The 288,358-nt window shown below is 40.9% G+C and overlaps 1 protein-coding gene across 2 annotated transcripts; it reads left to right on the top strand.

Moving 5' to 3' along the window:
- The first annotated feature begins 76,657 nt into the window (after positions 1 to 76,657).
- OLFM3 (olfactomedin 3) lies at positions 76,658 to 278,713 on the top strand. Of its 2 annotated transcripts, none has more exons than XM_081324623.1 (6): positions 76,658 to 76,839; positions 229,368 to 229,514; positions 248,283 to 248,438; positions 256,535 to 256,754; positions 274,818 to 274,924; positions 277,449 to 278,713. In XM_081324623.1, the coding sequence occupies exons 1-6, from the start codon at positions 76,771 to 76,773 to the stop codon at positions 278,124 to 278,126; spliced, it is 1,377 nt and encodes a 458-aa protein (XP_081180749.1). In that variant the 5' UTR covers positions 76,658 to 76,770; the 3' UTR covers positions 278,127 to 278,713. The 2 variants fall into 2 exon arrangements, with proteins under 2 accessions (XP_081180749.1, XP_081180748.1); XM_081324622.1 differs by lacking the exon at positions 76,658 to 76,839 and adding an exon at positions 205,278 to 205,485.
- Positions 278,714 to 288,358: the final 9,645 nt, after the last annotated feature.

Here is a 288,358-nt window from a genome sequence, read left to right as displayed (position 1 = left end):
TTCCAATTGTTATACCCCTGTCATGGACCGATCATTACCTCCTGTGGTTGGTCTTCCATTTTGCCACTCCCCGTCGTGGGGTGGTTGAACCAACGAGATGGTTCCGCCCTAGGCGCTTAATGGACCCTGAGCGGTTCCAGGCGGTGCTTGGGTCCCCACCTGCCTCCTTTGCTCACAGCTCGGCCGACGCCCTAGTGGAAGCCTGAGAAAAGTCAGCCACGGAGGCACTTGACCGAGTTGTACCCATGCGGCCCTTGACCCGGTGTAGATCCCAATGGGCACCATGGTTTTCCATGGAGCTCCGGGAGATGATGCGTCAGAGACGGGGCCTAGAGAGCTGTTGGAGATCCAGCTGGTCTGAATCCGACCGATTGCGACTAAGGTCTTTTATGAGGTCTTATCTCGCGGCAATGAGGACGGCAAGGTTTAATTACTTTGCTACCCTCATCGCATCCGCAGATAATCACCCGGCCGCCCTGTTTAGGGTGACCCGCTCCCTCCTTAATCAGGAGGTGAGGGAGGAGCCCTTACAGGTTCGTGCCAAGGAGTTTAGTCAACATCTGTTGGACAAAATCGCTCGGATCCGGACCGGTTTGGACTCCGACTGGGCAGAGTCTGACGATGAGGACGAGGGCAGTCTTGTCGATATTATCTGGGAGCAGTTTGATCCTGTGACTCCTGAAGATGTGGACAGGATCATGGGGAAGCTGAGCTCCACCACATGATTGTTGGACCCGTGCCCCTCCTGGCTGGTTTATGCAGCTCGGGATGGGACACGAGGCTGGCTCAAGGCAGTGATAACTGCTTCTCTGAGGGAGGGTAGTTTTCCCGCCGCCTTGAAGGAGGCGGTGGTGAGACCCCTCCTCAAGAAGCCTGCCCTGGACCCAGCTGTATTAAATAACTTTCGTCCGGTCTCCAACCTTCGCTTTCTTGTGAAGGTTGTTGAGAGCGTGGTGGCGCATCAGCTCCCTCTGTTCTTGGAGGAAGCTGATTATCTAGACCCGTACCAATTGGGTTTCAGGCCCGGGTACAGCACGGAGACGGCATTGGTCGTGCTGGTGAATGATCTCTGGCGGGCTCGGTACAGGGGTTGTTCCTCTGTCCTAGTCCTATTAGACCTCTCAGCGGCTTTCGATACATCGACCATGGTATCCTGCTGCGGCGCCTCAGGGGGTTGGGAGTGGGAGGCACAGTTTTTCAGTGGTTCTCCTCCTACCTTCTGGGGCGTTTACAGTCGGTGTTGGCAGGAGGGCAGAGATCGACCTTGAGGCCCCTTGTTTGTGGAGTTCCTCAGGGATCGGTCCTCTCGCCTCTCCTGTTCAACATCTACATGAAGCCTCTGGGTGAGATCATTCGTGGTTTTGGAGTTGGTTATCATCAGTACGCTGATGATACCCAGCTTTTTATTTCAACCCCAAACCACCCCAGTGATGCCCTCAACGTGATGTCCCGTTGCCTGGCGGCGGTCTGGGTCTGGATGGGGAGGAACAGGCTTCAGCTCAACCCTGACAAGACTGAGTGGCTGTGCGTGTTGGCATCTTGGGAAATGCAGAATTTTCCATCTCTTAATATAGGGGGTGAGTTATTACCCCCTGTAGATCGGGCTCGCAACTTGAGGGTCCTTCTAGACTCACAGCTCTCCTTAGAAGATCATATAGGAGCTGTGACTAGGGGGGCCTTCGCCCAGGTTCGCCTGGTGCGCCAGTTGCGGCCCTATCTAGACCGGGATGCCTTGCATACAGTCACTCATGCGCTCGTGACCTCTCGTTTGGACTACTGCAATGCTCTCTACATGGGGCTGCCCTTGAGGACCACTCGGAGGCTTCAACCGGTGCAGAATGCAGCCGCGCGAGTTGTGTTGGGGGTCTCCCGATACTCCCATGTTACATCTCTGCTCCGCGAGCTGCATTGGCTGCCAGTTTCCCTCCGGGTGAGATTCAAGGTGCTGGTAATGACCTATAAAGCCCTACATGGCATGGGTCCGGATTACCTATGGCAGCACCTGCTGCCGGCATCAACCTCCCTCCGTCCAGTGCGCTCCCACAGAGTGGGCATCCTCAGGGTGCCTCTGATCAGAGAATGTTGATTGGTGGCACCCAGGGGGAGGGCGTTCTCTGTGGGTGCGCCAGACCTATGGAACTGCTTGCCGGTTGAGCTCCGGATGGCCCCCAACCTTCGCTCCTTCCAGCGTGATTTAAAAACCTATCTATTTGAACAATCTGGCCTGGTCTGATGGGTTTGGGGTTGGATTTAGTTTTAACACAGTTTTATTATTGTATTATATTGGGCATAATTATTTAATCCTTTTTAACTTCTTTTTAACTTTTGTATTTATATTTTGATATTTATTGCCCTGTACACCGCCCTGAGTCCTTATTTAATAAATAAATAAATAAAAAATAAATAAATATAGTAACACACAGGGGAGCATTCCGGGTGAACAGGCTTCAGTTTGGGATCAGCGTTGCTCCTGGCATTTTCCAGGAAATTATTGAAAAAACACTCAGGGGCATCCCAGGAGTCTGCCCTTATTTTGATGATGTCCTGATTGCAGGAGCATCAGCAGAAGAGCTGGCAGGTAGGCTGAGGGAGGTATTATCCAGGCTACGCACAGCTGGCCTTAAACTAAAGAGGGAGAAATGCAGCATAGGTGTTCCCTCCACAGAATTCTTGGGATTCAGGGTAGATGCCAAGGGAATCCACCCCACAGAGTCCAAGGTGAGGGCAATCAAACTGGCACCCATACCCAAAAACAAGGCAGAGCTACAGGCATTCCTGGGCCTGCTAAATTTCTATCATACATTCCTCCCACACAAGGCAGCCATTGCAGAGCCACTTCACAGGTTACTGGATAAAAAGGCAGCATGGGCCTGGACTTCCGTCCATGAGCAAAGCTTTAGAGCATTAAAGGCACTGCTGTCTGACAAGTCCACAGTAACACACTTCATAGAAACAAAGCCCATATGCATTGCGTGCGATGCATCCCCTTATGGCGTGGGCGCTGTTCTCAGTCACCTTGAACCTAATGGGGCCCAAATTCCCATTGCCTACTATTCCAGGACACTGTCTGGAGCAGAAAGGAACTACGCCCAAATTGATAGGGAAGCCCTGGCAATCGTGGCAGGAATTAAAAAGTTCCACGATTATCTGTATTTTTTTTATTTTTTTATTTTAATTCCATTTGTATCCCGCCCTTCTCCGAAGACTCAGGGCGGCTTACAAGCTTAGCAGTAGCCTTCATTCTATGTATATGCCTGCTTATTAGGGCTTTCACACACCCCCAAGCGGCATTATTACAAAGTCAGCTTAATTGCCCCCAACAATCTGGGTCCTCATTTTACCTACCTCGGAAGGATGGAAGGCTGAGTCAACCTTGAGCCTGGTGGGATGCGAACCTGCACTAATTACAGGCAGCTGGTGTTACTTAAGGAGGCATTAGCCCACTGCTCCACCAAGGCTCTGTATGGCAGGGAGTTCACTGTCTACACGGACTACAAACCACTCCTGGGCCTGTTCACAACGGACAAGCAGACGCCCCAAATTCTGTCCCCCAGAATGCTCCGGTGGTCCATCTTCATTGCAGCTTACAATTGCAAGCTGGTGCACAAGCCAGGGAAGGAGATGGGCCACACAGACGGCTTACGTAGGCTACCCCTTGATGCCACTGAACCAGACCTGGCACCAGCAATGCAGATCGTAGCTCTGCAGGAATTACCAGAATGCCCAGTTCATGCCAAGGACATTACCAGCAACACAGCCACTGACAACATCATGAGCAGGGTACACTCATGGGTTTGCACAGGGTGGCAGGACAAGTCCCCGGGGCCTGAGTTCCAGGCCTATTTCACCAGGCATCATGAGCTCTCCACGCACAGGGGTTGCCTCCTCTGGGGAAGCAGGGTCATTATCCCCACCGCAGTCCGGGGCAGGGTATTGGAATCATTACATGAAGGACACCCGGGGGTGGTTAGGATGAAGGCACTGGCCAGAAGCTACCTCTGGTGGCCAGGGCTGGACAAGGACATTGAGGAATGGGTCAAGGCCTGTTACACATGCCAGAGATCCAGGCCAGAAATGCCACACGCACCAGTACACAGGTGGGAGGCCACACACACACCCTGGTCCCGCATCCACATTGACTATGCAGGGCCATTTCAGGGCCAGCTGTTCTTAGTGGTAGTGGACAGCCACTCCAAGTGGCTGGAGGTAGTCCCTGTTCCCAACATGACCTCGGCTAGGACAATCCAGGTGCTCAGAGCTCTCTTTGCCACATACGGCCTCCCCGACGTCATTGTATCAGATAACGGGCCTCAGTTTACCGCTAATGATTTCCAGGCGTTCTTGAAGGCGAATTGGATTAGACACGCCACCTCCACGCCCTTCCACCCATCGACTAACGGGCAAGCTGAACGGATGGTAAGGACGACCAAGGACGCACTCCGGCGCATCATCAGCGGGGACTGGCATCACAGACTGGCAAAATTTCTGCTCGCCCAACACACCACACCGTGCGTTGCCACCGGGAAGAGCCCAGCAGAACTACGATGGGGACGGTGCCTCATCACCAACCTTGACCGTTTGCACCCTGACCGTGTGGCAGCAGACACAGACAGGCCCACATCACATAGGGTATTCAACGTGGGGGACCTGGTTTGGGCAAGGAACTATGGGGCAGGATACACATGGATTCCAGGGACAGTGGTTGACAAAACGGGGCCTCTATCCTACATTGTAAGGGTGGAGGGGGATCGAAACATCAGGCGTCACATAGACCAGCTCAGAGGAAGGGTCCCTGAGTGCACCACTCACGCCCAACCGGACAATCACACCCTGGAAGAGGCCAGACCAACCACAAACCACACGAACCCTGAACCGGAGGAAGATGGCCTCTTACAACCAGCCCTGCAACAGCAGGGCATCATTGGCGGCAGGAACCTGGCAGCCGGACCTGACCCAGTGCAAGAACCTCGTGAGCCAGACAGGATGGGCCAGGGAGTCGCCACACCCAGATGGTCCACCAGGCCCCACAGGACACCTGCATACCTAGCAGACTATGTGTGCATGTGACACTCACGCACAAGTATTCATCATGTTGTGTTGTAAATAGTTATGCATGTGTTATAGTTCCAAGTGGTTCTTCTCTAAGGGGGGAGGGGTGTTATGTATCCAGGTACAGCCTCTGCATGGCAGCAGCCACCAGGGGGGCGTTGGTCTGGACGGTTTTGGCGGGAAACCCAGTTCCGGTGGGAAACCTAGGGCCAACCCCATTGGCTAGCCGCCTACCTGGCGAGGTATATAAGGAGGCCAGGTAGCCCTTGTTCTTCAGTATGCTACCCCCCCCAATAAAGAGCTGAACACGTACTCCGGCTGGTGTCTCTTCCTTGCATCGGACCCACTACATTAGAAAAGTACCATAAAGTCATGACCAAGGGAGTTCCTTCAAGATCTGCAGATGCACTTTCTCTCCTTGGGGGAACATGTTAATAGCTAGATAGCAGCATTATGGGGCAAAACTTTCACATCAAGGAATGTGGCTTCCATTAGATGTGACTCTTGCACGCCCACATATTCTAGAATATTTCTTCTTAAAGACACAAGACAAGTATCAGCTATTTCTCTATTATTAAACAACTAAAAAGAAGCAAGAGAACCTAGTTTGAAAAGAAACAAACTAGGAAAGTAGCTGAGATAGCAACTCCAGTAGGAACTATAATAGCAAAGGCTGTAGCATTTGCAGAAATAGTTATGAGAACTATCCTGTTGAAACATTTTACTGGCACTTTGGTACTTAACCCCAACCTATCTGAGGCAACTGCCAGCCTTTCTTTCATGCCTCGTGTAGCCTAGAAAGAATTTACAAGCTCTTACCCTGCCCATCATTGCTATCATACACACATTATTGAATCCTAAGTATAAAAGCAAAGCCAGAAGTTTATTCAACTCTTTGTCTGCTACTGTGTGCTTCAAATGAATGATATTTGGCTTGTCTGGGCAAGATTGTTTTCGTCTGCTCTATCTCAGGGTTGTCAAACTGCTGGCCTGTGGGCCGGATGCATCATAGCGAAACCGCACCCACCCCATTGCCGGCAATGGCAAAAAAGTCACGACATGTCACGTGATGTTGTGAGTTTGACACCCCTGCTCTATCTGGTTGAAAACATAGAGACCTGTTCTGCATCACAGCAACCACTTGGTTTCAAAATAAAATAAGACTCCCAAAAGATAATGTGGCAGCCACCAAAGAGAAAAAACATGCCTGTTAGCCTGGTCTACATGGCAGGTAGCACGAAAAGCATCAACTCCCATGAAATTCCATTTCCAGCCAAGATTACATTGAAGATAAGTAGGTTTCATCACTTTATAGATCCTAATCACTGAAGTAGTCTATCTAGTTTTCCGCATCATCTTTAGAGGCTACCGTTTCAGCTGGAACCTTTTACTGAGGTTCCTGATTAAGAAAATTGCTACTTAACCTTAAGAAAAATGACTGGTCAAGAGAAACCTGGGCTTCAAAACCCAGGATAATGTAAAACTGTCAGTTTCCACACCTCAGCTACACTGTTATCTCTCACACTAAGAAAGATGGGTACAAGTAGGCCCCTGTTCCTCAGAGCTGAACTATGCAAATCTCATTGTTTATGGACCTCTCTTCTCGGGAATTTATTTAAACTGAGCATCAGTAATGAAGAATGAAAGATTTATATTAAATCAGGCAGGCAGGTTCATGAAACGGAAGAAGACAGAAGGCGGTTATTGCCTAGATAATAGTATGTTAATTAATTGTAAAAGGTTAAGCCTGTAGGGTAATCTTAGTTCCCCTACAAGAATTTGCTTTACAGTGGCATTGCTAATAAATATCTTATGTCTTTAAAAAAATGTGAGAGGGGGTCAAAAATGAGAGCAATCTTTATACTTTCTGTGGAACAGACTTAAATGCAGTCTGCCGATGTAACCGTTTTATAGTGGTCTACTGCAGTGCAACAGTTTTACATAAACATCTTAATAAAGAAAGCTCAAAAAGGGGGGAAAGAATGCATTTGAAACTGTCTATTATTGCCAATTCAAGGGACAGGCTGGCATGGATGCAATCCAATGCAAATTGGCAAAGCTGTGTTCTGTTTTTAATGATAGGTTTCCTATTTGGGGCTGTAAGTATATTAATGTACTACCATGCGTATTTACTGCAGGAGTCAGTCCAGATAAAGGGGACTTAGTCTGGTTTTCCCCTCCCTAAAAGTGGGCTGCTCTACCTGCCTGTTTGCTTTTTTTAACCTTTGGATCCAATACTATCCTTGTCCTGAACTTCAGGTCAGCAGAGGCTCTGTTTCTTTACTTGAAGAGCAAGAGTGCAGGAAAACACAGGTTGAGAAGCTTCAGAATCCCATTCTGTGGCATAGTGAGTATACAGTGATAGTTATGAAATGACCTTGGGGCTGTCATTCCACTTATTAACTGGTTATTTGCTAGCAGTTTTTAAAAGGGTGTGTTCATGTATCAAAAATAAGGAACCTTCTTGTTTGCTTGATGATTCCATTCATTCTCTCCTCTGTTGCTTTCTTTATAAGCACTGTGGATTGAAAATCTTCATTAAAGGTCTGTAGGGCAAAATCACAACATATGCAAGTGTAAAAATAATTGCACTGTTCACAATGCAGCAAGCCATTATTGCTGTCTTGTGTATTTTCCTTTATGACTTCTCTTCCAAATGATCTGGAGATAGCTCCTTCTCACTGCAACAACCAGCAGCAATGTGTCCACATCAATTCCTAGTTTTACTCTTAAATGTTATGTCTGTTACATCTAAAAATGTTATGTTGGAACAGAAGGGCTAAAATAGTTTGAAATGAAGGATTATGAATACCTTTGCAACAATTATTCTATTTCTTTTACTTTCTGCGTCACCCAATTCCATACATTAAACCATAGTGTATTCAGAAATCTCATAGCACAATGTAAATAAACAGGTAAAAAAAATCTGTATTAAGCAGTAGCTACAGGGGGGATGTACAAAAACTATCCTTATGGTGTTTAGCGAACAACATGCACCTGAACATCAGCAAGACAAAGGAGATGGTGCTAGACTTCAGGTGTCAACGCTGCTAACATCGAATGTTATTGCTTGACAAGAGATGAAGAAGTAGCCATTTCATATGTTAAAGTTGTGTATTGCTTTAAGAGATTGGGAGGGGGAAGAGGAGGATTGTTCCTCAAGGCCATCTGAAATTAAAGAAGATAAGAGCTTGGCGGGTTTTCTAACAGAAGGGAAACTGATTCTTTAAATTAATAGGAGAATATGATTAATGACAAAATTAGAAAGGTGGAGAATTGTGTTTTAATATATTGTGCAAGGGGGTGGAGATTTCAGATTCCAGCTTCCTTCAAGCAAGCATCTCCCAGTGTATTAGGCTGAATAAAGGACTTTTAAGGTAAACAATGCCTCAGAGTCACTTGAAAAGCCCATACATCGGAAACTTGACATCAGGAGGAAAAGAGAGGAACCTGCCCCACTTTACATTGTGTGGAGAGAGTCTCCTCCTTTAAATTCCTGGGACTCTACCTCTGTGAAGATTTTACCTGGAAAGTCAATACAACCCAGGTGGCCAGAAAGGTCCAACAGAGACTCCACTTCCTTAGAGTCTTGCGGAAGAACAGGGTAGAACAACGACTAATGACCTTCTTTTATTGGGCTGCTATAGAGAGCGTCCTCTCACACTGTATTGTGATTTGATATGGTAGCCTGAGAGCTGTGGATAGGAAGATATTAAAGAGGGTGGTGAGCACAGCACAAAACATTGTGGGCTGCCCCCTGAAACCACTGGATGACATCGCCAGGGCCCTTTGCCTTGGAAAAGAGCCTTGGTGGAGCAGCGGGCTAATGCCTCCTTAAGTAACACCAGCTGCCTGCAATTAGTGCAGATTCGAGTCCCACCAGGCTCAAGGTTGACTCAGCCTTCCATCCTTCCGAGGTAGGTAAAATGAGGACCCAGATTGTTGGGGGCAATAAGCTGACTTTGTAAAAATGCCGCTGGGGGGGGGGAAAAGCCCTAATAAGCAGGCATATACATAGAATGAAGGCTATTGCTAAGCAAATTGATTTGTGCTTCTTAGATTGCAAGCTGCCCTGAGTCTTTGGAGAAGAAGGACAGAAGAAAGAACTGCTACTAAAGTAAAAGTCAGATAAGTGGAGCCAGTGCATTTTTTGTAAAAGAAAAAGGTGCCGGAACTCACACATGTCATACAACCCGCCTTGCCTACCCTACAAGGTTCCATCCAAAAAAGGTGCCAGAACTCCATTCTGAGCGTTCTATGAGAAAAAAAAGCCCTGAGTGGAGCTTAAACTTGTTCCAGAAACTAATTTGAGAAAACATCTCAGATTAGTTCTTTCCTAGTTCACACAAAGATAAAATGAGGAAGAAAACACATTCAGACTTGCAAAATTCTGTTATTATGAATGTTAAATAAAAGTAGATCTGACCTTATATTATATCTATAGGGTCTGATCTGTCTTATAGGATTGAAATACAGTATAGAATACAGAATAACAGAGTTGGAAGGGATATTTAGTCCAACATCCTGTTTAGTTAGTATACCCTATACCATTCTGGACAAGTGGCTGTCCAATCTTTTCTTTAAAATATCCAGTATTGGAGCACCTACAACTTCTGAAGCCAAACATTCAACTAATTATATGTTCTCATTGTCAGGAAATTTCTCTTTAGTTCTAGGTTGGATCACTCCTTCTTAAGTTTCCATCTATTATTTCTTGTCCTGCTTTCAGGTGCTTTGGAGAATAGGTTGACCGCCCTCTTCTCTATGATAGCCCCTCAAACATTGGAAGACTACTAATGTCACCCCTAGTCCTTCTCTTTGTTAGACTAGACCAGACATGTCAAACTTGTGATGTCACGTGATGTCGTGCAATGTATCAGGACGATTTTGCCATTGCCGGCAATGGGGCGGGTGCGGCTTCTGGATGACACATCCAGCCCGCAGGCCGGCTGTTTGACACCCCTGAACTAGACCTACCCAGTTCCTGCAACTGTTTTAGCCTATGGCCCCCTAATTATCTTTGTTGCTGTTCTCAGAATGTTTCTAGAGTCTCAACATCTTTTTTGTACCATGGTGACCAAGACTGGATGAAGTATTCTAAGTATGGTCTTATCCAAGCAATATAAAGCAATACTAACATTTCACATGACCTTCATACATCCCTCTGTTGATACAGCCTAGGACTGCATTGCCTTATTTTGGCAGCTGCAGCACTCTGCTGGCTCACACTTAAGAGATTTTCCACTAGGACACCTGGATCCCTCTCATAGTTACTGCTGTTGAGCCATGTACCACCTATTCTATATCTGCGCATTACGTTTTCTTGCCTAAGTATAAAACATTACTTTTCTCACCACTGAACTGCATTTTGTTGGATACATCCCAGTGTTCAAGTCAGTAAAGATCCTCTCCTTGAGCTTATCTTTTAAATTGTTGGCTATTCCCCAAAGGTTGGTGTCATCTGCAAAGTTGATGAGTTCTATCACCTCATCTAAATCATTTATGAAGATGTTGAAGAATGCTGGACCTAAGGTAGAACCCTCTAAGTAGATATAGTTCCATTGAGAACTACATGTTGAGTACAGTCAGCCAGTTATAAATCCATCTGATGGTGATGCTGACTATCCCACATTTTTCTATCTTACCAAGAAGTAGGTTGTGGTCTACTTTGTCAAATGCTTTACTGAAGTCCAAGTATAATATGTCCACAGCATTACATTGGTCCACTAATTTAGTCACTTTATTGAAGAATGCAGTAAGGTTTGTCTGGAATGATCTATTCTTAGCAAACCCATGTTGGCTTCTAGTAATACCTGTGCTTGTTTCTAGGTGTTCGCAGATCAGTTGCTTGATTATCTTTTCCAGGATCCTCCTGGGTATTGATGTCAGTCTAATAGGTTTGTAGTTTCCTGGTTCCATTTTTTTTCCTTTTTTGAAGATAGGAACCACATCCACCCTTTTCCAGTCTTCTGGCAGTTCCCCAGTGCTCCAGGATCTTTGAAATATATAGTTCAGTGGTTCTGAGTCACATCTGCCACACCTTCAGAAACGTGGGATATAGTCCATCTGGTCTTGGTGATGTGAACTTGCCTAGATTGGATACTTATTTTCTTATCATTTTCTTGGCTATTTTGACTTGTATTCTTAATCTGTCATTTATGGTACTGCTTTTGAAGGAAAATACTGTCATTTTTTAAAGTAGAGATCTCAACATCCAAACTATCCTACAAGAAACTCCCTATTTAGAAGAATCACTAGTACTAGAAGATGAAGCTCTATCAGCATTTGGTCATTTACCAAGTTGGCAGATGATATGAATTAATGGAATATTTACAGAAATCATTGAACTAAACAATCAAGAGTTCTCACTTGAGGCACAAATGACCAAAGTCAAATTGTCATATTTTAGACCCATTATATAAAGACATGACACATTTCTCCCTTGAAAAATTGAAATTGCTGGGAAAAATGGAAGAAAAGAGAATATGACAAGCAATAGTAATGTGGGTGGACATGATTACAGTGCTGATGGGTGCACTGTAGGAAGGCTGGAAGAGCCAGACTGGGTGCAGATCATCCTGGAGAATGTCTTGTTATGTGATTGACAAGAATCAACATTAACTTGATGGTACATAATCAGTAAAATAATTTTACAGATCTACATTGCATTTCAACAAGTAAACAATGCCAACAATAGTTTGGTACCCTCAAAAGAAGACATGCATTCATTTGGAATTATTTTTTTTATGCTCTAAACATCCTTCGGGTAACATATTATTTTTCTGTTTAGAATGGATAAAGCTACAGTCTTGTTAACCAGTAATAGTACCCATATTTCTGTTCCACCATTCCTTCTCCGAAGCGACCATTATTTACAATACATCTCCCATAAATCAAAAGCTGAAAATCCTAACTGAAATGAACGAAGCAGTTCACTGATACATAATGTCTATTACAGGGGCTGAAGAAAATAAATTGAACCCAAAGGATCGCATATTAGATCAAAACACAGCAAAAGGTAAAGAAGCTCTCTAGTTGAGCTTGATTTTGATGACTTCAAAGAAACCTCCACATAGGTTTCTTAGCAGCAGTGCAGAAAAGATTTGCCATTGTTTTCTTCTGGGATACTTTTAACTTCTCAATCTGTGGGGTTTCCTAGTGCCCCTTATCCAATTACTAGCATCCCTTATCCAATTACTAGCTTGGCCAAAACTGCTTAGCTTAGAAAAGGTTGGCTTGGAACTGCTGGTTGATAATATTATAAGGAAAATAACTGTAACAATGCAATCCTATGTATGTTCATTGAAAGGTCCCACTGATCTCCGTACTGCCTAAATTCATTATGATGTTATTAAAGAGGAAAGTAACTGAAAGAACAGAGGAATCGATAAATCAGTTAATTGAATAAATAACATTAGAGTTGTGGTACCACGTCCATGCTGTAAAATTCCAGATTGGCCATTAAAAATGGAAGTAAATAGAGTTCCATCTTTTCCCTTTAATGAAGTAGTTTTCAAAGTGTGTCTGGAGGCGCTTGGGGGGAAGAGTCCATGAAGTCATAAATTCATAAATAAACAATTTAACATTTCTCAGTTTTAATTTCTAATACAGTGCATATCAATAAATATAGTCCACATAAACCAAAGTTGAGCATTTATAGTGCATCATGCACAAAATTGCTATCTTGATGCATGCTGGGTAGAACTGATGAATAGCCTTGAGGGTGTCCTGAAATGCTTATAGTGATAACAGGAATAAATTGGGCTAATCATCTATAACAGCTTAATAAATGAAGCTCCTATAATGCACAACTGTAGCCTAGTTCCTGCCAAGGAGAGGAAAAAGAAGAAAATGTGTTCACTTAGAGATGATTATAATGTTTGAAAAAGTTTGCAGTGTAGCACATGCTAATTCTGGTGGGGAACCTGGGGAAAAAGTATAAACTTGGGCATTATGTATATGTGTGTATATTTTTATTTATTTATTTAGAAATATATACAGGCAAGCACACACACACAGATCGACACACCTACATGCACATGCCCCTTGAAAATGAAAATGCAACTCTTTACGGTAAAAGGACATAAAGATAGCTTATTCTATTTAAAAGTGCATGTTTATTCATTACAGTGACAGGTACTTAATTAACATTTTAAAGGTTGTGATAAAATACTCTCTATCAGTTTCAGATACTTTATGCCAGTTTTCTAAATGTCATAAAGGGGAAAAAAGATGAGCCTTCTTCCATTCAGCCATCAACTAATTTCAGGCACATTTCAAATCTGGCAACATATAGGCATATGGTAAGTTTAAAGTCAGTAAGAGGCAACAGCAGGCTGACCTAACTGAAATTTATGGTTGGGCTGGATGGAATTCTTCTAGGGAACCTTAGGCAGAGAAATAAAACAAAGCAACACAAACCCAGACCAAACTATTCTGAAAGAAGTCTTCAAAAAAAATAATAATCACTTAGATACTATGGTTGCCAAGGAAACCACCTGGAGAAGTCCATAAAATCACCAGAAGTAGAGAAATTGATTTTATTTTTCACTCACAATGATGATTCAAAATCATCTTTACCATATTAACATTACCTGTTGCTGTTGCTGTTATTATTTATTACTATTATCTTGCGGTTCTTTGCATTTTTAGAATCTGCAGTCATTGGTGTGCAACACAGATCTCAAGTTCATGCTCTTAATACACATTCTTATGTGAAACATATATACTCTGTCTGTCTATCTATCTATCTATCTATCTATCTATCTATCTATCTATCTATCTATCTATCTATCTATCTATCTATCTATCTATCTATCATCATATCATACCATATTTTTAGTTTGATGTTTACCCCTCAGGAACTAGCAGGAACGGGAAACTGGAATAGTGCAAGAAAAACAGTAGAAAGCTAAATACACAGTTCCTAGATTTTAGAGCTCAAAGATGAAGTGCATCTTCTGTGACATCCAATGGTGAAAGTCTATTTAGAAGGAGATTCCACTGAGTTTAAATCAAAGGTAAATGTGCTGGATTGCAGTCTAAATCTATTATGTGGGAACTACCCTTCTGCTAGTCAATAATTATCAACCATTAAACTGTCTTTTTAAGACCTTTTATCCCTTAATTTGGGACAGAGTCAGGGCGACTGGATGGAGCTGAGTGTTTACTGGCTGGATGCCCTTCCTGATGCCATGCGGAGTTTGCAACAGATATTTTTTCTTCACACCTTAGGAAAGAAACATTTAGGATTGAACTGCCTAGGATTGAACTCTCAACCTTCTGAGTGGGAGGCAAGCATCTTCACCACTAGGCCATCAAGCTGCTCATTAATTATCAACCATTCTTCTGTTACAAATTCATTTATTCATTTATATATTCACCCATTCGTTTGATTTATATCTTGTCTTTATTTACAGAAGAACAAGGCAAAATGCCTTAGCTATCGTGATTTTTTTTTATCTCTAAGACTAATTTGCAAAAGCACGTTTGAGTACAAACATGATACAGCTCTCTAACTGTTATTGATATTATGCACTTCAAACTAGCATTATCTGTGTTGGCACTTTTTGTTGAGATGAATTAAAATCAGCCTGAAAGGGGCTATACAACTAATTAAAAAGAGAAATTTAAGCCTTGTACTTTTGTAAAAAGTAATTCACAAATTGTGGGTTGACAAAAGGATAATTATGAATCCTTAATGGTATTTTCCATATAATGTAGATGCCTTTTTAAGCTCATAATTATGAGAAAATGGATGTTTAAATACACTAAGCACTTGGAATTTTCAGTTAATTGTTAACAATTCAGTAAGGCTGGTTTATAAATACATTTTTGTCATTCTTGTGCTGTCATTCATGGATAGTAAATTACATTTATGGAGAGCCTATGTTTTTTTATTTTTAGAATGCAGCCTCATTTTTTTAAATTAAATTATAATTTAAAAATTAAATTATAATTATTTAAATTAAATTATGATTATTATAATTATTTTAAATATAGACTAAATAATAATGTAATTAAATATCATTTTAATACTCTGTGAGGTTATTTTAATATTTTAAAATTTCCTTTTAAATTATTATATTATAATAAATAATATTTTAATATAATATTTTAAATATTTTTTGATTTCTTAGAGTGGTCTTTTTGTATGTATTTTAATCTATTTTAATTTGAATGAATAAATAAATCTGAACTTGGCAAACTGCAAAGCAAGACAAGACAAAGTGTATAATGTCCTTTTTTATTTCCAAGAAAACCATAGCAGACCCATAAACATTCTCAAAAGAGAAAAAAGAATGGAACAGATACAGTATGTGGAAACTGAATCCCATAAGCTTGCTTGGAAATGTAAAATAACACTTTATCAGAAAATAATGAAGAAAAATGAGTTAGGTCATAGGCATCTGCAGGGGGATGACAAAAGATATGTGATAATGTCACAATGCAGAGTGTACCCTAAATTATTGAATGTAATGTCATGATTCCTAGAAAGTATTGTAGGAGGACAGCACCCACCCCCACCCCCCGAGAAAGAAATATATTGGGAATATTAAAAGGCAGAATATTATATTTCCCCAAAGGATCTTAAAAGCAGAAAAGCAGGCCCAATTTTTCTCAATAGACACAAGCAGAAACTAGGCAGAGGCCAGGTCTGTAAAAATGCAGATTTGATAATCCTATTCAGAAAGCTTGGGGCCAGGAAGCTTGGAGCTGATGAGATTAGAAAGGCAAAGACCCCTAAAATCTACATCCTCCACCCAAACTTAAAAACATGACCATTAGGATATAATAGGATTAACCCACCACCATCAGAATAACAGGAAACAACCTCAAACATAAAAGCCCAAGAAGGTATAAAAACCCACCACTCCCAGCAACAAGTGGTCAGCTTTCCCAGAGCCACATGCTGTTGTGATTCTGCTCTTCAATAAACTATAAACTTCTTTCTAAAGCAGACTCCATTTTGTTTATTCCTGGCTTGGACTGGACTCTGATGAAGATTTTTCAGATTTTTCTTTCAACAAGTGAAGATTTTTCTTTCTACAGTATGGAAGAGGACATTGATGGAGATATGCAGAAACTGTTGCCTAAGCAATGAATGGATGGATGAAACATTTTTAAAATTCACAATGAGATTGGGAAGCAATTCAGGCAGATACTTCCCTCAATCACTAGAATATCAAGAGGAAGAGGAGAAGGAGGGACTGCCCAAACGTCAGATTCTGTTATTATAGTAAATCTCAGTAAGAGTAGTTTTAATCTTCTTGTAGAGCTGATTTCCTGATGTTGTCTACCTAATGGATTTAATATGATGCAGCCTGTATTGTGATTATATGTTTTGCAATTTTTGGCATCATTGTTCTTAGGAATGGACATCTTTGATCTAAGACAGTGACATAAGGCTTAGGGAATGGTGTGATTGCCCCTACATGACAGCACTTCCCAAGATCTTCCACACATTGTTTACCTTGAGGTGATGTTCTCTTTCTGTTGACAAGCCCCTAGGGCAGAGGTAGGCAATCTTGGCTCTTTTATGACTCGTGGACTTCAACTCCCAGAATTTCTGAGCCAGCCATGCTCTTTTATGATTGGTGGAGTTGAAGTCCACCAATCATAAAAGAGCCACAGTTGCCTACCCCTGCCCTAGGGTCTACCTGAGGCTCATCAAGGTCACAGAAGTCCTTGGATTTTGAAGCAGCTTTGGAGAATGCTCTTATGCAGCCTCCGAAAACCACATGAAAACATACCCTGTCCTCATGCAATTTTTAGAGGTTCTGGCAGCTGCACAAGAGCATTGCCCTTTTTGCGTGAATTCCAGAGGGTCCAGAGATCAGGTGAGAGGACAGCCCATTGCTCACGTGGCCTCTGCAGCATCCAAAAATCACACAAGAACAAGGTACGCTTTCAAGAATAATTATTTGGTGTAGGTGAATACTGGCGTGTCAAAACATTGTGGCATGTGACCTTTAACATGTGTGTCATAAGTTCACCTTCACTGATCTAGGATACAGTTGCTAGAGTAGGTTGTACAGATCCCCAGGTGTGTGTGTGTGTGTGTGTGTGTGTGTGTGTGTGTGTGTGTTCTTACCAATAAATTCCATGCAATAGCCAGGGCTCATAAAATGCTTCCACCATAATTACTGCAGGGTCAAAATGACCACAACATTTGCTTCAATAAATGTCTGAATGCAACTTGAAATTTAAATACCCACCTACCACATTTGTTCAGTTTCACTTAGGGCAGCGCCTGCTATAAATGTCAATAACTGTTGTCCAAAATCAAATTTAGACTATGACAAATACAGAATGAAAAAGCAACTATGAATGGCTGTTTTTCTATAGCCATAGTGTCAAAAAGATACTAAGTGAGGGCGATTTGTTTCGAGCATGATTTTATGTTTAATCATATTGTTTAAAACATGTAGAACAATGATGCTTTCCTGAATCATTGAGCTTTCTGGTCTGCAGAACAGAATATCCAAGAACTACTTTAAATTTACAGTTTGTGGGGGATCCAGGCTCAAGCCAACTACTAGACAAAAGAGGAAAAAATAAAATAGGGGAAACAGAAGTCAGCTCCTATAAAAGAGAGATTCTTCTTCTTCTTCTTCTTCTTCTTCTTCTTCTTCTTCTTCTTCTTCTTCTTCTTCTTCTTCTTCTTCTTCTTCTTCTTCTTCTTCTTCTTCTTCTTCTTCTTCTTCTCTTCTCCTTCTCCTTCTCCTTCTCCTTCTCCTTCTCCTTCTCCTTCTCCTTCCCAGAGCCACTTTTTTTCAAAATAAGCCCACTCCTATATTAATATTATTATTCCATATAGGACCTAACACCTCATATACACAGCTTGATACATAACCTCATAAGCATAACAAGGTTGTTGGGAAAGTTTCTCCTTTTATGAGCAGATACCTGATTTACAAAGCAGATGCTGTGCTCATGAAAATGACTTTAATTCAGCTGACCTTTCCAAAGCAGTGCATAAAAGGTAAATTTCTGCCACCTCTACACTCACCTAATTAGCCCAGAGGCAGGTTTTGGATGATTAAACAACTCTAATAAAACAGTGTGATCTATTACCAAATTAAGTACTCTTTCTTCCAAACAGACTCTTCATGACCTTGTCGGTATTAGGTCTTTTCCTTGTTTAAATTCCTGTTCTTACAAATGGCTGTTTTGCTTTCATTTGTAAGTAAGTCAAGAAAATAATATCAAAATGAAGTAGGGGGTAATGAGACAGTTTATTGCGGCTCCTGTGCAATATGGCTTTTTGACTAGAGGCAGAGTAACTCTTTTATATTAGGAATACGTGAATTATGAGTTGTTATGTATTTGTGTGTGTCTTTCAGTGGGTTAGAAAAAGGCGGCAGCTGCTTCCTGATTTATCATCAGGAAAATAACTGATCAGTCTATATGGTCAATCTGAAACTATCATTGGGAAAAAACAATACATGTGCTTTTATTAATAAATAGCTGCTCTGAGTGATTAAAACCACTCTGAGATGACATAGATGGAAGTAAAGCTTTTTTCCAAAGCTATTTATCTTCTTCTGTAGTAGTAGCAGCTGGCTCCAGAAAGCATATTTCCATTGATACCAATGGTGGCTTATCCATTTCTGAGATGGGACATTTTCATCCACAAAGAAGGGAAGTTTTATCTCCTGTTCCTACCGCTGATATCCTAAACTTGCTCTCACCTCACATTTCCTCAAGTTAATTTACCCCTCACTTTTGCAGCACCTATTCCGTCTGATCCCCTTATTTCCATCAGACAATGATGTCCTTACTGAATCACTAACGCAAGATTGAAGTGTTGCAACCACCAGCAGCGCTCCCCAATGCTTGTAGCCACTTCATTCCAAACATTCGGTCCAAATCAAATGTAGTGTCTAATTCAGATTTAGCACATGCACCTTATTTCTTCTCCGTAAATTGGTGGGGCAAAATCTAAGGGATATCTGTCCCAGTGTATCCCTCAATATAAATATCAAGTAGTGGTGCTGCTCTGTGCTAAGGTTCTGGATGTAGCTCCCATGACAAATGAAGCGAGCTGAGTCATCAGTTACATGGTTAAGCAGCCAAACTTTAACCATGACTTCATGGTTTTCAATAGTGGGCCCAACATACAAAGGATAATCCATTAGGTGCTCGCTTCAGCAGCACATATACTAAAATCGGAATGATACAGAGAAGAAGGATAATCCATTAAATATAAGTTGTTGGTATCAGAAGTCTATGAAGATTCTCAGTCATGCAGGCCACAATTTTTTCAAAGGTGGTTTTTCAAAAGGCAACTGGACTTTTTTCCTTGAGGAAGGCATTTCATTTCTTGGATGAGAAGGAAAACAGTCCAGTTGCCTTGTTGGCATCAGTTTCATCACCAACAAACCTCATCTGATTTGTAAGATGACCTTGGATTTAAGGGGACTGAAGATAGTCAGCACCAGAATCACTTCATTCGGGACCAAAGGTTTGCCAATAGCATTTTGATGATAGCTGCAATACATTTTCTGGATATGATTGTCAAATATAAATGGAGGCTATTACTAGACTAGTTCCAGAGTGAACTCCCAAACTTGAATCCTTAGAATTCCTACTCACTGAGCAAATTCAGCCAATGGGAAGTGGTGAGTGCAGTTTCTAAAACACAATTTTTCCTGGGTCACACCAAACCAATCACTGGCTCATCTCACCAAGTCTTATCAAATTAAATCCTTGGCTCATGTTATCAGAAAAATGCACACTATAAAATGCAATGTGGCACTTTATTCTTCTGCAACCTAAGGGATGATCACACTGAATGACCCCTCTATTTAGAGTTAATCTCTGAACTACCTTAATTGCAGGATCTCTCCCACAATTCCTGATATTCCTTCAATCTTGATCCCAAGGCCCATTCCCTTTCACACACAACTAATGATGCAGGATCCAGTCTGGGTCTAGATAGAGAGAAGTTCCCTGAAGATGGGCTCCAGCAGAAGACAAAACCTCGGGTCTGAGGGAACTGACCCAGATTGGATCCTGCAACATTATCCTGGGACATGCATATTCGCCTTCATTCATGACAACTAATGATGATGTTACAGGGTCTTAGCCTTTGACCATGCTGATCAATGCTGACTGAAGTGAGATGTATAAATATTATATACCAGACATACAGCATGGAGATGATGTTCTAGTCAGAAATCCGATCCATACAGCCAAGACAGAAGACTATGCCCTTGTGGACAACACCATTATGCCACTGTGTGCCTTGGAATTAATGCTAAATTTTAAAAGACGTTCTGTTGTGGGGAAAATCTTTTCTAGAACTATAAAAAGAAACAGGCAATTAAAGGTGGAATGCTGCAAAGGTAATATCAGAGATGCGTGCCTCAGCTCATACACAAGTGTTATTCATGCTGTAACTATAAGTGCAAAGAGTTAAGAACAGCATAATTGTTTTCTTGAGTTCAGATTTATGTGTACAGAAAATATTCTTCTTATTCAATGTTAAGGTTCAGCATGGTTTTAAAAATTCAGTAAAAGGTCAAAACATAATTCATGAAAGCTCAACAAGTCAACAAGGTACTCTCTCTCTCTCTCTCTCTCTCTCTCTCTCTCTCTCTCTCTCTCTCTCTCTCTCTCTCTCTCTCTCTCTCTCTCTCTCTCCAAAAAGTTCTCTGTGCCAATTTAATCTTTTTGGCTGATTGGGCATTGGTTATTTGAGCTTTGGATTTTGAGTACACATTAAAAAGCAAAGTGCAATTCTTATAGGTTGTGCTTGGTTGGCTTGCTGGCATTTTGGTTTATGGTACTCTGTGTACGTTTTCAGGCCAGAGTTCATATAAAATATAATTTTATATAGTAGATCTGATAAGCTTTGAGGGATGTTTATGTGCATGAACTCCGTTCCTGCTCTTGTCCATTCTTGGCGTTATCCATTTTGCTGAAAAAGGAAACAATTGCAGACAGTTTCCATAAATGTTTTTAAAATGATCCATTCGGCCAACTTTCTTGCAATTGGTAGCAATCAGCAGGAACTGCCGTCCTATCTATTGTTATGGCCATTCAGGGAAAGGCGAGGGAGCAAACAGATTTTCCACGGTTTTGACCTTTTCTTATGGCTGAATCATTTGAAGTGTTTTAACTCTTGTTCCACTGAAACACAGCAAAATGAGAACATTATGATGGAACATTCTAACTGGGATGTTCATTTACAAGCTTTAAGCATACAGTTGTCAATGCTGCAAACATTGACATGTTTTTGCACTGACAATATAAGAGACAGCCTGTTACTTTAACTGTTTCGCTTTGAATCCCTGGGGGGAGAGGGAACGTCAACCGGATGTTTTGAGAAGATAAGAAAAGCCCACATACAGAATGGGAAGTGAAACGTCATATATAAAACTAATTGGATAATGTGATTTATGACGTGTAGATAAGGGCATTGGTTTTGGGGGTGGAGATTTCAGATTCTGGTATCTCTCCATGAGTGCCGATGCTTCCTTTCATTATTAAGATTTATTAGATAAACAATGCTTGAAATTTGTTTGAACTGTCTCATTTATCGGACCCAGGACAACAGTATTATATATTTTATATTTCATGCATCATGCTAAATACCTGCTAGATACAGGGAGTCCTCGGCTTACAACCATTCATTCAGTAATCTTTTGAAGTTACAACAACACTGAAAAAGTGACTTATGACTAGTTTTCACCCTTACGACCCTTGCAGCATCCCCATGGTCATATGGTCAAAATTTGGATGCTTGGCAACTGGCTCATATTTATGACGGTTGCTGTGTCCCAAGGTCATGTGATCACTTTTTGCAACCTTCTGACAAGCAAAGACAATGGGGGAAGCCAGATTCACTTAACAACCGGATTACTAACTTATCAACTGCAATGATTCACTTAACAACAATGGCAAGAAATGTTGTAAAATGGGGCAAAATTCACTTAACACCTTTCTCACTTAGCAACAGAAATTTTGGGCTCAATTGTGGTCATAAGTCGAGGACTACCTGTACAATGAATCTTATTGTTTAGTTGTATTATGAGCCCGAAGCTTTTATGTATAGAACAATCATGTTTCTATAGACTTCAAAGGTTTGTGAAAGTAAATGAATTTGTGTAGTATATATTGGGGGTGGTGACCCTTTCAAAGCTGTATTCAATGAAATTTCATTTTAATGTATGCCAATTAGTGTAAAATTTAATGAATAAATAAATCAAATATGTGGCACTGGAATGTCTGAACTCACTTCTCTGAAAAGCAAAGATGGTACTTGATCTGTGATGGTCTATTCCAGCGGCTCCCAACCTTTTCTATATCCCCACAACCCTAGAACACTTCTGATGTATTCCCGCACCCCTTACAAAAGTTCAAAATAATGGCAAGGAATTATGCATATACACTATAATTTTGAAAACCCAAGTTTTCGCACCCCCCTGAAATATCATCTCGCACCCGAGTTGGGAAGCCCTGGCCTATTTATACATGCATAGCTGGATCGATCTTCCAACTCCTAATGTTGGCTGATATTTTACCCTGTTATTTAACTGGCTTCTGAAAATTGGTTGGCTGTAAACAATTAAATTGATCTAGTAAATTCAAGGGGACTAAAGTTAATATTTCTGCTTCTTTGTTTTATGTCAGCCGCTCCTTCTTCCACTGTCATAGCTACCACCACCACTCTATATGAATTGGTACTATATCTGCTCAGAATGACAATATGACTACAGATGAAAGAATGCACAAAACAACTTATTCCAGAAGTCTGAGTTCTTTCCAAGAATATCAACAAGCATCACTACAAAATCTAAAACTGAGGCATAGGCTTTGGCAAGCAATAACCTGAAATACCTTGTACATCACCACGCAAAAGGAAAACTCACTAGTTTTATTATTATTGTGAGGAGGGAAACATCTATACCTAACAGCATCAGTGTTCCCACTCTGAGCAAAGAGTCCAGCCTGATGTCCAGATTGCTGTAACTAGCTAATTTGTATGCTATAGATAAGATATAAAAGGAGGATACTTAGCATCCTAATCTCATATAGTTACATTATGTTTGACACTGCACTAAAAGCAATGTATAATTTTCAAACAAAAAGAAATAAACCTTAATTTTTATCCTTTTTTTTCTTTCAGAAAGAGAATACCATGACTTCCTCCATCTGATCCAAAATAGTTTTCAATCAGAAGTGCTTATGGCAGAACAGTAGGAAGCTGAAAATTAAAATAACACTGCTTTAGCCATTCCAAAATTGCATTGAAATTGCTCAGCCACCCATGGGGTGACTCCAAAGGGAAAGCTTTGGCTACCAGAGTCTTAGGGGGCCGGGGGGAACAAAGAAGTAAACCATAAATGGCTAAATAGATAAAACTGCCTTGCAACAGAGAGTTATTTGGTCCTGTTGCTTGGCTTTCCCCAGTGTGAAGTGTTCCATATATCCACAATCCGCAAAAAGGATGTCTAAGTATGATGAAACAGATAGTCTAACACAGACATGTCAAACACAAGGCCCGGGGGCCAGATCAGGCCCGCAAAGTGGTTTCATGTGGCCCGCGAAGCCATCCTAGAAACAGTGAGGGAACGGCCCCCACTGCCTTGGCCCTGGCCCAGAGACCCTCCTTCTGCCAGAGACCCTCAGATCTGTCCCACTCCTGCCCAGGCCCCCATAGGCACCCTTTATGCGAATGATGTAGAGCTGGCCATGCCCACCCAGTAGGCCATACACACTCTAGCCACGCCCACCCAGTAGGCCATGCCCACCCAGACCATACCCACCCGGCCCCCTAAGGGCAACCACAATGCTGATGCGGCCCTCAATGAAATTGAGTTTGACACCCCTGGTCTAACACATCTGAAGACCTTAGATGGAGAAACTGATATTGACTGATTGATTAGATACCATCAAATTGATGTTAACAATTACATGGATAGATTCTCTTTCTTCACTTTGGCCTTTTAGCTTTCTCTCTCTCCTTTGATTGGCAGTGAGTCTCCAGCAGTTCTTCCGCAAGCCACTTCCTGATCCTCTTTTCAGTAGGCAACACCAAGTCTTAGCCAGGATCAGCTAGCAAGAGGGGTGCTGTTAAATATCGGAATCTGAATAGTTTTCTCTCTTGCGGTATTAACAAAACATTCATTTATGTGACATTATCATTTTATGAATTTCTCCTGCTCCATTATGTTTGGCTGTCAAAGGTAAACAACTTCACACCATGATGAAATCATAATATGGGCCTTCCTACTTTTTCCCAGTGCTTATAATATGTTTCTTTGACCATACAGAAGAAGAATGGTTAGTTCCATCATATCTAATTTTTAGCATTTCTGTGTGATTTAATTACAATTTTAGTGATCTGGTTAACTTTGAAGTAAAAACCTACGTTGTCTTGCTCCCTAAGGATACATGTCTGAGGCTATTTGAGAATGCTTCAATTATTCTCAATGACAGCAGATGACAAATGTCTTTAATCAAATGGAATAATTGTTTAGCCTTTCTATGACACTTTTTATATCATATATCATATGGAAATTATTCTCCATATTCTACATTTCATTTAAGCATAAGGGAACTTCTAATGATGTCTCGTGAAATCCTATGTTTGAAATTAAAATCAGAGATAACCTGACTGTTTATTCTAGGTCTCCAAAATGTACAGAGCATGTTTCTTGAGGAATAATGGAATGAAGCCCTCTTAAAACTGATACCTTCCAGATGTGTTGGGTTACAATTCTCATATTTCTTTGTTTCTAAGCATTAAAAGCACAAGCTTGTATCCCAGGCTTCTTTGTGATATTTAACTCTCTGTTAAATCTCATCCTCTTCACAACCTGTTTTCCTTGTTACCTTCTGGTGACAACCATAGTTCATTCCATACAGCATTAACCTTGTGAACTCTCAGGCTTCCTCCTTCTCTTATATATTCAAGATGGACAGTATTTAATATTTTATTGTTATGTATATAAAGGGGTGTGGGTCTATACATACTGTATATTGTATATAGTATGTTTTAGGTGTGTGTCATGTATGTGTTTCACTTTGAGAGTGGGCAACTAAATTTCATTTTTGATGTGTGCCGTCGTGCCCACAGTAAAAAATGACAATAAGGATTATCTTATCTTATCTTATCTTACCTTACCTTACCTTATCTTTTGCAAAAATCTTTTGATGTGGATTAGGCTGGCTGGGAGTTATTGTTTTACTGTCTGGCTCAAGATCGTTCAGTGGATGACTGGTGACTTAGTGGGATTCCAACACTTTTGGTAATCCTTTTTTGACCCTATACCCATCATTCTATATAAGCAATAGAATGCCACCTCTTGTTTCAGAAATTAATAAACCACTAGCAACCAAATTCTTGCCCTTGGAGAATTGCCAAGGGAAATTGGAATTGTTGGAATTTATTTCCAACATAGGATGTATATTTCATTTCATTTTAGCCATTGTCTTTCCACTGCAGGAGGAAGGCCTCTTCCATGTTTCCAACCTATATGGTCTTGAGCTTTCTTTTGCCAATTGGGCCTACAATTCTTGCTAATGTTGTCAACCCATCTTGTTTTAGGTCTTTTTCATGGACACTTTTTCTGAAGTTCAATGTACTCCAGTTTATTAGTGAAACTTCCGTTATTCTTCATTGTCGATCATTTTTTTTCATTAAATCAATAGTTTCATCAGAGATTTTTGACTGTACCGTTTTTCTGGCAGTGCTATAGATGTAGCAGATTCAAGGATGTTTGTGACTATTTGTTCATTTTGGTCTGTAATGTTCATCTCTTCCAAATATTGCAATAGAGCAAGATTAATCTCAAAATCACTGTTCTCCTCTAACAATTTATCACTCTTTATTTTTATTTTTCATGATGTCTTTATCATTTTCGTATGCTCTTTTCAACAATCTATCTTCACTTTAGCTTGTACCATTGTATGGTTACTTTCAACATTAAAATGATTGATGACAGAAATATGGTTTTATCACTTGAGGTGATGTAGTCAATTTCACTTGTGTAGCCAGATGGTTTCTTCAATGTCCATTTTCTGCTAGCTTTTTTCTTGTAAAATGAGTTTGTGATATAAAGTTCCTGTCCTTCAGCAAAATCTACTAATCTGTTGTCTCTATTATCTCATTCACCACTTCCATATGGGCCAGTCACTTTTAACCAGGTATTGTTCTTCCTTTTGTTGTTAGTTGCGAAGTCGTGTCCGACCCATCACGACCCCATGGACAATGTTCCTCCAGGCCTTCCTGTCGTCTGCCATCTTCTGGAGTCCATTTACTGTAAGCTCACGCCTACTGCTTCAGGGACTCCATCCAGCCACCTCATTCTCTGTCATCCCCTTCTTCTCTTGCCCTCAATCTTTCCCAGCATTAGGCTCTTCTCCAGTGAGTCCTTCCTTCTCATTAGGTGGCCAAAGTATTTGAGTTTTAGCTTCAGGATCTGGCCTTCTAAAGAGCAGTCAGTGTTGATCTCCTCCAAGGAACTCGCAGGAGTCTTCTCCAGCACCATAGTTCAAAAGCCTCAATTCTCTGGCCCTCAGTCGTTCTAATGGTCCAACTTTCACAGCCATACATTGCAACTATGAAGACCATAGCCTTGATTATACACACTTTTGTTGGCAGGGTGATGTCTCTGCTTTTTAGTGTGCTGTCTAGATTTGCCATGGCTTTCCTCCCGAGGAGCAAGCGTCTTTTAATTTCTTGGCTACAGTCCCCATCTGCAGTGATCTTGGAGCCCAGGAAAATAAAATCTGTCACTAACTCCATTTCTTCCCCATCTATTTGCCAGGAATTGAGAGGGCCAGATGCCATGATCTTGGTTTTCTTAATGTTAAGTTTCAACCCAACTTTTGCACTCTCCTTCTTCACCCGCAACAAGAGGCTCTTTAGTTCCTCTTCACTTTCTGCCATTAGAGTGGTATCATCTGCATATCTTAGGTTGTTGATATTTTCCCAGCAATCTTAATTCCAACTTTTGATTCATCTAGCCCTGCCTTTCTCATGATGTGCTCTGCATATACGTTAAATAGGCAGGGCGACAGTATACTGCCTTGCCGGACTCCTTTCCCAATTTTGAATCAATCAGTGTTTCCGTGTCCAGTTCTCACTGTTGCTTCTTGACCTGCTTATAGGTTTCTCAAGAGACAAATAAGGTGGTCTGGTATGCCCATCTCTTTAAAAACTTGCCACAGTTTGTTGTGATCCACACAATCAAAGGCTTTAGCATAGTCAATGAAGCAGAAGTAGATGTTTTTCTGGAACTCCCTAGCTTTCTCCATGATCCAGCATATGTTGGCAATTTGATCTCTAGTTCCTCTGCCTCTTCGAAATCTTGCCTGTACTTCTGGTAGTTCTAGATCCACATACTGCTGGAATCTAGCTTTTAGGATTTTATGCATAACTTTACTAGCATGTGAAATGAGTGCAATGGTACGATAGTTTGAACATTCTTTGGCATTGCCTTTCTTTGGAATTGGAATGTAAACTGATCTTTTCCAATCCTGTGGCCACTGTTGAGTTTTCCAAATTTGCTGGAAAATTGAATGTAGCACTTTTACTGCATCATCTTTTAAGATTTTGAATAGCTCAGCTGGAATACTGTCACCTCCACTAGCTTTGTTGTTGCTCAGCTTTTCACTTCACATTCTAGGATGTCTGGCTTGAGGTCAGTGACCACCTCATCATGGTTATCAGGGATGTTAAGCTCATTCTTCTATAGTTCTTCTGTGTAATTTTGCCACCTCTTCTTAATCTCTTCTGCCTCTGTTAGGTCCCTGCCATTTTAGTCTTTTATCATGCCCTTTTTTGCATGAAACATTCCCTTCATCTCTCCAATTTTCTTGAAGAGATCTCTGGTCCTCCCTATTTTATTGTTTTCTTCTATTTCTTTGCACTGTTCATTTAAGAAGGCATTCTTATCTCTTCTAGCTATTCGCTGGAATTCTGCATTCAATTGGGTGTATCTTTCTTTTTCTCCCTTGCCTTTCGCTTCCCTCCTTCCCTCCGCTATTTGCAAAGCTTCCTCAGACAGCCATTTTGCTTTCTTGCATTTCTTTTTCTTTGGGATGGTTTTAGTTGCTACCTTTTGTACAATGTTGCAAACCTCTGTCCACAGTTCTTCAGGCACTCTGTCTATCAGATCTAATTCCTTGAATCTATTTGTCACCTCTACTGTGTATTCATCAGGGATATGATTTAGTTCATATCTGAGTGGCCTAGTGCTTTTCCCTACTTTCTTCAGTTTTAGCCTAAATTTTGCAACAAGAAGCTCATGGTCCGAGCCACAGTCAGCTCCTGGTCTTGTTTTTACTGATTGTATAGAGCCTCTCCATCTTTGGCTGCAGAGCACATAGTCAATCTGATTTCTGTGTTGACTGTCTGGTGATGTCCATATGTAGAGCTGTCTCTTGGGTTGTTGGAAAAGAGTGTTTGCTATGACCATCATATTCTCCTGACAAAATTCTGTCAGCCTGTGCCCTGCTTCATTTTGTACTCCAAGGCCAAACTTGCCTGTTATTCCAGTTATCTTTTGGCTTCCTACTTTAGCATTCCAATCCCCCATGATGATAAGGACATCATTTTTGGTGTTAGTTCTATAAGGTGCTGTAGGGCTTCACAGAACCAGTCAATTTCATCCTCTTCAGCACCAGTGGTTGGAGCATAGACTTGGACTACTGTGATATTGAATGGTTTGCCTTGGATTCGCACTGAGATCTTTCTGTCAGTTTAGGGATTGTATCCCAGTATTGCTTTTCCTACTCTTTCATTGACTATGAAGGCTACTCCATTTCTTCTGAGGGATTCTTGCCTGCAGTAGCATACCTGATGGTCATCTGGATTAAATTCACCCATTCCTGTCCACTTTAGTTTGCTGATTCCTAAGATGTCGATGTTCAGTCTTGTCATTTCTTTTTTGACCATGTCCAGGTTGCCTTGATTCATGGATCTTACATTCCAAGTTCCTATGGAGAATAAATCTTTACAGCATCTGACTTTCCTTTCACCACCAGATACACCACAGTTGAGCGTCCTTCTGGCTTTGGCCCAGTCACTTCATTCTTTCTGGCACTACTAGTACTAGCTTTCTGCTCTTCTCCAGTAGCATATTGGACGCCTTCCGACCTGAGGGGCTTATCTTCCAGCTTCATATCTTTTTGCCTTTTGGTACTGTGCATGGGTTTTTTATGGCAAAGATACTGGAGTGGGTTGCCATTTCCTTCTCTAGTGGATTACATTTTGTCAGAACTCTCTGCTATGACCTGTCCATCTTGGGTGGCCCTGTATGGCATAGCTCATAGCTTCATTGAATTATGCAAGCCCCTTCACCATGACAAGGCAGTAATCCATGAAGGGGATTGTTCTTCCTAGTCTTACATTAAAGTCACCCATCAGTATTTTGTATCGGCATTTTTCTTGAAGGTGGGTCACATCATTGTAAATTTTTTCAACCTCATCATTACTACAGTTTATTGTTGGTGAGTAAGCTTGCATGGTTTGAAGCTCATAATGTTTGTTTAATGGAATGATGCAATGGGCTACTCTTTCTGATATACTTTCAAATTTTATTACAGATTTTTTCTGCTTTTGGTTGATGAGAAAACCATCTTCAGTACCTCTGATGTAGAGTAAATGGCCAGTTCTATCAAGTTCAATTTGATTTCCACCTTTTTGTCATCTTTCACATAATCCAATGATATCCCAATGTACATTGTTGAATTCAGTCAGCAGTTCTTCTAGTCGAGCATCCTTTTTCATTATTCGAATGTAGACCATTCTTATGTCCAAAGTCCAAAGGCAGCCTGATTTAACCCAGTGATTTTTAGCATAATCTGCCTTCAGGTAGGTCTTCCTGCTGCCATGGTAGTTGCCCTAGGGCAGTGATGGCAAACCTTTTAGAGACCGAGTGCCCAAACTGCACTGTATGTATCGTCGGGTGCTGGGTGGCCGTGGCCCATTGGGTGGGCGTGGCCCATTGGGTGGGTGTGGCTGCAGCGATAATGGCAGACTGGGTGGGACTAAAAAGTTCAATCAATTCCAACTTTGCAAGATCTTTTTTTTCCCACGAGAAGTTGAAATTGATTGATTGATTGAACCCTCTTTTTTTGCACACCGTGGTGGAGGCCTAAAGCGAAAAGGTTTTATAAAACCCATATGAAGGCCTAAGACTGGGGCGACAGTGCGTGTGCCCACAGAGAGTGCTCTGCATGCCACCTGTGGCACACGTGCCATGGGTTCGCCACCACAGCCCTAGGGAATGAGGGCCATTTTTTAAGTTTTATTGGCATGTGAAAGGAATAGACCATATTCTGCTATGCTGATCCAATGCGGGTTGGGAGACATGACCGGTGTTAGTCTGGGGTATCCATCATGGCCTGTTTGCCTTGTTAGACCCTCCTGGACATGTACATGTCTAATGACTTAGCCTGTGATTTCATTTACCCACACAAGCCCCTTCTCCACGTTAAGGCCCCGATCATAGAAGCAGACAATGTATATAGAGAAGTATAAACAAAATTGATTCAAAAGACTAACCAGTTAAAATAATAGCATGTGAAGAGGGAAATCCATCAACTATCCACACATTTTATCATTCAAGAATGCACCATAGTTACTCCCCCATGCTAAGTTATAGGGGGATTATTTTCATTCCATATTCCCCACTCTGTTTGGGTGGGGAAAATGTTGGACTGAATCAATGTTCACATCTGATTTATTCATGCACATTTCAAAATGACATGGGATCGCCTTTAAGAAAATGGTTCCTACAATACCAAGCATACATATGTGAAGGGACCCATCATTCATACTAAAATCAATGTGATGATAGACATGAGATTACAATATTGCTGTACTGATATGTTTATATGGCAAATAGCATATACTCCATAGACACCGTTAACAGCCAAAGAAAAGTGCAAGAAAAGCACTTTTTAACAATGTTGCCCTAACTTCTAAATACAATCAATCTATTTTCAATAATCATTGATGTCCAGATACTCTCAATCTCACATTTTCATCCATTGTTTTCATATTGTATTGTATTAATGTGAGTTTATAAGAGGAACAGGCAAAAAAATCTCCAAATATGCATTTCATTGATTTTATCTCAAAATACCTGTTTCACTGATGAGTTTAAATTCTTTTGTACCATCCAGGTGCATGCAAAATTGAGAAGTGAAGTTCCAAATGATGTACAAAACTGGTCATTTTGCATGCAAACTTGGAGAAATAGGATTACTCAGACATCTCTGTTGGAAGTCGGCCAAGGAATTCATCAGCACTAAGCATACCATTGGGCATTGGTACTGGGTTTACTTTTAAAGCTTGCATGGATCTTCAGCATGATTGAAGCTACTCCTTGAAGTCATTCATTACAAACATTGATGATACCATGGCATCTGCCAGAACTGCAAACTTGCAATGCAATTTAAAAACAGTCAGCCTGAAAGCTTATATTCAAAGAGACATGTTCATAGATCTTAAACAAATATCATCTAGTTTGATGCCTCAAATTTATTTATTTTTCTTTATTCTGGTTTACTCCAATACCTTGTCCCAAAGACTTGGAAGCCAGATATAGTACGATGAAATTGTAAAAAAAAATGTTCCCAAAGAACTAATCAACAGAAGGAATGTGGAGATCAACATAAAGCCACCTATGCAGTGATACAAAATTTGGAGATGTCTAGTGAATAGTGTTGGAGTAAAGCAGATTTGGTTCAATTTCCTTTCCCTTTATTCCTTACCTTTAGTTTCTTTTGGTCACTACTTCTTAAGCTTTTATTTAAGTTTTTATATTGTTGCCATTCCTAAAGCAAATAGCATGATGACCCTGTGCGTGTCTATGTATATGTCTATATGTCTATGTCTATTTCTATATATGTCTATGTCTATGTCTATGTCTATGTCTATATGTCTATGTCTATATGTCTATGTCTATATGTCTATATGTCTATATGTCTATATGTCTGTGTCTGTGTCTATGTCTATGTCTATGTCTATGTCTATGTCTATGTATATGTCTATGTATATGTATATGTATGCATTCTTCGTATTAGAAAAGACTGTCATTAGCTTCTCCTCCCTTTCTCCCAAAAGTTACTAGTAGATGGGGTCTGTTGTTTCCGCTTACACCACAGCACATCTGCTTATAGATCCTGTTTTCTTGTATAACAAAAAAAAATCTGCAGCAGAATTTTATGTCCCCAATCAAATCCCGTATCATACTTTATGGGAATGAGCATTTGCATTCTACCTTAACTTTAACAATCCCTATACAATGTGATAGACATAATAATCTTCCTCACTGCCCCCCTCCAATATGGATATATCATTATTAGCTCACACCATTTGTTATTTTTTGCAAAGTAGCCCTTATGGTTGTGCAAATATTCAAGTTGGATATTTGATGAAAAGATTATTCATTCAAGTCTCTGAATCAAACTGACTTTCTAAATTATGTTAGGAATTCAGAATTAAACCAGCAAACCAGCAAAATTCAGGTCAAGTCCATTTTCTGAATCAATTCAGGTCATCAGTTTGGATTCTGTCATCCATTTAGATAGGATCTGAAATGATCCATACACCCTTCATACATTTTCAGTATGTAAAACATTTTTAAATGACAATTTTCAAGAGGTATAGTAAACACTGCCAATACAGAAAACATTCAGGCAAATACTCAGTATTTAAAATATGTAAAGTCTCTGAAGCAGATAAGGAAAAAGAAAATGAAAATAAAATGAAAAAAGGCAGAATAAAGATATGGGAATTCAAACTTCCCCAAATGTTAAAACTGTATGCCTCTTTATTTGAATAAAGCCTGTTGAATATGATATACCGGTAGCTTCCTTACATGTGTGCAAATAATGCAATGAAGCAGCATAAACATGTCCTCAAAAAACTGAATTGCAGGAGCTTTAGAATGAGTTATGTCAAACATGTTCCAAAAATCAAGTTACCTGAAACCATGATGCATGTGTGCTTCTAACTTTTTTTTGTCTGAAATGGTATAGGTCAGTGATGGCAAACCTTTTAGAGACTGAGTGCCCAGACTGCAACCCAAAACCCACTTATGTATCATTGGGTGCCGGGTGGGTGTGGCCCTTTGGGTGGGTGTGGCCAATTGGGTGGGCATGGCTGCAGTGGTAATGGCAGATTGGATGGGACTAAAAAGTTCAATCATTTCCAACTTTGGAAGAACTTTTTTTTCCCGCGAGAAGTTGAAATTGATTGATTGATTGAACCTTTTTTTTTTGCCCATAGTGGCAGAGGCCTAAAGCGAACAGGTTTTATAAAGTCCAGCTAAAGGCTTAGGACTGGGGCAATAGCGTGCATGCCCACAGAGAGGGCTTGGCGTGCCACCTGTGGCACCCGTGCCATAGGTTCGCCACCACGGGTATAGGTTCTCCTGCCTGAGCAGGGAGTTGGACTAGAAGACCTCCAAGGTCCCTTCCAAATCTATCATTATGTTATTCTGTTAACTCTGACTTTATATACTTGTTTCCCAATACCCAATGCAAGTTGCCTCCCCACACCCTTCATGGATGCATATAAACTTTATTAGCAATATATTTTAATTGAATCTCAGTAGTGCAGAGTCTAATATTCAGGAGTATGATAAAAACATGCTCCTTTGTCTTTTTAATACTGTTTGATTCCCATTTTAACTGTATACATTGCCAGTATGTAAAGGGATCTGGCAGCCCTTGTATCTACTGAATTCATTAACATATTGCTCCTATGTACAGTACAGCACTCATATAGCACTATTGCTGCTGAATATACTGAATCAGGAATGTCAAACTGCCAGCCCACGGGCCAGATGCGTCACAATGAAACCGCGCCCACCCTATTGCTGGAAATGGGGGAAAAGTTCCAATATGTCACATGACATCACGTGATGTTGCGAGTTTGACATATCTGTATACTAGCCACCATATTCCATCCCATAAGTTAATGCTTAAGTTCTACTATTTCTTTTTTTGATAATCCCAGTTCATGCACTAAATACATGGGAAAACATCCTGGTTTACTCTGATGCTGTAATATTCATCCCAGTCTTGACAAAGACTCAGTAAATGTGTTATGCAAAGCATAGAATCACTGAGGTGAAATGAGGATAGCATATTGAAGGGACAGGATTGTTATTAAGCAGTAACTGTTCATGTTCTCTGAAGTATAAGCTTCTGCTCTGCAAAGAATCTATGGTCAATGGATTTCATAAGGAAAGGCTCTAAATGCTCAGTGTCCTTACATACCCCAATACCTATAGAGTTTCCCACTGCTGCACTGGGTAAAACCTAAGGACATTGGATCTTGCAGAAAGAAGATATTTCAAGAAAATAGCAGCTGTAGCTATGGTTGCAGTCAAAGGGGAGAAACATATTGGGAGGGCCAAAAGCTGTGGGAACCTTCTATGTCTTTGAAGGCCCTGGAATTTGAAGCTATAGATGACTGAGATAACTATCTTCTTCTGATGGTATTATATCTTCTCTCTAGGAAATGTCAGATCTAAAGGATGGCCTATGCATAAAGCATCTAATTTGTTACTGAGAAGGCTTATGCTTTGATAAAACTAACTATTGCCACTAGCTTTTGTCTTGTTTTGTGTGTTTTATCATTGTAATTACACTCTAAAGCCATATTACATGTATATTGGGAACTGTCTAGATGTCTTCCCAAGGTATGGATTTATGCAAGAGGGCACAAGTGCAAGGGATGCCAGCAAAGCATCCACAATAGGAGACAAATGAGAAAAATCCTCAAAACAGCCATGCTGATTTTTCCAGAGGACACCCCTTCAATGCTTCAAAAAGGTTTTTCCTCCATAACAAAGCAAATTATAATAAGAATCCTTCCCATGTTAAAATGCTGTTGTTTTGAATTCTTAAATAATAGGCAGATAAGATGTGATTCTGAAGGTTAGATAATAGGATGGAACCAGAAGGAAGTAAAGATTACAGTTAAAGGAGAAGAACACTTAAATTTTATTTGCCAATACAGATTTGAAGCATAAAAACTTTTAATCAGGAAATTTGTGAACAATGGAGATAATTTAAAAATATCTGCCATTATAAATAGACTATGTTTAAAAGATATTGTGGAAAAGGAACAGGTTTCACAGAACAAGATTGAAGCTAGTGTGAAAGTGGATTTAAAAATGACAGACTGCAATAATAATATAGAAATGGAAATGAACAAATGAAATTGGGGGGATATCTTAATAATTAAAAGGGATATATGAATAACACTCCAAAAGATAATGGAATAACTTTCAAAAGAATCCTGTTAAAGTTTTGGAGGATTTTGTGAGAAGAGTCAAAGAAAAAATAAAAAGAAATCAGGTTCTAGAAACAGTATTTGAACAGATTAAAGTTCAAGATTGTTAAAAATAAAAGGAAAGAATATAACATTGGTTTATTTGTTCAACATTAAAATAGATATGTTAAGGTAACCCTTAATGGACTTTATCTCACCAGGAATGAATGATGAGGCTTTAATATTTATTTATAGATGAGATGTAGGAAGAAGAGATAATTTGTTTATATTTGAAGAGAAGACAAATTACTTAAAAAGTTCATACTGTTTTGAAGAGAAAGTCATTTTTTATATATTTATTTTCTTTTTCTTTATTATATACTTTTTTCTTTACTATTATTATTTTTCCTTTCTATTTTTTCTTTATGTTTATTTATTTTTCATTATGTATTAGTTTTTATTAGTTTTTATCTTTTTATTGTAATCTTGAATAAAATTATTATTAATGTTTAATAAAATTACTGTTTAAAAGCAAAAGTTATGGATTATCTAAAAGAACTTACATTTGCATCATTAGTTGAGCAAAATAGCCAAAGAACTGTCCCTACTCCAAGTGTTGTAAACCACATCAGAATAATGAAATGACTAAATAAAAAGGAATTAATGTGCTGGATTAATAGGCTGCTGTAAGATTGACGCACTTATTTGGCAATTGATCAAAGAGTCTTTTCTTGTAAAACAATTGTGAGATAAAAATAGCTAATGAACACATGAGAAGTTGATTATAATGGTCAGCCATTCAGTTTTCTTAAAAGACTTAAAATATATAAAAATTAAGGAGCCAGGTGACTGATAGTTATTCCACTTTTGATAACAATGGAAATGCTAAGGCCATGTTCCACTGCCACTTCTTAGATTGGATACTCCATCTAAATTAAAATTTGCACCACTCAAATTCAATTATTAAATTAATAATCCTGTGAATCAAGCTACGGTATCTCATCTTTTCCATTGTCATGAGTTCTTTGAACCACAAATGACCAGACTGACCAGATTCAACAGACACTAAGCACTGGAAATTTGGACATTTGTTTGTGTTTTTGTATCTCCCTTCAGTGTCTGGGGAAGACTAATATTTTACAAAAAGGAAATTTGACAAATAAAAATTAATTGCAAATGATCGATGCCTTCACAAATTAAGCTGAATAATAAAGCTATTGTCTATTTTAACTATCTGTTTTCTATTGTTGTTGTTGTTAGCTGCGAAGTCATGTCCGACCCATCGCGACCCTATGGACAACATTCCTCCAGGCCTTCCTGTCTTCTACCATCTTCTGGAGTCCATTTAAGCTCACGCCTACTGCTTCAGTGACTCCATCCAGCCACCTCATTCTCTGTCGTCCCCTTCTTCTATTGCCCTCAATCTTTCCCAGCATTAGGCTCTTCTCCAGTGAGTCCTTCCTTCTCATTAGGTGGCCAAAGTATTTGAGTTTTAGCTTCAGGATCTGGCCTTCTAAAGAGCAGTCAGGATTGATCTCCTCTAGGACTGACCGGTTTGATCGCCTTGCAGTCCAAGGGACTCGCAGGAGTCTTCTCCAGCACCATAGTTCAAAGGCCTCAATTCTTTGGCGCTCAGCCTTTCTTATGGTCCAACTTTCACTGCCATACATTGCAACTGGGAAGACCATAGCCTTGACTATACGCACTTTTGTTGACAGGGTGATGTCTCTGCTTTTTAGTGTGCTGTCTAGATTTGCCATGGCTTTCCTCCCCAGGAGCAAGCGTCTTTTAATTTCTTGGCTACAGTCCCCATCTGCAGTGATCTTGGAGCCCAGGAAAACAAAATCTGTCACTACCTCCATTTCTTCCCCATCTATTTGCCAGGAATTGAGAGGGCCAGTTGCCATGATCTTGGTTTTCTTAATGTTAAGTTTCAACCCAACTTTTGCACTCTCCTTCTTCACCCGCAACAAGAGGCTCTTTAGTTCTTCTTCACTTTCTGCCATTAGAGTGGTATCATCTGCGTATCTTAGGTTGTTGATATTTCTTCCGGCAATCTTAATTCCAACTTTTGATTCATCTAGCCCTGCCTTTCTCATGATGTGCTCTGCATATAAGTTAAATAGGCAGGGCGACAGTATACAGCCTTGCCGGACTCCTTTCCCAATTTTGAACCAATCAGTGGTTCCGTGTCCAGTTCTCACTGTTGCTTCTTGACCCGCATATAGGTTTCTCAAGAGACAAATAAGATGGTCTGGTACTCCCATCTCTTTAAGAACTTGCCACAGTTTGTTATGATCCACACAATCAAAGGCTTTAGCATAGTCAATGAAGCAGAAGTAGATGTTTTTCTGGAACTCCCTAGCTTTCTCCATGATCCAGCGTATGTTGGCAATTTGATCTCTAGTTCCTCTGCCTCTTCGAAATCCTGCCTGTACTTCTGGTAGTTCTCGATCCACATACTGCTGAAGTCTAGCTTGTAGGATTTTAAGCATGACTTTACTAGCATGAGAAATGAGTGCAATGGTGCGGTAGTTTGAACATTCTTTGGCACTGCCTTTCTTTGGAATTGGAATGTAAACTGATCTTTTCCAATCCTGTGGCCACTGTTGAGTTTTCCAAATTTGCTGGCAAATTGAGTGTAGCACTTTTACTGCACTGTCTTTTAAGATTTTGAATAGCTCAGCTGGAATACTGTCACCTCCACTAGCTTTGTTGTTGCTCAGCTTTTCTAAGGCCCACTTCACCTCACATTCTAGGATGTCTGGCTCGAGGTCAGTGACCACATCATTGTGATTATCTGGGACGTTAAGCTCATTCTTGTATAGTTCTTCTGTGTAATTTTGCCACCTCTTCTTAATCTCTTCTGCCTCTGTTAGGTCCCTGCCATTTTGGTCCTTTATCATGCCCATTTTTGCATTAAACGTTCCCTTCATCTCTCCAATTTTCTTGAAAAGATCTCTGGTCCTCCCTATTCTATTGTTTTCTTCTATTTCTTTGCACTGTTCATTTAAGAAGGCATTCTTATCTCTTCTAGCTATTCTCTGGAATTCTGCATTCAATTGGGCATATCTATGTTTTTCTCCCTTGCCTTTCGCTTCCCTCCTTTCCTCAGCTATTTGCAAAGCTTCCTCAGACAGCCATTTTGCTTTCTTGCATTTCTTTTTCTTTGGGATAGTTTTGGTTGCTACCTGTTGTACAATGTCGCGAACCTCTGTCCATAGTTCTTCAGGCACTCTGTCTATCAGATCTAATTCCTTAAATCTATTTGTCACCTCTACTGTATATTCAACAGGGATATGATTTAATTCATACCTGACTGGCCTAGTGCTTTTCCCTACTTTCTTCAGTTTAAGCCTAAACTTTGCAAGGAGAAGCTCATGGTCTGAGCCACAGTCAGCTCCTGGTCTTGTTTTTACCGACTGTATAGAGCTTCTCCATCTTTGGCTGCAGAGCATATAGTCAATCTGATTTCTGTGTTGACCGTCTGGTGATGTCCATGTGTAGAGCCGTCTCTTGGGTTGTTGGAAAAGAGTGTTTGCTATGACCATCGTATTCTCTTGACAAAATTCTATCAGCCTGTGCCCTGCTTCATTTTGTACTCCAAGGCCAAACTTGCCTGTTATTCCAGTTATCTTTTGGCTTCCTACTTTAGCATTCCAATCCCCCATGATGATAAGGACATCATTTTTTGGTGTTACTTCTATAAGGTGCTGTAGGGCTTCATAGAACCGGTCAATTTCATCCTCTTCAGCACTGGTGGTTGGGGCATAGACTTGGACTACTGTGATATTGAATGGTTTGCCTTGGATTCGAACTGAGATCATTCTGTCATTTTGAGGATTGTATCCCAGTATTGATTTTCCTACTCTTTTATTGACTATGAAGGCTACTCCATTTCTTCTGAGGGATTCTTGCCCGCAGTAGTATACCTGATGGTCATCTGAATTAAATTCACCCATTCCTGTCCATTTTAGTTCGCTGATACCTAAGATGTCGATGTTCAGTCTTGTCATCTCTTGTTTGACCACGTCCAGCTTTCCTTGATTCATGGATCTTACATTCCAGGTTCCTATGGAGAAAAAATCTTTACAGCATCGGACTTTCCTTTCACCACCAGACATATCCACAGCTGAGCGTCCTTTCGGCTTTGGCCCAGTCGCTTCATTCTTTCTGGCGCTACTAGTACTAGCCCTCTGCTCTTCCCCAGTAGCATATTGGACGCCTTCCGACCTGAGGGGCTCATCTTCCAGCGTCATATCATTTTGCCTTTTGGTACTGTCCATAGGGTTTTCATGGCAAAGATACTGGAGTGGGTTGCCGTTTCCTTCTCCAGTGGATCACGTTTTGTCAGAACTCTCTGCTATGACCTTTCCGTCTTGGGTGGCCCTGCACGGCATAGCTCATAGCTTCATTGAATTACGCAAGCCCCTTCGCCACGACAAGGCAGTAATCCATGAAGGGGCTGTTTTCTATAGTGAGCTAGTATTAAGTAATGGTTAAGGCACTAAGTTAGAAATCATGAGACCATGATTTTCAGTCCTGCCTTAGGCACAAAGCTAACTGCTTGTCCTTGAGCCAGTCACACTGTCTCAGCCCTAGGAAGCAGACAATGGCAAAAATAAACCCTCCCCAAGAACTTGCCAAAATCTACACAAACAGAAAATTTTATATAAAGTGTGTATATACATATATATTCACATACACACGCATGTGTGTATGTTTGTGTGCATGTGTATATGTATATGTATATAATTATATATATACTGTATATATGCATATGTATATTTCTAAGCATATCTTTGCTCTTCATCTACACTACATTCTTTAAAATCCACTTTCAACATATTTTCATATATTTCTATCCTATGTCCCTGATTTATTGTTGACTTCTACATTCCTGTTGTCCTAATCCTTGTGTATACCTCCGGTGTCACTCTATAATGCTATATTTTTCTACAGAGTTCGACCTGTTTTCTATCTTGTTTAGTTTCTGTTTTCTATTTCTCTTTTGGCAAAGTCCTTACTGTTTCTTCACCTTTTCATCTTGTTTGCTCCTACCTGGGCTTCTTCATTCTTCACCTCTTCCTAAACTTGGCCCTGTCTGAGGGAGGTGGTTAGAAGAGCTTAAACCTTAAGCCAGACTGAGGAAAGAAAAGAAAAGCCACATTCTCTCTCTCTCCAGTTTTCTCTCACCTGATAACCTCCTCTCATAAGGGCTGTCTAAAGTTTGACTTTGGGGCTTTGGTTCTGTTTATTCAGCCTATTCTTCATGAGACCTTCACTGTGAAAAAGCTTCCGGGTAGCCTGTTTCCCTCCCCTCCTCCATGCCTCCTGCCCAATGCTGCTATTTGATTGGTAGTTGGGTCATGCTGTCATTGGGGGAACTGGTATTGATAACCTGCTCAGGCAGTCTGTCCTTCCAAATCCACATACTGTGTTGCCAACTTGTATTTGTATTTTTGTATTTGCATACATACTAATACCAATGCAAATTGGCAATATAGGATGTGGATTTGGAGGGAACAGACTCCCTGTGCATGCTTCTTGTATACAATATTCTTTGGGTACTTGTAGACATAACCCAGCCATATGGTTGGTTCATCGACCATATGCCGGTCTCAAGCCCAGATAAAACAATGGTGAACTACTCTGTAAAAAAAAAATCTCACCAGAACACTTTATGGCAATAATTCAACATGCAAGGTAGTGTGGAGAACACTTGCCTATAAAGTTGCCAAGAGTTGGACATGACTAAATGGTTAAAACAACAACATAAGGCCTTCCTGTTTAGCCCACCACTGATAGTGTGTCATGGTTCCGACAGACAGGGCCAAATAAAGCAGAACTCTGAGGCTTGCAAAGTCCTGTCACCATCTCGAATTGTCCTCTATGTGTTGTTGCTTCTATTTAAAGAAGAATGTATTCAGTGATGACTCTGCATTTCATGCACATGGTTAAAACTATGAGAATCCGCTATGGTGGGTTCCTAGATCCTCACTGGCAAGAAAGGAGTTGCTGAAGAGTTGCCTGAAATATTCCATGTTCGGAATGGCAGTTTAGAGTCATCCCTACTTAAAACAATCTTGTCTGCAGCCCTGAGTTTTCTTCTGAGCTCAGGACAAAAAAAAAAGAACGAAAGGTTCTTTCCCTGTTACTTAAAATATTCTGATGTCCTTAGTCTGTTTTCAAAACAAAACAAAACAAAACCCTCCAGTCAGCCATGAAGATTTGGAGAGTGCATATCTAATTAAAGCACCACAGAGAGATTACATCCCTACGGCCACTGCAGCTAGCTAAAGAATTGTTGGGTTGAGAGAGAGTAAGTGAAATGCATATTCAAAAATTTAAAAATTAAAAAAAAAACACTAATTTGAATGTAAGAATAAAATTGCTGATAGCCTGATAAATAATAGTAATAATAATAGTAATAGTAGCAGTAGTAGTAGTAGTAGTAGTAGTAGTAATTATTATTATTATTATTATTATTATTATTATTATTATTATTATTATTGTTGTTGTTGTTGTTGTTGTTGTTATTATTATTATTATTATTATTATTATTATTATTATTATTATTATTTATTATTATTTTGGGTGCAATCCCAAAACAACTGGAGCACCACTTGAACACCATTGGCATTGACAAATTCAGCATTAGTCAATTGCAAAAGGCGGCCTTACTAGGAACTGTGACAATATCAATAATGCCATCAAACATCCACATCTGCCTATCCCAGGGCCTTAGTAAGGACTCGATAGGTAGACAAAAATGACAAATCCAGTCTGAACATCTAGCTGACTGTGCAATGATCAGTAATAATAATAGTAATAATAGTAATAGAGTTTCAGACAAATGGCTGTCCAGTCTCTTCTTAAAAACTTCCAGTGTTGGAGTATTCACAGCTTCTGGTGGCAGGTTGTTCCACTGATTAATTGTTTTGACTGTCAGGAAATTTTTCCTTAGCTCTAGGTTGCTTCTGTCTTTGATTAGTTTCCATCCATTGCTTCTTGTCCTGCCTTCAGGTGCTTTAGAGAACTTTATAAAGTAACTTTATAAAGTTTATATACAGTGGGTTTGTTCTCGCTGTTTTTTTCTGTATACGTGAATATGCATGGATCATTGGCTACAATTATATGTCTGTATGTCTGTGTGTGTGTGTGTGTGTATACAAACACAAAATTATGTACAGTATACTGTTTATATATATACAGTATACTATATATACAATACATACTGTATATATATTCTAAATGTATGCACACAGACACACACAAATATATATATATACACACAATATATATATATATATATATATATATATATATATATATATATATATATATATTTACTGAAAATTTTACTAGCATAAAAAATATATATATATATAAAAGGAAATAAGAGAAAAGCAAGAATAAGAAGTGCAGAAAACAACACAGTTAAAAGAAAAAATATATAATTAAAAAAGTGACTTCTGATCTTCGTTACAGCAATTATAATCACAATGATTATCCCTCTGAAGCAAAACAATAATGTCTTCGTCCTCTTCTTCCATAGTTTTTTCAATCATTCAGTCTAAAAGTAATCATTTTGGATCTTTCCCTGGTCTAGAATTCACATAGACTACGCTGGGCCCTTTCAGGGACAGCTCTTCCTCATAGTGGTAGACAGCCACTCCAAATGGCTTGAAGTAATCCCAGTTGCAAACATGACCACTGCTAGGACCACCCAGGTGCTGAGAAAACTCTTTGCCACACATGGGTTGCCAGATGTCTTAGTTTCAGACAATGGGGCCCAATTCACTGCTGCTGAATTTCAGGCCTTCCTGAGAGCAAATCTCATCAGACACGCAAAGTCTGCCCCTTTTCATCCATCCTCTAATGGTCAAGCTGAACGCATAGTAACAGGGGACTAGCATCACAGACTGGCAGATTTTTTACTTTGCCAGCATTCTACACCCTGCACTGCTACAGGAAAAAGTCCTGCAAAACTTCGTTGGGGGAGGCGACTGATCACTAAACTGGACAGGTTGCATCCAGATAGAGTGGTACCAGAAGCCTCTCGATCAAAACCCCCAAGGGGGCTGCTAGTGGGCGATCTGGTATGGGCCAGAAACTATGGACATGGGAATCTGTGGGTTCCTGGTAAAATTACCAAATCATCTGGTCCCCTCTCTTATGAAGTGGGGCTGGAGGGAGGGCGAGTCATCAGATGCCACATTGATCAACTCAGAAAACAGTTTCCAGAACAGCCACTAAGCGAGGACTGCAGCCAAGACAGCCCATACTTGGACACTCAAGAACTGGGCATAGAGGAGGGGAGTCCAGAAGTGCAACATGGATCCCCTGACGGAGCAAGCCAACCAGATTTTAACAACCACTGTGCTAACTCTGCTGAACAATCTGACTCTGGGGTGGGCCAACCTGGAGAGGCCAGCCAGAGAGCATCTAATTCCTTTGACTCAAGTGCATCAGGGATCACTGGTCTGCCTGGCCCGATGGGTAAGCTGGTAGACCAAAAAGTGACTGGAACCCTGACGTGTTCCACAAGGGCACACAAGCCTCGTTCTTATCTAGCAGTTTTAAAATAAAGGAACTATAATGTTGTCTGTACTGTGACTTGTTGCTGTACTGAAACAATAATTGAGCTATGATGTTGTTAACTGTCTAGTGTGCTGTTAATGGAAGCCTATTCATTTTGGTGTTAAAATTGTGTAACTGGCCAACTGTTACTATGATGTTAAATCTTGTTAATTGATGCTATGATGTTAAATCTTGTAACTTGTATTATTTTGTTAATTGATGCTATAATGTAACTTGTATTATGTTGCTAATGGTTGCTATGATGTTGTTCGTTCTAAGAGGGGGAGGGGTGTTATCTATTGGGCTCAATTGTAACACCACGTGGTAAGCTGGAGTTAGCTAACGGCTCTCCAGCAACTCAGACTCCCCGTCTCCAGTACTGCTATTGGCTGCCCCTAGGTGGCAATGGGTTGCTTTAAACCTATTGGCTGACGCCTAGGGGCCAGGCTATAAATTGGTGCAGGCTGCACCTCAATTCCCAGTTCAGGTCCTGCAAGCAAATAAACATGACCATTGCTGAATTCACTCGCCTCGCCTCCATTCCTGCGCAACGAACTCACCACACAACTATAGGTCTTTGCAGTTGTTAAGTCAAAGCACCGCATTGACCAGAACCAATGTTTTTTTTAGCATTTTTTACGACAGTTGTTAAGCAAATCTCATGGCCATCAACCTGAATCCACTCTCCCAAATGGGAAGTTTTTGCCATTAAGCAACTAGCCAGAAGTTGAAGAGTGCCTGTACATAAAAATGGAGTAAAAAAATGGAGTGACTTTTATCCCCATGTCCATCCCATTTTCATCCCTTTCAGCACTCAGTACTTATATAACTACATAACGGAATATCAGAGTCGGAAGGACGTTGGAGGTTTTTCTCGTCCAACTGCCTGCTCGAGTAAGAGACCTTGTATTATTCTAGAGACAAACGGTTCTCCAAGCTCTTTGGGGAAAAAAATCTCCAGCGATGGAGTACTCACAATTCCTGGAGGCAAGCCTTTCCTTTAATTAATTGTTCTCATTGTCAGGAAAGTTCTTCTTAGTTCTAGGTCAGTTCTCTCCTACTTAAGTTTCCATCTGTTACTTTTTGTCCTGCCTTCAGGGGCTTTGAAGAATAGATTATTGTTTTTCTCAGAACATTATGCTTCCCTTCCTTTTTTTTACTTATCACTTTTATTAACCCAGCCAATTCGCTTCCTTAACAAATTTGAACAGTATTCTTTCCCAGGATGTTATATATCATCTGTATTTATTTTTATTCTTATTTTTAAAAAAAAAACACTTTTTAAAAAAATTTCCAATTTAATTTTTTTTCTAATTTTTTTCCTGTCCCTTTAGTCTTTTTTTTTAAAAAAAAATTTTTAATTTCAAGATCCCAGCAAGCTTTTTGCATGTAATTCTTTTAAACTTTGTAGCTGGTTCCTTCCTTTCTGGTTTAATTTTTCCCAGATTGAAGGTACGCTCACTAGGTGGCATTAAGTACTCTGCTGCTCTAAAGGTTTATTTACATTTTAAATTTGCTCCATTTAAACATGCTCAAATAGGTCAAATAGACCCAGTGTCCTTTAAGAACTTGTGTGAGGCTATGAACATAATGTGTTCTCCCGTGGCTCCTAGTGTACCACTTGCAATAACTTGTAGAGTCTCTCCAGACCCTGCAATTTCCTTACAAGGAACTTCACCCCCCCACCCTCCACCCCCCAGAGCTCATGGGGGAAAACTCATGGCTTTTCCTTGCCTGAAGAAACTCAGCTTATTGCTTGGCTGTCAGTCTTTGCTTCTGCATAGTCCCCACTGTTTTATGGAGATGTGTCATCGGGCCATATTCCCACCCAGATGTTGACTAGAAATAAGAACTGAAGGCTGTATATGCTTCCTATATGGTGATTCACGAATTCCTCTTTTTTCTTAGAGCCTGTCCTTGCAAAACCTTGTAGTACATTATTTGTTTTTTGTTTGTTTGTTTGTTTGATTGATTGATTTTTTTATTCTCGCTTTCATTACTTTGTCAAGTAACTCAAGGCAGCAAACATATCTAATGCTCCTTCCTCCTATTTTCCCCAGAACTTATGAGGTGAGTTGAACTGAGAGAGAGTGACTGGCTCAAAGTCACCCAGCTAGCTTTCAAGCCCATAATCAGTTCCCATATAAAGATAATTTAGAGTCACTACCAGGGCAATGGTCAGATAAACTGAGCTTAAGCCTGGGCCAAAAGATAACTTAGACAAATGTGTCACACAAGCCCTTCTCTGGTTCATACAAAGATACAAAAAGAGGGGAAAGACGTTCAGACTTGCAAGATTTGTTACACTAAATGTAACCCTGATCTATATGACATTGGTTTCTTAATCTAATTGACCTTGTAGGGCTGGCATCAACCTTGCAAGTCTCATATTCTCTTTCTAGGGAGGAAAGAGGATCTCTGATCCCCAGGGTACACCGTTATCTGCCAAGCACCTCAAGCCCGCATTGCTGGAATACCAGCAGCAAGTGGATGTACAGGTAGCCTGTCTACAAGGTACAATGATGCAGTTGAGACAAAATTTACTTCAAAGTTACCTTAATTTACTTTGCATATCTGACCTTTGCCTTGGTAGTAGTCTTTCCTCATATCCTTCAGGGCCATTCCCTTTTTCCTCTGTAGAGGTAATGTACTATGGAGAGTACACTGGGGGGGGGGCAGGAGGAAGAGCCAAAGCAAGGGCAAAAGTCAGACAAATGACGTAGCAGCCTACAGAAGGAACAAGAGTGCAGAGTGCAGAGTCTCAGAAGGGATCAGCCCTAGTTTACTGGAGAGTCATTTGTCTGGAATGGTGTAGGCCAGGGTCTCTCTCCTGCTTGAGCAAGGGGGTGGACTAGAAGACCTCCAAGGTCCCTTCCAACCTTATCAATCTGTATTGTATGTTCTATTTACTTACTCATTTTTTTCAGATTGTTATCCCACCTTTATTACTTTTTAAGTAACTCAAAGCAGCAGACATACCTACGTAAATACTCCTCACTCCTTCTATTTTCTCCAAAACAACAACCCTGTGAAGTGGGTTGGACTAAGAGAGAGTCACTGGCCCAAAATCACCCAGCTAATTGTCATGCCTAAGGTGGACCAAGAATTCATGATCTCCTGCTTTCTAGGTCATCACCACAACCACTAAACCAAACTGGCTCTCCCAGTTCTCTCAGTTTCAGGTCTCTGGGAATTTAAGAAAAGGGAAAGGAGAACATTAAAACCATGAACCTTAGTTTAACCTGTCACAACGGCTACATTTGCACTACTCATCATGTAGCACGTATGAGGCTCTGTCATGTATTGCCTCTTTCAAGTATGCTTTTGAATTTTGAAATAGAGGAAATACATGCTTTACACTGCTCTATGTTTTATACTGCTGAAAGAACATTGTTTTAGGTATGTGTATCCTGCCTTTATTATTTTCTGAAATAACTCAAGACAGAGAATAGCAATAGCAATAGCGTTTAGACTTATATACTACCCCATAGCACTTTTCAGCGCTCTCTGGATGGTTTACAACACGGGTGTCAAACTCGCCATGTCACGTGATGTGTCGTGACGTATCATGACTTTTTTTTTTATCCCATTTATATCCCGCCCTTCTCCGAAGACTCAGGACGGCTTACAATCTAAAGCACAATGTGCTTAGCAATAGCCTTCATTCTATGTATATACCTGCTTATTAGGGCTTTTGCCCCCCCCAGTGACATTTTTACAAAGTCAGCTTATTTCCCCCAACAATCTGGGTCCTCATTTTACCTACCTCGGAAGGTAAAATGCATTGTTGAAGCTGGGGTAGACACGGCCTCTGCATGATGCAACTGGCCACGGGCCGGCAGTTTGACACCCCTGGTTTACAATGTCAGCATATTGCCCCCAACAATATGGGTCCTCATTTTACTAACCTCAGAAGGATGGAAGGCTGAATCAACCTCGAGTCCCGTTAGAATCGAACTCCAGGCTGTGGGCAGAGTTTGCCTGCAACAGTGCATTTTGACCACTGTATCACCATATCCAACACCCCTTCCTCCTCCTATATTCCCCACAATTACAACCCTCTAAGGTGGGTTGGGCTGAGAAAAAATGATTGGCCCAAAGTCACTCAGCTGGCTTTCATAAGGCAGGACTTGAACTCATATCTTTCTGTTTTCTAGCCTGGTGCCTTAATCACTAGATCAAACTAGCCCTTGTTAGTAAGTTGCTAACAGATATGTAAGTTGAATAAACAACACTCTAACTAGAAATCTATCATCCTGAAGGAGATTTTATATTTAAAATAGTCTGATAAACTCTGAATTGAGTAAAAATAAAAATAATGATGAATGTGCCGTAGTATTATATACTTTAGAGATAGAATCTAAGTGATATAATTCAAGCAGTTACTGTCCATGATTGTATTTTATTAAAACATTGAAAGAATATGTAGTTCTACTTTCCCAATTGCATTATGATTCTTACAATACTGGAATCTTAGGAGTCACAAAATTAAAACTATGAAGCTATTCTCTTTTTCTCTGGTTCTCTTTCAAACACCCATATACACAAACATAAATATTCTCCCCAAAGTTAAATCAGATTCTATTCTCGGTGCCAGGAAGCATCTGATGTATAACCTAAATTTGCGATTTGACACGTTGAATCCATCCTATGTTCTCTTTTACAGCTATCTAATGCATATAAATAACATTTCTTGGCAAGGCCCTCTTGTGTAGTACTAGGGAATATACCTGTTTTGCTCTCTACCTTTTTTTAAAAAAAAATACATGTTACAAATTATATTCATAACACAATCAACCAAGAACAGTAGCATTTATTATAAACTAGAGTCATAGTACTAATCTTATGCTCTTCTTTGCCTTTCTTCCAATAAATGTGTTGTTCATAGCATTGATTTCTGCACAGGAAATATCAAGAAAGCACTTACTGCTGTGATTAACAATGGCAATTCTTTTTTGCAATCTCTGCAATTGGTTGGATTATTTGTTTATACACATAGAATATGAACAATAAAAAAATACAATAATCTGATCTTGCTAACATACCACAATATATCATAACAGACCAGGGCCTGGGGAAGTAATATCTATCCAGATGTTGTTAAACTGTTACTCTATGATTGGTCACCCTGACAGAGGTTGCTGTGAGTTGTAGGTCAACAACCTCTAAATTCACCATTCCTTCTGTTTTACACCACAAGAAAGCCAATTTAGATTGATGACAGTCATCTACAAATGAAGACAGATCTTCTAGTGAAAGTGGCATCTATGAAGCTTTTCTTTTAAAAAGTGTTTGTCAGAAAGTATATTCTTCACTTATTCTTTACCAGGGAAGAAACATGAAACTGAAGACGTTCCAAATTGTAGATGCAATAGCAGACTCCATTCAGTCTTTAATCCCTTTTTTGCAGTCCCCAAAATCTTGATTCTGGTCAGTGGCTGTTTAGGATTTTTATGATTATCTTTCACTCTAATCTTTCCATTATTCATACAGGACAGTATGACAATAATATAATTTCTCTCCGCTAATGAAATCTGTACAAGTATCCCTTTGGCAATAAAATCAATATGTTTTTCAAACCAATGCTTCCCATGATCAAAATGCTTTTCAAATCAATGCTTGTCATGATCCCATTCCTTCAGATTTTTTAAAAGATAGAGAATATTATTATGCACCCTCCATCAATGCGTACTCGCTTTCTTTTTCCAATAATCTAAAAGTCAGAATTGTTGAAAGTCAAATGGCATGCAAGTTGGATACCGTATATACTTGAGTATAAGCCGACTCGAGTATAAGCCGAGACCCCCAATTTCACCCCCCAAAACTGGAAAAAGTTATTGACTCGAGTATAAGCCGATCCGCCGTTCTGCAAGCCTCTGCCGCCAGCAGAGGCTCGATCCGCCATTTTGCAAGCCTGAATACACAGGAATACCCTGTGTGGCCAAGGCTCGTCGGCAGGTCTCCGTTCCTCCTGCCGACCTTTGGGGAGGTTTGGGCGCCTCCCCAAACCTCCCCAAACCTCGGCAGGTCTCCGTTCCTGTTTGGGGAGGTTTGGGCGCCTCCCCAAACCTCCCCAAACCTCGGCAGGTCTCCGTTCCTCCGCGCAGACCTGCCGACCTTTGGGGAGGTTTGGGCGCCTCCCCAAACGTCCCCAAACCTCGGCAGGTCTCCGTTCCTGTTTGGGGAGGTTTGGGCGCCTCCCCAAACCTCCCCAAACCTCGGCAGGTCTCCGTTCCTCCGCGCAGACCTGCCGACGTTTGGGGAGGTTTGGGCGCCTCCCCAAACCTCCCCAAACCTCGGCAGGTCTCCGTTCCTGTTTGGGGAGGTTTGGGCGCCTCCCCAAACCTCCCCAAACCTCGGCAGGTCTCCGTTCCTCCGCGCAGACCTGCCGACCTTTGGGGAGGTTTGGGCGCCTCCCCAAACGTCCCCAAACCTCGGCAGGTCTCCGTTCCTGTTTGGGGAGGTTTGGGCGCCTCCCCAAACCTCCCCAAACCTCGGCAGGTCTCCGTTCCTCCGCGCAGACCTGCCGACCTTTGGGGAGGTTTGGGCGCCTCCCCAAACGTCCCCAAACCTCGGCAGGTCTCCGTTCCTCCGCGCAGACCTGCCGACCTTTGGGGAGGTTTGGGCGCCTCCCCAAACGTCCCCAAACCTCGGCAGGTCTCCGTTCCTGTTTGGGGAGGTTTGGGCGCCTCCCCAAACCTCCCCAAACCTCGGCAGGTCTCCGTTCCTCCGCGCAGACCTGCCGACCTTTGGGGAGGTTTGGGCGCCTCCCCAAACGTCCCCAAACCTCGGCAGGTCTCCGTTCCTGTTTGGGGAGGTTTGGGCGCCTCCCCAAACCTCCCCAAACCTCGGCAGGTCTCCGTTCCTCCGCGCAGACCTGCCGACCTTTGGGGAGGTTTGGGCGCCTCCCCAAACGTCCCCAAACCTCGGCAGGTCTCCGTTCCTGTTTGGGGAGGTTTGGGCGCCTCCCCAAACCTCCCCAAACCTCGGCAGGTCTCCGTTCCTCCGCGCAGACCTGCCGACCTTTGGGGAGGTTTGGGCGCCTCCCCAAACGTCCCCAAACCTCGGCAGGTCTCCGTTCCTCCGCGCAGACCTGCCGACCTTTGGGGAGGTTTGGGCGCCTCCCCAAACGTCCCCAAACCTCGGCAGGTCTCCGTTCCTGTTTGGGGAGGTTTGGGCGCCTCCCCAAACCTCCCCAAACCTCGGCAGGTCTCCGTTCCTCCGCGCAGACCTGCCGACCTTTGGGGAGGTTTGGGCGCCTCCCCAAACGTCCCCAAACCTCGGCAGGTCTCCGTTCCTGTTTGGGGAGGTTTGGGCGCCTCCCCAAACCTCCCCAAACCTCGGCAGGTCTCCGTTCCTCCGCGCAGACCTGCCGACCTTTGGGGAGGTTTGGGCGCCTCCCCAAACGTCCCCAAACCTCGGCAGGTCTCCGTTCCTGTTTGGGGAGGTTTGGGCGCCTCCCCAAACCTCCCCAAACCTCGGCAGGTCTCCGTTCCTCCGCGCAGACCTGCCGACGTTTGGGGAGGTTTGGGCGCCTCCCCAAACCTCCCCAAACCTCGGCAGGTCTCCGTTCCTGTTTGGGGAGGTTTGGGCGCCTCCCCAAACCTCCCCAAACAGGAACGGAGACCTGCCGAGGTTTGGGGACGTTTGGGGAGGCGCCCAAACCTCCCCAAAGGTCGGCAGGTCTGCGCGGAGGAACGGAGACCTGCCGAGGTTTGGGGAGGTTTGGGGAGGCGCCCAAACCTCCCCAAACAGGAACGGAGACCTGCCGAGGTTTGGGGACGTTTGGGGAGGCGCCCAAACCTCCCCAAAGGTCGGCAGGTCTGCGCGGAGGAACGGAGACCTGCCGAGGTTTGGGGACGTTTGGGGAGGCGCCCAAACCTCCCCAAAGGTCGGCAGGTCTGCGCGGAGGAACGGAGACCTGCCGAGGTTTGGGGAGGTTTGGGGAGGCGCCCAAACCTCCCCAAACAGGAACGGAGACCTGCCGAGGTTTGGGGACGTTTGGGGAGGCGCCCAAACCTCCCCAAACGTCGGCAGGTCTGCGCGGAGGAACGGAGACCTGCCGAGGTTTGGGGACGTTTGGGGAGGCGCCCAAACCTCCCCAAAGGTCGGCAGGTCTGCGCGGAGGAACGGAGATCTGCCGAGGTTTGGGGAGGTTTGGGGAGGCGCCCAAACCTCCCCAAACAGGAACGGAGACCTGCCGAGGTTTGGGGACGTTTGGGGAGGCGCCCAAACCTCCCCAAACGTCGGCAGGTCTGCGCGGAGGAACGGAGACCTGCCGAGGTTTGGGGACGTTTGGGGAGGCGCCCAAACCTCCCCAAAGGTCGGCAGGTCTGCGCGGAGGAACGGAGACCTGCCGAGGTTTGGGGAGGTTTGGGGAGGCGCCCAAACCTCCCCAAACAGGAACGGAGACCTGCCGAGGTTTGGGGAGGTTTGGGGAGGCGCCCAAACCTCCCCAAAGGTCGGCAGGAAGAACGGAGACCTGCCGAGGTTTGGGGAGGTTTGGGGAGGCGCCCAAACCTCCCCAAACGTCGGCAGGTCTGCGCGGAGGAACGGAGACCTGCCGAGGTTTGGGGAGGTTTGGGGAGGCGCCCAAACCTCCCCAAACAGGAACGGAGACCTGCCGAGGTTTGGGGACGTTTGGGGAGGCGCCCAAACCTCCCCAAAGGTCGGCAGGTCTGCGCGGAGGAACGGAGACCTGCCGAGGTTTGGGGAGGTTTGGGGAGGCGCCCAAACCTCCCCAAACAGGAACGGAGACCTGCCGAGGTTTGGGGACGTTTGGGGAGGCGCCCAAACCTCCCCAAAGGTCGGCAGGAGGAACGGAGACCTGCCGAGGTTTGGGGAGGTTTGGGGAGGCGCCCAAACCTCCCCAAAGGTCGGCAGGAGGAACGGAGACCTGCCGAGGTTTGGGGAGGTTTGGGGAGGCGCCCAAACCTCCCCAAAGGTCGGCAGGAGGAACGGAGACCTGCCGAGGTTTGGGGAGGCGCCCAAACCTCCCCAAACATCGGCAGGTCTGCGCGGAGGAACGGAGACCTGCCGAGGTTTGGGGAGGCGCCCAAACCTCCCCAAACGTCGGCAAGTCTCCGTTCCTCCGCGCCCTGCCTGCCTGCTTCTTTCCGCTGCGGAAAGAAGCAGGCAGGCAAGGCGCGGAGTTTGGGGAGGTGCGCGCGCACCTCCCCAAACCTCCCCAAACTTCGGCAGGTCTCGGACGGCGGTGGCTTGGGAGAGGTGCGGGCGATCCCGGAAGCACCAAAGCCTCGGCCGCGCACAAGTCCTCGGTAAGTTTTTTTGTTGACTGGAGTATAAGCCGAAGTGGAATTTTTCAGCCCAAAAAGTGGGCTGAAAAATTCGGCTTATACTCAAGTATATACGGTAAATAAATACTGTAAAGGTTTTACTATATTTTGAACAGATAAAATGTAATCAGTTCAAATGCTATCAAATCAATGTGTTATTTAGTTCTGGGGGGGAAAGTGTTATAGTACAGTTCTAGATAAATCCTTTTTTTCTACCTGTAAGGTAGAATAAAAAATAGCACCATGGTTAAAATCCCCCCAAATTTCCACTATGACTACTCTTTTAACTGATTATGTGTCATAAAGCCAGTGTTGACTTTTAGTAACCATATAGGTAGATTTCTTTGGGATCATCTGACTCCAATCTGGCCTCTCTCTCAGATTACTGATATAGGTAATCCTCAGGTTACAAATATTCATTCAATGAACATTCACAGTTGCAAAGGAACTGAACAATGGTGTTCTGAACCAGCCCTCTTCTCGCACCCCTAATCAAAAGAAGAGTCTGGAAAGCGTCCAAGGCTAAAAGGCTTCTGCCAAGATTTAATTATGCAGTTAACAAAAACACAAGAGCTTGTCTTCTCAAGCGGAAAAGGTTGCTTTCAGCAACCAGCCCCTCCCCAAACACTTCTTTTATAGAGAGCTCAGGGCGTGGTCTCCCTGTGCCTCCTCCCGAGGAGTCCCATAGTCTTTCTTTGTTTGTCCCTGCTCGTCTGCCTCCTGCGTCGGGCGTCCTTGAACAGGGCCAGCTGTGGGTCATCATCTTCCGCACTCTCGGGCTCACACAGCTGAGAAGAGGTCCCCGGCTGAGGGCTCTGCAAAGCCTCCAAATCATCATCATCAGCCGGTTCGTTTCCCTCCTCCCCCACATCTGAGTCCTCCGATACATCGGAGCCGGCTGTCGGACCCACAGGCTGGCCCTGAGTCACAACACTATCCCGCACCGCAGGGCCCTTCCCCCGGGTCTGCCGATCCGGATGCGGTCGGGATGGGAACTGTTCGTGAAAAGCAGTCACCAACGCAGGGGCATGAACGGCGGTCGCGTCTTCCCATGTGAAGTCCTCCGGCCCGTACCCTTTCCACTCGATCAGGTACTGGAAGCGACCTTTCAGCCAGCGGGAATCCCTGATGCTGGCGACCTCGTACTCGGGGGTGCTGTCTCCATCACGAGTTCCTGATGGTGGAGGTTCCGCCTGGCGAAGTGGACAGGCCGGTCGTTCGGGGACCAGCAAGGACCGATGGAAGACGGGGTGCACGCGCAGGGAACGTGGCAGAGTTAAACGATAGGCGACCGGGTTGATGACGGCCTCGACTGGGAACGGTCCAAGGTAACGGTGGTCCAGCTTCCTCGCCGGCCGAGTGGATGGCAGGTTCCTGGTGGACAGCCAGACCCGATCCCCCACCGATAGTGGAGGCGTATCCCTTCTCGACCGATCGGCGAACCTCTTGTAGTCGGCCTTGGCCTTCTCCAGCTGCCGTCGCACCAACCGATGGATTGCCTGTAACTCCGCCATGAATTCGTTCGCTGCCGGCTCCGGTGAGTCCACGGGAGAAAGGGGGAAAAACCGGGGGTGATAACCCACGTTGGCCAAGAACGGTGTCATCTGCGTGGAGGTGTGCTGCGAGTTGTTAAAGGCAAACTCGGCTATGGCCAAGTAGTCCACCCAATTGTCCTGCTGCAGGTTAACGTAGCAGCGCAGATACTGCTCTAAAATGCCGATGACCTTCTCGGTACCCCCGTCGGTCTGAGGATGATGCGCGGACGAGAGGCAAACCTTAATGTCCAACGCCCGCATCAACTCCTGCCAGAAGCGGGCTGTAAACTGGGCCCCCCTATCGGAGACGACTCTATCGGGAAGGCCGTGCAGCCGGAACACCTGTTGGATGAACATGTGACTAGTGGCGCGAGCTGACGGTAAGCCGCGACAGGGGATGAAGTGCGCCATCTTGGTCAACATGTCCACCACCACAAACACTGTCGTGAAGCCGGAGGATGGGGGTAGATCCGTCAGAAAGTCCATGGACACAGCCCCCCAGGGTCTCTTGGGTGTTGGCAAAGGCTGCAGTAAACCAGGCGGGGCCCCTGTCGCTGACTTGGCCTGCCTGCATGGGATGCAGGAGGTGACATAAGACTGGACATCGTGTCGGACTCGGGGCCACCAGAAGGTACGGGAGACCAGGTTCAGAGTCTTGAACAGGCCAAAATGCCCCGCAGCCGGGTTATCATGACACTGGCTGAGGACGAGTCCCCTGAGTGGCCCTCCTGGAACATAGAGCCGGTCACGATAATACAGGAGTCCATCCGTGACCGACCAAGGCGAATCTGGCCCCACCTCTTCCTTCCGCTGAGCCACCCACGCCTCCTGCTGCTGCGCCTCCCGGATCCGAGCCCGTATATCCACCGGCTCCCGCACCGCAGCAAAAGACTCGACGGGGATCACTGTCCTGGGCGGAAGCTTGTCTTCCACTCGGGTGTACTCGGGCTTCCTGGACAGAGCATCCGCTCTCTGGTTGTGCCCGCTTGGTATGTACCGCACCCGGAAGTCAAACCTCGCAAAGAAGAGGGACCACCGGATCTGGCGTTGGTTCAAATTCCGAGCGGTCTGCAGGCTTTCCAGATTCTTGTGGTCCGTCCGGACCTCGATTTGATGCCGCGCCCCCTCCAGATGATGCCTCCAAGCCTCGAACGCCGCCTTGATGGCCAGCAGCTCCTTCTCCCAGATGGTATAGTTGCGCTCCGAGGGGTTCAATTTCCGAGAGTGATACGCGCAAGGGAAAAGGGTACCGCTGGGCGTCGTTGCCTGGAGTAACACGGCCCCAATGGCAATGTCGGAGGCGTCCGCCTCCACGACAAACGGCCGTTGCGGGTCAGGATGCTTCAAGATGGGCTCCTTCATGAAGGCGTCCTTCAAAGCTTGGAACGCCTGTTGTTCGGGGGCGTTCCACTGGAACCGAGTCTTCTTCTGCAGGAGCCGGGTGAGGGGGGCTGTCAAGGCAGCAAAGCCAGGGATGAATGTCCGATAGTAGTTGGCAAATCCAAGAAGTCGCTGAACATCCTTCACGCGACGCGGGGGTTGCCAACTCTGCAACGACTCAACTTTACTTGGATCCATGGCGATGCCCTCAGGAGAAATGCGGTGGCCCAAGAAATCAATGGTCACCTGGTAGAACTGGCACTTCTCCAACTTGGCAAACAGCCGATGTTTCCGGAGGCGCTGCAGGACCTGACGGAGATGCTGATGATGCACTTCACGCGACGGGGAGTAAATCAGGATGTCGTCCAGGTAAATCACAACAAACTGGTCCAACAGATCCCGAAAGATGTCGTTCATAAAATGCTGAAACACAGCGGGGGCGTTGGTCAGGCCAAACGGCATCACCGTGTACTCGAAATGTCCATAGCGAGTACCAAACGCCGTCTTCCACTCATCACCCGGCCGAACCCTGACGAGGTTGTAAGCTCCACGCAGGTCCAGTTTCGTGAAGATCTTAGCCTCCCGGAGTCGGTCCAAGAGCTCGGGGATGAGGGGCAGCGGGTAGCGGTTACGCACCGTGATGGCATTGAGTTTCCGGTAGTCACAGCAAAGCCGTAACTCGCCCGACTTCTTTTTGACGAAGAGCACGGGCGCAGACACTGGCGAGGACGAGGGCCGGATGAATCCACGAGCCAAGTTCTTTGTCAGGAAGTCCCGCAATGCAGCCAACTCGGGCTCCGACATGGAGTACAAACGCCCCACTGGGAGAGGCGCATCAGGGACTAGGTCAATGGAGCAGTCGTAGGGCCTGTGCGGGGGTAATTGGTCCGCCTCTGACTCGCTGAACACGTCAGCAAAGTCGGACAGTTCGGGAGGCAAGGAAACCCCTGGGGAACCCTCCACCTGGCCGGCACAGATATGGCGGGTGTGGTCCACGCACTGCAAACTTGGGAAGGTGACCAAGTTCTGAGACCAATAGATCTGTGGATCATGCGCCCGGAGCCACGCCAGTCCCAAGACCACGGGGAAGTGCAGATCCGAAGTGACGTAAAACTGAATGGCCTCCACATGGGTACTGATGGCCATACACACGGGTTGCGTGGCGGCCGTGATAGGCCCGGACAGGAGCACTCGACCATCGATGGTCTCCACAAGCATGGGCGGATCCACCGGACACTGGGGAACAGCCCATTTGGCCACGAAGGCCGAGTCCATAAAGTTAGTGGTAGCCCCAGAGTCAATTAAGGCATGGACCGGAATCCCCTCTGGCTTGCCAGGAAGGATCAGTCGTGCCTCCAAAATCAAATGCCGTGGAGGTTCACAGGCACCGTCGGAACGGCGTCGCTCGGCGTGATCGTTGTGGGTCGCCCGATCTTTCACACCGTCTAGATCGGGCTCGGGCCGTTTCCCGATAGCCAAGCAGGGGACTTTCTCGGGGCAGGCTTGGTCACTGACGCCCGCTGATGCTTCTTCGGGCAAGAAGCAGCCAAATGTCCAGGGTCCCCACAGTAAAAACACAACCCCTCCGATCGTCGTCTGTCCATTTCCGTCACCGATAGACGGGACCTGGCGGCACCCAGCTCCATTGGCTCCTCCCTCTGGACTGGGGGCTCACGCACAACAGGGGCGGCAGGGGTCTGTGGGGTGGCACGGCGACTCTTACGCTGCTGCAGCCGGGCATCGATCCGCAGACAAAGATGGATCAGCCCATTCAGGTCTGAGGGAATGTCCACGCGGGCCAGCTCATCCAACATCTCCTCTGACAAGCCATCCTGAAAGGCATCCACGAGCGCAGCCTCATTCCAGGCGGAATCCTGGCTAAGCAGCCGGAAATCGCTGATATAGGCCTGTAGGGGGCGCTGACCCTGCCTCAAAGCTTTCAGACGTCGGGTGGCGGTCTGCGCCTTAATCGGGTCCTCGTACATGAGGCGCATATGGTCACAAAACCCCCCAAAGTTATCCAACAAAGGGCTAGGCTGTGCCAACAGAGGCGTGCCCCAACGAGCTGCATCTCCCGACAGAAGGCTCAACACGAATCCCACCTTATCTCGGTCAGTGGGGAAATCAGCTGCTCTCACGCTGATATAAAGCTGGCATTGTCCCAGGAAGGCAGGAAACAGTTCTGGATTACCAGCAAATTTATCCGGCATAGCTATCTGACATTTCCTCCTGGGTGGGGGGGCAGCATGTACCTGAGCCTGCAGTTGTGCCACCTGAGTGGCCAGCAAGGTGAGTTGCTGGTTGAGCTGGGCATTCTCGGCAAGAAGCTGCTCCATCGTAGTATTAAGGGGTGGGTGGCTGAAAGCAAACTGTTCTGAACCAGCCCTCTTCTCGCACCCCTAATCAAAAGAAGAGTCTGGAAAGCGTCTAAGGCTAAAAGGCTTCTGCCAAGATTTAATTATGCAGTTAACAAAAACACAAGAGCTTGTCTTCTCAAGCGGAAAAGGTTGCTTTCAGCAACCAGCCCCTCCCCAAACACTTCTTTTATAGAGAGCTCAGGGCGTGGTCTCCCTGTGCCTCCTCCCGAGGAGTCCCATAGTCTTTCTTTGTTTGTCCCTGCTCGTCTGCCTCCTGCGTCGGGCGTCCTTGAACAGGGCCAGCTGTGGGTCATCATCTTCCGCACTCTCGGGCTCACACAGCTGAGAAGAGGTCCCCGGCTGAGGGCTCTGCAAAGCCTCCAAATCATCATCATCAGCCGGTTCGTTTCCCTCCTCCCCCACATCTGAGTCCTCCGATACATCGGAGCCGGCTGTCGGACCCACAGGCTGGCCCTGAGTCACAACAAATGGGGCCTTACCACAGATCCTCAGAATTCCATCCATCGCAGCATCTCTACAATCACATGATTGCAATCCAGGCATTTGGGTGCCTGGCCTCACAATTATAATGTTGCATCAAACCACAGTCATGTGATCACCATTTGTGATCTTCCCTGCCAGCTTGCCACAAGTAAAGCCAATGGGGAAGCTGGTAAGGAAGGTTGCAATAAGACACTTCTGCCATTTTTTCCTCCACTGGCCTGCCTTCCCTCAGTAGGTCCACCTGCCTATGCTCAGTAGTCCTTGCCTGCATTCAGCAGTGCCTGCCCATGGCCCCCACTGGCTAGGCTGCAGCCTCACCAGCCAGATGAAAGTCCCCACTAATCGGCTCACACTTAGTAATGCCCACCTGCAACATTCACACAACCTCCAAAGCTCTTGCCTGCCAGCCTGCTTGCTTAGGACTTCTGTCTTGTGCGTCCATATGCTTTGTGACTGCCAGGATTGCTGTTGCTAAGTGATATACTCATGTGGCATTGTACTTTACAACCATATCACTTACTGAGGGAAATTCCAATCCTGATTGCCATTGTATCCCGAGGACTACTGTACCTGCATAATCAAACTCATCCATCTGGTCGTTTTTTTTCTTCTTCTCTTGCTTTCCACCATTTTCTAGCACTGTAAACATCTCAAGGGAGGGCAGTATTTAATGCGTCTGAAATATGAAATATGAACATTTGTGCCTAATCATGTATGCCTGACATGAAAATTCTTGTTTGATTTGTTCTATGGTCCATTTGTTCATTTTCTTAGCTATCCATTCTTGGCTATTCTCAACACCAAAGTTCAAATGTGTCAATAGATTTTCTTCAAAAGTCCAACTTTTGCTTTCATCGAGTGTCACAGGGAAAACTGCTGTGTGCAAGATTCTGTTCTTTTCAGCTTTAGACATATCATGGCATGTGAATATATGTTCCAAGGTGTTTTTTGCTACTCTACCAAGTTCTCCTTTGAAGCATATTTCTTCACTGCTGATAACTTTTAATCCTACTAGTCAATTCTAAAAGGCAGAAACTCTCTACTACTTCAATATCTTTACTGCCAGTTGTAAACCTGCATTCTGTTCCTGATTTGTTATTAGTTATAATTTCTTTGCATTCAATTGTAGTCTCATTTGATTTCTGTCTAGTCTACCTGGTGATATCCATGTATAAGGTGGCATTTTTATTGTTTGAAAACTAAGCTGTAATTGCTAAAAAGTATAAATGTCTGCTAAAATCTGAAATAGAGAAAGAACAGATTAAAAGAATGTATGATAAACTGGGCTAAAAATTTTGGTTATAATACATAGATGGACCAATGGGAAAATTGGATCATGCACCTCGGTTCTAATTTTCATGAAAGCTGGGACATGACCACTGAAGTAAAGACAAGGATAGAGAAAGCTCGAACAGCATTCTTCAAAATGAAAAAGGTCTTCTGCAGTCACGACATAAGCCTAAGATTGAAAATCAGGCTTGTCAGATGTTATATTTTTTCTATCCTGCTCTATGGAGTAGAGAGTTGGTCTCTGACAGAAGGCCACCTGAAGAGACTAGAAGCATTTGAAATGTGGATTTACAGGCGGCTTTTTACCTACAAGCTGGGTTGACAAGATCAGAAATGAGGAGGTGATAAGCTGCCTGGGAAAGCCAAGGTAAATCATCAAAACAATTAAAAAACAAAAGTTAGAATATTTTGGACATGTGATACGACACCCAGAAAAATACGGCATACTCCATTTAATCCTCCAGGGAAAGATTGAAGGCAAATGAGGTCCAGGCAGAAGAAGAACCTCATGGCTTCAAAATCTAAGGGACTGGTTTGGACAAAACTCAGCAGCACTTTTTCGTGCGGCTGCTGATAAAAACAGGATCGCCAACATGATCGCCAACATCCAATAATGGATATGGCACAAGAAGAAGAAGAATGGGAAAATATGTGGTCAAGAGAGTTGACATTTACATTATGTCATAATCTTAAAGACAATTTTTATAAAATGATGTATTGTTGATATATGACACCAGATAATTTATGTAAATATATAAACTGTTCTTCAATAATATATTGGAAACATGAACAATATGAAGGGATATTATATTATGCTTTGTGGATATGGAAAAAATTGAATTCAAGTACATACTCTAATACAGAGGATTTCAAAGATTAATATTCAATTGAGGTCAGAACTTTTCCCTTTAGGACTAATGGATAAACAGAAAAAAACTATGTAAGAGTACTTCAATATATGATTACTGTGGTGGAGATTATTATATGTACCAATTGATAAATTCAGCATGACCCACTATGGAGGAATGGTTAGTGAAATTGACATATCTTGCTGAGATGGATAAATTATTATTTTTTTATTAGAGAGTTATCTACATTTATTGGTGATGGGAAACCTCTAATGAACATAAAAATGAAAAAAATGAATTTGTGGTTTATAGCTTTGATGATTGGACAGGATAGAAAGAAGAGAATTATGATATACGTTTAGAGGGGGAGGTTAAATATAATTGTACTTATAAATGCTGTGAAGAATATTGGAAACTACTTTGTAACTATTTTTTTCTTTTCTATTTTTCTTCAATTTTTTTTCTTTTTTCTTTGCAGTTTTTGCTTTCTCTTTGCTTGCTTGCTTTTTCTTTTTTCTTCCCTACTTTATATTGGTTTGCATTAATTGTATTTTATCTAATAAAAGTTTCGATAAAAATCATATTAGACTATATATGCGATGAAGAAAGTATTGAATTCACAGAAACTGATAACTTGTTCTCATCTCATTTTTGCTTTTCATACACTCTGACTACATTTTCCTCCTTAGTATTTCCAATTTTGGCATCCCAGTCTCCGATCACAAACAGTATATCTTGTTTCCATGTTCCGCTGATTTCAGATTGAAAGCAACCATACAACTAGTCAACCTTGTTTTCTGTATCAGTGTTTGGAGAATAATGTTGCTAAACTTGGATAGCCATAACATTAAAAGTCTGCCCGTGAAATCTAAGTAACATTATTCAGTCACTAAGTCCACTGCACCCCAGTACTGAATTTACGAAAATATTTCATGACTATGAAAACAAAGCCATTCTTTTTTTCCCTTATTCTGAGTAGTACATAGTACATAGTACATAGTACTATGTACATAGTACATAGTACATCTTCTGACTAAAAGTGGCAATTTCCAGTCCATTTCAATCTGCTGATGTCTAAGTTGTCAATATGTAGTGGATCGTTTCATCTTTCACTGTATTGAGCTTTTCCATATTCATGTTTTTTTGCCTTCCTGGTTCTGACTGTAATTCTGTTTTTGCAGCTTTGTGTTTTCTTTGTCTGCATGGCAACATCAGCAACTGGACATACTGAAAGCTTTGTTCTTGCCTTAACATCAACACAAGTAGCACTCCAGAAGGTACTCAGCTGTTCCTCAGTAGCAAGTTGAGTCCCATCCAGCTTAAAAGCCACATCATAAGATAAGGTAAGGTAAGGTACTGTAAGGTAAGGCAAGCCAACGCAAGGCAAGGCAAGGCAAGCCAAGCCAAGCCAAGCCAAGCCAAGCCAAGGAAGGACAAGACAAGGCAACCTTTATTGTCATTTTTACTGTGGGCACAATGACACACAAAGCTCTCAAAGAGAACACATACATGACACACACCTAAACATACTATGTACAACATATACATACTATATACAATATATGTATAGACTTAAAGGTAAAGGTTCCCCCCCCCCCCCGTTTCCAACTCTAGGGGCTGGTGCTCATCTCTGTTTCAAAGCCAAAAGAGCCAGCGCTTGTCCAAGGATGTCTCTGTGGTCATGTGGCCGGCATGACTAGACACCAAATGCGCACAGAACGCTGTTACCTTCCCACTGTAGTGGTCCCTATTTTTCTACTTGCATTTTTACGTGCGTTTGAACTGCTAGGTTGGCAGAAGCTGGGACAAGAAACAGGCGCTCACTCTGTTACACGGCACTTGGGATTTGACCCGCCAAACTGTATAGACTTACACCCCTACATATATATAACATATGAATATTAAACACTGTCCATCTTGAATATATAATGGAAGGAGGAAGCTTGAGAGTTCACAAGGTTAATGCTGTATGGAATGAAACTGTGGCTGAATCTGGATGTTCTGCTTTGGATACCATGGAGCCTCCTCCCAGAAGGTAACAAGGAAAATAGGTCGTGAAGAGTATGTGTAGTGTCCCAGACAAGTTGATGGACCTTACTCAAGCAATGTTTCTATGCTATGTCCTGGATGGGAGGGAGGGAACTGCCAATGATCTTTTCAGCCATCCTCACCACTCTCTGCACCGCCTTCCTGTCTGAAGTAGTGATGCTTCCAAATCAGGTACTGTGATGCTGTATGATAGGATGCTCTCGATCGTCCCCCTGTACAAAGTGGTAAGGATAGGGGAAGGAAGATGTGCTTTTCTCATGTGATGCAGAAAATGCAGGCACCAATGGTCTTGCTGTTGAGTGACCAAGCCAGCGTACTTGTTAACTGCATATCCAGGAATTTGATGCTGGTAACCATTTCCACAGGTGAATCATTAATGCACAGAGAAGTGTGGCTGTGCCTGCCTTTTCTAAAATCAACAATGATCTCTTTGGTTTTTCTGGTACTTAAAACTAGGCTGTTCTCCTTACACCAGTTCACCAACCCCTCAACCTCCTTGAGGTAAGCACCCTCATTGTCGTCATAAATAAGGCCCACTACTGTATTTGTTCCAACACTGTTTTCTTGAGCACAGGTTCTCCTCAGGGCTGAGTCCTAAGTCTGCTGCTGTTCACCCTGTTGACCCATGACTGTTGCGCTAGGTTTGCTACCAACCATATTGCGAAGTTCAGAGATGAAACAACAGTAGTGGGTGGCAGAAAAGAACATTGGTAGTTCCCTCCCTTCCATCCAGGACATAGCACATAAATGTTGTTTAAGCAGGATCCGCAAGATTGTCTGGGAAATTATACATCCTCTTCACAATCTCTTTTCCTTGTTACCTTCTGGGAGGAGGCTCCGTGGTATCCGAAGCAGAACATCCAGATTCAGTATAGTTTCGTTCCGTACAGTGTTAACCTGGTAAACTCTCAAGCTTCCTCTTTCCATTATGTATTCAAGTTGGACAGTGATTAATATTTATATGTTATTTATATGTAAGGGTGAAAGTTTATACACATGTTGTATATAGCATGTTTAAATGTGTGTTATGTTTGTGAACACTTTTGAGAGGAAGCAACTAAATTTCATTTTTAATGTGTGCCCATGTGCCCGCAACAAAAAATGGCAATAAAGGTTGTCTTGTTTTGTCTTGCCTTTTCTTGCCTTATCTATCTCATCTCATCCCATCTTATCTCATCTCATCTTAAAGATGTCTACTTAGGAATGAAAGCAAATATACATGTCCCAGGATAATGTTGCAGGATCCAAACTGGGTCAGTCACTGAGACCAGAGGTTTAGTCTTCTGAGCTTTTGGATTTGTGCTGGAGACCATCCTCAGGGAACTTCTTTCTCACCAGAATGTGTGCTTTGGGCTATTCTATGTGTCACATTTATGTGGTGCCAGGTTGGGTGTGGCTTTTTATTGGTTGATTGGAGTGTTGATGGCCGGCTATTAAGTTGTTGGCCATTGTTTCCTTAAGCTGCCAACTCCTTGGGCCCTAAGTACCTGATAAGCTGGTGGTCAGTCCAATGTCTACTTACTTTAGGAGAACTGATGTGGTGACTTTAAGGCTTGTGTAACCCTACTGGGGTACATAGTCTTGGCATAGCCTCCTAACAATCTTTGTTCACCCCATCCAGCATGCTCATCATCCCTTCCCATCCCTACAATAAGACAGCAGAGCAGGACTGAGCAGGAGGTGAGTTTTCATATTAGGAAGGAATTGTTTTCTATAACTGCATGAAATCTTTTTTTTTAAAACAAAAAAATGAGAAGATCAATCCCTTGATGATACAGGTAGCCCTTGACCTACAACTGTAAGAGAGCCTGCCCATTACGGTTGTAAGTCATGATTGTTGTAAAGTGGGTCATCACATGACTGACCCAATTTTAAAAACTTTTTTTGCAGTAGTCTTTAAGTGAATTATCATGGCTGTTAAATGAATCCACATTCCTTAAGTGAATGCTACAGTTGTTAAGTGAATCCATTAATTACTGTGGGGCATTTTTGCCAAAACCCAGAAATAAACAATGGATTCTGGCAAAAGTGTCATAAATCACGGTCATGTGACCACAGGATGCTGCAAATGGCTGTCTTTATTTATTTATCAATATGGGCCAGTTGAGTGCCTGAAACATGTTCACTTTTATCACCAGGGACCCCCATACCTCAGAAGGTTAGAACTGGATCTAAAATACTTTGGGGAAGTCTATCATAACTTCAAACGATTGCTAAACAACCAGTTGTGAAGACTATTTCTAGTCATTATTATGTCTCTTTTACATGCTTTGCACTTTATCACTTCAGTATTTTAATATACATTTGATTTTGATGATTTCTTACATTCCCTCTAATTTTGTTGAAATGCTAAACATCTTACAGGATGTTTTAATAATGAAAGGATGAACAGTAATAATATGAATAAATACTGAATTTCCAATTAAGAAACAGCTAGATTTCTTGATGTCAAGAAAGGTAATGTGGTTCCAGCTTGCCAAAGGTAATCGTTTTAAATTTGGATATTTACACACATATGAGCAATTTATATGAATAAAAATATATTCTTTTAGTCAGAGAGGAAGAAGATAATGAATTTGGGAAGAAAATGATGCAATGTCTCCCAAAAATAATTATAGCTAATTAAAAATGTTTGATATGTTTATTTCCTGATTAACAATACACACAGAGAGACACAGACACACACACACACACACACACACACATACTGACTTATCCTGCACTGGCCAAAAGATGTGTGTGTGTGTTTTTCTTAATAAGAGTTTAATACAATGAATAAGGAATTCATGTAGCTCTACTCATATGCATTTCATACTGCAGAGAATGAGTCTTGTCTATCTACATATCAAAACAAATTCCAATATTTTAGCCGAGAGCTAGTAGTGTCATTGACATATTCATTTCCTGTAAACAGGGGGAAGAGAGGCAAAATCACAACATTTGCATGTTAATAAGAGGAAAACATTTGGAATTGAGGAAGTTTGGAATATGCAAAGATAATGATAAAAACTTTGAATTAGGTTGGCTTCCTAATAACTTTGGAGACTCATCCATAAAGTTTTTATGGCAATAATATAGAGATGGATTGCCATTTTTCCCCCCAAGATATTTTCTCAAATTCCCAGTCTAGCCTACAGGAAAACAAAGATGTTCCTAGAGAAGCCCTGTTTTTTCATGATTGTTTGGCTGGGGAACTCTGGGAGTTGAAGTCCACACATCTTAGAGTTGCCAAGGTTGAGGAACACTGCTCTACGGCATTATGTCTGATTAAAATGGGGAGGAACAGGCTTCAACTGAACCCGGACAAGACTGAATGGCTGTACGTACCGGCAAGCCAGGATATTCAGAACGTCCCATTGCTTAACATCGGGGACAAGTTACTACCCCCTGTTGATAGGGCCCGCAACCTGGGTGTCCTCCTAGACTCGCAGCTCTCCCTGGAAGATCACATAGGAGCTGTGACCAAGGGGGTCTTCTCCCGGGTTCGACTAGTTCGCCAACTACGGCCTTATCTGGACCTGGATTCCTTACGTACAGTCACCCATGCCCTTGTGACCTCTCGCCTAGACTACTGTAACGCTCTCTACATGGGGCTGCCCTTGAGATCCACTCGGAAGCTTCAACTGGTGCAAAGTGCAGCGGCACGGACACTCTTGGGAGTCTCCCGATACTCCCATATCACACCTCTCCTCCGTGCGCTGCACTGGCTTCCGGTTGCCTTCCGTGTGAAGTTCAAGGTGCTAACAATGACATACAAAGCCCTACATGGCATGGGTCCGGACTACCTACGGGAGCACCTTCTGCCAATGTCAGCACCCCACCGTCCTGTGCGCTCCCACAGAGAGGGCCTCCTCAGGGTGCCACCGCTCAAGGAATGTCGGCTGGTGGCCCCCAGGGGGAGGGCATTCTCAGTGGGTGCGCCAGCCCTCTGGAACAGCTTACCAACCGAAATCCGGATGGCCCCCGACCTCCGCACCTTCCGACGCGACGTAAAAACTTTCCTGTTCCAGCAGTCCGGCCTGGCATGATAGCTTTAATTGGGGTCACAGTTTTGTTTTTACTATTGTTTTTTATTGTTCAATCTGTATACCTTCCTTCCTCTGTACACCGCCCCGAGTCCCTCGGGAGAAGGGCGGTTTATAAAAACAAATAAATAAATAAATAAATAAATAAATAAAAGAGTAAATCCCAAATGCAGTTATTTCTTTTGAGAAAGATTTGGGGCAGTTATTTGCTATAGTGGGGGAAAGATGGAAAGAAACATACAGTGTGTCCATCCACTTCTTTCTGCCTGAATCTTAAATGCATTTGGCTTAAAACAATCACACTGTCAGGCCCAAGCCCAAAGACGACACAGCAAAAATCCAATGGAGTCCAATCTTTTATTTGCATACTCTGCATCTAATGGACAAGATCTTATCAACCTAAACTATAACTATCCTAATAGATATATCCTGAGAAATTCTAGGGTGTGGCTATCCTGAACCTCTTCCCTCCTTCCCTATCCAGATAGGGACTATGCAGCTTCTTAATTTGGGCTTGTCTCTGATAAGATTTACTGTTGGCTCCCTGGGAAAGCTCTATGCTGCCAAAACTCACCTCTACTGCTTCTCCAGGTGCATATTCCATACATGCCTACTGGGAATTCTGTTAGGTATAATTCCAATAACTACAGTCATTTGTAGGAAATGAGTGATACAAGAGAGTCATAGCCGACTGCTTATTATTATAAGGGTCTACATTCTAAAAGTGAACAGCTGATTACATTCTCATCTCCAGAAGTAAGTCTGTAGTCTTTTAAAATGGAATTCAATCAGTAGTTATTCCTTTCAACCTCATGTATATAAATATTTCACAAGAAGCCCACTGAGAAATAAAGGCAAGCCTATCTGTGCATCCATCCATTTCCTAGTGTGCCCATCACCTGATTTGAATCTGTGCATGTGAAATAATTGTGACTACTTATGTGACTATACATTTAAGGATTTCTGTGTTTCATTTAAATTAATTAATGTTGCATTATACATGTCAGTGCCAGTGACAGAGCCTGAACCTATAGGCTCCCATTTGGAAGGGAGCTACCACTGTACAACAGCTTCCATTTTGTTAGCTTACGTACTTTGCTATTTTTGCCTCCTATTCCTGTCTTATTAATTAAATATAAAATAAGATACCAACTTTTTCTCTATTCAGTGTTCTTGGTCATCAGATATTTATGCTACTCATTGCTATGCCACGGGATGTTTCATACTGCCAGGACATATAAATAATATTAGATTATTTAATGACTGAGTGGTTTTAGTGTTGCTGAATAAAAAGTTGCAAGTAACTATCAAAGTCTTGGAAAGTTACTATCATTCATTCATTAAAAAAAATATTTTACACAGAGCCACGATCTACCTAAATATAGAACTGTGTCATATTCCAGCCAAATGGATCTGAAAAGTACAGAATTTTGAACAGTTGGCAGCACTCAAATAAAATCTCACACTATTTATATGAGTGTCTAAATCAAATTCAATTAGTGTAAAACCCAAATAAGAATGAAATCCACAATCCATGTGAACATTTTATATTTTTATGATAGTATAATAGAAGGCAGCATTTAATGTCCAATAAAAATTCATTGATCAACTCTGCTTAACAATGTATTGGAAATTCAAGCAAGATGTGTTATCAAACATGACAAGTATGCCAATTATTATGTCTGTATGTTCATGTACATTTAGAAAAGCATCGTGAAACATTTTTGTTTTATTCTGCTTCTAAAAGAATAGTGTAAAACTGGAAAATGTGCAGAAAAAGTCAATCATAATAATTATGAGGATGCAAATGTTCATAAAACATAAAAGTGATGCTGATGGAACTAAAGCTTGTTTTGTTTTTCATCATGGCCAACTGACGGAATAGCCTAAAAACCATTTTAAAAAATTTACTCCTCCATTATGGAAGTAGTTGAAGTCACATAGGCAGAAAGACTTAGAAAATGCCGAGGTCATGAAAGCTAATTGTTAGCATAGTAAAAATCACATCCAAAGGCAGAGAGGTTAGATAATGAAATGCATCTCCCATAAACATACTTGAAATCTGTCCAGTGATATTTCAAATCTACCTAGTAAAGTTACATAGTGACTTTCTTGTTTGCATTAACCTATAATAAATGAAGTTGTATAACTTCCTTGCCTGAAGCTTTATAAATATGCTGTAAAATTGTAAATTGGCATTCATGATTTGTGTCACCAGCCTCAAGCATATCTTTTGCCGTACAGAATAAAAGGGGATTTTTGTTTACACTACTTGGCTACTCACACCAAGTGACCAAACCCATTGTTGGATTGGGCCAACATAATCAGATGCATTTGGAGTTTTTAGAGCAGGAGAGGGTGACTCAGTCACCTTGGTTGTTGAAAATCATTGTTCTCTTAGAAATTTTACTTGTAGGTATGCTATCCCCAACACAAAGGTATAATTGGGGCTCACATGACCTTGAGAAACCAGATCTCTATGAACTGATCCAACTTCCTTTTAAAGCTATCCAAGTTAGTGACCATGTTCCTGTCTTGTCTCAATGAATTGTATGAAGTATTTTCTTTAGCCAACTAAATCTCATTCGAATCAGCTTGTTGGAATGTGTTTGAACCCCTGATCAATTTGGTTTCACTCTTTTGCACTTTTTACCACTTTACTGTATCCCTTTTCAAATATGATGACTAAAACTATTCCTGGTATTACCAGCATGGATGTACCATAATTTTTATAAAAGCATTACAGTGTTGACAGCTATACTTCCAGTTTCTTTCCTGATGATTCCTAACATGGATTTTGTCTTTTTCACAGCTACTACTCACTGAGCAGACATTTTCATTGATCTATTCTCTATGACCCAAGTTTATGTTTTCTGAATATTTATAGACAACTAAGACCACAATATGTATATGTGAAATTAGTTTTTGCCACAACGTACACCACTCTATACCTAGATAAAACTGCATGTCATTTACCCAATTTAAAGAGATTCTTCTGAAACTCTCTTCACAATCATGTTTGGTGTTCATCATGTGGAATGTGTTGGTATCATCTGTTATTCCTCCAACTCACTTTTTATCTTTTGGTCAAGAATATTTAAGTACAAATTAAGAAGCATTAGTGCTACCCTTTAGAGATTCCTTACTACTTCCCAGTGAGCAAACTGCCCTTGTGTTCCTATGCTTTGCTTTCCATTTTTTAACCAGTTAGGGTTAAAGTAATTGAGTAAAGCTACCTACCAAAAGACTTTTTGAAAATCTAAATATTCTGGATCAATAGAATCACTTCCATTTATAGGTCTTCTACAATCTCTGACACTCCTTGAAGGTGTTGAGTGGGAGTTATATTTGTGGAATCTATGTCAATATTTGTTCAGCAAGACATTTTCCCTCCGTGTTTATCTTATTATTAGCAATAGCAATAGCACTTAGACTTATAGACCACTTCACAGTGCTTTACAGTCCAGTTTACAGAGTCAGCATATTGCCCCCAACAATCTGATTCCTCATTTTACTGACCTCAGAAAGATGGAAGGCTGAGTCAGTCTTGAGACAGTGAGGATCAAACTCCTGGCATTGAGCTGAATTAGCCTCAAATACTGCATTTTAATACTGTGCCACCTATTATTATTGTTATTATTATTTTAAAAATTATTTGGAACAGACCATCTTATAATATGTAGTATCCATTTTGATTTTGTTTAGTATAGAGTAAGATGGGCAGAGAGATACTTAGATAGACTGAAGATTCTGTTACTCTATTTCACTCCAAAAAATAAACAGTCCTGAAATCACTGCTTTACCTCTTTCTTGCCTTGATCTGTTTTAAAGGACTGAAATAAGTGCAATTTTTGTGGGTTTAGATTTTTGGATGGTTTGAGAATCTTATTCTCACCCCAAAGACTGATTCAGAGGCATATGTGTAAATCCCAAGATATCCTAGCCCCAGTTAGTTTGTCTTTCAAAGGCCTGTCACACATTCTTCATTTGTGGAAATATTAAAGGCTTAAATGAGTGTTTGCACTGCATGATAAACATATCTGTCAGATGTAAATGGGCTTATTCCGTTTATAACCTAGCATCCCAAAAGTAAATTGCAAAAATGCAGCAATGGGATCACTTTTGTGTAGCCATGTGTTCTGAGATTGCATTGTTAAAACCCAATCATAATCGGTAAAAGAATAATAGTATCATTAAAACATCAGTTTCATCAATAATGAAAGCAAGAGGTTGGGCATCAGAGGAGAGACCTCACTTCAGGTCATAAGGGATTAGGCTCATGAGCTGGACTTATTCAATTCATGCTGTAGGAAAACACCAAAACAAAAAATATATTGATAAGCATATTAACAGCTCATTATTGTTTTTTTTTAAATGAGATGAGGGACACCATTGTACAATCTGGATGACACAACTAGAATTGGTGAACTGTGGAGGAGACCAGGTGTAATATGTCACAAATCAATCATTCTTGGATTTGTTTAGATTTCATTTGCCAAGGCAACCAATTTTTTTTAACGTATTTGAGATGAAATGCCCACTGACTGTGGTCAGGAAATATGGTAGGAGGAGGGAATGGAACTCTGATAGTTCTCCCTGATCTTGGAAGCTTATGATTCTATTGACCACAGTAGTCTTCTGGGTCAACCAGAAGGGATGAGCCTTGTGGGACATTCAGGTGCCAAGGTCTACTGTTCAACAACTGAATCACTGATATCACAGAGATTTTGCCCCTGTATTATTTAACCTTTGTATTAAACCACTAGATCTGGCCATTTAGAAGCTTGGAATGGACTGCCATTAGTCTGCTGATGATACCTACTTCTTTACCATTTAATTCCAAAGAAAGAATTTGCAATTTTGAACATTGCCTAAACTTGATAACGGGTTAAGGTCGAGGTCACCTGAGTAGGGCTCCACACCCATTTTGCACTACTCAGGTGACCCTGAGGACACAGATAAAGCTCCAAGTGGCCTCAACGACTCTCTAAAAAGAATGCAAATGACCAGATGTCTGCAAGGAATATAAATCTTTCCATTCCCCACCATCCAGTCAGAGCTAAAGAAGCTTCTTGGATGAGAAGTGAAACATCTTCAAAGAAAAACAAGAAAGTCCAGTTGCCTCGTGAAAAAGCACCTTTGGTCTCACATGAGAGATAGCCTTCTCCTGTAGACCCTGAAGCTATAGTATGCATGCTCCAAAGATGTTTACCTGATTCCCATTCTCTGGTATTTAGGAAAATGGTGGAAACCTTTTTTTTAAATCAAGTTTTTAATTGTTAGGTTTAACTGATATTAATTGTCCTGATTTTAATTTTGCTTTGATTTTAATTCTATTGTTTTTACTTTGTTTTTATATTTTTAAAATGCTACAAGCCACGTTAGTTTTATATATCAGTGTTGACAATGTTGTTTTTCTCCTTGGTGGTTTTTTGATTAGGCTGTTGTTTACTGTTTGTTTGTCTGAGTTGGTAGTTCCTCGATTAGGTTACTGTTTATTGTTTAATTGTTTGTCTGGTGTTATTCCCAGTGTTAATCCATACTAAGTACACTTCAGTAAAAATCAGGATTATAAATTTGGAAATAATAAAACAAATAAAACACTGCAGCATAATTCACATTTGCTTATTCCTCTTTCTGAGACTTCTGGTCCTTTTGATTTCTTTTATAATGCTTTCATTTTTTTAACACTGTGGTTTCAGTTTCTCCTTTGGTAGTACAAAGTGTTGGAAGCTGCAAATTTGAAAAAAAAAATATGATGCCAGAAGAAAGGCAGTGGTAGAGCCAATAGAGCAAACAGATTTTCTTAATGTAACCATGTAACCCTCAGCAGACCTATGGTTAGAATAACTCCAGCCCTGTAGGCTCTGTTGCATTTCAGACCCATCCTCTTAATGCAAGCTGCCTTGCTTAATTTGATTTAAAGATATTTGCACACAAGGATTGTTGGCTGTAATCTTATATCAGCATTCAAAGGGACAGAGGAATAAACTGCTACCAAGCTGGTTCCTACTCTCACTTCATCCTCCAATTAGCTATTTACTAACCCTGAGCCTCATATAAAATCTCAAATACATACACGTAATTATCATAATTTGATTTATGTGCATGAGTATATACTCTGGCAATAAAATGTAAACATTATGATTTGAACGGCATGTTTTATGCAATGTTGACAAATCTAAAAATTGAACAAGTTAATGTATGTGTTACTTCAATGCAATGCGTTCCCATTTACTAGGGTTGCCATCTCATGCCCTGTAGAAAAAACATTTTTGTTTGTTTGTTTTAAGCAGCCGAGAACTACAGATATTTGTAAATGAATTTTTCCCTGGTATAGTGCTCCATTAATATGAAAATATATATCTGAATACTTAAATACCTGAGTCAGATCAAGGGCCATTATTTCAATTTTTTGCTGCCAATCCTATATCATGGTCAGCCTTCACCAGACTTCCTGGTGGCTGGGGGATTCTGGGAGCTTGAAATCCAACATTATGGAGGGCAATTAATTGGGGAAGATTACTCTCATGCTTATGAGTGAGGTATGAAAGTGATTATCTTTCATATAGGCTTGTTGGTATTCATGTTTTGCTTTTTCTCTGTGAACTCAAGACTGCGTATGCAAAGGTTTCTCCTCATTTTGTCCTAATACTGTTCCTGTAAAGTAGATTATGCTCAAAAAAGCAAAAAGGCTAAGTTATGCAAAGAGTTTCATAATAAATACAAACTTAAACTTTGATGTTGTTGATCCAACATTCTGGGTTACTGCAATATGTTGGCTCTCATTTACTTTAATGTTTGACAAAAGTACATCAGAATCTAATTTGACTAAGTTACTAAGAGAAACGTTCATGTTTTTAATGCTTTTTTTTAAAAAAATCTCTCTAAAATTATCTGGCCTTCTAGTGCTCTTATAAAAATTATTTCCATGGATTAATGAGAAAGAAGCATTGTAAAAATTATTTTTGATAATTCGAGTTTTTCTGCATGTCCTCAGCAGGCATTTGGAAACATGCATACTCTGTAGGCATATCCTTCAAAAACTGGACTTAGCAGAAACTCCCAAGTGATTACCTTTGTAGCAAACTAATAGTATTATTGGAGAATCGGCGAACTCAGCCATGAACAAATCTACAAGGTCAGATAGATATTACTGTAGATGTGTAAGCTTTGTGACAAATGTCTGTTAACTTTCTGGTTTAGCAATTGGGTTGCACACTGAGGATATTTGTGCTAGTTATAAAACAGTCTGGGGTAGAGTTGGCACAGTTTCAGAAGTATTGAGGCATGTTTATCCCATGTTCAAAATTCTTAACTAGAGACTTTAGTAACAGGTAGAAAATCCAATAAAAAAATTATAGCTGCAGACAAGTCTGTGAATTATTCACCTTAGGTTTTGATTTCCATCAGCAAGGACTAGTGAGACAAGTGTTTTCTATCTATACCACATGAAAAGATAATACACATAGAAGAGAATGCAGAAGTCTTTCCGATTCTTGTCCTAGTCTTTACTGATCTTTTGTTTTCTGAAAAGTGTGCTTTTGGTCACATTCTATCTCTTTGGAAGCACTTCGATATTTTAATTCTCTACGAAGAAACTCACAAGTTCTCCTCCCTCCCCCTTTTTATATTTTACATCATAGTATTTTAATTCCTATTACTATGAGTAATAGGAATTAAAATATTAATTTATTTTAGACTGTTGCATTATAGTATTTAAGTTGGATTACTCAGATTTCAAAATCTGGTCATTATGGTCCTTTTTCACCTATTGTATCTATATCTGACTACATCAGTTTTGTACATAAGACTTTTCATGTGTATTTGGGTTTTTTATATATATTTGATAAAATCTATCAATGCATATTTTACTAAGTTACCTTTGGGGGGTAAACTAAATATTATTTAAGTATCTCCCCAAATTAATATAGTCTTGAATGTTTAAAACCAAAGTGTAAACATTGAAAATCATTTTTATATGCTTTCAGACTTATGCTCTAAATTAAACCTTTTCTCTAAATCACTGGTGGTATTTTTTTTTGTTAGAGTTCTCCAGTCCTGTGAATTACTAACCATTCTTCTATGAGAAATTATTAAGAGGTATCTTTTTTTTTAAAAAAAAAAACCTTTTAACAAGCAACCAACAAAATACAAAATGGAAGCAGACATCTGAGTGCACCCATTATTCCCAGCCACCGTGGATGAGCATCAAGAGACTGGAGTGTACCATGTTGGGAAAGGCCAGCTAGTTTAGAGTTAATCACACCAGCTATTACTCACTGACTGCATTAGATTTGGCTATATCGCAACTGAGTAGCAAGAAACATATAGGTGGACAGAGTTATAAAATAATCATTTGGTAGGATATTGATGATTAGCTTAGTTATTATTTCATGCATGGCATCCTAATGCATTCATGATGGTAAATTATTGCCTCTAGTAACTCCTTTGGCACCCAACTGTTGCATTCCAATAATTCATTTTCAAAGTTCAGACAAGAATTTCCCCAAAGGTGTCTGTCTGGAGATGCTAGGGTGTGACATGTGCAAAAGCCGTACCATCCGATCTGTCCAATCCAAAATAAATTGATGCTGGAAGTGGCCGATTGGCAATAGGAGAGCGGGACACCTGCTGATGCCTTCCTGCTCTTACTTTCAAGGTGGCATTTTCGCCGCGCTAGGTTCTCATTAGTTAGCTGACTTTCCCCACCACACCCCCTTTCCAATGGCCTTTTGAACAGCTCCGTTTTTCCACTGGGATGACGATGATGATGATGATTGGTTTGCCTGTGATCGAAGGAGTGCGTGTCAGTGAGAGAGCGGCAAATCTTTCACTGTGTACTTTTCCATCTCTCACCTCAATGACACCCCCACCCCTCCCCACTCCCCAATGTCGTGCCGCCAGGCTCGTAAAAGAAGTCGGGGGCAAGTCAGAAGCGCGGGAAATCCCTCAGCCATTCGGCTGCGTGGTTCTATCACCACCGAGCCAGCCCAGCTCCCGCCTCGCCTTCCGCGCGGTCCCCTCGCGACTTATTAACCTTCCCCAGAGAGCCATCCCTCCCTTCTCCCCCGCCGACAATTCCCCCCCCCACACACACCCTCGCTTCGCTCTCCCCCCCCCTCCTAGGGCGGCGGTGATGTCACATCCGCGCTGGCCAAAGCGCAGGCTTGTCTCGCGCTTCTCTTGGGTCCGACGCGCAAACTTTTCTTTTCGGGGCGGGCTGGCTGTGCCGACGGAGAACGGGAGCCGGAGGCACCTGCGGAGCGTGCGCCAGCGGCCAGCCCGCCAACCCACCCACCCATACTCTCTCCCTCCTTCCTGCCTCTCTCTCTCTCTCCCTCCCGCGGCTTCTTTGGACTGGGTGCCCCCCCCCTCCGCCCCTTCGCCTAAGAAGGATGCCTGCGGAATGAATGAGCGCCCCTCGCGCTGCCGCCGCTCCCAGCATTCTGGCTGTGGCAGGCAGGCAGGCAGGCAGGCAGGCGTGCAGAAAGTGTAACTGACTACAGGGGTCCCTGCAGTGACTGAATGAAGGAGAGTCCAAGGGAGGAGGAGGAGGAGGAGGAGAAGAGCAGCGGTCGCTGAGCAGCCCGGGAGCAGCATGCAGCCTTCCGCCCGGATTCTCAACCTCTTGCTTTTGGCTCTTCTGGCTGGGCTGGATCCTTCCAAGGTAGGAGCAAGCAAGCAAGCCAGCCAGTCTTCCATCCGGACGAACTGTCCTTTCTTTCGGCCCTCTTTCTGTTTTTCCCCCACCCGATGCCAGGCTACCTCGGGCACTACTTTGAAATAGGGCTCCTCTGCAAGTTGTTGTTTTCAGCCTGCCTTCCCTTCCCCCGCCGTTTTTGATGGAAGGAGCAATGCGGATCTCTGGTGTCTTTATGTGTGCTTTGGACCGGGTGGGGGTAGTTTTTCCAGACAGGAATGGGACGCGGCGGCGGGAGGAGCGGGAGAGATTTTCATTGGATTTGATAGATTTAGTACCGTCGGATCCTCTAAGATCTTGTAGTTTGGCCAGAAATGTGCTCACTCTTCTCCAAAGCCAACATGCTTCAAACCCACCTGCTTTATTGCACTAGGAACGTACTTACTTGTGTGTGTATATGTATGTGTGTTTGCACGTAATGTTGGAAAGTGACCAGGGAGGTTAGAACACGAGGGTGCTGCAGCTTATCTTCTCCAACAGCTGGAACTACTATGGCACTCACTTATTTCCCCCCCTTTTTTTGTCCGTAAAATAAATTGCAACAAAACTGAATTAACCATTAGTTAATAAATTAATAAATTATGGACTTTTCCATAATTTATTAATACAAGTTTATTTTGTGGGGTGGCAGGATTTATTGAGAAATTAAGCCAATGATGAATAGGTTGGAAATGAGCAATAGGATGGAATGGGTTTCCCCTTTGGGATAATGCCACCACTGTTAGACTCTGGAAGTTGTCCCTGGTGCTAACTAGAACGGACACTAGGATAGCCAAGTGACTGGTGAGGGCTGGGTTATTTATAGCCATCAGAGAATGCATCAAATACTCCAAAAAATAGGAGCAGCAGCTGAAACCAAAAAACGTGTCATTTTATCACAGAAAAAAAAGGAGGGCTTCTATGTAATTGTTGTTCCTTCTAGGTTTTAGGAGAGTTGTTTATTTTATTTTTTATTTGAATTTGTACATTTAAAAATGATTTGCTCTGACTGGAATGATGTGCACTTTTAGAAGCCCATAAGAATGGCTTTGCACAATGCCATTTGACTATCTGACAACCATTCATTCAACTTCTAAAAAGGGTCCCCATCCAAATGTATTGGGAAGAGATTACTGAACCATGGTAGGCCCAACGTTATTCCTGAGCCATGTACTGTTTGGCATAAACCTCAAAGTTTTAGTGAACAATTTGCATATTAGATATATACATGGGGGATAGACTTGGAAAAAATAACAAGTACAGATCTTCAGCATTGTGTATGTTCAGCACAGGGTGGGTGCCAGCATGTATTTTAAAGGCATTTGACATGCAAAGCAGAGCAAGTTTTATATCTTGAGAGATGTCAGAATTGTTCAGACTGAAAACATAGACTTCAAGCTGGCAATTGAGCTTCAAGTTGAAAGCAGTTTTTTTCTGGAAATCATGAGGTAGTAAGGAGAGAGCAAATGGGAAATCACACATTATAAATATGGTACAGGGCGTTATTTAGAAAATGTGTACCTGCAGCACTGCTGATTTCATGTTTGGGTAGACTTATTGTTTGACTGCAATTTGTCAGGACGAATTTCATGAAAGACAATCATGCCTTCTGTTTGGATTGAAAAGGAAAGAAGCTTAAAATAATGTTAACCATACCCTAGCTGGGTTTGGGGACTTCTCCACTTAAAGCAAAGCTGAGCACTGATTAAAAACAAAGCAATGAGGTAGGGGACGGCTTAAGCTTTGCTGAGCATCTGAGAGATAATCTGAGCCACTGTGTGGACAAGAATTGTATATGCATCTCTCAGTTGCTTGCGCTATGATTGTGAGGATCTGAAGATCTTTTTATCTACAACAGGGAATTATGTTGTCCTCCCAACCAAATATCTAGAGGTAGAAAGAAAACAAGATGAATTTCCATCCCAACCCACTTAACGTATTGATCCTTAGGCTACAGACTTCTTGATGTTTGATGCATTTTATAGTGAGATGCCACAATACTACAAAAAAAAAAAATGCCAGTTTAGGAACTCCCTCAAAAAAAAACCAACAGTGCCATGTTGAGCCAGCGGCTTCAATGATACCATCTTTAAAGTGGCTGTTGTTAACATTTTTTTCTGACTCACAAAAATATTGGAAAAAATCTCTAAATCTAAAGTTTCTTTTATAAATGGTAAATGAAGAAATAAAATTAGGATTACAGTACAAGTAGTCCTCGATTTACAACAGTTCATTTAGTGACTCTTCAAAGTTAGAACAGCACTGAAAAAAAGTGATTTATGATCATTTTTCACACTTACAACTTTTGCAGCATCCCCATGGCCATGTGATCAAAATTCAGATGCTTGGCAACTGGCTCATATTTATGATGGTTGCAGTGTCCCAGGGTCATATGATCACCTTTTATGACTTTCTGACAAGCGAAGTCAACGGGGGAAACCAGATTCATTTAACAACCAGATTACTAACTTAACAGCTGCAGTGATTCACTTAACAACTGTGGCAAGAAATGTTGTAAAATGGGTCAAAACTCACTTAAAAACATCTTCCTTAACAACAGAAGTTTTGGGTTCAATCGTGGTCATAAGTCAAGTACTACCTGTAGATCCTATGGAATTACCGTAAAGTTAAGTTGTGTTAAATTGCTCAAGATCAGCACAGTTTCCTAGAGCTTGAAAGCTTTGTATAGCAGGGGTCCCCAAACCCCAGTCCATGGACCAGTACCGGGCCATAGCATGCCAGCAGCTGGTCCGCACAAACAGGGAAAGTCCCATCCACAGGATGCAGGCAGCATAAAAAAACACACCCCCTCCGGTCCATGGAAAACCTCTCTCCCCCAACCAGTCCCTGGTGCCCAAAAGGTTGAGGACCTCTGTTGTATAGTATATTAAAGGCCACAGTCAAAAATAGGTGGGCCTGTATTCCATTGTTTTAGGTTTCTTTAGCTTCTTCTTAGCTTTAAATTCTGAAAGATTTAAGATCTCTTAACTTTCCAAACTTCAAGAAATGAAAATAAAATGAACCATATTTTTTGGGACCACCTACTTCTAGGGGGGCTATAGAGTTACAAAAGAGTGCCCATAGTGCCCTCTAGCTCATAGGCCATATGTTTGGCACTCCCAATCTATTATAACAATATAAAAAGGCCCAACAAAGTCCAATCAAACTTTGAAACTATTACAGTTCTCATGGCATAAATTCATATGGTTTTCATCCACTTTGTCAAACGAACAAAATGGTCTGGACATTTTCTAGACGTAAGTATTTTTTCACATTTATGTAAAACAGTGAGGAAGAAAGGAAGCATGAAACCATAATGGGAAGGCAATATACATGGCCCAAACAGTTTTGAAGAGAAATGAATTTGAAGCCAATCAGAATTTTTCCACAGCCAAACTTAAGTGTAGACTACACCAACTTTCTGCATTCTAAATATGCCATATTACAGCACCCATCCTTCCTGACTAGTTGTTGGAAACAATGTGATTTGCAATCTGGCATATCTAGACATGAACAGATTAGATAAATGCCAGATGACTTGACAATCTTCTAATGAAAAGTATCCATATGAACATAGAATACTATCTTAGAGTGATGCAGAATATTGGATCACCTAGTACCTATTATTAGCTCTTGCTGGCAGTGGTTCTCTAAGGATCTTAAGCAGGTGCCTAACATTTGTAGTCCTACTTGGAAACTCCCAAAACTAATCCTTCCTGGCATCTCCTATATGCCAAACATCTTATGCTACCAAGCTGTGGGCCTTCCCCCATTGGACGCTGTGAGTTTCGGTACAGGGAAGAGAAGGGCCTTTTCTGCTCAAAATTGTCTAATTCTCATACACTTCCATGCATACGTAAAAGAGATTTATATTCCGATTTTTGTTCCGCAAGTAGTAAAAACAGAGGTGAACAGTTTGGGGATAAAAAACAGCAAGCCAGTGTCATGAGGCAGGAGGTTGACAAAAAATAAAATAAAAACTGCTTCCGAACTTCCATTGGTATACTATTTTTTGTTGCTGAGTTTAGCCCTGAAATAACTAAGTTTTATTATTTATTATATATATTTATTATATGGAGAGATTATATATGGCAGCAGTAACCTTTCATTCTGTACATGACACATTAGAGAATATTGTGGCACATCAGAGAATATTGGAACACTATTTTAACATTACAAAAGGGGTTAAAAGCAATCTCAGTGTTACCATAGTGAGCTGTGTTCTGTAAGCCACCTTAGGGATCTTCCTGGACAGAAAATTAGAAGAAAACAACTTTAAAAAGAATAGTCGTTTCATCCAATGACTTCACATTAACTGAAGCCTCCTGGTATTTCCTAAACAACATAGGCAGAGAACCTCTACAACACAATTAGAAACAGCCTCGAGCAAAATTCTTTTAATTTCTCAGAAGTCATGAATTTCAGTCATTTCCCAAGTTGTATAGTTTTGGTTTACTTATTTTTGCCTTTGAGTGAGTTCTGAGCTAGGTGGCTACAAATCCCGGAGGTTTTCTTCGCAATGCTTTTCAGAAGTAGGTTTGTCCTTGCCTTCTTCTTAGGCTGACAGTGAGTATCCCAAAGTCACCTGGCTGGCTGTGAGTCTAAGATAGGACTAGAACTCACGGTCACCCAATTTTTACTTCAGATCTTTAACCAGTACACCAAACTGGCTGTTACCTGCATGTGTAGAAAAAACATATACTCACAGCGGACAGTTAGGGTTTTGTATTTTTTTTTCTCTTTAAAGTAGACATCCAAAGCTCTTTAGGAACTTTTTCCAATAACATGGAAAATAAATTGTCAGAGACTGGTGCAATCTGATAAACTTCCGCTTATCTCCACTGAATATGACTTGCTTAAAGTTTTATGCAGATCGGCTACACAGGCAGGTTGCCCAACATTTCTCTTTAAAAGATGTATCACACAACCCATTTTTTTAAAATCAAGTCAAGAAACCTCATATGGATTCTTGAAATGTTTAGACATGTTCTAGAGATTCAGAAATTCCAAACACAGAAGCACTTCAATGCATTTAGATCCACTAAGTTTAACTCTGGCACAATATTGTCATGATTAAGATCCACTTACACAGATTGTTTTCATTAATTTATTTATTTTTTACAGAATTTCACTTCAAGATTGGGTTAAATTTTCCCTATTTTCTGTAGACCATTGGGTGAGCTGCACTTAGCTATTAATGAAGCAGCACCTCCATTTTTTAACAAGTCTTAAATGTGGCAAATGCATTGAAGACTTTATTTCAGTACTTTGGCTAAAGTATAGCATGTATTAACTCTGAGAGGAATTTCCATGAAAAGATACTTCTTTTTCACTCTACTAATATAGATCAGGGACATTATCTTGTTCTCTGAGTATTGCTGAGATCTTAGGCAAAACGTTTAAACTGGAATCAAAAAGTAACAATGAGAAACATAATATTATGTACTGAATATTATGGAGTGATATTTCCAATAGAAGAAATGTTGAAAATCTGGAAATTCCTAAGGGTGACTGCTAGATGGCATCTCTGTGTTATTTTCTGCAAAGTATAGAGGTGCCTCAGTTGACCTTGGTGCTCTGTGTTCAGGCTATGCTGCCTACAAAGATCTCTCGGGCTCAATCACAAGCAAAGCATCACTCCAGCAGAGCAGAAGGAGTTGACACCTAAAGATGTAGAAAGTATCTGGGTCAGGCTTGGTCCTGCTGGAAAAGTTAGAAAGATTCCTGTCTGAATCCCTAAAGAGCCACTGCCAGTCAATGTCACTAGTATTAGATTAAATGGACCACTGGTCTGATTCAATACAGGGCTACTTTCGATGTTCCAGGCGTGATATTTATAAAGATTCCATTCCGATGAAAGGCCTCACTGTACAATTAGAAGCTTGCAAGACTTTCCCCAATTACTTCATTAGGAGGCTAATTCCATGTTTCTGTAAGGAAATTGCTTCCTTTTTTCTAGGGAGTTTATTTAATCTTGCAGAAAACACTGAAACATATAGCAGATTAGATATTAGCCTGTTTTGCACAATGATGACTGGGACATAATCACTTATGGAGTTTCTCCAAGTGGCAGGATTGTATATTGTAGTCATCTTTTTTAGGAATTGGACAGCTTGTAACTGGATTACCAGTTGTGGTTTCATGAATTTTAAGTTTAGTTCAACTTAAATTTAAATTATATCAAATTTATAGTTTTTTTCCGTCTGACCCATGGTTATTGGGTGCTGGTGACTTTTCAAAATATGACCCCTGAGTTTCCTAGGTTAAAGCCAGGCGAGACAGTTTGTCCCAAGAATGTTGCACAATCTTGATGTTTGTGATATGCCATCAAAGTGAGCAGCAAAGGCTGCAGTAGCAGTCCTGAAAATGTTCCATTGTAAGAACAAGTCATTTTGACTTACAGTACATTTCACAGTTGGAGTGCCTATTTTGATTTTGGAATACTTTCCATAAATTCTAAATAGAATGTTGGAATTCTTTCAGTGAGGTCAGAACTGGATGGGATGTTCCAACATTTTGCACATCTATAGTTTCGGTAATTGGGATGGAAGTTGATGGAATTAAGCACACTAGGAATGGAGTGTTTCAGAGAACATTAAAACTTTTATTATTATTTTTTTCTTTGCTCCAAGACCATCCCAATCTGACAATTATGGGCATGGTCTAGTAGTTTTTGAAAAGTATAATATGTTGCAGAATTGAAAGGGATTTACAGTATTACACAGTCCAGCCCTGAAATTTGCAGTTTACCACAAACCCCTTTGTTTCTGAAGGTTTACTTTTGGAAAATTAACAGACCAGCACAAGTGCATTTGCCATAATCTTAGAAAAAAAGGAGACATTCTGATGCTTCCCAAATATTTCCTGATTATTAAGTTTTGCACACAATGAAAGGCATTCATTTCTATGAAACATCTCAATCAGACCTATTTAGGTAGATAACTTAACAAGTATTATTAACTAACCAGATATGCTTAACTACTTTGAAGTAGACGTAGTAGGTTCCAGTTAAACCTAATTCACCCTATGAAATTTGTGACAGAACTTGAAACAGTTGGCTTAACAACTATGCATTTTTTTTCTTCCAAATAGTCCCATATTCCCACAGAAACAGTTTATTTTTCTGATAGTTGCTCAAAGTCTCAGCTCCTACAAGCAGTTGGCATTTTGTACTAGTTTTTAGTCTGGAATTATTGAGACCAGTTCATTGTACAATATTCTTGCACAGATGTAGTGGTGCCATTGTAGATTTCAGGATAGGAAAAGTGCTTCAGATATGTGATCCTGCTGTGGGTAGTCTAATGATACTGAATCCATGTTCTATGGTAGTATTTATTTGTTTGCTAGATTCATACCCTGCTTTGTATTCAGGAGGCTTACATTCATGTTAAACCAGGGGTCTTCAAACTTGGCTCTTTTATGACTTGTGGACTTCAACTCCCAGAATTCCTCAGCCAGGCATGCTGGCTGAGGAATTCTGAGAGTTGAAGTCCACAAGTCATAAAAGGGCCAAGTTTGAAGACCCCTGTGTTAAGCCATAGTCTAACTCAAAAGCCAGGACTGGTCACTTCAAAACCTCTGACTTACATGCCTCTAGCCCCCATTCTGCCACCTCTCCATGTGATTGGGAAAAATGCATTTAATTCTGTCTTTCACTGAATGGTTTTGTTAAGAACCAAAGACCATACTTTAAAACACATTCTTGATTCTTTTACAAAGAGAGTTTTATAACCCTTGATTTGAGATTGACTTAACCCAGAGTTTGATTGAAGGATATATTACTTAATTTGGCTCACTGACTTCTATGATTGGGTGTTGGAGAAGCCATGGGTAAATGTTGAGTGCTACAATATGGGAATGAGTGTAGAGAGGCATGACGTAATATGTAACTTCCAGATAAAATAAGCTTAATTTTGTCTTAGGCAGTTTTTCAAAATTAGTTTCCTTTTTTTGTAAGAAAATTACTTTCACATCAGCTATTGAATTATTTAAACAGAACAACATGAATGATAGAAGAAATATCTTCTGCTAATACAAAAGGCTGAGAACATGTCCTTCCCACTTCGAACATCTTAAAAATGCTTTATTGTTGTTGCGGCTATATCTAGAAAATACTGATTTGATAATTTGAAACCATCATCAGACATTAGCTAATTCAGTGGAGATTTTTCTCTTCTAATAACCTGGCTGTGCCAGCATGTGTGTAATCTGCTCCATTTCATATCTCCATTCCTTGATTATGGGAAGTTGGTATTTTATTCTCAGATACACACTCATAAATTTAGGAATGAAAGGAAGTGTGGTTTTGCTACCACTTTATTTGAGGGATAAGCATCACAAAAATCATATAAAGTGAAATTATAAAAGGAATATCTATATAATCATGTTTGTATCCAATTGTTTGCCCCCTGTTCATAATACATTTTAAAAACCAAATGTAATTTTTTTTTTGCTGTAACCAGGGTCAGCTACAGTGTGTCTTGGTCCTCCCACGTGACTTTTCAAGGAAATTGTTCACCATCATATCTTTTATAAAAAGCTAATTTATAGAGAGGAAAATGGGGAAAGTCTATTCCTAAATCTCCAGGTCAAGCTAGGAATCACCCATGTCTGACATCCTGGAGAGCCACTATTTATTTTTGTAAACTAGTCTTCTCCAGCTTGGTGCTCTACAGATTATCCTTGTGGGAAATTCTACTAGTTGACCCCAATGCATCTAGTGGGCACACAACACATATAATACTGAGCTAACTGGGGCAATAATATCATTAATTATAAGGCAATTGTCTATGTTACTAATATAAGGTAAGCAGCCATCAAACTATGTGTCACATGCAGAGAGGATCTTTTCGTTAGTACACTACTAAAAAGGTTGGGATAAAAACTATGGGAATGGACCCTATGCCCCTGGGCCAATGTGTCGTATATCTCAGAATGTTGTGCCTATTCTCTACACTTTAAACTAGTGTCAAAAAATGTATTTTAAGCTTCTTCTCATTGCCCTGTGGTCCTGAAGGATCACCAGAAGCAGTGTGAATATAATTCAACCTTTGTGCCTATTTTGTCTCTCCTGAGACAGCCCAAGCAAGATGTCAGAAAAGGTTATCAATGTTGTGATAGAGAATTATGTCTGGAGAGAAAAAAAGTGGCTTTGTTCGTGAAAGATCTTCAGATGGCCACCAAGTGATCACTTTCAGGCCTTAGTAAAACAAGATTAAATTTTAAATATTCAATTTCAATGTTTTAGGCAATTTTCAGAGTAATTGTTCCTCTGAATTATTTTTATTAAGGAGGAAAAGTAGTGCAAAATGTATTGTACTTGATTTCAGGCTAGAACTAGCATATTCAGTTTTGAAATGGAAAACTTTTCCTTTTCCTTCTTCCTTTTTTTCCTCCTAATTCTTCTCCTCTTTTCTGTTTGCAAAGGAAAAATCAAGCTGCTATAAAGTGGGATTTTTCTAGCTAGGTCCCACAGATCATAAGACTTTTTTGAACACTTGAATAGGTTCCGTGGCACTAAGGGGAAAAATGTTTCCTCAAGGACAATGGCAAAAGGAAAAAAAGAAAAAAAGAAATTTTCTCTGATGGATTAAAGGAAAAATAAAAAATCTTTTTTATCCCTTAGTCCCTAAACTAAAAGGGAGAAGGTCTTGTCAGTTGACATCAGAAGCTCCCCCTCCTTCAGCACTTCTTGGGATTTGTTTTCAGCAATAGATTCATGAAAAAAAAACCTTGTTCTAAACTTGTATCCTTAATCAGTTGTGATGATCTTGCACCCCAAGATCTGGGCACAGCTTCATTTGGTAAGACAGGTGAAAATGGATTTGGTTTGTTATCTATATTTCTAAACTTCCTTGTTGAATTACAGTAATGCACCTGAATGAGAGGCTTCTTATGAAGGCTACTTGGAAGCTACATTGAATGTCCAGTTATCTTGCAGCGGTTATTAATTAGACCTCAGAAATTGCATCAGTTGTGATCTACACTGGTGACCAATTTATTTCCAACCTAATTAGTAGTAAATATCCTGGATCTTAAATACAGCTAGTCCTCAACTTACAACCATAATTGAGCCCAAAATTTATGTTGCTAAGTGGGAAATTTGTTCAGTGAGTTTTGCCCCATTTTATGATTTTTCTTGCCACAGTTGTTAAGTGAATCACTGCAGTTGTTAAATTAGTAACACGGTTGTTAATTGAATCTGGTTGCCCCGTTAATTTTGCTTGTCAGAAGGTTGCAAAAGGGGATCACATGACACCTGGGCAATGCAACCGTCATAAATGTGAGTCAGTTGTCAAGCATCCAAATGTAAGTTACATGACCATGAGGAGACTGCAGTAGTCATAAGTGTGAAAAATGGTCATAAATCGCTTTTTTAGTGCCGTTGTAACTTTGAACAGTCACTAAGCAAACTGTTGTAAGTTGAGGACTACCAGTTTTTGACTTGACCTTTTTTATAATGTAGTAGTGTGGCATAGGCTTTTCAATTTTGTTATTTGCTTTCATTGATCCTTATTATTTGCACAATTTCTATAACATGGGAAACTGACTTACAGTAACTCAGACTGTCAATAATAGTGGTAATAATAATTATGTTTATAAACCTCACCATTAAAAAGCAGTTAAAACGCATAAAGCAATAACATTGGAGTTGATAATGGTGGTAATATTTCTCCAAAGCTGCACGAGTTCAGAGAGGGAATCCTACAATCTGGAGTAAAGGAATTTTCTCTGCAACAGGTATAGAGCAGAAGTGGGCAATCTGTAGTTCTAGAGCTACTCCAGCCTGTGATGACTCTTGTTGTGCCCTCTTCAATCAAGGTTGTTTAAAAACTGACTGCATTTCAAGATGAGACAGGTGAAAGCGTACTATAATTCATGAACTGGCATGTCAGTAAAACAAGAAGTCCTCAAAAAAAGTCCCTCACTTCTCATCTGTGTTACCCATACTGCAATCCTTGAGGGGTTGACAGGTTGCCCCACTCTCCTCTCAATTTCAGGCTAGAAATAAAAGCCGAAACTTTAGTATAATGTCTTCAGTTTTAAAGTGGAAAGCTATCGTGTGCTGCTGTTCCTTCTCCTTCTCCCTCTTCTTCCTCTTTTTCCTCCTAATTCTCCTCATCTTCGTCGTCTTCAGAAGAAAAATTAAGATACTACAACCTGGGATTTTTTAAACAGGGTCTGAAAGAATCCCTAAGGCTTTTTGAAGTCTCGAAGAATGGGTTTCTCTACAGCAGGAGTGTCAAACTGCCGACCCACAGGCCAGTTGCATCATGTGGAGGCCGCGCCCACCCCAGCTCCGGCGAGGCAAAAAAAGTCGTAATACGTTGCAACACATCAGGTGATGCGGCGAGTTTGACACCTGTGTTCTACAGCCATTCTGCTTGAGGGGATTACTTAGGAAGTGATTTCCAACCTTGACCCCAAATGTTTTTGCATGTCAATTCCCTAGGGCAGGGTTCCCCAACCCCGGGCCATGGCATACCAGCAACCAGTCCGCACAAACAAGCAAAGCCCGATCCACAGGAGGCAGGCAGCACACAAAACCACGCCCCCTCCGATCTGCAGAAAAACCTCTCTCCACGGAACCGGTCCCTGATGCCCAAAAGTTTGGGGGGGGGGCTCTGCCCTAGGGGCTTCCTACTGGAAGTATCTGCTGGCGTGAGCGTACTTTTAGTGCATCAGTGGTGCTTCCTGATAGAGTTTAGGAAGATAGTTGCTTCTGAAGCCAAGGTTGCAGATTTCTGCTAAAAATGAAAACATTCAGTTTTAGATCCAAGGTAATAAATATGATGAATGCATTTCCTTGATATTTTTCCTTTTTGCTTTTTTAAGATCGTAAAATACATTTGGGTGTGCTTGAAAGGAAGGTCTCTCAGACAACCATTCAAATATACACTTGCTCTTGGCTTGCCTTCAAGCACTGTCTTTGGTAATGACTTTTCTTTGAATCATGGCTGTCTAGACTCATTTGGGGCATTTAAGCATCATTATTTTACAACTGATGTATTAATTTCAAAAGCCTTTTATTGTGCGTGTGGGAATTTGTTTCTAAAAACCACTTCCCCTTCCCTTGACATAAATAATAAAAAAGGCCTTAATAGCAAACAATTATTTAATATTGCATCAATAGCTGTAGGGCATTTGTATTAGTTTTGAACAATTCTCTGGAAACAGATATTTTATCATTGACTTATATTATAGTTACATCCACTAAAGGTTGTTCATGCATACAGTATAATTGGCTGTTCTGGAACATTCCTTCGTTACGTTCAAATTGCCACATGAAGACTGTGTAATATTTTTTAAAATATTTGTAAAATTCGTTAGCCGTCCCATCTCCCTGCAAGGCGACAAGATTTAGCTACAAATAAATTGAATAAATAAAATAAATAAATGTGGTCCTTTAAATCCTCTAGAAGAAATGAAAAAAGCATTCAAATATTTTAAACCAAGCACACGTTTTATCCTAGGCTGCATTATAATGGGATGGAATATAGCCTTCCAACAGTATATAAAGTAATCACTCTGTATACATTTGGAATGCATGTAATACTGAGATTTTCCACTTTGGAGATGATTCTTATTAATATTGATCTGTGTATTTATCCTTGTTGGGAGTAATTCAATATTGCATGAGTTGCTTTCTATAATACAATTGATTTTATTTTTCCGTCCTGTCCCAAAGCCCTAGATTTGGTACTTGGAGACACTGCAGTCCCCCGGGGGGAGACCTTAGGAGAATCTGGGGGTGGGGGAGCAAGAAAAGGGAATTGCCCCTTTCTCCACATAAACGGATAGGAGCCACTCATAGTAAGAGGGTTTATTTGAAACCAAGTGAAAGAGATCTGTCATAGCAAATGATACGCTATGAGTATTTACTGAGGTTGGTGTAATGATGAATTGCGTGTTATATCCAGTTCAGGTTAATTATTTGCCTTGTTGTGTATTTACTTAAATAATTTAACATAAATTATTTATGCGTGTTCTGAATAAACATTTTGAATGTGGAAAAGAAAACCACGAAAAGTTAAAAATTTTTTGCTAGGAGTAGACACCAGCAAAAAAAGTTCCAATGTACGAAAATAACACAATCGACTTGAATGAATTTCAAAGGGGGATGATTTGAGGTAAGGCCATATGAAAAGATTTTTCCTCACCCTGCCTCCCTGACAATGTGCTTTCCTGGTGTCCTTGGGAGGAGAAATACAGGTAGTCCTTGACTTACGGCCATTTGTTTAATGACTGTCCAAGATTATGACAGTGCTGAGAAAAAATATATATTTGCAACCGGGGCTCATACTTACAACAATCACGGCATCCCCGTGGCCACATGGTTAAAATTCAGGCGCTTGCCAACCTGCACATATTTATGATCGTTGCAATGTCACGGAATCACGTGATCACCATTTGCAACTTACCAGGGAGCTTTTGGCAAGCAAAGTCAAGCTGGATTTACCTAATGACTATGGCAAAAAAGGTCATAAAATTGGCTGTGACTCACTCAATGAGCCCATCACTGAGCAACAGAAAGTGTGGTCCATTTGTGGTCTTAAGTCAAGTACTACGACTTCTACATCACTTGGAAAATGCTTGTTGCCCCAGCTTTACTCTTGCCAGAGGGTCAGTTTTCTGTGACTGCTGTTGTTTTGTAATGGGGCTGAGGAGCAGAAAAAAAGGAAAAAAATAATTCCTTTCCTTTTTTCTTCTTCTGCTGTTTTCCTCTCTCCTCCCACCACCCACCTTCCCTTTTTTCCCCTTCCTGTTAACTACCATTGGAAGTAAACATATTACATCATCTTTCTTACATTTAAATACTTTTTCACAATGTACAGGTCATGCTTTGAAAAAGATGAAGTCTGTCAAAAGTAAGATTACTAGCCAAAGTAAAAGGCTTTGATTTTAGCTTTGATTTTCTTTTTAAAAAGAAAAGTGCCTATCATTTTCTTGGTTTGAAGCACAGCTAGCTAAAATCCGATGTTCTGGTAGTACCTCTGAGGATAAAGATTGATCAATCTACTTCTCAGATTGATAGCCACTAGGGGTTTTGGCATGCAAAATCTTTGCCATTTGGGAATAGATAGAAGAAGTTGTTTTGCTAATTTCTCTCTTGTTTGGTGAGCAATTGCTATGAATGCAGCAAATATTATACAGTTTGGCAGTTCGTGCTTCAAAAATGATTTAGAGGAAATGCTTCAGACCTTGCACGAGTATTGTATGTCTCTGCAATTCATTAAAGCAGCCCAACCCTTTTAAGACTCACACAGGTTTTTTTTTTTAAAAAAAAAAGATGGGCTGCTTTAACAAACACCAGAGAGATAAAGTGTTTGTATGAAATGTGAAGAACTTTTTCCAAATCATTTTTGAAACATGCGCTGCCCAGTTATAGATGAGTAGCTTGTCATAAACCCTGCCAATTATAACAAGATAGATACAGTAGCGTTTTTTGCCAGGTACAAAAAAATTGATTTTTGTAGTGGTGGAAGAACTATAAAACAGCTACCACACACACATATACTCACATGCATCTTTTGTGATTATTCGGGTAATGAATACTTATATGTTGCAGGTGTTTGAAACAACTAGAGATGTAAATCTTGACTTATAGGTAGGATCAGGCAGGGTTGTACCATTAATGTCTTGAAACAAAAAAAGATTCAGGAAAAAGATTGTGAAATAGAAATAAGAATTTATCGGATGAGTGAGGATTAGGTAGAAGAATCAAGAAAGGGCACAATCTATAACAGGGGTCCCCAACTCCCGGTCCATGGACCAGTATTGGTCCGTGGCATGCCAGCAACCGGTCTGCACAAACAAGCAAAGCCCCATCCATGCGATGCAGGCAGCACACAAAACCACACCCCTCCGGTCCACGGAAAAACCTCTCTCAACATAACCGGTAGCTGGTGCCCAAAAGGTTGGGGACCTCTGATCTACAAAACATATCTACTTTACCAAAGCTCTTCAAAATGTTTTGAAAAGAAAGATAACCAAGAGCAGAGAATCTAATGCAAATTTCAAGTAGTCCTCGACTTATGACCATAATTGGGCCAAAATCATGGTCATAAGCTATGCCATTTGTTAAGAGGGTCATCACATGTGCGCACTCAATTTTACACTCCTTTTTCGCAGTGCTTATTAAGCTAAGGCTACGATTGTAAAGCAACCACCGTAGTTGTTAAATGAACCCATTGTTTACAATGGGTGGTTTGTTTTTTTTTGCTGGAAACCAGAAGTAAATTTTGCTTCCAGCAAAAATAAAATAAAATAAAATAAATCATGGCCATGTGACTATAGGACACTGCAAATGGCTGTAAATGTGACCTGGTGGCTGGTACCAAAAATGTGATCATCTGACCATTTCGGGGGGGGGGGGCTGTTGAAACTTCAAATCTGGATAGTAAATACCTTTTTGAGTGGGTCTGTCATAATTCCAAATAGTTGCTATGTGACCAGTCATAAGTTGAGGACTCCTGTAATATTATACAAGATTCAGCTTTTCTCCCTGGAAAGAAAGTGTTTGAAACTCCCGTACTAAAATGCTTCCTGTATTTGGAAGGGAAGCTTCTCAGTCACTTTCCTCCCTTTCTTCCTTCTTTATCCCCATCTTTGTGTTTCCCATGTAAGAAAAAGCAGAAGCAAAATAATTCTGATTTTGCATATCTCATTGGCACAAATCTTTGTTAAGTTATGGAAGGAGTCAGATTACTTGGTTGGTTTGGAACGGCATTTTGCTTCAGCCTGAAGAAACACAGAATCTATCTGGAAGTATCATGATCCAGTCTGAGATTCAAGCAAAACTTCTCTTTCTTTAATCCAATATTTAACAAATATTAATAAATAAACAGTGGCTATGAAGGAGAGGGCACTGTGAAAATGTAGCTAATATCTCCAAATGTGATACTTCATTAGAATAATGGCAATCTTTCATGCAAGGTTATATAGCATTGAATTACCCATATTCTCTCGAAATGGATTGGAATGTTGTTGGTAGAAATCTTGGATGGAAAGAAATAATCTATATTATTTATCACAGCTAAGTTAAACTTCATGTGATTTGTTCTTCAGTGATTGCTACCCTATTTCCTTTAGGAGCACAAAAAGATGGCCTGTGTTTTCTCATTTTCCCCCAAAACTTGCATCAGATCAAGGGCCATGCCTCAGTTTGTTTGGCACTCACTCCAAAAATGGCAAGAAAGTCCTTTTTTGAGTGAAGTATTTAAGAGTTTTGAGAAGTTACATTTTGCACTTGGCATACTCTCAAAAGGAACAAAAGGACCCAGACTCTGGGAGTCTTCACTGCATATGTATAGGCCATATGCATCTCCATTTTGCAATACTGTCAAGGTGTTTGAACCTCGAAATAGTGACTAGCCAAAGGCATTGATTTGTTTTGGGACTGACGACTTGAATCTTCTTTATTGAAGTCTAACATCTTACTTGCAAGACGCATCTCTTGTGTTTCCAGGCAGATTCTTCTTCCACTGACATTTAATCATAATGCACAATTAACAAGTGCTAAAACCAAACAAAACCTAACCCTGATTAATATACCTTGGTTATGGTCCATGGAACTTGGAGGCACCTAATGGATTAATTCTGTCATCCTCTGTGCACTTGCTTAAATAAATGAGAGACATTCAGATAAATGTTCCTTACTCCTGATAATGCATGTATGTATGTGTATGTGTATGTGTATATGTATGTATGTGTGTATATATATACTCTGTGTGTGTGTGTGTGTGTGTGTGTGTATAGGGACGCGGTGGCTCAGTGGGTTAGGACGCTGAGCTTGTCGAACAGAAGGTCGGCAGTTTGGCGGGTCAAATCCTGAGTGCCGTGTAACAGAGTGAGCGCCTGTTACTCGTCCCAGCTTCTGCCAACCTAGCAGTTCAAAAGCATGTAAAAAATGCAAGTAGAAAAATAGGGACCACTACGGTGGAAAGGTAACAGCGTTCCGTGCGTCTTTGGTGTCTAGTCATGCCGGCCACATGACCACGGAGATATCCTTGGACAAGCGCTGGCTCTTCGGCTTTGAAATGGTGATAAGCACCGGCCCCTAGAGTCGGAAACGACTAGCACGCATGTGCGGGGGAACCTTTACCTTTACATACATATATATATATGTGTGTGTGTGTGTGTGTGTGTGTGTGTGTGTGTAAATGTGTGTGTGTGTGTAGACAATATTAAATACAGTTCCTGTTATGAAAAAAGCTTTTGAAAACTCAGAACACACATAAACAAATGCTAGAAGAAAGTGGTGCAATTATTGTTAATTAGTAATCAAGTATATAAAAGGAGATGTGCAACATTTTCTCCAATTCATAAAAAAAGACAATAAGCAACTAAATTTGCTTATATTTCCTTAAAAACATATTGTTAGATTTGAGACTGTAATACGTGCCCCATCTTTTCTTCATACGAAATAAACCTAGCATGATTTCTAATTGCTTGATCCTAAATGAGCATTAACACAATGCACTACCCAGTTACAAAGGAGTACTTTGATTTATGATTATTTAGCTCAACGAACTTCATCTTAAATCAGCCTCAACCAAAGCACTTCATTTAACTGTGTTATTTACTAAGCTGAATGTTTCTGTCATCAAACATTCTAATCAGCCAGCTATTCAGTCAGATTTCAAAGACGGATGCTGCTCTGTCTTCAGAAAGTTGTCTGTCAACAGTTGTTTCAGATTGTTACTTAACTTTGTGAGATCAAGGAAATTGTGCATTTGCAGACACCGATGCTGCATTATAAGTATTAAGCTTCTAATACTTCTGTCCATGGTGCAGACTAGCTATTGTGTGGTTCATTCTCTACCGAACCCTTGCTTCAGTTGAGTTCAAATCCTGGTCATTTCGTAGACGTGTCCATTATATTTTTTCTGGAACACTAAAGAAATGATTTGTTTCTAACTCATTCTAAAATCTGTTTTTTAAAACTACCAGTCTAGCATGGGATTTTTCTGGTGGACGCTTATTGAACTATTAAGCAGATCTGACCCATAATGGCTATCTTTAGGATTTTATATGTGCAGAATGGCTGTCCTGAAGAGTATAGATAGTTACAAAATACCTAATTACAAGGTTATTTGATGTGGCTATTCTCAACGTCTTCTCTAGCTCCCCTGAAGCACTGAAGTATCCTTATCTCTTTTCTAAGCCTATGTCCTGGGTCTATGAGGAGCCTAGAAGCATTCTTGAAAAGGAAGATGGTGTTAGAGATACTTGCTAGTTTGTCTGTTTTTAAAAATTACCTTATTAAGATTTTTTAAAAAAAAATGAGGCACAACACCTTGGTCTCACCACCAAGATTGTATTCCTGTTCTTCTTTCATATTTTCTCAATTAAAAAAGCTAATTAAGTGGAAACTACACAGAAAGATGAATTAATTTAGGATGTGCTCAGAAGGGACAGGTCATGCAATATAGCCTCATTCACATGCAAATTTAAAATCACTGAATTTGGCAGTAGATTCACTGAAAATGGATAAGTAGGTTGTATGAATTAACACTGGGTATTGGTTTCAGGAATTTTTAAAAGAGACTATAAAAGAAGAACATGGAACTATTCCAATTAGACCACTGATCGTTGGCTTGGCAGAATTTCAGGCAGGGATATGTCCTGTCCTGTCTGCAGATATTAGAAACTGAACTTGGGCTCTGTTGTATGCAGAATAATACTCTACCGCTGAGGGATGGCTAATAATTAGAATTGTTTAGTTGCCCTTTGGAAGAAAACTGTGGAACAGATCAACAGCCCTTCTAGCATTCTTAAATATTTAAGGTCCACAAATTCTCAAACCATAATTACAAGATGATCATGCTTGTACATGCTGGGATTTTTTTTTTCAAAATTCAATTTTACACTTCCTTCTGTTTTTATTACAAAAGTATTACTACATTGTTGGTACAGGAGGATATTTTGTCTCTTTTTTTCCTATTATTCTTATAAGATGGTCATATGAATGGTGTTCCGTAATTTGTATATAAAGGTTTAACATTAAGCGGCATGTTAATTGAAATCAGAAAAATCTTTTCATTAAATGCGTAGTCATTTGTAAATACATTGTATCAGAGTCTTCATTAAGGAAATAAAAAAGCAAATAAATTAGAAAAAAAATAGAATTTATTTGCTGAACACAATGCAAAAATGCTGCTGCTTTCCTATTGTACATTTAACTGTTCAGCCAGATATTTTGCAAAAAAAAAAGGACATGGGGTTAAATCAAAATCTGTGAGAAATAAGGTTGACCGAAAATACCATGTATAAAGAATTCCCTTTGAGCTGAATGGCAGTTCTTAATAAAGTAAGAAGATAAGAAAATTTAGCTCAATTCTTTATTTAGCCAACTAACGACATGAGGAGATATTTTTATTTAGTTAAATATTATAGTTAATATATATGGTCACCCAACTTAAGCATCTCATAAGTGGCTCACAGCTGCAGAAATACACACATCAGGCTCCATTAACAGTTTTGCTCTAACATCTGAGAGGAAAAAATAGGTTTTTACAGCCTTCCAAAAGAATCAAAGCCATCTGAATCTCAGAAGGGAGACTGTGGCATTTTGCAAGTGGCACAACAGACAAGACACATCTCCTACATTCCACAAGATGGCATTGTTTCATAAAAGAGACCCAGAGCATACGGTAGCAAGGACCCGGGCATAGCTTTCCCCTTGAATGTAGATGGTGTCTTGTCCTTATTTAACTCCCCTCCTCTTTTGAGGTTGTTAATAACTTGCAAGTTAGATAATTAAACGCCTTACCAGTCAAAAGGCGTCAGCTGCAGTCCTCAACTCACCCATCGTTTAGGAGCGGGTTGATACAATGCAATTTTGTGCCCAGTCTTGCAGAACTAACGATGCACATGTACATAACAAATTTGAGGGAAAGTTTCATCCATAAATCACAATTATGCATATCAAGTTATCTTTAAAAAGGAATCATCACCAGTTAAATTATTAATTAAGTGCTTAGATCTCAGCATTTTCAATATAATTGTAATAAAAATGATAAGCTCACATTTTTCTCTACTCTGCCTGGACAAGCTAGCTATCCACCAAGCCTGAACCACAGTTCTGTTGGGGTTCTGATTTTCTCTGTGCACGTAAAATCAAATCCCTGTCTGGTATAGTCTTTTGTACTCTACTAGCTTCTCCAGACAGAACAGGGGAAAAAACGTGAGTTTTTGGCTTAGCTGCAATGCATATGACAATTCAGTTTCCAAGTTTGCTGAACTGGGCCAAACCAGCCAAATAATTCCTGTGCTTGTGATACAGTCTATTGTTGTGCAAGTTTCTGTCATTTCAGTCTATTGCATAATACAACCTGGGACAGACTTAGTGACCTAGTAAACACAATTTTTAAAAAAGAACCCTTCTGAGAAAAGATATGTCCATGTTAGGCATTCATAGAGGCTGGGACTGAGTTTTGGAAATACTACATTTATTCTTCAGATGTATGGTGATCCTTGCTAAGCATTCAGAGAAGCTAGCTGTTTGTATAAAGAAATATTGTGAAGTTTTCAGTATGGAAATGCTTGCACTTACAGCATTTTCTGAATTTTCTACATATCTGCACAGAGCTGGGCTGCTGTGAATAACAGTAGACATCTGAGACTTGGAAACATAATCTTATTATTTGTTTTATTACCAGAAGCTTGAACTGCTGATATTGATATTTTTCTACTTCAGAAACTCATACTGTAGCTATTAGAAAATTAATTTGTATTTCCTAATTTGCTCTATGCTGCTGAGATGCTAATCATACAGTATAATATCAAAGAAGCTGAAGCATAAAAAATAAAAACAATAAATTTGCTGGGTGATCCCAACTCTTAAGACTGCAGTTTTAAAAGCACTTTCCTTTGGATGCAACGAAAGCCAATTATTTTAGCATTTATCCCGGGGGGGGGGGGGGAGGGAGAGAATGCAGGCAATGCTGACCCCAAATTTGAAATGCACTTTTTTTTGCTCAGTGATTTGGAAAATTACCTAATTCAGCTTGCATTACCTTGCAAACTGCTTAATTCATTGTGAGACAGAATGAAGTGTTTAGTTTGGAAATCTAAAGCTTCATGCCATCCTATTGATTATCCTTGAAAATTGAACAGTGATAGCTTGTTTGTTGTGACAACCTGATTGAAATTCAGAGGCACAGTTGTCCCATCTGTAATTATTTTTTCTGCATGCAGAAAAAATGGGACATAAGCCAAAGTACTAACTATAATACTGTATGTTGGGTGGATTGTATAGGGTAGATGAGCAATATTTCTAATAAGGAATTTTCCTGTCTCAATTTTTGGGAGGGTGAGGGCAGGAGGATACCAATTCCACCAATTCAGAAATAATTTATATTACAGAAATAAAGACTAAACCTGCAAATTTAAATGGAATATATCGAATCTTTTTATCTGTACCAAATAAATTTCTGGCTGAAAACTAGCTAGAATGGCAAAACTGTACAATTTTCTTCCCTCCCCACCATAACATTTTAATTTATATGAAGGTTTGTGTCAAGGTACACATGTGGGAATATATTTTCTGTATCTCCATATCAGCCTCCAAATCTCCCTCAAATGTTTGGGAAATATTAGATTTATTTCAAAGTAGGAGATCTGATCTTCATATCGAATAGATCCATCCCAGTTCAAGTTGGACTCATAAATTTACCCCAAATGTCTGTTTCTATTAATGGCTTACCTTTAGGAATAGCTAGTTTAGTCTTTCATTATAAACTGAGTAATAAGAAATACGAAGGTGCTAAATTACAGAAAAGTAGTTTCTAAGTAAGTCTGACTTCCCTGTCAGTATCAGTCATATTTCATGAGTAATTCAAGTCAACTCTTTTTTTTATTAATATATACCATGGGTTTATCTAAAAAAGTTACCTGACAAATCTGGATTTTCCCAATGTCTGGAATAGGAGCCATATGTTGGTTCATTGGGAGATATAGGGGAAGAAATTTGGAGTATAAATGTTATTATATAAATTAGGAACGTTAGGATTCTCTATCACTTTATTTTTCTGTTATTGTAGTCCTTAAAGAAATAAGTGATAATTAGCATTTAAATTATTAAACGAATAATTGAAATAAAATAAGTAGCATTTTCTAATTAGGTGGCTACTGAAGATCCTTTTTCAGTACTTCCTTTTGCAATTAAGGGGGTCCTCAGTATGAGTTTTGAGCTTAAGTCACAGTCTTTATCACCAGATTTATTTTCTTACTGGACAGTGTATGTATCCGATTGCTATATACAGATTGTGCAGTTGAAGATATTTTTTTGTTTTGTTTTGCAAAAATGTAACTAGAGATATTCCAATTACGCAACTTATTTCCACAGTGGTACCCAGGTGGATTCTCAACAATTGCCGTCTACTCCTCCTTCAAAGGATTACACTACAAATAGTGCTATAATTTTTAGAGTTCTCTTCAGAGATTTTTCTGAAGATTTTAAATGGCCTCTCAAGGTTCATGAGCCAATCAAATGTTGAACTGAAAATATTTTTGTGTGCATGTATTCTGTTTGATAGAAACTTTAATTGTTGCTGTACACAAGTACATGCATATATCAGATTGTCATAAACCCAGTGTCATTTGTACTGATCCTGAACAGGTAAGTCCTCGACTTATGACCACAATTGAGCCCAAAATTTCTGTTAACCGCATTTTACGACCTTTCCTGACACAGTTGTTAAGTGAATCACTGCAGTTGATAAGTTAATAACACGGTTGTTAAATGAATCTGGCTTCCCCCTTGACTTTGCTTAACAGAAGGTCGCAAAAGGTGATCACATGACCTTGGAACACAGCAATGGTCATAAGTATGAACCAGTTGAGAAGCATCTGAATTATAACCACATGATCATGGGGATGCTTCAAAGGTTGTTACTATGAAAAACGGTTGTAAGTCACTTTTTCTCAGTGACCTTGTATCTTTGAACAGTCACTAAATGAACTGTTGTAAGTTGAGGACTACCTGTATTTGACTCTTGTCCAATTCTTGAGACAGGGAATTGAAATCAGTGGCAGGATGAAAAATTTGTCCTGTCTATCTAAGAAAGAGAAAGTAAAAGGGACCTGCTACCCCTGCAATAATAAGCTACTGCATTGGAGCATCCCCATTTGATTTTACTTCCCTGCTGAGTTTTTTTTTATATATATACACTATATAAATATTCACTTTCTTTCTGTAGGAGAAGAACAGGTAAAGCTGGTGGGGGGGTCAGAGTTAAACAAATCATTAGCTTAGAGTTGTTATGTTCCCACAATCCGTATCTGGCACCAATTTAGTGTTGAACGTTAGTCGACTAGATTATTTGAGTATAGGCTAAGAACAATAAATCTTCTGAACTATAATTTAATATATGATCCTGAGTCTTTGTACCTGACACTTCCAGATTGTTTGAATTTTGGAATTTATTTGACAGTGAATATTATAAAAATATACCGGTATTCTCGACTTATGACCTTAGCAAGTTCTGATGGACACCCCCACCTGCCCAAGATACTTATGTCCTAGTTCTGAAGTTCTGACAGCCACCCCCAGAATTATGTGACCACATTTCAGCATTTGACAATTGGCCCATATTTACAGCTATTTGGACTGTCCCATAGTCCCATAAAACACTATGATTTATGACATTTCTCCCAAAAAACAGTGTTTACTTCCGTTTTCCATTAAAAAAACCCCATGGTGAACAATGAGTTCACTTAATGACCAGGGCATTCACTTTTCGATTGCTACATTTGCTTAACAACTGCTACAGAAAATATCTTAAAATTGTTGTCAGTCACATGGGTGATCCACTTTACAACTCTCACAACTTATGAGAGTAACTGACGGGCTCAATTACCGTCATAAGAGAATGACCTACCTGTAAAGGGAGTCTAGCGCTTGTTTCATTTATTTTGTAGACAAAATAAACATGCAACATGACATTGTGAAAAAGTAAAAGAATAATTTAAGCTGCTGGCAATTACCTGTAAAGTCCTACATGGTTTAGAACTTAGGTATCTACAAAATTGTATACTTCAACTGGAATCTGCCAGCCTGTCTATTGTGCTAGTAAAGAATACTTACCAAGAATCCCTGTCACTTATGTGGTTCAGTGAGAAGTGATGCGGAGATTAGAGTTGTCCGTGGAACCGGTTCAGACGTAAATCTCCTAAATCACATAAAAATGTGATTGGATATAAAATAAGTAATGTATTCTAGAAGTAAATTAAATATTACTGAGTTGTCCCTGGAAGAATGGCCCAAAACATATACAGGAAGATCTGCAAGACCAACCACCAATTAAAGAAAGCATTTGGCTGTCTTTATTGTGGTTTAAGGTAGTAAAACAAATGACTGAATCTAACAGGGTTAATGCTTTGTTATAGTGACATACAGCATGGTTTGCCTGACATTATTTTGAAATAAATGCAATTAGCACCAAGCTGTTCATTCAGATTCCATTTTTAAAAAAAATATCAGTAAGTCTCATATAATCTTTGAACTCTGAACTGTATTTGGAGATTGCCTTGATAAATTAAAGCTCAATTGCTTCATGTCCACATTTCCCGATTTTAGTTGTGTTTTTAAATATGGTACAATCTTTATTCCCATAATTTGCAGTATATAGGGTTTGATATCTTATGATAGTTTTGCTATCTGCAAATTATCATTTTTTCAAAACCTTGGCAAAGCAGTGTCAATTAGAGATTAAAAACGAAGTCAATTTATTTTTTTCCCACCTTAATTGGAGTACCTTAATTGGAGTTCAAGTAGTCACATTGATAACTTTCTAGATGCAACTGTTCTTAAACAGCTTCTAAAGAATATTAATAAAAGGGATGCGGTGGCTCAGTGGGTTTAGGACGCTGAGCTTGTCGATCAGAAGGTTGGCAGTTTGGCAGGTCGAATACTGACTGCCGCATAACAGAGTGAGTGCCTGTTACTCGTCCCAGCTTCTGCCAACCTAGCAGTTCGAAAGCACGTAAAAATGCAAGTAGAAAAATAGGGACCACTACGGTGGGAAGGTAACAGCGTTCCGTGCGCCTTTGGCATCTAGTCATGCCAGCCACATGACCACGGAGACGTCCTCGGACAAGCGCTGGCTTTTCAGCTTTGAAACGGAGATGAGCACTGGCCCTTCGAGTCGGAAACGACTAACACGCATGTGCAGGGGAACCTTTACCGTTACCTATGTTTTATTTCATGCAAACGTACTGCTTTCTTTTCTTTCTTTCTTTTCTTTTATTTCATTTACTGATTAAAAGGTAAAGGTTCCCCCGCACATGCGTGCTAGTCGTTTCCGACTCTAGGGGCCAGTGCTCATCTCCGTTTCAAAGCCAAAGAGCCAGCGCTTGTCCGAGGACGTCTCCGTGGTCATGTGGCCAGCATGACTAGACGCCAAAGGCGCACGGAACGCCTATCAGTAAATCTTTCTACTTTACTCACTCTTTGCTTTGATATGCCTGCGGCTAGGCTCTTGTGATTTGTCAGCATTAATGTTTTTAGCATCTTAAGAATCAAACTATGCAATCCATTCAGTTCCTAATTATGGAACTACTATCTTTTGAGATTGCAGCTTTCTCAAACGCCATCCTTTTTATTTTTAAAGAGGGATATGAGTAGTATAATCTCTTCAGTTTAAACTGTATACATATTTCAGAGCATTCATTTAAGATATACTTTTATTTATGTGATCCAAACTATTTTAGATTTTGCTCTTTAGCGGCCATCCTAATATAATCAACAGGTTTTTAAAAACATTTTTTTCTTTAAATAAACATTTTTTTCCTGATAAAAGGCAAATTGAAAAAAAAGAAAAAGAAAAAAGTGCAAGAAATGAGAAAGAAACATCTTGATTTGTGGTTTGGATGATTGGGGAAAAAACTGCATAATAGAAAGGAGAGAACTTCTGTAATCATAAATTGCTATAAAGGAAATTGGAAACTTCTTTCTATTTCTTATGCTTCCGTTTCACTTTTGTCTTTCTTTTTTTTCCCTTTTTGTTTTTCTGCTTTTCTTCTTTTTTTCTTTTTATTAGTTTGTGCTAATCTTTATGCTTTTTGTAGAACATTTGCAGCCTAACGTGAAAATTCTGGAGACTGCAACTATCTCCATGTGAGATCTCATGAAATTTTAGTAATGGTGGAATGTGCCTGATTGTGATTAAACAAATGTTTATGTATACTAAAACTATATATAGCTTCAGTAAAGCCTACCAAGCATTCATCTTTCTGAGGGAAACATCCTCAGTTTGGTCAGGTTTAAGTTTCATTTAATTAATAAATGCAAATAGACATATTTCCTATTTTTCTTCCCTCTGTGTGTGTGTGTTTTTTAATGAAGTTGTGTATTTATATCCATGCTGGGATCTTTGAAGAGAAGAGACCTTTTCCCCAGCTCTTATGGAATTGGTCATGTGATTATAAAATAGTATATTGACCTTGTGATTAAAATGAACTAAGAAACTTCTCAGTTAACCTAGATCATTTAAACCATAATTGCAATTTTTATCTGCCTCCAGGCCTGTTTAAGCAACTTTCTCTATGCATTTTCAATTAAAAATACAAATGTATTACCAGGTAAAAAAATCTTTTCCTAGCATGGATATTCAATTGACAGTCGAAACCTGAGGGAATGCAGAATGATATTAAGGCTCTAGAACAGACATGTCAAACTCGCGACATCATGTGACATCGCGCGACGTATCAGAGCTTTTTCTCCATTGCCGGCAATGGGGTGGGCGCGGCTTCCACGTGACGCATCCGGCCTATGGGCCAACAGTTTGACACCCCTGCTCTAGAACCTATAGCTTAGAACTTGCAGTGTCATTGCCAGCCTGAGGGACAATACAAAATGAAGTACAGATAATCCTCGACATACAGCTACAATGGAGCCCAAAATTTCTGTTGCTAAGCGAGACATTTGTTAAGTGAGTTTTGCCCCATTTTAAGACCTTTCTTGCCACAGTTGTTAAATGAATCACTGCAGTTGTTAAGTTAGTTACACAGTCCTTAAGTAAATCTGACTTTCCCGTTGACTTCGCTTGTCAGAATGTTGTAAAAAGGGATCAAATGACCCCCAGGACACTGCAACTATCATAAATATGAGCAAGTTGCCAAGTGTCTGAATTTTGATCATGTGTCCATGTAGATGCTGCAACACTCATAAGTATGAAAAGTGGTCATAAGTCATTTTTTCCAGTGCTTTTGTAACTTCAAACAGCCACTAAACCAACAGTTGTAAATCAAGGGCTATCTTTATATGTTAGCTGTCATGGTTCCGATAGATGAAACCAGTAAAAGAACTTCAAGGCAAGAATTCTTCCTTAAAGAACATTTTATTAGGAAACAAAGTATTGGCACTTACATAGTTGAACCCAAAACTGAGATTCGCTCCCCCCAGATACAAAGTAACAAGTTGCAGTTCCCATCCCACAAACAGTGTCATAAATCACATTCCCCAATGAACGCAAGACGCAGGCTTTTCTCAGCGGCCTCTCAGCCCGCCAAAACCTTATCAGACCATGTCCTTGAGTTCCCACACTTCTACATTGTTATGGCTAACTAAACCCTCAAGCATTCATTGCATTCCCCCCCCTTCTACATCTGAACTCTAAAGAATAGGAAAGACACGCTAGAAGCAAAAGTAAAAATGGCTGCTAGTTCTCAGTTGTCAGAGTGACGACATCCATTGTCACAACGTTGACATTAGCCTTTCATGGTAGCCCAGAGACGAAGCATTATCATGAGTACTAACTCTATTGTAAGCTGCTGATCAATCAATCAATCAATCAATCAAATCTTTTTCCGGTCATAGACCAGCATAGACCTACTAATCTTCCCCTCAATTCCAAAATGCCATTGGCTGAATGGGTGGGAAATGATGTTGTTTTAATGTACATTTTTGTTTTTCCACTCATTTTAGTCTTATCTGCGAAGCATGTGAAATCAAACTGGGAAAGAATGAAAGGTTTTAAGCACAGTTAGGGAACGGCAAATGAAAAGAAGGTAATCATCCAATGAGCTTTTGCCAACAATCTTCACAGTATATGCGGATGAGAAAAAGAGAGTCTTAAGTCTGATTTTCTTTTGCAGGCTGTAGCTAAGAAGAATGCTGATAAGTAAAATAAGCTCTTGACTACTTTGTTTAATTTAAACTGATGCCCATTTGCAAACCATCCTGCCTCCTGCAACACAAAATTAACCAGATCATCTCTCTCTACTATTAATATTGCAAGATTTGTATAATGGTAAGAATATATTACCACTTCTCTCACTTTTTTTTAAAAAAAAGTAGTGGTTCATTCATTCTTTCAGGAGGTGGATGACCATAATCCTTTACTGGATTTGCTTTGACTCCCTTGTTGACATGGGATTGAAAGATGTGAGATTATAAATTTTCTCACCTTCCCCCCCCCCTGCCCAGGCAAAAGAGTGCCCCAGAGACACATTCGTACTTTTTAGCACATATTTTTTGCTTCTTCAGCCAGACTATCTAACGGCCTTCCTAGAAGTCTGTGTAAAACAGAACTACTGTGGAAGGTCCCAGGCAGCATGATAGGGGCATGATTTGTTCCTTCCCCTCAAGGATGGGTCTCCTCTATTTTTACCACCAAAATCTGAAAACTTTTGGAATTTGCTAGCTGTTTCTTGAAACCAGTCCTAAAGGATTCTACTCCCCCCCTAGATTCTCCAAATCTTTCTTAATTGTGGGTAGGAAGTTGTCTTCTTACAGAGCTTATTAAGGAAATGTGGTGATCAATGGTGACATTTCAGCCTGTTAATGTTTTGGGCTAGAGGTCCAGTCTTACACACATTAGTATGCACAACAACCTCACTGAGCTGGTTTGTACAACTTTGCCCACTCTTCTGAGTAATTTTGGGGAGGGCCTTAAGGCTCACTGCTGAAGAATGTGGTAAACCCTGAAGCTAAGTTAGAGCGCCACCTCCTGGGAAGGTTAGGGTGCAACACATAAACTAAAGAATCACATGGCAACATGTAGCAAAAAGTGATATTAAAAAAAACCACTAAGCGGGTTCTGATTTGGTGAATGCTCAGATGGGAGACTAAGTCTCCTAAAGTCCCCTTTAGCAAGATGGATGGCATATAGGCTTGATAAATCAATCAGTCAGTCAGTCAATCAATCATTCAATCAATCTAAGGGCTATAGGCTAGATTGGGAGGTTTATTACTCATTGGTGGTATGGAATGAGTACCTTTTATTTTTGAAAGTGCAACCACCCCCCATTGATCAATGTTTTTCATCACTTCAGTCATTAAAGGAATCCCTGTGTGATCTAAACCTTTTTCATGTATGTTTCTTGATGACCTTATGAGAGAGGCAGTCAATCAGTTATGCTCCCACTTTGAAATTTCCATAGCTTAACCACAAAAAGGGAAAGTATGTTTGAAATGAATGTAGTGAATATATTACCAGATTAGTCTCAATACACATCATTAAAAAATTATATGACTTTTCTCAATCTGGTTTTACTGTTGTATGCTTGAAAAGTATATAAATCATGCATGCTACCAAAAGAAAATTTTAGGGTGATATCTATGTGTTTCCTTGCATGAAAGATTCTACAATCTTAAATTTACATTGAGTCTTAGTCTGTCATTAGAGGAAATAAAGAGTTCACATAACAGCCAGAGCTTGGTGAAGTACAGGGCTGGCTCATATTCTCCCTTTAGTCTCTTCCAATAACATTAACAGTTCAATAGGAAACCTCTACAAAGTTTTAAAAAGCAATTAGGTACAGTATTCCAACTAAGATACAGTCTAGATATGAAAATAATATTCTTAAGGGTCAACTAAAATACTGAGCTACAAACCACAATTGTTCACGTCCCCTTAACTAAATGAGCCATTTTTCTATTAGGGACCATGGAAAGAATTGGTTATAGGCCAAAATATACTGGTGCCAGAATTTGGCTGAGCTATATTTGCAAATAGCAAGTCACAAAAGAGATATGTCGTTGTGTTTGTGAGTGTATATGTGTATGTGTGTGTAAATATACATATCTGCAGGCACAGACATATACATACAGTATAAACATATACAAGCATCACTCAGGAGGCAATGCACACTATTCTGAGAACTAATAGACATAATTTTGATTAAATTCTGTACTTAAGTATGTGAGGGTTATTTAGAGGGAAGTCCATTGAGTTCAGGATTCAGCACAGGATTGAGGCCAGTTCTCTTTCACTTCTTAGAAAATGAATTCATTCATTACTTCCTTCTCTATCCTGGAATTATCTGTGAAATTCCTGGATCTTGTTTTGCTTCTTAGTCACCATCACTTCCTAACCCGTGAATTACCAGAGTTCAGGAAAATGGCCCATCTCAGGTTTTGCTACTCTTCGTATGTTGTTATGTTACCCCATTCCAGCCTGCTGGTATCTAAGCTGTAATAGCATCCTCCCCTTATATACAGGACAAAGCAGAGGTTTCAGTTCAAAACAAAAACAGGAAGGGCAGAGTTATAAAGTTTCATTGGCTGCCTTTGTCCTTTTTTTTTTTACAGACTGGGTCCAGAAAACTAAGAAATATCCCCAAAAAATGCCAGAGAGAAGAAGCCAGCACAAGTAATTGAATATGACTTTAAATAAATTAAGCCAGATCTATTTGTTCTGTTTTGCTCTATATTTCTTCCACCTTAATCTAGAAATAACACTGGCCTTCCAAAATACCTTTTATGAGATCAAGAGAGTTCAGTCGTCCTCGGACAGATCAATGTTAACACGCTTTTCACCATTTCTATCCATCGTTCTAAATGTGCCCTGAGATCTTCATGCATTATTCACGTTACTGTTTAGCCCTTTGCAAAACCCCAGCAATTATGCTGTCATTGTAATTACAGTGCAGCAATTACCTTACGTTGTCAACCCTGTATTGTAAAGAAAACCCCAATTTGATAAGAAACCCTCTCGCATTTAGCCAGCCAGAGAAAGTTTCCATCCTCAAATCCCAGGACTATTAGGGTTATGCCTTCCTAACAGGATGGATATTGGAGAAATGAGGTTGCTATAGGGCTTTGCTTACGGACAATTGTTTACTCCCCTCGCTGTCTCCTATAGGCACAGAGATACAAATACAACTTTCCCCCCAAAAAAAACTTTTGAAAGCCAATATTCCTTATAGGAATGATGTCCCCACGGTGGGGAAGAAAGCAAGTACATGATATTTTGTGGAAAAGCTGGTTGCATTACCTTTTTCATTGCTGATGAATGGATGCAAAAGGAAGATAATACTTTTAACACAAAAATTTGGGCAATATACAGTAGGAGTCTAAGTGCTATTGCTATTGCTATTTGTAGAACACTCAGAACCGGGGCGGGGGGGGGAGGTGGAGGTGGAAGGCTTTTGTGAGTTTGTTCCTGATTGAAGGGACGACTTAGCAACCCTTCGGAATAACTCACGCTGTGCAGATAGAAGGCTCACCCACATGTCCTGCTGGCCCCAGTGGAAGGATGGTCCAGTGGCCATTTCTTGAGGACTGGAAGACACATTATTTGAAAACTACTTGCAATCCACCATAAAGGCAATCTTGGCCCATTTTTTCTTGCCCTGAATCAGAAATAGGGCTTTTCGCTGTGTCCTCAGTCTGATGCACCTTATTTTGTTGGTAGATAAATGCCTCAACTCCAATAGGCTACTGTGTTCTGAGCAGGAACGTCCTTCCTCTTGGTCACAATACTCCATTGCCACTTTGTCTGGGCTGCCTGTCCTTTTTGAGGGCATCTGCCCATGTTGGATTTTTACAGACTTAATAGAGAACCAGTGAAAGGCTGGTTTTTCTTCTTTGGAAGTTTACAGATTTGAATCTGTTTTATTTTTTCCCTTAAAAAATAATAACAACCAGCTGGAATTTTCAAGAGTTCTGCCATTTTCTCCTTCTAGGTCAAAAAAGGGGAAAAATAAAAACAAGCTGTATAGTAGTTTTCTTATTTTCTTTTTAACCAGTCCACTAGTGGTGGGCATGAAGGCATCAAGTAGGGGAGCCAATAGAGAGGGACTCATACAAAAGTAATACAGATAAAAATTACATGTCCTCTACTGTAAAGACCTTCCCAAGGAAAGAAAAGCCATTGGGAGAGAAGCAAGTGTGTCTACCAGTCAGGGGTTGTAGTTACTGCTGTCTAGGCCAGGGGTCGGCAACCTAAAAAAGAAAAAGAGCCACTGGGAACCGGTTCCATCACAAATTAAAAAAAGAGGGAGCCGCGTGCGTGTGTCCATGCACGTGCATGCGCAAAAAGGTTTTTTTGCGCATGCGCGGACGCACGCGGCTGCCATTTTTTTAAAAATGAGATGGAACCGGTTCCCGGTTGCCCGATGGCGACGGCCCGTCTGCAAAGCTGCCGCTTTCGGCAGCTTAGCAGACGGGCCGCGGCAGCTTCCTCAAAGAGCGGCGCCCCTGCCCATTCCGAGAGGTGCGCGCGCACCTCTCCGAACGACCGGAGTTGCGCGCGCACCTCCCCAAACCTTTGGGGAGGTGCGCGCGTACCTCCGTGCGAAGGGGCAGCGGCGCCGCTCTTTGAGGAAGCTCCCGAAAGCGGCAGCTTCCTCAAAGAGCGGCACCGCTGCCCGTTCGCGCGGAGGTACGCACGCACCTCCGGTCGTTCGGAGAGGTGCGCGCGCACCTCTCGGAATGGGCAGGGGCGCCGCTCTTTGAGGAAGCTGCCGCGGCCCGTCTGCTAAGCTGCCGCTTTCGGCAGCTTCACAGACGGGCCGCGGCGGGCTTCCTGAAAGAGCGGCACCGCTGCCCATTCGCGCGGAGGTACGCGCGCACCTCCGGTCGTTCGGAGAGGTGCGCGCGCACCTCTCGGAATGGGCAGGGGCGCCGCTCTTTGAGGAAGCTGCCGCGGCCCGTCTGCTAAGCTGCCGCTTTCGGCAGCTTCACAGACGGGCCGCGGCAGCTTCCTCAAAGAGCGGCACCGCTGCCCGTTTGGGGAGGTGCGCGCGCACCTCCGCCCATTCGGGGAGGTGCGCGTGCACCTCTCCAAACGGGCGGTGCCACTCTCCATTTGGAGAGGTGCGCGCGCACCACTGCCCGTTGGAAGAGGTGCGCGCGCACCGGGCGGCTGGGAGCCGCAAGAGACGGCTCAAAGAGCCGCATGCGGCTCCGGAGCCGCAGGTTGCCGACCTGTGGTCTAGGCAGAATATTTAGTCTTGAAAATATTTAGTCAGAAAATATTTGCCAAAGCTGAAGAATGAATCAGATAGCAATTTCTTAAGCCAGCTCCACTTCCAACCAGTTTTAGTATAGAAGCAAGCAGCAGAAGTTCATGAACCTGGCTTTTTTTAAAAATGTTATGGAAGATGCTTATTTGTTTATAATAAAACTTAACTTATTCTCTTTTCTCCATCAAGAGGTAAAGTCATTCAAGAAGAAATAGAGAGTTAGGTGGTCAGCTCCAAGTTCTACCCTCTTTGCTTATTCCACAGGTAAATGTCTTTGAGCCATCTAAAGCAAGTTTTCTCAGGAGAGTCAACTTGAGTACACCAGTATGACTTCTTGGTGTCCTCTACCTAGCTGGACTGCATTAACAATTCCAAAGAGCTATTAGACCTTCCAGGAGCTGAACTTACCCCCTCCAGTATTTATTTGTTTAAATAATTTATATAGCTATCACACATAGAGATCCTAGGTCGCCCATAACAATCAAATGATAGAACTTCCTTAGTCCTATGAAGTAGAGTATTTCTAGGTATGAGGAATAGCTCTTTCTGACTTGGAAGAGACTGTTGGCTTCACTTAGTCAGCTGGGACTAGATCAGGCAAAAGTTTGGTCTAGCTATGTCTACCTTTCGTCCCCATCTTCAAGGGAATCATGGCTTCAGGAAGCCAAGGAGCATGCAGAACTGTCCCAGTCAAAATGCACTGGTAAGTAGTTTCTTTCTTATCTTTCTATGACATTCTAGCTATGCTATCTATAAATGGTCCTTCAAAACCAGGACCATGTCATAGAAACGTTTACCAGTTTTCCTTTCTCTTCTCCTCCCCTGCCCTCTATAACATATGGGCTGACTCTTCAGTCCTAGTCTTTTTCCCTACTCCTCCACTGAACTCCTGACTTCAAAGGTAACCACCTCCAAGGCAAAGGAACGTTGCACAGAACCTACATATTGGACTGATAATCTTTTTTTTAATCACATTTATATCCCGCCCTTCTCCGAAGACTCAGGGCGGCTTACAAGCACAAATCAATGTGCTTAGCAATCTTCCCTAAAAACATACTATGCCATCTCTTCTTATGATGGTGCTTTCATCAGCTAGTGCCGAAAGAATGCTGCTTTTCTGTGATTGTTATTTTCTCCTTCATGGCCTCTTGCCATTCTTTCATTGTTTTGTCCCTTAGGAAAAGCCAACTTTTTTCTCTCAAGATATACAGCAGGTGGTTACCATTTTTAAGTCTCTATCTAAATATTATTTAGTGGAAAGTTCTTGCTTGCATACTGATCGCTGCTGGTTAGTCCCTTTGTAAAAGAGTTTATAATTATTTGTTTAACAGTGTGGTCCAAACAGTGTTTGGAATCAAGGAGGAAAGTTGAAAGAAACTCCAACTTTTCTAAATGTCTGATTATTTCAGGGTATACTTTAAGAATCATTTTTTAAGATTCGGAATACTATGGAATAAATGCAACAGATTTGCCAGTTTAGCTGGCCTGCTGGGAGATCTGAGCCTCGCAATCAGTTACCTGACATTATAACGTGCAGGATCAAGCTGCTAGATGGCTGACATTAAAGAAAGCCAAGAAGGTATAAAAAGAGTAAGAGCAGCAGTAAATGTTCTGAATTAGTAAGTGGGCATTTGAAAACTGAAGGGAAGCAAAAGTTCATGGACATGTTCCCATGAATGCTAAATACTGTCTGAGTAAATAAAGCCTATTGCCTATTGAAAAGGATGTGTCTGATATTCTGCCTGTACCTGTGCAGGTTTTGTTGAAGTTGTGTTGCCTTTTGTTCAGAAGCTAAATAAAGACAAAATTCACAAAAGGAATACTTTTATTAAGCTGACTGAAGTTTTATAATATGTGCAGCCTTTCTGAGAACTCTTCATTAGGGAAGTTGGTTAAAGCCCCCAAAAGGCTGGTGAAGAGTTTTAAGGACCAAAAGCTTGCAGCTATTCCAAAATTTCAACTGACCAAAATAATTGCTTTGGGACTTTGATATTTTTTTTTTCCGCATGGTCAACATGTTTGCTTTTTACTGTTATTTTCTATAGGAAATAAAAATCATAACCTTTATGAAAATGATTCCCAACATTCTTCTCACCACTCTAACATGGAAAGTTCCTTTATCTCCTGGGTTCTTTCCAAATATGTTGAGATTACAACTGCTATAATTCCCAGCCATCACTAACTAACAGTTTTGGAGGTTGTCATTTCAATAAATCTGGAGAAAACTAGTTTGAAGAAAATGATTATAAATGACAAGAAAGAGCCACATGTTTCATGCAAAACTTTCTCTGATGAAAGTAAATGGTTATCATTCACTTCCATGGATAAAAGCAAATCATTATATAATAAAAATAATTCATCTGAAAGTTAAGCAATCAATGTAGGAAGCAGGTATAAATGCTTTGATATGGTCAGATGACTAATGAGTACTGTACTATCATTATTACTATTGTATAAAGGTCTCGGATTTGCACATAGGGAAGAAGTTCTTTTTTTTCTGTGTCCTCTTGTTGATATAAGTTTTGCTTTTGTTTTGAGGAGGAACTGTTTTGATTGGAACTGTAATCAAACCCTCTTTCCTATCAGTTCTGTTCTTAACTGGGTTTTCCACTGCAACTCTTATTTATATGGAAAATACAATACACAATAACCACAATCATACAATTAATATCACATATTTGTGGTCCATAGAAAGACATTGCAGAAAATCCTTATTCTATATACAGATATTCCTCACTTAACTAACACAATGTGGTTATTAAGCAAGAATGTGACTGATGAATTTAACTCACTTCCACCTCAGTGACTTGCAGTTTCATTTCTGGCTTTTCCATTGACTGCTTACCAGAAGCCATTTGTGAAGTTCACACATGGTGGTCATGTGTGAACTTCACAACTTCACAACAACTTTAATCATAAATGCCCACTGATTGCGAAGCACCGAAATCTGAAATCACATGACTGCAGGGATGTTGCAAATCTTATAACTGTGAGGACAGCCATAAAATTAGATTTTCAGTGCCATCCTAACTTTGAACTAAGTCACTAAGCAGGGCAGCCATTAAAGAAAGTTAAATAAATAAATAAAAAAAGTCTACGTTTATAGGAGGTTGGCAAAATGCAAACCTCTTTTCCATAATGAGTCGATGGTATATTCAGTATATTCAGTTACTGAGTTAGAAAGAGTATGGACTGAGGCTTTTTGGCACAGCTTTTGATATATATTTTTATCTTTAGCAGGAAAGGAATCCTCTGTTCTAAGTATTCCCCTTCATTGTTCTTTCAAAAACTGTATCCCATTGATGACTGCAGAAAGATATTTCTTTCTCTGGAGATCTATACTACATTTGCTAATCCACAAATACTTCACACACAGCAAATGGACCATTTTCATCAGCAAACTTTCATGATGAAGACAGATTAAACAAGCATTATTTGATAGGTGAAAATGCCCAGTTTTTGTCTTGGTTCGTCCTCTGCTCAGCTTCATTGCTACCATACTGGCAGGATAAAGCAGCTGTCAAGTAAGTGGGATGTTTCATAAATGAAAAGTGTCCTTAAAAGAGTAGTTCTGCCTGAGGGGAACTGGAGTCTGAGCTATTTTATTATTTTTATTTATTCATGATGTAGATTTACAAGGCCACATTTATTTTTGTTCTGAAAAATAGCATCATTGAACTTCCCACAGAGAATACAACAATTCATTTTAAATACATACATTCAAAAGTTGGCATAAATTGGAAAACAAAGAATGCTCCTAGGCCCTCTTCATAGTAATATTGAAGAATGGATGGCCATAAAGTGCAACTCTGTGGGGATTCTGGCATTTTCCCATTTCTGCCTATCTATTTTCTGTTTGCATGGAAGAAAAAGTCCTTTACTGTCTCAGACTCTTTGATTGTTTACATGTTCACTTGTATAGCTGCCTTCAGTCAGTAAAATTTCAAAATAAGTAAAAGCAAAGTGTGCCTTGAGTCATCTTAACTCCTGGTGACCCCAGAAATAGTTCATGTAGATTTCTTGACAACAAAATGGAAGCAGTTTGCCATCACCTCAGAATTACAGCTTTATAAATATTTCTGTCCAACCAGCAACAGGAAGCCCTAGATCAGACTCACAGAGCTCTTATTAATGAATGTTTATTCCATTCCTAGCAATCATTTGCAAATGCTGAGGAACCTTGAATAAGAAAAAAAAATCTTAAGATATTGTGTTGCAAATGTTGCCCTGTCCTCTTCCACTAGTCAGGGTGTCAGTTCCAAAAACAAGTAGTTAGTGTGGCCCTGATATACAGTATAAAGTAGCTCAGGAACTTACAGGTAGTAAGGTCCATGCTTAATGACCATTCAACATTACAGCAGAACCACCCCCCCCCAAAAAAAAATACAATTTAACAGCTGCTGCAAAAATATGCCATAAAATTTAGTCGGTCCTCTGATGATGCACTTAATGACTGTCATTACTTACAACAGTAAGATTGAGAACTATCTGCTAATTGTAGAAGGAAAGAATTTGACCATTCCTCCTCAGTCACTACTGGGTGGAATCATCTATTCAGGGAGAAATGGAACCCACATCAACAGTGTTCTCAACACAACCTCTCCTCACACACAGTACAGGGCACAATGTTAAGAGAGTGCCATGGTTGTTAAGTGAACCCGTTGTCTGCAGTGGCCATTCCCCCCCCCCCAGAAACTGAAAATAAAGATCACTTTCCACAAAAAAAAACATTGTAAATTGCAGTCACTGCAAACAGTTGTAAATGCAGGTGGTTGCCAAGCACCCAAAATGTGATTACATGACCATGGGGGTGGGGGGAGAACGGAAACTAGCCATCAGAGCTTTGAATCTGGGTCATGTTATAACTTTAAAAAGTCATTTAGTGACCAGACATAAGTTGAGGATTACCTGTAGTGTGTTTCAGGGATCAACTTGCTTTCTCACGTAGAAGACATTGTTAATTTAAGGGCCTTTTATCTTTTTTATCCAAATGTTATTTATATTTTTAGCTTAAACTAATATTGGCTCAGTTCTCTGATCACTTTAATGAATTGTGGGTTGTGTTTTATGGATTAGGTGACTCTCCAGAGTATTGTGAATGAGTGTAAGGGCATAAACTAATAATTTAAACATGCATGCATTTTGGATTTATTGGATATATAAATAGAAGTAGTTTGGTGAGAAAATTCTGTGCGTAAAATAATATTCCCAAAGTCAGGCCCTAGATTTTTTAATTCAAGACATTGGTTTGGCCCCAGAATTAATCTTGGGATGGAGGTAGAATTGGCAGATCACTTTTATTAGAACCAATAAAAACATCCTGATATATTGAGCAAATTTTCACAAGAAATAAAATAAATGGTTATTAGAGGACAAGAGGGCATGATCAATTTTGAGGAAGAATCTTGCTAAATGTTATATGTGTATAAAATGAAAAATTCTACATTGGATTTATTGTTATTTTTCTATTCTGTTATGATAATGCTGCATAATGAAATCACTGAAATATTCTCAAGCCTTTGTTGAGGAATCATTGGTAATTGTTTTGAAGTTGATAGTCAGAAGAGCAAGGAAGAGCTTCGTTTCCCATCAGCACAAGAAAAACAAGGACAAAACCATTTTTACTTTTTAAAAAAGAGGAAGAAAGCTATACACTTTAGTAGAACTTACCCTTCTATATCAAGACTCAGAGAGCTCCAGTTCAAATACTAGTATTTGTTTAAAAAAATCAAGATTTTTTTCTTGCCTAAGATTTTAAATATATTCATGTTGCTGTTTATAACCTATTCATCACTGGTGAAATAAAAGTGCCACATAAAATATATTTCATTACTGCAAACCCTTCACACTGGAATAAAATTAACATTCTCTGACAAGCTTTTGTCCATTATTATGGTTTGCTCTGAGCTGTCCAAGCTTGTAAATGTTTTTCTTTCCCTAAACAATAAGCATAGCTGTTACACTTCAGCAAGGATAAATTGTTCCATAACATTATATATTATCCTGGTGACCCACTGAATGAACAGGAGATTTCAAACTATCATCCTGCCTTCCCAGGCATATTAATAGGAAGTAGTGTCTGGGTAATAGCTGATTACCTCACTGATGTTATTAAATCATTATTAGAGGTGTGCCTGCTTCAGAAGTGATTTGGAAGAAGTGTTTTGGACCTCAGGTGAGTGTGAACACCGTAATTCTTTACTAATCAGTTACAGCAGCCGTGCTTTTGGGGTGAGAGGGTTTGGTATGGGTCTGTACCAAGTTGGGGCTGCTTTAATGAGTCATTTTTTCAAAGAAACGATTTTTCATACCTAAACTTGCTACCCCTGCACAAGTAAGAAATAATGGGCAATTCAAAACAGACATCTCAGAACATTCAGGCTGAATATTATGTTTCTATCCTGAATGCATGCCTCTTCCCTGTTTTACAGTATCATCATAATAATCGAGCAAGGTCTTCTAATAGACCATGATTTATTTAAAGTCGTGTTTTTCACATTGGCAACTTTAAGATGTGTTGACTTGAACTCCCAGAATTCCCCTGTAAGCATGCTGGACCCCACACACACCGACACCCCCCCCCCGAGTATAATGCTAAGAGTTCTAATATTTCTATTGCCCAGAAGAGATTTAAGTTGATACCAAAACCATGGTAGCTCATCCCCTATTTGTTTTTCTGTCTCATACATATTGAGAGGTTCGCCATTGCTATAAAAATTGTTTAGTTTATAAAGATTATATGCTCTTAAAGATTTCATTTTAGCCAAACCGTAATAATTAGCCTGTTCAAGTGTGTTATCAAAGGAGATAAAAGACAAATATTCCTTATCAAAACTGTATATTTATTCTTCTAAATTTGAAGCATTATTTTAGTGAAACATTTTTAATCTGTTTTACTTTAGAAAAATATTTTGTATGAAAAAAACACTGGCTTATTTAGCTCTGACGTAGTTTCTGTTTGAATGCATTATTTAAAAAGGTTTTCCATAATTAATGGAATCATATGCCCTAACTGTACTGCTTGATTTATTGACAACTTGGGCATGTCCAGCTTCCCTATTTCAGAGGTCTATATAAAATTATGTTGTTTACCCTCAAATTTTTTGCTTGTTAGCAGAATATTTCTCTTTCTTTCTTTCTTTCTTTCTTTCTTTCTTTCTTTCTTTCTTTCTTTCTTTCTTTCTTTCTTTCTTTCTTTCTTTCTTTCTTTCTTTCTTTCTTTCTTTCTTTCTTTCTTTCTTTCTTTCTTTTCTTTCTTTCTTTCTTTTCTTTCCTGTTCTGGAATTGCTACTGAGTGGCATTGAAATGAAAAGTTTAAAAACACAAGAATTTTCACCTTTATTGCTGCAGTTTGCCCTAAAATATTGATATGTTTTGAAGCCTAGTTTTTCATTTTCATATTTAATTTCTTCCATGGTGCTATACAGTGATTTGTAAAGATTTTATTAATATTTCTAGTAACATTACTAGTAACTAGTATTATTTTAAAGATTTGTATTCTATTGGATAGAAATGTAATACATTTTGTATCCTAAAACTATGGAGATTTCCTGTTTTCAGGATAGTAGGAAAAAATATCAGATGCGATTTATGAAAATTAACTGATAGTCCTGACACTTTTGCAAATTCCTCAAACTCTTACTATAGCTGGCTGAATAAAGTGTTTGAGAGAGTCAAAAACGTATCATCTACAAATGGATTTAAAATATCCGCCTTGCCTCCCTTTTTCATCCCACAAATCTGATTATTAGATCTAAATGCTATTACCAATGCTTCTATGACTAGGTTGAATAATAAAGGTGATAAAGGCCAATCTGCTTGGTACCTCTTGAAATTATAAGGGAATCTGAGTCATAATTGTTAAGTCTTTTCTGAGCTCTAGTTGCTCCATAAATATTTTCAATGTCTTAAGAAAACCAGCCTCAAGCTTGAATTTAATTAGCATTGTGTTTTTTTTAAATTGAATTTCCAGAAAATCAAAAGCTTTAAATGTATTTAAGAACAATTGGTTAGGGAAGACTTATTAACTTTACTGATTTGTATAATATTTAATAATTTCCTGAGAGGGATAGATAATAATAATAATAATAATAATAATAATAATAATAATAATAATAATAATAATAATAATAATAATAATAATAATAATAATAAGAAGAAGAAGAAGAAGAAGAAGAAGAAGAAGAAGAAGAAGAAGAAGAAGAAGATGAAGATGATGGAAGGAACCTTGGAGGTCATCTAGTCCAACCCCCTGCTAAGGCAGGAAACCCTATACCATTTCAGACAAATGGCTGTCCAGTCTCTTCTTAAAAACTTCCAGTGTTGGAGCATTCACCACTTCTGGAGGCAGGTTGTTCCACTGGTTAGTTGTTCTAACTGTCAGGAAGTTTCTCCTTAGTTCTAGGTTGCTTCTCTCCTTGACTAGTTTCCATCCATTGCTTCTTGTCCTGCTTTCAGGTGCTTTGGAGAATAGCTTGACTCCCTCTTCTTTATGGCAGCTCCTGAGATATTGGAACACTGCTATCATGTCACCCCTCACCCTTCTCTTCATTAAACTACACATACCCAATTCCAGCAACCGTTCCCTATATGTTTTAGCCTCCAGTCCCCCAATCATCTTTGTTGCTCTTCTCTGTACTCTTTCTAGAGTCTCGACATCTTTTTTACATCGTGGTGACCAAAACTGGATGCAGTATTCCAGGTGTGGCCTTACCAAGGCATTGTAAAGTGGTATTAGTACTTCACATAACATTTTGGTTTGGAATAAAGCCAGATAAGTCCATATTTCAGGTATCCCAGTGGTGTATTTATTGTCTTCCACTTTGGATGATTCCAAGGTTCATCCACTTTGTTGCTGGTCATCCTCTTCTCATTCCATCCATCTATCTTTCCTAGCATTAGAGCCTTTTCCAAGAGTTGGGTCTTCGTATTATATACGGTATCTGAAATAGAATAATTTGAGACTGTTTATTATCAGAACTTCTATCAATAAAGTACATTTCTACTATTCCTTGTGGTGTCTGTTTCCTAATCTAGCCTATTTTAAAAGATTGACACCTGTATAGCCCTATATTCAATGGTGTGAAGAGGCATGAAAGATATGTCTTAAAATGCTGCAAATTATTTATTGGACAGGCAATATGTTTGAGGCAACAAAAAAAATTCCTTCTACAAGGCTATCACATTTTTTAAAGTAACAACCATTTGCCCTAAAACCGCTCTAAAAATCTATATAACATATTTTTCATATATGTCAGCTTTTAAAAGAATGGGGTGGACTGATGAATCATTTTACCAAAAAGTCTTTTTATTTCTTGGCACTAGAATGTAATGTGTTTTGTTCCGATATGTCAGGAGACTTCCTAACATGTTTTAAAAGTTTGATTAGCATGCTCTGAACTGTAGATCTGAGTAGAGGGGGGGGGGAGAGAGGGAGAGAGAAACTGCAAGCATGCTAATGTGTTATTACTAATTCAGAGCAATTACGTCAATCTTAGAGTTCTATTATCTTTCACTTTTACATTCACTCCATGGCAGCATGCCAGTTTTCAAATCGTCGGGTGGGGGGGGAGGAGCAGATGGAGAAGGAGGCAGATGCAGATGATTATATCCCAGGAATCAAATTCATTACAGCCCTGTTCAGATGTTACATGCCATAAGAGGCAATATTGGTAGAGGAGGGTGTGGGGTCATGTGTTAAGTCCATCCATCCAAAGTGTCTTTGTTCAGGGAGTTATATGATTCCTGAGGCCATGTTAAAGGCCAGTCCTCCGTGAAGACGTCTTTTGCATTTGTAAAAGGATTTTGTAATTTAAAAAAAGGTTTTTTTAATAAGTTCAGAACTTTAACAACTTCTATGGCCTAACACAGGGATGGACAGCTATAGTAACTTTACGACCTGTGGACTTCAACTCCCAGAATTCCTAAGCCAGCCATAAAGTCCACAGGTCGTAAAGTTGCCACAGTTGAATGTATATTATGTATACGAGCCCACCAGGGATATTTTTAGAAAGCATATTTTCATTATTTATATTTATATGGCCACCCACACAATACACTAGGCCGCTAACAGTCAAACAAACCATCTGAGTAGTATATGTTTGCTTATTGCTGTTGCATGACTTCTGCCATCTTTGGCCATCTTCGGTTCTTTGTTTTATCAATGTATTATATTGTTATTTTTATCAACTTCCTAGAGTTGCTGGGAGTTGGGAAGTGAATGAATAAATAGCAAACAATGAACAAAGATAACTTTTTAAAAGCACATTGGACCCAGTGTGGCTAAAAAAACATTGAACCACAGCATAAGAGATCCTCTATTAGCCCTTCAAGATATACCAGATGTGTAAACAAATATCATGTATGTCAGTACTTCTTTTATTGTAAAACTATAGAAACAGAGTATACTGTTTACTCAGTACTTTACTTTTACTTTACTACTTTATTCAGAGTATAGTAATCTTATTAGTCTGAATGTTCTTCCCCTTCCCTACCTTTATCTTTGTCTGCAAGATAAAGGTAGGGAAGTACATTACTTTCTTGACCTGGACTTAGAACCCTTTTATCTGAGTAGGTCTTCCACCTGTCCTTCAAGGCCATTCTGTCTGCCTTCTACAGGCTTAACCAGCAACATAGTCCAATGCTCAGGGGAAGAACCAGGTCTTCAGACCATATGAAAGCCTGGAATGTTGGGACTATCCAAGTCTCTGTGGTTTTCTGTTCCATAAAGCACTACTGCACAGAAGAGTCATATTTCCATTAGACTGTGTCATTTAATAGAGCGTATTTGGAGCATTATTCTAAGTAGAACATAGGACAAACAGAAATGATTGGAGATGGGCAGGTCTGCCTATGTAGCCTCATTCAGTAGAGCAATCATGCACAGAATTCTCCAGAGGTAGACTGTGATTTGAAGTCAAATTTTGCTTCATTGTCCCTTAGGGGTTACGAGGGGCTAGGTTTTTCACCACTTGAACATTAAAACTTCTGCATCCATCACAATATTTATGTAATTATACCCCCTCACTTATGAATCTCAGAAGACGTAAGCTCATAGCAGCACTCTTCTACCAGGTGGCCAATGTGGCATTGGTCACGTGAAGATAGTCTGCAGTTGAGATCCCCTCAAATAATACTTGCCTAGCCTTTATGCTATTTTGCTTGTTTACAATTCTGGACCTGAGCCTGCATAAATGCTATGAAAACTCAGCATCATAATGAAACATGAAGTAATTAATTCAGATGTCCATCCAAATACATTTCATTTTTTTCAACACGGTTATCATGAAGACGCAGCAGTTGGCAATGTTTAGAGCAATTCCCAGATGTTTTTAGCAGTGACCCGCAATCAACTGTATTCTAAGTAAGCTGTAGGGGAGCATAAAGTCTAGGGCCAGTTATTAATAAGATATAGCACGGTTAACGTGCAATAATATTTTATGCTTAGTTTACAATATTTCTCTAACACAATTTGGGAATTATCTATTATACAATTCATGTCTTTTAAAATGCGGAAAATATCACCAGGAGCATTATAAATTCAACTTAGTGTGCCTATTTGTAATGTTCCCAAAGATAATATTTTAGTCATAAAAAGTAATATACATTGTATTATCAAGGACAAGCTGTAAATTGGGACAGATCATATTATCTGCGCAATGTTTATTGTGCAGAGAAAGTTTTGATTCAGTAAAAGTCTTGTTTAATGAACCAGAAAAGGAGCTAGTACACATGAGCAGCGAGCTTTCTGACATATGAAGTCTATGAACTTTTTTTCCTTTCTTCAGAGTCCGTGGGTTTAGAAAATGGCTTCTTATAAATGATCTGAGAGTCTGCGTTCTTTAGTGTTCCAGGTTACAGAGATGAAGTCTACTTAAATGTAGTTTGTATAGTTTGTCAACATGAAGGATTTGTGCAAAAGAGGTGATGTCTGGTACACGTTTGTTCTTTAGGGAAGGGAACTTCTATTCTAGCAGGATTCCTGATTTTATGAAAGCCCTGCACATGTACAACTGGAGACATTTACTCCTTTCAGTCCATTGAAATACAGTGAAATTGGAACCGGGGCCAATATTAGGCACACTGATTTTTGCAAGGAGTCATGATATCATTTCCTCTTGATATATTCACTGTCTGCTAGAAAGCAAATAAATATAAAAGGGTTTGAATACAGGTAGTCTTCAACTTATGACAATGGTCACTTAGTGACCATTGGAAGATTACAACAGACCAATCTTCGGGCTACTTATGACCTGAATTCTAAGTTCTGACGGTCGGGCCCCCTCTGCCATCATGTGACTGAATTTTAGTCTCAGCATCACGGCTACATTTACCGTTGATTCACTTAGCAACTGTATTGTTCACTTAATGACCATGTTGTTTCTTTAACGACCGCCTCAAAAGTTGTAAAATAGAATCAGCCATGTGACCAAATTCCTCTACGTTTGCATTACAGTCATATATCAAGGGCTACCTATATACTGTACATATGCCTAGGCTGCATAATGGAAACATATTCCTTTATAGACCAATGAGGACTCAGTTTATTCAGGTGAAAAAGTAAGCTCAGATTTTGGTTAAAATGCCAACCCTAATTTTATTGCAATCATTTTTGTAAAAGGTAGGTATTTTTACTCTTTTGAGTATTAAATTCCCAAGTAGTACAACGGAATCTATCTGCCCACATTCTCACTCTTTCCTTTGTTTTTATTATTGGGTAGATGTAATTGTAAGAACAATCTAACAGGAAGAAATTGATTGAGTCTATAGACTGGGCTAATAGAGACAACAAGGAGATAAAATAAGGGGGGGGGAATATTTCCAGGTATGTAGCTGTGATGGAGTTTCATGGAACTCAGTAAAAAGTCACCGTACTTTTGCTTATTCTTAAAATAATAGTGGATCCTTCACAAAAATTCCTTGTTAATTCAGTTTCATATTTCTGATTCTCTCAGCTTTTATTTTTCTTATAGTTCAATATTGCAAGCTTCCCATAACTTATATGCATTCAGATATTGAAAATCATTCCATGTATGTAATCTCTGCTAGTCTAGTTGGTATGAGAGCACTTATGCACCTTTACATTTTATTTAACAACAGTACAGTTGATGTCTGGCAGAGATTAAATGTTTAAAACTATGCATTACTTCCTTTTCATGGATCTCATTTTGAAGCATTGTGACAATAGAGAATACTTGTAAGCAATATTTAAGAGACACTTTTAGCCAAATTTTATAATAAAGTAAGTTCAAGGGGGGGGAAAGGTAGTATTTTTGTGGCTTTTTCATTTGCGGCTATTTTGAAAAGAAAGGTGCTAATAAATTACATAAAGCCCCAAAACTGAATGAATACCGGTATATTGGAGATCACAAAAAGCAAGAGTTTTGTAGAAAAAGGAAGTTGTGACAGGAAAAGAGATCTCAAGAAAAGAACAAATTGGGTGAGAAGAAACAGAGAAACAATGCGATGGATGGATTTCATATATTGAATTAAACTACCAGACATTTCTGGATAACAAATTTAATTAAAGGTTACTATTAATAGTAATACCATTAATGTAGCTTCTACTACTATTAATATAATCCTCTTTTATTAATCTAGGAAGGTTATAAAATAAAACTTTTACTAGTATCAGAGGAATAATCATTTCTGTCTTTTAGAGGCAGCCATAATAATTTTGTGTGTTATGAAGTGCCATCAACTTGGTGGCTTGTGTATCAAATCAATAATTTGTTTTTCTAAATAGTTATTGCTACACATTATATCTGGAAGTTCAGAAGGTCCCTTCCTTTGAAACCTATGGTGGCATTGGACAAATCAGTATCTTTTTATTTAATCTACTCTATTTAATATTTTAGGGATAAAGTAGGATAACTCCCATTATTGCTATCCTGGGCTTTTGGAATTAACACAATAAATATGACTAGCATTCTAATAAATGTATGGATTATTTTCCAATTCTGTTTGCTATGCTACCTTACAGGTAGTCCTCACAAAGTGACTGGAATTATGACTGACACCCCCCCACACACACACACACACCAAGCTACTTATGACCCAGTTCCAGAGTTCCAACTACTACATACATGCCCACAATCATATGACTGTGTTTGGGGTGCTTGGTAACTGGCTAATCTTTACAGCTGGTTGCAACATTCCATTATGTGACTGCAACATATGACTTTATTTATTTATTTATTTATTTATTTATTTATTTATTTATTTATTTATTTATTTATTTATTTATAATGAGACTTGTATGCCGCCCTATCTCCCGAAGGACTCAGAGCGGCTAACAACAATAAAATACAATAAATACAAATATTAAAAAAGAATTAAATTATGTCGAAGTCCCACTAAAACCAATAAAAACATTTAAAATCATAATTAAAACCCCATTATCATCAGTCCAGGTCGCCCTGTTGGAAAAGATATGTCTTAAGGTCACGACGAAATGACCGAAGGTCTGGGGCCATCCAGAGCTCCCAGGGGAGCTGATTCCACAAAGTAGGTGCCCCAACAGAGAAGCCTCTCCCCCTGGGGGTCGCCAGCCAACATTGTCTGGCCGACGGCACCCTGAGGAGGCCCTCTCTATGCAAGCGCACAGGGCAATGGGAAATCATTCCTGGCAGCAGACGGTCCTGCAAATATCCCGGGCCTAAGCCATGTAGGGCTTTATAGGCAAGGATCAGCACCTTGAATCTCACCCGGAGGGTAACCGGTAACCAATGCAGCTCGCGCAGGAGGGGTGTGATATGGGAGTATCGGGATGCAACCATTCTTCATATGTTTGAATCTCCAGGCCTTTAATCATCTTAGTTGCTCTTCTCTGAACTTTTTCCAAAGTATCAGCATCTTTTTTGTAACGTGGTGACCAAAACTGAATGCAGTATTCCAGGTGTGGTCTTACTAAGGCTTTATAAATTGGTACTAATACTTCATGTAATTTTAATTCTATGTCTCTCTTTATACAACCAAGGATTGTATTTGGTTTTTTTGGTTGCTGCCGCACACTGCTGGCTCATGTTTAAATAATTGTCCAGTAGGACTCCAAGGTCCCTCTCACAGTTACTGTTTTTGAGACAGGTTTCGCCTAATCTGTACTTGTGCCTTTGTTTTTTCCTGCTTAGGTATAAAACCTTGCCCATTGTTCAAGTCTGTCAAGATCTTTTTGGTCCTGAGCTTGTCTTCTGGGGTTTTGACTATTCCTGCCAGCTTAGTGTCATCTGCAAATTTGATGAGTTCCCCTTTATGAAGATTTTGAAGAGTACTGTGTGAGGGAATCTTGTGGTACCTCACTGCTTCCTTCCTTCCATGTAGATGTAGTACAATTAAGGACTACTCGTTGAGTATGGTTTGTCGACCAGTTACAAATCCATCTGGTAGTGATGCTGTCTATCCCACATTTTTCTAGTTTACCAAGAGGTAGTATGTGGTCTACTTTGTTGAATGCCTTGCTGAAGTCTAAGTATATTATGTCCACAGCATTTCGCTGATCTACTAATTTAGTCACTCTGTCAGAGAATGAAATAAGATTGGTTTGGCATGATTTGTTCTTAACAAACCCATGCTGGCTACTAGTTACAACTTTATTTGTTTGTAAAAAGGTAAAGGTAAAGGTTCCCCCGCACATGCGTGCTAGTCATTTCTGACTCTAGGGATCGGTGCTCATCTCCGTTTCAAAGCCAAAGAGCCAGCGCTTGTCCGAGGACATCTCCGTGGTCATGTGGCCGGCATGACTAGACGGCAAAGGCGCACAGAAGGCTGTTACCTTCCCACCGTAGTGGTCCCTATTTTTCTACTTGCATTTTTACGTGCTTTCGAACTGCTAGGTTGGCAGAAGCTGGGACGAGTAACAGGCGCTCACTCTGTTACATGGCACTCAGGATTCGATTTGTAGATGTTCGCAAATCTGTTTTTTAATTATTTTTCGAGTATCTTCCCAGGTATTGATGTTAGGTTGATTGGTCTGTAGTTTCCTGGGTCTGTTTCCCCCCACCACCACCATTTTTTTTTGAAGATGGGAATAGGGCGGTATATAAATTTAATTAAAAAAAAACTCTTTTCCATCAACTTTGGAATATAATCCATCAGGTCCTGGTGATTTATATTCATCAAGATCAGACAGGTGCTCTCTTAACATTTTCTTGCTTATTTTAATTTTTATTTCTAATCTGTCTTTTAGAGATGTTATTGGTAGGTTGGACTATAGTTTCTTTTTGCATGAAAACTGATGCAAAGAATGAGTTAAGTAGCACTGCTTTCTCTCTACTGCCTGTTACCTCCTTACCATCTTCTCTCTTTAGTGGACCAACTGTTTCCTTGAGTCTTTCTTTATTATTTATATGTTGAAAGAAACTTTTTTTTATTATTATCTTTGACTTTTTTCAGTGGTATTGTATGGCACTGGACTTTTATGATTGTATTTTTCAGAATTTTCCACACTTCTTGAATTGTTTTCCCCTTTAGGATTTTTATCCATCAAATTTTTCTTAGGCTCTTTCTGAGTTTGTTAAAATCAACTCTTTTAAAGTTTAACACAGTTGGATTATATTCTATTGCTTGTGTTTGCATTACATTGAATTCCAATATGACATGGTCACTCTCACCTAAGGTTCTGGCAATTTCAACTCTCTCTATCACTTCTTCTCTATTAATAAGAATTAGGTCCAATATAGCTTTTCCTCTAATTCTGTCCTCTACCTTTTGGATGACAAAGTTGTCAGCTGAATTGGTTAGGAATCTGTTTGATCTCCCACTTGCTGCAGAGTTTGTCTCCCATTTGATATCAGTGTAGTTAAAGACTCCCATTACTACTACTATGGTTCCTACATACATTTGTTAATTGATTAGCAAAGAATTCATCTATTTTCTTTCTTTCTTTCTTTCTTTCTTTCTTTCTTTCTTTCTTTCTTTCTTTCTTTCTTTCTTTCTTTCTTTCTTTTCTCAACTTTTGATGGAAATTCTGGGCTCCATTGTAGTAGAAAGTTGAGGACTATCTGTACTATATTGGCAAGTAAGAAAAGGGCATCAAAAAAAAAGAGCAAAGGGAAAAAACCTTGAGATAATTCCTTATTGAGGTTTACATATTCTTCTTTCTCCCTCTCTCTCTCCCTCTCCTTCCCCTCCATAATAAAATTAACCTGTTCCAATTTATTCCATTCCATTCTGTGGAATGCATTGGAGTTGAACTCTAGAGGCTCTAATGTGATTGAAAAGGCTGTACATGAACCCTCACAAAGCTAGCAGAGGAAGTTGAAAAAAATATATCTATAAATCTGGTAGTAGTACCTGAAAGAGTAGCTGCTGAAGAGGAAACTCATTTTTCTTTTTTATCTACCCCTGTCAAAATATTGAGCACATCACAGCGCATAAACTTAAAGGTGTCCCAAGAGTATAGAAACATGACAGTTTAAAACAGGACTATGGGATGCCAAGAAAGATTTGTTGCTGCTAAGTTTTGGTATGATTTAGAGGTCAGTTTTAAAAAGCCATTGCTCATATGTTCATACATAAATTCTGACTGTAACTTGAAATTTAGCCTATGCCATTGGTAGTTCTTCCTAGATAGCATGAAACATGGCTTAATTAATAGCATATTTAAGCCTTCTGCATTAATCTCTTATTTTTGTTTCTCAGCGTAAGTGGAATTACATCCCTTATGAATTGAGTTTATAGATTGGTGTGATTTGTCTAATGTGAAACAGACTGTTAGGGTTATACTTTGAATACCCAAGAAGAGACATTTTGAATACCAGTGAGAAACCAAGCAGGAAATAGAAATTGTCAGCTCAGATTACTTCCCATAAGAATAGCATTTTTTTATTCTTCAATGTCTCGTCCTGGAACATAAGTGGCTAATCTGGAGTTTACCAGATATCTTAGATCAGGGGTCTTCAAACTTGGCCCTTTTATGACTTGTGGACTTCAGCTTCCAGAATTCCTCAACCAGGCGTGCTGAGGGGTTGAAGTCCACAAGTCATAAAAGGACCACGTTTAAAGGCCCCTGTCTCAGATGATAATTTCACAATCCTCATTCAACCGAGCACTGACTAGGAATTATGAAAATTGTGGTTCTCAGATGGGTCACTGATTGGGGATTATGCAGCTTGTGGTCCTAAATGTCTAGATGTTTCTAGTCAGCTTACTCTGTTCTTGGGCACAACAAATACGTCCCTCATGGGCTACAAATATTAGGCCTGTAAACATATAGACAATCATTAGGAGGCAGCAGCACATACAGAGAACTTAATGTGTTTGGCTTTTTTAGGATCTATGGTCTGGAGGCATATATCTGGACTTTATATGGTTGGATGCAGCCTAAACTCTAGCCAGTCTTGGATGTCAAGCAGCTTTCTCTTAAGAGCAATTGACCAATATTTGGGAGTCAAATGCTTTTTTAATGCAGTATAATGGGAAAAATAAAAGTTGAAGTACTTATTGATTTAAGAAGAGTACAACAATATTATGCTCCTGAACATTGGTGTATTGATAAGGACTTTCTCTTTGAACTCTATCATACTTTCTTTTTTTTTCTAATTGAAAAACTGACTCCTGCTTTGCTTCCCCCAACAGTGTTAGAGGGTCTATCAATAGATTTCTAACATTATCTCTAAGGCTGTTTGGACCCCATGAGCATGCTTAGAGAATTAAAATGTTGAGGAATGTATGGAAATATGTCACATTCCTAGAAGAAAAAGTGAAGTTGTTCTGGGAGGTAAGAGGGCTCATACTATAGGTGATAACAAGCAGCATGCTTATTTATGTTTGCCTTATTAGCACATTGGGGTTTTTTTTCCAATGGATAATCCATCCAAAGACAAGCAGTTTTTCAATGGGCAATTCGTCATGTGAGAGACATTTCGTGCAGGTGCATATAACATGCTCTTCAAAACACCATTTCTGATCATTGGCTCAAAATGTTGGTGATTGCTGTAATAAAAGGGTCAAGAATTGCTGATTACAGCTCCATGTGACGAGCTCTCACTTCTCAATAAGGAATCTTTTATTTTGACACAGAAGGGCTTTCTACAACTTATGAGCAGGAAGAAAGCGATATTTCTCCTATACGTTCCTTGCTCTAATACCACAATTGGCTTGGGTTCCAGCATGTTTTCTGTTTGATTATGGCTCCTGTTTCACTTCAGACAGTTGCTATGGTCCAATGCAAACCACACTCAAAGTTCTGAATTCTTGGGTTGGCTCTTTTTCTGCTCAATTAGCTAGGACTACATACTAAGAGATGTACTAAGCATAACGTAGCAGTGGAATTAATAATTTCCCTACAGTTTTGGGAGGATGCTAGTTAGAATGGAGATGGGATCATTTTGACCAATGATGTTTTTTTAATTAAGCCTTGGTGGAGCAGTGGGCTAATGCCTCCTTAAGTAACACCAGCTGCCTGCAATTAGTGCAGGTTCGAGTCCCACCAGGCTCAAGGTTGACTCAGCCTTCCATCCTTCCGAGGTAGGTAAAATGAGGACCCAGATTGTTGGGGGCAATTAAGCTGACTTTGTAATAATGCCGCTTGGGGTGTGTGTGAAAGCCCTAATAAGCAGGCATATACATAGAATAAGGGACACGGTAGCTCAGTGGGTTAGGACGCTGAGCTTGTCGATCAGAAGGTCGGCAGTTTGGCGGGTCGAATCCCGAGTGCCGCGTAACAGAGTGAGCACCTGTTACTTGTCCCAGCTTCCGTCAACCTAGCAGTTCGAAAGCACGTAAAAATGCAAGTAGAAAAATAGGGACCACTACGGTGGGAAGGTAACAGCGTTCCGTGCGCCTTTGGCATCTAGTCATGCCAGCCACATGACCACGGAGACGTCCTCGGACAAGCGCTGGCTCTTCGGCTTTGAAACGGAGATGAGCACCGGCCCCTAGAGTCGGAAACGACTAGCACGCATGTGCGGGGGAACCTTTACCTTTACCTTTATACATAGAATGAAGGCTACTGCTAAGTTTGTAAGCCGCCCTGAGTCTTTGGAGAAGGGCGGGATATAAATGGAATTAATATATATATATATATATTCCTCCTAAAGTTCAGTTACTTTCCAAGGGAAAAAATCATGCAAACATAAATATGTAATGAGGTTTCTCTCTCTCTCTCTCTCTCCTCCCCTATGGAGAGGAAAAACAACTGAGGCAAGAGTAAATAGGAGAAATGTAAATTGTGGAACAATCTCCTTCTTCCCTGTACAATTTTTCACTTTAGAATGCTTGATCATTGTTTAGAAATGGAATATGTATTAGATCCCTCTGTTTCAGTGTTTTTTTTCAAGCTTGGCAACTTTAAGATGTTTGTGTATGCTGGCTGGGTAACTATGCTGGCTAGGGAATTCTGGGAGTCGAAGTCCACACATCTTAAAGTTGCCACGTTTAAAAAATACTGCTTTACTTGGGGAAAAAGAGGGGCAACTGATTTACTGAGCAAGGAAGTACATCCTCAGCATAAATGCTTTTAAAATACTTCTGAGGGATTTGTGTGCAGTTCGTTGAACCTTTCCAAATGAAATGTGAAAAATCTCAAATCTGGTCCTGCCAGTGTGACATAGTGTATCCGGAGAGCAGAATATCTAATAACTCTGAAATAGTAGAATTATTGCCATGAATTTTTCAAAGGGAAACATTGTTCTATTTGTACAATTAGTTTTTCTAGTTCCATTACAAAGAAGAAAAACTGCTCCCTGGCAATTTATCCCACAGTGCTATCTGTCCTACTATTCCAATAGTACCGAAAAAAAATAATATTTGTAGCTCAGGGTTGAACTCTAGGGTCCTTGGTATTCTCTGAACTTGGTTGTTTTCTTCAGTGGTGGGATTCAAATATGTGAACAACCGGTTCTCTTTGTGGATGCCACTTCCGGAAGTCCATTTTGGGCCTGGGCAACAAAAAATTAGCTACCGGTTCTGCCGAAGTGGTGTGAACCGGCTGCATCCCACCACTGGTTTTCTTGCATTCCAACAGTAGATCTGACATAGCAAAGCTTAGCTTGCAATCAAGATTTTTGTTTAAGTAAGATAAAAGAACAGGGCCAACATGCTCACTAAAAATAATCACTCTCATTCAAAAGTCAGTAAGAAAAGAATGTGTCGAGTACCATATTTAACATGCTTAATATGTCTATAAACGTGACTCTTACATGTTTACTTAGAAGAAAATCCTATTAAATTGATGCTGTCTTACATAAAAGCAGACTTGAAACCATTTGTTTGTAATACAGTATCTAGGGCAGGGGCGTCAAACTGCCGGCCCGCGGGCCGGAGCGTCACGGAGAAACCGCGCCCATCCCATTTTCGGCAATGGGAAAAAGTTCCGATACGTCGCGTGACGTCACGTGACGTTGTGAGTTTGACATGCCTGATCTAGGGTCTGCAGTGTTTCACCTTGAATATTATAGTATTAGATTTATGATCCAAAGAGGCTTTCTTAGCATTTTTTCCCATTTTTTGATGGAAATTTCAATCTATGAAGACAGATCAAATATTTGAATCCTGTGTGTTAGGTTGTTTATATCCCTAAGTTATTATAATGTAACTGTTTAATTAGAAGACACACAGATCTGGTATTATGTCAAAATAAAAAAGAGATAGGAGTATTGTTAGCTTCCACTTCTTCCTGCAGTACAATTTTACTAAATAATAATGATGCTGTTTCATTCATAGGCATTGCCTATTAAAATAAGGTTCAAGGGGAAAACACATCTCTCCTATGTGTAAAGGCACAGCACCTTTTTTCTATTTATGTCTTGCTTCTACAACAGACAATAGAGTGTTTTCATCCATCTCCTTTTCCATACGTTGCTACATTGGAATCAGCAAGACAGAATATTTTTCTGTACAAAACAACAGAGAAAATGTACTATTAATGAGACAAGGCTGGAAGAAACATTTCCCAGCACAAATAAATAGAAATAGCAAAGCTTTGTCTACCTGAGGACTTGGCAAATTTCCATTCAGCTCAATCTCTCTTTCTTCCACTAAAAAAATGGAACATTTATTTCTTATGTTTATTGAATCTCCAAAAAGTGATGAAATGTTGCAGATTCTGTGCTTGTGATCAGTTCTCGGGGAAACATGGATTTTTTTTTTTAAAGGAATGAATAATAAAAGGGCCTAATTCGTTACTCTAAATAAATTACATCGATAAGGGTGACAAATCCACTCTCTGCCAATGTGTGACTCCTACAGTAAGAATACAAGAAATGTCCTCCGGAATCAGTCCAAGCAATTCTATCTTTTCCCCCAGCAATGGTCAGCCAAATTTTCCTATGCTATCCATTACCTTCCTCTTCTGAGCCAAGGTTTTTGTTTTTTTTTAATCAGTCTCTGATCAGACTGACCTGAAACATTTGGCAGCTTGAGATAAAAGAGAAGAAAGTTTCCCAAGAAGTAATTATTTAACTCTACATTCTATATGTAAGCCTGACAAAAATGGCAGTATGAGCTTTCTTTAACAATGATGGCACAAGAGTCTTTCATTATACCAGTATGGAAGACCATTCAGCAAATAACAGAAGGGACAACCTAGTCCATTAAGTCCAACCTCTTCTCATTGCAGAAATCCAAGATAAAATATCCTCAACAGATGGCAATTCATTGCCTCTTTTACAGCATCCTGTGCAGGCACAAAGCCTATAAAATGTTAATTGGTTAATTAATGTTAACTGGATAATTGGTTGCACTATCAAACTGGTTTTTACAGTTAGGATTTTTTTTCTACCATGCAGATGGACCAAGATTCAGATCTATCATCAGCCAGGGAAACTTGCAGGATGATGTTGCATTAGTTGCTATATTCCAAACAAAGTCATCTCACAGGGTTGTGAGGTAAAATTGGAGGCGGGCATGCAATAGACGTTACTTTGGTTTGGAATAAAGGCAAGATGTTAGTCTAAATAAATGATGGCAAACCTATGACACGTGCGTCAAAGGTGAGATGCCACATTTTGGGTGACACACCAACATTCACCAACAGCAACTCATCATGAAAGCATGCCTTGTTCTCAAGAGATTTTTGGACACTACAAAGGCCACATGAGAATGGAGAGTGCTCTTGCATGGCCTCTGGAGCCTCCAAAAATTGTGCAAAAACAGTTATGCTCTTACGCAACTTCTTCCAGAGTGTGCAGAAGTCACACAGATGAGTATTCCCCAAAGCTGCTTCAAGAACAAAGGCTCATGTGACCAGGAGCAGCTTTGAGAATGCCATAGGGCTGAAAGCAAGTGATACATGGAATATCCTGGGGAGCACTGGGTCATGCGGCAATTTCATCTAAGGCCCCAAAAACGAAGGAGAACTTTGGCATTGTGTACTGTATGGTAGGCATCATTTTATCTGCCTAGATCCCAAGATGAGTATTTCCTCTTTGCTTTCATATGTGTTTCTTTGCAGATTCAGACCTGGTGGTTATTATTAATTTAAAGGTTAAAAAAAAATAATCAAAAATGGGTTCTAACCATGCAGCCCCCTTGAACATAAAATAATAGTTGTATTATTGGAATTAGTTTTTACAGTGTGCTGACCTATCTTTACTTTGAAAGCATAAGGATTTCATTTTTTTAATTATCAAACAGTTACCTTATTCTATATTTGAAGTGTATGAAATGTGATAATAGCTTCACATGTATGAAGTGTATGCAATGTGACAATAGCTTTTAAATAAAAATTTAAAATTTTTAAATTTTAAATTGGGTTTTAAATTTACCAGGCCCAAAAACAAGTTAGGAACATTTCAAATACTTTAAAACCAATAAACATACAAATACAGAAGCACAGCTCTTTCACCTTCTAAGATAATGTTGGAAGACATCGCCAACTGCCTAAGAATGAATTCTGTCAAAAGACAGGTCAGTATCATTTGACCAAATGAGAATGAAAATATATGAGAAGATCATTTTAATTGGCATCAGTGCTGAAAGATGGAAGAAAAAACAGAAATAACTCTTAACTGATTGTCAATGCCCCATGGGGGGAAAGAATCAAATTACTTTGATACTTAGAGACAGCTTTTGAAAGAATCAGATTTTCAACACATTTTTTAATCTAAATGGAATTGGACATTCTCTTGGACATTTAGTTCTTAATGAGATTGGACATTTATTTCTGCTACTGTGCTTGGAGTAAATGTCTTTGACATTTGATATCTCTAAGTTACAAACACTGGATGAGTTTTAAGAGTATCGTGGATTTTCAGGCTTTTAGCTTTTAGTAAACGATGCACAATTTTCCAGAGCAAGAGAAGTAACAATAAACCAGCCAAGTTTAGAATGATACCACAATCAAAAATTAATGGTGAACAAAATGTAAATGGATAGTTTGGCACATTTTATTTACAACTAGATCAAGGAGCAGAAAGTTCAAACATATTCTAGAATATGATGTAAAATAATGTCTTGCTATGATTTATTTAAGCATCTTTACTTAAAGAGCACATTGCCAAAATAATCATATGACACTAAATAGTGCCAAAAATATTTTTAGAGCTTGTTGCAAAATGGAGTTCCTATAGGGGAATACTTTGAAATCTAAATTTCATTAGTATTAATAGACTAATGGCTACCACAACCTTGAATAAATTAATTCATCGTAGGTCTTGGCCACTGCACATGTAGAGCAACATATCAGTAACTTGTCACTTAACTGCCCACATATATCACAAAAGAATTCAAGACTGCCTGTATTTCAAGCAAACAATGAAGCTAAATCCAAAGAAGCCAAATTAAATACAGTAAAGGAGATTTGTGACCAAACATGGCTGAACAACAATTTCAGTATCCCTTGCTATAGTTCAGCAACATCTGGAGAAACATAGGTTTTTAATACCTGCTAATACCTGCTAATACCTGAACCTCCCATGCAAAAATTGGGACCACATTTTCCTATGTGTAGTTTTGTACACTTTTCAGCACTTCAGATTCTATTTTGAAAAGGTCCTTCACAGCATGCAGGAGCACAAACAATGCATATGTCTACAACATATTAAAAAAGCATGCATTCCCATGAAAAAAAAAATCAAAAACTGCACAGTCATTGTAGTTACTACAGTTCCATGATGAAGCTGCTATTAGCCATAGGAGACAATGGCTCACTATCTTATCTATGCTGGGTCCAATTATGGATCTCACCATATGATTTCAGCCCTTTTCAAGTGGTAGCCAGGCGATCAATATTTTCGACTTTCTTCAATCATATTTATATGGCACAACAACAACCTGAAAAGTTAGACTCTTGCAAACTTGAAGGTGAAATATCAACTAGAAGTCTTATGTAAATTAAGTCAATGTGGCACATTCTGTAGCAGGTGGAAGTCCTGTTGATTAATATGCAGGCATTTTGTTAAAATACATTTCTAAAATCCAGGTGGCTTTTAAACATCTTATATATGAGGGGTGTTTTCAGCTTTACTGTCACCAAGAAACTAAGAGACTTAAGGGTATTTTGCAATTGTAAACAGAACGAGGAGTTTATATACTCAGTCTAGTGCATTGTATTAAATCTAATGTATTCTTGAAATTATAAAAACAATATGTAGGTGGGGGAATGCCTTATTAAGAGACAGTGGCAGAACAATAGATGACTCGATATACTGAGAGAAATGTTTCTCTTTCCTTATTTGATCATTAGACATCACTGAATTTCCTGAAAGTTGTTGATTGCAGAGAAAACAATTTTCACTGTCATTCATATTTAAATTCTTTTGTACCTGGGTGTTACTAACCCTTTATCAAAACCTTTATATAGGATACTTCATCTAATTCACACTTCAAATAATCAAATAATACCAGCAGATACAAATATTTTCTTTGGCAATCCCACTGTCATGAAGAAAGTAATATTTTAATTAACAGGGAAGAAACTATAAGAGGAATTCCATTTCCCAGAAAATACTTGAATCTTACTCTGTGCATAAGAAGATTCTGTTTCAGTGTCTGATTGAAGGATAAACTAATAATTGCAACAGGGCAAACATAAATAACAGGTCAATTGTATGGCAGAGTGCTGGGTGCTCTCTGAGCTTCATGGTCAGCCATCAGTTGACACATTTACACACCATTCAAAAGACACAATAAAAAGCTAAGAAGGAAAGAAAAAGACTAGAACATATCCTCCCCAATTACAATACCCAGGTAAGCAGAGGTTAACATCAAACAATAGAGCAGACCCTAATTAAGGAACTACCAAGGAAAAAACCACACCCCCTCTAATACTTGTAGGGCGAGCTACTATATATAAATAGAGAAGTTCCACACTCATTAGCACTGATGATATTACCTAGTGAAGTAATGAAACATCTGCAAACAAGCTCAGAAAGCATTAAGGACTCCACAGTTCAAGGTAAGCTACATATATTCTTTCCTACAGGTGTATGATAGTTCTGCTTGCCATGATAAATGGCACTTTTAGAATACAAATTCAGTGCATCAGACAGGTATTTATTTATCATAGGACAGGGGTTCCCAAACCCCAGTCCACAGACCGCTACTGATCCTTGGACTGTTGACATCCCGGCCACACAAGTGTCGGGCAAGCACACAAAGCTCCATTTGCACATGTGTGGGATAAGGTTTTGCGTGTGAAACCATCCCCTCCCCCTTGCTGCTGCTGCCACTGCCACCTGTCATACGGTATCCAATGACTCCTAAAATGAAGAATTGTGCAGTAGTATACAATATAATGGAACAAGAGATGGCAGAATAAGTAAGAGAAATAGAAACTGTGGTGCTTTTAGGGGCACAGGCTCAGGATGGCATATCAGATTCCCAAATCATTGTCATCTCTGTCTTTAAAAAAAAGAAAATCAGACACACTCTTGTTCTGCTCACCTCTATCCCACTGGCATTCTAGAAAAACAGGCTCTAGACAAGATCATAACCAATCCAGATTTCAAGGAAAGAGAGGAGAAAAAAAAGATATCAATGCCAGTGTGCAGTAAATGATAGTGAGTGAGGGAAAAGGAAGATTATAGGAAGATTGGAGAACTTTGGTACACTGTGGAAAATTCTGAGGGATGATTCCTAGTTGTCTCTGTGAGAAAAGACAGGCAAGTAGGAACATTAGTGAGCACTCTGAGGCCTCTTTAAAGTGGTTTGTAATTCCTTGACTTCCAAATCAGTGCTGTGGAACATAGGGATGAGGAACCTGGCTAGTCTTATGAAGCTTGTGGCAAAAAAGATATGGGAAGCCTTCTTGGATTTAGTTAGCAGGAAGACAGTTTGTTATGCTACTGAAAGAGAAAGAATGGCAAACCTGGGGGCGGAGTTAAAAGAGGGATCAGCCTAGAATTCCTACGTAGCCACAAACAAAGTCCAACAGCCTTGAGTCCCATTGAGTCTTCTCTAACTCTAACCAGGTGCCAACTATTAGTTAAGATTCCTATGCATATGCTTTTAGCAATAAATCAGCTTAATTGAGCCTTCACTTATGGACCTGGTCTTTTGCACCTGACACCTGCCTTTACAGCTGACTGTTCATTTCAAGACAATAACTTATGGGAAATTCTGCATTAGTTGTAGTGGTGTGATCATTGTGATGAGATTATGGTAAATTTTAGTATGATAGTGGAGAGGCCAAGCCTTCCTCAGGATCCACTGCTTTTATCAAAATCCCCAAAGCAAGTCATGCTAAGTGGATAAAAGTCCTATGCTTGCTCCCTGCTCTACAGATGCCACTGTGTGGAGAGGAAACCCATGTTCCATATTCATGCCAAATTTGTATTTTGTATTATGTTGCCAGATTCAGTGGTGGAATGATTGATTTTCAATATTGTGCTTCACTGTAAGTAGTTTTGAGGTCAAAAATAAGGATGGAAATTGATACATAATGACATTCCTTCCTTCTCTAAATCCAGCATTTCCCCTGAAACATAGCAAGTAGTACAAACAATTTACTCTCATCTATCTGGTATCATCCCTTTATGGATTACTGCCTTGTCGCGGCGAAGGGGCTTGCATAACTCAATGAAGCTATGAGCTATGCCATGCAGGGCCACCCAAGATGGGCAGGTCATAGCAGAGAGTTCTGACAAAATGTGATCCACTGGAGAAGGAAATGGCAACCCACTCCAGTATCTTTGCCATGAAAACCCCATGGACAGTACCAAAAGCTTAAATGGTCTCCAGAAGATGGTAGAGGACAGGAAGGCCTGGAGGAATGTTGTCCATGGGGTCACGATGGGTCAGACACGACTTTGCATCTAACAACAACTTCTGGTATCATCAGTAGTGACATCAGGTATTTCCCTATTGCCCCTTGTAAATCAAAAGTACAAGTCAAAGGCCAAAAATGTTTGCCTACCTTTGTGCTAAAGTTAAATAAAAGGTTGCCCCATGTTGAACCAGGGCCATAGATCATCTTATTATACCTAGCCCATTTTTAAAAATAAAGTTGGGGTGTATTTCCCCCTTCCCTAAAACCAGAAGAGCAGAAATTGATAGGTGTCGCATAAGATAAGGGAGAGAATTTTTAGGCTGAAGTATGCTTTGCTCTTCTACTTTTTTTGTTATTCTCTTCAATGGAGAAAAAGGTCCATGCACAATTTAGCTTGTAGTTTACTGCCTTTTGTAATAAATAAAAAGATCTATAAAACTACAGTGAATTGTACTAACCTAGACCACCAGATTAGCTTTGACCTTCCTAATAACAAAAGTAATTTGACTTAGCGCATTAGAGCAGTGGCCTGCATTTCATTTTGGAAGCAGTCTGTTACTGCTCTTGACACTATTTTGATTCTGTTCTTATTTGCACTATTGGTAGTATTTGTGTGTGTACATGCAGTTTTTCTGATTACTTTTGACCAAAGTAATATGGCACTTGCCTCCTGTTCATCAACCTTTCCTGTTTTTCCACAGGGATATTCATTATTTCCTGAGGTAGTATTTTTCTCATTCACTGTGAGAGGGCAGTCTCTTCCTACTTAATTTCTGAGCCGTTTTTAATGCTTTAGTAAATAAATGTCAAGCTTGGCCAGTGAATAAACACGAAACTTCTTTTTATTCCACACACAAAAATAAGATATTCCTTGAAGTCGATTCAGGCCCATGACATGTTTCTCACATCACGGGCAGCAGGGATCTGACATGGATTGGGTTTGATTCCTCAAGATGAGAGGTCACTTTTACATTACTACATGCAGGCACTGCGTCCATAGGATCAGTCTATCACTAGAAGTCAGATTGCAGGAGATGGATGTATGCATAAAGGGATTTATGTACTCAATGTCTTCACTGACAGATTTGTACTCCAGTTTTATTTCATCTAAACAAACAGTAAAATATACCAGCAGTATCAATAGCCTTAAGCAAAAAAAAGCCCCCACAAAAAAGGATAAAATCACCGTTGGCATATTTGCCAATTTGAAGGGCCATACCTCTCTGCCTGGTGATTAAATGAGACTTTAAAGTCTGATTCAAACATTTTATAAAGAAGGTGCTGTAACTCAAATGACTTTGCTTCTTGTATTCACTCCAGACAATGGAGGAACTTCAGGGAGGAGCTTAGATGCTGATTAAATCGAAAGCACATAAGAAAGCTAGGTATATGTAGCATACAAACGCAGGCAGTCAGCTTAGAGCCATTCATCTAGTGACTGTTTGAAGTAATAACGGCACTGAAAAAAGGGACTCATGACTGTTTTTCACACTTACGACCATTCCAGCATCCCCACAATCACATGATCAAAATTTGGACGCTTGGCAACGGGTTCAGTTATGACAGTGGCAGTGTCCCGCGGGACATCTGATCACCTTTTGCAAACTTCTGGCTCCCAACAAAGTCAATGGGGAAGCGAAGCCAGATTCACTTAACCAACTGCTAAGTGAAAAGGTGGCAAAATGGGGCAAAATTCACTTAACAGATGTCTAGTTTAGCAACATAAATTTTGGGCTCGATTGTGGACATAAGTCGACGATGACCTGTATTGCTATGGGGACTAGCAATATGGAAGTGGTGACTCCATCTCCATTGCCCCGAATGCTTAGTTGTCCCTTTTCTCAGCGGTCCTTTTCCCTCTAAAACGACAGTGTCTCTCAACCATGGCAACTTTATGCCACCCAGTCAAGATCAACAAGGTGCTGCCACTTATTGGGCAGCTAAAGGAGGGAAAGGTTCAGATTGCAAAACTGATAGGGTAATCTTGAAGCCCCAGACTTCCATCTTTACCATGAAAAGCTGAAATGGGCATTTTCGCATCTCTCTCTTTTGAAACGTGTGTTCCTGTCATTAAAAGAAGAGAAGTGAAAAAGAGAAGAAAGGAAGGGATCTTATTTTCACCTCAGGCTGTGTTGCAAAAATCTTCTCTGCCCGTGCTGTGTCAAATAGTTCAAATAATCCATTCATTCTAGGGACAAAATCTGAAAGAAGCTCTTCCATGACTCTTTTCAACTTTGTCCAATTGTATTAGCCATTCTTAAGCTCACCCCCTCTGGCAGAACTGAAAAGCCATTCTGTCAACAGATATTAAGAAAATGCTCACAGGTTTCCTTAAAGAGGTGTTTTTTTGTTTTTTTTCCCCCTTTCATTTTGGTGTATGCTTCACCCTGCTACATGTTTCCCATTAACAATATTTCTCTGTAAAAATGTATTTTAGGCATAGTGGATTGCTGTTGGGAAATGCTTTCCAGTTATCCCCACAGTGAACTGTAACTTCATTAACGGTCTGGACATTTTGTGATGCATTTCTATGCTCAAACCAAAAGTGCCGGAATAAATAAAGCAATGGAAATGAATAGGATGATTTCACAGGAAATCCTGGAAAATTGGAGAACTGAACTTAAGGACCTTTTAAATACACTGTAGACATTGGCATTTGTTTTACTCTGAAATTTCTTATTCACTCTCAACCTTACAGGAGAATTGGACAATTTAAGAATTATAAAAAAGGACTTGGGAGACCTGGGCATAAATTACCATTAAACCATGAAGTTTAGTGGTGATCTTGGTTTGTTTTTCATCTAACCCATTTTACAGGTTTACTGTGATCTTAAAATGGGCGTGGGTGTGGGTGAAGGTGAGCTAGCGGAAGAGGGTGGAGAACTTGTACAGAGCTCTGAGCTCCTTGGGAGAAAGGTCAAGATCAAAACAAGACACAACCTAATAAAACTGATTTTCATTTTCTTGTTTGGCCAGGTCATTTATAGCCTGAACACTAGGATCCTAAATCAGTTTGGTATTGATTCCTGTCTTATTTTAAAGCCTAAAAACATCCAAGACTCAGCACATTCATAAGCAATTAGCTAAGCTTGTTCCAAGTCATTACCAGATCTCCACAAACAGTTAAGATGTCGGAAAAACTAAAATCTGTGAGCAGTGAATCAGTCCTTCAGCCCAAAAGATCTATTCTGACTGCTGACGTGCTCTACTTCCTAATTTTTTTAAAGATGAAAAGGTTGTTTTCAAATTTAGGATTTCCCTCCTGGGAAGATGTATTTTATTAATGATGAAAAAAAATCTTATGGAAAGTGCCTGCAGGCGCATGGAATGAATGGATTAATTAATGCAATTTATCCTTGCCTCAGTCTTTTCTAGCCAAATATTTAGTGATAAATTTTAGTAACAATAAACTCATTCTTATTTTGTGTAACGAAAATTCACTTCCATCGTCACAAGCAACAATCTATTTCACATTGGTTAGGGGTTACTTATAATCCTAGCACAGCTTTCTCCAAGTTGGTAGCTTTTAAATAAAATGGGAATTCTGGGAATTGTATTCTCAACACATCTGGGAAGCCACTGGAAAGCAATCACAGCTTTTATTTGTTTTGTCACTCTTGATTAATTGAGCTATCACACCTAATACCAGGCCCAGTTCATAAGGGATTTATACAATCGGAATAGAATCAAATGGTGGACTTACATCAGTATTTTTGACATCTGTAAGATATCTGTGCATAATATATACTATTCACCTGTTTTCCAGGTATGTAAAAGTTTAGGTGTCTTTGTAGCTTAGTAAAAGCTAAGTTAAATCATCATTGTATATGAAGATTCTCAGTCATCCAGATCATATTTGCATCAAAAGTGGTTTTTTTTATTTTTGAAAAGGCAACTGGATGGATTTTTTTTGAGGAAGAAAAAGAAGTTTTGCTTCCTATCCTGGAACAGTGCTGTTGGGCACAGGCACCATTGTTAAAATGGGCTCATGCACTCAGGAAATAAAAACAAAAAAAACAAAAACAAATTATAAATAATAACCAATTGATCCAATTTGTTAAATAAATTCTGTCCTGGTGGCATATAAGGCTATCAAATAATCACTTGCTATTCAATAGTTAGAGCCCGTTTGATGTAGTGGTTAAGGGATCAAGCTAAAAATCAGGAGGCTGTGAGTTTTAATCCCATCTCAGGCACAAAGCCAGCTGGATATCCTTGGGCCACTTTCACTTTCTCTCAACCATAGGAAGCTAGTAATGGCAAACCACTTCTGAAAACCTTACCAAGAAAACTGCAGGGAGTTTTCCAGGCCATCTCCAAAAATCGGATATGACTGAATGGAAGAAAAAAAAATCAGTAGTTAAGATTAACATTTTACAGGCTAACCCACAAATGCTAAAACTAATCTCATACGAATCATACACTGACAATATTGTACACTGGCTGTAGGAAAGTTTATAACTTTTGTGGATGAAGCACACTAAACAGAAAGAAGGGAGATTGCCAAATTTGAATTCATGGGAACAGTGCAAGAAAAACAACATACAAAGGAAAAATTAATCTGGATCAGTTTAGGGGGGGAAATGGGAATTAGCCATCTTTGTCTGTTGTGTTCAGTTAATGGAAGCCAACTTTACCTTCTGGGAGAAGTTGTGGAAAGGCTGGGAAAAGAAAGGAAGCAGTAGCAGCCAGCAAGCAACAGGTAATCTTAATGAACTTTGAGGAATTTACATCAAAGATGAACAACTTTTTCTGAAGAAGGGGTACTGTATTGCCAATTGCTGAATCCTTTGTGGGCCACTTGAGTGCTTGGAATAGGCAGTTGGCAGAGCATTACTAGCTGGGACCAGGGCATATGCAATTTATTTATGCCCTGCCATATTTTTACCAATAACTCAAAGCAGCAACACTCCTCCCTCTTCCAATTTTCCTCACAACAATCCCCCTGTGAAGTGATTTGGGCTGAGAGAGAGTGACTGGCCCAACATCACTTATCTAACTTTCATGACTAAGGCAAGATTAAAACTCACATACCCTGCTTCCAAGTCTGGTGCCTTAACCACTAGACCACAGGTCTGCAACCCGCGGCTCCCAGTCCTCTGCCATGTGCAGTCCAAAAAAAAAAAAGTGGGACTAAAAAAGTTCAACCAATCAATTCAAATATGCAGGGTAGGTGCATATCTCGCCTTGGCTCCACTCTTCAAACCCTGTTCTGCGCATGGGTGCATGTACGCGCATGTGCATACATTTTTTGCGGCTCCCAGTTTTTCCTTTTGTGAGGGAACCGGTTCCGAGTGGCTCTTTCACTGTTTCAGGTTGCTGACCCCTGCACTAGACCAAACTGCCTCTCCAATTTACAGCCTAGATTGCTGAATTAACCGGTTAGAGGAAAGCAAGCTGGGAAAGACTGAGGAACACACATACATACATGTACATACATATGCACATACATACATACATATGAATTACTAATGAGGAATTAAGGGAGCATTCTCTCCTCCAATTTTATTTACAGGGATTTCTGGAGGAGATAATACTACTTCGTTATCTAATTCATTGAGACTAGACAATTACCTCCTGAAGATCCTGTATGTCCTACGCTAGATTGGGGAGAAGGAAGGGACAGTTCATTAGATAACAGCAGGCCCACAACTTCCTTTACAGCCTTATGATTCTTCTGATTTGTTACCACTACCTATATTGAGCAAAAATGATGGTCAGTTAATTAATTGGGGAATTTATTTTTTCCAAAGGTCTATATGAGAAACTGGGACTGTTGTGTAGGGCCGAACCAATGTAACCTGATTTGATGTCCTCAAATTCTATCAACTGAACTGCTTTGGCTGCTATAGGTGAAATTTGAGTGATGTGCAGCCGCAGAAAGACTTTCTCTTCTCCTCCCTTCCATGGTTGGTGGCTCACTGAAGAAGTGCATAGGGACTGTGCAGAACCGTTCCCGATTCAGCGTCTTCTCCTGCACCCTGTGGTGTGCTTATTTACATTTGATTTCTAATTTCTGACTGACCTCCCATGGGCCAGATAGGGACAAAGGGCCAGAGGTGGTCCAGGAGCTATAAAATGCCCAGGTCTGGCCTAGACAGAAAGAGGAAAGATCTATTACCCCAGTAATGTAGACAGAAAGGCCAAACATTGAAGAAGATATGTGATATGTCTCAGCAAGACATATCTGAGATGGACACCCCTAATTCACCCCCTAATTAAAGGAATTTTGAGAGCAAATAATGAAGAAGATATGTGATATGTCTCAGCAAGACATATCTGAGTTGGACATCCCTAATTCACCCCCTAATTAAAGGAATTTTGAAAGCAAATAATGAAGAAGATATATCTCGGAGAGATACTCTCTAATTCCCATTAATATAAGAAAAAGAGGAGGTAAAGCATAATCATACTTGTATGATTCTCTTAATCTTAATAAAAATAGTTTTAGTGTTAATATAGAGTTGATTTCTTAGTCTGGTATACATTTTGAGGCTGCCACTATCTGTAAAAGAAAAAGTGGAAAGACAATTGATAGAAGATGACGAGTGGAAGACCTAGTGGAATTAGAAGCAGTTGGGAAAATCAGAAGATCACTTAGAAGATATGGAGAAGAACGAGTAGGATCACAGAAGGGTAGATGATTCTAATGTTTTGCACTGGCTGCTATAAATCTATATTTATTAAATGTTTAAGCTTTTGTGCCTAGATGAATTCTAAAGCTGACATATCTTGGCACTTTTGAAGTATATGACAGTGTCTATAAAAGGGAACATTTCATTCTCTATAAATCAGTTGAAGTTGGCAGTTTATTAGTTTGGAGAATATTACGGAAGCTGAATGCAGAGAAGTAACTGAATTAATTAGTAAGTTCTAAAAGTGCCAGGATCTTAGAGGACATTCCTTGAAATAGGACACCAGGATATTTTAATGCCTGCTTTTTAAATCTAATGATGCTGTCTGGCTATGGTTCTTTATTTCCCAACCAGTATTTTTTTTCTGATGAGCCATCTTTATGCACAATAGAAAGAGGTGAAACATAAACTGACAAATAAAACATAACACTTATCAATCAAACAAAAGCAGCATCCAAGTTAATGAAGCAGAAGGATCAGTAAATATAGATAATATATGGGACACTACAACAAATATGTATTTTATATCCTTAGAATGAGAACATTAACAAATGCATTTTTAATAAGTAAGCATGGCAATTCCTAATCGTTTGAACCTCCACAGCAAAATCTCTTTCCATTCCCATCCTGATGTTTTCCTGCAAGAGTTTGCAGTGTCTCTGTGTGTGGGGCCAGTTCCTGAGTAACCTTGTCTGGGGTTAGTATTTAGATGTCAGATCATCAGGGAAAATGATGGTCTCCAGACTGGTAAATTATCCCCTCCTCCTTAGGAGAGCAAGAGCAAACTAATTCTGTCCCACAAAAGCTGGATGGGTGTTTTCATGAAGCTTTTGAGGTTTTCACCAGGAGCCTGTCTTAACTTGAAAGAGACTTTCATGCTTCATTTGAAAGGGTTTCCTCTTCAGAACCAAGTGAAAAGTGAAAGTACCATAAGAGGCCGCAGTGGCTTGAAGTTACCCATCATGTGAACAGCACCTGAACAGCATGTGGATCTGTCATATGGGTCATCTAGCCTCAGGCTTCCCCATTATGATGAGATGTATTATGCTCATATGTAAATGATATATAATTATAGCAGTCCATGCAGATGTTATGCAAATATGCTTCCTTTTATTCTTTTTGGATAGGTGCTATGAGTAAGTGATCACCTTGCCAGAAACTGACATTGAAATCTTAAGGTAGGGATTTTAATAGATAGGAGATTCCATTTAACCTACCTTTGGCACATCAACTGTTTGTTTGGCCTCATTTAAAACGATCAGAATTCATTTCAAATCTCCAGGATTGTCTGGGTTGCAAATGTAACTAAATGACAATGCCTTCTGCACATGAATACCAATTAGATATGAATTAAGGTCTCAGATGAAGGCTTTTTTCCCCATCTTGGGCATGCATGTGTGGAGAGTGAAAGGGATAAAAGTAGACACAATAGACTATCCACTAATTTCTCCTTAGGTTCAAGCCACCCTTTGCATATAAATAGGATCTGATTATTTAAATAGAAAATAATATTTCCCATGCCTCAATTCCACTGAAGTTAATGTCTGCTCTGAAGGATTTGCATCATAGACGAATTTGGTCCATTAACTTAAAATTCTGTGAATGTCTTTTGGAAAAGGGATGCATTGGTGTGTTAGCCCAAGCTTCGCCAAAGCTTTTCGTAGCAAGAGATGTACCATCTGTAAGCAAGAAAAAAATAGGCTTCTGTTCGAATGGGAGCAATGAGGTCTCCTAGGGGGAACATTTGAGAAGAGTGCAATCAACAGTCCTGCTTGGGGGGAAAAAAGTGGCTTGGATTAAAGCCTGCTTGCTGTAACTTGGTTGTTCAGCTGTTAGTCTGCCAATTTCCCATTAGTTTCCCACTTGTCAGATTTAAAAATCTTGAAAGCTTATGAAAAATCCATAAGCACAAAAGGAACAAGGCACCAATAATGCATGCAATCTAATTCAACACTTTTTCTGTGTACTGCTGAGGAACAGACTACAGCACTTTATAATATTTTGAAAGCTCGGGGCCTTCCCCCCACCCCCCCGCAAAAAAATGTGTTATGGTACTTCTACCATACTGTAAGATGGACATTTCTATAAACCGAAGCAAAGTCAAATAAAAGGGTTAAAAAAAAACAGCAACTCAGAGGGCACTAATTACCACAAAAGTAGTCCTTGAGTTACAACTGTTGGAGAATTTCCATTATGGTCCTAACTCATGGTAGTTGTAAACGTTTTGTGACCTTTATCATAGCAGTCGTTAAGCAAACACTGTGGTTGTTAACTATTTGCTGTTTGCCTAAAAAACAGAAGTAAATGCTGTGTTTTGGGTTTTTTTGCAAAACTGTTGTAAAATGCAATCATGTGAATGCGAATCACTTGACTGCAGGATGCAGCAAATCATCACAAATACAGCCCAGTTGCTGAGCCCTTGAAGTGCAGTCAGTAACCACAGAGGGGAGCTGAATTGTCAGAACTTTATCCTTCTTACCATCATTTAACATTCAGGGATTTTCCTTGACCCGGTTTCATTTGGATTCACATGTCCTGACTCTGAATTGTCTGCATTAAGCTGCTTGTTATAAAAAGCAAAAGCATCTGAGCTCAAAGAATGTCAGAGAAGCTGACAGCTGCCTTGACCAGTAGTTCGAAAGCACACTCCAGCTGAGTGGGGAAGGCACCAGAGGAGCAGGCTAGAGATCTGATAAAAATAAAAGCTGCAGCTCAAAAATTAGATGCTGAGAAGAAAACCACCTCTCTCCAGAGGCCAAGGACTCCAAGGGTTCTCTAGAATGGATGCTCGTATTTCCCCCTATGTACACACACCCATACCCACACCCTTAATTATAGCCTATTCCAATCCACATGAAGGGTGACTGTCACTTACACAAACATTTCCATATTATGTACCTAAGTCCAACAGATTTGTGGGTCATAAAGTGGATATGGACACATTGACATTGTTAACTGGAAGTGGAAGACATTGGGGCCTGAGGGGGGTTGACTGCTATTTAACTATGGTCAGAGTGGGTTTGTTTGTTTGTTTATGAAACTTTTATTCCACTTTTATTACTATTTGTAAGATTTAGGGTGGCAAACACACACATTATTTTTTTCTTCCTCCTATTTTCTTCCTCCTCCTAACAATCATCCTGTGAGGTGACTTGGGCTGAGAGAGAGTTCCTCACCCAAAATCACCCAACCGATTTTCATTGCCTAAGGCAGAGGTCTTCAAACTTGGCCCTTTTATGACTTGTGGACTTCAACTCCCAGAATTCCTCACCCAGTGTGCCTGGCTGAAGGACTCTGGGAATTGAAGTCCACAAGTCATAAAAGGGCCACGTTTGAAGACTCCTGGCCTAAGCTGACACTAGAACTCCTAGTTTCCTGGTTTTTATGCCAGCACCTTAACTACTATACCAAACTGACTCTAAGGGCTACTTTGCAGTGGTGCAACAATATGAGAATTCAAAGACAATTGTTACAAGAGTTATACTACTGTATGATACTCATTAGGGATTTCTCTTATGGGGTACTATAGATTTACAATGAATCAGCTATTCTCAAAAATGTACAAGTAGCTTTAAAGAATAATGACATCAGTGTATTAAATCAAGACAAATTAACTACTTCTTGATTTAGAGGGATTTGCACAATTTTAGAGATTTCCTGCTCCCTTTTATAGTAATGTCATGGTAAAAAAAATATTATTGTAAAACTTGAACCCATGTCAGGAAGTTCAATAAAAAGAGCCATACCTTTAGTCCTTCTCATATAACACTAATGGCTTTAAGTTATGTCTAAAAGCCCTTGTTACAAATTGGCTATAGTAGGCTGTGAATTCCATTATTTTCAGTCAAACAAGGTTACAATCCATTTAAAGCCCAACTGCTTTTTTACAATGAACAGTTGGAAAATAGAAGTTTCCTGCAGAAATTAGAATAAGTTAGTCAGGGTTATATCTTTGTTCATAGCACATGATCCTGCCCAATTAGAAATGAGTAACTTAAATATTCAGCTCCTCTTGTGCCCTGATTGCCCTTTATTATATAAAAAGCTGATTTGTACTTGAGAATTGGACAGCCAAGGAGCACTCATGAAAGGAGACTTACTCTTCTACCTAGTCTATGACTTCTTATTCTAAATTCTTGCTGGCTTCCCTTTCTGTGCAGCTCCATATGTAATGCAGGTTTGGAGTAATTTTGAGGAAAAAAGCCACTTTGGAAGCCATTTGGTACATAAAGGGTGGTGCATATTGAATTTGGGTGTTTCTATTTATTTGGTCAACCAAATAAAAAAATATACCAATAAATATTTAAAAATACTTTTTAATCAATGTTGCTATCACAATAGATTGGTTGGAATCTTGCATCCATGTAAATGAGCATCAGATTTTTACAGCTCTGAATATCTGTAAAGAAGTTCAACTTACAGGATAATAGAACAATGTCTACATATTGTTCTCTTTAAAGCAGTATACTGGTTATTATTTTACTGTTGGTGTTTCTGGATCCACCGTGGTGTATCAGTATATGACTTCTAGTAAAGGTAAAGGTTCCCGTGCACATGCGTGCTAGTCGTTTCCAACTCTAGGGGCCAGTGCTCATCTCTGTTTCAAAGCCAAAGAGCCAGCGCTTGTCCAAGGACGCCTCCGTGGTCATATGGCCAGCATGACTAGACACCAAAGGCACACGGAATGCTGTTACCTTCCCACCGTAGTGGTCTCTATTTTTCTACTTGCGTTTTTGCGTGCTTTTGAACTGCTAGGTTGGCAGAAGCTGGGACGAGTAACAGACGCTCACTCTGTTATGCGGCACTCGACATTCGACCCGCCAAACTGCCGACCATCTGATCGACAAGCTCAGCATCCTAACCCACTGAGCCACCATGTCCCTTTTTATATGACTTCTACTAGGTGTCAAAATCTTTTGGCTCCTTTTGGCAAATACAGCTGAAAGGATGTTGCAGAGATAAAAAAAAATAAAGTGTTTCTGAAAACAATTCTTTTTTCTTGTAAAAATAAATGCTCCCTTCTTAAAATATTGGATGTGTTTGCATATGTCTCTTTATGTACATATCAATTATATTTACTGTTCTTCTTTCAAACTCTGATGAATAAGAGCTCCAGGATCACTTTCCCACCTTGCAGAAACTTACAGTGTTTCTATAAGCTTCTCCATTTTTTTTCTCAGAAGTTCAGCCTTTCAGTAAGAGGAAAATAACTTATTTCCTTGGATTAGAAACTGCTGCTTTGGACAAATGCTCCTAATGTGGCATAATAGGCACTGATATTTTCAGACTAATTTGCATTTGAAAGTTTGTGAGCCCTTTTGTGTGGAGCAGGAAAATGATCCATCACCTTGATGTCTGATAGAAACCATTGTTCTTCTCCATTACGACATAGCCCTCTCGAGGCTTCACTAAGTCATCCAAAACCTAAATGAGATCATTTCCATGTGCATAGGTACCACTTCCTTAGTTGTCTGACTTCAGTCATCATTGATGATTCCAAGGGATTATTACCTCTCTGAAGGCAAAGAACCTAAGCTGAAAGGATATTGTCTCATTCTTGATAATATTCTATGATAATGCTCAGCATACCTGGCTGAGGAATTCTGGGAGTTGGTCCACAAGTCATAAAATGGCCAAGTTTGAAGACCCCTGCTCTATGCAGTGGAGGAACTACTGTCATTGAGCTGATTAACATCTGCAGAGATTGTTATTTGTAATCAAGAGCTGTTTCTCTATTTAGCTTTGGGCAGCTCAAGTCTCCTAAGACCATCATTTAAGCATGAAAATGATTGATGAATTTCACTTTGAATTCAAAAGAAGCTTATCTTTCTGTCAACTCCACTAGTTTGGAACTTTGGATTAAACACGGAACCTTGGATTAAAAATAAAGTAGTAGCACAACATTTAACTGACAATCAAGTGAGGTAATATTTATTAGAGCCCCTAAAAAAGAAAGATTTTCTTCAATTAATTAATATTAAAAAGGAATCTTTCAGTCATATTAAATCCCTGTTTCCTATCCATCCTTCCACTCACACTTTATTTTATTTATGATTAAATTTATTTATTACCCATCTCAGCCCCCAACCCCAATCTCCTGAGGGGCTAATCTGGGCAGCTTTCAACTGTAGAACATAAAATTATTTTAAAATGTAACTGTAATGGTAGTAAAACTGAAGTAGCCGAAGGACCACTCGGGACGACAGGTTATTTAACTAGGGTTTATTTAGAACAAGGCAAAAGGCAGAATAACTTGTCCGGCTTTTATAGCCGGCAGCTGTCAGTATAGTCCAATCAGGATCGTTTCTTTTGGCGCCGCGTCAAACCGGACCAATCACCGCCGTTTTGTCTCTGACAGTTCTTCTTTCCGCATGGTGAGCCGGCTTGGTGTTTTGACAGCCGCGAGCTGTCAAATGGCTGCGCCTGCGCCCTGGCGGGGAACTTTGACAGCTGTCAAAGTTCCCGCGTGTTCCCCTGTCAGTGGTGTTTACCTCATAAGAATAAATGGAATAACGGTTCTAACTTGTTGATACGTTTGTATACACATATATATTACAAAAACAATGAAACAATAAAAATAATGAAATAATGAAAATTCATGATGGAAGAAAGGCAAAAAGAATGCTAAAGGTATCTTACCTGTCAGCAGTATCACCAATCACCAGTTTCTAACATGCCATATGCCATTGTTAGTGGTACTGGTTTCCACAGAAAGTTTAGGGTGCCACCATCTAGCTGCCACCATCTAACAAAGGCATTGCAGACGATACTTTTACATCAGGTTGCTTGTATTCTATTGAAATGTGCTTCATTCTGGGATAAAGTGCTTCTTTAGAATAGTTGATTATAGGATTTGATCAAGTGGCAGCACCAGGACTAGGCCAGATTAAGAGATCTAAAAATATTCCAGAAGACAATGGCAAACCACTTTTGCATCATTGCAAAGAAAATCATGTCTGTGAGATCACAGGAATCCAGCCAGAGCTGAAGAAAAGTTTAAGGAAATTTAAGGAAGGGGCAGCATATTTGTGAACATTTATATCAACCAAATTAACCAATCGATTAAATAAAGTGTGCAGGTTGATTAAATATTTCTTCAGAGAGGTGACAGATAAAATTATTATATAGTGAATACTTCTCACATCTCCTAATTCTGTAGATATGTAAATTTGTCCTTGGTGAACACTATGAAAAATGCTTCACAGTATTTAGAGTAGAACATTAAAAACAGATCTGCTGGCTCAGACTCAATATCCATTTAGTTCAGCATTCTGTATCTAATTTTAAGCCAGTCATGGAGATATTAATGGTGTCATCAGGCAAGGAATTTAGCAGTTGAAATCCAGAATTCTGTCAGAAGAATAATTTGGGGAAATTCCAAATATGGCTTACTGACCACACTTTGAAGTAAATGAAGAACTTCCATTATTCTTCTGAATTCTTCCTGGAGTAAATACAGAATCAAAACAAGGATGGAAATGGAGATGGTACAGGTCCAATGTTTAAGTCATCAGGCTAGAAAGTGAGAGACGGTGAGTTCAAGTCCTCCCTTAGCCATGAAAGTCACTCTTTGTCAGCCCAACCCATCTCACAGGGTGGTTGTTGTGGGGAAAATATGAGGAGGAAAAGGTGTTAGATATGTTCGTTGAGTTATTCGTAAAAATAATAAAGGTGGAATACAAATAAATAAAAATAAAATGGATACATAAATTCACCAGAACTAGTGCAGCCTACTCAGTCAATTAGTCTGTTGTTTTCCTCAAGATTCCTTTCCACACATATCAGCAAGAACCTTACCTGATTCTTCACCACTTTAAGTCTTTTCAACCACTTTGGTTACCCCATATTTTCCCACCAATGGAGTTTCTGAAAGCAATATCTTTGTGGACACCAGAGGAGCACTAGTAAATATGTTTATGTATGGGCATGCATAATTTCTTTCTGAGGAAACTGTCATTTGAATATGACTCTCCTGGGGAAAAAATGTTTCAGCATCAGCATCCCTCTGACTGTTTGAAGTATCTCTTGCTTGGGAGGTGAATGACACTGGAGGCATGACATGGGTTTTAGCCCTACTCTCAAAAATGTCATCCAACTATCTGAAGTTGATTAAGGCAAAATCAAATTCATGAGCAATAATATATTCCTGGACCATTTTAAATTTGGATAATTTCTGTCAGTCGTTCCTTTATTGCTTGATTGCAGCATCAGCTGTTATAGATAACAAATATACCTAAAGACTGATGTTCAATTTAGCCATCAGAACAAACAACTGTTTATAAACCATTTTAGAAATAATTCATTCAACAGCTTTCACTGCAATACCAGGCCTATCTGATGAATTCTATCAAATACTGTCTCTTAATCAAGGGTTATCATATAAGAAAGATAATGTACTTTAGCTACAGTTCTGTAGGAAGTTCAATGTATGAAATCATATATCTTTCTAAAAATATATATGCTTCTTACATTTTCTGAATCAAGAATTCCTCAACAAAAAAATTCAAGATGATCAGGATCTGTTAATGAAAATACAGAATGAATTTAGTGCAGCTTTGTTTAGTGAAAAACAATTAGAATAGAATAGAATAGAATAGAATAGAATAGAATAGAATAGAATAGAATAGAATAGCTTAATAAACAGAATAGAATAGCTTTATAAAATAGAATAGCTTTTTAGAATAGAATAGCTTTATTCGCCAAGTGTGATTAGATGCACAGACAATTTGTCTCCAGTGCATAAGCTTTCTTTGTACATGCAAAACAACAAAGTAATAATAATCATAACAAAGAATTATAATCATAATAATGATGCCAATAGAGAAAGTAGTGGAACAGTGAAATTTAATAAAAAAACAGTTTAGTTAAAAGGTTCAGATGTATGAGTCTTTTTTTTTTTTTTATTGAAAAGTTTTAAAATACAATTTTCCCTTGAAAAACCCCCCTTCCCGCTCCCTCCTCCCCCCCTACCTCCCCTCCTCCCCCCTCCCTCCTCACCCCCCTACCTCCCCCCCTCCCCCCCCCTACTTCCCAGAGCTAAATACAAGGTATATATATATATAAAAAAAAGCAAACCTAAGCAACCATATACTAACAACTATAAATTCTAAAATCCATCACTCTCTAGCTTATATAGGATAAAACAAACCTTAACAATATTAAATATATATATAAAAAGAAAACTAGAATAAGAAAAGGACACTCTCTAGCTTATATAGAATGGAACAAACCTTAATAGTATTAAACATATATTAAAAACAAAAAAAAGGAAAAAGAAAAAAAAAACCCTTCTCAACCCTATACTTATCCTAAATAAACTCCATCCATTTTATCCATTCCATGATATAACATTCTTACAAATAATTTTCCAAATTAACCAAGGATCCCAAATCAAAAAACTTTAAAGTCAACTCTTCTGTAATCGACCGTTCCTCTTCCAGTACCACATCTATAATTATTCCAAACACAACAAAAAAGAAAAAAGAAAAAAAAAGAAAAGGTTGCAAACAAAACTTGAACTTTAATCCAAAAAAGCTCACCCTTTCCACAAAACCACCAAATATAGAAATATATTGCGTCTACACCCAAATCTTTTCCCCCCTCCCCTACTTGACTACTTGACTATATCGTAAAAGTTCCAAAGACTTCTGCGATTCCTGCTACTTTCTCTTCTTAGATCGTTTTGCAGCAGCACGCGTCACCCTCTGTTTTATAGATTCATCCAACGAGGTTGTATCTTGATCTCCTCCAACACCGTTGTCTTCTATCTGACCATCTTCGGCCTCTTGATGCACTCCTTCTCCAGATCCCTTTCCAGCTTCCAAAAGTGTTAATGGCGTTACATTTAAAACATTATTGTAGAAATCACGCGCTTGCATCACAGTAACCAAACGGTACTTTTTACCTTCGTGCGTCACCATCAACCCCACTGGGATCTCCCATCTGAACCTTATATCTCGTTGCTTGAGCTCTTGCACAAGAAATGTAAAATCCTTCCTTCTCCTTAGAATCTTTGGAGGAATTTCTTTTAAGACCAAAACTTCTTGATTAGCAATCATAACTTTAGTATCATAAGCAGCTTGTATAACTTCATCTCTAGTTTCCCTTTTTGCAAAATATACCACCACATCTCTAGGCAACTTCCTCTGTCTGGCAATCCATGAATTCACACGAAACACTTTGTCCATGCCTCCTTTTATTTCAGATGCTGGCTGTTTCAACACTATTTCAAAAGCCTCAGAAACCAGCTGCTTTAGATCTTCCTTAGTATTCTCCTTTAAGCCTCTAATTCTAATGGCAAACTGCATCTGGAAATATTCAGCAAGACACAGTTCCTTTTCCATTTTATTTTCATTCTCCAATACTTTTGCTTCTAATATAGCATTCTTTTGAGTCAAGTCTTCTAGCTTTTCCTCCAATTCTTCCACACACCGAGCCACTTTACACACTGAAGTCAAGATGTCTACCCTCATCGCTTTGAGCTTCTGTTCCATCCTCTCCTCCATTCTCTCCTCCAATTTCTCCAATTTCTCCTCCATCTGTGCAAATCTAATATTAATTGATTCCAAAATTACCTGGGTATGTTTTTCAAGAGCATCTTGTAAGTCCTTTGATGTCAATACATCAGGAGGATGCAGCGCCTGCAATAATGATTGTTGCACGGGAGAAGTTCCAGCACTCCGAAGAGTTTTAGGGGGTGGTTTAGCCGCCATCTTTTACCAAATATGACGCACTTTCACTTCAGATTTGTAATCCAAAAAAGTCCATCAAGCTGGAGAGTAAAACATAGTAATCCTCTTTACCATTTCCTCTTGTATCGCTCTGCCTGCTCCTTTAAATCATAGTCATTCCTTCAGGCAGGGGTGGTCGCAGACGGCTGGCTCTGCTCCAAGAATCAGGAGCAGAGGCGACGGCCAGCTGGGAGCAGCCCAGGCTACGGGGGAGTTCAATCCTTCAGCCGCCCAAGCCACAAGCTCAGGCGGCCCTGGAGAACTCTACCCCTACCTGGGAGCTCGCCCCCTCCTCTTCTCCCGAGGAGGGGGCTTCGGATTCGCCCGAACAGCTGATCGGCGCTGTTTCGGGCGAAAAAAACAACAGCTGAGCCGCGGGCAGCCCGGGAAGGCTCCCTCCGTCGCCGCGGAGCCACCGGAAGTCCCCAGATGTATGAGTCTTGATAGTATTTCACACTTCCAATTAATTTTGCACTGGCCAGACTGCACCTCAAGTATAATGTCCATTTCTGGATTTATACCTGTGATTAAGACAAACTGAAACATGTTTAATGGGAGAAATGATGACCGAAAGAGTATATGATAGCATTTTTCAAGTACCTTGATTAGACCTCAACTTATGACAGGTCAATACCGTGTTTCCCCGAAAATAAGACCCACCCCTGAAAATAAGCCCTAGACTGATTTTTTGGCATGTGCCCAATATAATCCCCAGCCCCAAAATAAGCCCTACTTAAGAGCCCGCCCACTCCGTCCCACCATCTGGTTGGGAGGGCAATGCCAGTGGAATGTACCTTCAGGCAAGGAGATCAGCGCAGACAAGGAGGGGAAGCTGAAGGACCGGGTGGCGCAAGTTTCCCCTGCCATCCCCCTCTGCCTGCCACACTCTTTCCTTTTGTAAGTTTCCAGTCTCCGTCAGTTCTCCATCTGGGCGAAAAGTGTTTGGGCACCTATGGGGCACTTGGAAACAGAGTGAATTACTCTGTTTCCAAGTGGCCCATAGCCTCCCAAACAATTTTTGCCCGGACGGAGGCTGGAAGCTTCGTCCGCTTGCAGATGGGATGCTTGGAAACAGCAAATTGCTCTGTTTCCAAGCGCCCCATAGGCATCCAAACATTTTTCACCCAGATGGAGAACTGATGGAGACTGGAAGTTTCATCTGCTTGCAAATGGGGTGCTTGGAAATGGAGTAGAATGTTGGATTTAAACTCCAAAATGGCTCCTTCCAGTCTCAGAATTCTTTCCTTCCGGCAGAGCTGTTCAAACAGAGACTTGTTTTTCGACAGTCTCTCAAGTTTGAAGTCCATGGTAAAGTAGGACATCAGCACTTTATATTAATGTAACCCATAGGATTGGATGATGAGAATTACAGAATGAACTGTTAGAGACCCAAGGCTCATAAAATATATTAAATCTCCCTCTGAGATCAGAGAAAGGTCCAATTTTTGGAGGAGAAATCTTACATAATTCCCTGTTTGTTCCCTGTTAACTTCTGATACTGAGAAGACTCCAAGGAAAGCATAATGAGTGTTATACGTGGAACATTTCAAGAATCATAGCTGCTTATATTAGTCCAGTTATCTTCTTACCTAATGCACTCTCCTCAGATTGACCTGTGAATTTAGTTCAGCTTTGGCTAAACGGCTTTACTTCTCTCTGAACCCAGTTAGATACAATTTTACACTGGCATCTTAAAAGGCAAGCAGATTTTAAAGCAGTGAAATCACGTGCCATTTATTAATTGAGTTTACCATAAATTTGTCAAGAAAGAAAAGGTCCTTGATGGTAGAAAGGAGAAGTCTCCTGATGGTAGAGGGATAATGTAACATTTTATGTTCTGATTTAACACATATTCCAGTACAGGAAATAAACTGGGGAGTTTACCAAATTGCTGATGTAACATGTATTAAGAGCAGGAACTGCAGGCCCAACTGAAAATACTTAAGTTACAGTTTAAGGTCCTGCTTGAATAATGCTTCCATTAGTGCCCCTAGCTCCTTTCTATAATATTGTTCCGTACCAGCCTGCTACCGGCCTTGCAGAAAAGGCAACCCCTTTACAGACGGCAAAAGGCTGGAATACATCTGCCAAATTTATTACAAAAACAAACAAAACATGAAACAAGATACCGGAGCTTTGAAACTCTATCGGAGCGGTTGCTTTCAGCAAACCAGCCCTCCCCCAAACGTTCCCTTTATAAAGAGTTCAGGGCGTGGCCTCTCTTTGCCTCCTTCCGAGAAGTCCCACAGCCTTCCTCTGCTTGCTCCTACTTGACTGCCTCCTGCGTCGGGCGTCCTTGAACAGGGCCAGCTGTGGGTCATCTTCATCCACACTGTCAGGCTCACACAGCTGGGTCTGGGTCTCCACCAGGTAGGAGGGGCCTGGCTGGGGGCTCTGCGGAGCCTCAAAGCCATCATCAGCAAGTTCTTCAACACCCCCCTCCTCCCCCTCATCTGAGTCATCCGACCCAACTGCCGAACCCACAGGCTGACCCTGAATCACAACACTATCCCGCACCGCAGGGCCCTTCCCCCGGGGCTGCCGATCCGGATGCGGTCGGGATGGGAATTGTTCATGAAAAGCAGTCACCAACGCAGGGGCATGAACGACGGTCGCGTCTTCCCAGGTGAAGTCCTCTGGTCCGTAACCTTTCCATTCAATCAGGTACTGGAAACGACCTTTCAGCCAATGGGAATCCCTGATGCTGGCGACCTCGTACTCGGGGGTGCTGCCTCCATCACGAAGTCCTGATGGGGGAGGTTCCGCTCGGCGGAGTGGCCAAGCCGGTTGCTCGGGGACCAACAGAGACCGATGAAAGACTGGGTGCACGTGCAGGGAACATGGCAGAGTTAAGCGATAGGCGACCAGATTGATGACAGCCTCGACTGGGAACGGTCCTAAATATTGGTGATCTAACTTTCTCACCGGCCGTGTTGACGGTAGGTTCCTGGTGGACAACCAGACCCGATCCCCCACCGATAGTGGAGGCGTATCCCGTCTTGACCGATCAGCAAACCTTTTGTAATCGGCCTTGGCCTTCTCTAACTGACGTCGCACCAATCGATGGATCGCCTGTAACTCTGCCATGAAGTCGTTCGCTGCCGGCTCCGGTGAGTCCACGGGAGAAAGGGGGAAAAACCGGGGGTGATAACCCACATTGGCCAAGAACGGTGTCATCTGTGTGGAGGTGTGCTGCGAATTGTTAAATGCAAACTCAGCTATGGCCAGATAGTCCACCCAATTGTTTTGCTGCAGATTGACGTAGCAGCGCAGATATTGTTCCAGGATACCGATGACCTTCTCGGTTCCCCCGTCAGTTTGAGGATGATGCTGTTCTGAACCAGCCCTCTTCTCGCACCCCTAATCAAAAGAAGAGACTGGAAAGCGTCCAAGGCTAAAAGGCTTCTGCCAAGATTTAATAGTAAACACACAAGAGCTTATCTTCTCAAGCAAAAGAGTTGCTTTCAGCAACCAGCCCCTCCCCAAACACTCCTTTTATAGAGAGCTCAGGGCGTGGTCTCCCTGTGCCTCCTCCCGAGGAGTCCCATAGCCTTCCTTTGTTTGTCCCTGCTCGACTGCCTCCTGCGTCGGGCGTCCTTGAACAGGGCCAGCTGTGGGTCATCATCCTCCGCACTCTCGGGCTCACACAGCTGAGCAGAGGTTCCCGGCTGAGGACTCTGCAAAGTCTCCAAATCATCATCAGCCGGTTCGTTTCCCTCCTCCCCCACATCTGAGTCCTCCGATACATCGGACCCGGCTGTCGGACCCACAGGCTGGCCCTGAGTCACAACACTATCCCGCACCGCAGGGCCCTTCCCCCGGGTCTGCCGATCCGGATGCGGTCGGGATGGGAACTGTTTGTGAAAAGCAGTCACCAACGCAGGGGCATGAACGGCGGTCGCGTCTTCCCATGTGAAGTCCTCCGGCCCGTACCCTTTCCACTCGATCAGGTACTGGAAGCGACCTTTCAGCCAGCGGGAATCCCTGATGCTGGCGACCTCGTACTCGGGGGTGCTGCCTCCATCACGAGGTCCTGATGGGGGAGGTTCCGCTTGGCGAAGTGGACAGGCCGGTTGTTCGGGGACCAACAAGGACCGATGGAAGACGGGGTGCACGCGCAGAGAACGTGGCAGAGTTAAACGATAGGCGACCGGGTTGATGACGGCCTCGACTGGGAACGGTCCAAGGTAACGGTGGTCCAGCTTCCTCGCCGGCCGAGTGGATGGTAGGTTCCTGGTGGACAGCCAGACCCGATCCCCCACCGATAGTGGAGGCGTATCCCTTCTCGACCGATCGGCGAACCTCTTGTAGTCGGCCTTGGCCTTCTCCAGCTGCCGTCGCACCAACCGATGGATCGCCTGTAACTCTGCCATGAATTCGTTCGCTGCCGGCTCCGGTGAGTCCACGGGAGAAAGGGGGAAAAACCGAGGGTGATAACCCACGTTGGCCAAGAACGGTGTCATCTGCGTGGAGGTGTGCTGCGAGTTGTTAAAGGCAAACTCGGCTATGGCCAAATAGTCCACCCAATTGTCCTGCTGCAGGTTAACGTAGCAGCGCAGATACTGCTCTAAGATGCCGATAACCTTCTCGGTACCCCCGTCAGTCTGAGGATGATGCGCGGACGAGAGGCAAACCTTAATGTCCAACGCCCGCATCAACTCCTGCCAGAAGCGGGCTGTAAACTGGGCCCCCCTATCGGAGACGACTCTATCGGGAAGGCCGTGCAGCCGGAACACCTGTTGGATGAACATGCGACTAGTGGCGCGAGCTGACGGTAAGCCGCGACAGGGGATGAAGTGCGCCATCTTGGTCAACATGTCCACCACCACAAACACTGTCGTGAAGCCGGAGGATGGGGGTAGATCCGTCAGAAAGTCCATGGACACAGCCCCCCAGGGTCTCTTGGGCGTTGGCAAAGGCTGCAGTAAACCAGGCGGGGCCCCTGTCGCTGACTTGGCCTGCCTGCATGGGACGCAGGAGGTGACATAAGACTGGACATCGTGTCGGACTCGGGGCCACCAGAAGGTACGGGAGACCAGGTTCAGAGTCTTGAACAGGCCAAAATGCCCCGCAGCCGGGTTATCATGACATTGGCTGAGGACGAGTCCCCTGAGTGGCCCTCCTGGAACATAGAGCCGGTCACGATAATACAGGAGTCCATCCGTGACCGACCAAGGCGAATCTGGCCCCACCTCTTCCTTCCGCTGAGCCACCCACGCCTCCTGCTGCTGCGCCTCCCGGATCCGAGCCCGTATATCCACCGGCTCCCGCACCGCAGCAAAAGACTCGACGGGGATCACGGTCCTGGGCGGAAGCTTGTCTTCCACTCGGGTGTACTCGGGCTTCCTGGACAGAGCATCCGCTCTCTGGTTGTGCCCGCTTGGTATGTACCGCACCCGGAAGTCAAACCTCGCAAAGAAGAGGGACCACCGGATCTGGCGTTGGTTCAAATTCCGAGCGGTCTGCAGGCTTTCCAGATTCTTGTGGTCCGTCCGGACCTCGATCTGATGCCGCGCCCCCTCCAGATGATGCCTCCAAGCCTCGAACGCTGCCTTGATGGCCAGCAGCTCCTTCTCCCAGATGGTATAGTTGCGCTCCGAGGGGTTCAATTTCCGAGAGTGATACGCGCAAGGGAAAAGGGTACCGTTGGGCGTCGCTGCCTGGAGTAACACGGCCCCAATGGCAATGTCGGAGGCGTCCGCCTCCACGACAAACGGCCGTTGCGGGTCAGGATGCTTCAAGATGGGCTCCTTCATGAAGGCGTCCTTCAAAGCTTGGAACGCCTGTTGTTCGGGGGCGTTCCACTGGAACCGAGTCTTCTTCTGCAGGAGCCGGGTGAGGGGGGCTGTCAAGGCAGCAAAGCCAGGGATGAATGTCCGATAGTAGTTGGCAAATCCAAGAAGTCGCTGAACATCCTTCACGCGACGCGGGGGTTGCCAACTCTGCAACGACTCAACTTTACTCGGTTCCATGGCGATGCCCTCAGGAGAAATGCGGTGGCCCAAGAAATCAATGGTCACCTGGTAGAACTGGCACTTCTCCAACTTGGCAAACAGCCGATGTTTCCGGAGGCGCTGCAGGACCTGACGGAGATGCTGATGATGCGCTTCACGCGACGGGGAGTAAATCAGGATGTCGTCCAGGTAAATCACAACAAACTGGTCCAACAGATCCCGAAAGATGTCGTTCATAAAATGCTGAAACACAGCGGGGGCGTTGGTCAGGCCAAACGGCATCACCGTGTACTCGAAATGTCCATAGCGAGTACCAAACGCCGTCTTCCACTCATCACCCGGCCGAACCCTGACGAGGTTGTAAGCTCCACGCAGGTCCAGTTTCGTGAAGATCTTAGCCTCCCGGAGTCGGTCCAAGAGCTCGGGGATGAGGGGCAGCGGGTAGCGGTTACGCACCGTGATGGCGTTGAGTTTCCGGTAGTCACAGCAAAGCCGTAACTCGCCCGACTTCTTTTTGACGAAGAGCACGGGCGCAGACACTGGCGAGGACGAGGGCCGGATGAAACCACGAGCCAAGTTCTTTGTCAGGAAGTCCCGCAATGCAGCCAACTCGGGCTCCGACATGGAGTACAAACGCCCCACTGGGAGAGGCGCATCAGGGACTAGGTCAATGGAGCAGTCGTAGGGCCTGTGCGGGGGTAATTGGTCCGCCTCTGACTCGCTGAACACGTCAGCAAAGTCGGACAGTTCGGGAGGCAAGGAAACCCCTGGGGAACCCTCCACCTGGCCGGCACAGATATGGCGGGTGTGGTCCACGCACTGCAAACTTGGGAAGGTGACCAAGTTCTGAGACCAATAGATCTGTGGATCATGCGCCCGGAGCCACGCCAGTCCCAAGACCACGGGGAAGTGTAGATCCGAAGTGACGTAAAACTGAATGGCCTCCACATGGGTACTGATGGCCATACACACGGGTTGCGTGGCGGCCGTGATAGGCCCGGACAGGAGCACTCGACCATCGATGGTCTCCACAAGCATGGGCGGATCCACCGGACACTGGGGAACAGCCCATTTGGCCACAAAGGCCGAATCCATAAAGTTAGTGGTAGCCCCAGAGTCAATTAAGGCATGGACCGGAATCCCCTCTGGCTTGCCAGGAAGGATCAGTCGTGCCTCCAGAATCAAATGCCGTGGAGGTTCACAGGCACCGTCGGAACGGCGTCGCTCGGCGTGATCGTTGTGGGTCGCCCGATCTTTCACACCGTCTAGATCGGGCTCGGGCCGTTTCCCGACAGCAAAGCAGGGGACTTTCTCGGGGCCGGCTTGGTCACTGACGCCCGCTGACGCTTCTTCGGGCAAGAAGCAGCCAAATGTCCAGGGTCCCCACAGTAAAAACACAACCCCTCCGATCGTCGTCTGTCCATTTCCGTCACCGATAGACGGGACCTGGCGGCACCCAGCTCCATTGGCTCCTCCCTCTGGACTGGGGGCTCACGCACAACAGGGGCGGCAGGGGTCTGTGGGGTGGCACGGCGACTCTTACGCTGCTGCAGCCGGGCATCGATCCGCAGACAAAGATGGATCAGCCCATTCAGGTCTGAGGGAATGTCCACGCGGGCCAGCTCATCCAACATCTCCTCTGACAAGCCATCCTGAAAGGCATCCACGAGCGCAGCCTCATTCCAGGCGGAATCCTGGCTAAGCAGCCGGAAATCGCTGATATAGGCCTGTAGGGGGCGCTGACCCTGCCTCAAAGCTTTCAGACGTCGGGTGGCGGTCTGCGCCTTAATCGGGTCCTCGTACATGAGGCGCATATGGTCACAAAACCCCCCAAAGTTATCCAACAAAGGGCTAGGCTGTGCCAACAGAGGCGTGCCCCAACGAGCTGCATCTCCCGACAGAAGGCTCAACACGAATCCCACCTTATCTCGGTCAGTGGGGAAATCAGCTGCTCTCACGCTGATATAAAGCTGGCATTGTCCCAGGAAGGCAGGAAACAGTTCTGGTTTACCAGCAAATTTATCCGGCATAGCTATCTGACATTTCCTCCTGGGTGGGGGGGCAGCAGGTACCTGAGCCTGCAGTTGTGCCACCTGAGTGGCCAGCAAGGTGAGTTGCTGGTTGAGCTGGGCATTCTCGGCAAGAAGCTGCTCCATCGTAGTATTAAGGGGTGGGTGGCTGAAAGCAAACTGTTCTGAACCAGCCCTCTTCTCGCACCCCTAATCAAAAGAAGAGACTGGAAAGCGTCCAAGGCTAAAAGGCTTCTGCCAAGATTTAATAGTAAACACACAAGAGCTTATCTTCTCAAGCAAAAGAGTTGCTTTCAGCAACCAGCCCCTCCCCAAACACTCCTTTTATAGAGAGCTCAGGGCGTGGTCTCCCTGTGCCTCCTCCCGAGGAGTCCCATAGCCTTCCTTTGTTTGTCCCTGCTCGACTGCCTCCTGCGTCGGGCGTCCTTGAACAGGGCCAGCTGTGGGTCATCATCCTCCGCACTCTCGGGCTCACACAGCTGAGCAGAGGTTCCCGGCTGAGGACTCTGCAAAGTCTCCAAATCATCATCAGCCGGTTCGTTTCCCTCCTCCCCCACATCTGAGTCCTCCGATACATCGGACCCGGCTGTCGGACCCACAGGCTGGCCCTGAGTCACAACAGATGCGCGGACGAGAGACAAATCTTGATATCCAACGCATGCATCAACTCCTGCCAGAAGCGGGCTGTAAACTGGGTCCCCCTATCAGAGACGACTCTATCAGGGAGGCCGTGCAGCCGAAACACCTGCTGAATGAACATACGACTAGTGGCGCGGGCTGACAGTAAGCCGCGACAGGAGATGAAGTGCGCCATCTTGGTCAGCATGTCCACCACCACATACACTGTCGTAAAACCAGAGGATGGGGGTAAATCCGTCAGAAAGTCCATGGACACAGCCCCCCAGGGTCTTTTGGGTGTTGGCAAGGGCTGCAGTAATCCAGGCGGGGCCCCTGTCGCTGACTTGGCCTGCCTGCATGGGATGCAGGAAGTAACATAGGACTGGATGTCGTGTCGGACTCGGGGCCACCAGAAGGTACGGGAGACCAGGTTCAGGGTCTTGAACAGGCCAAAATGCCCCGCTGCCGGGTTATCGTGACACTGGCTGAGGATGAGTCCCCTGAGTGGCCCTCCCGGAACATAGAGCCGGTCACGATAATACAAGAGTCCATCCGTGACCGTCCAAGGAGAATCTGGCCCCACCTCCTCCTTCTGCTGAGCCACCCACACCTCCTGCTGCTGTGCCTCCCGGATCCGAGCCCGTATATCAACCGGCTCCCGTACCGCAGCAAAAGACTCGACGGGGATCACTGTCCTGGGCAGAAGCTTGTCTTCCACTCGGGAATATTCGGGCTTCCTGGACAGAGCATCCGCTCTTTGATTGTGCCCGCTAGGTATGTACTGAACCCGGAAGTCAAACCTCGCAAAGAAAAGAGACCACCGGATCTGGCGTTGGTTCAAATTCCGAGCGGTCTGCAGGCTTTCCAGATTCTTATGGTCCGTCCGGACCTCGATTTGATGCCGCGCTCCCTCCAGATGATGCCTCCAGGCCTCGAACGCCGCTTTGATGGCCAGCAGCTCCTTCTCCCAGATTGTATAATTGCGCTCCAAAGGGTTCAGTTTTCGTGAATGATACGCGCAAGGGAAGAGGGTACCGCTGGGCGTCGTTGCCTGGAGTAACACCGCCCCAATGGCAATGTCGGAGGCGTCCGCCTCCACGACAAACGGCCGTTGCGGGTCAGGATGCTTCAAGATGGGCTCCTTCATGAAGGCTTCCTTCAAAGTCTGGAAAGCCTGTTGTTCTGGTGCGTTCCACTGGAACCGAGTCTTCTTCTGCAGGAGCCGGGTGAGGGGGGCTGTCAAGGCAGCAAACCCAGGGATGAAAGTTCGGTAATAGTTGGCAAATCCAAGAAGTCGCTGAACATCCTTCACGCGACGCGGGGGTTGCCAACTCTGCAAAGACTCAACCTTACTCGGCTCCTTGGCGATGCCCTCAGGAGAAATGCGGTGACCCAGAAAATCAATGGTCACCCGGTAGAACTGGCACTTCTCCAACTTGGCAAACAGCCGATGTTCTCGGAGTTGCTGCAGGACCTGATGGAGATGCTGATGGTGCACCTCACGCGACGGGGAGTAGATCAGGATGTCGTCCAAGTAGATCACAACAAACTGATCCAACAAATCCCGGAAAATGTCATTCATGAAATGCTGAAACACAGTGGGGGCGTTGGTCAGGCCAAACGGCATCACCGTGTACTCAAAATGTCCATAGCGAGTACCAAACGCCGTCTTCCACTCATCACCCGACCGAACCCTGACGAGGTTGTAAGCTCCACGCAGGTCCAGTTTCGTGAAGATCTTAGCCTCCCGGAGTCGGTCCAAGAGTTCGGGGATGAGGGGCAGCGGGTAACGGTTGCGCACCGTGATGGCGTTGAGTTTTCTGTAATCGCAGCAAAGCCGTAATTCGCCCGACTTCTTTTTGACGAAGAGCACGGGTGCAGACACTGGCGAGGACGAGGGCCAGATGAAACCGCGAGCCAAATTCTTCTCCAGAAAGTCCCGCAATGCAGCCAACTCGGGGTCCGACATGGAGTACAAACGCCCCACTGGGAGAGGCGCATCAGGGACTAAATCAATGGGGCAGTCATAGGGCCTGTGCGGGGGTAATTGATCCGCCTCTGTCTCGCTGAACACATCAGCAAAGTCGGACAGTTCGGGAGGCAAGGAAACCCCTGGGAAACCCTCCACCTGGCCGGCACAAATATGGCGGGAGTGGTCCACGCACTGCAAGCTTGGGAAGGTGACCAAGTTCTGTGACCAATAGATCTGTGGGTCATGCGCCCGGAGCCACGCCAGTCCCAAGACCACGGGGAAGTGCAGGTCTGAGGTGATATAGAACTGGATGGCCTCCACATGGGAACTGATGGCCATACATAATGGTTGCGTGGCGGCCGTAATAGGCCCAGACAGGAGCACTCGACCATCGATAGTCTCCACTAACATGGGCGGATCCACCGGGCACTGGGGAACAGCCCATTTGGCCACAAATGCTGAGTCCATAAAATTTGTGGTGGCCCCAGAGTCAATTAAGGCATGGACTGGAATCCCCTCTGGCTTGCCAGGAAGGATCAGACGTGCCTCCAATATCAGATGCCGTGGAGGTCCACAGGCAGCATCGGAAAGACGTCGCTCAGTGTTGTTGTTGTGGGACGCCCGATCTATCACACCGTCTAGATCGGGCTCGGGGCGTTTCCCGACAGAAAAGTAGGGGACTTTCTCGGTGCAGACACGATCACTGATGCCCGCTGTTGCTTCTTTGGGCAAAAAGCAGCCAAATGTCCAGGGTCCCCACAGTAAAAACACAACCCCCCCCCGATCGTCGTCTGTTCATTTCAGTCACCGATAGACGAGACCTGGCGGCACCAAGCTCCATTGGCTCCTCCCTTTGAACTGGGGGCTCTCGCACAACAGGGGCGGCAGGGGTCTGTGGGGTGGCACGGCGACTCCTTCGCTGCTGCAACCGAGCATCGATCCGCAGGCAGAGATGGATCAGCCCATTCAGGTCTGAGGGAATATCCACACGGGCCAGCTCATCCAACATCTCCTCCGACAATCCATCCTGGAAGGCATCCACGAGCGCAGCCTCATTCCAGGCGGAATCCTGGCTAAGCAGCCGGAAATCGCTGATATAGCCCTGTAGGGGGCGTTGACCCTGCCTCAGAGCTTTCAGACGTCGAGTAGCAGTCTGCGTCTTAATAGGGTCCTCATACATCAGACGCATATGATCACAAAACCCCACAAAGTTGTCCAACAATGGGCTAGGTTGAGCCAGCAGAGGCGTGCCCCAACGAGCTGCATCACCCGAAAGAAGGCTTAACACAAACCCCACCTTATCCCGGTCAGTGGGGAAATCAGCTGCTCTCACGCTGATAAAGAGCTGGCATTGTCCCAGGAAAGCAGGAAACAGTTCTGGAGTGCCTGTAAATTTATCCGGCATTGCAATTTGGCATTTTCTCCTAGGTGGGGGTGATGGTGGGGGTGCAGCATGAACCTGAGCTTGCAGTTGAGCCACCTGAGCTGCCAGCAAAGTGAGTTGCTGGGTGAGCTGGGCATTCTCCGCACGTAGCTGCTCCATAATATTAGTAAGGGGTGGGAGGCTGAAAGCAAACTGTTCTGTACTAGCCTGCTACCAGCCTTGCAGAAAAGGCAACCCCTTTACAGACGGCAAAAGGCTGGAATACGTCTGCCAAATTTATTACAAAAACAAACAAAACATGAAACAAGATACCGGAGCTTTGAAACTCTATCGGAGCGGTTGCTTTCAGCAAACCAGCCCTCCCCCAAACATTCCCTTTATAAAGAGTTCAGGGCGTGGCCTCTCTTTGCCTCCTTCCGAGAAGTCCCACAGCCTTCCTCTGCTTGCTCCTACTTGACTGCCTCCTGCGTCGGGCGTCCTTGAACAGGGCCAGCTGTGGGTCATCTTCATCCACACTGTCAGGCTCACACAGCTGGGTCTGGGTCTCCACCAGGTAGGAGGGGCCTGGCTGGGGGCTCTGCGGAGCCTCCAAGCCATCATCAGCAAGTTCTTCAACACCCCCCTCCTCCCCCTCATCTGAGTCATCCGACCCAACTGCCGAACCCACAGGCTGACCCTGAATCACAACAAATATATGCCATTATCTATATACAGAGGTCCATTGCAAATGTAGACATTGTAAACGTTCTATTTTATATTTAGGATCTGGTTTTAGCATTGGAATTTGGATTTTTTAAAAAAAGATTTGAAAGCTCGTTTAGAATAAATAAATATTGGCCCCTTTTGCTATTGTAGTTCAGCTTAGAAATTCAAAAGGCTTCACTTAGCCTAATAAATATATTAATTTAATGATTTTTCTCTACTCCTTCTCCATGCTAATCACCCTTGGTCAACACAGCTATGTTTGCTTTCCAGCACTCCAAGGACCAGCCTATATTTGTTTCACTGTTTAAAACTATTATAAGGTTCATTTTTGATTGCTCGAGAAATAGAATCCTTTCTCTACCTTCCACTTCTGTACAGGTGGTCCTCATTTACTGATCGCAATTAGGATCACTAGCAACAAGGTTATAAAACAAGGTTAAAAGAGCCTTGGTGGAGCAGTGGGCTAATGCCTCCTTAAGTAACACCAGCTGCCTGCAATTAGTGCAGGTTCGAGTCCCACCAGGCTCAAGGTTGACTCACTTCCATCCTTCCAAGGTAGGTAAAATGAGGACCCAGATTGTTGGGGGCAATAAGCTGACTTTGTAATAATGCCGCTGGGGGGGGGGGCAAAAGCCCTAATAAGCAGGCATATACATAGAATGAAGGCTATTGCTAAGCACATTGATTTGTGCTCTAGATTGTAAACCGCCCTGAGTCTTCGGAGAAGGGCGGGATATAAATGGTATTTAAAAAAAAATAAAAAAAACCAAAACATCACATTACCATGTCAACTTATTACCTCAGATGCAGCTGTGGTGGTTAAGCGAATCACTGTGGTTTGTTAAGTGTAATGTCACATGACCATGACTTACAATGTCTTTCCAGCTTCCCCATTAACCTTGCTTGTTGGAAGCCACCTGTGAAGGTCACAGATGAAGATTACACGAATGTGGGATGCCATGATCATTGATCATTTGCCCCAAATCCAAATCACAATCTCATGACCTCAGGGACACTGACTACTGGGATTAAAATTTGGCAAATTCGTGGTTGCTTCAATGCTGCCACCTGGAGATTTAATAAACCAGTCCCTTCTTAGCCCTCTGGAGGCAGATAAATCTGTCCAACCATTAGTTGCTAGAGGAATGTCAGCTACAGTCAAGCTGGTAGGAAACATAAGTTATTCCCACTCCCACTGAATTGGTCATTCTGTTTCTCTGTTTAGGTAAAGAAATATCTCTGAAATAAGGACCCAACAGATCACCGCTTGTCTTAGTTACTCATAAAAGCTTCTTGTTATAGAAGTCTTACATGCACAATGAGAAGTGCATGAAAACTAAATGGTTACAATCTGATTACAGTAACTAGAAATTCTAACCTGAATGATATAGGGGGGGGGGAATTGTTATTTCTGTGGCATTTGTTAAGCCCTTGTTTACTCATTTGTAACCTTTTTTTATCCACTTTTGTTCTTTTCCCTTCCTTGATTATGTATGTTCCTAAAATGCCTTATAAAAGTATGAATTTCTTAAAAAGTAATGTGATGATATTTACAGTCACAGAAAAATGTTATAAAATCAAAGCATGCAAGGAAAAAGGGACCCATGCATATCTATTCATGTAATCTGAGTTTCAGTTTATGTTTATGCTTGCATTTTATTTCTGCTGATGTCTGTAATGGAATGGATGGATGACCTTGAAGAAAGAGGGGAAGAGATACTGACAAAGAAACAGACAGGATAAGTGGAAGGGAAATTAGCTTAACAATAAAAAAAAGAAACTTAGGAAGGACCTGCCCTAATGGATCAAGCAGTTAAAAGTGGAGGCTGGTAGTTTGTATCTTCAAATTTACAAGTTTGTTAATGTAGCCTTACATAAAGTAGAATTAGTTCCTCTAATCCTGTTTCCTGTCTGGTTTACCTGGGAGGGTGATAATATCTTAACAGGCTTAAGGAAAGCAATTCGTTATTTTGCCTCAGCACTATAATACTCTATGTCAGAGGTGTCAAACTGCCGGCCCGTGGACCGGATGCATCATGTGAAAGCCGCGCCCACCCCATTGCCGGCAATGGAGAAAAAGCTCCGATATGTCGCGTGACATCACATGAAAGTCGCGAGTTTGACATGTCTGCTCTATGTAGATAATAATGAAAAATAAACTTGGTTATTTTAACAGATATAACAAGATTTTGTTCTAAAGTGTGTTCATTTCCATGTGTGCTTGTGCATTACTTATGCACAAATTGAACACACAAATGCTGTATTCGGTGACATTGAACTACGGGTATTTAAAGAAAATCTGGTACACAGATTTATACACAAAGACCATAAATAAAGCTCTGAAACGTGGTAGTAGCTTGTTTATTAGGGTTGAACTAAAGCAAGTTCAAAGCATATATCAGGGGAATTAGAATCACATGTTAAACTGAGGATGTTAAATTGATCAGGGGAATTGGAATTATACATAAAATAAATAAACATGAAGAGAGTAATGCAGCAAGATCCAGAGAAAATAATGTTTGTCCTTGAGCAAGCTGTGGACTAGAAAGCATTTTGCTACAGCATCTCTAGCACAAATAATAGATCTGACCTCTTTTGCAAAAAAAATAATAATAAATAGAAAAGAGTATAGTAAAGGATTGTTCAGCACTTGGAAAGAAAATGGGAAAAGAAAAGTTGGAGTGTCCTAAAAGCAGATTGGGGAGAACCCTAAAATGAAGGAGTTGAAAAAATATGGTGACTACAAATGCAAGGAAGATTTTTTATTGTGGTGAAATTAATGCAGAAAAAAAGATCAAATCAGCTTATGGACCAATTAAAAGAATAGGAGTTAATATGTAAGTATTAAATTCTTGTCTTATACCTTGAATAGGTTAGAAACTAGATTAGCTTCTTCTGATGAAAGAAGGAAAGGTAAGAAAGAAAGAAAGAAAGAAAGAAAGAAAGAAAGAAAGAAAGAAAGAAAGAAAGAAAGAAAGAAAGAAAGAAAGAAAGAAAGAAAGAAAGAAAGAAAGGAGAAAGAAAGCGGGAAAGAAGGAAGGAAAGAAAGGAAAGAGAAAGAGAAAAGAGAAAAGAGAAAGAAAGCGGGAAAGAAGGAAGGAAGGAAAGGAAAGAGAGAAAGAGAAAGAAAGAAAGAAGGAAAGAAAGAAAGAAAGAAAGAAAGAAAGAAAGAAAGAAAGAAAGAAAGAAAGAAAGAAAGAAAGAAAGAAAGACTCTTTTTGGATGATAGGAATCATGGTTCCCTTCCAAATCCAGAAGCTAGTAAAGGCCTTTCATTTCTTCCTTGTATTTTAAAAGAAAACAAAACTAAGTTCTCTCTGAAGGAAGAACCCATCAGATATAAGAATCATGTATCAGGCAGTGCTTTTTTTGTAAAAGAAAAAGGTGCCGGAACTCACACATGTCATACAACCCGCCTTGCCTACCCTATAAGGCTCCATCCAAAAAAGGTGCTGGAACTCCGTTCTGAGCGTTCTATGACAAAAAAAGCCCTGGTATCAGGTATCAATTGTAAAGAAAGAAAGCAGAAAACTGCCACTTTTTCTCCTTCCTTGAATCAAGGATGAGAATTTTTTTAACATACGCATGTGATAAAACTTATTCCATTTTAGCCAGTGAGACACAAAATCTTTGAGTATAGATAGTTCTTGGCTTATAGCTACAATTGGGACCAAAATTTCCATTGCTAAGCAAGGCAATTAAATGAGTCACACTCTATGTTACAACCTTTTTTGCCATGGTTGTTAAGTGAATCCCTGCAGTTAAGTGAATCATGCAGTCATTAAATGATTCCAGCTTCTCCTATTGACTCTACTTGTAGAAAGCCATCTAAAAAAGTCACAAATGACTCTAGAGTGTTGTAATCATTGTAAATTGTAAATAGATTGCCAAGTGTCTGGATTTTGATCATATGATCATAGGGTTGCTGCAATGGTCATAAGTGTGAGGACCAGTTGTAAGTTACTTACAATGTCGTAACTTCAAACAGTCACTAAATGAATAGTTATAAGTTGAGGACTACTGATGCTTACTTTTAACACCAAAAGGCTTTGCTGAGGTGACCGAGTTGGGTGATATAATAAACTTGAATTTTTGCCATGACAAATGATTAAAATAACTCAACCTTTTCCCTTTTTAATTAAAATCAGTGAAATAAAGAAATCTATATATCTGTATATAGGATCTGTAAACAACATCCCAGGGAACTCAGTGATGTGTTTATGCTTATATACAAAAAATAACTTACAACTTAACTGCTGTACAACTTAATTTTAGCATAATTAAAATCAGTATAAGGTATTACGTGGAGAACATTTTTATAACTTTTGCTCTTAAGCAATGATTAAGTGTTAACAGGAAAAAGTAGACGCATTAGAAGAAGACAGTGTTGGTCCCAAAAGGAGCTTTGGGAAGCTCACCTTAATCCCTTCTGTTTGGGACATGTCTTGCCTAAATTTCAGTAAAGGATGGCATTTTGCTTTCTTTTCTAAACTGGAATGAATCACCTCTGTTTAGTTGTAGGCTTGTCTTTATAACAAAAGCATATGGGCCTTTCTTCACAACATATTAAGTGTTAGACACAAGTATTAATGTAAGAAATATCTTAGTATTGTGGGACTTGAAACACCATGGCCTGGCTCCAAACAGTCTGCCATGCCATCTTCCAGGATACAGCATTCCAGTTTCTACTCCCTTCCAGTTGTGTGTTTATCCACGCCACAACAGTTAGCATTCCATTGTCGCTGAATATACTCAATCTCCACAGGGCTGTTTTCAGGGTTCCCTTGAAGAGGTTCATAAGATTCTGTCTGCACATCTCAAAATCATGGGGATCCATTATTTATTTATTTTTTATTTTAATTCCATTTATATCCCGCCCTTCTCCGAAGACTCAGGGCGGCTTACAAGCTTAGCAGTAGCCTTCATTCTATGTATATGCCTGCTTATTAGGGCTTTCACACACTCCCCCAAGCGGCATTATTACAAAGTCAGCTTAATTGCCCCCAACAATCTGGGTCCTCATTTTACCTACCTATAACTCCCTATAACTCCCTCTTGTGTATAAATGTCAACTTTTTTGGCAACAGAAGCCTTGGCTCTTTTCTTCCTTGCTCTTTTCTTTGACATTGAACTTAGTTAATGTTTTACATCCTGAGTTTTATTCTCTTTTATCTTTTAAAATATCACTTGTGCCAAATCTTTCAGGTATGACTTTGATGTTCAGTTTTTGTGATGTTTTAAGGCATGGGGGAACTGCATGCATATTCAAACTTGCCAGAATCCTTAATGACACCGTAGCTTCCTACCCATTTCTACATGTATTGAAGGATGGTGGAGAAGCAAAGAATTAAAATAAGATGTGAGAAAGAACCAGCCATGTCTTGCCAGTGCTGACTGAGTCTGGCTTAAGTTATTTGTTGAGGATTTTTACATCAAGAATTAAAAAGTTGCATTGCTTCCATTTAGAACTTCCACTAATTTCCACCTTACTTGCTTTCAGATACTTGAAGAAGGAAATCTTATGGCTGGGTTAAATGCAATAGTCTCTTCCCCCACATAGAATGAAGATAAAAAGTATGGATAGTGTGACCATAGAACTCAATGGCTAGACTGTCATGTGATTGGAATTCCTCTGTTTCTCTCTTCCCTTTCAATTTTTTGTGGCTTAAGATAAACATAAAAATGAGAAAGGGAAGGATAGAAATAAATGTTTTAATAATAACTGAAGCCTTTCCATGGGAGCTGGGATTGCTTTTCCTAATTATCAAAATCTCATGAACGTTGTCAATCTTGTGAGATTTCAGTCATATTTTTATTTTATTTTACTTGGTACCCAGTGCCTGGAAATGTGCACTTTCTTTCTTATGCACAGACATCATTGTGATTAGCTGATTTCTGCTGACCACAGTGTTCAGTTTTAGAGTAGAACACGGGTGTCAAACTCACAACGTCACGTGACATGTCGCAACGTACCACGACTTTTTTCCCATTGCCGGCAATGGGGTGGGCGTGGTTTTGGCATGACGCATCCGGCCCACGGGCTGCCAGTTTGACACCCCTGGAATAGAAGAATATTAAAGAAGAGGATATTGAACAACAGAAACATGAAACCAACATCTAACTCTTATAAAATTCAACTATCTTAAAACTATTTAAAATGTATTGATATTCATACACTGTTACTCATAAGCAGAAAAATCTTGCCTTCTAACATTAGTGAATTTCTTCAGAGGTTTTGCATGCTAAAGAAACACCCCACCATGATTGAACTAATCACTCAGAGCTACAGAAAGTGAAAAGGATAATGGACTTTCTACAGTCAGTCCAGTGGTTGACTGATCCACAGTCACCCCCTCCTTTTTCCAATCTAAATTTAGAAATACCCAAAGATGAAAAATAGTCCATTTTGAGGAACTGACATTTTTGTTTGAAGTCTTTGATCTGCCGCTTCAACCCCATAAACAGCTGTAAATAATTGACCCTATATTTTAAAATAGTTGGAAGAGATAGATGGGGATTGTGAAAGAGATAAATGTGGCATGGTTGCACATTCATTTTTTTATAAAACTGATATGCCAGCACACTGAAAGATTTATCCAGCACTAGGATGATTTGAAGCAAGATATCATTGATTACTTTTAGCTGCTGAGTTAGACTGCAATTCTATACACACTTTTACCCATGATAAACTGCCATTGAACTGAATAAGACTTAGCTTAAATTAAATCTTCAGGGATTGGACTGTTTCATAAAGAATCTCCTTGCCAAGTTATGTAATTCAGAGGACTATCAACTGAATAAATAAGTTTGAGTTTATTTATCATTTGTGTCAATAATTAACTGCATTTGAATAAATGCAGGTGGTTTCAAAAGTTCAAGAAAAAGAATCCTGTTGAGACAGTGAGGAAAGTAACAGTAACTACAGTATGCATCATTGAAAGAAAAGCCCATCTGATATAATTTTAATGTGTTTATGTGTATATTTTTTTTAAAAAAGTACAAAGATTTTACAGTACTGCACCTTCTTCAGTTAAAACAGATCAATCTGTGGTTTAAACTGGTTGACATTACATTGAGAATATTAAAATATACTTCTTGGCCCTTATACGGTATATGGACAGTGGCCAATGTGCTGTGGTGCCAAATATTTTAGAATAGCAATTTAGAGTTTGTTTATAGACAAATATCCAGTTTTATGCTCACATGGAGCATCACCTAACAGTGCAACATTTAGCAGCTAATCACTTTTAGCTACATAACTTCATTGACAGCAAGAAAGGACAACTGAGAGAGAACAGAAATCAGTAATAGGACAAAATGAAAATATAGCAGACAAATAAAGGGCCCCACAAATGGGATGAATGTTTGATCACGTCCAAATATGGGCAGTTTGTAATATATTTTTTGAGGGGGAAAAGGTGGAGACCATTGTGAGCTTAAGTTATTAGAGAATCTCCACACATCCTGCCCCATTTAAGCCTTTCTTTCTTAAAAAAAAAAGAAAGAAAGAAAGCAAAATTCTTCTCTGCTATGTAGGGTTTGATTGATTTGGCTCTTGCCTACATGAACAGTAGTTATTAATGCAAATATTTTCTGGAGTGTCTGACAAATTATTCTTCAAACCAAGTGAAATCATTCTGGCTATGCAAATAAAATAAATTTTGCATCACTTACCCCATTATGGCAATGAATCTTGAACTTCCTGGAGTAATCCTAAAATCTAGCACCAGCGTGAATTCTTCCAATTTGTTGTGGCATATTGTTTACATGCAACAGCTGATTCTCCATTATCCCTCTCTGTTACTTTAGAACCTTTCTCTTTCCTTCCTACTCAGAAGAACTAATGTGAACTTTTTATTGATGGATAGTCGCTACAGGATTATATTCCTTCTCTGACAGTATGGGAGGAAAGAATGATTTAGAGCAGAGGTCTTCAAACTTGGCCCTTTTATGACTTGTGGGCTGGCTGAGGAATTCTGGGAGTTGAAGTCCACAAGTTATAAAAGGACCAAGTTTGAAGACCCCTGTTTTAGAGGAAAGACAGTTGAGTTAATTAATAGGAAAATGTAAAAGGGAAGTTTAGTAGTCTTTATTCAACAGTCACAAGAAGGGTAAGGTAAGGTCTCATAATGATTTTATGGATGTGACCTCAAAAGTTTTTTTTGTAAAGTAGTTTGATATAAGATGTAGAGAGGAAGAAAAATTACCCTGACAGAGATAGATAACATCCATTCCCAGGATGACAGGGGTAAGACATATTTTAAGTCCACAGCAGACAGATAACATTTTGTGACTGAGAGGGGCATTTTCCTACTTCACTGAATTATAAGGAGGAGGAGGAGGAGATACTGTACAGACTTGCAAGATTTTGTTATTACAGCTAATCTCAATGAAAGTAGTTTTATTTAGAATACTGGAAGTGACATTAGTTTCTTTTGGGTTTAAAAAAATATCTCTGTTTAATCTGCCACCTCGGAAGATTACCTTGAAGTCTCTCATCCAAAAGCAAGTCTGACCTGCTTTTCAAGTCAAGTCAGTATCAGTTGGGTATTGTCATATGTTCGGGTATGTATGTGAATAAAACAATGGGACAAGGGAATTTGAGATTTATTTATTTTTTATCCACAGAAGAAATATAGAGACTCAGGAGTCTTTCATCAAAATGTAAAAGAAGCATTCTGTCACTGCAATGCAAGCTCCATCCCTTTTGTATGTGCATAAACACACACCATAAAGTGGATTCTCTGAAGACTATTCTAAGTATTATGCACCTGCTCCCTAATATAAATAAGACACCATACAGCTGTGATGGGAGCAAGGCACAATAACTATTGCCATCAGCTTCACACATAACATAAAGAATCAGAGCAAACTAAATGGAGGTCATAATAGTGGGTGAAACTCTCCTGATACCTATGCAACTCCCTCATTACACAACCAGCTGTTTTGTAAGCAGAGGAGCAGATCTGCCATGTTAATCCCATTTTCTGAGTTCTGACTTGAAAGTTCCTTTTGATTGGTTTAAATATTCAAGCATACATTTGGAAGTGAAAACTTTCTCTATTGGGGATTGACCTTTCCTGCTTCTGGCTGCCAAATTAAATAACAATTGTACACATTTCAGATCTAAAACCTCATCTTGTTTTTATGCTTTATGGTGAAAATCAGAGGGTTTATTTTCTAATAATTTTCTATCCTGACTGGTGCTTATTTAATTGATGTGGATCAGATAAAATTAAAACTGCATTTCCGTTAGGAGAAGTGTATGAAATCATCAGTTAGAACATTATCATCTGGCAGTAAAATCTTGAAAAACAGACATGCCTTTTCCAAAAATTACTCAGGAAAATGGTAAATTCAGCAAAGGCCCAAGAGAGGTCCATCTGTTCATAGAATCAAAAATCACTTGAGAAAAGAATGTGAAGCCCTCCCTAATGAGAGATCAATGAAGGAAAATTGGATTTTTTAACTTTCTCATTGAAAAAATCAATTTATTTGAAATTATATTTTTGGTAGCAGACACATGCAAGACAATAACATTTTCACCCTTCTGAAAACCTGAAAAACATCTGGTAACTACAAGAAAGGTTTATTGTTATGTGTATTCCAAGATAATATGAAAAGGGAAAGAGAAAATATTATTTTTACTGTCTCATGAGAGTTGTCCTATTGCTTTCTGCTTGTTTCTCTGAATTACAAATGGCATTTCTCTGCGGTGTAATACAAGAATTTTAAAGAGTGTTAAACAGCCACTTTCTTTCTTATTTTACACATGCTTCTCCCAAAGCATTGCACCTTTATTTTTGCCCAGAAAAATAGTGTTTTTTCCCAACTTCTCAAAGGTTGTCTTGTCATTTCAAAAGTTGGTATGAAGAAATCTTACATTTTGTTGTGAGGTTTTACAGTTCTTCTATAAGCTGCATGGTCAGGTTCACCAACAGATGCAGTGTTTGTCGTATAGCAGAAAAAATATTCTTTGACTTCAGATTTGCCACTGTGAACTACTAAAGTGTACATTAGTTCCCCTGCATTATTCTTCTTAAGGAATTCTACACTTGGAGTCATACCCAGTGAGGAATGGAGACCTGACATTCCATGAATCTCAGGAGACACTACTGTCAAAAAGACAGTTGGATACTGGATTTAGACTGCTAAAAATTCTCTCTGGATTAAAGAGAGATCTTGAGATTTAACCATATGTACTCCAGGCAAGTGGTATTTTGTGAGTAGACAGCAGAAACTGACATATTTTCAGTCTCTTGCTGGGAGTTGCAGGATTCCATCATGCACTGAGCTGTTAATGTTTGAGTAGACTTCATCTTTTTAATCACTTTGGAATTTATTGTTTGCCAAGAATTGAAGAACCTTCAGAACCACAAGTTTGATATTTGCTGTATGAGTTGCTCTTCTATCTATTTAGAAAAAAAGTTATGTGTTCAAAGAAAATAATTTCCTTTTTCACAATATATAGCAAAAGAGTGATTACCATGTTAATTTCAGGAAAAAAATTAAATGGATTAAGAGTTTGGATGAATTTGAATTAAAGAAAGATTTTAAAGTTAATTATGGAGATATAAATATTGAAGTTGTTATTTAACTCTGACTGGGAGATGGGTTTAGAGAAAGTGGGTTGGGATATGGGATGAAAAAGTATTTGGTTGCATTTTAAGGTCCAGTGATAAAGTTGATTATACTTGCTGTGGATGAAGGGGGAAGTGTCTTCTAATTTGTTTCTTCAAAAAAAAAATTCATTTTTTTCCTCTTTTCTTTTGGAGTTTTTCTGCACTTTTTCATATATATATATTTAGATTTAGATTTAGATTTATTTAATTTTTATACCACCCTTCTCCCGAAGGACTCAGGGCGGTGTACAGGGCAATAAATATCAAAAATACAAGATACAAAAATTAAAAAACATTAAATAATTGTGCCCGATGCAGTACATTACAGTAGTTAAAATCAATGTTAAAACCCCAAACCCATCAGACCAGGCCGGCTTGTTCAAATAAATAAGTTTTTAGATCATGTCGGAAGGAGCGAAGGTCGGAAGCCATCCAGAGCTCAACTGGTAAGCGGTTCCAAAGGTCTGGCACGCCCACAGAGAACGCCCTCCCCCTGGGGGTCACCAGTCAACATTCTCTGACCAGTGGCACCCTGAGGAGGCCCTCTCTGTGGGAGCGCACTGGACGGAGGGAAGTTGACGCCGGCAGCAGGTGTTCCCGTAGGTCAGACATGTCAAACACAAGGCCCGGGGGCCGGATCCGGCCCACGAAGTGGTTTCATGTGGCCCGCGAAGCCATCCTGGAAACACTGAGGGAACGGCCCCCACTGCCTTGGCCCTGGCCCAGAGACCCTCCTCCTGCCAGAGACCCTCAGATCTGTCCCACTCCTGCCCAGGCCCCCATAGGCACCCTTGATGAGGATGATGTAGAGCTGGCCATGCCCACCCAGTAGGCCACGCCCACCCTGGCCACACCCACCCAGCCCCCTGAGGGCAACCGCAATGCTGATGCGGCCCTCAATGAAATTGAGTTTGACACCCCTGCCGTAGGTAATCCGGACCCATGCCATGTAGGGCTTTATAGGTCATCACCAGCACCTTGAATCTCACCCGGAGGGCAACTGGAAGCCAATGCAGCTCACGGAGCAGAGGTGTAACATGGGAGTATTGGGAGACACCCAACACAACTCGCGCGGCTGCATTCTGCACCAGCTGAAGCCTCCGAGTGGTCCTCAAGGGCAGCCCCATGTAGAGAGCATTGCTGTAGTCTAAACGAGAGGTCACGAGCGCATGAGTGACTGTACACAAGGCATCCCGGTCCAGATAGGGCCACAACTGGCACACTAGGCGAACCTGGGACCTGGGCGAAGGCCCCCCTAGTCACAGCTCCTATATGATCTTCTAAGGAGAGCTGTGAATCTAGGAGGACACCCAAGTTGCGAGCCCTATCTACGGGGGGTAATAACTCACACACACCCCCATAGTAAGAGGTGGAATAATCTGAATTTCCCGAGATGCCGGCACGCACAGCCACTCAGTCTTGTCAGGGTTGAGCCGAAGCCTGTTCCTCCCCATCCAGACCCGGACCGCCTACAGGCAACGGGACATCACGTCGAGGGCATCACTAGGGTGGTTTGGGGTCAAAATGAAAAGCTGGGTATCATCAGCATACTGATGATACCCAACTCCAAAACCACGAATGATCTCACCCAGAGGCTTCATATAGATGTTGAACAGGAGAGGCGAGAGGACCGACCCCTGAGGAACTCCACAAACGAGAGGCCTCGAGGTCAACCTCTGCCCCCCTGCCAACACCGACTGTGAACGTCCCAGAAGGTAGGAGGAGAACCACTGAAAAACAGTGCCTCCCACTCCCAACCCCCTGAGACGCCACAGCAAGATACCATGGTCGATGGTATCAAAAGCCGCTGAGAGGTCTAATAGGACTAGGACAGAGGAGCAACCCCTGTCCTGAGCCCACCAGAGATCATTCACCAGAGCGACCAATGCCGTCTCCGTGCTGTGCCCGGGCCTGAAACCCGATTGGTACGGGTCCAGATAATCAGCTTCCTCCAGGAACAAAGGGAGCTGATGCGCCACCACGCTCTCAACAACCTTTGCAAGAAAGCGAAGGTTGGAGACCGGACGAAAGTTGTTTAATACAGCTTGGTCCAGGGCAGGCTTCTTAAGGAGGGGTCTCACCACCGCCTCCTTCAAGGCGGTGGGAAAACTACCCTCACTCAAGGAAGAAGTTATCACTGCCTGGAGCCAGCCTCGTGTCCCATCCCGAGCCCCATAAACCAGCCAGGAGGGGCACGGGTCCAATAAACACGTGGTGGAGCTCAGCTTCCCCATGATCCTGTCCACGTCTTCAGGAGTCACAGGATCGATCTCCTCCCATATAACATCAACAAGACTGCCCATGTCCTCATCGTCAGACTCTGCCCAGTCGGAGTCCAAACCGGTCCGGATCCGAGCGATTTTGTCTGACAGATGTTGACTAAACTCCTCAGCACGAACCTGCAAGGGCTCCTCCCTCACCTCCTGATTAAGAAGGGAGCAGATCACCCTAAACAGGGCAGCCAGGCGATTATCTGCGGATGTGATGAGGGTAGCAAAGTAATTAAACCTTGCCATCCTCATTGCCGTGAGATAAGACCTCATAAAAGACCTTAGTCACAATCAGTCGGATTCAGACCAGCTGGATCTCCAACAGCTCTCTAGGCCCCGTCTCCGACGCTTCACCTCCCGGAGCTCCACAGAAAATCATGGAGCCCACTGGGATCTGCACCGGGTCAGGTGCCGCATGGGTACAACTCGCTCGAGTGCCTCCGTGGCTGCCTTTTCCCAGGCTTCCACTAGGGCATCGGCCGAGCTGTGAGTGAAGGAGGCAGGTGGGGACCCAAGCGCCGCCTGGAACTGCTCAGGGTCCATTAAGCGCCTAGGGTGGAACCATCTCGTTGGTTCAACGACCCCACGACGGGGAGTGGCAAAACGGAAGACCAACCGCAGGAGATGATGATCGGTCCATGACAGGGGCATAACAATTGGGGAACCCCCACCCAGATCATCTAACCACCGTCCAGATAGAAAAACCAAATCGAGCGTGTGACCCCCCCCCATGAGTCGGGCCCTGAATTACTTGCATCAGGTCCATGGCCGTCAGGGAAGCCATGAACTTCCGAGCTAACTCAGATAATCCCCCCAGGGATGGTAGATTGAAGTCACCCAAAATCATAAATTTGGGGAACTCAATCACCAACCCTGAGAGGATGTCGAGAAGCTCAGGCAGGGCTGCTGCTACGCGACTAGGTGAAAAGTACACCAGCAGCAAGCCCAACTGAGCCCTAAGGCCACATCTCAGGAAGAGAGACTCACACCCGGCTATTTGGACAACGGTGGCCTCCCGCGGACATAAGGTCTCCCTCATGACTACCGCCACTCCCCCGCCCCTACCCTGGGCCCGAGGCTGGTGTAGCACCTGGAAACCTGGTGGGCAGAGATCAACCAGAGGGACACCACCCTCTGGGCCCAACCAGGTCTCCGTAATGCAAGCCAGGTCCGCATGCTCCTCCTCAACCAGGTCACGGATGAGAGGAGCCTTATTGACTGCGGACCTGGCATTAAGATACACAAGCCTGAGCTCAGGTGGCTGCTCATCCTCGCTCCCGGAACCACGGTCCGAAACCAGAGGGTCAGAGCGCATCACCACTTGGAGACAGCGGGGACGCACTCCCAGGTGTTGATTTATTTAATTTAATTTAATTGAATTTTTATACCGCCCTATTTCCGAAGGACTCAGGGCGGTTTACAGGGCAGCATAAAATATAATATAAAAATAGTATAAATTAAAATAGATTAAATTACATAAGCCCAACAATTAAAACAATATTAAAAGCTAAAACCCCTTCAGTCCAGGCCTGATAGATCAAAAAACCAGGTTTTCAGATCCCGGCGAAATGTACGCAGATCGGGGGCGGTCTGAAGTTCCACCGGTAAATCATTCCAAAGGGCAGGCGCGCCCACAGAGAATGCCCTCCCCCTGGGGATCACCCGCCGGCACTCCTTAACCGTCGGCACCCTGAGAAGGCCCTCCCTGTGGGAGCGCACAGGACGATGGGAAGTTGATGCCGGCAGCAGGTGTTCCCTTAGATAATCCGGACCCAAGCCATTCAGAGCTTTATAGGTCATTACCAGCACCTTGAATCTCACCCGGAGGGCAACCAGAAGCCAATGCAGCTCACGGAGAAGAGGTGTTACACGGGAGTATCGGGAAACTCACATAACAACTCGCACGGCTGCATTCTGCACCAGTTGAAGCCTCCGCGTGGTCCTCAAGGGCAGCCCCATGTAGAGAGCGTTGCAGTAGTCTAGCCGGGAGGTCACGAGCGCATGGGTGACTGTGCGTAGGGCATCTTGGTCCAGATAGATGTGGCCCTCTGTTCGAATGCCTGCTGCCATTCCCTAATGTCGTGGGAATAGGTAATCCCACACCCCGCTCCGGGGCCCCGGAGGCAACCAGCCCAAGCCCCATCTCGGCGTGATCAGTCCTAGGCCTGGCCTGAATAGCGGTTGGTGGATACCCCCCAGTTTCCAACCAAACCTGTGATCCCTCCCCCCTCCCTAACCCCACAAAAATTTAGATAAAAAACAAACCAGGGGCCTCTTGTTGGATTTATGACAGAGGTTCCTGTCCCTGCCCAACCATCTCTCAGGGTCCCAATAATTGGGCCCGTCATCAAGAGGAGAGGTAGAAACAAAGGCGGGTCACACCCAGGAAGGGGGGGCACCCCTGAGCGCAAATAAGTCTATGCTTGAATAAAGCAAATGAACCATTGTCCAGGTAGGTCCAGCAAGGCAGTCCCATAGTCAATCAGGAGGATCTAAGACGGAAGGTCAACAATATCCAGTCCACCAGCTCCCCTGCCACTTGAGCTGGGTACCTTCTGGGTAACTTCCAAAACAGATCGGGCACCGCCCTCTCACAGCGGGCCCAGACCTATCCGGGAGCGGAACAGGATACAAACCCGGGTAAGGCATACCTCCCTAGATCTCTCACCTCTAGGGAGGTAGCAGATGGTATAACTGAGCCACCCTTTCACAGTGGCTCAAATCCGGGACCTTCTGAGTCCAGTGGGGACGTGGGGGAAAAGAGGGATTTGAGCAGCAATTGCCAGGCATAAAAACAGATGTTCCGGTTGCAGAGGTTCTTTTCCATATATGTATTTTTTGCATTAGGTTGTATTAATTTTAATTGTTTAATCCTCAATAAAATTATTTGGGGAAGAAAAGGAATTCTCCACAAGTTTCAATAATAATAATAATAAAGTTGGAAGGGACATTGGAGGTCATCTAGTCCAACCCCCTGCTCAGGCAGGAAACCCTATACCATTTCAGACAAATGGCTGTCCAGTCTCTTCTTATAAACTTCCAGTGTTGGAGCATTCACAGCTTCTGGAGGCAGGTTGTTCCACTGAAAATTTCTCCTTAGTTCTAGGTTGCTTCTCTCTTTGGTTAGTTTCCATTCATCTTGTCCTGCCTTCAGGTGCTTTGGAGAATAGCTTGACTCCCTCTTCTTCGGGGCAGCCCCTTGATATATTGGAACACTGTTATCTTGTCACCCTCATCCTCTTCATTAGACTAGACATTCCCAATTCCAGCAACCATTCCTTATATGTTTTAGCCTCCAGTCCCCTGCGAGAAATCACCATTCTATAGGAAATAGGATTCTGTTGCATTTTTTCCCAGAAATATAGAGTACTGAGTGTCAGAAGTAAACATTTCTTTATCCAGTATTGTACCTTAATCCAAGAGAGACAACTTGGTTTCCTATTACAGAATGACTCATTCATTAAAATTGATGCTTTGTAAATTTATTGTTGAAAGGAGGCTATAAATACATGGAAATGCAACCAGCTGAAATAGTCCATCAATTGAGCCAAATCTTTAGGGCTACATTAAATTCTGGGGAAACTAAGATATTGAGCCCATAGTCAGAGGCCATAGATGACTTAGCATGAAATCCCTGAACTACATGTCAAGAAATCACATAGTTTTCCAAAAACATGTATAATTCATAACAGAAGATTTACAACTGTAATTGAGCCTGGAAGTACAGTCATAAATCATTACAGCCATAAGTCAAGGCACTCATGTGACCAGAAGTAAAATTCTTAAAGTTCTTAAGCGAGTGCCGCAGTCATTAAGCGAATGCCGGGATTGTTGAGTAAACCCATTAATTTGAATGCCCATTTTATTTCTAGAAACTGTAAAAAAAAACATTGTGAATTGAGGTCACATCACTGTGGAACACCAGAACAAGTCGTAATGCTGATCCACCCAACATGTGCTCATTGACTGTGGGGTGGTCAGTGTGACCATTTACAGTGGCCAGGGCTGTTTCATGGGCTGTAAAGCGCCCCTTCTATGACCATTGTAACTTTGAACAGTGGCAAAATGACCCATCATTAAACGAGGACTATCTGCATGTAGAAATCTTGGGCTATTTATTTATAAGTCTATACTCTTTTTGATAATGCAACTATAAGAGTAGACAAGCATATTCTCAAATGCAGAGCACAGCCAGTCCTAATCAAAGCACAGGACAAGGAAGGATCCTTTTAGACCCCAATCAAGTTCTCATTTTTCATTTTCAGCTTAGGATTAGGCTGCACTGTTCCTTTGAGGCAACAGTGACCACAAATGATGGTCATTTCTCCAGAATGCCTTGGATCAATACTGCATTGGGAATACTGGAAAGAAGATGAATTCCAAGTAGCAGCTGGCTCATACTCACTATGAAAAGGAGAAAAAAGAGGGAAAGAGAAAGAGAAACCAAAACCATATCATCCCAAGGATAATCCCTACCATTACAAACAAACACGCACACACACCCAACTGCTTAAAGACAACTGCCATGAATCAAGGAATGCTGAACTCTGCTTTATCAGTAAGTTACTTGCATGAATGAACAGAAGGAGAGGTGGATACTGTCAGCCCTCCCTAGTAAACCCGATAGGAAATTTTATTGCGAGGCTAATTAATAGAATCTTACATGTCTGAAAGTAAAAACATTCCATTTCTGCTTTTAACTGCTTGGTCCATTAGGGAAGGTCCTTCCTAGGTTTGTTTTTCTGATTAATGAGCCACTAGGGGCTTCTTCCTTTCTTCTCCAATTCTGAAGCAGGTTGCCCTCTTTCCCCAAGGTCATTCACACATTCATTAGAAATGGAGAAATAAGACATGACTATAAATTTCCTAGGGATGCGGTGGCTCAGTGGGTTAGGATGCTGAGTTTGTTGATCAGAAGGTCGGCAGTTTGGCAGGTTGAATCCCGAGTGCCGCGTAACAGAGTGAGCGCCTGTTGCTCGTCCCAGCTTCTGCCAACCTAGCAGTTCGAAAGCATGTAAAAATGCAAGTAAAAAAATAGGGACCACTACGGTGGGAAGGTAACAGCGTTCCATGTGCCTTTGGCATCTAGTCATGCCGGCCACATGACCACAGAGACGTCCTCGGACAAGCGCTGGCTCTTCGGCTTTGAAATGGAGATGAGCACCGGCCCCTAGAGTCGGAAACGACTAGCACGCATGTGCAGGGGAACCTTTACATTTACCTTTTTATAGACTTCCTAATTCTTGTCACAGGCCAGTGTACAAGGAGGGGGAAAACAGGGCTCTGATTGAGTCCAATGGCCTCTAATCCATGGCTGAACCTTATAGATGTTTTACAATGTATTGTCCTCATTTTGATATCAAAGAGCTGTGGTGGCGCAGTGGTTAGAATGCAGTATTGCAAGCTAACTCTGCTCACCACCATGAGTTCAATCCTGGCAGGCTCAAGGTTGAGTCAGCCTTCTATCCTTCCAAGGTTGGTAAAATGAGGATCCACATTGTTGTAGGCTGACTCTGTAAATAGCTTAGAGGGGGCTATAAAGCACTATGAAGTGATATATAAGTCTAAGTGCTATTGCTATCATTTTAATTAGAGTTTACATAAGGCCTTGAAAAATGGGTTTAATGCTGAGACTAATTTGCTAACAATCCTTACTACTGTTCCCCTAAATGACATTTAACCACACATTCTTTCTAGGAGTATCTGACTCATTTCTTAAATTTGAACTAACTGAACTGAGCATCTGCATTTTTCCTGGATCAATCAAGGGGAATTCACTACCCAATTTCCATCAGTCAATGACAAACTCAAAAGAAACATAAATACAGCCAGCAATAGTATTTTGTGTGCATTCATTCCATAAAGAGTTAGACACCACCAATGCCAGTGAATCAGTAATTTTATTTTTCTGCATATTGATCCAGCATAGCAAAATGCTTTCTAGCTGATCTTTAACAAAAATGCTTGGGAATTGTATGTTCAATTTTATAAAATACATATGGGAAACATTTGCTATTTTTTAACATACCAGTCAAGGATTGAAGCTACATATTTCTATGCATGTTATTTCTGCTCCAGTGCTCTGTCTCATGGTGGATTGTTAAAGAGTTAGTAAGTGAATGTGTTAAATAAAGTTTATTATGTAACAGTAACACAGTTTATTCAGAAAGGTTTTTTCCCTTTTGCTGTGGATGTCCACTGAATTATTCAAATGTTAAGATATTTATGAAATTTACATAACCCAAATAAGATCCTAACATAATTACAGTGGGGAGTAATTATTATTTTTAATTTGCACAATGGATTATGCATTTTACTGAAATAGTTCAAATAAAAATTTATTGCACTGACATGTTATATCCCCAAAATCTGAAACAGTCTGCTTACTTACCAGTTCTCTCTCCCAAAGAGCCATGAATTCAGCAGTTCAATGTTAATAATTTTTATGGAAGTTCTGCATTGCACAACAAACAAAAATTAAAAATGGCTGCTTAGATTAATTGAAAAATTCTGCAGAGGTTTCAAGCAGTGATATTCAAAACCAGAAACTGCATTGCTGTGAGGTCTTCTTGTCCTGCTGTAAGGCAGGACAAGAAGCAATGGATGGAAACTAATCAAGGGGAGAACCAACCTAGAGCTAAGGAGAAATTTCCTGACAGTTAAAACAATTAATCAGTGGAATGACTTGCCTCCAGAAGTTGTAAATGCTCCAACACTGGAAGTTTTTAAGAAGAGATTGGATAACCATTTGTCTGAAATGATAGGGTTTCCTGCCTGAGCAGCGGGCTGGACTAGAAGATCTCCAAGGTCCCTTCCAAATCTGTTATTCTGAAACTTCTTAAAACAGGGGTGTCAAACTCAATTTCACTGAGGGCCCCATCAGCATTGCGGTTGCCCTCAGGGGGCCGGGTGGGTATGGCCAGGGTGGGCGTGGCCTACTGGGTGGGCGTGGCTAGAGTGCGTATGGCCTACTGGGTGGGCATGGCCAGCTCTACATCGTTCGCATCAAGGGTGCCTATGGGGGCCTGGGCAGGAGTGGGACAGATCTGAGGGTCTCTGGCAGAAGGAGGGTCTCTGGGCCAGGCCCAGGGCAGTGGGGGCCGTTCCCTCACTGTTTCCAGGATGGCTTTGCGGGCCACATGAAACCACTTTGCAGGCCGGATCCGGCCCCCGGGCCTTGTGTTTGACATGTCTGTCTTAAAAGAAGCTTACTTGAGATTGATGAAATACAATGGCAGGTAGGTACACTAGATTGCAGATTAAAATTAGGATATACTTCCCCAAAGTAATTGGATATTATTTCTGAACACAGCTGTTTAATGTTTTGCTAGAATTACCTTCCCCACACCTGGTGTTCTCCAAACGTATAGTGTTTGAGAATTCTGGGAGTTCTCAATATCCCAACTTATTTGGAAATCAGGATTAGAGTCAGGTTATACTATGCAGGAAATGTAAAAGTGAAGCTTTCTCTTTATATTTACTCAGCCATTTTTAAGGACTTACTTGTTTACTTACTGTGTTTGTATTCTACATAATAATTCTATGATGCACAAGCAATAACACTATATAAAAACATTATAAAACCACACACACAAAATAGCAGAAAGCTTTTATCTTTTTGCTATTGTGATTGGGGGAGGAGTGTTCTTTCGTAGTTGTTTTTAATAAATCTCTCAACAAAATTATTACTACTGATAATCTTGCAGTAATATTTACAATATTCTAGAGCAGTAGTTCTCAAACTGTCATCCACGGATCCCTGGGGGGCCACAATGTCATCACAGGGACTTGAAGAAATATTATGATTTACTGTAATGGGGGGTCCTTGGTGCTCCCTGAGTTTGCTTGTTTTCTTGCATATGTTTCATTACCCTAACTAGGTAACATCAGTTAGTGCCGTTTGCTGTCGGTTTATATTCTGGTGTCTTGCTTGTCTATGTGGGTGGGGATGGTCTTCGGGATATGGCTCTTTGGCAGTTTCTTGATTGGGGTATTGCTTACTTGATTGCTGGTCTGAAGTTGACCTTGGAGTTATCTATGCTGATCTGAAACTGCCAAGGAGCCATTAGAATCAACCAAAGAATCCCTAAGCCCAGTGCGCTCCCACAGGGAGGGTCTGCTCAGGGTTCCGCCGGTGAGAGATTGCCGGCGGGTGACACCCAGGGATAGGGCCTTCTCTGTGGGAGCGCCTGCCCTCTGGAACCAGCTGCCGGTGGAGCTGAGGACTGCCCCCGACCTCCGATCATTCCGCCGGGGCCTGAAGACCTGGCTCTTCGAGCTCTCGGGCCCAGACTGAGGAGGAATTTTTAATTTGGGGTTCTTTTTTAACTGACTACAGGGTTAATTTATTTTTTTTTTAATTTGGTTCTTAATTTTTGTATTTTGGATTTTTAATTCCCTGTAAACCGCCCTGAGTCCTCAGGGAATAGGGCGGTATATAAATACAATTAAATAAATAAATAAATAAATAAGCCCGCCCCCACCCACACAGACAGGCAAGACACCAGAATACAAAGTGACAGCAAACTAGCCCTGATTATATTACCTAGTTAGGGTAATGAAATGTCTGCAAAAATATAAGCACACTCAGAGAACACCAAGGACCCCTTATTTCAACCCTGATCTACAAATATTCTCCTTCATTGATTTACTGTAAATCTTGAGTTAAGTCTTGGGGGTCCGTAGCCACAAAATGTATTTAAAGGGGGCATGTGGTGAAGAAAAGGTTGACATCCACTGTTCCAGAGCAAAGATGAGAATTTATTGCAGGACTCCATCTCCTTTGAATTCTGGCTATGCTAGCTAGAATTAATATGATATTCAACAACAACTGGAAGACCAAAGAGCTTCTGGTTTTTGTCCCATGCTGAAAGTGGTTGGGGAGAAATACTTGCCTAAGGGAGAAACTAGACATGATGGTCATCAAAGGGAACAGATCCATATCTCTGGACATGACACACAGGAGAAGTGTCATTTCAGTCACACTGCACATTTTTTTCAGGCTGCAGGCTTTAGGGAACTTAAGGCATAAAAGTGCTTGAAGAATTCCTCTTGTTAACATTTTGCCTATCATCTGCAAACATCCTGGGTGTCATTTTGGGAGCATTAATGAGAAAAGATAACCAGAAATCTTTGCTGCTCACAGCCTTGCTTGGAAAGACGGACTTAAAAGAATGATCATTCAAATATTTCTAATGACATTTTCCCTTTGCAAATTTTTCCCAAACTTATGGCCTGCCCAGGATTCTCAGCCAGCATAGTCAATGGCCAATTAATATTTTTCTTTGATGAGATTTACATAGATTTGTTATCTATAGTGCCCTGTAATCAATTCCCAATTTTGCAAAACCTGAACTAGGCACTTCACAGCCTCTCTTATATATTGTGATGCATTATACTTACTTCCAAGGTCCAATATAGGCAATGATTTCTAATATTTTATTTGCTTTAATAAGACTTTTAATGTTTTACTTATTTTTGTACATTTTATGTATTTTATTAATGTTTGGCCACTTTTTGCAGGTTTTGCCTGTCATAACTGGTAGTCAAAACAATAAATTGATTGATTGATTGATTGATTGATTGATTGATTGATTGAACAGATTTTCTCTAATTCATTACAACATTAAAAAATAAGCAATGGTTATTACAAATACTCCTCCTGGCAACATGATGAAGCATGAAACATAATATTGTGGTTGCCTTATGTGCCTTCAAGCTTTCAATAGTAGCAAAAAATATCTGTATAACCTTTCCTAGCTCATGCCTATGTCAAGGTCAAGGTCAATGTTATCTTTAGGTTAGTATAGAGCAGGGTTTTCAAACTTGGCCCTTTTATGACTTGTGGACTTCAAATCCCAGATTTCCTCAGCCAGCCTGCCTATAAAAGGCAAAAGGCTTTCATGAGCTGTAGCTGCTCTGATGAAGTAAGCTACAACTCACAAAAGATTATGCCTTTTAATAAAATGTATTAGTCAGAAAAGATGCTAGGCTTCTGGTATTTGCCTACCATAAACTAACATAGCTCTCCTCTTACAATCTGCAAGAGAAATACTTATTTCTCTACCAGCAACCAATTGGAAGCCACCTGTGTATTTGTACCTATGTTTCAGTATTTTCATGAATTTTTACTACAGGTAGGCCTTGATACAGCAACCTTTTGAAGTTAGGACGGACCTATCTTCCGGCTGTTTATGACTCAGATTCAAAGTTATGATGGTTGGACTGCCCTCCACAGTCATGTGACTAAACTTCAGGTGCAGGCAATATGGCCACAATTATGGCCATTTACAGAGTTCCTGTGGTCTTGTGAGCACATTTTATGACATTTTTGCTGAAAACCAGAACTTATTTCCTGCTTTTGGCAAAATGTACCCATAGCAAACCATCGGTTCATCTAACAACCATAGCGTTGGCTTAATGACAGTGGTGATTTACTTAATAATCATTGCAAATAGTCATTTTTATATCCATTATAGCTGTAATGAGCATGTTCCATTATGTTTGTGTGCTCAGGACTACATGTAGATTTCTTAACTGGCAGAATAGCAACAGCACTTAGCAATAGCCCTTAGATTTATATGCCACTTCACAGTGCTTTATAGCAGGGTCCCCAACCCCTGGTGCATGGACCTGCACCAGGCCGCGGCATGCCAGAAACCAGGCTGCACAAAAAGGGAAGCCCCATCCACAGGATGTAGGCAGCATGTGAAACCAGGCCCACTCCAGTCTGCAGAAAAACCTCTCTCGGTTGAACCAGTCCCTGGTACCCGAAAGGTCAGGAGGCGCTGCTTTACAGCCCTCTCTGAGCAGTTTACAGAGTCAGCATATTACCCCCAACAATCTGGGTCCTCATTTTACTGACCTCAGAAGGATGGAAGGCTGAATTAGCCTGCAGTAGTGCATTCTAACCCCTGTGCCACCATGGCTCTTGTGTGTTTCCTTCCCTTATATTATTCTGTACTCTTAACCTCTGAACCACCCTCCAAATACTGTGGGCTACTGCTCATATCATCCTTGCTTGCCTGTTCTTGCCTGTGTTTGATGTAACTTTTCTCCAAGCCTCTTGGAGAGTTCAAGTCAGAAAATACTGTTTTACAGCAAAGCAGAGATAAAGAGTACCATTTTGTCTTTTTTTTAAAAAAAAACACCACCATACCTTATCAGTATTTTGAAGACTAATTTGCAAGTTTTAACACAGCTAACTTACTCGTTGGCCACTTTGCATATTTTTGATGCAGTTTTTGACTCCAAAACTGCATACAAACATGTTTATTGGAAGAAAAGTTGTGCATATGAGTATGTGTGTGTCTGTGCACATTTAATTTGTAGATAACATTTAGCAATGGAAATAGTTGAATGCATCAAACTGTAAACTAATGCTCACGCACACTCTTTTTATTATATGAGATATGTGCTTTGGCACTGGGATGATTGTAAGAATAGTTGCTGTATTTTTAGGAGCATGATACTCAGGTTAACTATGGAGCTGTACGGGTGGAAAACACTTATAGGAGACCATCATATGTACATATGATGGAATGCTGGGGGATGCATTCCTGGTTCATTATTCTACAGTGTACAAATATTATGTACTGTTACTCAGTGCCAGCAACCTAACTAGGCGTGATGTTGTCTTTCCTGTCCGAGTAAGGTTTACTTGAAAATGAGAATAACTTCAAATTAGAAATTCGAATATAGAATTGTTCTAATTTATTCATATTCAAAAGGGCATGGGGGAAGGTTGCTAACCAAACTGTCTAAGAGGAAGTTAGGAACATAAATACCTGATACAAACTATGATTACAAGTACAAACCTGATCAAACAGAGCAATGCCATGTTGCAAACCTTGGGCATTCCCAGCATTGGACTTGAGTATATAAGTCACATGGTTTGCATTGTGACATCGTAATGTTTGCCCCTTCTACAGATGCCTATAATTGGGAGATAAATAAACATATTAAACTACAGTAAGTAATCTGGATTGAATTAGTATTCTAATTTATATTATTGATTGGTTTTATTGGCTGAAAAATTTACTTTTAACTGGATTGAAAATTGAGTTCTCTAAAATTCATATCGGGATTAATCCAGATACAGGAAACTTTTTTGCTAGTATTCTTTTTACATGGACAGTTTAGAGCTAAGGAGTATCCATTTTTATCAAGAAAATGGTCTGGTTTGCGTATAATGGTAGACTAATTCTAAACATACACTGAACTGGGCTTCAGTTTATGCAGATGTTCTCACTAGTTGAAGGTTGCAAGAAATTACAAAGGAGCAGCCTATCCATCTGTTGTCTGTCTTCCTACCTACCGTGTTTCCCTGAAAATAAGACCTGGTCTTATTTTTTTTTCCTCCAAAAGAGGCACCAGGTCTTATTTTCGGAGGGTTGTCTTTTTCACTCACCTCACAACGGCGGCACCAACAGCCACACACAGCTGGCCCACTTCTTCTGCGGCCAAAGGAGCAGCTTCATTCTGCAGCTGAGAATGGAGCTCCAGCCTGCATTTCGCCATCAGAGGCCTTTTGGAAAGGCTTCTGCAGCTGAGAACGGAGCTATGGATTGAATCCATAGCTTGCTTCTCTGCTGCAGAAGCCTTCTGGAAAGGCCTCTTATTGCAAAATGCAGGCCGGGGGAATGCCACAGAAGAAGTGGGCTGGCAAGGTGAGGCAACTGTCGATCCATGGGAGGCTGGCTGCAACGGTAAATGGGTGTGGGGCATATAGGGCAGCTCCACCACATCAACCCCCACCCTAGTTTGATTTTTAGGCATGCGCCTCGCCCCAAACCTAGGGCTTATTTTTGGAGTAGGGCTTATATTAGGCCCACCCCTAAAAATCAAGCTAGGGCTTATTTTTGGGGTAGATCTTTCAGGGAAACACAGTACCTAATTTATCTCACATACATCTCATATACAAGCAACACTGGAATTGTCCAGAGCATTAAAGAATATGATTTAGTGTAACATGTAGCCTGGACTGTGGCATTATGGAGAATGAGTATAAAATATCTGTGCCCAAAATAGTTCAAATTCAAAATGGTTCCACTGCTGTTTGGCTCATTCTGTTCATTTCCGAAATGTTTCAGCCCCATTTCTTAATTTGAATTGAAAACAACTCAAAACATCTCAAAATCAAAACATTTTGCTCATCGCTGGTGTGAGAAAAGCCCAGTTTGATTTCAGTGGTTAGGGAGAACACACGTTTTGCATCAGACAAGTCCCAAATTGAGTAATCCAAAACTCAAAGAAGCATAGCTCAGTAGAAAAGTACTTGCTTTACATATACGATCACCAGGAAGTCTAGTTAAAAATGATCAAGCAGAAAGTACCAGTTATGGATCAATGGTCCCATTTCCTAAAAGTCATATGTTCCTTCAAAATAAAGGAGAAGAAGGTGGAGAAAGGTCTGTTCCATTAGCTATGCTACAAGGCCAGCTTCAAGGAGTTTTCATCCCCCAGCACATTATTATTCACTTGTAGGAATTGATGACTTACGGTTCTTGCTCTCCTCCTCCTCCTCCTCCTCCTCCTCCTCCTCCTCCTCCTCCTCCTCCTCCACCCCCCTTTCCCTTGACTTTGGATGTCATCTTTTAGCTTATAAGCCTCCATATGTTAATTATATGTAAGATACCCTGTTGGGCTTTTCAGCTGAAGAACAGGACAAAAGTTTTTTGCAAACATATTTGCATCAGCATTTCTCAATACTTGTCCTATATGTCTGAAATGGAACTTCTAAGTAGGTTCCAGAAAAAATAATTCAAAGTTTAATTACATTTTTAAAGCTTGCTGTAAAATATAATCACGGAAGAAATATGTAAACACTAAAAGGGAATGAGACTGAGTTCTAGGCCTGCCATAAGGCATCTATCTGAGTGTCTTTGGGTCAGTCACTCTTAGTTCAACTCACCTCACAGGGTTGTTGGTGTGGGAAAATAGGAGGAAAGAGTATTAGGTATTTTTGCTGTCTTGAGCCATTTATAAAACTAATAAAGGTGAGAGACAGACATATAATGGATGTTTTACCTTTACTGTTGTTTTGCTAGAATGATTGGTAGGACTTAATTGCAAAAAAAGATGACCATCAGATGGCAGAATTAAATTACTCTCTGTTCCCTTGTTGCCATCCACCCATTATCCATATTTGTCTTTAATCATTCCTATTTCCAAATCTGGATTTCTTATTGCTTGTTGTTGTTAGTTGCGAAGTCGTGTCCAACCCATCGCGACCCCATGGACAACGTTCCTCCATGCCTTCCTATTCCTCTACCATCTTCTGGAGTCCATTTAAGCTCACGCCTACTGCTTCAGTGACTCCATCCAGCCACCTCATTCTCTGTTGTCCCCCTCTTCTCTTGCTCTTAATCTTTCCCACCATTAGGCTCTTCTCCAGTGAGTCCTTCCTTCTCATTATTTATTTATTTATTTATTTATTTTATTTTATTTTTATACCGCCCTTCTCCCGAAGGACTCAGGGCGGTGTACAGGGCAATACAATAAAATACAATATATGAAAATTAAAAGAAATATTAAATACGACAGCCCAATTCAATAAATTAATACAAAGGGTTAAAATACCCCTAAACCCATTAGGTGGCCAAAGTATTTGAGTTTCAACTTCCGGATCTGGCCTTCTAAAGAGCAGTCAGAGTTGATCTCCTCTAGGACTGACCTGTTTGAATGCCTTACAGTCCAAGGGACTCGCAGAAGTCTTCTCCAGCACCATAGTTTAAACGCCTCAATTCTTTGGCGCTCAGCCTTTCTTATGGTTCTTACTGCTGGTCTACCATTATTATCTACCACTTATGCTCCATAGCTTGATCTTTGCAGACAACCCTTTTGTCCATTTTCCATTTGTTTCAGGGGGAAAAAAACGGTTGTTTAAATTCTCAACATACTGAAACAGTAGCAAAGTGACCTTCTTGAGTGGCAGTGGTTTCGTTAGGGCTGAAGTCAAGGCCTAAGCATCTACTTCAGGCCCAGCCTTGATACTACTGCCAAGTGCCACTGTTCAGGGTGGCAGAGGAATGGGAAAATATACATTTAGGGGTTGGGGTTGTGGGGGAAATGACATGCCACCAGAGTCAAGTTAGGCATTTTCAAATTCTTGATTTGCCAAGCCCAAAAGGTTCACCATCATTGTGGTGGTAGGCATTTGGGTGAGTGCCAACTGGAGAATCGCAGGTTTTCTCCAACCTTATTGTATACAGAGACTGAATTGAACCATGATTGTGAATCAAGTTTATCGAAGATCAAGGAAGGTTATCCTCCCTTTTCAAGTGATCAGTGCCGGGGCCCAGCCTAGAATTTAGATTAAGCCTTGGCAAGAGACGTAGGGCTCAAATTCTCCTTTCTCTATCACAGTCTTAATTCCTTCTCTCGCCACCCTATCTCTAAGGTAAAGGTAAAGGTTCCCCCGCACATGTGTGCTAGTTGTTTCCGACTCTAGGGGCCGGTGCTCATCTCCATTTCAAAGCCGAAGAGCCAGCGCTCATCCGAGGACATTTCCGTGGTCATGTGACCGGCATGACTACATGCCAAAGGCTCACGGAACGTTGTTACCTTCCCACCGTAGTGGTCCCTATTTTTCTACTTGCATTTTTACGTGCTTTCGAACTGCTAGGTTGGCAGAAGCTGGGACAAGTAACAGGCGCTCACTCTGTTACACGGCACTCGGGATTTGACCCGCCAAACTGCCGACCTTCTGATCGACAAGCTCAGCGTCCTAACCCACTGAGCCACCGCGTCCCTTACCCTATCTGTAGCAGGTCACAATTACTTTTAAATCGGCCATACTATGCCTAGTTCTAACATTATGAACTTGATGCTTCCTCCTGTTCCAGAATCCTCCGAGCATCCGTGAACCAAGCCCACTTAATTGTTTCAGTGCAAACTATCAGCTCGCACTTTATGTTCACTCTGAACATAGCCACATGGTAGCATTGTTACCTTGCGGTTTTGCCCCACGTTCAACACAAAATATTTGTATGGGTGGGAAAGGAAGAAAGAAAACAAAAGGGTAAAGCAGACAAAAGAAACATACTGCAGGAATGGCTTCATGTTAGCAGGCTGAAATAGTAGCTTGTCTCAGCAAGGTTTCCCCCAGCAGGCTCTCACACACCCAGTCCAATTTTAAACTGAAAGAACTCTATTTTCTCCAGAAACCCATCTTTATGTCTTCTGTTACTGATTTTGTTCTTCAGCAGACATAAATAAGTCTGAAGAGCTGACATTCTACCTGGTAGAATTTCTTGACTTCACAGACATTTCAAGCAGATTTCTAAGGTCTCCAGGCAGGACTGAGTTCAAAGATTAGAGCCCACAATAACATCCTTATATGATACCTACAGAAACCTATTTCTCTTTTTAAAAATTCACCCACATCCCACAAGATCTGGCCTGTAGTTTAATATTTTCCTTGAACAATAGACTTCCACGATACGTGGTGTTTTTTTTGTTGTTTTTTTGTAAGAAAGCTGTTGCTTTAAAAATAATCTTTGTCTTGCCCAAAGCGAATTATCAGGTTGATGGAATTGTTCTCCAATGACATTTGGAGAACTACCAGGTTCTTGATTTCTACAGTTCATATGTATTAGATAATTAACAGTACTGTCTAGCACAATGCTTGAGGGAATACTCCTGTCTAGCTCATCCTGACTGGTGTAAATGACTAATATACCAATTGCAGCATTGAAGTTTTCAGTTGTAATGTAGCAAATTGCCAATTAGTATTTCAGTCAACTCTGATGTAGAGGGTGGAACACCATCTACTTTTCTTTTTCCCGGTGTACGAATCACTCTGGTCTACAACCTTTATTTTTCTCGGTATGGGTTTTATTTTTCCTGTTTTTGATGTATTGCACACCAGTATGGGTATTATTCTCAAACCATATAGATAATTGATTCCTTGAATATTGGATTTCCATCTGCTCTAATTTTGGAGATGGGGATTGGCTTTACTTCCCTCTTTATTGCCACAAGAATAAAAGCTAATAAGAAAATTTGTCATGAAAGTTTCAATGGGAGTTAGTTTTAAAGCAAAATTGAGGGAGCCAAAGAAGTTAAGGGAAAACTGTAGGGTTTTTGAAAAAAAAAAGAGTATGGGATGTATCTGAAAGTTCTTAGAGTCATCAGAGGACTTCAGGAAAAATAGCAATAAGTTTCTTACACAAATGAAACATTTGAAAATATTACAGGGAAATCAGAATTATTTAGAGAAAAATATGGAAATCTTCATAGGAAAATTGGCAAATCCTTTCATTCTGGCACAGCTAATGTTCGGTCCGTAAACTTAAAATATGAGATGCTTGTGATACTTGTAACATTCATTAAAATTCCATTCATTTAAGTTATTTTGAACTGTTGAACAGGAGGGATTGACTTCAGAGGAATATTGGTTTTAGAATTTATACTGTTTCTCAGCACCTGCTGGACTGCCACAGTAATGTAGCAGTTAAAGGCACCAGGCTAGTAACTGGGAGACTGTGAGTTCTAGTTCCATTTTAGGCACAAAGCCAGCTGGGCAACAAGGGGCCAGTCATACTCCCTCACCCCTAGGAAGCAGGAAATGGCAAACCATTTCCAAGAAAACTACAGTGGGGTTATTTCTGATTAGTTGTTTTATTGTTGTTCGCCTACAGACAGAATCTTGCCAGATTAAAGCAATTATCTGCATAACTATAATTATATTATATGGATTGTTAGGAAGGATCTGTCCTTGTCCTCTTCCTCTCTTCTAGACATGTCAAGCTCAGTTGTATCTTTGCCATTTGGGAAAGAGACTCTCCTTCCTGCGACTCCATATTACATTCCACCACATCAAAACTGCATCAGTTTAGGCTTGATTTCTTTCTTTGCAGCTTGAGAGTGCCCTGCTCTTTGACACACTGACATTTTTGTCCATGGACAGATGCATGGAGAAATGCTAGCAAATTATGAAAGCAACTCACATGCCACTGAGTTGGGATAAGCTCCTGCTGGCTACTTATTTAACTTGTTATGCCAAGTTATATATTTGGGTATATGTGTGTTGTGTGTGTGTGAATATGTGTAGAAAGAGAGAGAATTTGCTGTTACTAATTTTCCAACTTTTCTTCAGAGTGGCTGTGATTTATCATAAATGCCTTGCCAGGGTGAGGATCCAGAGACGCTGGCCTTTGTTTCTTCTATTTCAGATGAATTATGGCAACTTTTCAAATTTCCCCAATTCAGACTAATGCTCAGTAAAGGAAGCCTGGATTCTCATTTGGCTTCACATTACTCATAGCCCCAGGTTACTGCAGATATATGACTCTTTTCATCTTTAATAGTCTTTACCAAAATTGACTAATTAATCCCCTCAGCATTCTGACTGGGTTGAATGAGAAAGGTTTCCATCACATTTTATGAGGCTAGCTCTCTTCCATAGAGACCATACCTACAGAGTAGTTTGATGTCAGATTAGGATTTAGATCACTCCAGTTTCCAATGAGGTGAAAAGAGACTAGCAGATTACACCCCTAGATGAGACATTCTGAGATCACTAACCCCATTAGGTCTTCCAGGTCATTCATACTGGAGTTAAAATATACCTCCTTCTCCAGCCACCTATGTTTTCTTAGATTTGAAATTAACTACTGCTACTACTACTACTACTACTACTACTACTTCCATCCCAGAACAAAATATGCTTCTTTCTTGAGCAGTTTTAATAAGTTCCCTTGTGTGAAGTGAATAATAACAAAGGTTCTTAGTGGCAGTATCCTTCTTGAATATATCCTCTTCCAAATCGTTGATGTTATCTTTCCAGCAGCAAGTGAAAATGATTGCATTTAGTGACCTTCAGGAAAACCTGTACTTTCATAACTGAAAGAATCTGCCCAACTTGAAAAAGCATCAGAATTCTATTTTTATTCCCAGGCCATCACTCCTCAAATCTCTGCCATCAATAAGCCAGGCCTCCATTCTCTATCTCATTCAGTGTAAGGAAGTGATGTGATAGGAACAAGCTTCAGATAAAAAGGAGTATTAAAAAAAAGCCAAACTGAGGAAGTCCCTAGGAAATTGAGATTATACTGCTAATTCTGCCACCCCTTCTGGAATGGTAAAATGCTGCCTTATCCAGAGTCTGAAAAGGCAAAATGACAAAACCCCCTGTCCCAGGAATTAGTCCCAGGCTGAAATAAGAAAGAAAACAAGTTTATTTTAATACAGTCAACGACAACAAGAACAGAAAAGGATTTTCAAAAACATCTGTAGCAATGTCTTCATGTTCCTGCAGTCTATCATCTTGGTTAAATCAACTAATTTGAGGTATGTAGAGAGAAGCAAAGATTGGCTAATATTTAGGAGCTCATATGCAGGTTATGTAAAAATACCTCTCTCTATATGAATTCACTTCAAAAAAAAGGGACAAGCACCTAAAACTTCATTTTATCAAGCATTCTTGATTTTTTCAGAGTAGTATAGTATTCTTGGGAACAATCTTGGCCACTACAGAAAGCGATCTGAAGACCTAAGTAGCCATGTACAAGTTTATTCTTATCTACATATGAATTTGTTATCGTTTCCTGTGTCCATCAAAGTATATCTCTGTCCAAACTATAAATTCATTCAAGCCTCATGTAAATGGCACATCTTCATCAAAGGAAGGGCTACTAAATATTATTGATACTTGCTTGTTTATGATGCATATGCAAGAACAGAGATGTTCACTAGACTTTTTTTCAAAACTCAGCTATTTGATATTGAAGAAAACCGGGAAAGAAAACTAAAAGAAATGAGCACAGTCCAGGTTAACTGAGAATAAACTCCAATTGCTTAGACCCACAATGGAGATTAGTCTATTTCCGAATAAGGAGACATAGAACCATTCATTCATTCATTCATTCATTCATTCATTCATTCATTCATCTGGGTATCTGGAAATTAAATGAAACTATTCCATATAATTCAGTGAATTTACAGAATTCATTACTTTATCTGGGAGCTGAATAGTGAGTGTGATGCATATTCCTTTCCCCTCTTGCTAATGTCCTTCAAATTATAACAAGTTCCTGTCTGCATTCAGTCTTCTATTTTGTAGATATCATTAGAATGACACTGGCTAAAAATTGGGGGTGGGGTGGGGGAAGAGCTATCTTTCATGGCCTTAATATAAGCACAGTTGAAGTTCAGAGCAAAAATAAAAGTTTGCAATTTCCCTCTGGAATGCAATGAAAAAAATGAGATCTACAGTCCATGATTAAAATGCAACTTGAATCCTGTTAAGGAAAACCAAGACCAATTCATTTCATTTTATGATTGTTCACTGCCCAGAGTCACCGGTTTGCGATGAATAAGCTATACAAATTGAATAAATACATGTCTATGATTAATAAACTCTTTCCTGTTGTGATAATCTTCTGAGATTTAAAAGTGCACAAAAAAGTCAAAAAGAAAAAGAGTTGAAAAAAAGGCTTAGACACAGACTAAATTCACTTTTTGCCTTGTTAATATGTCATCTGCATCTGACATTGTAGAAACCTAGCTATTGAATTTAATAAGCATGTCTCACTTGCCCTTCTCCAGTTGTGTCAACCTTGTGACACAAAGTACTGATTCCCTGGTTTTTCATGTTACTTCAGTAGGAGCTACTGATGACCTACAGCAGAGATCTCCAACCTTTTTCATTCCACGGACCACTGGCAGTGGTTTTGGTGGTGGGCAGGGAGAGAATGGCTCAACTTAAATCCTGCACATGTGCAAATGAAGCATCGTATGCTCACCTGCAACTTCATGGGCTGCAGCCCGGGGGTTGGGGGCCCCTGACCTACAAAGAAGGGTTTGAAAGTTGAAATGGAAGTGAAAGGAACAAAGAAATTTGGACACAATATACAGCTGAAACGGTGGGGAAAATATGTGGTTAAAAGGATTGAAATTTACATTGTTATAACCTAAAAGAGAACTTTTATAAAAATGATGCACCTACTGTTGGTGTATAAGTCCAGAAAAAATGTCTAGAATGTATAAAGCCACTTCAAATTTCCTGTTGGAAATGTGGACTACATGAAGGGTTATTTTATCCTGTCTAAATTTAAGGGTTCAAATACATACGATGTAAAGAATTTTAATGACCAACATTCAACTGAACCCAGAACTGGGATTAGTAGATAGTCGATTAGAAAAGAACTATGGAAGAATATTCTTATTTATAATTACTGCTGCAAGACAATTGTATAGTCAAAAATGAAAAGACTCTGAAATACCCACAATGGAGAGGAAGATGACAGAACTTGTAGAGATGGAAAAATTAACTTGTTTAATTAGTGAAAGATCAACAAATACATTTAACAATGACTAGAAACCGTTATGGACTTTTTGTTAAAAAGGAAAAAAGAAAAATGAACTTATGATTTATGAAGATTGGAAAGGATAGCTTATTGAAAGAAGGAAATCATGATGTAACTTACGGTAAAATATAAGTGTATTTATAACTGCTATCAAAAAGATTAGAAGTTGGTTCTTTAAAATATTTTTTTCTTTCTTTTTCTATTTTCTTTTTTACTTATTCACCATCATTTCTTATTTTCTTTCTTTTTTTAATATTTGAATTATTTTTAACTTCTTAAAAATTTCTTCAATAAAAATTATATTTAAAAAAAATCAAAATGTGAGGTTGAGGAAGAATGACTCCTAATGCGCTAACAAGAATTTCTCATAAACAAATCATGATTAAGTTTCTCTTCCCTTAAAGGAAAACAGATTGACCAAAAAGCTCTGCCGAACTACTGTAGTAATACAGTTATTTTCTTCTAAAATTATAGCTCAATTTACCACGTGACCTGGAAGCTGAATAATTTCCTCAACGTTGTATGCACAACATAAATAACCCCCAAAGCACCTACATGTTCCAACATGCCAATGTAAACAGAATAGTTAATTGGTTTGTTTATTTGTTTTGCAAATTTCTAGGCCACTTAACTCCAGGGTATCTTAAGTAGCCATTCAAGCATATACTGTACAAACAGTAAAAATAAATCAGAAGAAAATCTAACAGATTACATCATTCAGAAGGAACATCAACTAACTCTCTCCCTTTCCAAGGCCCCAGGAAAGAGCCCTACTGTCAATGCTTTTTTAAAAGGCTGATAAGCAGCAGCCATATGCAGTATATCTCCTGGAGGTATGCTATTCTAGACGGTTGGTACCATACCAGAGGCCTTCTGAGTCCTACTGAGGCTTTGAGGCTAACCCCATATGCAGCACATTGTAGCATTCCATCCATGCAGTGACCAAGTCTTGATGTAAGAGCTCATGGTCCATATAACAACACAAGGCAAGGAAACCTCTGGCTACAGCTGCCAGATGCGCTTCAAGCAAGAGCTATGGGTCCAAAACTCCCCTGCTGATTAAGAACTAAGACCCTGTGGTGGGATTCTGCCACCTTAGCAGAACCGGTTGCTAATTTTTTGTTGCACAGGCCTAGAATGGACTTCTGGAAGCGACATCCACAGAGAGAACCAGTTTTCACATATTTGAATCCCACCACTGACTAGACCCCAAAGAAGTAGGTTAACCCTGTTCAGGCCTACAGATGAAAGGCTCCCAGAAGGGCCAAACAACCATAGATGCTTAGTACTGCTAGGATGGAATCTTAGTTTGTTCTCCCCCAACCAAAGGTTCAGCCAGTGGAATATGATGTTAACAGCATAGCTTGAAAGACATGGGACATGATGTATGACTCTGTAAACCACTTAGTGTGTGCTGTAAAGCACCATGAAGCGGTATATAAGTCTAAGTGCTACTGGTATAACTGAGGATCATCAACATTGAAGTGACAAATGACCTTCCCCAACATCCTCTGTAGTTGTTAAGTTGGAGGGCTGAGAGTGTTGAACCCTGAAACACCCCACAAATCTGGGGCAGCGGGCTCACCTCTCACCTCCTGTCAACTCTGACTGGAACCCACCATGGAGAAAGGACAAGAACCACTGCAATATGTTGCCTTTCATTACTTTCAGTCAATCCAGAAGGATGCCATGATATTGAAAGCTGCTGAGAAATTAGGACACATCAGGATGGTTGCAATACCCTCTCCCAGCTTGATCTACAAGTGCAAAGTCTGATACTATATGAACAGCATCCTCCACACCATTCAGATACATGGCTTACCACATACATGGTCCTGGAGGCAGAGATAGTTAGTCATGTTCTACATTTCTATCATTTTTTTTCTAAATTCATTACATCAGGAGCCATCATGTCATATTATAGGAAAGTGATGTTTTATTTGTGATATTTTACTAAGCAGCATAAATAAAAAAAGTGACATCTCTGCAATTATAATCTGAATGTCCCCGCAGAAGCGAAAAATTACAGTGAAACAATTGGTAGAAAAGCAATTTCAGGTACACAGACTTCATTTTGGCTCTAAGCCAAGATCTTTTCTCTTTTCCTTAAGAGTCATGTTTGGTTGGAACAATTTGGTGTCATAATTGCTATTAGTCACATAAAATAAAAAACAAAAATGTGACATTCCTGGAAATTTCTGCACCCACTCATATACACAGACTTTATCCTGGCTTTGAAGGTAGTAGAGGTAGGAGGCCAGTCTAGTCCTTTCTGACTCTTCAAACGGTGAACCCTTGTGCATTATGGACTATGATGCAGTAAGTAGCTTGACTATTCATGCTGACTTAGAAGCAAGTCCCATGGAATCCAGCAGGGCTTATTCTCACCCACGCATCAAACTGCATTTTTTGTTCACACAAAGCCTTGTGACGCTTACTGACAGTGGCAATAGCAAGAGGTTCACGGCCTCATCCCTACCTACAAATGCCTACAGGTGTTCCGTACGAAGTCTAAAAGAAGCTGTTCTCTAACCACCAGCTGAATGTAGCAGGTTGACTTTGTTACCTCTGGCCTTGGACCACTGCCTCATTAACCAACAAGCTGCCCACTCCTGGCAAAGTGATCCTCTGTTCTCCTCTACATCTTTTCTTCCATCCCAGGCAAAACTGATTTTATGAGCATTAAAGGCTTTTGTGCCTGTGACCAGCCTGCCTTGCTATGTGGTGCAAGAGAGGAGGATTCAGTGCCAGTGCTTGGAGGAAGGGGGGGGGGGAGGAAGCAGCTTGGATGTGCGTTTTGGAGGATGATTACATCTAGAGAGGCTGTACCCTTTTCATGCCATGGATGTTGTGAGTTGCAGGCACGCCTCTTTCCCTGCCAGTCTGTTCTAGGATGATAATCACTCACTATGAAAACTCATTAGCTTCCACAGCAATGAGTCCTCCACTGCTCAAGCTGGGTGCAGTGCTTAGTACCATGGCTATGATTTCTAACTGGATGTCCCAAACGCTCCCATCACTGGTAGGACTGAATACCACCAGGCTGTCCACATTTAACATGCTAGTAAGTAACTTCATTCTCTGGAGAGCTTTTGTGGGCTTGAGGGAAGGGAAGGGAGAGGCATTCTGCTATGGCTTTTCTTTAAAGTGACCCAGAGACTGCAATTTTAATTTTTGCATGCTTCTAGTAAGAACCTTCTTTCTCCCCTTTCTTTCTTTCTTTCAAGTCCTTAATGCATGTTGCAACCTAGGCTTATGTGCTGGAAAGAACATTTGCCATCTGGAAGCAGAACATTTTTTTTTAAAAAAAAAGCTTTCTAAAATATTTATTTAAGGCACCGGTCTTAAAACACCAAAGGTATTCTTATGTGTTTGCTTTCCACTTTCTGCACTGTGACTTCAAAAAGCCTTGCTGCGATCATACAAAATAATTGTGATTACATTTGAGCTCTTCTGCTTCCTTTTCTTGTAAAACTGTCGCACGGAGCAGGGTGATCCCCTTTTTCCTGCTTTATTTTCAACGCTGCATTTGGATGTCCCAGAATAAAAGCGAGATTTTCTTTTTAAAGAGTTTTCCAGAGGAGCAAAAAGAAGAAAAAGAAAGAAAACTTAAGACAAAAAGAAAGCACAGTTGCAAACCCATTTTTGATTAGAGCAGCATGCCAAATTATAGGTTATATTGGCTAAAGATGTCCACTGACTTTTCAGGATGGATTCCATTATGTGTACTATTGCTGAAATGTAGCGTGATGCTTGCCAAAAAGGCTTTGCCAGGTAGGTACTAAAGAAGCCAGCTCTGTCTTAATGCTGTCTTAATAGCTTGATAAAATGGGTGAATTCTGCATCCTTTGCCCTGCCATTTGCTGAAATGGAGCTAATGAAAGTTTGAAGAGAAGGCACTTAACTGAATTTCCCTGCCCCAAAGGTTCCTCCTTACCTATACTCTGTTCATTGTGATTGCAATCAAATATCAGATTAAGAGCAGCTCTGGGCTAAATACCACTTAAAAACTAAACACGTGATCTCATTTACTAATCAATATGGAATTTGTTCATTGCCGACGGGCAGGAAATGAGAATAGCATCATGATTTTTAGTGCTTTTCATCTGAACCATTCATTTTGCTCTTTTTTGAAGTCCTTCTCTGCAGACTATTGAATTAAGGATGGTATTTCAGGTCAGAGTATTTATCAGTGATGCCGTTATTTCTGTATATTTATCAGAAACGAAGTTTAACATCAGCCAGCCTTTGTAACTTCTGTGGCTGTCTCTGGAAAGTTTGCACTTCAATGAATGCCCAAAGGACCGCAAAGTTCTAATCCAGCACTTTAGTTCTAATCCAGCACTTTAGATCAGCGTGGAGTCATATCTGATAGGGACAATTCAGCATTATTAGCTTTTTTTCTTCTTCTTCTTTTAAAAGCTACATGTTGACCCCAAAACTTTTCATTTATACTCTGTATAATTCCAGAAACCTGTGTAATTTTTATAGTACCTGGGGAAATCTGGACTCTGATGTTTTCTTGGCCACAAATCTCTTCAAACTCTCTTTGGGCTGGACTGAGCCGTGGTGGCGCAGTGGTTAGAATGCAGCACTGCAGGCTACTTCTCAAGGTTGACTCAGCCTTCCATCCTTCCGAGGTCGGTAAAATGAGGTCCCAGATTGTTGGGTCAATAGGCTGGCTCTGTAAACTACAATGTGAAGCGGTATATAAGTCTAAGTGCTTATTGCTATTGCTACTGTCAATGCTGCAAACATAGAGACATGTTTTTGCACTGACAATATAAGAGACAGCCTGTTACTTTAACCGTTTTGCTTTGAATCCCTGGGGGGAGGGGGAACGTCAACTGGATGTTTTGAGAAGATAAGAAAAGCCCCCCCCCTACAGAATGGGAAGTGAAACTTCATATGTAAAGGCTAATTGGATAATGTGATTTATGACGTGTAGATAAGGGCGGGAATTGTGTATGTTACAATGGGTTTGTGGGGAGGAGATTTCAGATTCTGGCATCCCTCCCTGAGTGCCGATGTTTCCTTTCATTATTAAAATTTATTAGATAAACAATGCTTGAAATTTGTTTGAACTGTCTCATTTATCGGACCCATGACAGCTACATCATAAGAGTAGAATATTTATTAGCCTTTAGAATATTTATTAACTAGGTGACTAGATCAGGGAACAGTAGGAGTTGGCCTTTATTCAGAGTCTGTCTCTTGGCTCCACCCACTTTTCAGAGCCTTGGTGGAGCAGTGGGCTAATGCCTCCTTAAGTAACACCAGCTGCCTGCAATTAGTGCAGGTTCGAGTCCCACCAGGCTCAAGGTTGACTCAGCCTTCCATCCTTCCGAGGTAGGTAAAATGAGGACCCAGATTGTTGGGGGCAATTAAGCTGACTTTGTAATAATGCCACTTGGGGTGTGTGTGAAAAAGCCCTAATAAGCAGGCATATACATAGAATGAAGGCTACTGCTAAGTTTGTAAGCCGCCCTGAGTCTTCGGAGAAGGGCGGGATATAAATGAAATTAAAATATAATAATAATAATAACAGAACCTTGCAGGTCTTATTCTATTGTACACCCCCCTCCTATACCAATGTAAATTTTTGCATACTTTTTGTTTGGTTTGGAGATATGTTTTCCCCTCGATGCTTTAGTAACAGATCTCAGTCTTTCTCAAAGTTACCTTTCTTTCTCTTTATATTACCTTTCCCTAAACTCATTGAAGGAAAGGTAGGTCAGAAAGTAAGATATAAACTGAGCCCGTCTAAATTTCCCAAAGATATGTTGCTAGCCTTATTGGGAAGTGCCAGAAACAAGAGACAAATATAGAGAGAAAATATAGAGAGAAATATAGAGAAATATAGAGAGAATATAGAGAGAAAATCCAAACCAATGTTCATATATTATGACTGATTGATAGGTAGACAAAGCAAGCATAGATAACCTTTTGAGAATGGCAGCTGTGGGGAATGTCTGTGCTTCCCATATCTTAGGATAAAATTAGATAGAGGGATACAGACTGGGCATCCCAGAAGTAATAAATCAGTCATCAAAATAAATATCAGTCACCACAATATTATTCTTTATCTCCTGCTCATGCATACTTATTAAAAAAAATTCAAAAAATCAAAATCTGATTTATTACCAAATGTTGACTCTCTTATTGCTTGTTGTGTATGTGAGAAAGAGAAAGAGAGCTGCATATGCATGCAAATGAATCCTAATTTCAGAGCAGGTCTCCAAGTTCAGTGGATATCTTACTTCCTCCTATCTTTTCCAAATCCTATTGGACTCTGTGACAGATATTGTACACCCCTCCTCCTATACCTATTTAAACTGGGGAGGTGATTGAGCCATTTTTGCATTTTTTTTTGTTCAGCTTGTTATGTATATATATGGAAGGTAGGGAAAGCTAACACTCCTTTCCGTTTGTACTTGCCTTGCAACATCACACAGCACATTTGATGAAATGTTGGCTTGCTGAAGACACACCTGCATCCCGGTCAAACTGAAAACCGAAGATGGAGAAAAGCTTAAATTCTCCCAGGGTAAACCTTTATAAAAATGTTGACCTCATTGCACTGTATCATAAAAGCAGGACCTAATGCCTACATGTCTTGCTTTTTCTCAGATATGCTGTGTGAGGTTATCTTCTTCCTTTTCTCTTTGTTTATACTACAAAGTTCTACTGTAACTAACAAGCAAGAGCAACTTTGGCTAGTTAAACTTTAGTGGACAAATGTGGAATATCGTGCCCTCGCTTGGCTCCCACTGAGTTATCTGGACAAGAAGCAGTTTCTATTCTTCCACTCGCTTTATTGTCTTCCCCATTCAGTTATCTCTTTATCCCCACTAGGGATGTACCCTGAACGGCAAAGGCGCAGCCCCCTAAAGTTCCTCAAAATCGTCCATCAAATTACAATGTGCAATGCAACATTTATTTATTTATTTGTATCCTGCCTTTATTATTCTACAACTAACTCATTTTCAACGTATGAATATTTCTTCTCCTATTTTTCTCCACAACAAGAATTCTTTGAGGGGAGCTGGGCTGAAAGAGTGAGACTGGCCCAGGGTCACCCAGCTGACTTTCATGGCTGGGGCGGGACCTGAACTCATGATCTCCCTCTTTCTAGCCTGGTGCCTTGACCACTACACCAAACTGGCTGTCATTATGTAGCCCTCAAACATTTATTGTATATGCCTACAAAGTTTAAATAAAATGGAAACTAAATAAAACCTAGTTGAGTCTGTCTCTTGGCTCCACCCACTTTTCAGACTGCAGCCCTCTAAACCTACTATTCACAACCATTAAAAAAGCAGTTGTGGACTAAATGTTGCCGTTTGCCAACTTATATTCCTGGAACAGAGATCCTCTTTTTGAAAGTTCTAAAGAAAACTCGACACCATTAAAATATTTTAGAATTAAGCTTCATCATTCTTGCTTGACATGGTCAGTACTAAAAGCACTATGGGAAATGTAGTACAGAACACCTGAGTTGCCAGCTACCAATGCTCCAAGGGCAGTAATGGCATCTCACAAGTAGAGATTACAACAACAACAAAATGAAAAACCATGGCAGTGATATTTCTCTCTCTCTCTCTGCTTTCAGAAGCCTTTTAAGAAGGATCAAAAAGAAAAACGATTCTTTCTGTTACGTTCCTCTCCTCTAATTCTTTTCCTCAGCTGGAGCTGAAGTTACTACTGAAATTTACTCCGAATCTAGGCAAGAGCTTTGGAAAAGAAAGATTCGGCAGCCTCCAGATTCTTCTCTAACCTGGATCAAAATCTGAACCCAAAAATCCCTAACACCTTCCCTCCTTCCAAACCTAAATTTCCACGAAATGCTCCCCTAGACTCCTTTTCCCTTCCTGTTCGTTTGGCTTGCTTATTTTAGCTTCTTACATCTGAAGTATAAAAAAGGAAGGGGGAACTTCCTTTCACACAGGGTGAAATTCTGCATTTACTGATGTGAGCTAAGCAATCTTTTAACTTTGCAAAAAAAGAGATTTTTTTTAAAAAAAAACTTCCTTGATTTTTTTCCCCTTCCTCTTATTCCAATCTGCCAGCAGTAGATATGACAGGAGGAGATATTGTTACAGTCCAAGTGCTTGTTCTGAGCCAATCTTCCTAGGAAGAGAAGCCCATTTAAAATCATAGAGCTGTGGGAAATAGTGTCAAAGTAGGCTCTGAAGCACTAGAACTTAAATATAGTCTGATTTCTTCAACCACTTCAGGCTGGGCGCCGAATCCCAAAACGCTTCTCTATGGAAATTCTTCATTCTAAATATGCACCAGATGTATGGAAAAGCTATTTGAAAAGATCTTGCAGTGATTACTTTTAAAAATAGAACAGATTTGGTATGCAAACACCTGAGGACTCTTCTACCATGGCATAGTTCCTGAATGTTTTTTTTTAAAGTTTGAAAAGAGTCCTGTATAACTCTCCTCTTTCCTTTCTTCTTCTTTCTTGCCTCCCTCATTAAACCAATTTAGATTATAAGGCCCAGCCTGCCTCAGGTTGCACATGCTATGCCATAACAACCATACCTTTCTAGGTGGGACCCTGTACTTCCCTTGAGGTTTTAAGACTCTAGTGCCTATCACTTCGAACCACTGGCTATGTTGATAGGTCTAATAGGAGACAGACAATAGGATAAAGATATTTAGACAATATCTAAAGAGCTAGAATTTTCTCCACTTTAAATCTTTGTAGAAGATCCCAAACTGGTGGGCGGGATGTCTCACGCAGAGGCCACACTGGCTCCACAAAGGCAAAAAACATCACAATACGTCATGATAGATCGTGATGCGATCAAGTTTGACACGCATGCTATAACATGTGCTTTGAGCTCTGTTACCATGATCTGTATTTAAAATCTACAAGTGATAGGATCAAGGCCTGCTCTTGACCACCCTGCTCTATCTAGTTTTCAGATGGAACCACTATTCTACCTCAACAATAAACTTGAGTAGGTTTTTATATCCATGTATCCCAGGCCTAAGAGAAATCATACATTTGCTTTTACTGTTAATTTATTTGAAATGTTTGCATATCCCTTCCTATTAAAGCAACTGAAATGTTTGCATATCACTTCCTATTAAAGCAACTTTCAGAGTGATTGCTGTTTAGTAGGGCTGTGCAACAATCCAGAATGAAATTTATTTATTTATTGTTTAAAACACGTGTATATTAGACATTTAGACCATGTGGAGATATTCATGTCTTATCTATTCGTTATTCCTTATAGAAAATGGGACTTTTTTCAAAGGATTTTTGGCTGGACTGCTCTGACATGGTTCAAGGAGCTATTGACAAGGCAAAATATTTATGTGTGCTTCGTATCACCTTTTTCCATTTGAAGCTGGATCATTTCATATAATCCATTAAACTTTTTAGTAACACTTTTTAATTCACTGTAGTACACCACTGTAGTACACCACCCACGGTATATAAATATAAATATGATAGATAGATAGATAGATAGATAGATAGATAGATAGATAGATAGATAGATAGATAGATAGATAGATAGATAGATAGATAGATAGATGATAGATACCGTAGATCTGGGAGAATGTTTGTTTTTCCCCATCCATCTTTTGCCAATGTGATTTCATTACATCTGCAGCAGAAACACCAATCATTGTTCAAATGGTTGCTTCTTCTGCTTTTCCTAAATAGCCACCAGCAGTATTCTATTCAGTGGGCTTTTCAGTTCCACCAAAAGCTTGCAATGTATTATTAAGCCATTATTAGAAATGCTTGCCAAAAAGGAGGCATATAGATTCATCAATAAATAAGCGGCCCAGCTTTTCCAAGGTAGTTAGATATTATTGTGGAAATAATCTAATTGTGAACGAATACAAGATGGGCTCTAGATTGGATGTAGGCTGCACGTTCATCCCATTACCTGATTACTGAACAGTTGAGCTGGAGAGTAAATTCCACATAAATGTTTCAACTTACACAGAAAGTCTGAGGAAGCAGAATTGAGAAGTAATCTTTTTTTTCTCATTCCCACTCAGGAGTGGAATGACTCCCTTGTTTCTGGAGATGAATAGCAGAGGCATGTTTCCTACCATACATGCTCAATAGGGAATTTTAGCTTTCAGATGCAGCCATACATTTTGCTTTATACTTTAGATGACTGTGATACATTATACAGTACATGAGTCAGTTTTTAAAATGGTTTGGGAACTTTGAGGTTCCTTCCCAGGGCTCAATAATTTCAACAGCATACACCATTAATTTTTCATTTGAGCCACTTCATAATACATTTCAGGCCCAGTGTAAAAAGCTGGATTTAGCCATTACACCTCTAAATGCCCTGTGATCTGGCTATTTAAAGAGGGTGCTTTCTCTAGATGGTGCCATTTAGATCATCTTCAGGGGTCTGTTTTGATACCACCATGAAATAAGTAGTAGCCTTTTTATTGTCCGGTTATTATAAAACAGCAGCCTTATCTGATGGTATTAACTTTGGTGTCTTGTCTGTTTGGGGCGGTAGCGGGCTTTTTGGTTTTTTGGACGTAGTTTTATTTATTTGTTTATTTCTACTTGCTTTTGATTTTATGGCCTGTTTTACTGTGTTTTGCTTGTTTTAATTATCAGCTTTTTCAGGGAAAGCCAGGTGATATGATGTGCTGGCTTGCAACCATTGTAAATAAGACATGTACATCTTGAAAACGGAATGTGCAAAGGGATCCCAAGGGATATTTTGATGTTCTTACAAGCAGTTCAGATAGAGCCTTCTCAGATTTTTCTTGCTGATGTGATCACTTCTCAGATTCCAACTTCATCTGGCAAAGAATTAAAAAGGCAGTTCTCTATAAAAATGTCTTTCCAGAATTGCAGTAAATTCTACAGAACTAATAATGATGCAATCAGGTATTTGAAAGACATAAATAAGGTCTCACTAGTTTCCATGTATCTTTGTGTAGCTGTGACTTCCTAAGTTTTCACAGGCTCACAGAATTAGGACAGTCATCAAACAATAGATAAATTTCAATTTTACTCAAATTACTGCAGAGCAGCATAATCTGGAGTTCCGCAAAGCCTACAGTTGCCTCTTATAATGCAAAGACTACCGTATGTTGGTTTATCAACATAAGCTTTTATACTGGATCAGGAGGCCTTGCTCACCATCATTCACGCCTTGGTCACTTCCCGTTGGACTGCTGCAATGGGGCTTGTCCCAGAAATTACAATTGTTCCAGAATGCAGTGGCATGCAGTGCTACATGCCCCTAGATTTGTCCATGTTACACCTCCATTGTATGAACTGCACCAGTTCCCAGTTTTCTTCTGCATACAATTCAAAGTGCTGATTACCACCTTTTGAGCCTTACATGGGCAGCTAACTTGCAGGATTGCCTCTCCCTGTGTCCATCAGATCAGACAGAGGAGATGTGCTTCAGTTCCCTTCCTTTAGATGTTGCCATCTTGCAGGACCTAGTAAATGTGTCCTTTGTTTTTTTTACATGACAGCCTTTAATCTGTGGAACACACTAGCCCTTGAGATTTTGCAGATCTCTATCCTTTTCACTTTCTGGAAAGCCATGAATAACTGCCCTTTTCTCCAAGAGCTGGGATAAAATAAATCTGGAGTTGGAAGAATATGTGGCGTGGGTTGCATCAAGGGAGTTTGGCTATAGTGCCAGATTTGTGTTGTCTCTGTATCTATTTTTGTTGTTTTTATTTTTTATATAATGTTTTTTGTATCATGGTTTTGGACTGCCCAGAGTTCTTAAGATGAGTTTTAAATAAAGAAAATTTAAAAAGCATAAGAGCCTTGGTGGAGCAGTGGGCTAATGCCTCCTTAAGTAACACCAGCTGCCTGCAATTAGTGCAGGTTCGCGTCCCACCAGGCTCAAGGTTGACTCAGCCTTCCATCCTTCCGAGGTAGGTAAAATGAGGACCCAGATTGTTGGAGGCAATAAGCTGACTTTGTAATAATGCTGCTTGGGGGGGGCGAAAGCCCTAATAAGCAGGCATATACATAGAATGAAGGCTATTGCTAAGCACATTGATTTGTGCTTTAGATTGTAAGCCGCCCTGAGTCTTCGGAGAAGGGTGGGATATAAATGGGATTTTTTAAAAATACACCGTTGGAGAAGAATTTCCTGTATAGCAGTATTTTTCCTCTAGATTTTTCTGGAATTTAAAATTAATAGTATTGAGGTCTGTTTAGAGAAATCTAGGTAGTACTTAGATATCCTCATCTGGGATCAGAAGCTAAGCAGAATTGGGCTGGTTTAGTATTTGCATGGAAGACTAGTGGGAATTTTAGGGCTCTGGGCAGATTAGGAACTTGAAAATAACCTCTCAGAAAAAGGCAGTGATGAATGACTTCTACATCGTTGTCAAGAAAGCAATATAGATGTGTCCATGTAGTCACCAGATGTTGAGCTTTGCTTGAGGGCATCTCAGACAACTAAGTGACAGCAACTACTTTTCAAGCACTTTGCATTCTTAAAAAAGCTAAAGGGTTATTCTTCTTTATTACTTGGACTGGAGACGTCCAACCAACATCGGGGCAGTATAATAGACTGCATAGTTGAAAAAAATAAACATCCTGGAAGAAAGGAACAGAAACCACTATCATATTAGTCTTACAGGAATAGAATAGAATAGAATAGAATAGAATAGAATAGAATAGAATAGAATAGAATAGAATAGAATAGAATAGAATAGAATAGAATAGAATAGAATAGAATAGAATAGAATAGAATAGAATAGAATTACAGAGTTGGAAGGGATATTGGAGGTCTTCTAGACCAACCCCCCCCCTCCCTGCTCAGGCAGGAAATCCTATACCATTTCAGACAAATGGTTGTCCAATTTTTTCTTATTGTTGGAGCATTCACAACTTCTGGAGGCAGGTTGTTCCACTGAATAATTGTTCTAATTTCTCCTTAATTCTAGGTTGCTTCTCTCCTTGATTAGTTTCTATCCATTACTTCTTGTTCTGCCCTCAGGTGTTTCTTTGTGGCGAACCCTTAGATATTGGAACACTGCTGTTGTGACCATGAAGTCCCAGGGAGCTGAGTTCTACTTGAAAAAACATGGCAGAGTTAATTATATTCATCCAGATACTGTATGTGTTATTGAAAAACAACCAAAATGTTGTTTGTTGTTGCACTCTTAAAGTAACAAGTACTCTTCTGCCATGTAAAGTTATCCCAAAAGCTTCGCACCTAAATATTAAACCAAGATTTCACCAGCCTTTGAAATTTGAAGACCTTTCTACTAAATTAATACTACAACATCCAGAATTCCAAAGCCTACACTGGCTGGGCATTCTGAATTCATGGTCACATGAAATCTGGAGGATACTTGAATGAGCAGAACTGTTGTAACCACTGTGCCATATTGGTTCAATTTTGTGAAATTACGTATATTTAAAGGACAGCTTTTTTTAGTGAAAAACGTGTGCAAACTGATAGCAGCTGATGCTGTTGTTTTTGAGTTTGGCAGCTGGGTTGATGGCCCTCTTATGGTTTGTAGCTCTTAGATTGTCCCTGTGATATGAATAAGGGAAAGGATTCATGCACACATACTTTCATTATGTCCTATACTTTCATTTCCCTCCTCCCACTCCCAATTAAAATAATACAAAATGCTATAAATGTAGAAATTCAGAGATTGACTGACCTGAACATGATTCTGGGACTTTTCATAAAGCTACTAATGTGGTTACAAAATTACCTGGGATGCCCATGTATAATGAGTGTAGAATTTCTGCCGCAGAATGCAAATTTGAAGCAATTTTGATGACGAGGGCCTTGAAATGTTTTGGAACTAAATATATACAGCTTTCTATTCTATTTTGAAATACCTGAAAAAGCAGGTTTGGTCTCTTAGATTCCAAAGACAGGTCTAGACCAAGGGATTGAAATTGCAGGGACATAGATTTCATGTAAATACCAAAAGGTGGTTCTTGGTGAGAGGAACTGAGTCTCCATCAGGCTCTGAAAGGTTTTTAAGGCAAGGGAGAGTATGCATCTGTCAGGGATATCATAATGAGTCGTGTTCTTTCAATGCTAATATCCTTTGCAATATTACCAGCATATAATATCCTCAAAGCTGCTGTCGAACTTAAGTGGGGGGGGGGGATTTAAAAAAATTTTTAGCAGGAAAGTTGAGTTTTATGTTTCACTTTTGGGATATACAATTCTCTTGACACTTCAATTCATCTGATTATTTCTTACAAGTTACCTCTTAGTTGTCTGTGGATTCTCTGTAATTCCAAATAACACTTTATATATGTTTGGAATGAAGAGAGCTATAACTTTTGATCTATATGTGGTTTTAGGAATATAAGAGAGCACTTTATTTATTATTTATTATTTATTAATTTAATTTATATACCGCCCTTCTCTCAAGAGACTCAGGGCGGTGAACAGGGCAATACATAAAAATTAGATACAAAAATTAAAATTAAATTATTAAAACATAATTAAACAATGCCCAAAGATAATACAAATTTAAAATTGAAGTCATTAATAAAAATCCCACCCCGTCCCATCAGGCCAGGCCAGCTTGTTTAAAGAGATAGGTTTTAAGGTCGCGCCGGAAGGAGCGGAGATCGGGCGCCATCTGGAGCTCAACCGGAAGATGGTTCCATAAATCCGGTGCACCCACAGAGAACGCTCTCCCCCTGGGGGCCACCAGTTGGCATTCTTTGACCGGCGGCACCCTGAGGAGGCCCTCTCTGTGGGAGCGTACTGGGCGGAGGGAAGTTGACGCTGGCTACAGGTGCTCCCCAAGGTATTCTGGACCCATGCCATGGAGGGCTTTGTAGGTCATTACCAACACCTTGAACCTCACCCGGAAGACAACTGGTAACCAATGCAGCTCGCGGAGCAAAGGTGTAACACGGGAGTATCGGGAGACTCCCAATACAACTCTCACGGCTGCATTCTGTACCAGTTGGAGCCTCCGAGTGGTCTTCAAGGGTAGCCCCATGTAGAGAGCGTTGCAGTAATCAAGACGAGAGGTCACGAGCGCATGAGTGACCGTGCGCAAGGCATCCCGGTCTAGATAGGGCCGCAACTGGCGCACCAGGCGAACCTGGGCGAACGCCCCCCTAGTCACAGCTACAATATGATCTTCTAAGGAGAGTTGTGAGTCTAGGAGGACTCCCAAGTTGCGAGCCCTATCTACAGGAGGTAAAGACTCACCCCCCATAATGAGGGGTGGGATATCCTGAATATCCCGAGATGCCGGTACGCACAGCCACTCCGTCTTGTCAGGGTTGAGACGAAGCCTGTTCCTCCCCATCCAGACCCGGACCGCCTCCAGGCACCGGGACATCATGTCGAGGGCATCACTGGGGTGGTTTGGGGTCGAAATGAAAAGTTGGGTATCATCAGCATACTGATGATACCCAACTCCAAAACCACGAATGATCTCGCCCAGCGGTTTCATGTAGATGTTGAACAGAAGGGGCGAGAGGACCGACCCCTGAGGGACTCCACAAGCGAGAGGCCTCGCGGTCGACCTCTGCCCCCCTGCCAACACCGACTGCGAGCGTCCCAGGAGATAGGAGGAGAACCACTGAAAAACCGTGCCTCCCACTCCCAATCCCCTGAGACGCCGCAGCAAGATACCATGGTCGATGGTATCGAAAGCCGCTGAGAGGTCTAATAGGACTAGAACAGAGGAGTATCCTCTGTCCCGAGCCCTCCAGAGATCATTCACCAGCGTGACCAATGCCGTCTCCGTGCTGTACCCGGGTCTGAAGCCCGATTGGTACGGGTCTAGATAATCCGCTTCATCCAGGACCAGAGGGAGCTGATGCGCCACCACACTCTCAACAACCTTCGCAAGAAAGCGAAGGTTGGAGACCGGACGAAAGTTATTCAAAACAGCCGGGTCCAAGGCAGGCTTCTTGAGGAGAGGTCTCACCACCGCCTCTTTCAAGGCGGCGGGAAAACTACCCTCACTCAAAGAAGCAGATATAACCGCCTGGAACCAGCCTCGTGTCCCCTCCCGGGCTGCATAAACCAGCCAGGAAGGGCACGGGTCCAATAAACATGTGGTGGAGCTCAGCCTCCCCATGATCCTGTCCACTTCCTCCGGAGTCACAGGATCGAACTCCTCCCAGGTGACATTGACAAGACCGCTCGTGTCCTGATCGTCCGATACTGCCCAGTCGGAGTCCAAACCGGTCCGAATCCGAGCGATTTTGTCCGACAGATGTTGACTAAATTCCTCGGCCCACCCCTGCAAGGGTTCCCCACTAACCTCCTGATTAAGGAGGGAGCGGGTCACCCTAAACAGGGCGGCCGGGCAATTATCTGCAGACGCGATGAGGGCAGCGAAGTAGTTAGATCTCGCTACCCTCATCGCTGCGAGATAAGACCTAATATGGGTTCTTAGTCGCAATCGGTCGGATTCAGATCGGGTGGACCTCCAAACGCTCTCTAGGCCCCGTCTCCGACGCTTCATCTCCCGGAGCTCCACGGAGAACCATGGAGCCCATTGGGATCTGCGCCGGGTCAGGGGCCGCAAGGGTACAACTCAGTCAAGTGCCTCCGTGGCCGTCCTTTCCCAGGCTTCCACTAAGGCATCTGCCGAGCTGTGAGCTGAGGAGGCAGGTGGGGACCCCAGCGCTGCCTGAAACCTCTCAGGGTCCATTAAGCGTCTGGGGCGGAACCATCTAGTTGGCTCAACAACCCCACGGTGGGGAGTGGCAAAACGGAAGACCAGCCGCAGGAGATGATGATCGGTCCATGACAGGGGCATAACAATTGGGGAGCCCCCACCAAGATCATCTAACCACCGACCAGATAAGAAAACCAAGTCAAGGGTGTGACCTCCCTCATGAGTCGGTCCAAGAATTACCTGCGTCAGGTCCATGGCCGTCATGGAAGCCATGAACTCCCGAGCTAACTCAGATGCTCCTCCCAGGGATGGTAGATTGAAGTCTCCCAAAACCATAAGTTTGGGAAACTCAATCACCAGCCCTGAGAGGATATCGAGAAGCTCAGGCAGGGCTGCTGCTACGCGACTAGGCGAAAGGTACGCGAGCAGCAAGCCCAACTGCGCCCTGGGACCAAACCTCAATAAGAGAGATTCACACCCGACTATCTGAGGAACGGTGGCCTCCTGCGGACATAAGGTCTCCCTCATAACCACAGCCACTCCCCCACCCCTACCCTGAGTCCGAGACCGGTGTAGCACCCGGAAGCCTGGTGGGCAAAGATCAACCAGGGGGATACCACCCTCTGGGCCCAACCAGGTTTCCGTGATGCAGGCCAGGTCCGCTTGCTCACCCTCGACTAAATCCCGGACGAGGGGAGCCTTATTAGCAACGGACCTGGCATTCAAGTACACCAGTCGGAGCTCAGGTGGCTGCACATCCCCGCTCCCAGAACCTTGGGTCGAAGGCAGAGGGTCGGAGCGCCTCACCGCTTGTAGGTAGCGGAGAGGCCCTCCCGGAGGCCGGTACGGCCCTCTGATCTTACACCTGCTGCCATTCCCTATCGTCGTGGGAATTGGCAATCCCACGACCCGCTCCAGAGCTCCAGAGATGACCGACCCCGGCTCCCCCTCAACGCGATCTATCCTAGGCCTGGTCTGAACAGCAGTTGGCGGATTACCCCCCTCTCCAACCAACCACAACCCTCCCCCCTCCCTAACCCTACAAAAAATTTGGCTAAAAAAGTAATCAGGGGCCTCTTATTAAATTTATATCTTAGGCCCCTGTTACTGCCCGGCCATCTCTCAGGGTCCCAACAGTCGGACCCGTCATCAAGAGGCAAATTAAAAGGTAAGGCGGGTCGCTCCCAGGATGGGGGGGCACCCCTGAGAGCGAGTAAAACCGTGCTGGAATACCTCAAAACCATGGTAAAATTGGGTAAAACAGCAAAAACAGACCCAGATCGAATAAATAAAATGGGAGGATCTTAAAAATGGAAGGAGAGTATCCAGACTGCAAACCCAGCTCTTCTGCCACTAGAGCTGGGTAACCCCGGGACAATCCCCGTTCTCTCACAACGGTAAGAACCGGGGAGCAGCCTGAGATATACGGCCAGGGAGAGAGATACCGCCTAGAGCTCTCACCTCTAAGACGGAACAGATGGAAACTCTTAACTCATAACCACTCTCTCACAGTGGTTATACACCCGGCGCCTTCCACAGCCCAGGGGGAAAGGAAAAAGGGAGGACAATAGGGGAAACCAATCAGCAAGATGGATTAGGGTAAAAACCCGTAAAGTCACGGAGTGGTGCTCAGGGATATGGTCCAATGAACTATAATAGTCCATGCCTCCAGATGTCCAGGCATAAAAGTCCATACTCCACCCAGCCATAGTCACCGTGCCAAGGCGGTCGCGGCGCTCCAACTCCCTCACCGCCAACCGTCTCAGACACCAACCAGGGCCGTCTCCACCACTCCAGCTTAAAACGCTGACGCTGCTCCAAACCGTGGTTCATAATAGCAGTTGTAACTCAACCAGCATCCGGCTCCTGAGCAACTGGAAGGTTCCCCTCAAGGTCACCGGCTCCGTCGAGTTGTCCCGGGCTCCGACAAACAGCTGATCGGCGCCGCGAAGCACAGTCAGCTGGTCGGCGCCAAAAAAAGCACAGCACGGGGCTCTGCCAGTTCTTCCGGGCCTGCACGGATCTCCCAAAGTCCTCCAAACAGCCGGGGCCCTCCGGAAAGCCGACAAACAGCTGATCAGCGCCGCGGAGCACAGTCAGCTGGTCGGCGCCGAAAAATGAAGCACGGGGCTCAGCCAGTTCTTCGGGCCTGCCCGGCTCTCCCGAACTTCCTCCGAGCAGCCGGGGCCCTCCGGAAAGCCAACAAACAGCTGGTCGGCGCCACGGAGCACAATCAGCTGGTCGGCACCGAAAAGCACAGCACGGGGCTCAGCCAGGTCTTCCGGGCCTGCACGGCTCTCCCAAACTTCCTCCGAGCAGCCGGGGCCCTCCAAAAAGCCGACAAACAGCTGGTCGGCGCCGCGGGACACAGTCAGCTGGTCGGCGCCGAGAAATACAGCACGGGGCTCAGTCAGTTCTTCCGGGCCCACACGGCTCTCCCAAACTTCCTCCGAGTAGCCGGGGCTCTCCGAAAAGCCGACAAACAGCTGGTCGGCGCCGCGGAGCACAGTCAGCTGGTCGGCGCTGACAAACACAGCACGGGGCTCAGTCAGTTCTTCCGGGCCCACATGGCTCTCCCAAACTCCTCCGAACAGCCGGGGCCCTCCGACAAGCCAAACAAGCAGCACAGCAGCTCCAGGAGTAACCATCAGAAGCTTTCCTCGACCCTAATCCAGACCCCCAATACAGAGAGAATGACATTCCTGTAGGGCTCCCAGGGTCACCAAAATTGCTGGAGCTCCTCGCGGAGCTCAGCCAAGCACGTCCGCCATCTTGGGCATGCGCATTTTAACAGTAAGAAGCCTTTGTTTTATTTTAGGCATGTCTTTATTACCTTTGTGGTGCTCGCGATCGCTCAGCAGTTAAAGACACTGAGCTTGTCACCTGGAAAACTGACAGCCTGGATTTGAGATCCGAGTGCCACGCAACAGAATGAGCTCCCATTACTTGCCTCAACTCCTGCCCATCTAGCAGTTCAAAAGCACGCAGATGTGAGTAGATAAATAAGTACCATTTCGATGGAAAGGTAACAGTGTTCCGTGCAGCTCAGCATATAGTCATGCTGGCCACAGGACCACCAAAATGTCTTCAGACAATGCTGGCTCCCTTGCCTAAGAAACAGAGATGATAATGCCCCGTAGAGTCAGACTCGATTGGAAAGGGGAAACCTTACCTTTACTTTATTACCTTCACTAGACAATGTCTTTGGAGATTCTCAGGCATCCAGGTCATGGTTGTCCCAAAGGTGCCTTTTTTCCCCAAACAAACTGGGCTTTCTTGAAGACATTTCACTTCTCTTCTGGGAAGCTTCTTCAGTTCTAAATAACTAGTGGGGAAGGAAGGATTTATACTCTTTTCAGTCAGCCAGTCATTAACATTCTGAGAATCCTTGAAACTTCTTGGGGATTCATCTGTGTCCTCAAGAGTGCAGATGAGTGTGGAACTATCTTGGGACTACTGAAAGAATGACTTGTAAACAGGAGATAGTTGGTGTTGTATCCCTCTCCCCCTGTTGAGAGGGCTGTTCAGTTTTAACATAGATAGCCTCTTTGACTTCTCTTTCAAACCAGTCCAGAATGTGAACTTTGTTGTCTTCAAAGTAGTGGCCCTTGTCTTTCAGGTGCAGATGGACTTGCTGATGAGTTAGTTTTCTGGTTTTGTGCCATGTGTTTGTGGAGTACTTGTGGAGAGTTGTACATTAGGGAAGCAAAAAAAACCAGGAGAAGATTCAGCAGTTCCAATTTTTTAACTTACATCAATGCATGTAAATTTTGGTTATCTTTTATATAATCAGCCATTGCACTTTTCTTCTTTGATTATTTGTTTTACCTAAAGTAAACCTCTGCCTCCATTTCTGGGAAGGAGCAGGTATAATCTCTTAATATAACTATGAGAATGTGTTGTTGTTGTTATTATTATTATTATTATCGATCACACAATCAGCCAGATGTTCAGACTGGATTTGGCATTTTTGTCCATCTATCGAGTCCTGGGATAGGCAGATGTGGATGTTTGATGGTATTACAGATATTGTCGCAGGATGGAAGCAGTTCCTAGTAAGGCCGCCTTTTGCAATTGACTAATGGTGAATTTGTCAATACCAATGGTGTTCAACTGGTGTTCCAGTTGTTTTGGGATTGCATCCAAGGCGCCTATTACTATTGATACTACCCTTGCTTGCCTTTGCCACAGTCTTTCTATTTCTATTTGTAGGTCTTTGTATTTTGTTATCTTCTCCAGTTTTTTCTTGTCTATTCTGCTGTCTCCAGGCACTGTCATGTCCACTATCCAGACTTTTTTGTCTTTCTTATCAACAAGTTAAGTCTGGGGTGTTATGTTGCAGGTCTGTTTGAATTCTGAAGTCCCAGAATAGTTTTACTTTATCATTTTCTATTATTGTTATTGTTGTTGTTGTTGTCATCGTCATCGTTATTATTATTAAATGATCTGATCTCCAATTACAAAAAGGGGAAAGCAGAAACACACCTACCTCTAATGGCCATTGCTGATAAAGAAATTAGAACATATTCCAGAGGCCATGCAATGTACTTTCCCTGCCTTGTTTTTTAAAAAATGAATGTAAAATTCCCTACTTAATCCTCCACCTTTTCCACAATTATACAGTTGTGGCATACAGTATGTGAATTTTCAAATGTTTACTTCCCCTTCAGTTTCAACACTGCATTGAAATGTGATGCTCATGTTCTAAATGTACAGGATGCTACCACACTGCATTCAATAGTAATGTTTTCAAACATTTGATGTGAAAAAACCTGCTGGTGCTGTGGTCCCTTAGAAATGAAAAGGGCTCCTCTATAGACCCATGGTTGGTCAGCTAGAGATGGTTCTGTCTTTTATTAAACAAATTAACCTGGGATCAAACATTCATATTTGAAAAAGAACTTCAGCATAACTTAAAAGGTCATATCTACTCAAGTGTGCCTGATCTGTTTGAAGATTGAATGAAATATATTATGGAACCATGGTGGGTTGAATTTGATGCATTGACATTGGAAGGTACATTGTTGTGCTGCAATGTTTTTGAATGGAACATTGGGGGGAAAAATCTTTTGAAAACTTCTCCTGTGTCTTCTTTTGAATTTTATTCTTGGGGCCAGGACAGGAGTTTTCTGGAGTGTAGTTGCCTATAAAGTTTTCAAAAGCTTCAATGAGAAGCTGCATAGAAGATTCATGTCCTGCAGTTATTATACCACTTACCAAGGAGGAGTTATTACCAGTTAACCAGTAGCCCACATGGCTTGAAAATATCTCCCCCTCCCCATCCTGGGACCCTTTACTGACTATTGGTTGAGCTCAAATGCCTTCTACCCAAGCACTCTGGAAAGAGCTCAGATGAGAAATTGCTGAGTTAACAAAATTTGTCACCTGTCCCTCAAATCAGGCTTAGTACCAGAGGAATTTGAAAGTAGCCAATGAAGTTAAGTTTTTAGAAAAAGATATATGAGCATCAGAAAATTATAGACATCAGTTCTGGAGAAATTCACAGAAAAAACACAGAAAAGAACAAATAGCTAAGCACACAAAGAATTAAACCATGGTGAAAAAAATATGGGTTTATCCATAAAATAAATCCTTCCCCAATATTCTTCTAGAGTGGGGTTTTAAAAAAAAGAATATCAACAGGAACATGAATGCAGGTGACCCTGCAATCTCCATCCTAGAGATTTTCAAAAACACAAAAAAAAAATCCCTAGGTTTCTTATGACAGTATCTTGTATACATTCCTTTTTGATGGCATAAGAAGTTCTGCCCTTTTATGGGTTACTAACTAGTTAAACACAGAAAGTAAGGAGTATAAATAAATGAGTAGTTCCCAATGGAGAAAAGTAAGAAGTGGGGTCACTCAAGAATCCATGTTAGGACCAATGCTTTTAACATGTTTATTAATTATCTTGATTTACACTATCTGTTGAGTGGCTACATTTGCATGTGCCAAAATATTCAGAGGATGAAAGCCAAATGTGATTATGAAGAACTTCAGAAGAATCACTGTACAGATGGTTCCTCAGCTTATGACTGGTCACTTAACTGTTTAAAGTTATGACTGACCTCCCAAGAGCTACTTATAACCCGTTTGTGAAGTTACAATGACCACACATGGGAACACACTCATGATCACATTACCCTATTTTGGATGCCTGGCAGCTAGTTCACTTTTACAGCTGTTTGCAGGATTTTTGCGATACTTTTTGCCAGTTTGTTGCAATTATTTGGGAAAATGAATTTGCTTAACAACCATAGGGTTGACTTAATGAGCACTGTGTTCACTTAACGACTGTGGTGTTCCCTTACCTATAAACTGGTGATTGGTTAACCAAATGGCAAATGCAGTTCAGGAGGTTAAGTTAGATGTTTATGCAGAGTAATGCAGAAGAAGCACCAATTTCATAGTTAATAGTGTCAGGAAGATATCAACTCAATGTGCAGCAGCTGTGAATAAGGTAAAGTCCATGCTAGAATTTATTAGGAAAGGAATTGAAAATAAAACTGAAAAGATTATATGTATATGTGTACACACACACACACACACACACACACATAGCCATGCATAGCAGGCAGAGAGAAGTTCTCCCTCTCTCCAAACATTAAGACCAAGGTTCATTCAATGAAATGATCAGAAAATTCACAATGTTGTACTCAAAAGAAAATTCCTTGTACATAATTACAGGTAGTTTTCAAATTAGAACCAGTACTCGCATTAACTCCCATCACAACATCCCTGCGGTTGTGTGATCAAAATTCAGGTACTTGTCAACTGGTATGTATTTATGACGATTGCAGCATGACAGGTCACCTGGTCACCGTGTGTGATGCCTTTCCAGCTGGCTTCCAATAAACAAAGTCAATAGGGGAATCTGGATTTGCTTAATGACTGCATTATTTACTTAACCACTGCAGTGATTTGGTGAAAACCGTGGCATGATTCGCTCAACAATTGCCTTGCTTAACAATGGAAATTTGTATCCCAACTTCTGGTCATAGGTCAAGGCTACCCATATTGCATTGATTGTTCTACAAGATGTGATCAATAACTATCAATATGCATGGCTTGAATAAAGTCATGAATAAGTACTGACTGATTAGATTTGAGATTCAGTGTACCTCTGAGTTGGTCAAGGAAGCTTTCAAATGCCATTTGCAGGAGGGGGGAAGAGCAGGGGCAATTGTGTCTGTTATAATATTATTATATCAATTAGTGATTATGTGCATCACTATAAATCTGACCCTTATTAAAGTTGAGGAGGAAAAAGTGGCATTTCTAGAAGAGCTGAATGTCAGGTAATAGAAAGGATTCATTACCAACGGTGTGAAGAACCACCACAAAATTAGGTAAATCTAGACTAGATGAAAGAATATAGCAAATATAAATTAACATCCAGGATCTTATGTAGGAGAAATGAGTTTAGTGCACGTCCCATAACATTTTAGAGAAGCCTCCGTCCTCTTTCACAGATCGGTGAGTGGTTTCTAGGTCTCTTGGGAACCAGCTAGACTGTATTCTCAAAGAAATGGCACACGTTTTTGCCCCTTCTTTCCTGTTTAAGTAAATGTCAGCTAGATGGAGATTGCTGCCTACATGCAACAAAGCAAAAGACATGTCTGTGCAGGGGAAAATCAAATTGATTCACTGCTCTGAATCCCACCTTGGAGTCACTGCCTCCACTTGGCCCATGGGGAGGAGGCTTCCCATTAAAACAGACATGTCGTTTATTGGTCTGCCTTTTATCAGTGATTTCAAGGTGGTTTACAAAAGTCAAAACAGGCAAAACAGCAATAAATACAAACAATGAGGAAGAAACTGCACAGTTACCAGATAAAAGGGCAATGGTTGCCCATTAATTTGGCAGAAAAGAAGACAGAACAGATGCAAAAGAGTTTAGCGAGGATAATGTTGGGAACCAGAAAAAGGAAGGGGAGTCAACAAGGAAGAAAAGGAAAGGGACGAGCAAAGAAATATGTGGTTATTTAAACTTTACTGTACTTGAGAATAAAGATGGAAGAGTCTGGACAGGGTGGCAATGAACTCAGTGCCCACTTTGCTCCCTACCTTATTACTTATTATTTTGTGGTCTGTGGGATCCTCCACAATCCCCCCAGCCCAGATTGTCACGATTTAGCAGCTAACACTTTTATCACTGCTGTTGTCGCTGTTAACTGTTAGCCACTGCTACCACCACTACTGCAGCTGCTACATCTATTACAGCTGCAGTAATTAATGAAATATGAGTATGAATCCTACAGCAGGGATAGAGCACCTCTTTAAAAAAAAATTGGGCAGGGTGTAGGAAATTTGACCTCGTTTCCTCTAGCAATATGCTAAGATGGGTGGCCAATAAATTTTATATATAAAAAAATATCACTGTCACATGTAGCCAATAGTCTGCCGTAGCCATTGAAAAACAGTTAAGAAAGTATAGCTATCCCCCACACACACACCATCCCCATTGCCACTTCTAGATTAAAGAGGATGTTTTTGGCCTATTGTTATTCAAGTGATCCAGATATTTTCCCCCACAAATCCAATACAGACTGGCTAATAGTAAGAATTTAGCAGGTTACAGATGTTAAGTGGACCAGATACTAGGCTACAGATATTTATTTATTTATTTATTTGTTTATTTAATTTTATTTAATTTCTATACCGCCCTTCTCCCGAAGGACTCAGGGCGGTGTACAGGGCAATAAAAATACAATAAAAATACAATATACAAAAGTTAAAAATAAGATTAAATAAAGCTAGCCCATTACAATAAATAATTAAAATTACTAAATAAAATACCCCCAAACCCATTAGACCAGGCCGGCTTGTTCAAATAGGTAAGTTTTCAGATCACGGCGGAAAGAGCGAAGGTCAGGAGCCATCTGGAGCTCAAACGGTAGTTGATTCCAAAGGGCTGGCACGCCCACAGAGAATGCTCTCCCCCTGGGGGCCGCCAGCCGGCACTCTCTGACCGGCGGCACCCTGAGGAGGCCCTCTCTGTGGGAGCACACAGGACAGATATACAAATAACCCAAATATACAAAGCAACATACATTGGTTTTCGGCTTTTTTTTTCTGCCCAATAACTTTGTGTAATAGGATAAGTTAAACTGTAAGTACAACAAGCAACTTTCATTTCTTTCAGCAGGGATAGCAATAGCAATTGGGTTTATGTACCATTTCACAGTGCTTTACAGCCCTCTCTAAGCGGTTTACAGAGTCAGCATATTGCCCCCAACAATCTGGGTCCTCATTTTACTGACCTCGGAAGGATGTAAAGCTGAGTCAACTTTGAGCTGGTCAGAATCAAACTCCTAGCAATAGGCAAAGTTAGCCTGCAATACTGCATTTTAAAGTGTTTTAAAAGAAAGTGTTTTTGGCAAATCCCTATATTTTCGGTGCAGGTGAAGATAAAAGAAATAGTCACACCAAGGCCACACTAGTGGAAAAATGAAGGAGAGGAGCAGGACACTGTGCCTGTCAGAAGGTCCATTGGTATTGGTGTAACCTTAGAGCAAGCCTTCTGGTGTCTACACATGACACCAAAAGAAACACTGCGCTTTTGCAGGAGCAGGATAGCAGTACAATCACAGCTGAAATGGACTCTGAATGATTACAAAGAAGTTTAAACTAAAAGAGGCAGAGAAATAGCATCAGCTGAATATGCAAGATGGTGCATATTCCATTTTTGATCATCACCTTTAAAGCCCTGCATGGCACATGATCTACCTGTCGGACAGCCATTCCCTAAGGAGATCCCATCTTACCAGGTGAGGAAGGTGGGCATGCTCCTGGTTCCTTCCTGCAAATGCTGTCACCTAATGGGAACTAGGAAGTGTGCCTTTTCCATGGCAGCCCCTGCCTTATGGAATATCTTGCCCCCTGAAGTTCAGCAATGTTGGTAAGTAAATCATGCCATCATTAAGCAAATCCAGTTCCACCCTTTCAGTCTTAAAGATCTGGCTTTTCCCCCAAGCACTGATGGTAGGTTAGCATGGATTGGTGCTAAGATTTTTGTTGTTTTGAATGTTCTATGCTTTAACCAATTGTATTTTATATTTTTAAAAACATTTTTTATGGATTTTTTAAATCTTTGATTGGGAGTAACCAAGAGTTGGCTGGAAGATAAGCGGTTATATCAATACTTAAAATAAATAAAAAAATAAGATGTTATTGATACTATATGCATCTTTTGTAAAGCAATTACGTGTTCTTAAGCATCTTTTATTTTCTAAGACATTGGTTGATTTTTTTTGGGGGGGTGTCATTTGCAAATGTTCAATTTCATCAGTACCAGCCCATCACTTGCTACACCTTGTTGTTGTTTTTTTCAGACTCAAATTAGTCCCAAAGAAGGGTGGCAGGTTTATAGTTCCGCGCAAGACCCAGATGGACGATGCATTTGTACCGTGGTTGCACCGGAACAAAACTTATGCTCCAGGGATGCTAAGAGCAGGCAGTTAAGGCAACTGCTTGAGAAGGTGAGCATATGCATTGTGTTCCTTTGATTCCCCATGCTGGCTGGGGGATTCTGGGAACTGAAGTCCATATCTCTTAAAGTTGCCATGGTTGAGAAATTTTGATTTAAAGAGAACACAGATTATGGTACAAGAGAATGGGTGCAAAATATTTTCCTCCCCTTTTTTGAGAAGTCAACTTTTCTTTTCTTCCTAAACTGCAGCAACACTATTCTAAGGGCACACATTGCACTTTCAGTGTATTTTCCATCTCAGGGTATTGGGATATTGTATCTAAAAATATCACCCAGGGCTCATTTGCAAGCCCGGAGCTGCAGTCAGTCCATTCTCAAATTAAGGTATTTATGGAGATTTGTTTCCCTCACTAACTCTGTCTCTCCATTACATAAATAATGTGTTTTCAATTTTAAAAAGTTTCCCTTAACCACTTTCTCCATGTAATAATCAGCTGCGCCATAATAAACACTTTCTAGAATATATAAGATAATAAGTCAAAAATGATTATGCACCAAGTTTGCCATTAATTTCTGGGAAATGAGAATGTATGTTTGCAGTGCTTTCAGTCTCTCTAATAAGTATTTATAAGAAAATATTTCTGTAAGCAGCAAAAAAGCATTTACAAACAAAAGCAAAGAAACAAAGCATTCTGGTTCATTGATGTAATTTATTTTGTTGTGTTGACCTGAAAACAGAAATTGCTGGGAATGGGACAATAAAGAATCTAATGATGATTAGGCAAGTTTAATTTTAGTAATCTAAAATAAAACGATAATGTTCAAAGCAGTATAGTTGCAGTAAATTCCATGAAATAAATCTTAGTATGCAATAAGAAATTAATTCATTAAATCCTTATGGACTCATTCAGGGTCCAATTACTCACCTGCTTTTTAGAATTATACCTTGTATCATATCAGACGTTCCCTGAAATATCCAGAATGTAATGGACATGAAGAGTCCATAAATCTAAATCTATAAAGTCTAGAATCTAAAATTGTAGGCTAATAAGAAAGTCTACAGTTGGAGCCCTTCAATTAATGATGTAAAAACCAGACAGTGTTACTGAGAACATTGCTGTATTGTATACAGATTCCTTCAATTTGAGAAAGCCTAATGTTACTCGTCCCAGCTTCTGCCAACCTAGCAGTTCGAAAGCACGTAAAAATGCAAGTAGAAAAATAGGGACCACCACGGTGGGAAGGTAACAGCGCTCTATGCGCCTTTGGCGTCTAATCATGCCAGCCACATGACCACGGAGACGTCCTCGGACAAGTGCTGGCTCTTTGGTTTTGAAATGGAGATGAGCACCAGCTCCTAGAGTTGGAAATGACTAGCACGCATGTGCGGGGGAACCTTTACCTTTACCTTTAATTTTAATTGGCAAGGGTATCCTGAAAGTAACCCCTAAAATTACCAAAGAATCCTGCCAGAGCTTTTGGGAGAATAATTTCAGTTAGATATAAAGTAGCTGTGGCTATGCTGTAGTACTCTATTTGTTGCATCTCTGGATGAGTCATTTGTCTGGCCTTGCTGAATTCCAATCAGCCCTCACTGCCTTTGGTGTCTTTTGTCATTAATCATTCTTGACACAGATAGTATTACATTCTCATCTCCTGGCTACAGTGCTCTGATTCCATCTTACCAACAAGTTGTTAAACCAGTTAAAGCAGTGGGGTGATCCAGCAAAGCAATTGTTGAGCAATATGAATGAATTGTAATGCCTGACTATAAAAGCAAAGATAGATCAGACCCCATTAGTAATTGGATGAGGGGCTTTTGTAAGGAAATGTCCAGGGCTGGAAAACAAACAAACAAAATAAATAAATAAATAAATAAAATTCCAGAAGGAAGCAGTAGCAAACCAGTTCCATGCTGTTGACAGTGAGAAAGACGTGGTCATGAAGTCACCAAGAGTCCAGCTTGACTCAGATGTTACCTTTATGACACTTTGCGTCAGCAAGGGCTGACAAAACAATTTTATAGTTAGTCTTTCTGCATTCCTCATCCCCTATTACAGTTTTAGTTCTGACTGAGGATTCAATAACATGACTTTCTCCACCCAAACAATGTTGAGAAAAAGCTGTTAGCTTATCCTCACCATCCAGCTCATAGAGGTGATTTTGGAGAGTCAGAAGCTTCGGGGAGGAATAAGCCTGTCCCATCAGGTCCCCTGAATTGCCCTCTTTGATTAGTAGTCTCAGAAGGCGATATTAATGACTTCAGGATGAAAGAAGAACATTCTCATCAATTTGAGCCAACTCATTGGAGAGTTGGTGTGACTGGGTAGAACAGAAAACTCACTTTGCGCACTTATGCCTCTCTATACTCAGTATACACACAGTCATACTTCTATACAAATAGTCACTGTGTGGATATTTGTGCGACAGAAGCTAACAGAAGCCATCTGCCTGTCACTCCATGATTTTCATGCTTTCCCTTCAGATTTGCACTCCATTCTCTCCACTTTTGGGAGAGCAATTAAAACATCTGTCTTCAGCCAGGATTTTAGTGGTTAAATTATTTTAACATTACTCTTTTTTAATATTTTGCTTTATCTATCCTGTTTGTGCCTTTTCAAATTCCATTAGCTACTTTAGTATGAACCAATGCATAAGGTCTGCATTGAATAGTTCATTGAAAAGAAATGAATAATTGTGCTTATTCACAAATGCTAAACTCCTTGAGTTCTTGTTATTCCAGTCAAACTGGGCTTGCAGTGATTTCATGGCAGTTTTCTTGACAAGTGCACGTAAGTGGTTTACCACTACTATCTTACCAAGAGTCCTTCAACATCCAAGTCCTGCTATTTCAAGGTAGTCTCCAGACAAGCTCAGCCAGATGTGCAAGCTCTTGTCATTATCACCTTTTTTCTACAACAAGGTTAGGCAACTTAACTTTTGTAAGATTCTTGTAATTAAAAATAAGAAATGGGAAACTGGTCAGCCTTTAGAATCTTTATTTACAGTAATGCTTCTGGGTCTCACCCAGGGCAACAGGCATTGTTAAATACTGGCCATGCATTGCACATTTTGTAACATGTTTCTCCATTTTTTTAAAAAAGTGGCATCCCTGTTTATATTATTATTTCAAAGGTCATTGTCTTATTGACCCATGCCTGCAGAAAATCCAAGGGTCCAATTCTCTATTCAGTTCAGCCATTAGCTGGAATACAATCCAAGCCACTCTTTTATTTCAATCTGCTGAATAGGCTTAAACTATTAAACTCCATCAATTGTTTTCAGGAATGATAACACAATACATGCCAGGCTTACACTTGCTGCATATAAATGTTTTTTTCCCTCCCCATTTCTCAATAACTCCCTAAATTTTATGACTCCAACTGCAGAAACCAAATAAGTAAACTACTATTCCTTGGTGATGGTGGGTGGGGGAGAGAAATGAAATTAAAATGCTAAAAGAGAACAATTGCCTGTTTTATCATCAAAAGCATCAACAATCAAGCTACGTTTGCTATAAAATAGTCACTGGTTTCTCCCTGAAAATAACACCTTGGCTCAAAGATTTCAATATGCATTTGCTTGTAAGTGTTTGTTTCACGGGCTCTTTAGAAATCCTCAGTAATGGAGAAATGGAAATGGGAAAATGATGATGAATCCCTAAGAGAACTCTAGTAAATAATTTGCCTGGAAATCAAGGCCTCCTCTGATTTTAGTCTTCCTGTAGTATTGATTTTTAAAATGCTTCGGCCCCTTTTGTCTAGACCAGAGTTCCTCAATGTTTTCCGGCTTTGCAGATCAGCCGGGAGGAGGGGGAAGAGTTCCATGTGAGCAACATGCAAGCACATGGTCAGCTCCATTTCCGCAATCGGCACCTACATGCACCCACTACTCACGCAAATGGAGCATGCATGTGTGTGCTTGCCCGCTGCTCACACAAGTGGGGATGCACGCCCTCACCTGCCACTTCTGTGTGGCCCAGTTCCAAACGTCTCAAGGCCTGGTAATGAGTCGTGGCCCATTGGTTGGGGACCCCTGGTCTAGGCAACAGATCATTCAAATCTCCATCAGGTTCCTCTTCATTACTCTTCACATCCATTTTCTGTCTCCAGTGCTGCAAAGGAAGAATCAGCTTCCAAATTAACCAAGCTGGTTAATTTCTTGCTAAAGATAAAGACTCCTTCAACTCCTGAAGAAATCTTTGAATGTTGTTTTCTTGGCAATAGTATAGCAATAGTTTGCCATCACTGCCTTCTGAGATTTTCTTGAGAGAAATGAGGTGTGTGTGTGTGTTCTCCCATCCAAGTGCTAATGAGCTTGAGCTTTCCAAGATCAATCAGAATTAGCTAGATGCTGCCACTTGCCTGGACAGATGATCTACTGGAGGGCATTCTTTTGTCACAAGCAGCAGGCTGTTTTCCGACAGTCCTGAATAGGCAATCCGATACAGCTCCTTTTCCATTGAGTGGCCTAATGCCAGGTTCTATTGCAAAAGACACTAGCCATTTCCTATGTGATGAAGATGGACAGTCATATTTCATCATAATGGACCGTAATTGCTCTTATTGCTTGCCCCTTAGCATTTGCTCAGGTAAAGGTGCATTAATTAGTAACTCACAGTGATGTTTCTTCAAGGTCACCTTGTCCAAGTTTGTCAACAGTGTGCTTTAATACAGTGATCTCCAACCTTTCCGGCTTTCTGGACCGGCTGGTGGGGGAGAGGGGATGGTTCCACACAAGTAGTGATCAAGTGCACATGCACACCTCCATTTGCACAAGCACAAACAGCTGGGCATGGATGCTCCCCTGCTGCTTCGGTGGCCCAGTTCTGAACTGGCGACACCACGGGGGGTTGGGGACCCCAGCTTTAATACATTTGTTGCACTTAACCAATTCCTCTGGGGTAAAACGGATGATTTCAAGATCAAGAAAAGATCATTGGCAGTTCCCTCCCTCCCATCCAGGACATGGCACAGAAGTGTTGCTTGAGCAGGGTCCGTAAGATTATCTGGGACACTACTCATCCTCTTCACAACCTGTTTTCCTTTTTACCTTCTGGGAGGAGGCTTCGTGGTATCTGTGGCAGAACATCCAGATTCAACCACAATTTCATTCCATACAGCATTAATCTTGTAAACTCTCAGGCTTCCTTCTTCCATTATATATTCACAATGGACAGTATTTAATATTTTATTGTTATGTACTTGTAAGGGCGTGGGTCTATACATATGTTGTATGTAGTATGTTTTAGGTGTGTGTCATGTAGGTGTTTCACTTTGAGAGCAGGCAACTAAATTTCATTTTTGATGTGTGCCGTTGTGCCCGCAGTAAAAAAAAAATGACAATAAAGATTATCTTATTAATCACAGCCTTTGTTTTGGTGATCTGTTATTAGAGCACCTCCAGTTATGCTGGAATATCTTAAAATCCCGAGGTCTCCTTTCTCCTCCCTCCCCTCCCATTGCAGTAGAGAAGATGTGACTGAGGGACTAACATCAAATACAAAGGAAAACAAGCGCAGAGAAAGCAAAGTTGTGGCTAGACAATGCCAGACCTCAAGCTAAGAAATTTCAATAAGAGAGATCTCCAGGATAATTTCAGCTCTAAAACTGACAGAACATCTCTCAGTAGGTTGCATAATGAGTCCACGTAGCTGCAAACGTTTTCTGAACAGTTGGCTTGTGGCATCACTGTTCCTAGCCGTTTCACCTCTTACACTGGCTGTTGGACGCAGGGATATAAAAACAAAGCAATCTGCCTTTCAGAATCAACAAACTTCTGAACTGTGAAGGGAGGTAGGCAGGTGTCTTTCCAAGGTGAAAGGGGGTCTACGTGCTGACGCTGGACTGTGCATCTGGATCCATTTTTGTTAACAGACAAAAAACCTAAAATGTTCAGGAAATTGAAGGATGAGTTTGGGTCTGTAACTGTAGCTAATTGGCCGATCTGAGAGAAGCCCTGTTCCAAGAGGGCAGTCCCTCCTAGAGTACTAAAAACCTGTAAAACATAAAGTACTAAAAACATAAAGGCACCTCCTCCAGTACCTTCTCATTGTTTCCAGGGTTGACTGGTCATTGCATTAGAGAACATGGAGAACTACTGGATGTTGAAATTCACTTTCCATTAGCACCAGTTTTCTTGCCCAGGGTAGAGATAATGAGGGTTGTAAATCTGATCGTATCAGAAGGGCTGCAGTTCCACAATCCAGGCTTACCTAAAAGCAACACTTGCAAAAACTGGTCTTCGGTACAGATAGTCCTTAACTTACAGCAGTTCATTTAGTGACCGTTTGAAGTTACAACGGCACTGAAAAAGGTGACTTATGACTGTTTTTCATGTTTATGACCATGGCAGCATCTCCATGGTCACGTGATCAAAATTCAGATTCTTGGCCACTGACTCACATTTATGACAGTTGTGGTGTCCCAGGGTCAAGTGATCCCATTTTGCAACCTTCTGACAAGCAAAGTCCATGGGGAAGCCAGACTCACTTAACAACCATGTTACTAATTTGACAACTGCAGTGATTCACTTACCAACTGTGGCAAGAAAGGTCATAAAATGGGGCAAAACTTACTTAAGAAATGTCTCACTTAGCAACCAAATTTTGAGCTCGGTTGTGGTTGTAAGTTGAGGATTACCTGTCTTGCATAGTCTTAGAAGTAGGAAATTTAACTCTAATACATTTTTTTTAAAGAATTAGTAGCCTAATATGTAATTAACCTACCTTCCACCATTTCAAGCAGGAGGGAATCTAAATTCTAAAAAACTGTGCAGGGTGTCAAGATGGCATCTGTGACTATGTGATCAAACCCTACAACCAGGCTTCGATTGCCTGGTTGTAGCTGCCATCTTGACTTTTTTTTACCCCTCCGGGATGCCTCCATTATTTGTGAATTTTCCCGACTCCCATCCCGTCACACACCTTGCTTAGAAAAACCAAGTGTCCTGAGAAAAAAAAAGGACTGGGCTACACTAATTCAGATGTTAACTTTTTTGGGGTTTTGCACACGGGTGAATCATTTTGAGAGTGGCAAATATCATCTTTTTTAATATTGTTTTGTACTCCCCCAGAAAGTCTTGAGATTACCATCTTGTATCCTCATTCTTAACTAGTTTTGTTTGCACTTGGAAATGTCATCCTGTCTGCAATTTGCATGGATGCCCAGCTGAGTCAGTTTATCGACATACAGATAGTTTATCCACATACTTTCAACCACATTTCCGTGGCCAGGCAAGGCAGTTGTTAAGTGACTTGCACCTCATTTTACAACCTTTTTTTGCCATAGTTGTTAAATAGATCACTATAGTTGTTAAGTGAATCGTGTGACTGCTAAACAAGTCTGGCTTCTCCCATTGATTTGCTTGTCGGAAGCCAGCTGGGATGGTTACAAATGGTGTTCACATGACCCCAGGCAGTGCAACTGTCATAAATACATGCCAGTTGCCAAGCGCCTGAATTTTGATCACATGACCATGGGGAATACTGCAACAGGTGATAAGTGTAAAAACCAGTCATAAATCACTTTTTCAGTGCCGTTGTAACCTTGAATGGTCACTAAACAAATGGTTGTAGATCCAGAACTGCCTATAATCATGATTATCTGAGGCATTATTTCCATCCTAAACACTGTATATTTTTGTTACATATAAGCAGTATGTTTTAGAATTTTTACCCGAATAACCAGATCTGTCTGAAATTCATCCTAGGCCTGGTGAAATTATTTTAAGCTAATTACATTTGAGCGCATAAGAACTGCTACTTTTCTAAGCCCCTTGTTGCAGATTCTGTCCTTTGTTGGTAGCTGTGTCACAGTGTGGTGGCTTTTGTGTTTGCCTGGCTTCCATCTTGACAAGCACAATTTTTTTAAAAATGTGGCTTTGCTGTTTCTACAAGCTTTTTCTCAGAAAGCGTTCAAAGGCAAGATAAATAGCAAATCTGTATTTGGATTAAATGTCAATTTTAGTGTTTCATTTGGTTTTCAACTAGGGATGAGGTTACGCAAGATTAACCTAACACAAGTCTACCGTGTTTTTTCTGTGCATTATTTGACCTTCTATCCATGTTATCTCTTGGGTTCTGAATTAGATGCCATATAAAAAAGTTGAAAATACGTTTTGGATGGCTTAGGCCAGAGGTCTATCTAGTCCTGAATTAATCTCATGTCCTACAACAGTCAACGGCAGCTGCCTTCATAACCACCTCTCCCCCAGGAGAATTGTCACATCCCTCAGGAGACAGAGAAATTTATTGCTATTCTCTTATTAAAATTCAAAGACACTATTTCTTCTGTGGAAAAAAAAACCCTAAAAATGTAAACGGATGAAACTAACAATCCATTCGATATTCACATGCGGCCCAAAGAATTGGTATCCCTCCATTTTCCCCCCAAAGAATCCCCATTAGCCTTGAAATAAGTTGAAACTGACTTAAGTAAATGGCAACTAACATTTTTTAATCGGTAGACCAAAGAGCTGACACCTTGCTTTTGATGTATGTCTTAACATACAGGTAGGCCTCGATTTACAACAGTTCATTTAGTGACCATTCAGAGTTACAGTGGCACTGAAAAAAGTGACTTATGACCAATTTTCACACACATGACCGTTGCAGCATCCCCATGGTCATGTGATCAAAATTTGGCTGCTTGGTAACTGACTCATATTTATGATGGTTGCTGAGTCCCAAGGTCATGTGATCCCCTTTTGCGACCTTCGGACAAGCAAAGTCAATGGGGAAAGCCAGATTCACTTAACGACAGTTTGACTAGCTGTGATTCACTGAACAACTCTGTGTATATAATGTATGTTTTTATTTGTGGTTTTTACTTGTGAGTAGTGTGCACTGTGGACAGCACTTAATTTCATTGTGAGTTACACAGTGGCAATAAAGATATTCTATTCTACTCTAACAAAGGTTGTAAAATGGGGCAAACTGACTTAACAAGTGTTTTACATAAATTTTGGGCTCGATTGTGGTCATAAGTTGAGGAATACTTATATTAAAGTATATAATAATTCCTTGGGGAGAAGCAGGTGAGAAATGCCGGGATAGGGGCCCTGGCTACAGATATTTCCCATTTACTGCCATTCTCAACCTTCCTCCAGTTTCATGTCTAGCAAATAACCAGTGGGATTAAAGAGGTTGATGTGGCAAGGAAAATGGCTGTCTGTGCCCTACCAGTTTGTTATGTATTTTTCCTACCCTCCCTTACCACACAATACAACAAGTGGAACACCCCATTTTACCCCTTAAAAATGGTTTCTTCCTACTGTACAAATACGGTAGCAAATTGATCAGGGCAAAGAGAACAAAGAATTGAACAGAAATTTAGAAAGTTCTTGAAACCATACCTGGACTTCTTGGGTTGGGGGGGAGAATAGGTGTGGTAGTCACATTAACCCTTGCAGGTCCTGATTTATAGCTATAAATGAGTTTCTGGTTGCATAAACTATTGCAGATTTTTTTAAAAAAAATCAACGTAATACAACTTTTAGATTTTAATTAGAAATATAAACAAGAAACCTCAAAAAAATTGAGAGTGATAATTTGCTGCAGAAGATTTCGTTTCTTTGTAAGAGTGAAGAGTTTTTTAGGTGAAGTTCCCAAAGGTTATCATGTAGGAAAAAAAATCCTAGGGCTTTGTGTGGTTATATTTTCCTTCCATTAACAAAGTGGCAGGTCACAAAAATAATACATAAGGAACAGTTTTCTTCTGATGCATATTGTAAGCAGGTTGTAGTAATACATTTATTTATGCGGTCCTCGATGCTGTCTGAGCTTGGTTATTTTCTTTCAGGTGTTTCATTACATAACTAGGTAGCATCATCATCACTGTTCAACCCTGAGCTAGAAATATTTTCTTTGATTGATACATTTATTTGTAAACAGGCAAACAATGGATGCTGTGAGCTTTACTTTTCATTGTAGAAATTCAAAGCAACTGCCATGTCCAATGCAGCTGATAACAATTTGCACATAATAAGCCAGGTTCCATGTAGTGCGCATGTATGTATGCTGAATCCAAAGCATTCGAAGATGGTTTTCAAAGGCTCCTCATATTTCAGTTTTCAACTCAAAAAAGCAATGCTGAATCTTGAATTTTGAGAATGAGCTCTCTGCAGATTCTCTGGCATGGTTTTTAGATGTTTCTTCTTTTATTTTAATAAGGCGAACAAACCTAACACATTATATGTTAATAACTCACCAATAACTTGGCAAAGAAGATTTGCTTTTTCTTATCTGAACAAATACTGTTTCTTTCATTCTCAAAGAACTGACATTTCAGGGAGTGCATCAGGCAAATGTAAAGACACCTTTCATAAAAACAAATCACAAATCTTATTACAACCTTTAAGCTGGAACCTTCTATATAAAATATTATATGTATAAAGTATATGCATCTGAGTAAAAATAGCAAAGAGCCAGTTTGGTGCAGTGGTTAGGTATCAGGCTAGAAATTGGGAGTCAATTGCCTCCTTCCTAGGGCTGAAAGTAATTGGCCCAGGATCACCCAGCTGGCTTTGTGCCTAAGGCAGAACTAGAATTCATAGTCTTCTGGTTGATTAGTACCAGGGTCTGACACTCACAGAAACCAAACTCATCTGTAACTATAAGACAGCATTCGTTCATGATGGTACTTCAAGAATGGCTCTTTTGAACTTGGATGGCTTACAGGCTATTGCGCTTTGTAAAATTTAACACAAATTAAGATTTTTTTTAAACAAATGTGAAAACCTTAAAGAAATCGAGAAGCAATGGAAAAAAATCTCAGCCGACGAGCTACACTGAATAACACTGGCCTCATAGGAGAGATGTGCACTTTTAAGATGAGAAGGTCTGGATCTGCATTATAAGTATGCATCTGGGATCCTGCTGATTTGCCAATTATGCACCCTTTGGTTGGTTCTGCAAAACCCAACCAATTAGGTTTTTGATAATTTATTTCAAATTGCTCTTTTAGACAAAAGGAAGCCAATACCCTAAATGCCTTTCTCATTTCCAAAATAACTTTGAGAATTCAGCCTGATGCCTTGTGTCTTCACTGACACATTTGTGGTTGGGTTGGGTTGTTTTCTTGGTAACAACCCAGAATTGATTTGCTACTGTCTATGTCTGCAATTCTTTTAACTTTTTTTAAAAAATCTCCCCAGTCTTATCTACAGCCCAGGGACTTCCTGGTGATCTCCCATCCAAGTACTAACCAAATCTGATCCTTAGCCTAGCTTTTTCAACATCTTTTAAGGTCAGCTAGATGCTGCTGAATATAAAAAATCAAAGACTTGTGTTTCAATACCTCCACAAGCAAAAGCTGGGCATGTAGAAACTGAATAGAAGAAAGATGTACTTAATAATATCACTAGACTGGTGTTGTTTTTGTTAGTTGCGAAGTCGTGTCCGACCCATCGCGACCCTATGGACAATGTTCCTCCAGGCCTTCCTGTCCTCTACCATCTTCTGGAGACCATCTAGGCTCACACCTACTGCTTCAGTGACTCCATCCAGCCACCTCATTCTCTGTCGTCCCCTTCTTCTATTGCCCTCAATCTTTCCCACCATTAGGCTCTTCTCCAGTGAGTCCTTCCTTCTCATTAGGTGGCCAAAATATTTGAGTTTTAGCTTCAGGATCTGGCCTTCTAAAGAGCAGTCAGGGTTGATCTCCTCTAGGACTGACCAGTTTGATCGCCTTGCAGTCCAAGGGACTCGCAGGAGTCTTCTCCAGCACCACAGTTCAAAGGCCTCAATTCTTTGGCGCTCAGCCTTTCTTATGGTCCAACTTTCACTGCCATACATTGCAACTGGGAAGACCATAGCCTTGACTATACGCACTTTTGTTGACAGGGTGATGTCTCTGCTTTTTAGTGTGCTGTCTAGATTTGCCATGGCTTTCCTCCCAAGGAGCAAGCGTCTTTTAATTTCTTGGCTACAGTCCCCATCTGCAGTGATCTTGGAGCCCAGGAAAATAAAATCTGTCACTACCTCCATTTCTTCCCCATCTATTTGCCAGGAATTGAGAGGGCCAGATGCCATGATCTTGGTTTTCTTAATGTTTAGTTTCAACCCAAGTTTTGCACTCTCCTTCTTCACCTGCAACAAGAGGCACTTTAGTTCTTCTTCACTTTCTGCCATTAGAGTGGTATCATCTGCATATCTTAGGTTGTTGATGTTTCTTCCGGCAATCTTAATTCCAACTCTTGATTCATCTAGCCCTGCCTTTCTCATGATGTGCTCTGCATATAAGTTAAATAGGCAAGGCGACAGTATACAGCCTTGCCGGACTCCTTTCCCAATTTTGAACCAATCAGTGGTTCCGTGTCCAGTTTTCACTGTTGCTTCTTGGCCCACATATAGGTTTCTCAAGAGACAAATAAGGTGGTCTGGTACGCCCATCTCTTTAAGAACTTGCCACAGTTTGTTATGATCCACACAATCAAAGGCTTTAGCATAGTCAATGAAGCAGAAGTAGATGTTTTTCTGGAACTCTCTAGCTTTCTCCATGATCCAGCGTATGTTAGCAATTTGATCTCTAGTTCCTCTGCCTCTTCGAAATCCTGCCTGTACTTCTGGTAGTTCTCGATCCACATACTGCTCGAGTCTAGCTTGTAGAATTTTAAGCATAACTTTACTAGCATGAGAAATGAGTGCAATGGTGCGATAGTTTGAACATTCTTTGGCACTGCCTTTCTTTGGAATTGGAATGTAAACTGATCTTTTCCAATCCTGTGGCCACTGTTGAGTTTTCCAAATTTGCTGGCAAATTGAGTGTAGCACTTTTACTGCATCGTCTTTTAAGATTTTGAATAGCTCAGCTGGAATACTGTCACCTCCACTAGCTTTGTTGTTGCTCAGCTTTTCTAAGGCCCACTTCACTTCACATTCTAGGATGTCTGGCTTAAGGTCAGTGACCACCTCATTGTGATTATCAGGGACATTATGCTCATTCTTGTATAGTTCTTCTGTGTAATTTTGCCACCTCTTCTTAATCTCTTCTGCCTCTGTTAGGTCCCTGCCATTTTGGTCCTTTATCATGCCCATTTTTGCGTGAAACGTTCCCTTCATCTCTCCAATTTTCTTGAAAAGATCTCTGGTCCTCCCTATTCTATTGTTTTTTTCTATTTCTTTGCATTGTTCATTTAAGAAGGCATTCTTATCTCTTCTAGCTATTCTTTGGAATTCTGCATTTAATTGGGCGTATCTTTCTTTTTCTCCCTTGCCTTTCGCTTCCCTCCTTTCCTCAGCTATTTGCAAAGCTTCCTCAGACAGCCATTTTGCTTTCTTGCATTTCTTTTTCTTTGGGATGGTTTTGGTTGCTACCTGTTGTACAATGTTGCGAACCTCTGTCCATAGTTCTTCAGGCACTCTGTCTATCAGATCTAATTCCTTAAATCTATTTGTCACCTCTACTGTATATTCAACAGGGATATGATTTAATTCATACCTGACTGGCCTAGCGCTTTTCCCTACTTTCTTTAATTTAAGCCTAAACTTTGCAACAAGAAGCTCATGGTCTGAGCCACAGTCAGCTCCTGGTCTTGTTTTTACTGATTGTATAGAGCTTCTCCATCTTTGGCTGCAGAGCATATAGTCAATCTGATTTCTGTGTTGACCGTCTGGTGATGTCCATGTGTAAAGCCATCTCTTGGGTTGTTGGAAAAGAGTGTTTGCTATGACCATCGTATTCTCTTGACAAAATTCTATCAGCCTGTGCCCTGCTTCATTTTGTACTCCAAGGCCAAACTTGCCTGTTATTCCCGTTATCTTTTGGCTTCCTACTTTAGCATTCCAATCCCCCATGATGATAAGGACATCATTTTTGGGTGTTAGTTCTATAAGGTGCTGTAGGGCTTCATAGAACCGGTCAATTTCATCCTCTTCAGCACTGGTGGTTGGGGCATAGACTTGGACTACTGTGATATTGAATGGTTTGCCTTGGATTCGAACTGAGATCATTCTGTCATTTTGAGGATTGTATCCCAGTATTGCTTTTCCTATTTTTTTATTGACTATGAAGGCTACTCCATTTCTTCTGAGGGATTCTTGCCCGCAGTAGTATACCTGATGGTCATCTGAATTAAATTCACCCATTCCTGTCCATTTTAGTTCGCTGATACCTAAGATGTCAATGTTTAGTCTTGTCATCTCTTGTTTGACCACGTCCAGCTTTCCTTGATTCATGGATCTTACATTCCAGGTTCCTATGGAGAAAAAATCTTTACAGCATCGGACTTTCCTTTCACCACCAGACATATCCACAGCTGAGCGTCCTTTCGGCTTTGGCCCAGTCGCTTCATTCTTTCTGGCGCTACTAGTACTAGTCCTCTGCTCTTCCCCAGTAGCATATTGGACGCCTTCCGACCTGAGGGGCTCATCTTCCAGCGTCATATCGTTTTGCCTTTTAGTACTGTCTATAGGGTTTTCATGGCAAAGATACTGGAGTGGGTTGCCATTTCCTTCTCCAGTGGATCACGTTTTGTCAGAACTCTCTGCTATGACCTTGCCGTCTTGGGTGGCCCTGCACGGCATAGCTCATAGCTTCATTGAATTACGCAAGCCCCTTCGCCACGACAAGGCAGTAATCCATGAAGGGGACTAGACTGGTAAGATAGCCTAAAATTGGTAGAAGAAGGGAATGATTTTTATGTGGAGTGATTTTGAAGCCCAGAAGCTATGTTGCCTTTTGGACTAACTTTCTTTGCAATGGTTTTATAATCACGGAGTTGTTGATGTTGGCAGAAACACCCTGAAGTCAATTATGGCAAAACAAAAAAAAGTTTCAGAATTGTGCCATTAAGTACATGGTGCACTTCTTACAAGCTACACCCACACATGAAACATCAGCAAGAATTGCCTATGATCTGAGTAACAGCAAGAATTTTGTTCATTATTTCAAGTCTTTTGCAAGCATCAGTAAATTCCAGGCCAGCATCCTTGCTTCATTTTCTTCTCTTTCTTATTAAAAATCCCATTTAGGCAATTCATTAGTGCACAACTTGGGGATTTTGAGTGGACAAAAAATAGAAATTAAATTGGCTATAGTAGATTTTCTTGCACTTGAATGCTTGGGATGACCCAATATTGGATTACTATATTTGCTGTTTAAAAATAGTGGCAATCAACTGATGGTGCCAGTGGAATCCTACCTTTTTGTCATTATTTTGCAAATGAAAACTGAAGTAAGCAAAGGACAGAGCCACACTAATATGGAAATTGAAATACTTACCTATTATTAAGGTTGTCCTCCATGTGTCTTCAGTGTACAGACAAAATAGTAGGCAGGCCCAAGCCTCACATACACTGCCTGCAGATTGAAGCTCATGTTTGCAATATGTGCCCATGGCTCCTTCCCAGCATGCATTTCAGCAGGTAGATGGCTGGGGGAGACCTTGCTACCCTCCATTGTTCATATTTTCCTTATATAAATGGAGAAGAAAAAGAAAAAGCATATAGTTGAGTATGATTTCTTTCTTTCCTGTGATTCTTGAGAACTCTGTGAATTTTTCAAGCGAGAAATTCTCAGCACCATTGCAAGATTATAGTGTTGCCATCAAAGAGCTGCAGTGCTTAATTTCTAGAAAAACCCAGGCTTTATTTCAGCTGTGCTCTCTGCTGTTTGGACTTATATGACATTATCCGTATAAGTTTTTAGTGGAAACAATCCAGTTTGAGAGCCATCTAATGGACAGATAGCAAGAGATTGCCACAGGAGAGAAGACAGCATTGGGGAAGGTGGTAGCTAAGGGAAAAAATACATTTTTAAAGGTCAAGGGTCAATCTCAGTAGGACTGGGATTCATTATTATTCTTCCATATTTTTGTTGGGGAAGGGCTATTTGATGGACAGTTCAAATAATAGTTAATGTTTTAAATCTATTTGAAGCTTAAATTGTTAAAATGACTGTAAAAAGCATGGAATCCATTAACACAGAACCTCAGGAGTTTGCCACCTGATCACAACAGTTCACTCTGAATAGATCATAGAAAAGTTCAGAGGATTTCTGTGATCTAGGGAAACATAGAGGCCACTCTCCTCCTGGGACTAAAAACCATTCTCTTCTCTTGCATTAATCACATGCTATTTTCTGAGAGCCTGAATCTCTATAAAACCTCAACACTGACCCAAAACACAGCCATCCAAAGTCACACATCCTCCTATTCACTGAAACAGTTTGCTTCCCCATCGTTTTCCCATCACGCGGCCTTGATTTTCGATGTTCTGAAGCAAAAATCTTAAGACCATGAACATAAAAAAGTAGGTTTCAAGGGTAGAAAGATACCTGCCCCAGGCAAGCACGTTAACAGCATCCAGCTTTCTTTGATATATGGAGTTCATATTCTACGTTTGCCTTTAAAGGGTGTGTGGTTCAGGCAGAAAATGTGGCAGGCAACTCACTTCCAATTTGTAAATGATGCCTGTGGATTTGGCTGCAAAATGAAAGGAAGAAGCTGCCAGCCACAATGGCTGCCATTCCATAGGCTCCACAGGGAGCTCAGTGTGCAGAGTAAGGGTCCAGGCTGGAAAGTAGCTTCTCACATTTTGTAAGAAGCTGCATGTTATTGAAGTTCAGAAAGAAACTTGGCTGCGATATGGGGGGGTTTAAAATATAATTTTTTTATTAAAAGTTTTACAAAGAGCATAAAAACTAACACAAAATAATGAAGAGTAAAAACAGGAAAGAAAAAGAGAGAGAGAAAGAAAGAAAGAAAGAAAGAAAGAAAGAAAGAAAGAAAGAAAGAAAGAAAGAAAGAAGCTTCTGATTTTGCTTTGCAGCAAATATAAGTACAGTGACAAACTTACCTCTTATCATGATTACAAAGTGATGTGATAGTGCAGGGCTATGTGGGAATGTTCTTGGGAGACAAGCAAAAGAGCCACAGGCTAGACAACAATCATACAAGTGACAGCTCAGCTCACAGATATAATATGTGTGGCAAATATCTGAGAAGGAACCCTGCCAAATTTCCTGTGCTGTAAAAAGGGGAAGATGTACTTTCATATTTGCAAGTTTCTGTGAATGTAACTTTACAATAAAAGTTAGAACTAGTTCTTCTGGGTGTGTTTCCTATCTGGATGAAAACTAATCAAGGAGACAATCATCCTAGGAAAAAAAGAGAAATTTCCTGGCAGTTAGAACAATTAATCGGTGGGATGGGTTGATTTCAGAAGTTGTGGTCGCTCCAATACTTTTTAAAAAGAGATTGGACAGTGATTTGTCTGAAACGGGGTGTAGAATTTCCTGCTTGAGCAGGGGTTGGATTAGAAAACTTCCAAGGTGCCTTCCAACTCTGCTGTTCTGTATTCTGCACTATCTTGCAAGGTGTAAAGAGAGGCAAGTCAGAAACTACCTCCCTCCCTTGGTAAAAAAAAGAAAACCTGACACTCATCTGTATGTTATATGAGAACAAACCAGCTTTGCAAGGTGTTTGTTGTCACTAGGGCTCCCTCATTTATAAAACCACATATCTGTTGTAATTGCACTTCCCATTTCCTTTTTCAGAAGTATAACTTGAGGTCCCAAAATGAAGCATCCTTAAAAACTATTTTTGAATAACAAGCTGTTGCTGACGTGGATCTGGGTGCTGTTCTGAATCAACCCCAAAGCAAAGCAATGAGCGTGCAGAAGTGTCACTGGGGGGGGGGGGTGAGGAATGTCAAGTGAGATTATGGGTGCCGTGACATACTTGTGCAAATGATGGAAATTGCATCGTTTGCATCCGTGATGAGGGGAGTGATGATAGTATGACAGATACAACTTCATCCCTAAGAGATGCCTCTGCCTCTTGAATCAGGCTCCCTGTGAGCCTTTCTCCTGACAAGTGAGACGGGAAGAGATGAAGACAAGAAAATATAAGGAACTTGTGATTTTACTGTTGTAAAGCTAAGAAGCTATTGTGGAAGAATTCCGAGAGTGCTGAGTATAAGATGTGAATTCTATTCATACCATTGTTCAAATTCCTGCATCTCTTTCACCCACCAGCTTTGTATAAAGAGCTAGAAGTGCGTCTCTGGGTAGTGTGGGAAAAATTTCTAAATACTCCTTGTTTTGATAATGGCCTCATCTTCCTTTGGAACACATGACACTATGTCCTACATTGCTATAGTATTTGGCTCTGCCTGGAAAACAATGTTTGTCTTGTAGTAGTCCGTGGATTTGCATTGTGAGATCTTTTTACAGGGTAAAGGTAAAGGTTCCCCCACACATGCGTGCTAGTCATTTCCAACTCTAGAGGCCGGTGCTCATCTCCGTTTCAAAGCCGAAGAGCCAGTGCTTGTCCGAGGACGTCTCCGTGGTCATGTGGCCGGCATGACTAGATGCCAAAGGCGCACGGAATGCTGTTACCTTCCCACCGTAGTGGTCCCTATTTTTCTACTTGCATTTTTACGTGCTTTCGAACTGCTAGGTTGGCAGAAGCTGGGACATGTAACAGGCGCTCACTCTGTTACACGGCACTTGGGATTCAACCTGCCAAACTGCCGACCATCTGATCGACAAGCTCAGCGTCCTAACCCACTGAGCCACTGCGTCCCTCATTACAGGGTAATGCTTAGGCAGGGATCCAAATTTAATATTCTCACCATCTCATTAATTAAGAAAAGCTGTATTTCTCCAAGAACAAGAATGGCATCTGATCTACAGTTCAGACACTCTATTCATGTGCATTGAGAAATGCAACATTTTGCTGAGGTCTTAAAAATGGATAACAATCCAAGAACTGACACATGCCAAACTATCACTCTGCGTTTGATTTAACTGCATTGGGAAAGAAAGAGGAAAGCACTTTTAAAAATGAGGTTATGAGCCATGTTCTTCTTTCACAGGTTCAGAATATGTCTCAGTCCATTGAAGTTTTAAATCTACGGACTCAGAGGGATTTCCAGTATGTTTTGAGAATGGAAACTCAAATGAAGGGACTGAAGGCTAAGTTCCGACAAATTGAAGATGACCGAAAGACCTTAATGACCAAGCATTTTCAAGTAGGCATTTCCCATCTTTAAATTTTTTATAACAATTGTTTTGACTGACTGCCAGAAGTTATATGCTTGGGAGGGGCAGTATGAGGTGGGTTAGATATCAATTTTAAATACTTGTTAGTAAATGCCTGAAGACTTGCTTTGAAAAAGCTTGTCCCTGCTCTTTGCTGTTTCACTTTGATGGGAAGTTATCATAAATTACTGAAACAAACAAGTGAAGGCATTCTATGTCACTTCCTTCATGATGGGATTCCCACCAGGAGAGAAAGAGGGAGGGAAGTTAGCACATGTATAACTAACGGTACATATATGGCCAGATTCCACTGATGATAACTGAATCATTCAGGAGATTTAATAACAAAATTATATGGAATGATATTCATGTAAATTCTAATACATATCCAAGAAGAGACTATTATGGTTCCTATGTTTTATTAATAGGATTATTTGACTTAATATTTTTAATTTGGTATATAGATTTTGGGGTCAGATCTTTATTTAATTGAGGATGCAGTCAGAGGGTACAATGGACGCATAGGGTAAATTGAGATATTAATATTTTCTCATTTAGTGACTAAATAAATAAATAAGAAAAACAGCACAATGCCACTGGGAAAGAAACGCCGCCCCTTTTGTAAGTATGCCTTCATGCCACGTGTACAAAGACATAGGGCTTGAATCTGATGGCATGAAACTGCTTTCATTATTTTAACCAAAGCTTTCTGCTCCTGAGGATGCCTCTGTATAAAATGTGAAAGATGTAGCCTATGTATGTGTAGCTTAAATTCCACCGCATTCTTTTCATTGTAGGCTTACTAAGATAAGGAAGTATAGGACTAGAGCCTAAATGTGATACTAAGGGGAAAGTTTCTCACCAACTTCCCTTAAAATGTAGGTTCGTGAGTTATTTGGTCTCATCTCTGAAAGTAGAATTAATCTGGTTTCTTCCAACTTTCCCTCACTTTAAAAACAGGAATTTTACCACTGATAAAACACTGCAGCATGAATTTCAGTGTCTGAGGAGGCTATAATAATTCTTAGGGTTAGAGAACCTAGTCGATTAAAATGACTTTTCACTTCTTTCCAGCTCTCTGGAGTGGTTCCCTGAAACCAGCTGAAACTAAGTTAAATGAGTGAATCACATTATGTCTGGATATCATCCTGTGACTCTAAGCTGGATTTTCACAAGATATTTAACTGTGAACCAAACTTGTTTGTTTATTATTCACAGTCTAAGATTGTTGCTTGTTTTGTCAGTGAATTGGAATGAATGTCAACATTACTAAAATGATTTTGGAAGCAAAAAAAAAGATGTTGGCAATCTAACAGGGGATCATATTTGAGGTTCTTTTTTCCCCCAAAGACTTTTTGCTTCTCAGCAATACATAAAGGCTGATCGATTACAGGGAGAAGATGCAAATCTCCAGGAGGACATGGAGTAATGAGCAAGTTCTTCTGAAATCAAAATTTAGAAATTTTGAAGAGAGGGAAAAATACCTATTTGGGGCAATAAAGAACCGAAACAGAAGCAGTGTATTCTTGACCCAGGGAACCTGATGAACTTCATAGCAATTTCTCAGAAAGGATTTCTCAGTCTCAGATTCCTCTCAGCAGTCGTTGCCTGAGTTCCATAAAAGATGAGCCAGAAAATGATGCTGCCCCCTCTGCCACTTTCTTTGGTCTTTGACCAAATGAGCAGAGTTAGACCTTGCTTTAGGCAAAGGATTGCGGCTGCCTCGGGCACCAAACAAGAGGAGGAGTGGGCAGTTATGTTGGATGACAAACCTGGCTGGGCAACCAAACTGGTTAGTGCTTCTTCAGCTCTCCTGAAGCCCTCAAGTATAGGGAGAATGCTCTTCCCAGACTTGAAAGAAGTCTCCAATCCCTAGATCTGAGCATAAATATGACCTTTGCCTCCAAAAGGAAATATCCCTGCACTGGACCTGCAGATCATCTGGCAGTCTTGTTGTGCTTCCTTTTTTTCTCCAGCCATAGCAGATATTAGTAGCAAGCCTTCTCTAAGGTCACACCCAGGTTAATTCACGCAGCAAGGGAAGCTAAGCAGAAACTATCCCTTCAAGAAAGGTTCAGAATGGTGTCAATGCACAATACCTTCACATAGGTAATGGAGTCGTTCCTGGCTCTGTTATGACTGTTATCATAACAAACATGTCTGGGGTGGCTCACTATTGTTTGCTCCACTTTTCCTTGACCGCACATAATGTCAGTGAGCAGCTGCTCAGTCCTAGCTGTCAAAGGCAAACTGCCTGTTTGAACACAGTAACCTTTTTAGAGACCTGATATTTGGATTGGCTGGGCTAACCGATTTGATATGATACTTCAACTGGCATTTTGAAACGGATTGCAAAGCAGTAAGGCTATTGAGTAATTTAAAAGGTCAGAATAATAGACCGTCTGCTTTCTTTCAAAGCAATTTGCAAGAATTCAGGCCATGTATTTCATACATTGAGACAAAGGAATAGAGAGAAAACAGGCTTTGCATGCATAAGTGCTCCTGTCCATTCCGTAATAGCTCCATATTTACCAATGCTGTTAAAATGCAGTGAATTCATTCATTCCTATCACTTTCTCTGGTTCAGCTCTCATTGACCTTTTTAAACTACTGTAGATAAAGCCACCAGTCATAGGACTGGCAATGTGAATATTGCAGAGTGGAGGCATGGTCCAACAATTGAAGCATGCAGACTGACTCTACAAAATAATATCACAGTGAGACGTGGTAGTATTTCTTCCAATTCTGTAAAATGAAGTAAGATGTTTTCCTTGTTATTTCATACCCCTTAATACAGTTTTCTTTTCCTGTGCACATTCTGAAATGGCAAAAGATCTAGCTAATTTGCCTTTCGGATTAGGCATGCGTTACAGGAAACCTGTTTTCAAATGGATGACTATTCACCATCTTACATATTTGTTCCATAAAAAACCAGCTCCTCTTTGATGTTGATAGCTTTGTTACAGAGTCAAACCATCCTTTACTCTCTATCCCAGATATTTATTAAAACTATTTCTGTATTCCCTGATATACAGGAGATTCCCACGTAGTGTACATAATAGTATAAATACATTAAATATAGTACAAAATGCAATCATGGCTGTAATAATACAGTAGCAGTTCCAGGTGCTTGTTATTTTTCTTTATTAAGTGTATGCCCTTCCTTTCTGATTATGTAAATACTCTATTAATTTGAACAAAGTACACATTTCATCTTTTTTTTCAGAGTTTTCAAAAAAAACACCTCCCAACACGTTCCACGTGTTCCAAAGCTGTATAAAATCAATGAATATTTTGCTTTTTGGAGTACCACAATAAAAAGCGAGGGGTCCTTGGTGCTCTCTGAGCTTGTTTTCAACCAGAGACAAGAGCCTCCACTTCTCCTCCAGGAACTCACTAAATTTTGGGCTGAGTATGGAGGGAAAACTACTCTACTTGGTTTCTATACTAAATAATAAGGAAGGATAAAGCACCCCAGTCATTCTATGACTGCTTACTCACTCTAGTACATGGATCCCCTTCACTCATTTGCATGCTATTCCTCATACACTAGAATAATTCTCAACCAACATGGGCCACAACATTTACACAGTTAAGAATTCTCCCACTGGGGGCTGGAAGGCAAGATCCAGTTAACAACTGTTGCCTGCAAATTTTTCAAATTGTTGATCATAGTTCTACGTCTGTACTTTGGGGAAATTTTCCCCAATTTAGATGGTACTTAGTGCAATCTCAGAGACTGTTTTCTGAAAGGAAGTATATTTTGTACATTTATTGAAGAGTAGAGGAGGGTAGAAGGGTAATAGAAGGAAAGTTAGACAAAGAGATAGGAAGGTAGTCCATTGGTAGCTTATCTCATAAATGGCAACTATGTCCAGATGTCAAGAAATCTGAAAAGAAATAATTCAGAATGTTCAAAAAGTTTCCACCTTAACAAACTTATAAATAAGGGTTGGAAATTCTGTTTGCAATTTCCAGGGTTTTGCATTTACCCTAATTCAGACACTTTACTGAAGTCGATAAAGAAAGATAGACAGATACAGGTAGTCCTCAGGTTATGACCACTCGTTCAGCAAGCTTTCAAAATTATGACAGTGCTAAATGAGGGGGGACAAACAACTAATCCTCGGAGTTGCAGCCATCATAGCATACCTGTGGTCACATGATCAAAAGCCAGTTCCCTATCTTGCGATTATGATGTCACGTGAGCCATAGTCATTTGATTGGGATTTCCTATATACTCTTGACAGCTTTTCAAAAGCAAAGTCATTGGGGAAGCTGGAAGGAAGTCAGAAGTTGTTCCTGCTCCCATCACCTTTTCATCCACCAACAGTCCATAGTGCTTGCCCACAGCACCAGCACACCTGCCTGCACTCCACAGTGCTTGCCTGTGGCACCTAATACTGGCCCGCTTGCTAGGGCTCCCATCTCTTTCCACTTAACAACCCATGTGATCCTGGGGTTATAATGGCAAATTGGACTGAGCGATGCAGTCACAGGATATCTCACATTACAACCACATTGCTGGTCCCAATTGCCATTATAACCCAAGGATTATCTGTATAGTGATAGATCTATATCTTTCATGTTCATTTTTTTTAAAAAAAAATGTATAAGATTAAACACATTTACCGTATGGAGATACCCTAAACTCATTCGAGAAAGAACAGTCTGAGAATTAGATAAAAATGTATAAATCTTGCCTTTTATCTGTACAAAAATCCTGAAACCATATTGAAGCCAACACTGAAAAAAAATCTCATTGACTTATGTAGTGGTGGTACTGCATTCATAAATTAAGTTCTCTAGAACAGAAAGAGAATTTAATGTCCATTTGCAAAGGTTGGAGTTTATGATACACTCTCTAATAAAACACACCCAATTCATCCGTTCCAAACCGTTCTTGCTCAAAATGTCTGGGCAGCTAAAGTAAATGAGGTTTTTTTTCTCATGGGTATAAAATTAGCAGTTGCAAAGGGAGCTCAGTTTTCTCTAATGCATTCATTATAATAACATTTCTGCTTGTAATTTAGCACTGCAATTTCAGTCTTTCTAAATTAGATGTGTGAAATACATCCCCTTCAGCTTTACCTATGGACTCCCCACTGATGCTAATGTTTCCCAAATGAATTTTAGAAAATAGATTTTATTAAAGTACAGAGGTAAATACAATTAATTTAAATGTGCTTTTAACACAGTCGCCACTATCAGTATACAATATGATGCGGTCCTAACAAGCCTCATAAGGTAAAAATCTCTTCAGGCAGCACAATACTGATTTTGCAATATCTGCTTATTTTAAAAGTGGGCAAACACCATTTTAAGTAATTTAGGGGTCTCAGAAAGGGATCCATATAATATGGGCAATTCTGAAGTTAATCCAATTTAACTTCCTCCTCAAAATTAGAACACAATTTTGAAAAATGAAACTCATGACCTGGGATGGAATATACATTCTTTGGCAAGAGACAATGATAAAATTTGCAGTGAAGGAAGCTTCTTGGACTTTCAAGCAGTTCCTTGAAGATAGAAAAGGAAAGGAGTTTTGCAAGGAATACCAATGCCTTTTCCCAAATCACTGCAGCTGTTTACTGAATCTGAGCTGAAAGTGATGTCATATTTTTTTCGCTCTCATAAAGCTTTCTATTATCTTATTGGACATGATGCCATGAAAATAATGGTGCCTCCAGAGTTTTTGATTTAGACTAGTGACAGTACGTTGCAGTCTAGTTTATGTTATGTACTCATGCAGCCTTGCACAGCCACAGACTGGAAAAATTAGGCTGAACCACACAGAAGTAAGGGCAAAACAAGAGAACCTACCATCCTCCAGCATGCTATAATGATTTGATGACAAGGATGTCTCTGATATGGAAGCAGAAAGTCAATAGCTGAAATCCAGGGGGGGGGGGAACCCTCCTTCCCCTTCTTCCTTTTTCTACCATGATAGCTTCTGTAGAATACAGTAGCTTCTTTCATAAAAGTCACCTTTTATTAGGTGAAAGTATCTACAGACATGAACCAAGAGATGAAGTCAGTCTTTAATACAAAGCAGTACCCAATATCATAGATATCTGTGGTCAATCCTTGGATATTTATTCCTGTAGAAAATGAAAGATCAGTTCATTGAATTAGCTGTTTTAATAACTGGGTTTTGGCTGTGTTTCTCTTTTGGGCAATAACTAGCATTTTGCTGGAGAGGCAAAATACAAGCTGCCCTTTTGAGCTATACACCAAAGCTCATTGGACTGATAACATTTTCAATCCTGGTGATGGAATAACATCATCCACTAGGACAGACATATCAAACACAAGGCCCGGGGGCCACAAGGCCCGCAAAGTGGTTTCATGTGGCCCGCGAAGACATCCTGGAAACAGTGAGGGAACGGCCCCCACTGCCTTGGCCCTGGCCCAGAGACCCTCCTTCTGCCAGAGACCCTCAGATCTGTCCCACTCCTGCCCGGGCCCCCATAGGCACCCTTGATGCGAACGAGTTCTGTTGAAAATGGTATACTCTTTCCCCTCAACAGAAGCTTTACATGAAATAAGGGTAAAATTGAACATAATAGACAAGAGTGTGTGTTTTGCTAGATTTACCAAATTTCATATTATAGTTTTTCTCTTTCAGACATATCTCAGGTCTCTCAACATCTATCCTAAAAAAGAATGTTCAGGTGCTCCTCAAATCATTAGCACTAACCCATTTAAGTGTTTAATTGCTGCTTTCTGTGCTTCTAATTTACCGTCCCAGCTTCTGCCAACCTAGCAGTTCGAAAGCACGTAAAAATGCAAGTAGAAAAATAGGGACCACTGCAGTGGGAAGGTAACAGCGTTCCGTGCGCCTTTGGCGTCTAGTCATGCCTGCCACATGACCACGGAGATGTCCTCGGACAAGCGCTGGCTCTTCGGCTTTGAAACGGAGATGAGCACCGGCCCCTAGAGTCGGAAACGACTAGCACACATGTGCGGGGGAACCTTTACCCTTTTAGAAATCCCATCCAGTTCCCACATCCTTAAAATGTAACTATAACAACAGTACAAATATGCTGTTTTAATTATAAATGCTATTCATAAACTCCTCCATAGATATTAATAGTGGTAAAGGGGTTTCATTCAGTAATATCCCAAGGCAGTCCTTCTAATGAATACTAATTTTGCACCCATAAAATGAGTACTGCAAGCCGTGTCATTGACAGATCTAAAAGCATTGGGGGCCGAGGTTCATAATACACTCATTCTCTAGCAACTCAATTCCAAATACAACAACAGCAGCTGAAGCTGACAAGAATTAGTTCCACCGAGGCAAAACAGAACAGTGTGAATATTCCTGAAGCACTTTTCAAAAACAGTTTCAAAATGATTGATGAAACTCATTAAAGGCAGGTTTATAATGCTACCACACACAAACACTCCCCAAATTATAAAGTACCACCAAAATAGCTATGGAATACTTTGAAGACTACTTTTAATGGCAGTTGAGAAGTAGGAATTAATCTAGAAAATTGAAAAATCGAAATACGTTATTAGTAAACCAAGCTAGTGTCCATGCTTGACTGCAAAGCTTTTTCTCATTGAAATAGTCTTGTGAGTTGCTTTAAAGATGCAGCTCTTCTATCTTTTCTCTTACTTTGATAGAATGACAATTGCAATTTAGTTCAAGAATAAATGTTGGCATAAGTAATCAGTCATGTGAGAAAAGTTGTAGTAGTATAACACAAATATATGGATAAGTGCCAATTATTAAGCAGGCAAAATGGTCTGTTTCTAATCAGGCAAGTTGTCCTTAAAGTGCTTTGGATCTTAAAAAAAACCCTATAGTAGTAGAAAAGGCTTGACTTAAAAGAAAGTGATTCATTTTAAGCAAGATAAAAATTGAGTACTTCATACGTTATACTTCAAGCTTGAAGCCATTTATTCTTAGCTCCCTAACTGTCTCACAGGACTGGAATCATCGTTTTCATACCAAGATCAAGAAAAACCATGAGAGTAGATTTGAAAATAAGCCTAAAAGGATCTCATTAAGGAATTTAGAGGACATGGCACTTCTTAACACTTCCCTAAAGCACACTCAACTTCTTTTTCACAGGAATTGAAGGAAAAGATGGATGACCTTCTACCACTGATACCAGTTCTGGAACAGTACAAAACAGATGCCAAGTTAATCACCCAATTCAAAGAGGAAATCAGAAACCTGTCTTCAGTACTGACGGGGATCCAAGAGGAAATTGGTGCTTATGATTATGAGGAGCTACATCAACGAGTCCTCAGTTTGGAAACCAGGCTTCGAGATTGCATGAAAAAACTGAGTAAGTTCACACTTCCATTCCTCCTTGCTTGATTCACATCTGCTTTGCCTGGAATTCTTCCATGCCTCCCCGTGTCCTCTGAATTTATATTTTATGTTATTTATTTGATTTGTATGGCCACCCATCTTATCTAAGTTATTTTGGGCAGATCACAGCAATTAAAAACAACACTAAAAGCAAGCTAAATCTGACCTGCAAAACTATCGATAAAAACCATTTTTAAAAAAAAAATCAGCGGCCAAATAAGTCACTACATCAAATTCAGCATACGTAACTTCTGAAGAAGATCTCCACTATCGCCTGACCTCCAAGCACAATGCCAAAGCCATATGTTGAGGACCTTCCTAAAGGCCAGTTGGGTTGGGGCCAATCTAAGCTCCGGGGGAATGATGTTCTGAAGAGCCGGTGCCACAACAGAAAAGGCTTCTTCCTGGGTCACGTCAGATGACACTCCTTCATCGACGGGACCTTTCTGATATTTCTTCTATTCGTTAACTTTGTTCTAAAACCTCTATCCTCTGGCAACTGTGTGATTGAATCAAACTGGGCAGTCAGTGGACCATCTCACTAATCTGAGTTACATTCCATTTGGCCTTTGTCTTTTGTGACCCATATCAGTTAAGCAATAGATCTACAGGGGTAATTTTGAAAACTACACCATTGCAGTTTATTGCAGCCTTAGACAGTGGTGCTTCCTAATGCATAAGCTAGAGCAGGCATGCACAATCTTTTCTGAACAGAGCTACCCTTGGTGTTTGAATGACATGCTGCAGACAGGCCTGAGCCAAGAACTTAATTGGAATGTAATTGGATTTTAATTACCTAGATACAGTTAATGTGATTGCTTATCGTGCATTTAAAAATTTCTTTTTACAATCAGGATACGGTATTACCAGCAACTTTGGAAGTGTCTTGAAGCCATGGCCATTGAGGAGCACTAGATTATTTATACTCTTGTCTTTTTCTGATTTTGTTTTATATGTTCAAAGATACTGAGATTGGATTCTAAAGCTACAGACAACTGCATCTAAATGACCTTGGGGGGTGGGGGAAGAAATTAAGCAGGATAAGATCTGGTAAATTTTATTTGGGAAATCCCAGAGCTTTAAACTAGACTGTTTTTGTGTGTGTGTGTTTTTAAGGTTTGCCTTTAGGGAAGATTTATTTTGGATGGAGAAGTGAGAGGGAATGACAATGTAGTATAAATGTGGAAGAAATTAAACAAAGGGTCAGTGAATGTATGGCTTCTTATAGGATACAATTAAATAAGTGCACTATAAATATTAAAAAAATTCTGAAATGCTGGAGGTTCTTTGAAATTGATCCATTTTGTCAGAGATGAGTTCATGCTCTACCAGATCTTCAAGATACTAGTGGATCATTCCATTGGTTCAGATAGCCCACCGACCATGAAGGACAAACATCTGTCTTTAATACAGAAGTCTATGCAACACATCCTTGGCTTTACCACCCTCTGTTCCACAAACATATACATGATATCAGAAGGACATATGCAACAGCAGGACTTGACTTAGTTAACACCATTCTAGTATAGCCCTAAACAAATACATTGCATTTAACATAATCAAACAGCTGGATGATAAATTCAGTGATGCTTTGCCAGCAGTTCTTTCCGTCCCCATTCCCAACATACTTCCAGGCCAAATTGCCCTTCTGAGAAAACACCAACTAGTTATTTTGTTAATGTATAAGCACAAAAGATAGATTTAATCAGTGGCAATTGTCTACGGTACTATGGACCAGGAAAAAAAATCTACCCCAAATGCACACAGTATTTTACTGTATTTTTGAATGTTTATATTCATTAGGCAAGTAATGGATCATTTTTCTAATGCCAGACATCTTTAACTATAAGCAAGCATCACTGAACTATCTCCAAATAAGTATGCATTAAGGGCAGCCCCCCAAAGCACCTTCATTCTCATTTGCCCAACATTAGCTTCAAAAGAGTGACTTATTTTCTTATTTCCACAGGGTGCCAATTTCTGAACACAGAATATATCTGGTACACTAGAGAATGTAGTTGATTTCCATGAATTGTGTTAAATAAGGAGTGGGGGAAAAATGATGGAGGAAAATATTACTTAAATTATATTCATCCAAAAAGGCAAATGCAAATAATCTAAAGTAACTGGATGGAAAACCATCATCCTTCATTTCTGGCAACAAAATCATGAGCAATACTTTTAATCAGTAAGAGAAACTAGCAGTGCTAGCCATACCAATCCTTTACATATTTCTAAATGTTAGTCTAGTAAACTCTGGATACCAATACAGAAACTTTATACTGTAATAGTTTCTCTTTCACGTATCCAAGGTTTTCCTAAAGACAAGGTAGCAAATTGGGAATATATTGAGTAGGACTTTTAGATTCAGTTACCTTTTCAATTCTTGACATATCTTTGAAACTAGATGTAGACTAAGGATTATGGCTAAATGAACTGGAGGAGAAATAAAGTATGCATGTGTTATTTCCTTTTGAGTGTCTCCTGTTGTCACTAGAAATACTTAAATCACCTGCCATTTCATTGAGGAAACATATGCAAAAGAGGTTGAGGAAAAAGAGGAAAGGTTCATAACATTCTATTAGGAATGATGAAACTTCCCCCGAAGGAATTTATAAGGTATGAATTATGCAGAATTGATGAAATAAGCTGTGGGCGTGTAATGGCCAGCATGTGCTAGTTATTCAAGGGGAAAATATTGCGCCCAGAAAATGAAAGCTGACAAAATTGTGTGATCCTTTGGAAAATTAAGCATCAAAGTTTGTTCTTCTGATGCTCCTTTTTGTGAAGGTCTAGGTAGATCCCAAAGGGACAAGAACAACAGATCTCTCACTGTCTGGGGGAAATGCATGCAGGACTTTTCTTTCTTTAGCTGGAGAATAAAACACAGATCTTCTATGTGCTTTGAGACTACGTTGGCACTTAAACTGGTTCCAACGCTTAGACACAACCCCTGTGAATACCTGCCAACCATCTCCACTACTGCAGGAAATGTATTTGGCAATCAGATCACTTCACATCCCAAATTATATCCCTAATGGACAGAGGCAGTGGAGACATTTGTCTTACTGACAGTCCTTGGCTATAAAAATAATGGCGAGAGACGCTTATTAGAAACTGTAAAGGTGCATTATCAGTAAGTGCCAGAATGCATTCATGGTTTCTAATGTTTGCAGTTCATCTCAGAAGGTGATGGTTTCGTTGTACATTACTTTACTTCTGGAAGCATTAGAGACACCAGTTTAGCAGCCTTCTAGAAAACATCATTGTCATCCTTAGTGACCAGATATGTCCTCAGTGGCATTTCCTCAATACATTCACAGGAATTCAAAAAGACAGGCTATTTCAGATAAAAGCAAATTTATTTGCTTATTATTTTTTAATTTATTGTTTGTTCATTCATTATTTAAAAATTAAAAAGCTGCCCAACTCACTCCCGCTGACTCCAGATGGCTTACAGTAATAAAGCCACAACACAAAAGACCAGAAACCGCCACCCTCCCTGGCAACAACAGTGAATCCAACCACTTGTTGGGCTCTATATCACCCTGGGGCCTCCAGGCCCATTGGAAAAACCAGGCAGTGAGACTCGAAAACTCAGTGCCCTCGTAAGCATACCCATGTGCTCTGAATCCATTGGCAATGTCCATTTTGCTCTCCGAATTCATGGAGACATAATCTCCCCGCCCCCCATGGATTTTCTCATGTATTTTACCTGGAAATGTAGATGAGGCAGGCTCAAAAAGTTATTACACATCTAAGCAAACTCATGCACTCCAGATCCATTGGCATTGTCCATTTTGCTCTCTGAATTCATGGAGACATAATCTCCCCGCCCCCCCCCCCCATGGATTTTCTGATGTATTGTACCTGGAAATGTAGAAGAGGCAGGCTCGAAAAGTCACTACACTCCTAAGCATACTCATGCGCTCCAGATCCATTGGCATTGTCCATTTTGCTCTCCGAATTTGTGGAGACCTAACTTTAACCCTAAGTGGATTTATTCCCCAAATTGTTGTTGTTAGCTGCGAAGTCATGTCCAACCCATCGTGACCCTATGGACAATGTTCCTCCAGGCCTTCCTGTCTTCTACCATCTTCTGGAGTCCATTTAAGCTCACGCCTACTGCTTCAGTGACTCCATCCAGCCACCTCATTCTCTGTCGTCCCCTTCTTCTATTGCCCTCAATCTTTCCCAGCATTAGGCTCTTCTCCAGTGAGTCATTCCTTCTCATTAGGTGGCCAAAATATTTGAGTTTTAGCTTCAGGATCTGGCCTTCTAAAGAGCAGTCAGGGTTGATCTCCTCTAGGACTAACTGGTTTGATCGCCTTGCAGTCCAAGGGACTTGCAGGAGTCTTCTCCAGCACCACAGTTCAAAGGCCTCAATTCTTTGGCGCTCAGCCTTTTTTATGGTCCAACTTTCACTGCCATATATTGCAACTGGGAAGACCATAGCCTTGACTATACACACTTTTGTTGACAGGGTGATATCTCTACTTTTTAGTGTGCTGTCTAGATTTGCCATGGCTTTCCTCCCAAGGAGCAAGCGTCTTTTAATTTCTTGGCTACAGTCCCCATCTGCAGTGATCTTGGAGCCCAGGAAAATAAAATCTGTCACTGCCTCCATTTCTTCCCCATCTATTTGCCAGGAATTGAGAGGGCCGGATGCCATGATCTTGGTTTTCTTAATGTTAAGTTTCAAGCTAACTTTTGCACTCTCCTTCTTCACCCGCAACAAGAGGCACTTTAGTTCTTCTTCACTTTCTGCCATTAGAGTGGTATCATCTGCGTATCTTAGGTTGTTGATATTTCTTCCGGCAATCTTAATTCCAACTTTTGATTCATCTAGCCCTGCCTTTCTCATGATGTGCTCTGCATATAGGTTAAATAGGCAGGGTGACAGTATACAGCCTTGCCGGACTCCTTTCCCAATTTTGAACCAATCAGTGGTTCCGTGTCCAGTTTTCACTGTTGCTTCTTGGCCCACATATAGGTTTCTCAAGAGACAAATAAGGTGGTCTGGTACGCCCATCTCTTTAAGAACTTGCCACAGTTTGTTATGATCCACACAATCAAAGGCTTTAGCATAGTCAATGAAGCAGAAGTAGATGTTTTTCTGGAACTCTCTAGCTTTCTCCATGATCCAGCGTATGTTGGCAATTTGATCTCTAGTTCCTCTGCCTCTTCGAAATCCTGCCTGTACTTCTGGTAGTTCTCGATCCACATACTGCTGGAGTCTAGCTTGTAAGATTTTAAGCATAGCTTTACTAGCATGAGAAATGAGTGCAATGGTGCGATAGTTTGAACATTCTTTGGGACTGCCTTTCTTTGGAATTGGAATGTAAACTGATCTTTTCCAATCCTGTGGCCACTGTTGAGTTTTCCAAATTTGCTGGAAAATTGAGTGTAGCATTTTTACTGCATCATCTTTTAAGATTTTGAATAGCTCAGCTGGAATACTGTCACCTCCACTAGCTTTATTGTTGCTCAGCTTTTCTAAGGCCCACTTCACTTCACATTCTAGGATGTCTGGCTCGAGGTCAGTGACCACCTCATTGTGATTATCAGGGACGTTAAGCTCATTCTTGTGTAGTTCTTCTGTGTAATTTTGCCACCTCTTCTTAATCTCTTCTGCCTCTGTTAGGTCCCATGCCCATTTTTCCATGAAACGTTCCCTTCATCTCTCCAATTTTCTTGAAAAGATCTCTGGTCCTCCCTATTCTATTGTTTCTATTTCTTTGCACTGTTCATTTAAGAAGGCATTCTTATCTTTTCTAGCTATTCTTTGGAATTCTGCATTCAATTGGGCGTAACTTTCTTTTTCTCCCTTGCCTTTCGCTTCCCTCCTTTCCTCAGCTATTTGCAAAGCTTCCTTAGACAGCCATTTTGCTTTCTTGCATTTCTTTTTCTTTGGGATGGTTTTGGTTGCTACCCTGTTCTACAATGTTGCGAACGTCTGTCCATAGTTCTTCAGGCACTCTGTTCATCAGCTCTAATTCCTTAAATCTATTTGTCACCTCTACTGTATATTCAACAGGGATATGATTTAATTCATACCTGAGTGGCCTAGTGCTTTTCCCTACTTTCTTCAGTTTAAGCCTAAACTTTGCAATGAGAAGCTCATGGTCTGAGCCACAGTTAGCTCCTGGTCTTGTTTTTACTGACTGTATAGAGCTTCTCCATCTTTGGCTGCAGAGCATATAGTCAATCTGATTTCTGTGTTGACCATCTGGTGATGTCCATGTGTAGAGCCGTCTCTTGGGTTGTTGGAAAAGAGTGTTTGCTATGACCTTCGTATTCTCTTGACAAAATTCTATCAGCCTGTGCCCTGCTTCATTTTATTTATTTATTTATTTATTTATTTATTTATTTATTTATTTATTTATTATTTAAACTTGTATACCACCCTATTCCCGTAGGACTCAGGGCGGTTTACAGGGAAAAATTAAAAATACATACATACAAAGTTAAAATCGATTAAAACTAAAATTAAATTAAGTCCCTGAATTTAAACTGAAACCCCATTAATAAATAATTAAAACCCCTCAGTCTGGGCCAGACAGCTCAAAAAGCCAAGTTTTCAAATCCCTGCGAAATGAGCGAAGGTCGGGGGCAGTCCTAAGCTCCATGGGAAGATGGTTCCAAAGGGCCGGCGCGCCCACAGAGAACGCCCTTCCCCTGGGGATAACCCGCCGGCATTCCTTGACCGGCGGTACCCTAAGAAGGCACTCCCTGTGGGAGCGCATGGGACAATGGGAAGTTGATTTTGTACTCCAAGGCCAAACTTGCCTGTTATTCCAGTTATCTTTTGGCTTCCTACTTTAGCATTCTAATCCCCCATGATGATAAGGACATCATTTTTTGGTGTTAGTTCTATAAGGTGCTGTAGGGCTTCATAGAACTGGTCAATTTCATCCTCTTCAGCACTGGTGGTTGGGGCATAGACTTGGACTACTGTGATATTGAATGGTTTGCCTTGGATTCGAACTGAGATCATTCTGTCATTTTGAGGATTGTATCCAAGTATTGCTTTTCCTACTCGTTTATTGACTATGAAGGCTACTCCATTTCTTCTGAGGGATTCTTGCCCGCAGTAGTATACCTGATGGTCATCTGAATTAAATTCACCCATTCCTGTCCATTTTACTTCGCTGATACCTAAGATGTCGATGTTCAGTCTTGTCATCTCTTGTTTCACCATGTCCAGCTTTCCTTGATTCATGGATCTTACATTCCAGGTTCCTATGGAGAAAAAAATCTTTACAGCATCGGACTTTCCTTTCACCACCAGACACATCCACAGCTGAGCATCCTTTTGGCTTTGGCCCAGTTGCTTCATTCTTTCTGGCGCTACTAGTACTAGCCCTCTGCTCTTCCCCAGTAGCATATTGGACGCCTTCCGACCTGAGGGGCTCATCTTCCAGCATCATATTGTTTTGCCTTTTGGTACTGTCCATAGGGTTTTCATGGCAAAGATACTGGAGTGGGTTGCCATTTCCTTCTCCAGTGGATCACGTTTTGTCAGAACTCTCTTCTATGACCTTTCCGTCTTGGGTGGCCCTGCATGGCATAGCTCATAGCTTCATTGAATTACGCAAGCCCCTTCACCACAACAAGGCAGTAATCCATGAAGGGGTATTCCCCAATAGGATTTTCCAAAGTATTGTAGCAGAAAACATAGATAAAACAGGCTAGAAAAGTCTATTTTCTATTTTCGTTAAACTTCAGACTGGTATTTTCTAATCTACCACAAATTGTTTTGAATTTTATTTCTGTATTTGTTTGTTTTTAACCATTTAGTCCTGTCCAACTTTGTTGACTTTATAGGCAAGTGTTTTCCATGCTACCTTGTCCAGCACAGCTTCTTTTAATTGTTTTATTTTAGGCAATTAACAAAGGTAAAGGTTCACCCGCACATGCGTGCTAGTCGTTTCCAACTCTAGGGGCCGGTGCTCATCTCTGTTTCAAAGCCGAAGAGCCAGCGCTTGTCCGAGGATGTCCCCGTGGTTATGTGGCCAGTATGACTAGACGCCAAAGGCGCATGGAACGCTGTTACCTTCCCACTGTAGTGGTCCCTATTTTTCTACTTGCATTTTTACATGCTTTCGAACTGCTAGGTTGGCAGAAGCTGGGACGAGTAACAGGCGCTCAACTATGTTATGCGGCACTCGGGATTCGACCCACCAAACTGCCGACCTTCTGATTGAAAAGCTCAGCATCCTAACCCACTGAGCCACCGCATCCCTTCTTTAGGCAATTAGCTATCCCTATTTATGTCATCTCAAATCTGGTCAGCATTCCTTTCAGCTCTTAATCCAAGTTGCTACAAAATGTTGAAATGTTGTGATGCTTCACCTATTCTTAGCTCCAATTTTTTTTATTAAAAAGTTTTATAATATATTTTATCTTTAGCAAACCAAAAAAAGAAAAAAAAAACCCTCCCAACTCCCTCCCCCCCACCCTCTTCCCCCTCCCCAACCCCTCCCTCCCTTCCCCCCCCCCCCCGGCTTCCCAGAGCAAAATACAGGGTATAAAAATACAATCATAATCTAACTTACGCAAACAATCCTAAACTATTTAAACTACCAAACTTTAACTCATATAAGAAAACTTCAGACATATATATATATATATCATATCAATAATTATACAAATACAAAATAATACTTTCCAATCTAATACCAATACACAGGGTGTAAAAATACAAACAAACAATCATAATCTAACTTACGCAAACAATCCTAAGCTATTCAAACTATCAAACTTTAACTCATATAGGTAAATTCCAAACATACATATATATATCATATCAATGATTATTCAAATACAAAATAATACCTTAAATTCATATTATCCTAATATATTATACAAATTAAAATACCATAGATTACTTCCAAACTTAATTTTTTTATATAATCACATCATTCTTATATTCTTATATTCTTATATTCTATTACCTACTCCAATATTGCCCATAAAAGTATTACAAATTAATTTCAATCACACATAAAACAATTTATATCAGTTTTATAAAACTATTCTTCTATCCAACTAGACTTTAACATACTAAAACCAAATTAATACAACCTTTCCTTCTCCTAATATATTATACAACTTAAAATACCATACACTACCTTCCAGGCTTAAAACTTTCCATCGAAATAACAAAGCATAACCTACAGAATATCAATAAACACTACTACAAATCTTCCCAATTAAATTTTCATAATCATCTTCAAACTAAAGCAACACAAAATATTATATAATTATTTTATAAGGGTGAAAAATGAATCCCCACATACTTAATCCTTCTAGCATCCTTATTACATTATTATCTCTTGCAATTATGCAACTAAATCCTCAGGTTTGCTTCATTCTTCCAGAAGCAGCACACCTCTTCCAATTTCTGGCCTTCTCCCGTGGTGATGAAATTTGACCCACTCCTGTAACTTTCATATCTGTCTGCGTTAGCCCTTCAACATCTTGTGGATTCTCTCTGGAACGTTGAGGCTCTCTGTCACCTTTTTTCTTTGTAGACTCCAAAGACGATATGGGGACTGCTTTTAAAACATTACTGTAAAAGTCACGTGCCTGAACCACCGTGGTAAGACAATGCCTTGTACCTTCATAAGTCACCACCATACCCTCTGGTATTTGCCATCTAAACTTAATATCACGTCGTCTCAATTCTTGTGTCAAAAAAGCAAATTCCTTCCTTATTCTTAAAATTCTTGCAGGAATCTCTTTTAAAATCAAAACTTTTTGCTCATCCATTACAAAATCAATATTATAGGAGGCCTGGATAACTTCATTTCTAATCTTTCTCTTTGTGAAATAAACCACCACATCTCTGGGTAATTTCCTTTGTCTTGCAATCCACGAATTAACACGGAAGGTTTTATCTATATCTTCCATTATTTCATCTGCTGGTCGCTCCAACACCCCTTCCAAAACCTCAGAAACCATTTTCGTCAAATTTTCCTTAGGATTTTCTTTTAGGCCTCTGATTCTCAAAGCAAGCTCCATCTGAAAATACTGTGTTGAAATCAAATCATAATCCATTTTCGCTATCATATTTTCAGTTTCTGTCATTTTGGCTTCCATTCTAGTATCATTTTGAACAAGATCTTCCACTTTTTCCTCCAAAATCTCAATGCTTTTAGCCATATTTAACATTGCAGATGTGATGTCTGCTCTCATTTCTGCTAATTTCTCTGTAAACTTCTCCTCCAACTTTTTCTCCATTATCTCAACAAATTGTTGCATTTGCTTTTCCATAGTTTCTTGGAGCAAACTCTGCAAATCATTTACTGTAAAAGCTGATACAGATTCAGATGCAGAGGACAATAAAGTTTTCACCGAAGACTGCTGCCTCAGGGCAGGAACTTTAGAAGATATAGTCGCCATTTTCACCCTCTATTGTTAACTACTCACTTTCACATGCAGATTCAGCAAAGTCCATTGAGTTAAAGATCAAAACATCATCTTCACCAAAATCTCCTGCATCGCTCTGCCTGCGTCCTCGTTCTCATAAGCTCTTCCTTGCTAGCAGGGATGGTTGCGAACACCCTGTTCTGCTCCAAAAAACCCGGAGCAGAGACGCCTCGCAGTCCGGAGCATGCACAGGCTTCGGGGGGGCTCAATCCTTCCGCCACCAAAACTCTAAGTTCTGGCGGCCCCGGAGAGCTCTACCCCTACCTGGACGCTCACCCCCTCCTCTTCTCCTGAGGTGGGGGCTTCCGAGCGGCCGAACAGCTGATCGACGCTGTTTTCGGCGGCTCTACGGAGCTGCGAGGCTGACAGCCAAGAAATGGCTGCCTCCGGCGTCGCCTTGCCATCCGGAAGCCTCTCTCAGCTCCAATTATTGATCAGAGTTATCCTGTAGTAAGATGGTGGCCAATAAATTTAATTAATATATTATGATTTTTCTGGTCTAGTTTTTAAGCTGGCTATCTAACCAGTTCATTGCCACAACATCCAGTTCATATCTTAATTAACTTAGTAAACAGACTCTAATGACATACCTTGCTGATTTCTTGCTGAAGTCAGGATTTATTAATGTTCTGGAGATTTAGAGACTGTTTCTTCTGCGAGACCATGGAAAAGAATGTCTTGTATGCCTCTAGTTTTTCATTATTATTGTCTTCCACTGGGTTTGTTCCTCTGAGTATTTTCCTTGTGGAGACAGACTTCTTCTGTCAGACCCCGTTGACTCCTTTGTTGGTTTAATAAAGCTTATACCTCCCTTATGTGCTAAACTATGACTGTTACATCCTTTTTCTTTTTTAACCAAACATCAGTACAAACTCAGATCTGCTAGAAAGATGTATCAGATGGATATCAAACAGGGACCAAACATACCATAATCACAGAAAGCCTGTCCAATCCATTCCTCAGGTTCACAGGCTAGTTAAGCACATTCTGTCAACTTAGACAGTATACCAAACGTGTTGGTCCTATGAGCTTGCTCCATGGAAACTGCCATTTCTAATAAGGCCATTTAAAGGATTCCCTTTAAGTTTGATTTATAACTTTTGGGAGTTGGCTTTCTAATGTGATGCTAATGATCATAATTTTTCATAGACACAGGTGCATTGTTCTATTTTCCCTTTGAAATATGCAACATTACTCAGAGTGCAGAGAAAGAGTTTGAAAAAATACTAAGCCAAAGAAAGTAAAAGTCTGAGATAAGAAAAAGAGAATAACAATAAGTCAAACTAGTTTAAATGAACATTCTTACTAAATTTTTCATTTATGTAGTTGATTTTCAGTTTCAGTTTCATTCATTTTATGTAACCGACACATATCAGTGAACTTCTTTGATACAGATTATTCATTTTCGGGGGCAGAATACTTCTTTGGAAAACATTTATTCCTTAAAGCAGATCATATATAACTACTCTACATTTCTACCCACATTTAGATGTATTAAAATTGTTCCATTCATTTTATCCCATTTTTAATTAATATTTTACCAACATATGCTAATTTTTCTCTTTCTCTAGTTTTTTTTAACCATTTAGATATATTTCTGCAAATCATTTAAATTCTCAGTAACACGGTGTCATGTGCATATACATTGAGATCTCCAAACAGCAGGCTTCTAATGTCACCACAATAATTTTGTATTCATTTTTCTACAAATACGTTAAACAACCAAGGGGATAACATAAATATTTGCCTTATTTCGTGCTCATTCTAAACCATTTAAAAATAAATATAAAAACATAACACAGGGGTGTCAAACTCGCAACGTCACATGATGTGTCGCGATGTATCGTGACTTTTTTTTCTATTGCTGGCAATGGGATGGGCGCAGTTTCAGCATGACACCCCTGACATAACATAAGATAGTATAATATGGCATAATAAATATAAATGTATGGGTGTGTATAATAGTATATAAGAGTATTCCATTGGTTTTCACATGCTTTACTTCTTCTATAGACAGCTAGTATCACATTCAGCAACCTATTTTCAACTTCATATTCATATAAAATATTACATTATTTAAATATTTTTATTTAAATTAACTTTATTGTGTTCTTTATGCAATAAGGTTTCTTTCCACTATTCGCACATTTCTCAGTCACCTGCTAGAGGGCAAAACCGCTCTCATGTTATTACAAACATTCCTTTTATATTGTCCACAAATGCATTAAACAACAACATGAGGGCAACAAACAGCTTGTCTGACTCCTTGTTCAACCTTGAACAATATACTTGGCATTTCATTGTTCTATGCATACTTTACTCACATTGTATATTGCTCTTGTTATATTCGACAAACCAGCCAACATATTTGTGCAAAATATTCCATTATTCCACTCTATTCACTTAGTGGTATGTGTTCCCTAAATTAATGCACACAAACAGCCTTTGTTGTTGTTATTGTTGTTTTTAGATATTACCGTAAGTTTTTGGGGACACAGGAGTAAAAGGAAAAAAAATGTTGCTGTGTGCCTGGTTTCCAACCTTAGGCCTTACGCAGTGTCCTAAGTAGCCAGGATGAGGGACTGAGGTCACAGTGGGGCTTTCAGTGCTATATAGAAGTCCTTACTCCAGTAAGTAGGCTGAACCTGGACAAAGAAGCATTTGATGTAAAATAAAATAATATAAATTAGTAAATAAATCAGTAAAATAAAATAAAAATTAAAAAAGACATTCCTATTGTTGATCCCCCTTATTGCTCTTTCCAACTTAAATTGTCAAGTGGGGGCACCTTTTGGATTTTGGGATTGAATTCCACATATTTGGGGAGGTTGCATGCAGTTTTTATTATTATTGTTGTTGTTGTTGTTGTTATTTCTTTTAATTCAATTCACAGTCTGGAACTGGTAAAAACTTAACAGTTCAAGTCCTAAGCAAGGACCTATGAGCTCTTAAGGTAGCATCTGAGATGATGATGATGATGATGATGATGATGATGATGATGATGATGATTACATTTATTATGCCACTCACCTCCCTTTATAAAGTGACTTTGGGAAATTGTGTGACTCGGTTTAGGCACCTTTATGTTAAACCCAGGAGAGAAATGTAAATATATTACTTAATCAGGACCTTATTTAGGAAAGCAGAATCACTGGATTTAAAACAAAGTTGAAAAACTAAACCAGGAGCCGTAGTGGACTTTATTCTGTGGTCATCCCAGTCACTGTCAAGCCTTTACTTAAAGCTTACATGGTATCCAAGTAGTGTACTTAACTCCTCAGAATTTGTAGCTGAAACTACACACTATGGGAATGGAGTTAATGCCAAAGTTAATAGCTCCCTCTGGTCTCTTCCTCTGTCTATCCCACTTCATTTGGGACCTCAAAGGCAAAAGGATGTAAGGCCTCTTCCTGCATTGCTTCACTAGCTGCCATTTGAAGGGAAACTTTTAGAGCAAACTCATCGCAATACTACGCATTTCTGGAAAGGGACGAGAAGATATGCACAGTTCTGTGACATTTGCTTCCTGCCTGCCTCATTTTTAATCTTCAAGGTCTATTTAGTTCCAACTTATTTTCTCCCTATTCATTTGGTTTGGCAATGAATGTGATGTCTTAAGGCAAATTATTGGAGCATTTTTCTCATTATAAGTAAAGGAAAATGGCTAATTGAGATAGTCTGTTCAGTTTGGTTTAGTGGTTAAGGCACCAACCTAGAAACCAGGAGACTGAGTTCTAGTCCTGCCTTAGGCATGAAGGTCTGCAAATAATGAGGTATAAGCAAATGAAAAAATAATTGCAACCTATACTTTGCTAAAAAAAAATATGCAGCAAATTTCCAAGGACACATCCATTATAGTGTATCAGGATTATGCCATATTTATAAACATTTTTAAAGAGTTCATTGTCTCCTGATTTCACTTTCATCTTCAATTTAAAAACAATATCTCTGTATTTATGTCAAGATATTCATTTGAAAAGTAGTTTAATGCATTTTAAACATGTCTTTTAAAAATAGTTTATTTTTCATTTGAAAAGTACCGGTAATTTAATGAATTTTTTTAAACATGTCTTTTAAAAACACATATATGCAGAACATTTAAAAACTAATTGGTAATAAATTACAATTGGCACATTTTTGGCAGCCCTACTTTGTTCAGTGTATATGGAAATTCTTAAAAATCCAGTTTGAATGTAGTTGAATATAGCAAGAACTGCTGTTAGAAATAAATCCTGGACCTGAATCTATATATATTGTATATATTTCTCACTGCTAAATAAATCCCATTAAGCTAGATATTTTATTCCCTTTGAATGGAATTTGTCAGACATATGGAGTAAATAAGAAAAAAGCAATAATGAAAAGCAGAATGGGGAAATATTTGTTTAATCGTTTTATTCAATTTCTCTAACTCCCAGCTCAATCCATTTGATTCTGGGCAGCAAACTATCATAACATAATTTAAATTAAAATAGAAAAATGGGGGAATATTGCCTTATTTAATCCCCAAAGCAGGCAACCTTATGCCAAACCCATTGCTAGCAGACAACACCTTTTCATTTCACTAGTCACACATTATTAAGGTTAACAAGAAGCATAGCATTCCCTTAAAAGAAGATTCAAAATCCAGATCTCTGAAGTGTAGTTAATTTGAGAGATCTCAGATGAAGGTAGAAATCAATTCAGTTTTTAATGCTGTATTCTGTTCTTATGTTTCTTCTACAACTATAAAACTTGTGTTATAGTTTCATTTATATCCAATAGGTTGACTGTGTTTCTGATAGGGATAACTTTGTTTTCCAGCTGCTGACCTAGAGGTCATCTTGCTTTAGCTATAGATCTCTTACAAATGATAGACTGAAAGACTGTAGAACAATAAACGCAGAACTGGGATGCAGTAATAGATACACAACAGTGGGAAAGTCAGTTGAAGAAGGACATTAAATTTACTCTGAATATTAAACTAACAAAAAATAAATAGTATTAGGTATTTTATTGTTGGTATTCTACTCCAGTTCTCTTAGCTAATTGGAAGATTCATTATCCAAAAATCGTTGGAAATGTAATGATAATAGGAGTAGAAGTAGGAATAGAATAGAATAGAATAGAATAGAATAGAATAGAATAGAATAGAATAGAATAGAATAGAATAGAATAGAATAGAATAGAATAGAATAGAATAGAATAGAATAGAATAGCTTTAGGGTCAAGTGTGATTGGAGACACAAGGAATTTGTCTCTGCTGCATAAGCTCTTATTATACATACAAACAACAAAATACTGTAATCATAAGATACCAATAGGAGAAAGTAGTAGAAAAGATAAGAAGGATAACAGATTAGCTTTCATTTCATGCCAAAGTTGTAAAGCCCAACATATATACACACATACGTACTAACTGTTGAAAAGATATTATATGCTTTTTCCTTGAAAGATTATTTGATCCACTCAGGAGAAATGCTAAATTGTGGGATATCTTCTATATTTAGAATAACTTTGTGCCTTGAAAGTAAATCTGATATAGAATGTGATTCAGACTAGAAACCATTCCTTCATACTTCACTCAAAATTTATGTTTCAGTATGCATGATGTCCATATTTCAATTTTATAGCATATCTAAATTAGAACAGACTTTTTAATAGCATAAATTGAATTTAATGTGGCACATCATCTTATTCCATGATTTATACTGTGTTGACCATGGTTCTTGATCTTCATAGTCAGTTTAGAGCTTAATAGTCATTTCTAATCTTTTAAAATGAAATGGTATATTCAGCTATTCATAATTAAATAGTGGTGTAATAGAAAACTAATCTTAATATTTTGAAATTCATTATTTGTTCATTTGTGTTTATCCTTTTTCTTGTCTTTATATCTCTATTTATACCTTCTTTAAAGTGTCTAATTAAAGGGGGGGGGAAAGCCAAACATTAAGACTGCTATACAAGCCTTCCACTTGGAAAGCACATACATTTGGGTGTGATAAAGCCACACAAGAGCATAAACCTACATTTTATTTTCTTTCTTTAAAATATTTATATCCTGTATAAGTAAGAATGTTCAAGGTCTCTAACAGCAAGGTAAAACTGTTATATATGATTAAACTGCAGTAAACAAGGCAACACATTATCACGTTTCAGCATAATAGGAAAGGACCAACAGCCCTTGTACAGCAGAATCTCTAGCAAGGCATCACACCACAGGCATCCTGGAAAAGCAACATTTTACATGCATTTAGCCTGCCTATAAACAATCAGAAGGAGAAAATAAAGTAGGCAGGAACAGCCTTTGCTGAAGGACAGCTAAATTCAGCACAGGAAAGGCAAAAGGTCTCCCAAGATCAGGATTATGTGATCAAGGGCATCTTTTTTGGTGGGGGGAGGAGTCAAAAAACACAAGATGGGAATTGCAATTCCATGATCAAAGCTGCCCTCTTTTTACATGTATCCCTCTTTTAAAAAAATAAAAATAAAATCTCCCCCTCCTGCTCTATGCCTCTTTGCATAACAGAAGCAGAACAGCTTTCCCGACCTTTCTGGCTTTGTGGACTGGTGCACGGGGGAGGGGGGATGGTTCCATGCGAGTGGCAGGCAAACGGGCATGAGAATTCTATTTGCGGGAGCGGTAGGCAAGCACGCATGCATATGTAGCCCTATTTGCACGAGCAGTGGCCAATTGCACCCCACCACTCACGCAAATGGAGCACACACACTGGCCCGCTGCTTGCACAAACGGGGATGCGCATGCACTCGCCCGCCGTTTTGGGCATCTCAGTTCTGAACAGGTCACAGCCCGGTAGTGGGCCATGGCCCGGGGATTGGGGACCTTTACTTTAGGTATTTTCCTTAAATCTTTGTAACAGGAGGGTCATTTTTTTTAAAAAAGACCTAGCTTTTTGTAGGATTTACATTATAATTTTGTGTTTTCTGCTCAAAATGGAAGAAAAACACCTCTCTGATTTTTTTTTTTGATTTTTTTTTTACAGTTTACTGTAGTAAGGCTGGAAAGGGTGATCCAGAGACCATAGTTTACCTATATGTTCTTTAAATACAGGTAGTCCTTTGTTGTACAATCATTTGTTAGTAACCTTTCAAAGTTACAAAGCATTGGAAACGGTGACTGATGATCGGTTTTCACACTTACAACCTGGGTGGTATCTCCATGATCACATGATCAAAATTCGGGCACTTCACAACTAGCATGTATTTATGACAGTCCCAGAGTCACATGATCACCATTTGTAACCTTCCCAGCTGGCTTCTGACAAGCAAAGTCAATGGGGGAAGCCAGATTCGCTTAACAACTGCACAATTCACTTAACTGCAGTGATTTGGAAAATGTTGTAAAATGAGACAGACTACTCGCTTAACAACTGCCTCGCTTAGCAATGGAAATTTGGGGCTCAGTTGTAGTCTTAAGCCGAGGACTACCTCTAAACAGTTCTTTGTTTCCTTAGAGAAGCTGAACAAGCTGTTGCTTTGAATGGGACAAAATGTGAGGGGAAGGTCACTTAAAAGCAAAACTGATTTCTTAATCCATCCCCACTCCCACCAGGAAGATGGATGCAGTTACCATATGTCCTGATTTCTTTTTATTTTTTAGCCTGCGGCAAATTGATGAAAATCACCGGTCCTATTACGGTCAAGACATCTGGAACCCGGTTTGGAGCTTGGATGACAGATCCATTAGCCTCTGAGAAAAACAACAGGGTACGTGCCTTATATTCTCTCTTGCTGGGAGCCGTGGAGGAATTCTTCTAGTTGATTTATTATCTCTGAAATTCTAAATAGAATGAATGGCAGTATGAAAGTGTTTTAAATAAACAGGCAAATAAGCTTGTCTTAAACTTTAATGTCTGCTATACTTAAAGTTTATTCTGACTAGCGATGATTCCCCAAAGGCTCAAGGAAACACTAGTTACAGAGATCCATTTGACTGGAGATGAACTAGGACCATCTGCATACAAAGCATCTTTATACATCTAATCTCATTTTCCTTCCAATGCAGCTTGATTGCTAGAGAGAAATAAATCCTTTTCTGTATCTGTAAGTCTAGCAAATGGGGTGCAGTTTTCACATCCATAATCATCGTGCCAAATGAGAATGGAAATCTTGATTGAGGGGGACAGATGAGAGGAGGGGCTTCTTATTTTAACTTTGGAATGCTAAAGTAGAATTTGCAGAAAAACATTATTATTATTATTCTCAAACAATGTTATTCTCACCTTCTAATCGGAGTGGACCTGTTCAGTAGAAGAGCCAGCTGTGACCTCCTCCACGATACATAATGAATTCAGTCAGTCCACCTCTCCTTCTGTCTCCTCATTTTTCTTTTCCAGCTGACTTTTATGGACAATGTTCAGTCCCTACGACCTCATTTTCAGCAAGAAGGACTACCTTAGCATTTAACATTTTTTTACGACTGTAAACCTTAGAACTCCCTCAAATCTTTGAGGACGGATGGATTTATGGATTTGCATTTCACATTTCTGAACTGCTCATCATCCTCAAAGAGGGATTCTGGATAGTATACAATACAGCATAAAAATATGAAACAGTATGGGAAAATTAAAATATATAAAATTGTGTGTGTGTGTATGTACTGTCTGTATGTATTCATTACATATACCATATTTCTCCAAAAATAAGACCTGGTTATGTGTGTCTGTGTGTGTATGTATGTATGTGTGTATGTATGTATGTATGTATGTATATATGTGATCAGGGTGATCAGTCCAGCTAGGCACCCACCCACCCAGCACGCGGGTAGAGACGGTAAGCAGGCAAGGGCCAACAGTGTCTGGCAGCAGCCACAGCCTGCTGGCCCCTTACCCAGCGCACTGCGGGGCTGTGCAGCCCTGCAGCACAGCTGAGTTGATTACCTGTCCAAGCAGCAGGCAGAGGCAGATGTGCGGGGGGGAGGCACATAATCTGGAAATGCCATGCAGCTGCCAGAGTAACTGTAGATAAGCCGAAAAACAGTGTGACAGAGTGGGCAGGCAGCCATGGGAGGTTCGTCCTCACACTGCAGCAGGCAGAGGCATAGGGGAGGCAGGTGATCCCTATTCACCACATGGCCGCCTGCCCCGGCACAGCCACGGACAAGTCAAGAGATGGTGGGACGAAGTGGGTGGGCATCTCTCGGCTTGCCCATGGCAGTGCCAGAGCAGGCAGCTGCGTGGCATGACAAGATCGCCTGCCTCCTGCCTCTGCCTCCACCTGCTGCTGGTGCCGCCACACATTGGGATCGCCTGCCTCCCCCTCATACACAGATCTGCTTGGAGGGCCAGCCTGGTGGTTACAGCACTCAGACTTACCTGCACAGACTGTGGCCGCTGCCAGACACCGTTGGACCCTGCGCGCTCCCTGCCTCCTGTGCTGGCCATGCCCACCCCCCAGGGCTGATGACGATCTTAATTGGGGCTTTTGGGTGGGGTAGAGCTTATATGCATGCTAAAAAAATCAAGCTAGGGCTTATTTTCTGGTTGGGTCTTATTTTCAGGGAAACACGATATATATGGAAATGGAAATAGAATATATATATATATACATATAAATAAAATGGAAATGGGCTGGTCACGAAGGACTGATGGCAGGTGAATCTATCATATATATGATAGATAGATAGATAGATAGATAGATAGATAGATAGATAGATAGATAGATAGATAGATAGATAGATAGATAGATAGATAGATAGATAGATGATAGATATAGACATATTCCCAAAGCCACATTTTAGTTCTACTTCTTTTGGCATTCACCCCCAACTCCACTATGGAAGGGAGGGATTCTTCCTGTTCACACTAATAGTACTGTGCCTACCATTATTGCTACTAAATATCTAAATGGCTTGTTTTAAGGTAAGATATCTCCTCGGTGTGCTTACATAACACATAGAGAGAAATTTATAACTTTCATATTATTTAAACGAGTACAGGCTTACTGCAACATGAATAAAGAAAATGAAGTTGTAGCCTAGATGATGTTGCAGTGTTAAAATACTGAATCTTAATACATTGTTTTCTTATTTATGGAAGGGCAAATCTACACTTTTTTGCAACCATTTTGAAAAACTTTTGGTAACTGTTTGCATCCATTCTTGAGCATTTGGCTTTCTTTTGCTACTGGAAGTAAGTCAAAATATGGGTGGCAGGGAGATGAATAATACAAGTATTTAAAATAGTGTATTGATTTGACTTTCCAAAGCACATGTGTTTCTTCTCACTTTCAGGTTTGGTATATGGACAGTTACACCAACAACAAAATTGTCCGTGAATACAAATCCATAGCAGATTTTGTCAGCGGTGCAGAGTCCAGGACATACAATCTCCCTTTCAAATGGGCAGGAACTAATCATGTTGTCTACAATGGGTCTCTCTATTTCAACAAATATCAGAGCAACATCATCATCAAGTACAGTTTTGATACTGGGCAGGTGCTTGCTCAGCGTAGCCTGGAGTATGCTGGTTTTCACAACGTTTATCCCTACACCTGGGGTGGCTTCTCTGATATCGATCTGATGGCCGATGAGATAGGCTTGTGGGCTGTCTACGCAACTAATCAGAATGCAGGCAACATTGTCATCAGTCAACTGAATCAGGATACCTTAGAAGTGATGAAAACTTGGAATACCGGGTACCCCAAGCGAAGTGCTGGCGAATCTTTCATGATCTGTGGCACCTTGTACGTCACCAATTCCCACTTAACCGGAGCCAAGGTCTACTATTCATACTCGACAAAAACCTCCACGTATGAATATACAGACATACCTTTTCACAATCAATATTTCCATATATCAATGCTTGACTACAATGCCAGAGATAGAGCTCTCTATGCCTGGAATAATGGGCACCAGGTCCTATTCAACGTCACTCTTTTCCACATTATTAAAACAGAAGACGACACATAGGTGTCAATCAGGACTTTTGGCCACCCGAAAGAGTGTCGTTGTGCCGAACTCAAAAAGCATCCTGCTGGGTTTCTTTTAAATTCTTTTTCCTTTCTCAGTAAAAAATTAATGGAGGAGGATTTTTCTACAATGTAATGTATTCCAAATATGGCAAAGTCTTTCTTTTAAAACAACCTAGTTCATAATACTGGTATCTTTCTAAACAGTATACAAAGCCTGCTTTGACTTTGTCATGGAAAGTACTAAATGCTTATTTCAGTGGGAAAGACATCGTTTTAAGAAGAACAAACAAAATTAATGATCTGCCTTATATTAGAATCAGAGACTAACGGTGGTGTAAAACTGCATGAATGTCTTTTTCTACCATCATCATTTTTTAAAAAATAATACTAATTGCTCAATGTTAAAGTATATTTGAGCAACCTTCTGAGGGGAAATTGAGAAGAATTCTTCGGGGCAAGGGTGTGAATTTTTAAAGGCAGTGTTCCAAAATTAATCAGTTATGGATTGGATTACTTTAAGCGTAGAAAGAGTAAAAATCCCATTGGCTATTACACAATTTTCAGATGCGGTGCTGTACAGTCTGTTTTTAATCTCTTGCAAGCAGTTTCTCAATGATCTGTATTTATACCATTGTGTCCGCCATTGTGTACCTGTATCTCTTCACTTCTGTGAAAGTTAATTATTTTTTATAAAATATAATTGAAATTTAATCATAAACTTGATTATGGCCCATTTTTTTAATGCTATAGCTCAGGGAATTCAGTCTTCACTTTCAGAATCAAAAACTTTGATTGTGCCTTGTGCCGTAGCTAACTTGACTTATTCAAGCATATTCCCAAAGCTAACTTGACTTTAAAAACTGATTATCAGGATTTCTTGCCTGTTTCAACAACATTTGTGCCCAAGCTGGTATGAAAGTCTTTGTAAATTCTGGGCTAGCCTGGCACAATTAGTTTTATATCTAATTCAGACAGGATGTTGCTTGTCTACATCCAGTGCCACACTAAACAGCTCCTATGAGTAGTATTTCATTTTAAAATGTTACTTCATGTGTCATAAAGGGGTATTGACATGCCAGCATTTCATTCAGGATATGGCACCAATTTTCAAAAATATGGCATTAATATAGGGGTGAAGTTATTTGGTTGAACATAGCAGGATGTTTCTGGAATAGAAACTGGACGAATCCCAGCCATGAGAAAAGTGATATGTCTGGCTCCAATTTTGCATCTTGCAGCATAGGAGGAATTGTAGACTACATTAATTTGGAAAACCTCAGAGTTACACCCTAGCAAAAGCAGACTTAGAATTTGTAATTAATAGCTATTTGTCTTCTTGCCTGAATAAAAAGCTCAGAATACAAAAAGAGAGAGAAAGATTTCTGATATTGATTTTAGTTATATTCTGTCATTTTAAGATAGATCTAGATGGATTAGCCTAGGAAAAAGGTAAATACTCCTGTTCCAACTCTATGGTGCTGGAGCAATACAACAGTTATGAGCATCAAGGACACTCCTCATGACACTTTCCAAGCTTCCTGTCCCATATTATTTATTTTGAGGTGGGAGTGGATAGTTATTTTTGTTTTAAATTAAAACAAACCAACACATTCTGAGAAAACTTCTCCTTTTATCCCCAGCAAATATAATCAACATTAAGAACTTATCAGTCTCTTAAAATAAAATCAAATATCTTCTCATTCCGTATCTTCCCATAGTTTTTATACATCCATCTCTAAAACATCCTCACTCCCTATTAAACAGCAGCACCCCCAGCAGGCAAAAGGGGTTATCAGAAATGACAGCAGAATTATTACAGATTACATCTATTACACCCAATCTCCATTCGTCCTTTCCTTTAAAAAAAAATCCCCACCAGTTTCCTTTCTTGAAATAATCAAAATTCAATCCCACACAACCCCTCAAAAGAATTAAATATTACCTGAAATAAAATAAAATATTGTCATCCAGTCCTAATCAAGAAGCCATTAAACATTCCTCCAAATAATAGTCCATTATTTTAACCTTGGCCAAATAGATTAAGTTTGTATTCTTTCTTCTTTTTGCAGATAGTCTTTAAAATCCTCAAGGAAAGTTCCAGCATTTGCATTGTCCTTCCCTCTTCCGTTCTCTCAAAGTTATTTTCTTCATCTTTATCCAGCCCTCTTTGTACTTCCAACATAGCAACTCCAGCAAATCCCTCTTGTAAATTTCTATAAAGAAATCATTCAAAGCACTCGTCTGGTTTATAATCATTAGCATTTCTTTTTCCATTTTTGAGTCCTCATCTTTCATTTGTAAATCCACTATTGCCACATCCCCTTGTAAATTGTTATTTTTAATCCCATCTGTAAATCAGTTTCAGTTTTATCCAATGGGGCTTAATAGTCTGGAGTTACACCAGCCAATGCTAATAAAGGGTTAAATAGTTCAAAACTGTCCTCTTGCTGTGAGTCAAACATTCCTTTTAAAGTAGGTATCTGGTGCCCAGTAATAGCTAATCTTCAGAAGTCTTAGCAGTATATGTGTAAGCTAAACTTTTTCTTGTGGAAGAGATTCCTTTAAATCAACATCAAAATGTTACATCAGACTCCATCTGAGCCCTAATCCGGGTGAAACTTTCCAAAGCCAACAATAATCATACTCTTGCTGTATATTCCAGAAAATCCAAATCTTTAAACTCACAATTAACCTGTTCTTTTTTTAAAAAAAAGATTAAAGTTCTAGGTGATTTTAGTAAAACTTGAAACCCAAAGGTTCTTATTTTTTAAAGAAAGCTAAAGAAAAAAAATATGAGCTTAAATGGACTCCAGAAGATGGTAGAGGACAGGAAAGCCTGGAGGAACATTGTCCATAGGGTCGCGATGGGTCGGACACGACTTCGCAACTAACAAACAAAGAAAAATATAAAGTACAAAGTGATTAAAAGATGAACAAACCAAATGTTTCCATATGGCGACATTAGCAGCTATAAGTACGATGGAATTCAGCGACTCTCAGCTGATTTCAAAAGCAGGAGTCTTGCCATCAATTTTGAAAAATGCAGCGGTACACATAATGTATGATTAATCTCACGATCTCTCTTTAACTCCAGAGAGATTTCAACCACCCAGTTTCTGCAATTGGAAGATTTTTGGACACAATGTGGTCCTCTCTTCAGTTTGCCATTTACTGGAGATTCAATTGCCATTATAATTTCCAGCTTATTTCTTTACATGTTCACTTTTTCCCCCTTCCATATGCCTTCCTTTTCAGTTGTGTTTTGTGTTGTATTACCATGTTTCCCCCAAAATAAGACCGGGTCTTATATTAATTTTTGTTCCAAGAGACGCATTAGGGTTTATTTTCCAGTTAGGTCTTATTTTGGGGAAAATACAGTACTAAATGCTGGCTGACAATCTTAACTGGGGCTTATTTTGGGGGTAGCGCTTATATTACAAGCAACTTGAAAAGTCACGCTAAGACTTATTTTCTGGTTGGGTCTTATTTTGGGGAAAACCTGGCAATGCATGCAATTGTTTACCCTCAGGACCCTTTAAAATAGGCCGCAGAGATTCTTCAATAGATATTAAATAGAATCTTCAATTACAAATTTAAATATTAAATATATATAGACTCCCAGCTCACATATGTAACTCTGGGCAGCAAACAAAGTTTAAAAAAGAACACCACAGTTTTTATTTATTTGACTAGCTCTTGAAAGACAACATTAAATGAGTTTTCCTTGTTCTAGTGAAATTTTTATTAGATTTAGAGCCCTGGTGGCACAGTGGTTAGAATGCAGTATTGCAGGCGAACTCTGCTCACTGCCTGAAGGTCAATCCTGACCAGCTCTAAGTTGACTCAGCCTTTCATCCTTCCGAGTTCGGTAAAATGAGGACCCAGATTGCTGGGGGCAATATGCTGACACTGTAAACTATTTAGAGAGGGCTATAAAGCACTATATAGGGGACACGGTGGCTCAGTGGGTTAGGACGCTGAGCTTGTCAATCAGAAGGTCGGCAGTTTGGCGGGTCAATTCCCGAGTGCCGCGTGAAAGAGTGAGTGCCTGTTACTCGTCCCAGCTTCTGCCAACCTAGCAGTTCGAAAGCATGTAAAAATGCAAGTAGAAAAATAGGGACCACTACGGTGGGAAGGTAACAGCGTTCCGTGCGCCTTTGGCGTCTAGTCATGCTGGCCACATGACCACAGAGACGTCCTCGGACAAGCGCTGGCTCTTTGGCTTTGAAACAGAGATGAGCACTGGCCCCTAGAGTCGGAAACGACTAGCACGCATGTGCGGGGTAACCTTTACCTTTACCTTTAATAAAGCACTATAAAGTGGTACATAAGTCTAAATAGCTATTGCTATTTATATACATTCAGTTACCTGACAGCATAATGAAGAGTGTGGGGGGAAAGATGCTAAAGCAACCAGAAAATCTTAACTTTGCATACCTTTACAGAAACAAGTTGCCCTAATGCTCTGCTGTCCTCAATCTTTATTTGTTTAATATAATAACGCAAGACACTTGAATAAAAGGGTGTCATTTGATTGAAAAATGGTGGAAACCACAAGCTGCTTCATATAACATATAAAATATATTGTAGGAAGAAAATAGATGTGGAGATCTGGTGACCCTCCAAATATTGTTAAATTCCAACCCTGCTGACTCTGCTACCTTGAACAGCTAGCAGTCACTAGTTCAACTATGTAAGGAAGGCCATCTTCCTACAGATATAATAGGCATCCTGAGAACATTTTAACTAATAGAGAACTGCTTGGTTGCATACCTGAAAACTATAAGCTGTCAATGAGAGGTTTCAGGCACTTTGTTTCAGGCAAAAATGTTTATTTATTTATTTTCCTTCCACTGGACCCATCTCATCTTTCCACTATACTGTAGATCAGCGGCCCCCAACTTTTTTGGCACCAGGGACTGATTCTGTGGAGGGAGGTTTTTCTGTGGACTGGAGGGGGCATCGTTTCATATGCTGTCTGCATCCCACAGATGGGGCTTCATTTGCTTACACAGCCCAGTTTCTGGCATGCCCTAAACCCATACCAGTCCACAGACTTGGGGTTGGGGACCCCTACATGCAGCACCCTTAAAATATCTACCCATCTTTCAGAGAAATTTTAATAATCTAGGGGGCTCGTATGAGAATGTCCCTTCAAATGTTCTGAATTCAGATTGGGTTTAGGTCTCTAAAGCAAAAAAAAGTATTTTGAAAATAAACCATAGAGTTTGGATTCTGTGTGCAGTATTGATGGGCCCATAGTCTACTCATTCAGTGTGCAAAACAAGTGGCTAAATAGGCTACATAGATCAGCAATTCATCCAATAAGATGGCTGACCTGGTGCTAGGAAACAGACCTTTGTTTGGGGTCTCCATCTTGATGTCTGCTCTACCTGAGTTCCAGCGGGTTTGGTTATGGTCAGATAATCAAAAGAGTTAAAGAGATAAAAGAGTTACATCTAGTTAAGAAGTATTAGGGCCACCATTTGTTTTTGAATGTGGAGAAGTCCTCTACTCACCTGGATTCAGGGTGAGACGGAGCAGGAAATAGCTTTTAAAATCATGGCTCCCATATTTTGCTTTTAACCAGTTTCCACATTACTTCAAGTAATTTATGAGTACATGGTGCTCAATTACAAAAACAACACTGGAGTAATCAAGAGGAAAAGCTATTTATTTTCACAAAAGCACAAAGAAAAGACTCTAATTGCAACCAGTTAATGAGGTTGGATCAGCATCCCAAAACTAACACTCTATCTGCCAATATACTGAGCAAACAAAGAGAGAGACAGAATTTGTACTGGACAAATATAAAATTGCCCAGATTTTTTTTTTTAAAAAAAAATCTAACCATCTCATGCCAACTTTCCTGTACTGATTCCAGCTCTTGCAGACTTTCCTTGGCTTCAGGTCTCCATTGCATAAAATCTCTGTTCTTCAAATACTCACTTCCTAGGCAAAACTCTGCAAGAAGAATTTTGGAGATTATTTGAGACTTCACCAACTGACTAGCAGGCCATTCAGATACAGGTAGTCCTTGAATTACAACCGGAATTAGAGTCGTAATTCATGCTGGTCATTATCAAGTCATCGTGTGAAGAGTCAATTTTATGGCTTTTTTTGTGAGAGCCCTTAAGCAAACACAGGGCAAAGGCCACAATCATTAAGCAAACACCATAATTGTTAAGAGAACCCCTTGTCCACAATGAGCATTTTTTTTGCTGGAAATTGAAAATAAATAGCGATTTTACAGCCATGGTGATGCAGTAGTTAGAAGGCAGTACTGCAGGCTACTTCTGCTGACTGCCGACTGCCATCATTTCAGCAGTTTGAATCTCACCAGGCTCAAGGTTGACTCAGCCTTCCATCCTTCTGAAGTCAGTAAAATGAGGACCCAGATTGTTGGGTCAATAGGCTGACCACAGGGCTGTAAAGTACTGTGAAGTGGTATATAAGTCTAAGTGCTAGTGTTATTTCTGGCATAAAAAACATTGTAAGTCGCAGTCATGAGGCTTTGGGATGTTGCAAACGGTCTAAAATGGATGGTTGCTGAGCCCCAAAATATCACATGACCACTAGGGGTGGGAAACCATCAGATCTTTGATTCCTGGTCGTTAGTACCTATTCTGGAGTCCATAGTAACTTCAAATGGTCATTAAGCAATCAGCCATAAGTCAAGAACTATCTATATGTGAATGACAACCTGTCCTCTTAATCCACTGCAAGATCTGTCACCGTTTCCCACTGACAGACACACATATCCCTGCAATCCTTCCTTTTGTATTTTGGAAGTCAATGATTCATACTGATACGAAGGAGTTTAACTATGACTAACCATTCCAAGCCAGCTCTCTCTCAAAGGAATCACATCTACAAATTCTGCTCGTGAATTGGAAATGATTTTTTTTCTGTTCTGGCTCTTGGTATAAGTCTTTTGGCAGTTCTTTCTGGAGACGCTCAAGATTATGACTGCTGCTCCACAGATGGCATGTGTCACAACATACTAAGCCAAACACAGAAAGATCTGCTTCCAATGAGTCTTCTTGGCAGTCACCAAGCCAAAGACAATAATCAATTCCCCAAAGAGTTGTGTGCACAGCAGGATTAAAATGCTTCAATCTTGATTGCTTCTCTCAGGGAACATTTTTTTAGACTAGTCTTGTGATGCTAAATGCCATCTGCCTCAGTAGGCCAGATCCACAAGTATAATCATGTTTGCACCACAATCACAAAACTAGAAAATAAATTGAGATGGCTTCAGGAGGGGAAGATACAAACAAGCTGCAAATAAATATTTCATTACAGAATCCTTATTCACAGGATGGTGGTGTTTTAGTAATCAAACAGGTTTAAACACATTCTACCCAGCAGTGGAGAACTGCAGATGGAAAAACACCTATAAAGACATCTATTTTCTCTCCTTTTCGATATTGATGTGTCACAGTGTGATTGGGTTCTTCCAGAATAGAGGTATTTGGATATTTTGGCAAAGGTGACATATAGAAACCAAGACAGGGGAAGCTTTTATCCTTTTTTTTAGCTACATATACTGAAGCTGTTTACAATAGTTATTTAGAACAGGGAACCAGTTTGGTACATCAGGTGGAGTCCATGGGTTCTAATTCTGCCTTAGGCACAAAGCCACCTACCTGGCTGACCTTGGGCCAGTCACTCTATCTCTGCCCTACAAAGGAGGCAGTGGCAAACCACGTCTGAAAAACTTTTTCAAGAAAGCTGCAGGGGCCAATCCAGGAGGTCTCTGAGAATTGGATATGATCAAACAAAAGGAAAAAAAATAGAATAGATATTTACAACATGATCCCAGTTTTTACCAGGAGTCCTAAGTCTCCGTCCCAGAGATTATTCCCCTCCAACACCTATCCTGCTCAGTGCTGCTCATTTACTTTTCTTGGACCTGCTTATATAGTATCCTTTTTATGATACCCCACAACATGCCCTGATCTCCCCAGTCATCTCTAAATTTGAAGATCATACAGATAAATTTTTAGCTCTATCAAACTACTTCTCTTTTCCTATTGTAAAGGGTAGGGAAATACTGTAATAAAGATGTTTGCTATTTGCTTGGATCTGCTCATTTGAACATCTGTAGCTCCTTCATTTGGTGAAGAACCTCTTTCAGTGTCTTCTGCCCAGACCTTCCCCAGAGACCAGGATTTCACCAAAGGCAGCCATCTTCTTCCTATCTGTATTGGGTCATGGGTGAAGGTGCTGTCTCTCTGGGACTTCTCGTTCCTTATTCCAGGGAAGCCATCTCTTGACTCTTTTTGGTCTCCAACAAGGAACAAACATCTGATCCTCATACTTACTTACTTCCAACAACTACCATTCTGTCAGGAGGATAACTTGAGAGACCAAATGTTCGACCACTTCATGAATCCACCTGAATGTTTCCTCCTCTTCTGGAGCTTTGTCTAGCTCCAGATGTTTCTGAGAATTACTTATTTTCTAGATTTACATCTTGCCTTTCCACCAGGCAGTATACTTATAATACACTACACATCCTCTTCACAACCTGTTTTCCTTGTTACCTTCTAGGAGGAGGCTCTGTGATATCCGAAGCGGAACATCCAGATTCAGTCACAGTTTTGTTCCATACAGTATTAACCTTGTGAACTCTAAAGCTTCCTCCTTCCGTTATGTATTCAAAATGGACAATGATTAATATTTATATGTTACTTATATGCAGTGCTTTTTTTGTTAAAAAAAGGTGCTGGAACTCACGCAAAGCTCTGGTGGACTGGCAGAAGCTTCTAGCATGCCGCATCTGGCTCCAGTCAAAAGCACTTTTCAGAGCGGGAGGGGGGGAAAAACCGCTTTAGGGAGCTTCCAAGGTGCAGATCATGTGAGCAACGTCAGCTGATGGACGCCATTGCTGCAGCTTTTGAGAGGGTACTTATTCGGAGCTGGGATGTCTTCTGTCACCTTGTCCTCCTCTGCTTCTGATGACATAGAGGCTTCCTCCAGAGCCAGAGTGACCAAGGCGGCAGCAGCATTGCTGCTTTGGGAGCGTGCCTGGTCCCTCAAAGAGATTCACTCCAGGAACCAGTCCTGGTCCCTGGCAGCCAACGTGGGGGTGAAGACAGGCGGCGGCAGTGGGGGAACCCCATGAACCAAGGCAGAGAAGAGGGTCTGCTTTCAGGGCCATGGAAGTGTTTCCGGGTCGAACTTCAATGCCCCCGATTTCCCCAGGCAGCTTCCTTTCACCGAACCAGAGCTTTACTCACACTGGCGGCTTAGAAGGAGCCAGTTCTTCCCTTCAAAATAAAGTGCCGGAACGCTGTTCTGGCATGTTCTACGACAAAAAAAGCACTGCTTATATGTAAGGGTGCCCACACGCCCGCCCACCCGCCCACCTGTCTGTCTGTCTGTCTGTCTGTCTGTCTGTCTGTCTGTCTGTCTGTCTATCTATCTATCTATCTATCTATCTATCTATCTATCTATCTATCTATCTATCTATCTATCCATCTATCCATTCTCTATCATATATAGACTGCCCATTTAGAGACCACTCATCTTGCTCACAGAGCAAATCTTGAAGTCCTACCATGGCCTAAATTGCAAGGAGACCAGAGAATATATAAAGAATTCGGGGGGGGGGGTTGACATCAAAATCATTTTTCCTCCAAAACAGCCTGTTTCAAAGTAAAAGTCTAACTTGCTAAAGAAGTAGTTCTGCTCTATCTCAGCTCTCGAACCCCCAAGCCTCCCAACTGCCAATCTTTCTTTTTTTTTACATTTCTCAGTTCTTTAGAGTAGAAATACTCGTTTGTCCCCTGTGAATATAGAAAGAGTTCCCTATGGTGCCATCCAATGGTGAAAACAGTTGTTTGAGTTTCATTTATCACCATTTGGTTACGCCCAAGGGCCCGACACATGTTCCTTGTTTTTAATGAGACTATTCCAATTAAGACTAATTCTGGAATCTTCAAGCTGGACTAAATGCATATTTTCCTGAGAATATATTTTGTATTTTGATTCATAATTATTAATCATTAAATCCCTTCATGAGGAACACAATTATTGTAGTTTCCAAAGGAATAGGCATACCTTGCTTGAACAGTGATCATTCTCCAATGAATAGCTTTAATTTAATTAAATGATTTATTAGCATCTTGAATTAATGAATTGAATTGCTTTCAATTGAATTAAACTGTTTAGAGTTATTGAAGAGCATGCCTTCATAATAAACAGTTCCAATTAATGTCTGAT

The sequence above is a fragment of the Vipera berus genome, assembly GCF_964194415.1.
Source record: "Vipera berus genome assembly, chromosome: 3".
Taxonomy (NCBI): domain Eukaryota; kingdom Metazoa; phylum Chordata; class Lepidosauria; order Squamata; family Viperidae; genus Vipera; species Vipera berus.
Note: the sequence above shows the minus strand (reverse complement) of the source record. Positions and strands in the feature narration are given on the sequence as shown.

Excerpts from the sequence above, each read along its gene's own strand:
- OLFM3 (XM_081324622.1), top strand. The coding sequence starts at position 205,315 with ATGATAATCACTCACTATGAAAACTCATTAGCTTCCACAGCAATGAGT. Across the intron at positions 229,515-248,282 it reads TAAGGCAACTGCTTGAGAAG|GTTCAGAATATGTCTCAGTC; the intron begins GTGAGCATATGC and ends CTTCTTTCACAG. Across the intron at positions 248,439-256,534 it reads TAATGACCAAGCATTTTCAA|GAATTGAAGGAAAAGATGGA; the intron begins GTAGGCATTTCC and ends TCTTTTTCACAG.